Below are 288,358 nucleotides of genomic sequence, written 5' to 3' on the forward strand. Positions count from 1 at the left end.
GGGTGCCTCGAGATTGTACAGAATTTTAAAGGGTGCCTGGAGATTGTACAGATTTGTAAAGGGTGCCTGGAGATTGTACAGAATTGTAAAGGGAGCCTCGAGATTGTACAGAATTTTAAAGGGTGCCTGGAGATTGTACAGAATTGTAAAGGGTGCCTGGAGATTGTACAGAATTTTAAAGAGTGCCTCGAGATTGTACAGAATTGTAAAGGGTGCCTGGAAATTGTACAGAATTGTAAAGGGTGCCTGGAGATTGTACAGAATTGTAAAGGGTGCCTGGAGATTGTACAGAATTGTAAAGGGAGCCTCGAGATTGTACAGGATTTTAAAGGGTGCCTCGAGATTGTACAGGATTGTAAAGGGTGCCTCAAGGTTGTACAGAATTGTAAAGGGTGCCTCGAGATTGTACAGAATTTTAAAGGGTGCCTTGAGATTGTACAGAATTGTAAAGGGTGCCTCAAGATTGTACAGAATTTTAAGAGATTGAGATTGTATAGAATTTTTAAGGCTGCCTTAACTGAAAAAAGGTTAAGAGGCACTGAGCTAGATAATGCTGGGCATCCTCCATCCAGCAAATGAGGGGGCTCTATTTTACTTGCTATCGCTTCACAAACCTCACAGTGTGCGGTAAAACCAGAGTAACCAATTTCAGTCCAGGAGAGTCTGTACAACTGGGTAAGACTGAAGGAAAGGCTAAAGCTTGTCTTTAAGTTTTATGGTGATGTTGTTTGCAGTGTTTTCTGAAACTTTGCAGCTGTCATTGCCGCCCATATGTTGTTTTTTCAATAATTGTAGGTGCAATGCGCCCTCCTGGTATGTCAACAAGATGGAATGGTGAACCAAGGCTAAGACATCTGTCATCTGCCTGGTCTGTTATTAAAACAATCCAACTGAAAGGCAGATCAGGCAGATCAGGTTTATTGTGCTATGAGTCAGGTTCAAGGTAATGTAAGGCAGGGAACTCAGCCAAGTATTTCTGGATAGGCACATCCTGTAAATGTCAAGCCTGTGTCCTATGTATGGGAATGTTTTAATAATGATAATGACTCTGACACCTGTAATCATACCTATTAATTACACGACTATTACCTATATAAGCTTACCTATACACAGACTGCCTAGGAAATGTCACCTATCTTTTGCAGTATATAAAACAAACTGATTTTTTATAACCAGATTAAAAACTATGGGTACAGTTCACTAAGCGGTATCTTACCGCATCCAAGTATGTGGTAGGATACCGCAAAAAAACTAGTGTGAAAACAGACAGGAGACAATATTTGACAAGTCCTTTATTAAAAGAAGGAGAATAAAAGAATGTCCCCTAAAGTAGATCCAAGGTCAGTCACGATGCCCGCCATCGCTGCTACCAGAAAAAAGGAAAAAGAAAGCCTCCACTCTTGAGGCTGACTTCCGCCGTCTGACTGCTCTGCTGGCTTGACAGTTCTTAAATATGTAAGGGGCGGGGGCCACTAGGTGTCATAATGCATGTGACCCCGCCTCTTGTGACATCATCAACCGAGGCATGATGGATCAATGATGTCACAGGGTCACATACATGATGTTACTGGATGGCCCCTCCCCCTACATATTTAAGAACTGTCCAACCAGCGGAGCAGTCAGATGGCGGGAGCCAGTGTCGAAAGCAGAGCTTTTTTTTATTTCTTTTTTTTTGGGTAGTTCCGGCGGCGGGCATCATGATTGATGTTGGATCTATTCCAGGGGACATTCTTTTATTTTCCTTCTTTTAATAAAGGACTTGTCAAAGAATGTCTCCTGTCTTCCTGTCTTTTTTCAAACTACAGTTTTTGTTTTTTGTGAATGGGTAGTGGTACCATGTACCCCATACTCATTCATATTGGGGGGGGGCAGACCCCCAAAACCCTGGCCACGGTTGTGAGGAAGAGGCCCTTGTCCCAATGAACATGGGCCTGGTATGGTTCAGTAAGGGGGTCACTTGTTTGCCCCCCCCTTTCCTGGCCTGACGGGCTGCATGCTTAGATAAGGGTCTGGTATGGATTTGGGGGGGACACCACCCCTTTTTGTTTTTAATTTTGGCATGGGGGTTCCCCTTAGAACCCATACCAGACCCGAAGGGCTTGGTATGGATGGAGGGACCCCATGCCATTTTTTAATTATTTTTTAATTCCCGTCATTTTTTTTCTTTACATTCAGCTGTCAGTGGGGAACCCAGCTGACAACTGATCACTCAAAGGTTGTTAAGGACTCCGTGGCCACCCGTTCCTTAACAACCCATGACAGTACTGACAGATACCAGTACATACCGCATGCCTGGACCACTACTTAATTACCGTGTGCACGTCATAATTTATTTCCTTTTGTGAATTGACTTTAAGCTCTTTTTATGCGGTATTTAAAGAGTGTTTTTGCTATTTTCGGTAAATACCACATACTAGGGATAGTGAATTGACATTTTCAGTATCGCATGCAATATGTGGTCACGGGACTGACTTAACCAGGAGCAGGAGCAGGTTGCCGTTCATAAACAACACCCGCATTTTCAAGCTGTGCGCTCTCTCGGGGACACCAATTACTGTACGGAACCTCTGTGTGAGGTCCTGATCATGTGATCACTGATTGGCCAATCAGTGATCACATGAATACTAGTAAGCAATGTGTCACTTCTGACATCATTGCTTACTACTTGTGAAATCTGTGAATGATCACAGAGGTCACATGGTACAAGGCTATTCACAACAGTCTTGTACCATGTGACAAGCTGTGACCAATCACAGCTCTCAGTATTTCTCAATGGCTGCTAGAATGCAGCCAGAGAGAAGGAGAAATTATTGCTTTTACAGCCTTTATGGGTGTAACAGCAATCAGTGTAAAAAAAAAAGAAAATCTTCATCACCCCCCAGAAGTAGTACAGTGTCACTATGGTGACACTGTACTGCTAGGGTGACAGTATGTAAAAAAACCCCTCAAAACATAACTAATAATATAAAAAAAAGTAAAACAAATTTGGAAAAATTATAATTTTTGGTTATAAACCAATTTGGGCTATTTTGTTTTTACTAAAATGATAACCAAATAAATAATTTATGAAGAAAGATTATTTATTTGCAAAATGTTATCAGAAAAACACGTTTTTTCTACATTTTTGGACTTTTTCATTTATATAGCAAAAAAAAAAATAAAATCCCAGTGGTGAATAAATACCACCAAAATGAAGTTTTATCTGTCTCAAAAAAATGCTAAAAAATTCATATAGGTAGAGCGTTGCATGACCGTGCAATTGTCAAGGTGTGATAGCACTGAAAGCCGAAAATTGGCCTGGACAGGAAGGGGGTAAAAGTGTCCGGACTTGAAGTGGTTAACTTATGCGATAAGCTATAGTGAATTGTGCCCCATGTTTTTAAAAAACACAAACCTAGGACATCAGTATATAGTAATATATCGTGTATATATTAAATACTAATCACCAGCTTTTCAAAATAGATGTCATCAAAGTGAATGTTGCATCATACTCCTTTAATTAGAAGCAAGGGTGTAATCTTCTTTGTTATGCTAATGATAATGATACTGGAAAGTTATAGTGTTTACAAATGGTGGTATAGATACTGCAATTTTTTTTTTAATTTTTACTAGTAATGGTGGTGATCAGTGACTTATAGCGGGACTGCAGGACTGTGGCGGCATTCTGACTCTGAGAGGAACTGACTTGGTGTCACTGACATTCCCAGTGAGACCAATACAGCGATCAGTGCTAAAAAAAAAGCACTGACACTGTACTAATAACAGTGGGCAGGAAGGGGTCAACATGAGGGGCGATCAAAGGGTTAACTGTGTGCTGGGAGTGTTTTACTACATGGGCTGTGTCCCTGTGCTTCACTTTAAGCACTCTGCTTTGCATGGCTGTGCTGTGTGCAAAGCAGTGTGCAGGAGCTGACAGGGAGGAAAAGTGTTTTGTTTACAAACACAAGACCCGGTGATTGACAGCTGAGGCTGAGAATGACAGGGTGGCTAGGGCGTGATTTTGTGCACACGTGCCGCCCTGTATATAGCTATAGGGTGGTCAGGAAGTGGCTAATTTAGAAATGAAAGGCAAAACATTTGAGTATAGATATAAAAATCATGATCAATATAATTTGTTTTTCTTTTTTAAAAGTGGTCACATACCCTCTGTTCTCAGCTGCTGAGAGCTGGGAGAGGAGAAACAGCAGAACACTAGTCTTCCCAATGAATGGGGTGTGTGTGTGTGTAGGGGGGGGGGAGGGGCGTGTCAGGACAAGTCTGATCATTGGAGAAGAGCAAACTGAGTTCCCTGCACTGCTAAAACTGACCATGCTGTGCTGTTCTTCCTGGTGTAGTCAGTTTTTAATAGGAAAGCAGAGGGACTGGTAGGAGCACCAGGAATTTCACACAAAGCAAGCAATACAAAGCGAACAGGATACTTTTTCATACATGCGCATGGTACAGTAGGCACATATCAGGAATATGAAATGTTGGGTGTACATATTCTTTAAAACACGCCTTTCGTTTTGAATAAGCTGGCAAAGCACATGCATGGACAACAAAACAGACATGCAGCATTTTTTTCCTAAACAGAGCACCAGCATGCACTGCGGTGTGTTGCTATGCACAGCAGTTTGATGCAATGCATGTGCTTTGAAATGGTGTTGCCTTACTGGAGTGCCATTCAATATGGACATCACTTATTATTTATTTCAGGTACTTATATATTGCTGTCAATTTACACATCACTTTACATATATATTGTACATTCACATCAGTCCCTAACCCTCAAGGGGTGTCCAATCTAAGGTCCCTAACTTACATTCATACATACATACACTAGGGACAATTTAGACAGGAGCCAATTAACCTGCCAGCATGTCTTTGGAGTGTGGGAGGAAACCCACACAGGAACAGGGAGAACATGCAAACTCCAGGCAGGTGGTGCCATGGCTGGGATTTGAACCAACGACCCTAGTCCTGCCAGGCGGAAGTGCTACCCATTTAGCCACTGTGCTGCCCTTTTAACTGCTAACGCAGATAACATGCATTATTGCACCTCACTGCATCGCAAAAGTATGCTTCATCCCTCCAGGGTCTCTCCTATGGAATCCCTGTGTCCTTTTTTTTTGTTTCCATAGTTGGTCCTCTCATCCACCCACCTCAATTCTGACATTACAGCCGGACAGAGCTGTACTCATGCGGTGGCTGCAATGCTTTACAATTTTAACTTGTCCTTCCTAGTTTGATAGGTGCCACCGCCTGTCAAACCTGCCCAGTAAGGTCAATGAGAGCATGCCTCAACCACAAGACAAACACTTTTAATACAAAAATCCCTCTTGAAATTAAAACAAAATTAGGCAAACAATCAGAAGAATGGGAAATTCCCCTGAAAGACTTCCAGCCGCTACTACACTGCCCTCTGTTAAGCGATCCACTGCGGATCTCTTTTCAGAGGGCAGTAAGCATTGCCACCCATGTAAAAGATCCCTAAGTCAACTTTGAAGAAGAACTTCATTTAAATAGTTAGAAACTACTTATCATCTAGCGAGACAATAAATGTGTTGTTAAGGACTATGTAATGTTGCTACAGTTAGAATACTGTGGTCAGAAGTACTGTATGTAACATACAACATAGCGAGGCTGATTTAATCAAGGATTTGAGAATGTTTTATTATTTACATAACATCAACAATTTACATATATATTGTACATTCACATCAGTGCCCACCCTCAGGGAGCTTACAATCAAAGGTCTCTAACACATTCACACACATACTAGAACTAATTAACTAACTACCAGCGTTGGAGTGTGGGAGGAAACCCATGCAGGCACAGGGAGAACATGCAAACTCCAGGCAGGTAGTGCCATGTCAACCAGCGACCCTACTGCTGTTAGGTAGAAGTGCTAACCACTTATCTACTGTTCACACAATTAAAGGCGTGACGATTCACATCAATTATCTTATCATGTGCAGATGAAATAAGTCGTTTTCTTTTCACATGTCTGGATAATTGAAGTGAGTCTTTACACATTTTATTGTGTGAACTTTCTCAAATCTTTTAGTATATCAGCCTCAGTGTATAGAGTGCAGTGGTCAGGACTACATAAAGAACCACATATCTTTGTAGAGTGCAGGGGATTGGACTATGTGTGTGCAGGAGTGCGTATGGAGTGCAGGTAACAAAACAATGTAATGACAACATAGCATATAGGAAGAAGCAGTCAGGAGTATGTTTTATACATCGCAGCAGATGTTCTCATCTTCATAGCACCCTTTAAAACTATTCAAAATGTTGAGGCATCCCAGTCTAGATGTAAAAAATGTTAATGTTACTTATACACAGCTAAATACACAGATTAAGTACATGTATATGTGCTATTTTATCTTTCAAAAGATTTGAAATCTGTCCATCCAGTCCTGAGATTTACATAGCTCTGCCACACAGTGTATTGCAAGAGACCTAATTTTTGTCTGCTGCAGTTTCAGTTTTGCTTGCTGTACATCTCTTGTCTCTCCCTCATCCTGTGACTGAACAGTGAAAGGAGAAGCAGCACAGTGATTATCCCATCTTTCTATCATGCTGTTCTCTCCTCCTATCAGAATACTCCTTGTCAGAAAATGAACACTATAGTGCACCTGACTGGCTCTTTGTGCTTCTTGTCCCTGACCAGCCTGAGTTCTGTAGCTTCAAATTCTGATATGTACCTTGATTGCATTAAAACAAAAACTCATATAAAGTGTTACTAAACCCACAACAGTAAAATCAGTCTGTATATGCAGTAAAGCATGCTTGTTATACTCACTGTGGAACCTAAGGGGGTAGTCCTCTGTATTGTGTAAAAATGCTGTTTGATCCTGTCTTCTCTGCCCCTCCTCTTGTTCAAATGTCCACGTCTTATCTCCTGATAAGACAGACTGAACCCATAACCGCATGCACATGCTCAGTTTAGTATGTATTGCTAGAAAGGTGTTTTTTTTTTCTTGGGAGATTACATGTGATCAGCACAGAGCCAATCAGCACTATCCAGACAGAGGTCAAGGGTCCTGCATCCTCCTAGAGCAGAAAGAAAACTCCTTCTACAAGCTGTAACCAGTGCTCAGCTGGACACTGATAGAAGTCACTAGACTGCTCTAACTGCTGATGAGAAAAGGTATTTAGCAGTTTATGTTTACTAAAAAAATTGCACTTCCATGTTGTGTGTACTGTGGGAGACCAGATATAGTGAATGCGGAGTCCAGGGAGACTGGATATAGTGAATGCAGGGTCCTGGGAATAGTAACACTTAATGGGAAACCTGAATCTTAGGATCAAGTACACAACCTCCTTGATGAAATTAGGTCCATCAGAGGCCCCATCAGGTCTGAGGCCCCCCTACATGTGAAAGTCCTCCCATCACATCAAAGTTGCATCACATCAGAGGCTCCCCCACACCACAGGCTCTCCCCATCACAGAGTCAGAGGCTTTCCTATCACATCAGAATGCCTCCTATACATGAGAGAACCAAATCACATACCCATGATAGTGTCTCCCATTATATCAGAGTCTCCCCATCACATCAAAGCCCCTCCTATACATCAGAGGCCCCTCCATCACCACAATGTCCCCCCCATCACATTAATGTTCCCCCATCACAAAGTCAGAGGCCCCTCATTCACATTAAACTCCCCCCTATACATCAGAGGCCCCTCCATCACCACAAAGTCCCCCATCACATTAGAGTTCCCCCATCACAAAGTCAGAGGCCCCCTCATTCACATTAAACTCCCTCCTATACATCAGAGGTCCCATAGCAACACAGAGTCCCCTTCACAATTGAGGCCCTCCTATACATGAGAGTCCTCCCATCACATCAGAGTCCCCCATCACCACAGAGCCCCCTTGATCACAGGGTCCCCTTATCCATCCCTCAGTGAGGGCAAACTGGGTCTCCTGCTCGTGGCACCCTGGCGGAACCCATGTGGCACCTCTGGGTTCAGCAGCATGTTGGTTAAGAAACACTGGTATAAAGAGTGCAGTGGTCAGGAGTATGTAATGCATCATAAAGTATATGGATTTCAGGCGTCAGGAGTATGTAATGCATCATAAAGTATATGGATTACAGGGGTCAGCAGTATGTAATGCATCATGAAGTATATGGATTTCAGGGGTGAAGAGTATGTACTGCATTATAAAGTATATGGATTTCAGGGGTCAGGAGTATGTAATGCATCATAAAGTATATGGATTTCAGGCATCAGGAGTATGTAATGCATCATAAAGTATATGGATTTCAGGGGTGAAGAGTATGTAATGCATTATAAAGTATATGGATTTCAGGGGTCAGGAGTATGTAATGCATCATAAAGTATATGGATTTCAGGGGTCAGGAGTATGTAATGCATCATAAAGTATATGGATTTCAGGGGTCAAGAGTATGTAATGCATCATAAAGTATATGGATTTCAGGGGTCAGGAGTATGTAATGCCTCATAAAGTATATGGATTTCAGGGGTCAGGAGTATGTTATGCATCATAAAGTATATGGATTTCAGGGGTCAGGAGTATGTTATGCATCATAAAGTATATGGATTTCAGGGGTCAGGAGTATGTAATGCATCATAAAGTATATGGATTTCAGGGGTCAGGAGTATGTAATGCATCATAAAGTATATGGATTTCAGGGGTCAGGAGTATGTAATGCATCATAAAGTATATGGATTTCAGGGGTCAAGAGTATGTAATGCATCATAAAGTATATGGATTTCAAGGGTCAGGAGTATGTAATGCATCATAAAGTATATGGATTTCAGGGGTCAGGAGTATGTAATGCATCATAAAGTATATGGATTTCAGGGGTCAGGAATATGTAAGCATCATTAAGTATATGGATTTCAGGCATCAGGAGTATGTAATGCATCATAAAGTATATGGATTTCAGGGGTGAAGAGTATGTAATGCATCATAAAGTATATGGATTTCAGGGGTGAAGAGTATGTAATGCATTATAAAGTATATGGATTTCAGGGGTCAGGAGTATGTAATGCATCATAAAGTATATGGATTTCAGGGGTCAAGAGTATGTAATGCATCATAAAGTATATGGATTTCAGGGGTCAGGAGTATGTAATGCCTCATAAAGTATATGGATTTCAGGGGTCAGGAGTATGTTATGCATCATAAAGTATATGGATTTCAGGGGTCAGGAGTATGTTATGCATCATAAAGTATATGGATTTCAGGGGTCAGGAGTATGTAATGCATCATAAAGTATATGGATTTCAGGGGTCAGGAGTATGTAATGCATCATAAAGTATATGGATTTCAGGGGTCAGGAGTATGTAATGCATCATAAAGTATATGGATTTCAGGGGTCAAGAGTATGTAATGCATCATAAAGTATATGGATTTCAAGGGTCAGGAGTATGTAATGCATCATAAAGTATATGGATTTCAGGGGTCAGGAGTATGTAATGCATCATAAAGTATATGGATTTCAGGGGTCAGGAATATGTAAGCATCATTAAGTATATGGATTTCAGGGGTCAGGAGTATGTAATGCATCATAAAGTATATGGATTTCAGGGGTCAGGAGTATGTAATGCATCATAAAGTATATGGATTTCAGGGGTCAGGAGTATGTAATGCATCATAAAGTATATGGATTTCAGGGGTCAGGAGTATGTACTGCATCATTAAGTATATGGATTTCAGGGGTCAGGAGTATGTAATGCATCATAAAGTATATGGATTTCAGGGGTGAAGAGTATGTAATGCATTATAAAGTATATGGATTTCAGGGGTCAGGAGTATGTAATGCCTCATAAAGTATATGGATTTCAGGGGTCAGGAGTATGTTATGCATCATAAAGTATATGGATTTCAGGGGTCAGGAGTATGTAATGCATCATAAAGTATATGGATTTCAGGGGTCAGGAGTATGTAATGCATCATAAAGTATATGGATTACAGGGGTCAGGAGTATGTAATGCATCATAAAGTATATGGATTTCAGTGGTCAGGAGTATGTAATGCATCATAAAGTATATGGATTTCAGGGGTCAGGAGTATGTAATGCATCATAAAGTATATGGATTTCAAGGGTCAGGAGTATGTAATGCATCATAAAGTATATGGATTTCAGGGGTCAGGAGTATGTAATGCATCATAAAGTATATGGATTTCAGGCGTCAGGAGTATTTAATGCATCATAAAGTATATGGATTTCAGGGGTCAGGGGTATGTAATGCATCATAAAGTATATGGATTTCAGGGGTCAGGAGTATGTAATGCATCATAAAGTATATGGATTTCAGGGGTCAGGAGTATGTAACATAGTATACAGACTGCAAGAGAAAAGACTATATAATGCACAGCATAAAATATAACATGCAGGAGTCTGGAGTATGTGAGGCATGACATAGTATGCAGTGGTCAACATACCTGTCATTCCAGCACTGGGCTATAGCCTGAGCCCACAGGACCCTGGGTATTCTGTCCCAATTCCTGGACAACCCCAATCGAACCCCAGCGGAATCAAACCCAACTTGTGAAATAGAATTTAGTATACTTTCCTATTGCTAATTCACTAAGGTGGGTGTCACACTGCTTTGCTGCGGTTTGGCCGCAGTGTGGGTGTACCTGCAGTTTTCATGCGGCTAACCTGTGGTTTCCCATAGACTTTCTATTAGGTTGCACATTTTTGGCACGTTTTCTGAAAGCCCACCAAATATCTTTGATATCTTTTCAGAAAACACATGAAAACGTGCAACCTAATAGAAAGTCTATGGGAAACCACGAGTTAGCCGTACAAAACAAGCAGCGGGTACACTCGGGCTGCGGCCAAACCACAGACAGTTGTTGCTCAATGGGTGTCTAAGTCTGGGTTCACACTAATGCGGTGCAGGACACTGAATGTAATTCTCACAGGAATCCATGCGATTTCTGTGTGGTGAGGTTTGAGCCATACATTTTGTATGTCTCAAATCGCACCACATTGGCACCAAAAAGGTGCAGGACTCTTTTTTTTACCTGCACCTGAATCGCAAGAACATCCATGTGATTTCTGACAATTGCACTGCAGTTTGCGATCTGCTTCGGGGTATCATTTTTTAACATTGACACCCGCACCAGATTACATGAACGCCATACGACTGCAATGCGGTGCGGGAAACACACAGGATTCGCAGCATTTTCCACACCGCATCAGTGTGAATCAGGTCTAAAAGAGTTGTAAAGAAGAATTTTTATTGGCCACTGTGACTTGTTTCAGCTCCACCATGCAGAACAGAGATTAATAAATCTTTTTATTGTCAGACTGTTAACCACTTGCCTACCGGGCACTTATACCCCCTTATTTACCAGGCCAATTTTCAGCTTTCAGCGCTGCCGCACTTTGATTGACAATTGCGCGGTCATGCATCATTGTACCCATATGAAATTTTGATCATTTTTTTCTCACCAATAGAGCTTTCTTTTGGTGGTATTTAATCGCCACTGGGCGCTTTACTTTTTGCGCTATAAAAAAAAAAGTGCAAAAAATTTGAAAAAAAAAAAAGTTTCTTTGTTTCTATTATAAAATTTTTCAAACAGGTATTTTTTCTCCTTCACTGATGTACGTTGATGAGGCAGCACTGATGGGCACTGGTAGGTGGCACTGATGGGCACTGATAGGCAGCACTAAAGGGCACTGATAGGTAATACTAATGAGGTGTCACGGATAGGAAGCACTGATAGGTGACACTGATGATGGGTACTGATAGACGGCACTGACTGGCATCACTGCTGGGCACTGACTGGCGGCACTGACTGGCACAAACCCTGGGCACTGACTGGTGGCACTGGTGGGCAGTGCTGCTGGGCTGCACTGGTGGGTGGCACTGGTGGGCAGCACTGGTGGGTGGGCACAGGTGGGTGGGCACAGGTAGGTGGCACTTCTGGGCACAGATGTGTGACACTGCAGAGTGGCACAGGTGGGTGCACTGCTGGGCACAGGTGGGTGCACTGCTGGGCACAGGTGGGTGATCTGCTGGGCACAGGTGGGCGGAGCTAGTGGGCGCACTGCTGGGCACAGGTGGGCGGAACTTGCGGGTGGCACTGCTGGGCACCGATCATCAGGGCACTGATCATCAGTGCCCTGATGATCGGTGCCGATCCCCGCTCTGACAACTGCCGGTTCTCGGCAGTACTTTCCTTACGATCTGACAGCGTGAGGAAAGTGCAGCCGAGAACCGGCACTTGCATTTCCCTCTGATTAGCGTGTCATTGGACACCGCTGATCAAGTGGTAAAAGGCCGCTGTGATTGGCCTTTTACCACATCACGTGATCAGCTGTGTCCGTAGGACACATCGATCACGGAGATCGCCGGGTGCGCGCCCCCTGGGGCGCGCAGGAGAGCGCGTTCTGGGAGGCCGTCATATGACGTCCACTCAGAAATGGCCGGCCGCAGTGCAGCCGTCATTCGGCTATCTGCGGTCGGCAACTAGTTAAAAACTGTTTCAAAAAGGGATTATGTTTGTGGATCGAATCTATGCGTTTTTACTAGTTATAATACACTACTCAAAAAAATTAAAGGAACGCTTTATAATCAGAGTATGGGCTCTTTCACACGCACGTTCCGATCAGGGCTGCCTGCCCATTTCTCAGGTTGGACCCGATCGGAACCTCCATTCTCCTCTATGGAGCGGTGGGAGTAAACGGACATGTGTCCGTTTACACCTGCCAACATCTGATCCGATCCGCCAAAAAGGGACGGATGGGGATCCAATTCCCCTTCCATCAGTCGGATTGGGGTGGGTGAAAATGGACAGGCAGTCAGTGTTTGCTCTGTAGCAGGGGAGCAGACACAGAGCTGTCATCCACTTGCTCAGCGGGGATCAACGGAGAGATCCTCCAATGAGCAAGCGAATCCGCTAAACGGGTCTGTCCTGTGTGAAAGGACCCTATAGAATCAAGTCAATTAAACTTCTGGGATATTGATCTGCTCAGTTAAGCAGCAGAGGAGGTTGTTAATCAGTTTCAGCTGCTTTGCTGTTAGTGAATTTAACAACAGGTGCAATAGATGGGCAACAATGAGACAATCCCCAAAACAGGAATGGTTTTACAGGTGGAGGCCACTGACATTTTTTTCCCTACTCATCTTTTCTGACTGTTTTTCACTAGTTTTGCATTTGGCTAGTTTCAGTGTCCCTACTGGTAGCATGAGGCAATACCTGTACCCTACAGAGGTTGCACAGGCAGTCCAATTCCTCCTGGATGGCACATCAATATGTGCCATTGCCAGAAGGTTTGCTGTGTCTCCCAGCACAGTCTCAAGAGCATGGAGGAGATTCCAGGAGACAGGCAGTTACTCTAGGAGAGCAGGACAGGGCTGTAGAAGGTTCTTATCCCATCAGCAGGACCGGTATCTGCTCCTTTGTACAAGAAGGAAGGAGTTGATACCATTGAATGGCCCCCACGTACACCTGACCTAAATCCAATAGAACACCTCTGGGATATCATGTTTTGTTCCATCCAACGCCGCCAGGTTGCATCTCAGACTGTCCAGGAGCTCAGTGATGCCCTTGGTCCAGATCTGGGAGGAAATACCCCAGACACCATCTGTAGTCTCATTAAGAGCATGCCCCGATGTTGTCAGGCATGCATACAAGCACGTGGGGGCCATACAAACTACTGAGTATCATTTTGAGTTGCTGCAATGAAATTTCAGCAAAATGGACTAGCCTGCAGCATAATTTTTTCATTTTGATTTTCAGGGTGTTTTTGAATTCAGTCCTCTGTAGTTTGATGATTTTCATTTCCATCAAACGATGGGGCATCCTTACGTTCCTAACACATTACCCAGTCCATATCAGTATAGATATCCAGCAGGAGATTTTTCTCCATTGAGATCTGATGTGTTTTCAAAGTGTTCCTTTACGTGTTCCAGTGTATTAGTGAAGAAGAATCATGAATTTATCTAATTTTTACATGAGATACATTTTTGCTATATTTTTATTATTATTGGTTCACCTGCATATTTTTTCTGATTTATCAAATTTTGTCATAATTTTTATAGATTTACATATGTCAATATTTTATAAATGGTGTGTATGACGTTGTACTAATCAGTTAAGGTAACCCAGTAAGAATAAAAAATATTTATACAGTTACTTGTGAACCACTGGGGTAATTTACTAAAATGTTCGCAGGCACCTATTCGCATCCTCATAAGTATGTGTATGGATATATAAATTGGTAAGTGGTGCCGCGCCCTTAGAGGATATTTATATACTTATATGAATGTAATGACTAAAGTATATACTGAATAGTAATAATAATAATATTGAACCCTGCCTCAATAGGTCAGAGATAATACACATTTAAATTCAATAAAAATAATTTTCAATATGTGCATGAAAATAAATATTTTCTATATCATAATAAATTATGTGAAAAAACAATATAAGTGGGATAAAAATAAATAAATTATAATTTCAAAAATAAAAAACAAAAAGCAAAAAAGCAAAAAAATAAAAAATATTTTAAAAAATTAAATGCAAAAAAATGGGCAAACAATAAATGAAATAATATAATGTCCAAATTAGGTGAATAATAAAGTATGAAATGTGTGTCCAAAAATATCTGTGGTAAAATCCTTGCTTGGATGTTGTCACTTTTATGCGCTCACCTCCTTGTTAGCCTATTACTAGGCTAACACAGCTTTTGTATGATAAGAGTGAATGGGATTCCCTGGAACTTCCCTGGGTTTTTCTGGGTGGATTACTTCTAATAGGAGCTGATGATCTGTGCTTTCTTACGTTGCTGTATATGTAATAGCTATTACATTCCCCAGAGGAAGCCACGTGACCCTGTGGCGCAACGCGTTGGGGAGGGGCAGTGACATCACCATGGCAACCCAACTTCAGTTATGGAGAGTATAGACTGTGCATGCGGAAGCCTGTCACATCCTCATAGAGGGATTTTACATAGTACAAAGCGCTTTTTTACTTCACACATGTGAGTGCATTTAGAGAGCAATAAATCTACTTTTAATAAAACGATAAGGCACCATATCTTTCTTTTTTCTCCCACTATACTAACGAGGAAAATAGGGAGATGGAAGCATATACAGCAAGGTAAGGAAGCTTGGACATTTATTCATTTTATTGGCCAGAGTATTTTCCATTGACATTGATAAACGCCCAAGCGTTAACACGGCTAGCGTTTAGCCACGTTTACATGTGTTTTTGCAGCATTTAGTGTTTTTTGACCAAAACGTTCCTCTCCTGAACGTGATTATTCTGCGTTCAGAAGAGGAACCTAAACTCTGCTGCTCCTAAACTCTGGTAAAAGCCTATGTATGCATGGACACATAGACTTTTATTGAATTGAGTTCAGGGGCTTTGGCAAAAAAATGCCAATATCTCCTAAACTCACGTAAACAAAAAATAATAACTGCACTTTATTTTTTTACCTGCAAAAAAAATGCATTTATTATTTTTTGTTAAAAGGTGAGCTTATCCTTTAACCCCGTGACTTTGGACACATAAATGTTCCTGCACTACTTTGAGTCTACTTTGATGCTACTTGAGTGCCAAAGACTGTAAAGTTGCATCCAAGTTGCATCACATGAACATAACTGTCATACTTTCTTAATAGCCAAGAAAACCCCGTGACTTTGGACACATAAATGTTCCTGCACTACTTTGAGTCTACTTTGATGCTACCTGAGTGCCAGAGACTGTAAAGTCGCATCCAAGTCACATTACATGAACATAACTGTCATACTTTCTTATTAGCCAAAAAAAACCTGTGACTTTGGACACATAAATGTTCCTGCACTACTTTGAGTCTACTTTGATGCTACCTGAGTGCCAGAGACTGTAAAGTTGCATCACATGAACTGTCATACTTTCCTATTAGCCAAAAAAAAACACAAAATGCATCAAAAATGTAACACTTGCATTTTTGGTGCGGGTCCATTGAATATTACGCACAAAATACAATCTGCTGCGGGAAAAAAAAGTCCCTGACCCAACAAATGCAGCGGCTCAAAAAGCACAGATGTGAACCCGATCCATGTTAAATGGACTGTAGTGTGTTTCTGCAAAACGCATGAGTGTGAACCAAGGCCGTCCCTAACAGTGGAATAACCTAAGCCCAATTTCTGTACGTTCGATGCATTAATTTCTGCTTTATTTTCAAATCAATGAAATAAGTTGGAGGTGCAATGTTTGTTCCCTCTTTAAGTCTGAGTGTGTTTGGCTACTATGGCAACATAGATATTTTTTTTTCAGATACTTTTGCAAATGAAGCCCATTGTGTGCCGGATATCAGCTGGAATGTAGCACAGGATATGATGCATCAATGTCTTAGGAGCTGGGGACTTCAGTAGGAAATTCTGTGACCTGTCTCTGTTCTGTATGCGTATAAATGAACCCCTCCCAGGGGGATGAAAGATATCTATCTTTATGCCTCTCCTTCCTTCTCTCCATATGTCACAACCTGCTCTGCGGCTGATTATTTCTTATACAGGTGATTATGACCCTATTTGTTAGGCCAGGTGTCTCAGTGGGAGTGGAAGCTGCGTAGCAGGTTGAACAATGTAAGGTGTGTTGCAATGCATAAACTGTTCTAAAAGAATAGTAACACACTTCACGCATTTCCAGTTTACTGACTCGTTCTCCTCCCTTTACCGAGCTTTCTGCACTTCCTTCATAGACTGACAGCTGACAGTGACAGCAGTACCGGTTGTAGCTGCGTATGGTCTGGACTTCCTCCATTCACCTGAGAGCTGCAGGGATCACCCTACTTGTCACGGTAAGGGACTTCTTATCTTTACAGTATCCTCATAAAAAACCTCAATTTCCCTGTTTTCCAAACATTCTGAACACTGTTACGGTTTATTTTCTTATCTGTATAAAAGGCGTAAAGTCTGAATGGGTTCTTGGTCATGAATGAGTCGAATTTGTAAAAAGAGAAAAACAGCGCCTCTGAGTGTAGACCAGGGGCAGACTGACAACCCCCAGGCAAGAGGGGATCATGGGGCCCCTGTGTCCTTGCCCAAACTCAAAAAAGCCTATGAAAAAGGTACCAGGGGCATCTCATGGGGCCCCCTACTGACTCCGGGCCCTCGGGCAGTGCCCGAGTTTCCAAATGGTCAGTCCGCCCCTGGGACTGTTAAAAGTACTTAGTGGTGAACATGATTCAAACCACTCACATGTAGATGGTAAACATAAGGCTCATAAGGGGTTAACAAATGCATATGTGCGGGTGGTGCTGCTGCAGATCCGCGCAAAAATCCGTGCAGCCGCACCACCCGCACAGAGAAATGAGGACATGCGGGCGGGTGCCATTAGTTCTATTGGCACGCCGCCCGCACTGGAAAACGCAACCGTACTGAGAACTGAGATTCCCGTGCAGGCTGCGTTTTCCAAAGAAGTGCAGGGACTTCTTCCCTGCGTGTCACGGGCACGGGAGTGCATTCAAATGAATGGGCTCTCGTGCCCGCGCAAAACGCGGCCTGCACGGCCGCATATATGTGGTCCGGGGGTGAATCTACATGTGAATGGTTTTAATCATGTTCACCATTAAGTACGTTTAACACTCAGAGGCACTGTTTTTTCTCTTTCTACCTACTCCAGAGTCGCTTGCTTCACTCCGGGTGTCTCCAGACCGTTTGTTCCTTTGTCAGCTCCTCACCCCACACTCAACCTATAGACTATGTGGACTGCGTATTCCATGCGCCTGTTACTCAGACCAGGGGCGGACTGACAACTTATGGGGCCCCCGGGCAATAGGGGATCATGGGGCCCCTGTGTCCTTGCCCAAACTCAAAAAAGCCTATGAAAAAGGTACCAGGGGCATCTCATGGGGCCCCCTACTGACCCCGGGCCCTCGGGCAGTGCCCGAGTTTCCAAATGGTCAGTCCACCCCTGACTCAGACTTACCAGTGAGTTGAATTTGTACCTAGACATTATTTTATTAGTGAACATATTGAACTCCCTTTTGGTTTCTCATCACCACGTAGTAAAGTTTTATTGGCCTACAGACATTTATGGCTTTTTTTGTTGCAATCAACGGTGACCTTTGTTACTACCATCCCTTCCATTTTGTATTCAGCTTTTTAATATAATTTCTTTTCTGAAACTACAAATGAATGCCATATGTTTATTACACTCAAATCTGATATGTTGGTTGTAGGGAGGAGGCTTCTTATAGTTCCCCAAAAATCTAATAATGAGCTCTTCCCATGGAGCCAGTTCTGCAAATCTTGCTTGACCTAGTAATGATTTCCCTGCACAGTGGCTGCAGCAGGGGTGCTGAATTGAGAAATAGATGTGTGTTTCGTTTCGTTATGATTTGTTTTTCCGGACAAAAATTTAATTTTTCGAAGATTCAGACATATAGGAATCTCCAAATGGGCATAGTAACGAATGTAAACAAATTTGAAAAAAAAAGAAAAAACATTATAACAAAAATAAGGAATACAGTCACTTCTTTTAGATGGCATCACACGATGAATTAGTAATTCGGGTCCATGGGGAAATTGATTTAGTCCTCATGCACACGGGACGTGTTCATAACGCTGGTAACGTGTAAAGTCACATTAAAAACATGAGTTTTTCAGCTTTTTTTAGCGTTTTTGCATTGGTGTTTAGCTGCGTTTTGCTGCGTTTAGCGGAGTTTTCCCGCATTTGCATTTTCTAGCATTTTTTCCCCAAAGAAAAGTTTTTTTGGGTCAAAAAAAGTCCAAAAACACCGGCGTTTTACAGTGTTCAAGCATTTTTCCAGCTAAAAAAACTCCTCTAGAAACCCGCTAGTTCTGGGTTTTTTCCAGCCAAAAAATGTTGATTACAGTCTATGTGCATGGACACCTAGGATAACATGCTGGGGGGTTTACTGGCTGTAGATAAAAACCTCAAAAGCAAAAAACAACCGCTGTAAAAACGTCAAGTGTGCATGAGGACTTAAAGTGGAGTTCCAGCTGGAAAAAAAAAACTGTAGCTGCTGACTTTTAAAATACAAACACTTACCTGTCCCTAAATCCCGCTGAGTCCTCACCATGGGTGGTTTCACTGGCCATCTTCTCTTCCTGGCACCGGCATCTTCAGTGTGGGCAGCCGGCTGTGATAGCTTGCGGCTTCACAGCCGGGTACCCACTGCACATGCATGAGGAGAGCTGCGCTTTGTGAATGACCCCGTAGTCTTCTAGGACCTGTCACATGTCCAAGAAGACTACAGGGAGGAAAACTTCCGCTTCCGATCGCCTAGGTGATCGCAGCAGAAGTGGGAGCGGGTACCTGTCAAAATTCTAGTACCTGCTCCCCAAAGGTGCCAATCCTTAATTGGGAGCGAAGGGCAAAGCATTAAAGCGGAACTTCCCTTATTCGGTAGAGCTCCACTTTAATTTTCAAATTTGTTCAATAATTCGGATTCGGATAACGAATGGATCCAAATTTCATTCCATTCGTTAATTTGTATGCACATGATGCCAGTTGATATTGTCCAACCAGCTCATGCCATTTCTCTTGGTGGGTTGGAGTACCATCCGAAAATATCAAATCCTTCCGATTCAAATCTGTTCGATTTAATATTATATCGAATATAGAGCAATCTTCTGGAAAAACTGCAACATTTTTCAAATCCACTTGGATCAATGAATATACAAAATTAGTGCAGGAGATGCAAAACAAATTACGAATCTGCTCAACATAATGAAAATAACGCCACAAAATTCTTCCAAAATAAAACAAAAATATCTGGTGTGCACTTGACTACTGAGGACATTAAGTGTTCTTTTATATATATATAAAAAATGCAGAGCTATTTGTCCTTTGAAATGCACCCCAGGATAGACGCAGTGGCCCAATGGTTAGTACTTTCACCTGGCCGTCCTACATTCATTGGTTCACAATCCCAATGATGGCACCAGCTGCTTGGAGTTTGCATGTTCTCCCTGCACCTATGTGGATTTCCCACATTCCAAAGACATGCTGGTAGGTTAATTGGCTCCTGTCTAAATTGGCCCTAGTACTGTATATGAATGTAAGGCCCCTTTCACACGGACATTCCATTTTTTCATCAGTTCAGTCATGTTTTTTCCGAGCAAAAACAGATCAGTTTACATCAGCTTTTTCATCCATTTTTCATCTGTTTTACATCCATTTACATCCTTTTTTGTCCGTTTTCATCCTTTTAAATCTGTTTTTTGTCCGTTTAAATCTGTTTTTGTCAGTTTTCATCCGTTTACATCCATTTTTGTCCGTTTACATTTGTTTTTTGTCCGTTCCGGGTTTTTTTTTTCTGTTCAAAACAACAGATGTTAACGGATACGGACATTAACGGATGTAAGCAGATGATCATCCGTACACAGAAATACATACGTGTCCGTTTTTCATCCGTAAACAGATGCAAAACGGACATATGGAACGCCTGGGTGAAAGAGGCCTAAGTTAGGGACCTTAGATTGTACGCCCCTTGAGGGTTAGGGACTGATGTGAATGTGCAATATATATGTAAAGCACTGTGTAAATTGATGTCGCTATATAAGTACCTGAAATAAATAAATAATAATACATTTACTAAAACTGGAGCACTCAGAATCCGGTGCAGCTGTGTATGGTAGCCAATCAGCTTCTAACTTCAGCTTGTTCAATTAAGCTTTGACAATAAAACCTGGAAGCTGATTGGTTTCTATGCAGAGCTGCACCAGATTTTGCATTCTCCAGGTTTGGTAAATAACTCCCTCTATGTGAATGGGAGCAAAAATTAACATTATTAGATTATTTTCCCTCCAGGTTGAATGTTATTCTTCACACAGAAAAAGTTGAATCAGTTGAGTTGAATTTTTGTCCCAGTTCGTACTACTATGTACAAGCAGCTTCCCAGGACAAATAGCTATGCAATTGTTTTTATAAATTAATCTCTAAATGTATCTCTTTTAGATAACATAGGGAAGGGTTAGTTCCCCTGTATTGTTTTTATTGCTGTCTGTGTCCCCACTGGGATGAGTCACTCTCTCTGTTTGTCCTGGTAACCATTGTGGCCAGTGAAATAGAGGAAAACTTCCAAAGGGAACACTTGTTTGGTGACAACTGGCTGAAAGAATTTCTCTAACTTTGGAGAATATTCCCCTCCCCCCTTCCTATTGTTCCCATGGTACAGAAAGTGAAGAGAAATGTACCCAATGGGACATAGATTGCAAAAAATGACAGGTGTATTAACACTTTCCTACAATATAAAAAAATGGCTTTACCAAATACATTAAGTGCCCGGTGAAACCAGTGCGATTTAAGATGCGATTTGCGAATTGAAATCGCACCTGAAATTGCATCTACTGAATGTGAATGTCAGTGTCTTAACACGTGCGATTTGCTGCACCGCGATTTCTAAAGTAGTTCTTGCATTCTTTTTTCTGCAGTTTTGTTCCGACTTCACATACATCGAATATAATGTAAATTGCACTGCAAATTGCAAGAAATCTTTGAAAATCTTCACAAATAGCAATAAAGTCTTCAGAAATCGCACCTGAAATTGCAAACAAATAGCACAATTTTAAATCATAGTGGTGTGACCAGTGAATGAAGCTGAACGCCAGGCAAACAGCTAAATACACAGATTAAGTACATGTATATGTGCTATTTAACCTTTCAAAAGATTTGTATCTCTGTCCATCCAGTCCTGAGATTTACATAGCTCTGCCACACAGTGTATTGCAAGAGACCTAATTTTTGCCTGCTGCAGTTTCAGTTTTGCTTGCTGTACATCTCTTGTCTCTCCCTCATCCTGTGACTGAACAGTGAAAGGAGAAGCAGCACAGTGATTATCTCATCTTTCTATCATGCTGTTCTCTCCTCCTATCAGAATACTCCTTGTCAGAAAATGAACACTGTAGTGCACCTGACTGGCTCTTTGTGCTTCTTGTCCCTGACCAGCCTGAGTTCTGTAGCTTCAAATTCTGATATGTACATTGATTGCATTACAAAAAAACTCATATAAAGTGTTACCAAACCCACAACAGTAAAATCAGTCTGTATATGCAGTAAAGCATGCTTGTTATACTCACTGTGGAACCTAAGGGGTTAATCCTTTTCATTGTGTAAACTGGCTGTTTGATCCTGTCTTCTCTGCCGCTCCTCTTGTTGAAATGATCACCTGATACAGACTGAATCCGTAGTCACATGCTCAGTTTGGTGTGTATTGCTAGAGAGGTTTTTTTTTTGTCTTGAGAGTGCATGTGATCAGCACAGGGCCAATCAGCACTATCCAGACAGAGAGTAAGGGGTTTCACATCCTCCTAGAGCAGAAAGAAAACTCCTCCTACAAGCTTTAACCAGTGCTCTGCTGAAGTCACAAGACTGCTGTAACTGCTGATGAGAAAAGGTATTTAGCAGTTTATATTTACTAAAATAATTGCATTTCCATGTAGTGTGTACTGTGGGAGACCAGATATAGTGACTGCAGGGTCCGGGGTTTAGTAACACTTTAATTATGTGTTAATGATTACAGAGCTGTATTGATTTGCGTCTTTTAGTTCTGCCTGGAGTCCAGCTTTAAGCACAGAGATCTTGCAACCCATCTCCATGGAAGATATGACAAGACAGCAGTTAAATCAACTTGCCAGCAGCTATTCAAAAACCATATAATAAATATGGGTGGAGAACACAATGATAGGCATATTAAACACTATGACTGCTCACTAATTGGAGTTGGATTGTTCAAATCTCCCACATTGCTAGGATATGTGCAGCACAATAGTTCTCATACAGTCATCTTAAATGGAAATGTATTCAGATGAGATGGAAATTAGTTCATTAGGAAGAATGGATTTTATTACATTGTACCTGTGTGATTCTACATGTTTTTAGTGAGCATTAGAGAGCAAAACAACTTTGTCAGGCTTATTCAGCAGTAAAGGCTACTTTCACACTGATCTGTTGCAAAAACACAACAAAAATGCATAGGCGTTTTTACCGTGATTTTGCCACGCTTTCTGAGTGTTTTTTAAAGGACACGTGACTTAAAAACTGCACCAAAAGCGCTTCTCAGAAGCATTTTTGAGGCGCTTTTCAGTAGTTTTTTAGTGGAGTTTTAGCTGTTTTTCAGGCATACCCAGTGACACAGGGGCGGACTGACCATTTGGAAACTCGAGCACTGCCCGAGGGCCCGGGGTCAGTAGGGGGCCCCATGAGATGCCCCTGGTACCTTTTTCATAGGCTTTTTTGAGTTTGGGCAAGGACACAGGGGCCCCATGATCCCCTATTGCCCAGGGGCCCCATGAGTTCTCAGTCCGCTCCTGCAGTGACACCAATATGTTGATCAGTGCTACTAAAAAGCAGTGACACCAATACAGTGATCAGTGCTAATAAAAAGCACTGGCATTGTACTAATGACACTGGGCAGGAAGGGGTTAACATCCTGGGCCATCAAAGGGTTAACTGTGTGCTGTTTTAGTGCTTTTAACTGTAAGCACACTGCTTTGCATGGCTCTTCTATGCAGAGCCATACAAAGCAGTGTGCAGGAGCTGATAGGGGAGAGAACTGTATTGTTTACTTACAGTTCTCTCCCTCCATCGGTAATGCTCCACGATCACCGGGTGCCAGCGAGTAATCACCGATCGGGACCCGGTAATTGAGAGCCGACGCCATGTATAGCGCCACACAAGCTCCCTACCCGGAAATGCAATATCACATATATACATGATTTTGCGTACCCCTGTAGCAGTATATCTGCTGCAGGGCGGTAGGAAAGTGGTTAATATGTATGAAAAAATTTTCAGAATTGGCCTGGGTGGCAAGTGGTTAAAGAAAAAGGATTCCATATATGGTCATATGTGCGGTGTGCTCTTCAATGGGAATATATACACTACCCCTTACAAAATGTACTGATGCATCCTTGAAATTTCAATTATAACCAATCATCAAAAATAAAACACATAGCAACCCACCATCTACAACTCCAGTTCTAAAAAATGTTGTGACACTGTGTGAAAACTACATAAAAAAAGAATACAATGATTTGCAAATCTCATAAACCCATATTTTGTTCTCAATAGAAAACATATCAAATGTTTAAAATGAGAAAATGTATAATTTTAACAAGAAAAGAAGGTAATTTTGAAACTGATGGCAGCAACATGTCTCTAAAAAGTTGGGACAGGGCAACAAACAAGGGAGAGCTGGAAGAACATATTGCAACTAGTTTATTGGAAGCAGATCAGTAACATGACTGAGGATAAAAAGAGCATCTCAGAAGTAGAGTGTCTCAGAAGTAAAGATGGGCAGAGGTTTACTAATCTGCGAACAGCTGCGCCTAAAACAAATTTTCAAACAATTTCAGAATAATGACTTGCAAATGCAAATCATTATCTGCAGTACACCATGCCATCCAAAAACGCAAGGTAAGAGAAGTATGGGTTACATCTTTTTTTTTGCATAATCTGAATCCTGGTGAGCCTCTGCTATGAAAAATGATTTTCTGCCCTCTGAAATGTACACCCTTTCTTCTGAATTCTGAAAGAAAATACCTGTGGGAGGGGCTGAGGTCTCTCAGGCACCATCATCCCAACATTAAACTCGGTATCCACCCCCTGTTATGACTGACAGCGGCTCCTGACAGTCTGCACGCTCCCGAGACATCAGCAGAGCTTCAGCTCTTATCAAACTCCCCCCTCCTCACCCCTCCCATCCAGGCTGTTGAGTTTCTTCACTCACAGGCAGCTTCTCTCCCTCTACTCTCCCATCAAGGTTCTTCTAAGTCAGAGATTCGCTTACAGACATGCAGCTGCTTTCTCCCTCCTCCTCCTCCCTTCCCCCTCCTATCCAGGCTGAGCTCTCACTGCCAAACTTTATCAGTTCTCTCTCTGCAGAGTGAAGTAGAGAAGAAGCTGAAGAACATTTATTCATTCTTTTCATGTCCAGTAGTCTCCTGGAGTTGCAAATCCCTCAGCATACTGTTATGTGCCTCTGTTTCTTGCTGACAGTGTGAAATCATGGAAACAGAGGCACATGGCAGGCAGGCATGTTCCAGTTTATATTTATTTATTAATTACAGGTACTTATATAGCGCCATCAATTTACGCAGCACTTTACATACATACATATATTGTACATTCACATCAGACCCTAACTCTCAAGGGGTGTACAATCTAAGGTCCCTAACTCACATTCATACATACACATATTAGGGGCAATTTAGACAGGAGCCAATTAACCTACCAGTATGTCTTTAGAGTGTGGGAGGAAACTGGAGTACCCGGAGGAAACCTATGCAGGCACAGGTTGTGTCTCTATGAGGAAAGCCTGGTCACAGCTGAGAGGTGAAGGAGGAGGAGATGGGGGGGTGGGGGGGGCAGCTCACTCCAGTTGTGACCACCCACTTCAAACTTTCAAACCTGAAGAGGACCGTTACTCAGCCCTGACCAGGGCTTGGAATGGGAATACAGCAAAAATGGAGCAACATAGGAAAGAAAGAGCTGGTATACGTGGTGTGCTGGCGTCGCTCCAAGCTGGGGTCCAGAGAAATATAGGAAAGAAAGAAAAGCTGTTCTGTGGTAAGGGTAGTTAATGCTGTTTATTTATACTATCCCATACTTTTCTTTTAAAGCTTTATCATGCAAAGAAGAAGCCATTTCTGAACATGAGCCACAAATGCTGCCCTCTGCTCAGGGCCAAAGCTCATTTAAAAGGTTTTTCAACTTAATGCATTCTATGCATTAAGATGAAAAACCTTCTGTGCTCCAGGGCCCCCCCCCCCAATACTTACCTGAGCCTGATTTTATCCAGCGGTGTGCACGAGAGCAGCTTTTGTCAACACTGTTTCCCTCCTCCCTGGGCAGATTGACCCCTGGTCTGGAATGGCTGGTGTAGATGAACAATCAGAAATTCTCTGCACATATCCTTTTCCCCATAACAAGCAGTTCCAGTGGAGTCTTCATAATGACTCTGTGTTGCACTACATGAAATCTATTGCTATAGCAAACAAATTTGCACTTTTTTAATGGACAGAAACTTGCTTGCCCCTTGCTTCACAAAGTGGAAGCAACTGGGAACAACAGCAATTCAGCCACCAAGTGGTAGGCCACATAAAATGACAGAGCGGGGTCAGCGCATGCTGAAGTGCACAGAGCACAGAAGTCGCCAACTGTCTGCAGAGTCAATAGCTAAAGACCTCCAAACTTCATGTGGCCTTCATATTAACACAACAGTACGGAGAGATTCATGGAATGGGTTTCCATGGCTGAGCAGCTGCATCCAAGCTTTACGTCACCAAGTGCAATGCAAAGCGTCGGATGCAGTGGAGACGTGTTCTCTGGAGTGACCAATCTCGCTTCTCTGTCTGGCAATCCGATGGACGTGTCTGGGTTTGGAGGTTGCCAGGAGAACGGTACTTGCCTGACTGCATTGTGCCAAGTGTAAAGTTTGGTGAATGGTGGATTATGGTGTGGCCGCCTACCTAAACTGACAGGCCAGGCAAGGAGAACATTAATCAGAGAAGCAGCCAAGATGCCCATGGTAACTCCGGAGGAGCTGCAGAGATCCACAGCTCAGGTGTAAGAGTCTGTTCACAGGAGTTTGGGAGAATCCATGTGAGGGACTAAGCAAACATGTGGAAGAAGGTGCTTTGGTTAGAAGAGACCAAAATTGAACTTTTTGGCCGAAAAGCAAAACGCTATTTGTGGCGGAAAACACTACCACTGCACATCACCCTGAACATACCATCCTCACCATGAAACATGGTGGTAGCAGCATCATGTTGTGGGGATGCTTTTCTTCAGTAGAGACAGGGAAGCTGGTCAGAGTTGATGAGAAGTTGGATGGAGCCAAATACAGGGCAATCTTAGAAGAAAACCTGCTAGAGTATGCAAAACACTTGAGACCGGGGCGGAGGCTCACCTTCCAGCAGGACAATGACCCTAAACATACAGCCAGAGCTACAATGGAATGGTTTAGATCAAAGCATATTCATGTGTTAGAATGGCCCAGTCAAAGCTCAGACCTAAATCCAATTGATAGTCTGTAATAAGACTTGAAAATTGCTGTTTACAGAAGCTCTCCATCCAATCTGACAGAGCTCGAGCTACTTTACAAAGAAGAATGGGCAAAAATTTCACTCTAGATGTCCAAAGCTGGTAGAGACATCCCCAAAAAGACTTGCAGCTATAATTGCAGTGAAAGGTGGTTCTACAAAGTATTGACTCCAGGGGGCTGAATACAAATGCACGCAACACATTTTACATATTTATTTGTAAAAAATGTTGAAAACCATTTATCATTTTCCTTCCACTTCACAATTATGTGCCACTTTGTGTTGGTCTATCACATAAAATCCCAGTAAAATACATTTACATTTTTGGTTGTAACATGACACAATATGGAAAATCTCAAGGGGTATGAACACTTTTTCAAGGCACTGTATAGCTACAAAGGGCGGGCCAACTCAATATTGAATCCTACGGACTAAGACTGGGATGCCATTAAAGTTCATATGCGTGTAAAGGCAGGCCGACCAATACTTTTGACAATATAGTGTATGTTCATATACTGGAAAGTGCATATTTTCTGGAAACTAAGTTGCAATAGTCCAATAAGAATACGAATGTCTTCAGATGTTATTGATGCACAATAGCTGTATATCTGGCTCTGTTCACAGCATGGATATATTCAGCATAATGCATTATAGTCATCCAGCTAGATACCAGTGGCAGGGGCTCCAAGTCAGATGCATTGACACATTTTGCCTACATCATAGGCTTCATCGGGAAGTGTATGTCAGAACCTGTAGACAAAGGATTATTGGGTATTATCAGTTGAAGCTGTGTACCAATGGGAGATCGAAAACTATGCAGATACCTATAGGCCAACGGTAGTATTGGATGGATTTTCTCTGTATGTTATTATTTTAGGGCCTTTGTTGATGGGCTTGTGCCAATGACATCAGTTTGAAATTAGCTTGACGAGCTCTGAGATCATTCAGAATTCATTGACAGGTGCATTTGAATGGCAGTCATCCACATTCTGTCCTGCATTTGACCTGCTGCAAAAAGATTTTGCACTCTTCCGGACCTGAATGGCAATGCAAAACCTGCTTGGCAAAACAAAAACCCATTGACACAGGCCCTAACTCTGATGCCAGGTGTGGCTGCTTATGCAGCAGGTGAATGGCACTCTATATTTTGTAGTTGTTGTGTCCCCCAATAAACACATTATGATTACAAGGACCTCGACACAATCATTTTGCACTTTTAAATATAGAAGTCCTGCACCACAAAATTACTTCTATATTTTAGGTATAAAAGTCTCTTCTATGGCCACTCTAATTTAATTACACATACATGACATTAAAGTGGAAGTTCAGTTAAAAGTTAAGGCTAAACCTACTCCCACCCCCATTCTAAGTCTATCCTATCTAACTTTGTAAAGGAAAGATGTGAATACTTACCTATTCTCAAGCCGCTCTGGTCCGGTCCCATGATCAGCTGTCAGCGGCGGCTTCAGTGTAGAGGAGGGACAGCCGATAACAGATGCACCATAGTAAGCCTATGGGGGACTTCCTCTCCCAGGCATTTGCAGCTTTTGTCGGCGATCCATTGTCTACACGGAAGCCACCGCTGGAAAGATCATGGGACTGGACCAGATCGGCTTCAGAATAGCTAAGTATACAGATCTTTTCTTTGCAGGGTTAGATAGAACAGGCTTAGAAGGGGAATGGAGATAGGTTTAATCTTAGCTGTTGGAAAACTGAGGAAGGGTTGTAACAGCGCAAACACTGCAAAGTCCTGGGAAATGGTAGTATTAGTGGCTACTGTATGAAGAGCGTAGTTTTCCGTGTGGCACTGAGGGCAAGGCTTCCAAATAAGCTGTAGCAACTTCTGTAGATGAGAAAAAGGCGAGAAGCGCCCCTAAGTGCAATAAGTCTTTTTATTCAAGTCTAAATGTAGAAACACTCACATGTGTGAAGTAATCATAAGCTTAAAAACCGTGGTTAACAATAGTTAACGGTGGGGTGGTAACCCGGGTGATGAGCCGTCATCTTACTGCGATGTGGGGAGGTCAGCTCTCGGCTGGAACAGCGTGGTGGCTGGAGGGGAACAGCGGTGAGGCCGGCTGGCGTGCATGTCCTCCCTCAGAGCCGGATGGAACGCATGCTGGAACGTAGCGGCGGTGTGGCCGTGATGACGTCAGATCCCAGGGTGCACTGCGACGCGTTTCGGAACATGCACTGGCCGTGGAAGGTGGAAGTGCGCTCCTTTTTCAAGCAGGGGGAGGTAGATGAACAGGGGTGAATATATAGGGAACGTGAGTCTAATTGATCAATTAACCAGTGATTGACCATTGCTGTAAGGTGAATAGTGTAAAGTCATGGATGTTAAATGGGGGGGGGTAAAGGAAACCAAATGGAAAAAAGAGAGGATGTAATAAATAAGAAAACAGAAGACGAAAGAAAAATGATGAAATGAAAAAAATGATGAAAAAAAGAAATGTTTTCTTATTTATTACATCCTCTCTTTTTTCCATTTGGTTTCCTTTACCCCCCCCCATTTAACATCCATGACTTTACACTATTCACCTTACAGCAATGGTCAATCACTGGTTAATTGGTTAATTGATCAATTAGACTCACATTCCCTATATATTCACCCCTGGTCATCCACCTCCCCCTGCTTGAAAAAGGAGCGCACTTCCGCCTTCCACAGCCAGTGCATGCTCCGAAACGCGTCACAGTGCACCCTGGGATCTGACGTCATCACGGCCACGCCGCCGCTATGTTCCAGCGTGCGTTCCATCCGGCTCTGAGGGAGGACGTGCACGCCGGCCGGCCTCACCGCTGTTCCCCTCCAGCCACCACGCTGTTCCAGCCGAGAGCTGACCTCCCCACATCGCAGTAAGATGACGGCTCTTCACCCGGGTTACCACCCCACCATTAACTATTGTTAACCACGGTTTTTAAGCTCATGATTACTTCACACATGTGAGTGTTTCTACATTTAGACTTGAATTAAAAGACTTGCACTTAGAGGCGCTTCTCTCCTTTTTCTTAATCTTAGCTTTTGACTGAACATTCTCTTTAGTAAGACAAATCAACTACCATCCCGCAGTGCCACAAAAGTTGGAAAAAAAGATCGGTTTTGATTTACTAAAGGCAAACAGACTGCACTCATTTTCCTTAGTAATGTGGTAAAGCTTCACTTATTACAGAACACCCAATCAGGTGCAAGGAAAGCAAAAAAAAAAAAATTTTTGCTTGCACGTCATGATTGAACGATGGAAATCAGCAGAGCTTTACCACGTGTACTAAGCTCTGGGGGAAATGAGTACAGCTGTACATGCAGAGTTTAATTGCACCTGCAAAGTGCACAGTCTATTTGCCTATAGCGAATCCACCCCACAATTGCTTATATTGATTTTAAAATGTTTATACCCTAAACTAAAAATAACAATCAAATGGTAGCTTACCCCTCATCTCCTGCCAGTGTTCTCTTTTCTTAATAAACAAAAAGGACTGTTGTTCTGCATACCATTGGCCATGAGCAGCAAGGTTGTGCAACAGTACCTGTTTGATGTCAGCAAAACACAGCTACTTTGTAAGTGCAATATCTTTGTTTCATTGGTTTTTTTTGCTCCGTTTTTCTAAATGAAAGCTGCAAGGCGGGAACTATTTCAGCTTTCTTATGATATTTTATGTTAGTTACTTTCACGTCTTTGTGTCACAGCTGTGCTCAAAAGTTTGCATACCCTTGGAGAATTGGTAATATACAGTATGTACCATTTTTAAAGAAAACATCAGTGAGCAGGCAAAACAAATTATTTTTATTCCTCATGGGAATCATATTCATGGGATTCATAACAGAATGGCACATTCATAAAACAAAACATGGCAACAAGTGAACAAATTAAATGACCCTTGTTCAAAAGCATACCCTTAGTTCTTAACAATGTGTATTGCCCCATTTAGCATCAATGACAGTGTGCAGTCTTTTGTAATTGTTGTCTATGAGACCCCAAATTCTTACGGGTAGTATAGCCGCCCATTCGTCTTGGCAAAATGCCATATATGAGTGCTGCCTTCCAGTGCCCATCAGTGATGCTTGTCAATGCTGATCAGTGCCTCCTCATCAGTGCCACCTATCAGTGCCTATCAGTGCCTATCAGTGCAGCCCATCAGTGTCCATCACTGCAGCCTCATTAGCGCACATCGGTGAAGGAGAAAAATTACTTATTTACAAAATTTTATAACAGAAACTAAGAAAAAACTTTTTTTTCAAAATGTTCCGTCTTTTTAGTTTGTATAGCAAAAAATAAAAACCCCAGTGGTGATTAAATACTTCCAAAAGGAAGCTCTATCTGTCTCAAAAAAATAATAAACATTTTGTTTGGGAACAGTGTTGCATGACCGCGCAATTGTCATTCAAAATGTGACAGCACTGAAAGGTGAAAATTGGCCTGGGCAGGAAGGGAGCAAAAGTGCGCAGTAGTCAAGTGGTTAAACAAATCCTCCTACATAAGTTGTACTCGTTTATCTACAGCCTCTCATCTCTACAGCCCTCTAAACACATTTCAAAGGCTACTTCTCAGCTCCACCAGACAGGGGGCGGAGATCTTAGATCACTCACTGCACAGCGTACAGCAAAGAGCTGAGTGTAAACTGAGACTTGAGTGGAGGGAATGCACAGTCAAATAAGGAAGCATGCAGAGCTGTGTGCTGGAGGAGGGGAAAGGTCCTCTCACCAGATTCTGTGGTGTTGAGATCACCTATCAGAAGTGGCTAATGCAGATACCAGAGGGAGGAGAGAGGAGACCGAAATCACACTTAGTTCTTTGGATTTAGGCAAATGCATCCTATAGAAGGATATGCTCTGTTAATTTTTCATTTCAGCAGTTTACAATCACTTTAAACAAAATTCCCACATACTAATGAAAAATAGCTGGCCATTTTTATTATTAGTCACACACATAAACAACATAACCCAAACACCGGAGTCACTGACCCATTTGCGAGTATGCAAATCAAGAGACCCGATTCCCACCCCCGTCACCCCTCCAATTTGCTATTAGCCTCACAGTTCACTCCAACACACCTACCTCCCCCTGCAGTCTCAGGCTCATAGAATTCTAACAGTTCCCAGGTATGACTACTTCAGCCTGTAATATACATTGTGTACACATTTTCCATTATTTTTAGTAGAAATATGTCACAAAGCAACAAACTGAGTTAAAAATGAAAAATAAAATAATATGTTTTATGATGAAAAGCCTTTCAGGCCTCACTACAATAAACAAAGGGCCTTGCATATGAGACTAGCCGGTCTCATACTAATATATTGAATTCGGAAGCTGTTGCATTGTGATTTTCAGTGCTTACTACCGGTACTTTATAAATAAAAGAAGAATGGGTAGCAGGAACTCTTTGAAACTTGTTGATTTATTGAATGGTGTTGGATCAGCCTGAGCAGCTTTTGTGGGCTCGAAATGGCACAATTTGTTCTTGTCGCCGCTCAAGCTGAGCCAAGACTTTCAACTATAAATCAGTAGGTGCAGCTTTCAGGTGCTGGGCCCTGCTTTACCTATTCTAATTAAACCTAAATGAATAACTGCTATTAGTCACTATTGTTTTCATAATTTCAAAAGTTATGTGCTGTTTTTTGGCATATAAGGAAAGTGGAAATCGAGCAAGCCTTGGATTCTGAGAAATCTTCCCAGCTGCTATGGAACTAATGGCTGAATAAGGAAAACAGTTTAATTATTACCCTGCAGTCTGCTGCTGGCTCTTCAAATACTTCAAGTGAACCTATCAAGACTGGGTTTATGCGAATATCTGAATGCCCAGTCTTAAAATGTAAGTTCACCTTTTCAGAAAACAATAGTAGGTAAATTAAGACTCTGCACCCTCCTTGACCCCCCAGACATAGCTGTACTTACCCTAGGGTTGCCATCTCATCCCTTTAAAACTGAACACATATTAACTGTTCTGTGGTAGATTACGTTACATAGTTACATAGTTAGTCTGGCTGAAAAAAGACAAAAGTCCATCCAGTTCAACCATAGAAGAAAAAAAAAAGTTATAATCCTATACCCACAGTTGATCCAGAGGAAGGCAAAAAATCCCCAGCAAAGCATGATCCAATTTGTTCCTGCTGGGAAACAAATTACTTCCTGATCCCCCGAGAGGCAATCGGATATTCCCTGGATCAACTTTACCTATAAATGTTAGTATCCAGTTATATTCTGTGTAACTAAGAAACATTCAAGGCCTTTTTTGAAGCAATCCATTGAGATGGCCAGAACCAGCTTTTGAGGGAGTCTATTCCACATTTTCACAGCTCTGCGAAGAAACCTTTCCATGTATGGAGATTACATTTTTTTTCCTCCAGATGTAAAGAATGCTCCCTTGTCCTCTGTGATGACCTCAGGTGAATAGCTCTACACCGAGTTCACTATATGGACCACTGATGTATTTATACATGTTGATCATATCCCCCCTTAATCTCCTCTTCTCCAGAGAGAATACTTTCAGTTCCTCTAATCTTTCCTCATAGCTGATCTCCTCCATAGCTGATCTCCTCCATGCCTCTTATCAGTTTGGTTGCCCTTTTCTATACTTCTCAAGTTCCCCGATGTTCTTTTTGTGAATTGTTGCCCAAAACTGAAACACCCCTTGTCCCTCTAAGAAGTTGGACGCGGACCGCCGGGGGTCGCATAACTAGTTATCATGGAGGAGTCTCGTTCGATATCGGAATTAAGGTGTTAATTAAACTCACTTAGGTCCTTATCTGCATTAAATCAGCCTCAGAACCTGTATATTTAATATGTTTTCAGTTTTAAAGGGATGAGGTGACAACCCTAACTTATCCCCTTGGGCGGTAAGCTGTCAGTGCCCATGCAGCTGGTGTAATAGTCTAGGATTTTAAATCCTTGCTCTTCTCCTCCTTCTTACTGTAGTGCTTCTGGGGTGGATCAGAGCGATTCAAGTTGATCAAATAATGCAAGTGCTTTGACCAATTAAAACTGCTCTGATCTCTCCTGGAAGCCCTACAAAAAAAATGGCAAAAAGAGTGGTGATTTCAAATCCCTGGACCACTATCAGGGGCAGACTGACAACTCATGGGGCCCCCGGGCAAAAGGGGATGATGGGGCCCCTGTGTCCTTGCCCAAACTCAAAAAAGCCTATGAAAAAGGTACCAGGGGCATCTCATGGGGCCCCCTACTGACCCCCAGCCCTCGGGCAGTGCCCAAGTTTCCAAATGGTCAGTCCGCCCCTGACCACTATACTAGTTCCCTGGGCACTGACAGCTCCTAATCCAAGTAAGTACAGCAGGGACCTAAGTGGGGAGGGTGTAGGGTGTTAAAGCTTCAAGCTGGCCATAAATTCAACAATTTTCTAACTCAATTTCCTTTAGATTTACCTTACACTATGTAATACAAGGACCTGCCTGATTGCATACAAATGGAAGATGTTTAGGCTTGACCTCATTAATTTTGTTGTGGTTATAACCACCAATTATGTTCACATTCTAATAAGGCTATATTTAGGATCATTTGCACACCCACTCATTTCCCTGATGAAGTCACGTGAGCGTGATGTAATGCGTGGGAGGAGCTAGCTGATGCCACAGGAGAGCTGATTTGCGGCTGTACAGTGAGATTTTAAAGGCGTTTTTTACCATTTGATTATTGTAAATGCATTACTGTTAATAAATGCTTGAAATGAGGATTACTACAGTATGAGAGCCATTGTATGTTTTCTTGAGTGTAATGGCAGCAGAGAAAGCAGAGACTGATGGCCTCTTATAGGGACATCGACCAGGATTAATAACAGGAAAAGATCATCCATAAGGGTAACCAGGATGATAGAGGCTATTACACCTATACCCTCTGGAGGGTAAAATGTCCATCTAGACCTAACAACATATGTTCTTATTTCCACAACTAGAAGTGAACGCATAGGAGGAAAGGTTGTGGGATCCACTATGCATGCAGGTGTGGATCTTTGTTTATTGTGTACAGAGTAGAGGAAGATTGTCATGTTGGAGATAGAAAACATGTCCTTTGGACTGGGACTATATTGAGTATCATCACTAAGGAACTTTGTCTATGTATATTGATTTCTTTCGATATGTTAGTTTTCACTCATTCTCATGTGGTTCAAGTAACATGTCATGTGTAATAATTGATTAGATACTGTATGAGTCACACGAGTAGTCACATGTATAGCCATATACTGTATGAAGGGAGCGCCGCATGTAGCAGTGCGTGAAGGCATTTGATGTAAGCAGCACCCTGACACATACATTTACAATGTTATATATATATATACAGTATATATATATATATATATATATATATATATATATATTATATATACATACACTGCTCAAATAAATTAAAGGAACACTTTGAAAACACATCAGATCTCAATGGGGAAAAATATCATGCTGGACCTCTATACTGATATGGACTGGGTAATGTGTTAGGAACGTAAGGATGCCCCATCGTTTGATGGAAATGAAAATTATCAACCTACAGAGGACTGAATTTAAAGACACCCCAAAAATCAAAGTGAAAAAATGATGCAACAGGCTAGTCCATTTTGCTGAAATTTAACTGCAGCAATTTAATATGGTACTCAGTAGTTTGTATGGCCCCCATGTGTTTGTATGTATGCCTGACAACGTTGGGGCGTGCGCCTAATGAGACGACAGATGGTGTCCTGGGGTATTTCCTCCCAGATCTGGACCAAGGCATAACTGAGCTCCTGGAAAGTCTGAGGTGCAATCTGGTGGCTTCAGATGGACTGAAACATGATATCCCAAAGGTGTTCTATTGCATTTAGATCAGGCGATTGTGGGGGCCATTCAATAGTATCAATTCCTTCATCCTCCAGGAACTACCTGCATACTCTCGCCACATGAGGCCGGCATTGTCATGCACCAGGAGAAACCCAGGACCCACTGCACCAGCATAGGGTCTGACAATGGGTCCAAGGATTTCATCCTGATACCTAATGGCAGTCAGGGTTCCATTGTCTAGCCTGTAGAGATCTGTGCGTCCCTCCATGGATATGCCTTCCCAGACCATCACTTACCTACCACCAAAATGCTGAATGATGTGACAGGCAACACAGAAGTGAAAAACATTAAGCCTCTATAGATGTACATAAACTGATACCATGCGCTCTGTGCAGCTCACCATTCATATGTATCCAGCAATCCTGTATGTCTTGTAATGCTACATCCATATAAATACGTATGTACTTGGACAGATGGACAACAATATTAATATCAGTTATTTTATCAAAAACCACCTCCTAAACAAATGTGATTTAAAATAACCCACAACACAAACAACACCTTCCCCTGAAGGTGTAACAAATTTATATATGTGAAAGTGTTAAAAGCAAAAATTAAACTTTAAATAAAAACTGTGAAGTCCATCAATCAGTCCATCAAACAGTTGTTAACCCTCACTGTCCTATAACATCATAGTTCAAAATGTTCAGAAATTCTTCTAACGATCTCCCATGTGCATGTACCTCAAAAAAAGGAAAATAACATATAGTGCATTATCCTTTATATAACATAAACTTAATTCATCTCACACAATCCAGTGACTAATAGTGAAAGTGGTGAAAAAACCGTGAAAAATGGTGAGATAATCAGTGAAAACACTGTTTATGTGAATCACCCTTCAATCCCACAAAAAAATTGCAAGCTGGTGTGCACTTCTATTTATAGTAAGGGTACCCTTACCAACACTCCAGAAAACACATGCTTATATTAATCCAACAGCTTTCTCAGGATGAATGATCTCCACAATCCTCCCTGGATTCCTTAATCACACTGATCCCACTGTCTCCAGGCACTTTACTCCATCCAGGGACAAAACATGAGGAACACAATAGTGTAATACCGCCAATAATAAAATCAAATGACCTTTATTTGAACTGCTTACATCAAAACAAGCCTTTATGCACGTAATCAATCATAGTTTAAACCTCACAGCCTCACAGCCATCCAGGAAGAACGTCCAGGTGCTCCAGATCATTCGTTTCCCTTTTCCAAAATGGCCGCCGGTCAACTTCCGGTTCCTGTGTGCGTCTTGACGTCACATCCCTTGACGCGTTTCCGCGTTTAAGTTTATGATTAAGTCGATGATTTATTCCAACCTTTTTATTATTTATGAACAAGTTAAACAGAATTAGTACCTGGACAGAGCCCTGGGACACACCACTTACAACTCTAGATCATTCAGAAAATATGTCATTAATTACCTCCCTCTGTACACAGTCCTGCAATCAGTCTTCTATTCTGGTACATACCATATCAACAATGCCAAAGGACCTTAATTTGTAAATTACGTGTTTACAGGGTACAGTATCAAATGCTTTAGTGGAATCCAGTTACACTACGTCTACAGGCCTTCCTTTTTCCAAATTACAGGTTACTTCCTCATACAATGTAAAACGGTTAGACTGGCAAGGACGGTCTTTCATAAATCCATGTTGGTTACTACTCATGATACTATTTTCATCTGCAAAATTCTTGGATAAGTCCCCTTATCATTCCTTCAAATAGTTTACATACTATTGATGTCAGGCTGGCTGGTATGTACAGACTGGTACAGTATATCTGGGCCCTTTTTTTGAATATTGGTACTATGTTTATATTTTGCCAATCAGCTGGTACCATTCCAGTCAATAATTTTTCCTTAAAAATTAGAAATGATGGTCTGGCTATAACATGGCTCAGTTCTTTAGGGACTCTCAGGTGTAAGCCATCTGGTCCTGGTCATTTGTTCACATCAAGTTTTTCTAGTCTCTTTTGAACCCTGGTTTCTGCCAGCCATGGGGGTATATTCAATTTGTTATGAACATTACAGTCATGTATATTTGTCAGGGCAGGAGCTGAGGAACGGACAGGCAGGCCTAACAATGTAACGCACTGGCTGACGACAACCACCACCCACAGACCGAAGTCCCTCAGGGCGCGGAGTCTAAGTCCCAGGCTGCCCTTCACCAGGGCCCCTGATGGTGGGGATGGACTTGACGCAGCCAGGAACCAGGTCGCGGCCCCCGAGACACCTCAGCTGTGGTAATGGCCGCCGCCAATGGCGTGTAGCTGGTGGAAGAGACAAAAGAGTAGTCAGATAAGCCGGGGTCAACAACAACAGGACAAAACAGTACAGGACAGCAGACGAGAATCACAGGTCACGAGCCGGGTTAAGCAACAGAGGGTCAGATCAAAGGAGAATATGAAGAATAGTCAAGTCACAAGCCGAATCAGATACCAGGAGAGTCACGAGAGTCAGAACAGAGTAATAGCAACACAAAGACACAAGTGCAAACAGCATGTGCGGGCCACAGGCTTATATGTCATCAGCCACACCCCTCTGGGGGATGGACCACAGAAACCTGAAGGCATAAAAGGATTCCCATCATGCACAGCAGAATCCAAGGTGGACGCCAGCACATGGAGTAACATAACCTCAGGGAAAAGGTAGGACCTTGACAGTACCTCCTCCTCAAGGGCCCCTCCCCCTCCGCGGCTCAACAAAAGGTTTCTGAGGAAAGCGGGTATGAAAAGCGCGGAGGAGGGCAGGAGCATGGACATCCGCGGAAGGAACCCAGGAACGCTCCTCGGGACCATAACTGCGCCAATGAACCAGGAACTGTAATCGTCCGCGCACCAATCGAGAGTCCAGGATCCGGCTCACCTCATACTCCTCATGACCGTCAACCCGGACAGGACGGGGCCGAGGAAGAGAGGTAGTGAAGCGATTGAAGATCAGAGGTTTCAACAGGGAAACATGAAAGATATTGGAGATCCGCATCCCAGACGGAAGGGCAAGGGCATAGGCCACCGGATTCACTTTGCGGAGAATGCGGAAAGGACCGACAAAACGGGGAGCTAGTTTGGGTGTGGGCACCCGAAGATTGAGGTTGCGAGTAGACAACCACACCCGATCGCCGACCTGGTATGAAGGAGCGGGCAACCGTCTGCGATCAGCCTGGAACTTCTGGCGCTGAGCTGAGTCCCTCAAGGCCCTCTGGATCTGCCCCCATGAAGAACGCAGGGCAGCAATATGGTTCTCCACAGCCGGAATGTCCTGTGGTGAGAACCTCTCAGGTAATACCGCGGGTTGGAACCCATAGTTGGCCATGAAGGGAGACATCCCGGAGGAGGAGTTGACCGCCGAGTTCCTGGCAAACTCTGCCCACGGCAGGAGATCGGCCCAATCGTCCTGATGGTCTGAAATATAACACCGAAGGAATTGTTCTAAGGCCTGATTGGAACGCTCTGCAGCCCCATTGGACTGCGGGTGGTAGGCTGAAGAAAAGGAGAGACTAATACCCAACTGGGAGCAGAAGGCGCGCCAGAATCTGGACACGAACTGACTCCCGCGGTCTGAGACAATCACCTTAGGTAACCCATGCAGGCGAAAAATCTCCCTGGAAAAGACCGTGGCCAGTTCTTGCGCTGTGGGTAATTTCCTGAGTGGAATGCAATGGCACATCTTGGAAAACCGATCGACGATCATGAGGATGACCGTATGACCCCGAGACACCGGGAGGTCTACAATAAAGTCCATCCCTAGATGTGACCAGGGACGCTCCCCATTGGGAATGGGTTGCAGAAGACCCAAAGGGAGATGCCGTGGAGACTTATTCTGGGCACAGATCGAACATGCCGCTACATAAGAGGCAATGTCGGCACGGAGGGTTGGCCACCAGAATAAGCGAGAGACGACCCAACACAGCTGGTTCTTCCCCGGATGCCCGGCAGTTTTGGCGTTATGGTAGGTACGCAGCAGGCGGGTGCGCAATCCCTCGGGTACGAAACATCTACCCTCCGGCCTCCCGGGAGGAGCATCAGTTTGAGCCGCCAAAATCTGCTCCCCAAGGGGAGAGGTCAGACTGGTGCGAATGGCAGCCAGGATCTGATCTGGAGGTATAAGTGAGATTGGCTCAGAGTCCTCCCTGGACAACTCAGAGTATTGCCGTGATAATGCATCAGCCCTGACATTCTTGGAACCAGGCAAATATGAAACCACATAGTTGAAGCGTGACAAGAACAGAGCCCATCTGGCCTGGCGGGGTGTCAATCTCTTGGCCTCCGAAAGATAAGTCAGGTTCTTGTGATTGGTAAGAATGAGGACCGGAACCGCGGAACCCTCGAGCAGGTGCCTCCATTCCTTGAGAGCCAGAATGATGACCAACAACTCCCGATCTCCAATCTGGTAGTTGCACTCAGCCGAGGAAAGCTTCCTGGAGTAGAACCCGCAGGGAAGTAGGGGTCCATCGGGCGACCGACGCTGAGACAGGAGAGCCCCTACTCCCGTCTCGGAAGCATCAACTTCGAGGACGAAGGGCAACCCAGGATTGGGATGCGAAAAAATCGGAGCCGAAGCAAAGGCAGCTTTCAGAGCCTCGAAAGCTATGATGGCCTCGGATGGCCACTCGTGAGGGTTACTCCCCTTCTTGGTTAGGTCAGAGAGAGGCTTTGCCAATGTGGAGAAGTTCCTGATGAACTTCCGATAGTAGTTGGCAAAACCCAGAAAGCGCTGAATGGGCCGAAGACCATTGGGACGAGGCCACTGCAGAACCGCAGCAACCTTCTGAGGGTCCATGGAAAATCCCTCCGCGGAAATTATGTAGCCCAAAAAGGCAACCTGGAATCGATGGAACTCGCACTTCTCGAGTTTACAAAAGAGTCCATTCTCACGCAATTGTTGCAGCACCTGCTTGACATCCTGGACATGGGACTCCATGGAGGTAGAGTAAACCAAGATGTCATCCAGGTAAACCACTACGCACTGCTGCAACAAATCACGAAGGACATCGTTTATGAATTCCTGAAAAACCGCGGGCGCGTTACACAATCCGAAGGGCATCACCAGGTATTCGTAGTGCCCAGTTCTGGTGTTAAACGCGGTCTTCCACTCATCCCCCTGTCTGATCCGTACGAGGTTGTACGCCGCCCTAAGGTCGAGTTTGGTAAAGACTGTTGCTCCCTTAAGGCGGTCGAACAACTCAGAAATCAAAGGAATTGGATATGCATTTTTAATGGTAATCTGATTGAGACCCCTATAATCGATGCAGGGCCTCAATTCCCCACCTTTCTTCTTTACGAAAAAAAAACCCGCTCCTGCTGGGGAAGTAGACTTACGAATGTGCCCCCGGGAAAGCGCATCCACAACGTACTCCTCCATGGCCTTATTCTCCGCAACCGAGAGAGGGTACACCCTGCCACGTGGAGGAGTGGCCCCGGGTTGCAAGGATATGGCGCAGTCGTAAGGACGATGCGGTGGTAAGGTACCAGAGCGTACCTTATCAAACACGTCCCGGTACTCCCCATAGTCGGTGGGCAACGCAGAGTCCGAGGAGGCACACAATACCTTAACCGGCCCCCGGATGCACCCGGCCCCACACTGTGGAGACCATGAGAGAATCTCGGCTGTTTGCCAATTGAAGGTTGGATTGTGCCTCTGGAGCCAGGGATACCCCAAAACCACCGAATAGTGTGGGGAAGAAATCACCTGAAAACAGGCCAACTCCCTGTGAACAGCCCCAATGGCTACCTCTATTGGCAGAGTCTCGTGGGTAACCTGCGGCGGTTGCAGGGGCCTGCCATCTATTGCTTCGAGAACCAATGGGGCAGCACGAGCCTGCAGGGGAATGGAGTGCTGTGCAGCAAACGAGCTGTCCAAGAACAACCCACCGGCCCCAGAGTCTACCAACGCCTGGGCCGTCACCGAGCCCCCCGTCCAAGAAAGGACCACGGTAATCAGTGGCTTATCCTTGCGGAACGCCGGGGACGAGGAAACTCCACCCAAGATCTGTCCCCGACATGATCTCAGGTGCGAGCGTTTCCCGGACGGACCGGACAAGACTGTCGAAAGTGCCCACCGAGGCCACAGTACAGGCAGCGACCCTCCCGACGCCGAGCGGCCTGCTCCCCCTCGGAAAGGCGAGCAAATCCCAGCTGCATGGGTTCCCCACCAGACAAGCTATCCCCAGGAGGCGTGGGAGGAGAGGGAGGAACGGGTGGGACAGAAAACGCAGGTGCCAGTCGATTGGAAGGCCTCCGCAGGCGTTCCCTGAGTGAAGGCCTCTCCCTGAGCCTGGTGTCAATCAGGATCAGGAAAGAGATGAGCTCCTCCAACACCACAGGGAGTTCCTTAGCTGCAATCTCGTCCTTCAATGTGTCAGAAAGACCATGAGAAAACGCAGCCACCAGAGCCTCATTGTTCCAACCAACCTCTGCTGCCAGGGTACGAAACTCTATAGCGTACTCGGCCACGGTCCGTGAACCCTGATGCATGGTCATGAGCAGCTTGGCCGAAGAGGCGGAACGAGCCGGTACGTCGAATACCCTACGGAAGGCATCGACAAAACCGGAAAAATCTTGAATCACCGGGTCGTTCCTCTCCCATAAGGGATTTGCCCAGGCCAAGGCCTTGTCTGAGAGTAGTGAAATTAGGAACCCCACCTTTGACCTCTCAGACGGAAAGGCGCGGGGTATTAATTCAAAATAAATACCCACCTGGTTGAGGAACCCACGACACTGACTCGGCTCACCCCCAAAGCGCTGTGGAAGAGGGGCAGAACCAGTCATACCTCTGGGCGCCGCTGATGCAGCCGTCGAAGTGGTGGACGCAATAGGCGGAGAAGCAGCGGGAGAGACCACCGGAGCGACTACCGGCCTAATAGCACCAGGAGCAAGGTGTGCAGTGCGTGCAAGCAGAGTTTGCAACGCCTGAGCGAACTGATCCAACAGGTGATCCTGTTGATCGAGTCTGGCGACTAGCATTGGGAGCGAAGGCGTGCCTGCACCGTCAGGGTTCATGGCACTTGTGTAATGTCAGGGCAGGAGCTGAGGAACGGACAGGCAGGCCTAACAATGTAACGCACTGGCTGACGACAACCACCACCAACAGACCAAAGTCCCTCAGGGCGCGGAGTCTAAGTCCCAGGCTGCCCTTCACCAGGGCCCCTGATGGTGGGGATGGACTTGACGCAGCCAGGAACCAGGTCGCGGCCCCCGAGACACCTCAGCTGCGGTAATGGCCGCCGCCAATGGCGTGTAGCTGGTGGAAGAGACAAAAGAGTAGTCAGATAAGCCGGGGTCAACAACAACAGGACAAAACAGTACAGGACAGCAGACGAGAATCACAGGTCACGAGCCGGGTTCAGCAACAGAGGGTCAGATCAAAGGAGAATACGAAGAATAGTCAAGTCACAAGCCGAATCAGATACCAGGAGAGTCACGAGAGTCAGAACAGAGTAATAGCAACACAAAGACACAAGACACAAGTGCAAAGAGCATGTGCGGGCCACAGGCTTATATGTCATCAGCCACACCCCTCTGGGGGATGGACCACAGAAACCTGAAGGCATAAAAGGATTCCCATCATGCACAGCAGAATCCAAGATGGACGCCAGCACATGGAGTAACATAACCTCAGGGAAAAGGTAGGACCTTGACAATATTATATCCCTTCTTTTTCTTTGTAAAACGTGAAGAGAAGAATGTATATAATACAGTCACCTTCTTCCTGTCACTTGTGACCAACTTCCCCTAATCATCTTTTATATGCCAATATGTTCTGACCTACTATTAATATATTTTAATAACCTTTGGGCTTTTTTTTTACTCTCTTCAGCAATATGTTTCTCATAATTTTGTTTTAGCTGCCCTGACTGCATTTATGCATTTCTTAATGCGTTCTTTGTAGTTTTGGAATGCTGATAGTGACTCTTCGGCCTTGTATGTTTTAAAGCACAATTTTTCATTAATATGCCTTTTTACTTTATAATTTAGCCACCAAATTTTTACTTTTTCTGTTTCATACAGTATTTGTTGCCCATTGGATGGCACTGACAAATAGCATTGTTTAATATGTCCTTAAAGCACTCCCACTTCTTTTCAGTGCTCTTTGTTGCAGGAATTTTATCCCATTTAGTGTCATGTAGTATGCAGTGCAGGTTAGCAAAGCTGACTCCTTTGAAATTTTGTGTAATTATCCTTTCCCTAGGTCTCCCTTTCCTATATTTTTTATGGAAAACATAACTACTCCATGATCACTGTTTCCTAAATTATCCCTTAATTCCACCTAAAATCAGCCCTGTGTTGTTTGTAGTTCATAGGTTCAGCATAGCATTATTTCTAGTTGGGGCTTCCACCATTTGATACATGAATTTGTCTTGTAACACAGTCCAGAAACAATGAGCCTAAAGTGGGGTACACACTATCAGAAAATCATAAAAAAAAATATTCAACACGAGGAACTATCATTTGATTGTTGTATAGCTTTCGACATCCGATTCAGACTTTTCAAACAAAATTTTCTGAAGGGACAGACTCCCTGAACAGAACAATTTTCATGTATTTATACTGTTTTTTTTAATACAAATCGAATATGAAAGACTGCGCATGATCAGAAACAATAAACAACAATAACCTACGCTACAATGTTTCTACATCATACAAAAAATCCTTTGTCATTTGAGAATTTTCGTACAATTAGTACCATCCTCGGGTTTGACTTGCTATGAAACATCAAGGAAAACTGGACAATCGAGAGCCAATCATGATTCAGTTCATCCAATAAGTTCATTTGAAATTATCCAAAGGGAAAAGCAAGAAAATGTTTCTTATACGATACCAGATTGTACAATTTTCGATTAGTCAGTACAGTCTTTGTCCAAAAATACAATACAAATGCAACACAATACATCACATCACTTCTAAAATTCTATCGTATGAGAATTTTCATTAGTTGAGTAACCTCTTCGTTTTCGATATGGAGACTATAATGCAAAAAAAAACCCCAAAACGGACGATCATTCTTCCGATATTCTCATCGGGTGTCTCATCGAGGCTTAAGTCATCGTTCTATTTTTCTAATCCCTAATGAAAGGGGAGTGTTGATGACCCCAAAACACGTTGGTTGTTTTTATGTGATCAAATTATGAACAACTAAAAGCATCTTGGGCTCTTTCACCTTTTTGCTTGACGGAGGGGGTGATGGGCAAACATTGTAAAGAAATATGAAAAAAGGGGAAAGATAATCAAATTGAACCAAGAAAATCACGGATGCAGAGCAAATTTGTCAAAAGTAGGAAATGTAAGAAAAAAGTGAACTCCCCGAGATGACTGTGTTAATTAAAATTTTATTTAATTGGACTAACAGGGAAAAAGGTATTTGTGAAATGTGGTTAACTAATTTTTTTTTTTCACGCAGACAGGAAATTAAACCCCAAATATAATCAAATTTTTAAGAGGAGCCTGCTTTTCCTGCTTAATTATATTTCAGTTGTTGTCACCTTCATTAGCCTCGCTGAGGTGTGGCCTGTGAGACATTACTCAGGCACTTTAATTAATTCTGTAATTAGTGCTGGATTTAGAATGGGCTATCCACTCCTGATAGTGAAAGCTTTTAACTACTTAGCTGGTCATGTATGTATCGGGCTGATAGGCAATTATCTGTTCCGCTCTCTGATTGAAGAGATGTTACAGCTCTCTCTGCATAATGTCCCCTTATTTGTGAGTAAATGAGCAGAGCCCTCTGCCTCCCCTGGCTAATTTGCTGTAACTGTTTGGTGTCTTCCTTCCGACAAGCTGGAACCTTACAGATTAACCTGAATTAGAATGTCCTTTAGTGTTTACACATGTAACCTCTGCTCTGGTTGTTTGGAAAATTAAAGAACAACTCCGGGGCATTTGTTTCCAGCCTCTGGGTATTGGCTAGTGTTTTTTTTGTGTGTGTGTCAGTCTTAGCCCCAGATAATGGGTCAGGTCAGTTTTCAGCATCAATCATTTATACCATGCGTGTTATACAGTATGGGGGAGATTTACTAAAACTGGAGCACTCGGAATCTGGTGCAGCTGTGCATGGTAGCCAATCAGCTTCTTACTTCAGTTTGTTCATTTAAAGTGTTACTAAACCAACAACAGTAAAATCAGTCTGTAGATGCAGTAAAACATGCTTGTTATACTCACTGTGGAACGTAAGGGGTTAATCCTCCTCATTGTGTAAAAAGGATGTGTGATCTTGACTTTTCTGATCCCCCCCTTCTTCAATAGTCCCCAATCCACCTGCTGATAGAACAGTGACTTGGGGAAACTCTGAACATGCTCCGTTTGATGTGTATTGCTAGAGAGCCTTTTTCTTAGGAGGGTGCATGTAATCAGCACAGGGCCAATCAGCATTGTCCAGACAGAGGGTCAGGGGTCCTGCAGCCTCATAGGACCATCAGGGGAAAATTAAAACTCATCCTACAAGCTTTAACCAGTGCTCTGCTGGGCACTGATAAAAGTCACAAGACTGCTCAAACTGCAGATGAGAAAAGGTATTTAGCAGTTTATATTTACTAAAATAATTGCATTTCCATGTTGTGTGTACTGTGGGAGACCAGATAGAGTGAATGCAGGGTCCGGGGAGACCAGATAGAGTGAATGCAGGGTCTGGGGAGACCAGATAGAGTGAATGCAGGGTCTGGGGAGACCAGATAGAGTGAATGCAGGGTATGGGGAGACCAGATAGAGTGAATGCAGGGTCTGGGGAGACCAGATAGAGTGAATGCTGGGTCTGGGGAGACCAGATAGAGTGAATGCAGGGTATGGGGAGACCAGATAGAGTGAATGCAGGGTCTGAAGAGACCAGATAGAGTGAATGCAGGGTCCGGGGAGACCAGATAGAGTGAATGCAGGGTCTGGGGAGACCAGATATAGTGAATGCAGGGTCTGGGGAGACCAGATAGAGTGAATGCAGGGTCCGGGGAGACCAGATAGAGTGAATGCAGGGTCTGGGGAGACCAGATATAGTGAATACAGGGTCCTGGGTTTGGTAACACTTTAAGCTTTGACAATATAACCTGGAAGCTGACTGGTTTCTATACAGAGCTGCACTAGATTTTACACTCTCCAGGTTTAGTAAATAACCCCCTTTGTGTATCACACTTTAAAAAAGTATGATATTATTTTGACTGCCTCGAATACCTTGCCCTCTTCTGAGCTCTGTGGTTCTTCTCACGAGTCATTGGGGGAGAAATACTAAAGCTGGAGAGTGCAAAATCTGGTGCAGCTCTGCATAAAAACCAATCAGCTTCCAGGTTTTATTGTCAAAGCTTAAAGTGTTACTAAAACCACAACAGTACAATCAGTCTGTATATGCAGTAAAGCATGCTTGTTATACTCACTGTGGAACCTAAGGGGTTAATCCTCTGATTGTGTAAAAAGGCTGTTTGATCCTGACTCTTTTGCTCCTCCTCTTGTTCAAATGTCCACAGTCTTATCTCCTGATAAGACAGATTGAACCGTAGCCATTGTGCAATGTTCAGTTTAGTGTGCATTGCTAGAGAGGTTTTTTTTTCTTTGGAGAGTGCATGGGATCAGCACAGGGCCAATCAGCACTGTCCAGACAGTGGTCAGGGGTCCTGCATCCTCCTAGAACTGAAAGAAAACTCCTTCTACAAGCTTTAACCAGTGCTCTGCTGGACACTGATAGAACTCACTAGACTGCTATAACTGCTAATGAGAAAAGGTATTTAGCAGTTTATATTTACTAAAATAATTGCACTTCCATGTTGTGTGTACTGTGGGAGACCAAATATAGTGAATGAAGGGTCCTGGGAGACCAGATATAGTGAATGCAGGGTCCTGGGAGGCCAGATATAGTGAATGCAGGGTCCTGGGAGACCAGATATAGTGGATGCAGGGTCCTGGGAGGCCAGATATAGTGAATGCAGGGTCCTGGGAGACCAGATATAGTGGATGCAGGGTCCTGGGAGACCAGATATAGTGAATGCAGGGTCCTGGGAGACCAGATATAGTGGATGCAGGGTCCTGGGAGACCAGATATAGTGAATGCAGGGTCTTGGGAGACCAGATATAGTGAATGCAGGGTACTGGGAGACCAGATATAGTGGATGCAGGGTCTGGGGAGACCAGATACAGTGGATGCAGGGTCCTGGGAGACCAGATATAGTGAATGCAGGGTCCTGGGAGACCAGATACAGTGGATGCAGGGTCCTGGGAGACCAGATATAGTGGATGCAGGGTCTGGGGAGACCAGATACAGTGGATGCAGGGTCCTGGGAGACCAGATATAGTGGATGCAGGGTCTGGGGAGACCAGATATAGTGAATGCAGGGTCCTGGGAGACCAGATATAGTGAATGCAGGGTCCTGGGAGACCAGATATAGTGAATGCAGGGTCCTGGGAGACCAGATATAGTGAATGCAGGGTCCTGGGTTTAGTAACACTGTAACTGAATAAGCTGAAGTTAGAATCTGGTTGGCTACCATGCACAGCTGCACCAGATTTGCACTCTCCAGTTTTAGTAATTTAACCCCCTTGTGTCAGTATAGTGAACCAGTCAAAAGCTAGCTTTGAAGTAGATACAAATCCTAAGAGCCCATTCATATATTTACACTGTGCTGCTTGAGTGCAGCAAAATGCACCCTTTACCACTGGTTACCTGTTACACATAACAGTGGTGCGGTGCCATTCATTTTGGATGGCACCCCAGTGCACTTATAGGGCCCACTCACGTTTCTTGCAATGCAGTAACACATATTTTACTGCAACATGTGGTAACATGTCACATGTGCTGATGCAGTGTGGTGTCATTCATTGTGAATGCCTCAGCCAAGCACCTCTTGAACCCACTCACATGCCAGTGCAGCACAGCACAATCCATGGTGTCCTGGGCATTGCGCTGCAAATTAAATGCAGACAGTACTTGTGATATCCTCCTCCGAGGTGCTTTGCAGCCCATTAATTTTCATTAGGCTGCCTAATGCAGCATTCTGCAATACTGTATGTGTCAATGCACAAAATTGCATGCACTGGATTGTGAAGTAAATGGGCCCTTACAACAGTGGGCAAGGCACGTGCACTGCATTGTGAAGTAAATGGACCCTTACAGCAGTGGGCAAGGCACGTGCACTGGATTGTGAAGTAAATGGGCCCTTACAGCAGTGGGCAAGGCACGTGCACTGGATTGTGGTGTAAATGGACCCTTACAACAGTAGGCAAGGCACGTGCACTGGATTGTGGTGTAAATGGACCCTTACAGCAGTGGGCAAGGCACGTGCACTGGATTGTGGTGTAAATGGACCCTTACAGCAGTGGGCAAGGCACCTGCACTGGATTGTGAAGTAAATGGACCCTCACAGCAGTGGGCAAGGCACGTTCACTGGATTATGGTGTAAATGGGCCCTCACAACAGTGGGCAAGGCATGCGCACAGAATTGTGGTGTAAAAAGACCCTTACAGCAGTGGGCAAGGCATGCTCACTGGATTGTGAAGTAAATGGGCCCTTACAGCAGCTGGCAAGGCACGTGCACTGGATTGTGAAGTAAATGGACCCTTACAACAGTGGGCAAGGCATGTGCATCATAAAAAATTGTCTTATTTCTCATAAAATAGTTTTCCCATTTTTATGCATCTCAGTGCTGCTGATCTCCTCCAGCCCCTTTCAGGCACTTCCCGCCCCCATGAACTCACACCAGCACTGGCAGCACTTCATTACTTTGGGCCAGCTGCCTGAGAGTGACAATTGGGGGGAGGATGTCAACAAATGCAGAAGCCATCAGCACAAGGGACACTTTTGATTGATAGTAAGTAATGTCCCTTGTGCTGTTTTTTAATTTTATTTTTTTTTCTTCTACTAATATTAGATTTTAATACACTACACCAGGGAATATTGCAGAGGCTGACATTTCAGAAAGTCAAGCATACCATCAGCAAATGTGTGGTGTATGTGGATAGGAAATTATATAAAACTTTTGGATCAGCCTAATTCACAGTGGCAAAGTTTAGCAGGTTAATTGTGTACAATATGCAGCCTGATAAATCTGGAAAATCTCATCAAGCCTCATTATTTAACATAACAATACAATTTAGCAAAAATCAGCACATTTTTTTGAAATGCTTAATATGTTCGCAAATGTGCTTTATAACACCTGGGAATGGTTTGTTGGTTAAACAGCTGTCAATCTTGGGCAAATCTATGGTTTCATCCTTCATAAAAGAACGTCTTAAAAACAGGTAATCTAGGAGCACCCTTTACAAAAAATAAAGGCTAGATATCAGAGGAGTGGGCAGGACAACATCTTTCAAAAACACTGCGCAGACCTAACCTGAAAATCTAGTATATCAGGTCAGTGTCTTAAAAAAATAACATGGAAGGCGCGGTGGAAGGCACGGGGCGCTCTCTGTAAGTGTATATCTTATTTAATTTATTGCAGAATCATAACTTTTATTATACACTTCTATAGGGGTAGATTTACTAAAACTGGAGAGTGCAATATCTGATGTAGAAACTAATCAGCTTCCAGGTTTTATTGTCAAAGCTTAACCACTTGCCCTCCAGAGGATTTACCTCCCTTCCTGACCAGGACATTTTTTGCGATACGGCACTGTGTTACTTTAACTGACAATTGCGTGGTCATGCAACACTGCACCCAAATTAAATTTACATCCTTTTTTTCCCACAAATAGAGATTTATTTTGGTGGTATTTGATCACCTGTACGTTTCTTATTTTTTTGCACTATAAACAAAAAAAGACCAACAATTTTGAAAAAAAAATATTTTTGACTTTTTGCTATTAAACATGTCCAATAAAAAAAAATAAAATAAGATTGTGTCATAAATTTAGGCCAAAATGTATTCTGCTGCATGTCTTTGCTATAAAAAAATCCCAATACGTGTAAATTAATAGGTTTACGTGAAAGTTATAGCGTTTACAAATGCAGTATATATACGGGGTTTTTTTTAGTAGTAATGACGGCAATCAGCGACTTATAGTGGGACTTCAGTGGGCATTCTGACACTGGGGGGAACTGACTTGGTGTCATTGACATCCTCAGTGACACCAATATAGTAATCAGTGCTAATAAAAAGCACTGACACTGTACTAATGGCACTGGGCAGGAAGGGGTTAACATGAGGGGCGATTAAAGGGTTAACTGTGTGCCGTTTTACTACGTGGGCTGTCTGTGTTTCACTGTAAGCACACTGCTTTCTATGGCTGTGCTATACAGAGCCACACAAAGCAGTGCGCAGGAGCTGACAGGCGAGAGATCTGTATTGTTTACAGACAGGTCTCTCCCCCATCGGAAATCCTCAGAGATTGCTGCCGGGGAATCACTGTCCGGGACCCGGTGATTGACAGCTGAGGCCACAAATGGTGGCGCGGGTAGGGCACACATGCACCCCCTACCTGGAACTGCAAAATCACGTATATATAGATGTGATTTTGCGCACCCATGCCACCCTGTAGCAGTGTTTCTGCTATAGCGCTGTGCGAAAGCAATTAATTAACAAGCTGAAGTTAGAAGCTGATTAGTTTCTATGTAGAGCTGCACCAGATTTTGCACTCTCCAGTTTTAGTGAATAAACCTCAAAGTGTATTTACTGATATTTACATATAATTTTAATATTCCCTGTTGGTTGGTGGTAGGCACTATTAACCTCCTTGGTGGTATTCCCAAGTGTAGCTCGGGGTAAAGCTTCAGTACCACAAGCGGTAACCCCGAGCTACACTCAGGAATACCATGCGGCGCTGCTCCGGGATCTGTTCTTCTCTTACCTTGTCCTGCGCTCCAGCGATGTCCCTCCTGCAGTGTCCCCTGTAATGTCCTCCGGTGGATGCCGGCATCTGTCTTCTGGGTTCCGTTCCCTGTGACGTCAGGATGTACGGGGGAATTTTAAAAATGACAAACAGTGACATTCACTAAATTCACTAAAATCACATAGTAAAACATTACTGTATCAAACCATTTCACATACATTTTGTCCCGAGTGCTTTGTCCTGCGCCCTGCCTGCATTTTTACTGTTCTTTCTGCCTGGAAACTGAGAAACGTCCATGGCGTCCAAAAAGCGTCCCTTTAGGTCAAAAGCGGTTTTAGATCAGCTAGAGAACAGCGATAGTAAATCAGAACCACTTGCAGAATTGAGTGATAATGATTTGTGGGGGAAATTCGTCATCAGAAACTGAAAACGATTCTGAGACTTTGCTCAGTGATGTGCGAACTTGGCGCTATATTTCAAATTTCAGTGTTTTTGGTTTGATTATATTATTGAATTAAATTTATTATTATTATATTATTATTTTTTATGATTATTTATTAAATTATAATTTATGATTTTGTGTTTCAAATTTTATCATACCCGGGACTCTTGTTCGGACAGATTTTAGTGAGTTATTCCTAAAATTTACAGCCTACAATAAAAAAAATACATATTTCCATGCAAAAAAATGTACCGCTTTGAGCACAGAAATATGGACATATTCAGACCGCTAGGGAGGTTAACACAGAAATTGCTCATGAATTACCAGGCGTATAACAGCTTTGTCTAGTAAATGATCATTTTTTTCTAACATTACTTGTAAAAATAATACTTTTACACAAAGTATATGGCCTGGATCTGAGTGAAACTAGGAGGAGGGCCAACATGACTGGGGCGTGCAGGAGAGGTGGAGTATTAGTCGGGTGATTTTTGAATGATGTAGTGGGATTATCAGATTGGAAGGATTGAGGCATAGAGAGTGTCCTGTAGTGTGTAGAGAGAAGGGGCTCTTGTCGGAGCTCAGTCGGTGCTCGTGCCAACATCAAATAGATTTCTCCCGCCCTCCCTCCCTGGTCATTCATTTTTTTTTCAAGTTCTTGTAATTTTCTTGTCATGGCAGCTGGTGGCGGGTCTATTGGGTCTGGTTCAAAATTGTGGAGAATTATGGGTTGGGCCCATTTTAGGCATGGGTGTCCCTTCCTAATAATACATTGGTAACATCAGGGTTTAAGAAGGTTGTATCTGGCAGTAAGTAAGTGGTTAAATTGTCCCCAAGTCAGTGTAGCTGCGGCTGGGGGCCTTTTATCGGGTGGCAGATACAACCAGTTTGTTGAGATTATATCGACCTTCAAAGACCTTAGACCTGGCAGGATAAATTTGTGATTTGTTATGCATTGACTGTGTTCTATGCACTATGCTTGTTGTCTTTAATATTGTGTTTAATGTTTTGTAATAAAAGGCTGCTATGGCCATACGACTCCAAATAAAATGTTGTTGTCTGGTCATTTCTATGGGAATGGGGTCCAATTGTATATTGATTATAGATAACATGAGCCTTAGCACTCTGCAGGTCCCTCAGTCATGTTCTTATTGCCAAAAAGCCTGGCATTTCTTTGAAGTATAGTGCAGGTTTTACCTTTATTATATCAATAATTACAATATAACATTTCTCAGGAGAGAGCTGTTTTAAAACTGCGATATTTTAGGTTTCAGTGCCGGTTCACACTGGTGTGGTGCGCAATTGAACTCCCTTTGTGCGAACCGAATAGGTGTCTATGTTACGTTAACGACACCCCAAAAATGATTTGCAAATTGAAGTGCAGTAGGCTGAATTGGATCACATATGTAAACACCCATGTGATCCAATTCCAGTGTGGAAAAAAAAAGTTGACTGCGCCTTTCGTGCGGTGCTGTTTGCAGTTCAATTTAGGCCATCCAAATTTAAGGTCTCAAATCGCAATGTAAAGAATCACATGTGATTTGAACAGGAATGTGGTGCGATTCCTGTCCAAATCATATTTGGGTCTTGCACTGCAGTAGCGTGAACTGGCACTTAAACAGTCACACCAGCTAAAATAGATGTTCCAGCTGCTGCAGATTTTACTGCCTGATGATTTCTTATATTTCTTTGGGATTTATATTGGTGAGATATCTATGCTTGAGTTTCTGCATCTGCACAACTGTTGGAATTTTCTTTTAAATAATATGTAACCCAACATTTTATATTCCTGATATGTGCCTGCTGTACCATGTACTTGTATGTACATTGTATGTACTTGTACTTTTTCTCTTTGTATTGCTTCCTTTGTGTGAAATCCCTGGTGTTCCTGCCAGTCCCCCTGTGTTCGTATTAAAACTGACCACACTAGGCATGAGAGCACAGTGTGGTTAGTTCTCTAGCTGTGCTGGAACTCAGCCTGCTCTCCTCCAATGATCAGGTTTGTGCTAATACACACCCCTGCATTGCCATTCACTAGGAAGATCAGTGTGCAGCTCTTTCTCTTCCTTTACTTATTCAGCTGAGCACTGAAGGAATGTGATCACTTACATGAAAGGGGAAAAAAGGTATTCATAATGTTAAGGTGGAGGAGATTAGGGGTGGGGAGAACTGCTGTTTGAGCAGAAAATATGTGAGAAAACACTCATAAAACGCTCATGCAGTTTGTTTTCAAGTTTTTCAATTGAAGTCTATGGGGCCCAATCAGCCCCAGATCTGCCAAAAAGATCTCATGCATTTTTTTAGCAATAGGCATTTTGCTACAGGTGACACAGGTGAGTGAACAGGTGCCTTTGAAATGAATGAATTTTGCCTTGTTAAGATTCAGGCAAGAAATCGCTCAGGTGTGAATGGGGCCTTAGATCATGGAGAATGCACCAGGAAGGGCTGTGACACATAAAAGTGGGTGGGAACACCCAAAACTTTCAGGTGGGCAAGAAATCAGAACAGATGGCATCCCAATGAATAAAAAAGGCACTTTCTGAAATCGCTGGGCCCTCCAACAGATCGGACTACAATGACATAACTTGAATATCTTTGCAGGAATATGCACAGCATAGCAGGCCATATCTATTCTTTGTTATCCTTCTAAAAAAAAGCTTTTTATGGAAAAATGTAGTAGGCAGGTGCAGTCTACATTCTCTACAGGAAGTCAAGAGGAATTGGGTTTCTCTATGATTGCCTCGGTCTCCTGGAGCAGTGATCCGGTTGGCTATGCTGGATCCAGGTGACTCTGGAGGCCATCTTGGGTTATGCAGAGTCTTTTTAAGTCCCTGCCCCCTTATTTTGACACATTTTTTGCAACTGGATAATGCAGGGACAGGATACCTGTCTGTCAGGGATAGCATTAGTGGTAGGGAAAGGTACCGGAGGAGTAAGGAAAAGCACTGGGCCTATGTCTGCAACTTCAGATAACTCCCCTTTGAGTTGGACCGGCCAGGCCACACTCCGCTCTCCTTGACAGGAGCTGTCTTCAGCTCGGAAGAGAGAGAAGGAGGCGCCAGCTAAGTGCAGTAATAAGTTGAGGTATTTAATAATACAAAATAAAAACACTCACAAGATGTGTAGATAAAACAGGCTCATCACAGGGTAGGTTCTTTGCTCACTCCTGATCTGCACAGTCTGCCAAAAGGCTGGAGGGTGGAAGAGATGGGGCTGGGATGCCCTATGTACATCAGGAAGTGCACCGGAAACAGCGTGGAATGCGCGGGCAAAAATCACATCACCGGAAAGAGGAGAAGACTGGAACCAGAGAAAGGCTATGCGCTCGGAGCTTCTTGCACCTTCTACAAGCCTGTTGTAATATTTAAAAAAAACTGCATTTTTGTTTGCACGTGGTTGGAGGATGGAAGTCAACAGTGCTTTCCCTCATTTACTAAGCTCTGGAGCAAATGCCTTTGCAGAGTGCAACTGCACTTGCAAAGTGCACAATCTATTTGCCTTTAGTAAATCAACCCCACAATGTTGATTTTAGGTTCTGACTCCTGACCAAAAAATTCTAATAAGCAGTTGCTGTAATAACATGCAGTATGTCTGGCAGCAGAAATTCAATCTGTCCTGCCAGGGTGCCTCACCCTAACTATAATATAGACATGAAGACTGGCTCTCATCAAAAGAAGATCCTAGCAGAGTTTTGGTTAATTAAATGTGATCAATCATGTTGGTTGAACAACCTGTAGAACTGCAATCAGTGCCGGAGTGCAAATTCTGCAACTCTAATTGTAAATATAGCCAAATATATGTATTATGTACAAACATTCTCACCAAGAAATCAGTGCTGCATTGCAGAGTTGTGATATTTGGAATTTTTTTTTTAATTGCTTTCCTTCACTGACAGCAGAGGTGATAATGACAGCACTGCATAGCACCGCCTCATTGACCACGACGGAGAAATGGCCCAAAAAATCCTAAATAGTGATTGTCTGGTTAGCAGCAGATAATGGAGAGCTGTTATCATGCTGTCATCCAGAACTTAATGAACATCATAGCTGAAAATATCTGTCCTTGTTGCCTCTAGCCAACAATTGGCTTCTAACTATCACGTTTCATAATGTTGTCCGTATTATAAACTGAACCTGTAGTCTTTAAGCTCTAAGGCTCCCTGTACACGGGGCGTTTTAATAAAGCTGGTAGCGGTAGCTGTGTAAAGTCATGATAAAAAGATGAGTTTTTAAGCGTTTTTGTATTAGCATTTAGCCGCATTTTCATTTTTTAGCATTTTTTTTTTTACACACAAAAAGCATTTTGCTCAAAAAAAAGTACAAAAAACACTGGTTTTCCACGTTTTACCTAATTTTTACCGTGTTTTGTTGCATTTTTCAGCGTTAGAACATTTTTCCTGCCAAAAAACACCCCTGCTTAAAAACATTGATTACAGTCTATGTGTGCATGGACATCTAGGATAACATGCTGGGGAGTTTACTGGATATAGAAAAAAATGCCAAAAGCCAAAAATAGCAGGTGTAAAAACATCCAGTGTGCATGAGTACTTAGGCTTCATGTACATGAGCAGCTCCTAAACTTGAGTTTAGAAGATTTTTTTTTCCAAAGCTCCTAAACTCAACTCCATTAAAGCCGGTGTCCATGTACACATAAGCTTTTAGCAGAGTTTTAGGAGTTGCCGCATTTAGGTGAGGTTAAACTTCCCTCTCCTGAATGAGAAAGAATCGTGTTGAGGATAGGAACACTTTGACCGCCCACCATGGGAAAACGCAAAATGTGGCAAAACCACAGCAAAACGAGGCAACCGCGGTACTGCATTTTTGCCTCGATTTGCATTTTTCCACGGCCGGTGGTCAGGGTAGGCTTGTGTACATGAAGCTTTAACCAAGTCCTCATGGATCTATGTAGCTACAACCACTGTGGAGTAACATATCCTGAAAATTCATAGCAGATCTATTGAGCTCAGACCACCCTGCTCCCCCCTTCACCCAGTAGTGACTCCACAGTGCCTGTAGCTATAAAATTCACAATATATACAAATTTGGCACTGAAGAGGTATAATAAAGCTACATGAAAGTCCATATGGTCCATCAAAAAGTCCATCTGGGAGACCATTAGTGTTCACAATAACAATATATTTGCAAACGGCAGCATCAGTGGCAGTACCCTCAGAGCAAAGTTGAACTCTGTATATGGAAAGGAAGGAAGAGGGGCGCTGGGCTAAGTGCAGCATTAAATGTATAATTTATTAGTAAAAATTACAATTAGCAAGTCACAGGAAGTAAAAAAGAAATGAGCATGTCACCAAACGTAGTCCGGGCTCCCGGGAGGCAATGGAGGGCAAGTGGTATCCATGTGTCTGATTTTTGGCTGGAAGGGTATCCTGAAATGGCCGGCCGCCGCAGGGAACCAGCGTGGAATGCAAATGCCATCGGGGTGGACATGACGTCAGCGTAGAAGCATGAGGACGTGGGTGGGTGGTAACGTGCTTTGAAGTGGAGCTTCTTCCTCAGTGCCATTTGCGTTTCACGTCGCTACTGTCTATGGCCAGTGTAGGCTACTTTCACATTGATCCGCAGTAAAAACACATTTCTGCCATGTTTCTACCACTTTTACAGTACATTTTTTACAGGACGTTACTCAAAAAACCCACCAAAAACGCAATAGTGGTGTGTTTTTTATGCATTTTTTATGCTTTTTAGCGGCGTTTTCCATTATTTTCAATGGGGAAGTGCGCTTTTGGTGCATTTTTTTATTGCACCAAAAATGCAGCAGGATTTAAAGAAAACCTCACCGGACCCGCAATGGATCAGTGTGAGTCCCATAGGAATACATGGTCATGTTTTTCTTCCTCTTTTTTTAATGCAAAAGCATAAGAAAAAGGGATCAGTGTGAAAGCAGCCTTAAGATTCAGTGAACTGCAATATAATAAATGTTTGCTTTCGGGTTTAATGCCACCTTAAGCTCTCATTTCCTTGAGGCGTTTCCTGCAGAGCAAGATTTTAAAATGTTTTATTGTTTGGCCCATCAAAATATTGCAACTGCTATCTTCATTAACTGCTGAAATATTTATGCAGTGCCTATTACACCCTGTTCCAAATTATTATGCAAATTATATTTTTCTCATTTACCTAATTGATGTAAATAACAGTCAGCATAATTCTCATGTTATCAACTATTAAGAGTACAATTCAAATTTTATTGAACAAACCTCCTAATGATAACAGGATTTTTTTTAAACATAAAAAACTTACAATGCACTGTTCCAAATTATTACGCACAAACACTTTGTAGGTTGTAAAGAACTGAAAATTGTCATTTGTTGTGTTTGCAGCATATTTACTGAAATCAAAAGCTATTTCAATCAAACTTTTAACATTTTAACTTTTTAAATATTTTAACAGGTCACGTTACATTGTAACATAGGACCCCTTATTTTATAGCAGCTTCACAAGCCTTGCATCCATTGAACTTGTGAGTTTTTGGACAGTTTCTGCTTGAATTTGCTTGCACGATGTCAGAATAGCCTCCCAGGGCTGATGTTTGGATGTAAACTGCCTCCCACCCTCATAGATCTTTTGCTTGAGGATGCACCAAAGGTTCTCAATAGGATTGAGGTCAGGGGAGGATGGAGGCCACACCATGACTTTCTCTCCTTTTATCCCCATAGCAGCCATTGATGCAGAGGTATTCTTTGCAGCATGAGATGGTGCATTGTCATGCATGAAGATGATTATATTACGGAAAGCATAGTTCTTCCTTCTGTACCAGGGAAGAAAGTGGACAGTCATAAACTCCACATACTTTGCAGAGGTCATCTTTACACCTTCGGGGACCCTAAAGGGGCCGACCAGCTCTGTTCCCATGATTCCGGCCCAAAACATCACTCCACCACCACTGCCTTGCTGACGTCGCAGCCTGGTTGGAACAGGGTGGCCGTCCACCAACCATCCACTACTCCATCCATCTGGACCATCCAGAGTTGCACGGCACTCATCAGTGGACAGGACTGTTTGAAAATTAGTCTTCATGTATATTTCTGCCCAATGCAGCCGTTTCTGCTGTGAGCATTGGTTAGTGGTGGCCGAATAGAAGGTTTATGCACAGTTGCAAGACTCTGGAGGACTCTACACCTTGATGTCCGTGGGACTCCAGAGGCACCAGCAGCTTCAAATATCTGTTTGCTGCTATGTAATGGTATTTTAGCAGCTGCTCTCTTGATCCGAGGCATGGATCTGGCAGAAATCTTCCTCAATGTGCCTTTATCTGCACCAACCCGTCTGTGCTCTGAATCAGCCACAAATCTCTTAATAGTGCGATGATCACGCTTATGTTTTCGTGAAATATCTAATGTTTTCATACCTCGTCCAAGGCATTGAACTATTTCACTCTTTTCGGCAGCAGAGAGTTCCTTTTTCTTCCCCATATTGCTTCAAAATGGTGCTCTGCTTAATAATGTGGAACACCGTCCTCTAGTACTTTTTCCTTAAATTGGGTTCACCGGCCAATCTAATTATCAGAGGTATCCGAGATTGTTTTCAGTGATCAAAAGAGCCCTGACACACAATGCCATCCATGAGTTAAACTGAAAAACAAAATATTTAATCTTTGTGACACTTAAATAGAATTTGCATAATAATTTGGAACAGGGTGTAGACACCTGAATGGCTCTAATCCAATCTGTATTATCATATTTATTCACTATGTCACAACTCACATCTCAAAGTAAAGAGCAGTACAGTTCTTTTTTCTAAAGCGTCTCTACAGCATTCATTTAATCAGGTTTACTTTTCAAGTGTTAAGCTGGCCACATATTCATCAAAAAATGTAGCTGGTTTAGCAGGAACTGGCCAAATTTTGATCCATGTATAGCCATTCCTGTTCATGGAAAGTCAATCTATCAAATTACTTTTTAGAGCTTGTTGGAAAACTTTTGATCAGTCAGCGTATGTAGCAAATGGGATGCAGCGTTGATCAGTGTATTCTGACAGTAGAGGAGCTCTGCTGTCAGAATACAGAGACACAGCAGGGAGGAATTACCTATCCACCTTGAATTTGTAGATGGAGAAATCGTCTCAGGTATTTTCCTTCAGCCAAAAAAAAAAAAAATTGGGGCCATCTCTGGCCAGCTGCACTTGGTAAAATCCTTCGGAAGAGATGCAGTGTTCACATTTGTCACTGTGTTAGATTAATTATGCCCTTTGCCACAGGCAGTTTTAAGCTCCCAGGTCCACAGCTGTCCTATGTAGCCAACTACCCTCAAAGTGAAATAACACATCACACATTAGCACCTATTGCATGAGTGTTAAATGCATACTCAAAAATGAGCCAATTTAATTCAGAGTTTTGCAAACCAATGGAAAACAGCATTGCCCCACATTTTGTCGGAACAATCTCAAAGTTTTTCTAAAACCTAAGTCCTGACATTTTTTTTAAATTTTTGGATACAGTGAAGAAAAGTTACAATATTTTTCATGTTATTATTTCTGTCTGTAACCCCTATATTGAAGATTTCCCCTCACTTCCTGTCTCTGATACACACACAAATAACACTGGTCTGCCATATATTGAAGGTCTAAGATATAATACCTGATTTCAAGCCAGTTTTTTGTGCTGATTCCGAAAATCATGCTCATTTTACTCAATCAGATCAAGTTTTTTGAGATATAAGAACATACCAGATATTGCTATATTGCAATGTTTTTTGTTTATTCACAAAATATTTACAAAATGTTCTTAAAATATACCAAAAAGAGTAAAAACACAAAAAAACCTAATCATGGATGAAAGGTCTCTTCAGGGACTTCCTATTGTGCTGAGCAGATACCACATCCCTTTGCAGGCACCAGCAGTAGTTGGCCAGAAAGTTGACATCCCATAGGCGTTCCACCATCCCATGGAGATCTTTGTGAAAACACTCACCCTGTTCCTCACTGAATTCTCCACAATTCTCTGGAAAATAGTCAAGATGAGACCGAAGGAAATGCATTTTCACCGATGTGCGCACACCAAGTTGGCAGAAGTTCTCCATTAACTCATCAATGGCCGTCTCATTCTTATGACTTCTGTGGTTGCCAAGGAAGTTTGCAATGACTGACTTAAGGGACAGCCAGGCAGAGAGTTCAGCAGGATTCAATGCTTCATCAAAACTAGCGTCCTTGACGAGCTCCCTTATCTGAGGTCCATCAAATATACCTGACTTAAGTTTTTACATGCTAACCTGTGGAAACTTCTGATGGAGGAAAGAAAATCCTCCACCTTCCCTGTCCAGTGCCTTTACAAAGTTTTTCATAAGTCCAAGGTTGATGTGTAGAGAGGTGGAAGCAATATCTTGCTCAGTTCCACCAGAGGGTTGGACAGAACGTTGTGCGAGCCAGGTCTTAATTCCTGTCTGGATGGCCACTCTTGTCTGACATAGTGCTGGTCGTCAGCCCGGCTCTCCCACAAACAAAGAAAGCATGGATACTTTGTGTACCTATCTTGAAGTCCTAAAATGAGTCCAACAAATTTATTCTGGAAGTTGATTGGCTACCATGCACAGCTGCAACATATTTTGCACTCTCCACTTTTAGTAAATCAACCCCTATATGTTATGATAGAATGATTGTACAAAGATTTATTTGGCATGAAAGTGACACATCTGTGACCCATACAGCCATTCTGTTTCTATAGGGCGGAAACAATGTGGGAACTGAAGTGCTTGACAGGCAGGCAAGTGTTTTATCACCAGGATTACATCAGTCTGACAGCCAGACATAAAATACATATAGAGACCAGGGGCGGACTGACAACTCATGGGGCCCCCAAGCAATAGGGGATCATGGGGCCCCTGTGTCCTTGCCCAAACTCAAAAAAGCCTATGAAAAAGGTACCAGGGACATCTCATGGGGCCCCCTACTGACCCCGGGCCCTCGGGCAGTGCCCAAGTTTCCAAATGGTCAGTCCGCCCCTGATAGAGACTGTCATTGCTGACCTCCTACTAAAAATGCTTATTACTTTGTTGTAAAGCTGAAATGTAGGCTGCTTTACTTTCCGAGTCATCACTGAACCAGAACAAGTAGGCAGATCAGGAAAATCAAGATTGTAGTCAAAGAAGTGTAATTTTGTTATCTTCATACGTGTGCCAGATCAGTGACTCAGATTACTGGTGTAAAGCCTTGCACACACGATGAGAATATTTTATTTTTTTTGCATGCTAGTCTCATATCAAAAATGAATAGGTTACTAAAGTTATGAAAATTTTTGTATGAAGGAATACAACTTTGGAAGTGATGTAATGCATCGTATTGTATTGTAATGTATTCTTTAGTTTCTGAGCATGTGTGATCTTGGTCTTCCGTTTTTTTTCCGAGCACTACTATACTGATTAAAACGAAAATCGTTCATTCTGGTATTGTACGAGAAAAATGTTCATGTTTGTCCCTTCGGATATTGTCGCATGAACTGCGTTATCATCTCTCAAAAGTTGTGTACTAACGATCAGATTATCGGAAGATTGTTTCTTGGATGGAAATTTTTGTACAATTTTCTTATCGTGTGTACGGGCCTTAGGAGTTTTCTTCTGAAAGCCAGGCATTTCTATACTAAAAGGATTAATAATGGCAGCCTCTTGTGACATGTTATATTTAAAATAAAATGTAGCTTCTGAAGTTCTATAAGGTGAAGTAAAAAAATGCTGATTTTTAATTTTAAATCCTAAATCAATAGAAATAAAGGCTTTTAAAAAGTTAAAGCTAAATACATACAGTTATTAGAGCTTTTTACTTGTCCATAGGATTTGTGCGTGCTGAAATCTCACAGGATCACCCCAAAGGTAGTGCATGCACACACTGCAACCGGTACTGCAGTACCATGCGATCCAGTGCAGGCAAATGCATTTGCGATCTGTGTTTGGGGTGTTGAAACCTGCAACTCACAGTTTGTACACCCAGAGCATTTTGAACATGGCGTGGAAAGCGGTAAAAATGCATGGTTGAGCCATGTTTTAAATGCTACCCCCCCCCAGCTGCAAACAGTTAAGCTTCACACCCGCATCAAAAAAACACCCAACATGCCGTGATTGGCAGGTGGCAAGCCCACCAAACAGGGCCCATTTAGGCAAAACAGGGAAGTGCCTCAAAACCCTGCAATCATGTTCAATTCAAGTGGTTGCAGCATTTTTGATGCAAGGGTGTGAGAGGTGACCTCTGAAATGTGATCCGAAGGAAGATTGCTTTTTAGAGGAATGGTGGATTTATACGCACATCTAAATCCACCCTAGCAAATTATAAAAAGGATAAAAATGCACTTACAATAAAGTGATTGGTTGGGGGGCATATCGCAGATCATACAGAGCAATACCAGGTCACATCAACTGATGCTGTAACACTCTCACTAAATAGCTGACAGTAGGAGTGGATGCAAAAATAGGAGCCAAAATATTACTCTGGGGTGGACACTGGAAGAACCATAAGGAAGGGAGCTGCAAAGATGTCCCAAGCTGCTGCGCCGCCATAACATAACACTGAACATGTTTCTAGGCCATGCCCCTTCTTCAGAGTCAAAACTATGGATCCATGGAGTGTGCAGGTACTTTTGTTCCCTCCTGATAGTCACGGAAACGTACCAAAATTGCTTTCGACTTATAGAAGGATATATTGTGTGTATATAATGGCAAGTTGGGGGCTCACTGTTCCTTTCCCCAAGGGGGTACCTCAAGACCTCTGCCCAGTCGACATTGAGTGGTCAGGCAGCCATGGACCATACAATCCACAGGTCACTGTCGTTCCAGTTCCGAGATTTACATAGCTCTGCCACACAGCATAGCCTTGTCTGGCAGGACAGAAGACCTATTATTTTCTGCTGCAGCCTAGAAACACTTACAGGTCTTTCCCCTCCACAGCCTAGGACTGGGCAGTAAGGGAGAAGCAGAAGACTGATGAGCTCACCTCTCTGTCACGTCCTATCAGCATGCTTCTTGCTTTGTAGCACAACTGATTGGATTTTCCCTCCCCCAGAAGAGATTGAATTTAAAAAAATAAATTTAATGATGCATTAATGAATGCAGAATTGCATTAATCTGTACAAATGGCAACCACCCCAACCTATAACTGGCCTTGGAGCACATGGAAGGGCAACGCATGTCAAAAAACAACAAACTAAAATTCCCAGCTCACTTACCAGCCAGCCTGCAACAAACCAAATTATCCTGTCTAACAGTTCACGTTAAAGCCATGGGTTTAGATTGCACACATTTGCAAATACATGTGTAAGCTGCAGAGCCTCTCCATGCTACTCTACAGTACTGCAGTCCTAACTTTATACATTTTGACAGTCTTCAAAGTTGGGGTACTTATATAATAATGGATAAATTAAGGGCAGGTAAGCCTGGAGGGAGCCCACCCCTCCTTATAGGTATAGGGATGCACTGGAAACCCAGTATTAGCACATGGGCAGCGAAGGTATACAGTGCGCCCCTTCACCAACTAACCAACAATACAAACAAATGGCAACCACCCCAACCAATAACTGGCTTTTACAGCAAGGAGCACATGGAAGGGTGACGCATGTCAAAAATCAAAGAAAAATCTGCCTGAAATTAAACTTTACTATAGGTGAAAATCAGATAGTAGAAAATAAACATTCATAATAATGTGACCCTTTCAGCTAACCTCTTGTCATGTTATCTTTACAGAATAATCCTTAAAATACAGACTTCTGCATCACTGCTTTTGCAGACCTGCTGGAATACAATGAGGTGGATAGGTAAGATTTAATAAAAATAAAACAAATTGCGTATAATTGTACAACAAATGTTAGCAGGTGGACTATATGCAGAGGGAGCAATGGAAGAGATGCTAAAACTGAAATACGGGCAAACAGCTAAATATGCAGATGAAATAGATTTGGAAGATAGTTTTACCTCCAAAAGGATGTTTAATTCTGTTTACCCAATTTTGTGATTCGGGTACTCTTGCCAGACAGCACAGCCAGGTCCTCAACCTACACTGTAAGTAGAAGTATTGCCTAAGAACACAGGTCCGAACACACCTCTAAGATGGCTGATTGGACAGTGAAGAAGGAAAAGCATACTGTTGAGGTCATTCTTCTGCTAACTCCACAGTCTCTTTCTGTCAACATGTTCTCTGTCAGCACATCGGTATTGAAAAGGGGCCTGATATGCGTGCGGATATTTAGGGGGTGCTTCAGATTAGAAATTCAGATATTACATTAGTTGCATTATGTCTGTGTAGGTTTCAATTTATCCAGGTCATGGTATAGTTAGTAGAAGTTATATTCGACTGGACTTGTTCCCTATGGAATGAACTGTTAACCCCTTTCCCAGATTTCCATTCTGCTTGGATTATGCATTAAGAACAAGGTGTTTTCTCAAACTTCATACCTTGCATCATGTCCTTGGACAATCAACATCTGTCTTGGCACTTTCCATTGTTATTGGATTAAGGTGACTGAGGTACCTGTGTGGGTATCACTGCTACAGTATGTTCATACCACTTATTAGAACTAAAGAACCCGCTTGGATAAGCAGTAAAATGTCTTCAACATTACTGAACAAGTCCAGGTAACCAGGACAAAAAGGGGGGGGGGGGTATCTTCCCAGTTGGGCCACAGAAATAAAAAAAATGTCAGAGGGTCTAACCCTTCCTTACTCTCTCCAAAATAAAATAAAAAACATATGCCTATACATACATACATTATACACCAACAGTTTGTGTAGCACTTTACAAAATGAAAACAGACAGATACATTTACAAAATGATAAAATACAGAAGAAAATCAAAGGGCCCTGCTTGCTAGAGCTTACAATCTAAGAGGGGGGTCAAGTGATACAAAATGTAATAACTGTGGGGGATGAGCTGAAGCAAAAAAGACAGCTTATTAGTTAAAAGCAGGATGGCCTTCTTTAAAGAGGGGGGTTTTTATGGGATCACCTAAAGGTGGATAGAGTAGGAGATAGACAGATTGGAGTAGAGAGTTCCAGAGGATGGAAGAGACTCTGGAGAAGTCCTGTAGGCAAGCATGGGAGGAGGTGATGAGGGAGATAGAGAGCAGGGGGTTTTGTGAGGACCAGAGGTAACATCATGGATGATAATATGAGACCAGGTTAGTAATGTAGTTGTGGGCAGAGTTGTGGATTGCTTTGTGGGCTGTTGTTAGTACTTTTAATTTTATTCATTAGGTGAGTGGAAGCCAATAAGGGGATCAGCAGAGTGGGGTAGCAAACTTTAAATGGTTGGTGAGGTGGATGAGTGTGGAAGCAGCATTCATGATTGTCTAAAGGGGGGGATAGTCTATGTAAAGGTAATCCAATGAGGAGAGAGTTGCAGTAGTCAAGGCGAGAGATAACCAGGCAGTGAATTAGAAGCTTTATGGTGTCGTAGATTAAGAAGGGACGTATTTTGGAGATGTTAAGTAGGTTGAGGTAGCATGATTTGGACAGCAATTGGATGTGGGGCTGAAAGGAGAGTTCAGAGTCAAGGGTTGCAACTAGCACCTTGGTATGTCAAGATGGACTGATGCTTGTGCCATCAACCACAACAGGGAGGTCAGGGAAAGGGGTACGTGGAGGGGGGGGGGGTGTAAGATACTAGGAGCTCAGTTTTGGATAGAATGAGTTTGAGAAAGTGGTCTGACATCCATATTTATATGTCTGTTAGTAAATTAGTGATGCATGAGGAGACAGATAGGCTGAACGGAGGGGTAGAAAGGTAGATTTGGGTGTTGTCAGCATGGAAATGATATTTATATTGGTCAGCTGACCCAGGGAGGAGGTCTGGATTCAGAATAAGAGAGGTTTAAGGACATAAGTTTGGGGGAGCTTCTGTGTTTTATATCCCAAAAGTAGGGTAATCCAGTGGTTTACAGCATATGCTGCATGGTAATGCATACAAAAATGAACATTTGTGTTTCTCTATAGAACCTTTCAAATATTCTCACAGGTTGGGAGGAGGGGGCAGAAAGAGACAGAGTAAACACAAATAGTCCAGACAGAGCGGTCCTTCTGGAAGGTGCAGTAATAGCCAAACTGTCAGTCTAAGTCAGCTTCTCTGAACCAGGGTTCTGTGGAATCTTAGGCTTCCTTCAGAGGTTGCCAGGGTTTTATTGAGCAATGAGCAATGTCTGCTACTAAGATAAGTAACCACTGACCACAATGGTTTTTTAAGCTATATGCAAGGGGGCTTTTCTTCCCAATGACCAAAATAGTAAGGAGCATTCTTCTCAGTTACCATCAGGCGAATGTACCGTGAGCTCTAGATATGGTATTTGTCAGCAGGAGTTCCTGGTTCCCTACCACCAGTAAGTTAATTCAAGGGTTACTCCATGTTAAATTGGTTGAGAAAGGCTGGTCTAGTCCGAAGGCAGATATTGATGGGTGGAATCAAATACAGCCTTCCTTCTTTCATAAAAAGGAGAAGCTGGCTAACAGCTGTAGGCAACATAGGAGGGAAGGACTGGGCTTGGTGGTAGGGGGGCATTTGTTCCCTAGGCCAGTTCTAATAAGATGTGATGGTTTGGTGTCACTGCGTAGAGAATTTTGCCCATTTAGCTATCAGTTAGAGTGGGACCCGCAGTCATTAACACATATTGGGCATTATATAGCAATCTGATCCATGTTCAGACCTGTAATCACAGGGCCTGCTAGAAGGTTGTCTTCCAACACTAGCTTCCTTTGTGGTTCTTATTTGTTTTGTGACTGACAGTTAAATAATATTTATTTAATAGAAATCTATACATCAGACCAAAAAGAGGGACCACAGAAGTGGAAAGAGGGACAGGGGGATGGAGGCCAGTCCCTTCAAGTGAGTGAGCAATGCATGAAAGGATTAGTTCTGTTTGCCCCCAAGCTAAATGTTCCCAGTCCTCCTGTCATGGTCAGAGGTCATACTCAGAGACCAGTATCAATAGCAGTAGAGTGGCTCCCACTGACCAGCTAGATACAGTAAGTACACAAGCAGGTTACCCTGGAGGATGATGCTGGCTCACCCAAGATGCGAGGTCTAAGCACTAACCAGTATTCACCAGAGCTCCTGATGGTGGAGATGGGTTTTGCTGTGTTAGTACCAGATCACGGTCTTCAGGATCACACCACCAGGAAGTGAGCAAGCCGGGTCCAGCAGCCGTTGTAGCAGGTACGGATTAGGCAGAAGCATAACCAGTAAACAAGCCAAAGATCAGTAACAAGTGGTTGCAAGTTGCCATCAAACGGGAACGTAGTTGTAGAACAGCCAAAGGTTGGTAAGAAGTGGTAGTGGAGATGAGGACAGATGCAAGTACTTAAAGAAGCAAGATAACGGGTGGAGAGAGCACAATAAGTTGGCAAATAGGAAGTGTGGTTTAAATAGGAAGTTCTTTTGAGGAGCAAGCAGTTCAAGGTTCTCCAGAAACAATGTACAAGACAAGAATATCCATGGGTTCAAAAAGGATGCTGTCCAGCATCTCCGGTGGCTCAGCAAGGACATGGCAGAGGTCGTGGGTTCCAATCCTGGTTCTGACACCTCCTCTGCTACACAAAGTTCTTAATTCAGATACTTTTAGTCCTGAAGACCATTAAAGTGGAGTTCCACTCAAAAGCGGAAGCTCTGCTTATTTGCCTCATCCCCCCTCCACTGCCATATTTGGTACCTTTTGGGGGGGGGGGAGCGGATACCTGTTTTTGACAGGTACCCGCTCCCACTTCCGGCTCAGTTCGCTGCGGCAAAGTGGGCTGGAAGTTTGGCCCCCCTCCTCCCTCCCGCAGTCTCCTGGAAACTTTCACAGGTCCCATTAGACTGCTAGACCATTTAGGAGGCACAGCACGACTCGCTCATCCACAAGCTGTCACAGCCTGGTGACCACAGTTGACATGCCGGCACTAGGGGAGAAGAGGGAAAGAAGGGTGAGCACACCGCTGGATCCTGGGACAGGTAAATGCGTGTTTATTAAAAGTCAGCAGCTACAGTTTTTATAGCTGCTGACTTTTAATAATCACAAAAACTACTCGAACTCTGCTTTAAGCTTGTGGATTTGTGAAGGCCATAGTTGCATTAAAATCTAATTAATAATTTGATAATTTAATCTGAATATATAACCATATTAAAACATTTCTATAATTATGAATGGGTCAAACTAATGTTTAAGTGATATCAGCAATAATTGTGGCCATACACTGGAAGTGAGAGTCTCACAGTATAGCTGATTATGGCCATCATGTGACAACCTCCAGGATAAAATCCATGGACTGGAGAGGCCTTTGTGCATTATAAATTAATATAGTGCAACTCCCCATGTCCATTTACTGCCTATGGTCTCCCAACATGTACTGAGTGGCAGTTGTACAATGTACTCATCAATGTATTCATCAGTTATGATTTGCCTCATCACTCCCTCCACTGCGAGCTTGAGGCTGCCCTTAAATGTTCAGATCTCTGTTTCTTCCTGTAGCACTTCCTCCTTAGGAATCACTGAGTTTTGGGTCCCTTTATAGTCCTGCACAGCCAGGAAACATGCGTTTTCTTCAGGCCTTGCACACTGGTGACGGTAAACAGTCCTTGAGTTTGTTTTTGTTGGTTTTTATCAATGGGTATTGAACTTGGATAGGGTTGAGGGATGTATGGGATGCCGAAGGAAACTGCAACTTGAGGACAACTGCTTAGCAACTATGTACAAGTCTATAGACAATGATTCTCTTCTTGGAGAGCTCTCCAGCCCTCCTGATGTACCACCTCAGACCCCAGATGAAATCTCCTCTTCACCCAGCTGCCTGAGGGAATCCCTGGGCAAGGGGACCCAGAAACTGCCACTTTGGCAGAGCAGCTCCCGATGAGGAGCTAGTTGGGTTGCCCTCCCCCTTATCTGGCCCAGGGGATGTGGGCTTGCCCACTCAGTCCTCTCCTGCAAGCTTATAGGTTGGTTGCTTCCTCCAGGCCTTATGCTAGGCTGGCTCCTTCCCTGCTTCTCAGGCTGTCCTCTCACAGGGGACATTGAGGCTTACAGATTCTCCCTTCCAGCTCCTGCTTACAGGTAGGCCCCTCTCCTGGGCCCCCTCCCAGGCTCCACACTGCAGCCTTCACGCTATCGTCCACCCGATACTACTCCTGCTAATCAGGCTCTCTCATATTTAAGTGCTGTCCTGGCCCCATGCCAAGCCTCCTGGTTGGGGATTGGCAAAGATCCCCTAAGTATACAGATCAGCCCCTCTTCACACCCACACATTGCCTTCTAGAAACTTCTCAAGCTTGTAGAACAGGGGGAGGTATCAGGAAACTGGTCTGCAGAGCCTCAGCCCTGACCTAAAAATAAGTTGGCTGATTCACACCCAGACTGACTCATCCCAGGCTGCTATTCAACCTCTGCCTAAAAACCTGACTAGCTCCCCTAGCTAAACCTGACGAGTGCTTCATTCCTTTGCTGTACTACAAAACCTACCTCATCATGTTGACATGGCATTTTACAAGATATGAGTTTTGCTGTATGGTAGGCAAAAGAGTGATACCTTTGTGGTTAAAGTGAAACAATCTGAAATAGGTGGCTGAGATTTGTTTGACAAACGTCTTTGATGCAAAGCATTTGCATATACAGATGCTTTCTTATCTGCTACACTGTATGATGGCTGTCAGAGATGTGAACATTGGGCAGTCAAGAGTAGGAGATGTATTTATGAGTAATTCATGGTTATAGATAGTCTATCAGGTTCAGGAACAGCGCTGTAGCTTCGCTGAGGCTGCTCTCAACAAAAATAATGTGTCCCTTGTCTGGGGAACACAAAATTTAAGATCCACCTGTAAAAAGTCTAATGAGAACGCCAGGCCAAAGATCTGAGAGATCAAAATCTTTTAATATTGGTGTTTGCTCATGACAAGGGGCACCAATACTCCCACTTCATCAGGACTGCAGTAAAACAAGAATACAAAATGGAAATAGTTGGAACAATCATGAAACATCTCAGAATATATCATATAGTGCAAATGGAATTCATACAGCCAGAACCTGTGAAACCAGGTAATTAGGAACTAATGAGCAAAAATGATCTAGCAAAGATACAGTTCAACATCATCATTAAAAGTAGTTCATTTTACACACATATAAAAAAGTAATTTATGATTGTTAATGAAGAAACAGTAGATCATAATTAGTTAATGACAGGTGGTTATAAAAACAAAAACTCTGCTGACACAGTAACAAACGCTTAAAATCTTCTGTCATAATAACATGATGGAATTACTGGCTAGTCAAAACAAAGAGATGTATCTTAATAAAAAAAGGACCGTGTTCACTGATTAAACGTTAAAAACAATGATTTACAAAAAGTTGAGAGTGCAAAATCTGGTGCAGCTGTGCATGGAAGCCAATCAGCTTCTAACTTCAGCTTGTTCAATTAAGCTTTAACACCCCGGTCACATTGGGTGTGACTTGGCATGCGATTTGTAGCACCCTATTGTCTGTAATTAGAGCAGTCAAATCGGTGTGGTTCTGACTTGGTCGGAGCCACACCGATTTCTAAAGTAGTACATGCACTACTTTTGTTGCGATTTGCATAGACATCTGTGTCAGATGTCTTGCAAAACGCACCTGAACTCGGTATCTCACTTGACTTTGAAATCGTGCGACTTCACTGTAAGTCGCACGATTTCAATGTTGGGCTTGATGTGACCGGGGTGTAACAAAAGCTTGGAAGCGGATTGGTTTTTATACAGAGCTGCACCGGATTTTTCACTACAGTTTTAGTAAATCAATCTCACTGTATCAGAAACATCATATCTAGTGTGACGCATGATACCTTTTCTGTGCTAGCTGAGGACACTTGAGGATGCCCACCTGCAGGAGTTGAGTCCCCCTTCCATTGCTGTTGGACCTAGAGGGGTGGTGGAGGTGTCTGCTCAGCAGATAGGCAGTTTTATTATAGATATTGCACAGCACTACTACCACATTGCACCCACCCACTGACCATTTCATAACTCCCCATAAGGCTGACCAGTTCATGACTCCCCATAAGGCTGACCATTTCATGACTCCCCATAAGGCTGACCGGTTCATGACACCCATAAGGCTGACCGGTTCATGACTCCCCATAAGGCTGACCGTTTCATGACTCCCCATAAGGCTGACCATTTCATGACTCCCCATAAGGTTGACCAGTTCATGACTCCCCATAAGGCTGACCATTTCATGACTCCCCATAAGGCTGACCGTTTCATGACTCCCCATAAGGCTGACCGTTTCATGACTCCCCATAAGGTTGACCGTTTCATGACTCCCCATTATGCTGACCGTTTCATGACTCCCCATTATGCTGACCGTTTCATGACTCCCCATAAGGCTGACCATTTCATGACTCCCCATAAGGCTGACCGGTTCATGACTCCCCATAAGGCTGACCGGTTCATGACTCCCCATAAGGCTGACCATTTCATGACTCCCCATAAGGCTGACTGGTTCATGGCTCCCCATAAGGCTGACCGGTTCATGACTCCCCATAAGGCTGACCGGTTCATGACTCCCCATAAGGCTAGGTTCACACCTATGCAGGTTGCTTTTGAGCTGTTTCTGCATTTCGTTATGCGTTGCGTTTTTGCATCTGCTTTTTGTACATGTTTTGACGCATTTTTGATGCGTTTTGGATTTTTTTTTCCTTGTTGTTAGGCAGATTTATAATGCAAAGCCGCAATACATGCTTTTCTGCTGTGTTTCCATTGAAGACTATAGAACCAAAAACACAACTTTTTGTGTTCAAAAAAGTCCCTGACCCTTTCCAAAAAATACACCAGGTGAAAACACAAAATTTGAACATGTCCCATAGGAAATCATGTTAAATGGACTGCAAAATGCCAAACGGTGCAGAAAACGCTTAGGCGTGAACCTAGGGTAACACAAACACTGTATTAGTGTCACTGGGGATGTCAGTGGCAGTTAGTCAGTTCCCACCCAGTATCAGGCAGTCCCACAGTCCCGCTATAAGTCGTTGGTCGCTGCCAGTACTAGTATAAAATAAAATAAAAAATTCCAGTACATTTACTGCCATTTGTAGACACTATAACTTTCACGTAAACCAATTAATTTACACATATTGGGATTTTTTTTGTAGGAAAGACGTAGCAAAATACATTTTGGCCTAAAGTTATGACAAAATTAGATTTTTTTTAAAGTAAATTTTTATTGGATATGTTTTACAGCAAAAAGTCAAAAATATTGTTTTTTTTTTTCAAAATTGCTGGCCTTTTTTGTTTATAACGCAAAACATAAAAATACAGAGGTGATCGAAATACCACCGAAAGAAAGCTATATTTGTGGGAAAAAAGGACATAAATCTTATTTACGTACAGCGTTGCAAACCATGCAATTGTCAGTTAAAGAAGTGAAGCGCTGTATCATGAAAAAATGGCCTGGTCAGGTAGGGGCGTAAATCCTCTGGAGGGCAAGTGGTTAAATACCAAGGCTATCCAAGGGGCTACTAGGGGAAGTAATAAGAATTCCCATAATGGTCCTTTGTGCTGAGGTTTATTGTATCTGTAAGATTTTTATTAGTGCTGCTGTAATTAAGGAGCATTTGTGAGTATAAGGAATGTGACATACAAGTGTGTTATATACACTAGAAGGCTCAGAATCTAAAAAAGCCACCCCTAATATTAATTTAGCCACACCCACTTCCCCCCATGGCACGGACAGGTGCCACAAGTGGTCATTTCTATGCGGTGTCACTTCTTCTCAAGCTCTAAAGCTGGGTGGCATGTTGAGCGTCTGGATGATTGTGGAACTCTAGTCTGTACATATTTCGAATGATGACCCTATCTGGCACACTCAAATTCTTACAAACATTTTTCACTACACTAGGCTCAAAAGGTAGTCTATCCCTGATCTAAGTAATGCTTACTATATTGCACTTTGTCCTTGTATAAAAAAATAAGAATATAAAATGATATAGGGAAAATAACAAAGGATATATCAAATGGCAATTTAAATAAAAAAAAAAAACCATAAAGTGGTTGTAAACCTATTCATTAAATATGAACAAAGCATATCCCTCTGTAGTGTGTGCTTGTCTCAATCCAGAGCACCAAGTATCATTTCTGTCTGTGGCTTCGTTCCTCTGCTATCAGTATGAGTCACTTCTGACATGTTTTCCTGACACCAAGAGAAAAAAGGTGACAGGGAGGGAGCTCCAGTACACAGCCTGTGGTTGACAACCTAAGCTCTGTGCCTGTGTGCCCATCCAATCAGCTCTTACAAAGTTCTGCAGAGTGTAACTTCAGCTCCCTGCTTTCTTAAAGCTCTGACAAGCTGTATAAATTCTATACATTAAATTATTGTAGAGAAGAGAATACTGCAGATAAACAGGTACAACCTACGTAGAGGGATTTGTTTTTTCTCTGTGTATCAGCTGAAGCTGGTCACTTCACTGGGTATATGTAAGGGTTTACAACCACTCAAAAATATTTGGAGAGCTTAAGAACAGAAATCAGTTTGGGTTAATTAATTAAAAGAGAAGGATAGATTTCAAGCATAAAAACATTTATACTGGCATAGGTGGATGCAGCATCGATCCGATACTGCATCTGTCCCCTCTGGCTCTGCAGTGAGAACTGAATGATCAAACACTGCTGATCGTTCAGTTCTCCCCTCTGCTCTGAGCAGAGAGCCATGTCTGTCAGTCTGTGGCTCTCTGCTCTGCCCCTTTGTGGAGGGGCTGGCTCAGGCTCTCGGTGGATTGCTGAGAGGCTGAGCCAGGTGCCGGTCCAGGCTTCTGGATGGATCGTGACCATATGGTTGGGATCTTTTCAGAGCCTGGTCCGGCAGAGTGACGTCAGTTGACAGCAGACTTTAGCCCGCTGTCAGCTGAAAATGAGTCACAGGAGTGCAGAACAAATAGAACCTACAGGAGAAGTACAGTCAAAAATGACTTCTCCTTTATTAAGAGAAATCTAATATAGAACAATAACAGAAGGGCAGATAGTGAGGGCATACGTTTGCATAAAAGATTGCTTTTGGAGAAGAATAAATGGAAAAGGGACATGACTTAGGTTGAAAGGATGATGCTGTAGGTAGAATGTGGAAATGAAAGAAGCCTACGTGAAGCAAGCAATAGGGACCAATGTAATGTAAATACACTGGGTGAAAACATGCAAATGTGAACATGTCCCATAGGAAATCATGTTAAATGGACTATACTGCATTTCTGGAAAATGCCAAACGGTGCAGAAAACGCTTAGGTGTGAACCTATGGTAACACAAACACCCTTTCCCGTCACAGCTTCACTGCATATTTCTGCCAGCAGTACAACCCAGCCTGGTCCATACCCTTTCCTAGCTCCCCTGCACCCATCCACCTTCCTCTCCTCCCAGCTCCTGGGTATAGTGCTGCTGGCATTCCACACTCTATTCTACCCTCTCCCATCCATTTCCATAGTGCCACCTGTCCCTAGCTCTCAGAATTATCCAGGACATCCTTACTGCCCCTGTGTGAGGAGAACAGCCTGATGGAATCTACTGCAGGAGAGCCTAGGGACATAAATTTCACAGGGAATGTTGAACCCTTCAAACCCTGAATTCATGTCCCTCCACTCAGCAGCTGCCCTAACCTTGTCACAGAGGAGAGCACTGTTTTTTAGCAGACACAAAATAACCTTTCCAAAGTCTCCAAGACCAGAAAGAGTATGAATGGTAGGATGCTATGGAAATGCCATAATAAATGACTTTTCAATGAGTGTAGAAAAAAATGTGTGGAATAAAAATAATATGTAGGAGAACTGTAAAAAAAAACACTTTGATAGCCAGAGCAACCTAATTAATATGTAATAGCAAGGATCTTATTGATACATGTTGAGGATGTAAATGGAAATGAACTGAGACCATATAAACTCTATATATACACACACACACACACACACATATATATATATATATATATACACTATACATATAAGTTGTATATAATCAGATATACAGTATGTCAAACTTATCTGAAAATGTGGGCTGAACCAAAATGGCAACAGTGAACATGAAGGGGAAGTAAAATAACAGTCAATGTGTGGATTGGAAATAAAAAAGAAGTGGAGTGAATAGGTAAAAAACAGTTTCAGATAATGGGCAGATATGATTTAGAACAAACACTGAACTTTCCCTTCCGCTGACAGTTATTTCTGCTTCAGTCTACATTTTCAGATATATTTACAGCTCATATTATGGTCTTAGTTCATTTCAGCACTCGCTCCTATCACATTTGTTTTCTCGCAGAATAGGTGCAGGATCCCTCCCCCTTCTGAGTCACCCCTTATTTATGCACCCCCTTACCCACCTCCCAAGCACTGACCTTTGGTTCCACCTCCTTCCCAACTCCCAGCATTGCTCCATTTAGACAATACAGAGCCAAGTATAATTTTGTATTCTGTATGGACTTTGTTAATGATAACAAGAAAAGCAGTAAAATAGATCCCCTGCAGCAAACAAAAATAGATTTCTCCAGCAACAATGGACTCCAAGCAGCAACAACAGATCTCCTATCAGCAAGCAACAATAGATCCCTCCCTCAAAATTAGATTTCTTCCAGCAACAATTGACCTCCCAGCACCAATAGATCCCTCTCCAGCAACAACAGACCTCCCCAGCAACAATAGACCACCATGCAAAAATAGATTACCATTAGTGACAATAGATCCCCCAGCAGTCAGCATCAATAGACCCTCCAGCACACCCCAGCACCCCTTGCCATTACATATATTCAGTGTGTTCCCCCACGTTCCCACTGAAAAAAAAGCCCTGCTTCTACATGTTATATTTGTTCTACCAACACATTTTTTTCACACCCATAGAAAACAGTCATTATTAATATTTTTATTATTAGTCATACCAGTTTCTTCATGACTTATCAACATCACCCCTCTTATGTTTAGTCCTGCCCTTTGCTTTCATTCATACAGTCTTCTTTCCTTTTTGACGTTCCACCTGCAACTTCCTCCCTTCACCTTCCTCCTTTCAATTTAAAGCAGAACTCCAGCAATTATCTTTTTTTTTTTAAACTTCAGTCCAGCTTAGCTTGATGCAAGTATTCATACGTGATATCTAGGAACTCCTTGTAGAACTCCATGCTGCATACAGTGATAACAGTGATCTTCCAGGTGCTTCCCCTCTGCACACTGAACAAACAGGCTTGTTCACATTCATTCAGAGAACGCTTTTATTTTTTTTTAATCAAAGAACGCCTTGTACGCAGTGAATATATACAAGGCGTTCTCTGAATGGTGTCAGTGCTGAGTGAGTGACCCGAGGAGCCCTCCGAATATCAGATATGGATAATTACATCAAGCCAAGCTAGACCAATGTAAAAATTACAAAAAAGATAAATCCTAAATTGGTCGTGATGGAGAGGTTGGGGGGGGGGGGGGGGGGCACGGACTGGGGGGAAAACTAGGAACTCGGTTTTGGAAAGGTTTAATTTGAGGAAGTGGAGTGACATCCAGTCTGATATGTCGTTCAGTAGGCAGGTGATTCTGGCGTAGACTGAAGGGGTAAGGCGAGGGGGAGAGAGGTAGATTTGCGTGTCATCGGCGTAGAGGTAGTAGTTGAAGCTGTGGGAGTGTATCAGTTGGCCAAGGGAGGAGGTGTAGATGGAGAAGAGAAGGGGCCCGAAAACAGAGCCTTGGGGGACCCCAACAGAGAGAGGGAGAGAGGGGGAGGTGGCAGCGTTATAGGTAACGCTGAAGGAGCACTGGGATAGATAGGAGGAGAGCCAGGAGAGAGCAGAGACTCTGATGCCGAGGGAGTGTCATTTTTTAAGGAGGAGGGGGTGGTCAACTGTGTCGAAGGCCGCGGAGAGGTTGAGGAGTAGGAGGACTGAGTAGTGGCCATTATCTTTGGCGGTTAGCAGGTCGTTGGTGATTTTGAGTAAGGCGGTTTTGGTGGAGTGTAGGGGACAGAAGCCAGACTGTAGGGGATCAAGAAGGTTGTTATCGTTGAGGTGGGAGCTTAGGAGATTATAGCCTAAGCGCTCGAGGAGTTTGGATGTAAATGGCAGCAAGGAGATGGGTCTAAGGTTGTTCAGGTCGGTGGGGTCCAGGGAGGGTTTTTTGAGTATGGGGGTGATGTGTGCGTGCTTTAGAGGGGAGGGGAATGCGCCAGTAGAGAGGGAGAGATTGAAGATGTGGGTGAGGGAGCGTAGGATGGAGGAGGAGGGTGACCGTAGGAGTTGTGTGGGGACAGGGTCAAGGGGGCAGGCGGTGAGGCGGGCTTCGGAGCAGACCTTAGTGACCTCTTCAGTGGTAGCAAGGTCAAAGGAGTGGAGTGTTGGGGGGGCTGCTCCTAGAAGCTAAATAGTGTCCTCATATGTGTCCATTCACACTGCTGTAGGCTATTGGCATTTTCTGAGCTTCAGCGTCTAGAAGAAGAAAAAAAATTGTCTACCCTTAGCTTGGGGGGTCTCAGGTATGGGGTCTGACCTTTGAGAAGAGGGCTCATGCAGAGCTGCGGAGACTCCCACCCTGGGACATTCAGCGGAGGGCAGCGGGTACTCCCAGCCCTGGAGTATTGCAGAGGGCTACAGTCCTGACCTTTGGGGGTCTGCAGAGTGCACAGCGGGGATGGCTGTGGAAACTCCCACCCTGGGACATTCAGCGGAGGGCAGCGGGTACTCCCAACCCTGGAGTATTGCAGAGGGCTACAGTCCTGACCTTTGGGGGTCTGCAGAGTGCGCAGCGGGGTTGGCTGCAGAGGCTCAGTCCCCCCCACCTGAGCCTCCCAGCGGCTTTCAGGGAGATAGATGATTCCAGCAGCGTGCACAGGAACAAAGAGAGAGAGCTGCTTCCTGTGCCAGTCTTTTTAAAAGCCGTGCGGGACGCTGCCGAATTGCCTCGGCAACGGCCGGCCCAGCACCATTCATGGAAGCTACAAGGACAGAGGAATGTGCAAGGGGGGAGGGAGGGGTGGAGGGATATGGCCGAGGAACAGCAGGCAAAGGTGAGTGGGGAAGGCACGGGCACTCCGTGACAAAAGCTTTTTAGTTTTTTTATTCCTCTACATGTATTGTAAAAACGGTATTAAAACTCTAACACTCCTAAACACTTCTGAATGCTACTAAAACGCTACTAAAAATTACTATTACCAGTGTTTTTTATCCAGCATTTTTTTCAGTGTTTTTTTAGCTTAAAAAAAAAAACGCTACTGTGCATGGAGCCTAAACACACATTGATGTTTGACATACCCATTTTTTATTTTTATTATTATCTGTACCTTATTATTTCCTTGTGTTGAACAGCCAATCATATCTTTTTATTATGAAAGCAAGTTTTAGTGCCAGGAGATTTGCTGTTTTTCTAAGGGGACATTAGCAATATAAATTATAATATATCTTTTTTTAGAATCATGAATGACCTTTTCATATGAGTGTATGAACTACGTGCAACAAGGAATACTGAATTGTTTCTTTGTTTAATCATTCATGAATGATAATTTTGTATTTCCTCATGGTCTGACTCTGCTGGTTTTGGTTATGTGAAATACTTTTGCATTTTATCATATTACAAAATCTTTAGTGATTGTTCCAATTGTTGTCTTTTTTGGGGGGGTTGCTTCTACTGTAGGCCTGGTGAATGGGGAATGTTGGTGCCCTGAAATGTGTTGGCAGTTCTATCTTTGCTTGTTATGAGAAAACACTAACATCAAACAAATAAATCTTTGTTCTGGTGCTTTCATTTAACATTTTACCTTTTTATTCACAATGTAGGTATCTCAGCTGTGCAGCAGTGTTGACAACTCCCCACAGCAAAACATATGTGCTGCTTTAGGAGCTCATTACTCAGCCTACAGCAGAAAAACAGAGAATTCTGTTTGAAGTGAAATTGAAATTTTAAGCAGGCCATACATGGCATGGCAAATATCGATCCATGTATTAGCAGGCAGGCTATTTGAACACCAGTAAATCTATCATTGGTTCACAACCAGCCTGTCGGGTTTTTTCCTGAACCATCAGTGGTGCTATCTATAGCCAGCAGCACTGGTCATTGTACAATATTCCTTAAGCTCACTGTGTGAAGATAAAATAATTCTAAGTTATGAATATTTATGTTTCATTGGCTAACCACTATGAGGTTTATTGCCAGGAATGCATGGTGAAGAAGGATTTAAATATTTGAGGTGACCTTTTCAAAGCTCTCAAGCCTCCTGGACCCTTTCAGGAGAGGTGGCTGTGTGTTTGAGGCTTATTGCTTCCTGGTCTGCTACCTGGGAAGGCCTGTTGCAAGAAGAAAGGCTTAAATCTGGGACCTAGAATTGTCCTGGTGTCTTTTTGGAGGGTACTTCCAGGGAAGTAAAGTAGCAAGTCAGCAGTATGACTTGAAGCACCAGGTGTGAAGACTTTGATGATAAGGAACGTCAAAGAAAGCTGTATAGAAGCTACTGCTGGTGGACATTGCCAGAAGTTCTGGTGACCTATCCAAGGATTATGTGTGTTACCTTAAAGCTGCTATATAGTCTGAAGAGTGCAGAGTGTCAGCTCTGAATTAAAAGCCCTTTTTGTTGTATTGACTGTAAGTAGAGTCAGGAGTCTGCATATTTGCTAATTTTTTGGGTGACCTAACCCTTGTCTCCCTGAATTTATGGTCCTCCAAGAAACTCTGTTAATCTTTCTAAAGTGACTGGCACCCAATTTCTTCCGCCCTCTTAAAGGTCAAGGATGCCACATTGAGTTGAAGTGCTAACCCACCTAGTCACCTGGGGGTTCTTCACCACTGCCTTGGCGTAGGTGTTTCCTAAACTTTTTTTTAATACAGCTAGTGTAATAGTTGGATTTACCTTGGTATTTAAACCTTGAAAGATTTTATACAGCGGCATTCAAATTGGGAAAGAATGTGGGGAGCAGGACTAAGAGCCATTCAGGTGTGCAGCATGCAATGTATAAACAGGAACATGCTGATGGCAGGAAAGAGTGGATTGAGCAGAGACATGACCTCATCAGTCTGAAGCTGTTTCTTCACTGTCCAGTTGGATGCCTGGGGGTGGGGAGAAGGCATCACTGTATTCCTTAGTTGTAAGCAGTGTCATTCACCTGGCTGTGCTTCATTCTATCCAAAAATGTTTTGAATTAACATCAACATGTGCCTCAACACCATAGTAATTGGATTAAGGTGATTGTTCTTTCCTCGCTACACGATTCCCTGTGTGTAACTCGACATGTAGTTAAATCCTCCTATTCTGCAATAAGCCAGACTGAATGTAGCCTTGAAGCTTTATTAACAAAACAGGGTGGGTGAAACTATTAAAAAAACAGGTAAGAAACACATACAAATAATGTATGAACCATACAGAAAACACAATGAAATGATTAAGCTGTAGCTGGCAATACGTCCATGCTCACCAGTGATGCTGCCCATAGGGAATGTAGGTTTAGTGCACAACACATGCTTTAGAGATGATGGTGGTTTCCTCTCCCTCAGTTCTTAAAATTGAGTCTGAGCTCCCAAGATGCACCTGTTTCCTTTTCATAGAATGAAGGATGATGGGAGCTTTTATTAACTAAATAGATTCTAGTTTCTACAAAACAGTACATTTATTCTGGGCTCCAATCTAGTGGCCAAATTTAATATTGCAGGGAGGAATGACAAATTTCCCTTCTGGAGGCAGAACAATGATTGAGTTACCCATGTGGCTAAAGATGGTGGAGTATTATTATTATACAGGATTTATATAGCGCCAACAGTTTGCACAGCAGTTTACAATATAAGGGAGACAGTACAATTACAATACATTTCAGTACAGAAGGAATAGGAGGGCCCGGCTCGTAGAGCTTACAATCTAAAGGAAGGGGGAGGTGATACAAAAGGTGATAGCTGTGGGGGATGATCTGGCGGAGGTGATTCAAGGTGATTCAAGGTGGAGGTGGGGTAGGCTTCCCTGAAGAAGTGAGTTTTCAAAGATCCCTAAAGGCAGACAGGGTGGGGGCTGACCGGACATGCTGTGGTAGGGAGTTCCAGAGGATGGGAGAGGCTCTGGAGAAGTCCTGGAGGCGAGCGTGGGAGGAGGTGATGAGGGAGCTAGAAAGGAGGATATCATGGGAGGAGCGGATTGGGCGATTTGGGCGGTATCTGTGGATGAGATTGGTGATTTAGCTGGGGGCAGTGTTGTGGATGGCTTTGTAATATGTTCTTGACATATGTGATCAGAAATGAAAGAGAACAAGTCCAGTTGAATGTAACTATGACTAGTTGTACAAGGACCTGGACAAATGAGAACCTTCGCAGTAAATGAAAAGTCCCCCTTCTTCACTATGTCTTTGTGTTTGACAGCACCTCTCATGCAGGAAAAGAGCTCAGACAGAGATCTGGCTTTTTTCTATTCAGATCTACTAAACTACTGAAGAGGAATTGCTGTATTCAGGAAAAAAATATTCTTGTTGATTAATCTTTTACCTAGTAGAAATCTTTAAATCACATTGATGCTTTGGGATAGAATTCATCCAGAAAGATCAAACGTTAAACCAAATGTATTCTATTTCCAATTAGTATTAGACCATTAAGAGTGCTTAGGATCTGTTGCATTTCAAACGGAATTGAACTGAGTAATATTTAGAAATAGGTTTTGAACGTTCGATCGATTTCTTCTTATAATACTCTGGTAATGGTGCAAGAAAGCTTTTTATGAATGATTTAGCTGCAGGAAAGAAGTGTCTACACGATTATTGCAACAATTTGTTCTTTACTCAGGTTAAAGTCCCAAGGGACGCTTACAGCATGCAACCTCTATGCCAACAACCTACCTCCCTTCATCTCTAAAATATTAATTTAGATCTAACTGTGATGGATTCATAACCAAATTACTTGGCCAACTGTTATCGTGGTCAGATTTCAGAGGAAACATGACCAAATAATCGCCAGAGTGGACTCTATTATTATATTATTATTACGCATTCCTAAGCAAATATTCACTATTTATTGGTGGTAGTGAGTTGGTAAACTGGTCCAAAAGAGGGCCTACTTGTTCTCTAATACAAAACACCCCTGTGATGCCGTAAACTTACAAAAGGAGTACTAAACGTTCTTATTAGACCTGGGAGCTGTCATATGACCATGGGCAGTGATGTCACTGCCCTTCTGAGCTCTACCATCAACAGACAATGGGTATATTTGTGGCAGCTATGACAGAGGAAGGATTGGTGGGGGAAACAAAATCTGTGGGGGAAGCATAACCTGTTCCTGTCAGCCGTATCCTGGAGGAGCTGAGAAAAATAATGGAGCAAACTGATTGCCAATGAAGCAGACTGCCCCCTTCCAGTGAACCTACAATCAGGGCTAAATTCTCTACTAACCTGAGATGCTGCAAAGTAGTTTGCACCTCACTACTCCAGAACCCAATTAAGGCTTTTACTAAGAGTTAACCCAGGCAAAAATTTTCCCTTTCCGACACCTACATTTCCAGAAGGATTTCACATATACAGTAAAATCATCCTTCTGAATAACATTAAGATCATTCACCATAACTCTATGCCTACTCACCTAATATTGAGTTGGTCCCCCTTTTGCTGCCAAAGGGCATTCATCTCCAGGAGTTTTTCTTTTTCTGAATGTACAAAACATGGGGCCAGTCACTTTAGCTTGGGTTTTTGTGGTTTTATTTCACTAGTTTATGAAGAATAGGAAGGAGGGTGGAGGGAGCACAGGATACCTGAAGGTAGAAGAACACAGGCTCTGGTCTTCTGCAAACCTTTTTTAGACTTTCTGGGTCTAGGGGTTGTGCTGGCTTGTAACTTAAAGGATAAGTTCACCTTTTGTAATAAGTTACATGTTACACCCATATTATGAAAGGACTCGCCCCTGCTTCCCTCTGATCCCCCATTTTGACAGCTAGTGGGGGAACTTCTCCCCCCGCTAGCTGTCACAATTTATAAGAACGTGGGCTTGCGCCTGGTCACAGTTTTCTGTGAATGAGAGAACTACACGTTCAAACAACCTTTGCCGCTGTTGGCTTGTAGTTCTTAATAAACTACCATGGCACTGTGGAGTGCCATGGTAGTTCATTGAGTCTTCCTTTCAGAGTGTATCTGTTTCCCTGTACAAGGATACAGATACACTGACAGTTCTGCAGGAGCCCTGCATGGCACCAGCGATCTGCTGATTGATGGTGCAATCCCTTCCAGGCTCCCAAAACAAAAAATAGTAAATGCACTTTTTTTTACCTGCAGAAAAAAATTGCGGATTTATTATTTTTTGTTAAAAGGTGAATTTATCATTTAAAATCAAAATATGGCCAAACATAGCACAGACATAGCCTTTCCAAGGCAGCTGAAGACTTCCACTGTATGTTTACACCAGATCCAGAAAATTATAATGGCAATTGCTCTGATCTGTTTGAAACTAGCAAAAGTGGAAAAGGTGCACATGACCAGGACAATATAGAAAACATACTTTCATACTAGCCAGTAAGAAGCCACCCTGCTGCAACAAGGCACCTGTATCAAGTGTGGTCCCTAGCTACAAATGATCTGGGCTCCTGGCTATGGGACATATATAGCAATGCACACACAGAGAGCAGACTCACCTGAAGACAGCCCTTTACTCCTTAAAGGTACATATATATTTATAAGTATGAAACTCCAATTACAGCTTCTGAGTGCAAATGTGGTTCGCTGAACATGTAGCTTATGTCCTTATGATCTTCTTTTCAGATTTTCTCAGATGAACAAATTTGCCCTTTAAGATGTGTAAAATTTATATGCCGCCACAAGAAAGCGATATGATATTAGTATTCATACCATAAGTCATCACAGTGATAAAATAGTCAAAATTGTCATCTTGGCTTTTCCTGCTCTGTAGCAGCCGCATTATTTGTGTTAAATTAGCCATGCTGAGCAGACAGAAAAAGAATGATCGGAGATGGCATAAAACACAGTTCTCAGCTATGTAAAGTTCAGTCTGAACTGCTGTGTCCCTCCCAATCTATCTGCTGATGTTAAGTATCTTAACAAATGCACAGCCTGTATTTAATTGATTTGTTTCCCCTCATACACAGGTATTATACGGATCCTGGTGATTTTGTTCACGCTCCTAACAACGTGGTACTTTGCAGAAACAATTTTTGCCATAAAATGGGAAGGAAAGAGTCTACGGAGTATATTCGGTGAGCTGTAAATTTTAAAGAAATGTGTGAGAGCCTAATTATCAAAGTGCTACAAAGAAGGTCTTTAATTGTTGCATGTTTAAGAATCAGAATCTCCCAGTGGGGTATGGGAAAATAAAAGGAAAGTGATTGGTATCTTGGAACAAGACAAGTTGTTTCTTCAGACATAGTGCCATAGATCACAGCATACCTTTAGAAGGTATGCTGTGACAGATCAGGGCTGTTTTGGTGGCAAAATGGGGATCTATCCAATATTAGGTGGATGGTCATGAAACTTTGGCTGATTGGTGTATATATAAAAAGAATATTCATAAAAGTTTAAATGGAGTTGCCCCACCTTTCCTCCAATAGGGAGATAGCTTAGCCTTCATGGTCAGCTATAGATTATACAGTGAGGAACAGAAGTATTTGAACCCCCTGCGATTTTGCAAGTTCTCCCACTTAGAAATCATGGAGGGGTCTGAAATTCACATTGTAGGTGCATTCCCACTCCGAGAGACAGAATTAAAAAAAAAAATTCAGGAAATCAGATTGTATGATTTTTAAAGCATTTATTTGTCTTGCACTGCTGAACATAAGTATTTGAACACCTGAGAAAATCAGTGTTAATATTTGGTACAGAAGCCTTTGTTTGCAATTGTAGAGGTCAAACGTTTCCTGTAGTTCTTGACCAGGTTTGCACACACTGCAACAGGGATTTTGGCCCACTCCTCCACACAGATCTCCTCTAGATCTGTCAGGTTTCGGGGCTGTCACTGAGCAACACGGAGTTTCAGCTCCCTCCAAAGATCTTCTATTGGATTTAGGTCTGGAGACTGGCTAGGCCACTCCAGAACCTTGATATGCTTCTTACGGAGCCACTCCTTGGTTATCCTGGCTGTGTGCTTCAGGTTGTTGTCATGTTGGAAGACCCAGCCACAACCCATCTTCAATGCTCTGACTGAGGGAAGGAGTTTGTTGCTCAAAATCTCACAATAAATGGCCCCATTCATCCTCTCCTTAATACAGTGCAGTCATCCTGTCCCCTTCGCAGAAAAGCACCCCCAAAGCATGGTGTTACCACCCCCATGCTTCACAGTAGGGATGGTGTTCTTGGGATGCAACTCATCCTTCTTTTTCCTCCAAACACGACGAGTGAAGTTTAGACCAAAAAGTTCTACTTTGGTCTCATCTGACCACATGACTTTCTCCCATGCCTCCTCTGGATCATCCAGATGGTCATTGGCAAACTTCAAACGGGCCTGGACATGTGATGACTTGAGCAGGGGAACCTTCCGTGCAATGCATGATTTGAAACCATGACGGCGTAGTGTTCTACCGACAGTGACCTTTGAAACTGTGGTCCCAGCTGTCTTCATGTCATTGACCAGCTCCTCCCTTGTAGTTCTGGGCTGATTCCTCACCTTTCTTATCATCCGTGATACCCCACGAGGTGAGATCTTGCATGGAGCCTCAGTCCGAGGGAGACTGACAGTCGTCTTTAGCCTCTTCCATTTTCTAACAATTGCTCCAACAGTTGATCTATTTTCACCAAGCTGCTTGGCAATTGCCCCGTAGCCCTTTCCAGCCTTGTGGAGGTCCACAATTTTGTCTCTGGTGTCTTTTGACAGCTCTTTGGTCTTGCCCATGGTAGTAGTTGGCGTCTGACTGACTGTGGGGTGGACAGATGTCTTTAAAGAGCTCAGACAGGTGCTATTAAGTTAGATTAATGAGTGGAGTAGAGGTGGACTTTTTGAAGGCACAGTAACAGGTCTTTGAGAGCCAGAATTCTTGCTGTTTCTTAGGTGTTCAAATACTTATGTTCAGCAGTGCAAGACAAATAAATTCTTTAAAAATCATACAATGTGATTTCCTGAATTTTTTTTAAAATTCTGTCTCTCAGAGTGGGAATGCACCTACAATGTGAATTTCAGACCCCTCCATGATTTCTAAGTGGGAGATCGCAAAATCGCAGGGTGTTCAAATACTTCTGTTCCTCACTGTATAGTATTATTTTTACTTTTAACTGCATCTACCTGTGATATGTAGAATTCAAATAAAATCTATAATAAGCCTATAATAAAGGGGGAGAAGAGGGCCCTTGCACACAGTACTAATGTATGATTACTGGATCTTCCTGGCGGAACGTTTCTGTGGCAAATGCCAGTGTAGTTCGAATAAAATATGCATATACGCACTGCTCAAAAAAATTAAAGGAACACTTTGAAAACACATCAGATCTCAATGGGGAAAATATCATGCTGGATATCTATACTGATATGGACTGGGTAATGTGTTAGCAACGTAAGGATGCCCCATCGTTTGATGGAAATGAAAATTATCAACCTACAGAGGACTGAATTCAAAGACACCCCGAAAATCAAAGTGAAAAAATGATGCAGCAGGCTAGTCCATTTTACTGGAATTTCATTGCAGCATCTCAAAATGGTACTCAGTAGTTTGTATGGCCCCCACGTCCTTGCATGCATGCCTGACAACGTCGGGGCATGCTCCTAATGAGACAATGGATGATGTCCTGGGCTATTTCCTCCCAGATCTGGACCAGGGGCATCACTGAGCTCCTGGACCACCTGAGGTGCAACCTATTGGATTTAGGTCAGGCAAGCATGGGGCCATTTAATGGTATCAATTCATTCATCCTCCAGGAACTACCTGCATACTCTCGCCACATGAGACTGGGCATTGTCATGCACCAGGAGGCACCCAGGACCCACTGCACCAGTGTAGGGTCTGACAATGGGTCCAATGATTTAATTCCGATACCTAATGGCAGTCAGGGTGCCATTGTCTAGCCTGTAGAGGTCTGTGCATCCCTCCATGGATATGCCTCCCCAGAGCATCACTGACCCACCACCAAAACGTTTATGATGAATGATGTTACAGGCAGCATAACATTCTCCACAGCTTCTCCAGAACCTTTCATGTCTGTCACATGTGCTCAGGGTGAACCTGCTCTCATCTGTGAAAAGCACAGGGTGTCAACGATGGACCTGCCAATTCTGGTGTTCAATGGCAAATGACAATTGAGCTCTATGGTGCCGGGCAGTGAGCACGGGGCCCACTAGAGGACATTGGGCCCTCTGGCTATTCACATGAAGTCTGTTTCTGATTTTTTGATCAGAGACATTCACTCCAGTGGCCTGCTGGAGGTCATTTTGCAGGGCTCTGGCAGTGCTCCTCCTTGCACAAAGGCGCAGATACTGGTCCTGCTGATTGGTTAAGGACCTTCTACGGCCTTTTCCAGCTCTCCTAGAGCAACTGCCTGTCTCCTGGAATCTCCTCCATGCTCTTGGGACTGTTCTGGGAGACACAGCAAACCTTCTGTCAATGGCACGTATTGATGTGCCATCCTGGAGGAGTTGGACTGCCTATGCAACCTCTGTAAGGTCCGGGTATCGCCTCATGCTACAAGTAGTGACACTGCCCCTAGCAGAACTAGTGAAAAACAGTAAGAAAAGATGAGTAGGGAAAAAAATGTCAGTGGGCTCCACCTGTAAAACCATTCCTGTTTTGAGTACTTGTATGTACAGTTATTTGCATAAAATACTGACCAGCAATGCAGATTTTTGTATTTTTTTTTTACTGATCTAAACTATCTAGTTTAGTGCTAATTACATATCTGTGTGTACAGCCCCTTTGAAAGCAATGGATTGCTTTAGATCAGTAACAAGAACTTCTGAACACCTAAAAATGTGGCATTTTTGGTACTCAACTGCAAGAACCTTAAGTCACGTAACTGGACCCTCTTTTCTTAAGGGAAGGGACATGCACACTTCCTGTGTTCAGTAAGTTGGGAGCGGAATGGAGGAAAGCTAGGGCATATAAGGGACAGGTAGTCAGGATAAATGAAGGCACTGCTTTCCACTACTGATTCTCTGGGCCTGTTTGTAGAAGTATTGGACATTAGTAAGAATGTTCAAATTTTGTATTGATTTTAAGGTTGATTTGAGCCAGTTGATACAGATAGCCAGGGACATATTTCTCATATATTTAACTGTCACCCTACTCTGCTAAAGTCCTGTATGGACCCAGAATTGTAAATTGTAGCCACACAATTGCACCAACAACAATGCCCAAACTGGAGGGACAGCAACAAGGAAGACCAATCCACACTAGCAGCCAGATCTTTCTGGGTCTGAACCTTTCCATTATATATTGTAACCTTTTACTGATAGTCAGTGTCTGTACCTGCATACCAGCACTCTTAGGCCTGCTGCCTTTGGCCACAGAATATGTTGGCTCTACATAAGTCTGGCCTAGATGGTAAAAATTTAGGAAGTTATGTCATCGATCCTGCAGTGAGTAAAGTGATGATTGGTGAGGTGTGGCTGGAAACAAAGGTAGGATAATATTGGTGCCCTGAAAGTTGGAGTGAAAACCATGTAGCAATGCAATTAAAATGACTTTTCTTTCAATTTACACCATATGGCTAAATGTTTGTGGGCACCTGACCATCAGACCAACTATAAGGCCAAAAGTGTGAGGACACCCCTTTAAATTATTGAGTTCAGGTGTTTCCAGTGAAGGGTACTCTTAGTGCTACATCAAATAAATAGATATTTCAGACAATCATGCAACCCTGTGGCAACAGTTTGTAGAAGGCCCTTTTCTGGTTTAGCATGACTGTGTCCCTGTGCATGAAACCAACTCCATAATCATAGACATGGTTTTATGAGTTTGGTGTGAATAATCTTGACTGACATGTGCAGAACCCTGACCTTGACCCTAATAAACGCCTTAGGGATGAATTGGCACACTCATTGTCTGGCATCAAATTATGAAAAGGGACGAGCTCAGGCATGTTCGGGTCTTAGTTCGAACCTGCCTGAGCTATCCCACCATACAGCTGTCACTGCTCACCACCAATCATAAGTGACTGCGACATTCCCTCCCTGCAGCTGTATGTATACAAGGGGCTTGAATACTTACAGCTGTGGGAAGGCAAACGTCTTGGCTGCCTATGATTGGCGGTGAGCAGTGATATCTCAGGCAGGTTCGGACTAGGACCCAAACACGCCTGAGCTCATTCCCATTGCTCACCCCACAAATGCTCTTTTGGCTGAAAGGAAACGAATTCCCACAGACATACAAAATCTTGTGGAAATCCTTTTCACGATGAAGGCTGTTATGGCTGTAAAGTGGGAAGGGGGGTCCTTAATAATGCCCATGGTTCTGGAATAGGGTGTCTACAAATCTTGTATAAGTGTTACGGTCACGTTTGCCCATTTATTGCATTTATTTTCACCACATTTTGCTGTTGTTCAGCTTAGTACCTTACAAGTACTGTAGCTTTAAAAGAACTAGTAATAAATTACAAAGTCATACTGCAGCTAATTAGCACCTTTTTCTTTCTTTTTTATTGTAGATAAGCAGGCTAATACCCATAGTAAGTATACTTTTATTATACTTGGCAATCCTTATGGTGATTTAAATGTTTTTAAATGTTAAAAATTCTATCTCTCTGTACAGAAGTGACAATGCACATGAACTGGCATGTTCTAAGGTGCCCCTTTGCATTTTCTCTTGCTATTCAGCTGAACTGCAGCTACTAATCTCTGTTTTGAGACAGACATTAAGCAGTTGAAGATACCCAGAGACCTCAAATTACTTGTAGGTTAAAGTGAGCCCATCAACCATTTTTAAACTTTAAAAAGTCATGCATAAGAGCAAGAAATAAAGATAACAATTACTTTTATTAGCCAGTATACACTCCTTTGTGTGCTTCCTTGATTTAGTTTCACTTTGGGACATGACTTTCTTGATCTCTAGGGGAAACATCACGCACCTAGCTACTCCTCAATTATTTAAGATGGCCTATCAGGTCAGCACACCACATCCCTTTATTGATAAAGATTAGGGAAAATAGAAAATATGTTAGGACCAGGGGCGGACTGACCATTCGAGGGCCCGGGGTCAGTAGGGGGCCCCATGAAATGCCCCTGGTATCTTTTTTTATAGGCTTTTTTGAGTGTGGGCAAGGACACAGGGGCCCCATGATCCCCTATTGCCCAGGGGCCCCATGAGTTGTCAGCCCGCCCCTGGTTAGGACTTTCCAGGTGCTACATAGATATGTATATTACACATACACATTGGGGAAGGGGGGGGGGGCTTTTACTAAAACTGGGCCTTTTATTGTGTGGAGTGGTGCTGCGGCAGTAAACACTGCAGTTGCAGGGAACAAAACTTGTATTAAAGTTAAAGTTCACGCTTCACAACAAGCCCAGTGGGAAGGCACCCAACTAGGAACACTCATTTGATGTAACAGTGATGTGTAGCAGTGCAGGTCCTGGATGTGCCGACGGCATCTGTCTTGAGGGCGGAATGTGGCCTGCCTCGTCTGTACCCAAATGGGAGGCTTCCAGGAAGGATGGCGTGTAATTACATTTACCCTAGTCATCTGGAACCTACTGGTATTCACTGTCTCTAACAGATGGGTAACCTGTCCCTACCCTACCCACACGGAATGTGTGCCAAGCTCAGGAGCCAGGGTCTTAAATAGACTCTGCTTGACCCAAGATGGATGCCAGAGTCAATTGCGCGGCAGCATCCAACCGGATAGCTTTCCCAGTGACCTAGAAAATCATAGAGGAACCGTGTTCCTCTTGACTTCCTCCCTCTCTGCAATGCTGCTATGGCCGAACACCACCTGCAGTGGAGAAAGTAGGCTGCACCTGCCTACAAATGGATTTTCTGTGGGGCCTTGTTACACAAAGTTATGGCTCTGGATCCTATTTATTTATACTGTCAGCATTTCCCATAACCAAAAATATGGAAAGACATTAGAATGTCAATACAATACAAACCCATGATTTAGGGTTTGGGTAGATAGAATGTATATTTCAGCACTTATCAACAATGCCTAACACTTAAACACATGTACATGTAACACATGTAAAAAAGCAGAGGAGGGTGAGTTCGATCTTCTTTTACTATAACAGAAATGGTCTCAGGAAGACCTGTTGCATTCAAAGTAACTTAAAGAAGGCCAAATACAGCTGCGGAAGGCTATTTATACTTAATATACTATTACAAAAAATTGAAAAAGTGCATATACTTCCAGTAGTTCCATTGTTTTGTTGGTTCTATAACTGGATCTTGAAGGAAGTCCACAGTCTCTGAGCTTCTGTAGCATACCTGTAGTCTTTGACTATGTCCTGTTGCATGTCTGCAGCCTCGGACAGCTTTCTGTAGCATTACATTCACGGAATATTATGCGTGGCCCTTTGGGCCGCATTTAGGGCCATCTTTATCATAAAAATTGCATTTCATGTGCACAAGCTGTTTTCTAGTAAAATATAATGGATTTTACTTCTTTCTAGTTCAGAAAAAAACACACAGGAAATGTGGAAATGAGAAGGACTGTCCAGAAAATTACTTTGCCTTTAAAACCATAAGTGGAGCAGCCAATGTGGTCGGCCCTACAATCTGTTTTGAAGACAAAATGTAAGTGGAATTTAGCAGTTTTTATTTTGCGTCATTGGCATGGTCTCATCTCTGTGTACAGTACTGATTAAAGTTATTATTTCAGGTACTTATATAGCACTATCAATTTACACAGCGCTTTACATACATATTGTACATTCACATCAGTTCCTAACCCTCAAGGGGTGTACAATCTAAGGTCCCTAACTCACATCCATATACAAGGGCCACTTTAGACAGGATCCAATTAACCTACCAGCATGTCTTTGGAGTGTGGAAGGAAACCCACACAGGCACAGGGAGAACATGCAAACTCTAGGCAGGAGGTGCTGTGGTTGGGATTTGAACCAATGACCCTAATACTTCCAGGTGGAAGTGCTAACCATTTAGCCACTGTGCTATCATCAAGTAACATGCTTTTAATGTTCAAAGTGTGCCAGTCCCAAAGAAGATGAGTTTCTTTTTGCCAAATTAATGTGACCCTAAACTTTGGTTTAGAAAATAAAATATAAAAAGTGTCTTCTGTTGCTCTGAGTCTCCTCCAAATCCCCAAATTCCTTTGCTTTTGCTGCTGTGATCTGACTTGTTTCTACAGGGTGGCTATTTTCATCCCCCACAGTATGGAAGAACATAGCCACCCTTGTTTGCTTGCTCCAGAGATGGACTATGGAATATGCATTTTTGGATATGTACTGTTCATAGAGCAGAGCACATGATTGCAAACAACGTGCACTGCACATTCCAAAAAATGGATGTGAAAGGGAAAAGAAGAGGTTCAGAAGATCACGGAGGATTTTATAGGAAGGCAGAAAAACTCAGTGCATCCTCCACGGTATGGAAGAACATAGTCACCCTCTTTTGCTTGCTCCAGAGGTGGACTGTGTACTATGCATTTTGGGATATGTAGTGTTCATAGAGCAGAGCGCATGATCGCAAATGTGCACTGCACAGAAGTGATGGGGGAGGCACAAGAACACAGTAAGAAACAATTTCATGAAAAATAATTACAGGGCTATTAAAGTGGAACTAAAGTCATTGATTTAAGGGTTTCAAAAAGCAATTCAATTCCAGGGATGCTGGGATTGTTAACCGTCACGTCTGCTTGTACTTTCAACCAAACTGTCAAACCATTAAGTAGCTGGTATCACACCTGATCACCTGATGTGCAGCACCATGGCAGCTGCAGGACAAACAGAGATTAAGATGGCAATTTATTTGGCTGAAAAGGTTTAGTCCCACTTTAAGCCCTCATGCACATGGGACGTTTTTACAGCTACTGTTTTTGGCGTTTCACATTTTGCTCTACAGTCAATAAACTCCCCAGCATGTTATCCTATGTGTTTTTTGGCAAGAAAAAAACCCAAAACTAGTGGGTTTCTAGAGGAGTTTTTTAGCTGTAAAAATGCTCTAATGCTGAAAAACGGTGAAAAACGTGGAAAAACATGGTAAAGTGCCGCAAACTGACGTTTATGGACTTTTTTTACCAAAAAAAAATAATTATTTTTTTTTGCAAAAAAATGCAAACGCGAGAAAACGCCGCTAAACGCTAATGCGAAAATGGTAAAAAAAAGCTGAAAAACTCAAGTTTTTAATGTGACTTTACACAGCTAACGTTACCGGCGTTATCAAAACGTCCCGTGTGCATGAGAGCTAAGTAGTGGATGAATATAGATTGAATTTAGAAAATAATATTGTTTAGTCTCACCTTAGTTTTACTGTGGGAGCTTTAAGTGGCTGTCACATTGACCTCTTAATCTTTAATGAAGTGTTAGTGGCACAGTCAGGGGCGGACTGACAACTTATGGGGCCCCCCGGGCAATAGGGGATCATGGGGCCCCTGTGTCCTTGCCAAACTCAAAAAAGCCTATGAAAAAGGTACCATGGGCATCTCATGGGGCCCCCTACTGACCCTGGGCCCTCGGGCAGTGCCCGAGTTTCCAAATGGTCAGTCCGCTCCTGGGCACAGTTATCTAATGACTCCCTGATTACAAACATCAGATATTCAAGTACACATAAAAACAAAATTAAAAAGCCAAGTTATAAATTGGACTTTAAATATGCCATTGGGATTCCAGATGATCACAAAGTAGTTACATAAAACATATATGCTTTACTCCAAATCTTATAAAAAGTCAACAATTACTACAGATGTAAAAAAAATGCTGATCACATTAGTAATGATGAGTTCCAGCGTTGTGACATTATAGTGGTCAATATAACATAAGTCGGTCTACGCGTTTCGCTGGTCATCCCACTTCCTCAGGATCATATGTTATCACTCTTAGTAAAAGTATCCTGCTGTGGTCACGTTAATATATACACTCCGCTGTATGGGGGGTCGTCCCGTATAATCCAGAGGGTATATACATTACACGGCTACCAGTCCATGGGAGAACCCAAACCCAAAGCAAGACCTATAGTTGCATATACTAGGGGGAAACTGATGTAAATCTATTGTTTATATGTATGAAGATTGTCTTGTGATTATAAAGGAAATACAAAAAAATCTGTTTATGTAAACCACCCAATTGTCTATACAAGACAGAGGCAACTCTACAGCTAAATATGACACAAAAGGTGTGTTCTGTCTCTCTTCAACTTCGGGGGTACAAGTACACACATAAAAACCTTTAGCTTCTTCCCTGGATGTTCTGAAAGAGATATATCATGTTTGTTTTAGGCTCCATTCATACTCCTACGCCTCCAGCGACTTTGGAGTGCAACTTTGGTGTAAATTTGACGCGATTTTGGATGGGTGGGACTTGGATGTGACTTGTCCCTCTGCAAAGTCGCTCCCACAGTTTCATTACTGTTGCATGTAAAACATGCAGGTACAACAATCTTGCAACTTTTGAGGGTTAACATCAGGGGCGGACTCACAACTCATGGAGCCCCCGGGCAATAAGGGATCATGGGGCCCCTGTGTCCTTGCCCAAACTCAAAAAAGCCTATGAAAAAGGTACCAGGGGCATCTCATGGAGCCCCCTACTGACCCGGCCCGAGTTTCCAAATGGTCAGTCCGCCCCTGGTTAACATTGAAGTCTATGGCCCTCAAGTTGCATGAACGGTGGACCACAGTAATACATGAACTACTTTGAGTTGATACATGAATGGTTGTCATTGAAAAGCATGGGGTATGACTTGTCATGTAATTTTGATGTCCAAAATCGTATGACAAGTCGCCTAAGTGTGAATAGGGTGTTAATGTTATCATGTGACCAGCTCCCTACAGATGTTAGATGCACCAATGTGATGCATAGTATAGTATAACTTGATCTTGTCACTGCACTGACAAGTTGTGCATGTTTATCCAACACAGGGCTCAATGGTTTCAGTTTTTGCCTGAGGATTTTGTAGATACCTTTGGTGTCTGCGAATGAGTTTGAGTTAGAAGGAATTAAAGCAAGATTAAACTAAAAAATGTACAACCCACTGACAGGTAGGTTTTTTATGACAGAAGAGACCCTAGTGTTCTCTTCTGTCTTAAATGCTTCTCCTTGCCTATCAGCAGTAATGTACACTGAGCCATGCATGCGCAGCTCAAAGTATATTTACAGTGGCACTCTGTGCTATGGTGGAGTGACTCCAGTGCGCATGCGCAGGACTGATGTCATCACAGCCCAGCCATTCAAGCTGCCAAACAAAGCGGACCCAGAAGGTAGACCAGGAGAAGATGGAAATGCCCGGGACGAGCTGGAACACTGACAGCTCAGCACTGGAGGGCTTAGGTTGACAGGTAAGTCTGCCATAATGTGTTAATATGCAGTGCATACTAGTAGATTATGACCTAAACCTCCTGAGGACCCATTTAAAAAAATATATAGTGGAGTTTAATTCCACTTAGAACCCTAAGTGTGATTTATCTTTGCTGCCTCGTTTCTATGCTATCTGCATGAGTCACTTCTAACAGGTTTTCCTGACACCAAGGAATAAAAAGGTGACAGGAATGGGAGCTCCATCACACAGCCTGTGATTGACAGCCTCAGCTCTGTTCCTGTGTGAAGGGGGGTGTGTCCCTTCTCTCCAATCTGCTCTCAGAGCTCTCCTCACTGAGCTCTGCAGTGTGTAACTTCAGCTCTGCCCCCCTTTCTGAAATCTCAGACAAGCTGTATAAATTCTGCATTTGGCTGTAGAGAAAGGAGGGCTGCAGATAAACAGCTACAAATTATGTAGCAGCGTTTGTAGCAGCGTTTGTTTCCTCTTTGTGTATCACCTGGGGCCAGTCACTTCACTAGGTAAGGGTTAAGCATTCCCATTGATTTTACTAATTTTATGATACAAGCACATTCCACAATGTGGAATTGGTCTCTGAGGAAAAGGCTAGTCCTCGAAACGCGTCAGGTTTGGATGTCCAGAATTCTCATTACAGACAGATATGCAGTGCAAATTGGACAGAGCTGTTCCTTCATGATGTGCCTTTTATTTATTGACTATTTGTAAGTACAATACCTATATTTAACATTCAATAATGCACTAGGCCGGTGCGCCCTCTGTTTGTTTCTCTCTATGCAGTATATTTGGACTCCCCCGGTCCTTTATGGGCATCAAGGCGTGCATATCCCAAGAATTTCGTTATGTGGTCCTAATGATATTGAGTCCATCCCTAAGCACAGGAGTATCTCGGTTTTCCACTTCTACACTCCACAATGTGTTACAGAGAATACAACTTTTTAATTAGTAAATACTAGCCATTAGCAGTGGAGCACAACCATCGTGTAGCACTGCAAAAAAAAGTGAGCAGAGCTTGTACTGTGTACACAGTATACTGAGTATATATGGCCCCCGTGTACACGTGAGCAGAGCTTGTACTGTGTACACAGTATACTGAGTATATATGGCCCCCGTGTACACGTGAGCAGAGCTTGTGCTGTGTACACAGTATACTGAGTATATATGGCCCCCATGTACACGTGAGCAGAGCTTGTGCTGTGTATACAGTATATTGAGTATATATGGCCTCCATGTACATATATTGATTTCAAGATAGAAATACAAACAAGGTTTTAATACACTAACACTTATCAATAAGAATATTTGCACAAAGCCATGCATATGTTTAGCATGAAAACAAAGAAATGAAAAGACTACATTCGATTTAAGTGAGTTCTTATGTGTTCAGGTTTTAGAGGCTAGTGTGCTGTGTTTACAGAGATTAAACATTATCCCTGTATAGTGGAAATACCAGCAATGTGTAAATATACTTAATGCTTACAGCAGTAACTGGATACGTGTTCTCCGTCACATTCATACAGGAAGTGAAAATTCCAGCTACAACATATCACCTGTCCAATTGGGGTTTTGGAACCTGTCAGGTTTTGCGTTGCTCAGACTGTATTTGCATTTTTTGCGATGTGGCCGATAACAGGACATGCATGTTATAATAGGATCATTTTACATACCATCCATCAAGGCTCTGTATACAAAGAAATGTGCTTAACTGTCTATACACGCACCCAAAGAACCCCCAGAGGGGCTTTAATGCAGCAATAGGATCATACATATATTGAAAGAGACATTTGGGTAAAAAAGATTTTTAGCAACTTTGTTACATACACATTTCCATTGTAATATTAAATACATGATTTCTAAAAAGAATATTGCTCTGACAGTATTCTTACAAGAGAACTCTTAATACAAGAATATGAAACTACTCAGAAAAGAAAGAAAAAACTCCAGCGCGCTTTGATCATTCCACATTCTAGATGTGTGCTTAACTGTGAGCAGGCTAATGCACTGTAATGGGTGCTGAAGTGACCGTGAAGTACAGTGCTAACAAGAAATGGACAAATCCCCATTTCTATCAAGCAAACTGGCAAACTCACACACATTAAAGTGCTTCTAAAGCCTTAAGAATTTTCACCTTAAAGTGTTACTAAACCCACAACAGTAAAATCAGTCTGTATATGCAGGAAAGCATGCTTGTTATACTCACTGTGGAACCTAAGGGGTTAATCCTCTGCATTGTGTACAAAGGCTATTTGATCCTGTCTTCTCTGATGCTCCCACTCTTCCACAGTCCTCAATCCATCTGCTGATAGCACAGAACCTTGGGGTAAGGTGCACATGCTCAGTTTGGTGTGTACTGCTAGAGAGTTTTTTTATTTTTCTTGGAAGAATGCATGTAATCAGTACAGGACCAATCAGCGCTGTCCAGACAGAGAGCCAGGGGTCAAGCAGCCTCATAAGACAATTAGGGGAGAATGAAAACTCCTCTTACAAGATTTACAAGTGCTCTGCTGGACACTGATGGAAGTCACAAGACTGCTCTAACTGCTGAGTGGAAAAGGTATTACGCCGTTTATTACACAAAAAATGGCAACCGTCCCAACCTATAACCAGCCTTAGCAGTAAGGTGCACACTTACCAATACTTACCAGCCAGCCTGCAAAAGAACCTAATATTATATAAACAAGCAATATTTCTCAGTTTATATTTACTAAAATAATTGCATTTCCATGTTCTGTGTACTGTGGGAGCCCAGATATAGTGAATGCAGGGTCCGGGGAGACCAGATATAGTGAATGCAGGGTCCGGGGAGACCAGATATAGTGAATGCAGGGTCTGGGGAGACCGGATATAGTGAATGCAGGGTCCGGGGAGACCAGATATAGTGAATGCAGGGTCCGGGGAGACCGGATATAGTGAATGCAGGGTCTGGGGAGACCGGATATATTGAATGCAGGGTCCGGGGAGACCGGATATAGTGAATGCAGGGTCCGGGGAGACCGGATATAGTGAATGCGGGGTCCGGGGAGACCAGATATAGTGAATGCGGGGTCCTGGGAGACCAGATATAGTGAATGCAGGGTCCGGGGAGACCAGATATAGTGAATGCAGGGTCCTGAGTTTAGTAACACTTTAACGCATTCTAAGCATTAAAGTGGTTGAAAACCTCAGAAATTAACAAAGCATATCCCTCTATAGAGAAAAACCTCAGAACAAAGCAGATCACTCTATAGTGTGTACTTGTCTCAACCCAGAGCGCTAAGTGCCTCATTCCTCTGCTATCAGCATGAATCACTTCAGACAGATTTTCTTGACACTAACAGAAAAATGGTGACGAGGAGGACACAGCCTGTGATTGACAGGCTCAGCTCTGTTCTTGTGTGCTGTGTGCAGGGGTGTGTGTCCCTTCCCTCCAATCAGCTCTCAGCCCACTGTTATAATTTCAGCTTCCCACCCCCCTCCCCTTTTCAGAGGTGAGAGATCCTGTGTAAATTCTGCACTTTGAATGGATTTAGGGGAAAGACATCTGTAGATAAGAGGTACAATTTATATAGGAGGATTTGTTTAATCTCTGTATATCACCTGAGGCCAGTCACTTCACTAGGTATATTTAAGGGTTTACAACCACTTTAAAGTAACACCCCCACCCCCCTTATACTTACCTTATACTTACCTGAGCCCAATCTCAATCCAGCACTGTGCCCGAAAGAATCGTCTCCCTCCACTCTCCCCCTTTTCACTGGGCAGAGGTATTGGCTCCCATTTCTGTCAAACTAATTCTGTGGTGAGGGAGCAGGGGGCAGGGCCGATCCCTGCTACCTCTGTCAATAAACACAGACAGCAGGGCTGATCCCTGCTACCTCTGTCAATAGACACAGACAGCATGGCCGATCCCTGCTACCTCTGTCAATAGACACAGACAACAGGGCCGATCCCTGCTACCTCTGTCAATAGACACAGACAGCATGGCCGATCCCTGCTACCTCTGTCAATAGACACAGACAACAGGGCCGATTCTTGCTACCTCTGTCAATAGACACAGACAGCAGGGTCGATCCCTGCTACCTCTGTCAATAGACACAGACAGCAGGGTTCAGGAGCGAGCTCACATGTGTGCCACCATAGGAAGCGATTCCTAAGGAAGCACATAGAGAAGAGGAGGAACCGAGATTGCTGGAGGGGGATCCAAAAAGAGGAGGATCGGGGCTGCTCTGTGCTAAACCATTACACAGAGCAGGTAAGTATAACATGTTTGTTATTTTAATTAAAAAAAGGGAAGCTTTAATATCACTTTAAAGTGAAACTGCATGCAAACATTGGAACACACAGCAGAGTTCATTTTACTTGATAAAGGTTTTGTTATTCTTTACAGCTAGCCTTTGATTCACACAGCTCTGTCATAATGTATAGTCAGGCAGATGACTTGCTTTACTAAAGGTGAAGAGAGATGGGCTTGCTTTACTAAAGGTGAAGAGTAGGTCCACTTTGCAAAATGGATTTCCACCTAACCAAGTGAATGACTCGGTGAAGCTGCACTGGATGCAATCATCCAGTCATTTGCAAGCGAAAATTATTTTTTTTTTAAATTTCCCTTGCTTGCGAATGAGTATTCTTTGCAAACTTGCCACTTACAGCTGTAGGACCTTCCTGGCTGTGCTGGCAGAGGTATTTAGATGACAAAACTGGCTGAAGAGAAATACAAATTCAATGGCAGGTAAGTCTATTCACATATAAATAAATAAAAGGAATGCGCTAATTAAGTAAATAATACAAAGTGAATATAAGAAAAAAATAAAAAATATTGAATAAAAAATTATGCAAAAAAAGTGTCCATAAATAATGTCCAAAAAGATTTTTAATTAAAGTCCACACTGTATTAGAGTCACCACAAAAAAATGTTTTTAAATCACCCAACTAAGCTCAAAAATAAAAATAAAAATAAAACAAATATCTTTTTGCTCTAGGCAATATATAACAAATCAATTCTTGGATACAATACTGTGTAAATCAATGAACGAATTTTTCCTCCAATGAAAAATATTATTGTGTGAATCAACGAATGATTTTTCCTCAGATGAAAAACCACCATTCAAAGATATAACAAGGATATATCGCAATCCGATTCTTAGATGTGAGAAATGAACGAATTTTCAGATGAAACTCCACCATTCAAGGGTGTAGGTAATTTCCAGGAATATATCTCACGACTCTTTCCATACCATAGGGACCATGTTTAAAGGCAAGAAAATAAGAATCATGGTGCAGCAAGTTTTAAACATATAACGAACTTTTTAATGAACAAATAAAACTCACAAGTCAGGTGTCTCCACCGACACCAGTTTTACAAGCATGTGTTTTAGGCAATCGTGCACGAACGTATCTTCGTTTGCTCTGGATCTCCTCCTCTCAGCATCCAGCAGGCCACGCTTGTTGGCTTGGCTTGTTATATCTTTGAATGGTGGTTTTTGATCTGAGGAAAAATCGTTTGTTGATTCACACAATAATATTTTTCATTGGATGAAAATGTGTTCGTTGATTTACACAGTATTGTATCCAAGAATTGATTTGTTATATATTGCCTAGAGCAAAAAGGTATTTGTTTTATTTTTATTTTTGAGCTTAGTTGGATGATTTAAAAACATTTTTTTGTGGTGACTCTAATACAGTGTGGACTTTAATTAAAAATCTTTTTGGACATTATTTATGGACACTTTTTTTGCATAATTTTTTATACAATATTTTTTATTTTTTTCTTACATTCACTTTGTATTATTTACTTAATTAGCGCCTTCCTTTTATTTATTTATTTGTTTAAGCAAAAAATTTGTTGATTTTTTGAGTGGGGAATTTGCTGCTTTGGATTTAGAGGGTGTGGCGCTTTTTCTTAAAAAACATTTAAGTCTATTCACATATCTGTATTTGAGCTACAGTATGTAATAATTTGCTTGGATTTGCACTTAAAGGGAAAAACATTTTTCATAGATATCAATGTGTATGAGATCAGCTTGACTTAGACACTATTATCTTCATTGTACAATACAGGACACAGGAAGTGTAGTCGTAGACCATGGGTTATATGCCACTACCTTCAGAAGATTGGCAAACGCTTTGCTAGAATCTCCCTCCAGTGCACCCTCATATAACGCCACCTCCCCCTACAGGGGACTCCAGTTCTTTGTTGGTGTCCTTGGGTGATGGACCTCTTTTCTTGGGAAATTTCTAAGCTAATTCTTTTTATTTCCTTCACTATATTATGCAGTCTTCTATCCAACTGCAGCTTGTCTCAGGGCTCACTAGCCGTTTCCAAATTGATTGACCTCAATGTATATCTTGGGTATCATACCTGGACTGGGCTTCAACAGGGCAAGTCTATAATATGTATTAGCACATTATGTTGAAACATAGCAGTGTTTCGGGCTTCTATTAGCCCTTCCTCAGGCATTTGAAACACACCTAGTTACAATTTCAAGTGTTTCTAAAGTCTTAATTTTTTTGGACATTAATAATTGAGTACTGTCTGTGATACTTGTTTTATTTGCACTAACATTCAATTTTCAGGACAAGCTTTTGAGGTATGTCCCCTTCTTGTCCAAGCAGTACTAATACACAAATTTTTAGCAAAATGTTAGAAGAAACAATCTCTGAGGGGGAAAAAAAAACAGAAAAAGACACACACAAACAAATGTACAAAGTAATGGACATAAAACTAGGATTAGACTAGAGATAAGAGAAAAAGCAAAGATTGGGGGGAGGGGCTGGGACAAGAGTCACAGAGGGGGTCATAAAACTGTTGGATAATGAGTGAGGAATCCCATGTCCAAATTAAGGCCATTGTGTTGGAAAATAAACATATCTATACTTATCTGCTGTATGCAATGATTGTGCACAGAGCTGCCCCAATCCTCCTCTTCTTAGGTCCCCCCGCCGGCGCTCTGTGCTCCTCCCTCATGTCGGGTGCCCCCACAGCATGCTGCTTGCATTGAAGGCACCCGAGCATGTGCACTCCCCAGCCACTGCTCTATGTATCCTTTCACACATGGAACCCCAGCTCCGCCCCGCCGCCTGTCTTATCTCATTGGCTCACTGGTTGTGATTGACAGCAGCAGGAGCCAATGGCTCTTGTTGCAGTCTCAGCAGAGGAGCAGAGAGAATCTCTGGATAGCCGAGACTCCAGTGCACATGGCTGGATCAAGATGGGGCTTAGGTAAATATTAGAGAGGCTGGGGGGGGGGGGGGATGCTGCACAGAGAAGGTTTTTTTTACCTTCATGCATAGAATGCATGAAGGTAAAAAACCTTGAGACTTTACAACCATTTTAACAATGGAAGAACCTATACATACAAAAACTAGAAGTACTGCATGGCTATAGCAACAGAATAAACAAATACACATATATAGGGGCACAAATCCAAAAGGTAACTCTCAAAACTTTTCATGGACACAAACAAGAAAATTGGTATATTATTCCTTCACAGAGACCTAAAATAAAGATCAAAGAAAAAGATCACAATACAAAAATCACATGAAGTACAGAAATAAATGCATGTCCAGATCAAAGCTCAAAACCCGTGGGTGAAGATTGACAGGTAAAGAACTTTCTGTGTGGTTTTCCCTGTGTAATACATTCCAACTACATAAGTCCATGCAGACCTAATGACGTGGGGGAAACCGCATAGAAAGCTAAAGACTAGCTAGCCCAGCACAAATATTCCATAAGAGACAGACTCACAGGTCTTGCAGAGGAGGAAGATCAAAAACAGCAGTGTTTTTATTGTCAATGTCAGTCCATCTTTCTCAAGACGAAATGGACTGAACTTCATTGAAATGTTGACAAATAGAAAGCTGTTTTTGAACTTCCTCCTCTGCAAGACCCTCGAGTGCCTCTAAACCAGTGGTCACTAAATGTGGTACATGAGGAGTCGTTTTTCTTTATATTTGAGTATTTTTAGGGCTAACTTTTGAATTTGTGTCCTTGTACATACTATTTTCAAAAAATTCTGTTTCTTTGACTTAATGGGTTACATCTGGTTCCTGTATGTAGAAAGATTTCCTTTGTTAAACCGTAACCAGACAAGAAAGGCCTCACACTAATGACATCCTTCCTTAAGATCCGGGTTATTCAAGGTCTGTATTTCTGGCAGTCCCTCTAATGCATTTCACCCAGGTAAGGCGGAATCCCTGATGATTAAGCCCTACCTGTGAGAAACACAGGGGCTTGGCTTGGTGGGAATTCACAGTGATACAGACCTTGAATAAAGCAGATCTTAAGGAAGGATGTCATTCATTTGTGTCCTTTCTTGTCAACATTGTGTTCTGTACTAGAGTGAGGACATGCTCTCCTCCTCATTCACCTCAAGACGGAGGAGACAAGTGGAGTTTCACACAACAGATGCTGGTTTTCTTGCCTGAGGAAGGGCTGATGGAATCTCTAACCTGTTGCTGCTTCTACAAGTTTTAGTAAAATTAAAGTGCTGCAACGTTCTCTTTTCTTCTACATATTGGAGACTTTTTTGGGTCAGCCTTATGGTTGTGCTATAATGTTATTTCTTATAATGCAAATACATACAGGAATGCCCTCCCTAGGAGGTTGATGTCTATCTCAACAGTTGTTTTATTTTTGAGGAAGAAGCTCCATAGCTTCTTCCTCAAAAATCTCCTGGCTGATCTCTGTCTTTACAGTGGTTCTAAAGGCAAACATTTTCTTTTTTACATTAAAGTGATACTAAACCCAAGACCCTGCATTCACTATATCCAGTCTCACACAGTACACACAACATGGAAATGCAATTATTTTAGTAAATATATATATATATATATATATATATATACTGATAAATACCTTTTCTTATCAGCAGTTAGAGCAGTCTTGTGACTTCTATCAGTGTCCAGCAGAGCACTGGTTTAAGCTTGTAGGAGTTTTCTTTTTGCTCTAGGAGGATATGAAACCTCTGACCCTCTGTCTGGACAGCGCTGATTGGCCCTGTGTTGATCACATGCACTCTCCCAAGAAAAAAAAAAACACTCTAGCAATACACACCAAACTGAGCATGCGCATGTGACCACAGATTCAGTCTGTATCAGGTGGTCATTTCAACCAGAGGAGGGGCAGAGAAGAAAGGATTAAACAGCCTTTTTACACAATGTGGAGCATTAACCCCTTACGTTCCACAGTGAGTATAACAAGCATGCTTTACTGCATATACAGACTGATTTTACTGTTGTGGGTTTAGTAACATCAGTGTTTCTCAACCTTTGTTCAGTCAATGCACCCTTTAAAATTATGGACAGTCTTGAGGCACCTCATTATAAAATGTAAAAAACTATTCTAATAGTTTTATATAACGCAGCAACATCCACACATGTAGGACACCCAACATTGGAGATGATTTTGTTCTTCCAAAGAAAATACACTTTTGCACACTGGTACTGACTAGTATTCCAATGTTTCTCTTCTCCCTCAGTTTTTTTCCATCACTGAGCTAATGTGACCCCAGCACTGATGAAAAGGGGGCAGGGGAGGGTCAAACTAGGATGCTGTGCAGGCAACTGACATCCTCCTTATCAACTGCTGATTATATTGGTTGTCAGGCACCGGTGACTAGAAGGTCCTAATGGTGCACAATGAAAACCTGCGGCTTTGTGTAACTAAAACGCAGGCTTGTTCCACCCGCTGGCTTGTATACAAGTTTTGGGCAATTTTTAGACATTTTGCCAAGGCACCCCTGAAGAGATGTCAGGGCACCCCAGGGTGCCTCGGCACCCTAGTTGAGAGGCTGTTCTACATTAAGGTAAGAAACCTTCTGCAAGCAGCCATCCCAATCCCCCACCCCAGCTCCCTCTTATACTTACCTAAGTCCGATCTCAATCCAGCAATGTGCATGAGAGCAGAGGTTCTCAACGGGGGGGGGGGGGGGGAAGGCCTGGAGCACCGAGAAGAAGAGGATCAGGGCTGCTTAATGCAAAACCATTGCACCGCGCAGGTAATGAAAACCAATAGAACTTTACCTTTTACAAGCACTTGAACTTCCATGGACACCACAATCTTCATTCATCTCTACAGAATGGCCATCTGGCTTTTACTCTAGTAGCAGATAACCTTTTCCATGAAGTGTGCAGATGCAGAAGAAATTCTGACACTATCAGGATGAGTTGGCGCTTTACCTGATCACACAGACAGATTCTAGCAGTTATCATGATACGTCTCTGAAGCACAAGCAGAAAATCAAGAAATCAGAAAATCTGGTGGAAGTGAAAGGTTATTTTCATTGCTATTGAATAAAATATCAAAGCTTTTTTAGGTCAATAGTGCTTTCATCTTCAGGGCTACAGAGAGTGAGAAAATGGAAGGAAGATTTTATACGTAATGTAATATAATACCATTTCTCTTTTTAAGTCCGCAAACGTGCAAACTACAACGAAAAACCCGTAAGTGTTTCACAAAAAAGTGCAAGTGCAAAAACACCACACAAAAAGTGCACTTAGGGGTGTGCTTTGTCCTACCCCTGAAGGGGTTGGACCACTACCCTGATCCCCCGGGGCACGAAGCTCCAGACAGGGACAAGGTTCCCATTTGGTCCTCCTGGCCAAAAGGCCTGGTGGACCACCGTTCCTTATGCCCAGCCGAAGCCGGACATCCAGTACTTGGTCAGGGGCCTCTCCCAAAGAGAAAACCCCCTAGGGACAGGGGAGGAAGGAACCAAAAGGCCACACATCCTCCCCCTAGACTTCAGGGCAGGCCCGAGGACCCACACCCTCCATCCTGTGAGAAAAACACACACATAAGTAAAAAGTGACAAATGTGGGGTGAGAAAAAAATAAAAATAAATAATCTATAAAAATAATAAAAAAGTGGTCGTGCCCAAATTGTGCACTGACCAGGCCCTGAGGCCTGTAGCAAAAAAATTGCCCAGGACTTGGCCAAAAGGCCCAGTCCTAGAGGCGCAGTGCAAAAAGTGTTTTAAACGCGGTGACCATGTGCTCATTCACAACGTGGGGTCCCACACCCAAATGCTACTCAGAGCACCCCTGAGGCAACTACTCAGGGGGCACCGTGTTTGCAGACTTTCTGCCTCCTCAGCCCCTGGCCAGACCAAGGTAGATCCGTCCAAATCAGGAGGTACTGGGTCCTTCCAGCTTTCTCAGGGGAATTACTCCCAGGGCCCCAGCTTAACTCATGGTGCTCCCCAGTTTCTGTCCCCCCGATACTGGCCTTCCAGACCCCCATCATACCAGTGAGGGTACTATACAACAGCCATCCCCGCAAAGCTAGAATGGCCGGGAGCACTTCCACTGGACACTGATAAGAACAGATACTACACTTGATCTTAGCCAAAAGGCCGAGAAGCGAATTTAATACCATTTCTGGCAAAGTTGGACAACAAATCTTAGTGTAGGAATGTGCAGCCAACTCAAGGTGCCTGAGTTTCGTACCCCTTAGCAGCTTGTTTTTTTTTTTAAATCAGTGAGAGTATAGTATCTTCCTAAATTGTATGCAAAACCACTTTTTTTAGTTTAGTATGCACAGCATATTACACATTATGGCAGACTTATCTACCAAATGATCCCCTCCAGCACTGCAGTGTCAGCACCCCTCAACTGCAACAGACACTTCCATCTTCTCCCAGTCCTGCTTCTGGGTATGGATTCTTCAACCTTTTGATTGGCCGGGCCGCAATGACGTCACTTCCGCACATGCGCACAGGAGTCACATCATCATCATGGCACAAGGCAGTTTTGGATAGAATATAAAAGGGATTCGAATTTCCAAGTTTTAAAGAAGACCCCCCTCTACAAAACTGCCAATAACATGTAACATATGTGTACATACACAAGTAGACCTACCTATGTCCATGTGATTTTTTTTCTTCATTTTCACTGATTTTCTTCTGTGCTGCCTGGACTCTGCCATTTTCAACATTTACAACATGATTTTTCTACCAGTATTGTACTGCACATGCATTAGATGAAGTGCATGATGTTATGTGCCTCAACTTTTACATGCACTGCACAACAATACAATGTTCAAAATAAAAACCCTAATCCTTAAGCCTCGTCCACACGTTGAGAATATCACACGAATGATCGTCCCTTTTTTTTTTGCATGCTAGTCTCATGTCCAAAACGAATAGGTTAGTACAATTATGAAAATTCTCATAAGACAGATTGCAGCTCCCACGATGAAGTACAGTAATGTATTGTAATGTATTCTTTCATTTCTAAGCATGCGCAGTCATGGTTACTCAATTTTTTTTTACAGACGAACACTGTACTGATTTAGCGAAAATCATTTGTAATTGTATTATCCTTCGGATAATTTTGCATGAACTGTTGTGTTCGGCAACTCGAAAGCTGTTTACCAATAATCAGATTATTGAACGATTGCTCCGAAAGCAGTATTTTTCATCTGATTTTCTCATTGTGTGTACTAGGCTTTAGACCTTGCAATGGGTGTAATTTCATACGGCGCATGACATAATGTGCTTCATCTCGTATATACCGCAGTTTAGGTACACTGTAAAATCCAATTAGTAAACCTTACTTAATAAAAGCATGCAAACCGATTGCCTCAAAAAAACCAAGTAAACTAGAATAAGAATTGTATTTTCTTCTTACAAATGCTTATTGAGTGTGGTGAACTTACACTTTAGTATACACAACTAACAAAAAATAGTGAATAGTACTTGGAAATTTTACGTTAGGTGAACTCTTAAGTTAGTATGGAGTACTCAGATTTGCCATTTAAAATAACAAAATCATTTTAAGTTAAGTTTACTGTATAATGTATTCCAAATGACACATTTATTTAGGTTGGGCTAACTAATGTGATATTTTCTGCAACTCTGAATGTTGAGTTGTGGTTACTTGAACAGCAATCCGATTTACTTGTTAAAACCATGCAAACCGATTGCCTTAAAAAAACCAAGTAAGTGTTACTTGTTTTATTTTAGTTTTATCCAGACATCCATTTTACATTAACATCTCCCATCTGCCCAATACTGCAGACAAGCGGCGCAGGCAGGCCAGACTATCTAACTGTATGGCATGGGCCTGTTTCTGGGTTTGGCACCCCCTGCCTACCCATGCTGTGATTGGATGCAGTACACATCAATCAACAGGTTTCAGCCAATGATTGTGGCTGAAACCTGCTGACCGGCTCTTTCAAATCACGTTTACACAGACACAGCCAGATCACTGTGCTGTGAACAGAGGTTGTGTTTCTTCTCCCTGACAACTAAATCTGTTAACAACAGCACATAAGACGCACATGACACTTCACAGATAACCCCCCCCCCCCCGTCAGTGTCATTAATACAGTGTACATTATTATCTGATCACTGTATTAGTGTCACTGTTGATGTTAGTTGGTGTCCCTCCCAGCCAGTGTGTTAGCTCTAGATTGCCCACCACTCCATCACAGTTACACTATGTTGCTGTACCGTCATTACAGTATAGAATCTATAGCTGTGTAAATTCCATATGTGTAGACACAAACCAATTAATATACACTTATTTGGATTTTGTTTTAACCAGAATACAATCATTTTTTTCAGAATACCAATATTTTTTATTGGATGTTTTGTGACAAATCTATATCTATTAAAAACCCAGTGGAGATCAAATACCACCAAAATAAAGCTCTGAGTGAAAAAAAAAATTGTATATAAAATTTAATTTGGGTACAGCATTACATGGCTGCGCAATTGTCAGTTAAAGTAGCATGGTGCTGAATAGAAAAAAAAAACCTGGTCATGAAGGGGCAAAAGCTTCTGCGGGGCAAGTGGTTCCATTCTCACAGGTACATATAAATAAATGACTGTTCCAAAGTTCAAATACGATTTTTTTTATTTTTCTTACTGTTATAAGAAAAAACATTGTTCTTTAAAATTTTGTTACATAACAACTCGCTTTTGAAAACATTTAGGCCTCGTTCACACCATGAGGTTTTGTGCACCTTTTTCTGCAATAGAATGAAAACATCTTCTGCGCTATGTTCATACCACAAAACTAAATTAAAGTGGTTGTAAACCCTTCCATATATACCTAGTGAAGTGACTGGCCTTAGATGATACAGAGATGAAACATCCTCCTACACAAGTTATACCTGTTAATCTGCAGCCTTCACTACAGCCATTTAAAGTGCTGTATTTATAAAGCTTGTCCGAGAGTTCAGAAAACAGAGGGTGGAGAGCTGAAATGAAACTCTGCAGAAATTCAGTGAGGAGAGCTCTAAGAACTGTTTGGTGGGATGAGACACCGCCTTCACAGGAACAGAGCTGAGGCTGTTAATCTGCTAGAGGGCCCTCCAGTCACCTTTTTTCTCTTGGTGTCAGGAAAAAAAAAACTTGTCAGAAGTGATTCATGCCGATATGGAGAAATGAAGCAGCAGAAATGAAATTATACTCATTGCTTTTAATGGAGACAAGTACACACTGTAGAGGGATATACTTTGTTCATATTTCATGTCTGAAGTTTACAACCATTTTAATAGTAGTTTCCCTCCATGCCATTTTACACCTTACTCACAATAGGTCCGCTAAATTAACTCTGCCTGCAAGTAAAGGACCTTTTACAGGATGAGTAGGAACTAGTGAAAGAAGGATCACTTTGTATATATTATAGAGATGTACAAGCTGGCCAACTGCATCAAAATGATCTGTCTCTGGTCCTTGCATAACAAATCACCAAAATAGAAAATATAGGCATAGCTCATTGCATATATCACAATTGATGGAATAAACTCATTGCATATATTATAGAGATGTACAAACTAGACAACCGCATCAATGAGTTTATTCCACGCAAGTACAGATCACTTTGAGGCAGTTAGTCAGCTTTAATATCAATTATGATACCTGAAATGAGTTTAGCCCACATTGGTAATATACAACCACTCAGGTACTGTATGTTTGTTGTATGATCAGAGATAGATTACTTTGAGGCAGTTGAACATCAATTGCAATATATGAAATTCCTTTAGCCTGTATTGGTTCTGTACAACCACTGAGGTATGCCTATATTTTCTGTTTTGGTGATTTGGTATGCAAGGACCAGAGACAGATGATTTTGATGCAGTTGGCCAACTTGAACATCTATTACAATAAATTTTAAAACAGCACACTAAGGTTTCTGAGCTCTGTGACATCAGCTAACTTTAGTCTACTGAAAACAAGTCATAGGCAAGCAGAAAAACAAAACAAAACAAAAAACCCAAACATTCTAACTCAACAGGAGATTCTTAAGGCTTTGCAGTTTTGGTGGGAGTTTGTCCCCCCCAGGCCCAGCATCACTCTTTGAATGAAGTTAAAAGTGTTTTCCATGGCTTTAGGGTATTCCAGGTGTAAAGCATATAAAAGTCCAAAGAAGAGGCAAAGTGCTTGAGCTAGGTTCTGGAGATCCTCCATTACAATACCTCCCTTGGCTATGATGGCAATAGACACTGGGTCAAGGTGGAGATGATTTGGAGAAGCAGGCATACTTTCATCAATGACAGTCTTCAGTCCAACAGGTAAACGTGCCCAGACCTCATCGCTGTCAGAAGGCTATACAAAAACAAACATGATCATTTCTCACTGTGTTGTATATGGTTAGTTTTAGCTTCAAGGTAAGGGTCAAAGTCAATCTATTTTTGGAAGGTTTTCTTCCTTTAAAGCATTTATTTAAAGTGGTTCTAAAGGCAGGTTTTTCTTTTAATGCATTCTATGCATTAGGATAAAGCACCTTCTGTGTGCAGCAGGTCCTCATTAACTGAGACAGCAGCGAGGCATCATTACCTCCCACTGCATTCAAAGTCAGTGAGCCAATGAGGAGAGAGAGGAGGTGGGGCCAAACCGCAGCTCTGTGTCTAAATAGACACACACAGCCTTGGCACAATTGCCCCATACAGCTGCTTGCTGTAGGGGCACTCAGCAGGAGGGAGGGGCCAGGAGTGCTAGCAGGGGACCCGAGAATAGGAGGGTCTGGGCTGCTCTGTGCAAAACCAACTGAACAAAAGGTGGTAAGTATAACACATTTGTTATATTTAAACAGAAAAACACACAAGCATTTTAATATCACTTTCAATTAGATAGATATATACACACGCAAAAAAGGGTATAATCCATCTGGATACACAAAGTAGTTGTAATGATACAGTTCTACTAACATGTCTAAGTTGAAAAATTGTGTTCAAGCATTAACATTTGTTTTACCCTCCCTAACTAAGGGATTACATTTTATAAACTGCCATGCCCACCACTGTACTAGTGATATAATAAGTATTAATCTGTATTTCTAAGGAATATAAAGCGAATCCCCCCACAACTGCCAAGGTGCAACTATGATAACTTACCAAGCAGGTGATGTAGAATGTACTGGGGTCATCACCAAGTAGAACAGGGAGGCCTCGGAGCACAAGGGTGTGCATTGCTGTCACATCAGGTTTCTAGAAGTAAATTATCGAAAGTTCAGTTTAATATTGCATAAAATGCAAACCTACATGTTTATGAAACAAATATCATACTATTTGACAGTTCAGGAAAGTTACTGATTTAAGTTATTTAAGTTACACCCATAGCTTCGATGTTTTAACATCATTGGATCACAACGTCTCAAGACCACTTTAAAATATTGAAATCAATACATAGGCCAAAAGGGATTGTAGTAGAGGTTACAGGTTGTACATTTATGGTATCTTACATATTTCTGTATATGACAACAAAGTGAATCATGAGGTTTTGTAAGTTGAGAACAAACAAAAAGAGGGTTGCAGTAGACTCACCTCTGAATTAATTTGCTGCACAAACATGGACAATGTCTCTCCAACACTTCCTTTCTTGGAGTTGAAGATTGTGACAAAGCATGGTGCGTATCGATCCAGGGCATCAAAAAAGTTATTCTGCAGATTTGTGGTGGCTATTCTATTGAACTCTGAAAACACCTACAACACAAAAACAAAAAAAAAAAATCTCTTTTGCCCTAATATTTGAATAAGTCTCTCCCAAATTCTCCAGTACCCCAGCAGGCAGATCCTTGTCCTTCCTCTCTCTGTGGTTCCCCCAGCTCTTCCCTCACCTTTGCCTGTGAAGTTCAGTGGTTTGTAAGGTAGACTTTTCTGCCTTATCAACTGCTATCTCTGCATTCAGAGATCATTGGTTTGTAAGCCAACACAAAACTGCTTAACTCCTAAATTTACTTACCAACTACTGAACTCTGCCTTACAAACTACTGAATTCTGCATGTATAGTTCAGTAGTTTTGTGAACCATTGCTCAGACGTTTGAAAGGCAGAGTTCTAGTTAGACCTATTGCAGGAAAATCCATTAAAATATTACTAGCTATTGGCATCTTACCTCCAGTGTACTGAAGCCCACTTTGACAAAGAGTCTGTTCAAGGAAGAGATCTCAGGCAGTTGCTGTGAGCAATTCTTCTGAAAAGGACAAAATTCCTTACTTAAAAATAAGTTCCCCTTACAGCCTAGTGGTTAGTAGATTACAGACAGAGACAGTCTTTGATACCGTATGTGCATTATTTATAAGCATAGGAAACTACAGCAAACATTGAAAAAAAAAAATTACAATAAAATGTTAAATGAAATGTTCAATTTTAAGTTAAGTGGTTAGGATAAGTTTAATGGTTTAAGGCGGCATCCAGAGTTCAGTGGTTTGTAATGCAGAGTTTATATGTACCGCCTCCATCCTTAACACAGTCTTTTGTGCCCTGGGTAGTACCCCCCTTCTTGGTGGTCAGTATCTGCATCCACTCCCCCATGTGGTCAGTGTTTGTGTACCCCAGAAAATACTCACAATGGCAGAGACTGTCCAGTCGGTAATTATGGATCAAGGATTACCATCACGTAAGGTACAATCTTCCTCTGTGGAATTGATCGCTGTTGACTGAAAGAGTAGAGTACAGGAAAAATGGTCATAAATAACTGTAATAATAGCTGTGTCTGTGCCCCTTGTCCTTTGTGGTCAAGTGTCTTTTCATCGAGCGCTCCCCCCCACAATAGGTTTGAAGATTGCCACCATACAAGCATTCATTGAACAGAGTGATTGTGGAGAGACAGCGCAACGTGCTCCTGGTGGTCAGACGCCAAGCCCCCAGCCATCAGTGGCTGCTCCCCATTCAAACAGTGCTTGTTGGCTGTGTCCTTTTCCCAGCTTGCCAGTCCATGGCCGCATGCACCCCTCCCCTTGCTGGTTGGTGGCCACACCCCCATCCTCCTTGCTGGTAGTCAGTATCTGTGCCCCCCAGGTCCCAGATGATCAGTGTCCACCCTCCATCTACAGTGTTGCCAACCTACCAAAATAAATTTACTGATAAGACACCCACAATTTACTGACACAGCCAGGTTTTTACTGCCATTTTGACAATTACAGTTGTAAGTGCAAATTTCAGTATTTAAGTTACAATTAAGTACAATATATAATTAGCAATGTGAGTTAAAGAAAATCTGAAGGCAAAAAACATTTGATAAAGTAAGGGCAGTTATTATAACCCATTAGTTTTCTGTCATCCCTGTCCAACTCAAGAGATTTCCTATTAACCACTTTAGCCCCAGAAGGATTTTCCCCCTTCCTAACCAGGCCACTGCGTTACTTTAACTGACAATTGAACGGTTGTGCAACATGGTACCCAAACAGAATAGATATCCTTTTTTTCCCCACAAATAGAGCTTTCTCTTGGTGGTATTTGATCACCTGTGCGGATTTTACTTTTTGCGCTATAAACAAAAACAGAGCAACAATTTTGAAAAAAAAAATATATTTTTTACTTTCTGCTATAATACATAGCCAATAAAAAAAAATGTAAAAAAAGTCAATTTTCTTCATCAGTTTTGGCCGATATGTATTCTGCTACATTTTTAGTAAACAAAATTCCAATAGGCGTATATCGATCGGTTTGCACAAGCGTTATAGCGTCTACAGACTGTGTGAAAGATTTATGGTTTTTATTTTTATTTGATTTTTACTAGTAATGGTGGCGATCAGCAATTTTTAGCAGTACTGCGACATTGGGGTGGGCACATCGCACACTTGTGACATCATTTTGGGAACCAGTGACACCAATACAGAGATCAGTGCTATAAAAAAAGCACTTTTTCTGTATTGGTGTCACTGGGAGGGAAGGCGTTAACAATAATGAGCTAGGGAGGGGTTAAGTGTGTTCCCTGGGCGTGTTCCAACTGTGAGGGGAGCTGGGCTGTCCAATGGAGCAGAGTGATCTGTCTCCTGATAACAGGAAGCGGGGATCATTTTGCTCCTTACCGAGAGAATGGCAAGCTGCCTTGTTTACATAGGCACCTCGCTGTTCTCCACTCAGAGTGAAGATTGTTGGGTAGCTGGTGGCAATCGAGCCTGCTGGACACCTGCGCTGTCTCCTGCTGTGTGAGGAGACAGTGACAGCGGTGCTGGGGGAGTGCCCACTTGTGACCTTCACATACAGCTATGGGATTTAGCCTGCACGTGCCACCCTGTTGCTGTATATGTGCGTGGGGTGGTCCGAAACAGGTTAATTTCTGTTTCATAGCCAACACTGAAAGTGAAGGGAAATCCATGGTAGCCACCAGGATCACCAGAAATGATGTCTCCAGTTCTAACATTTTGCCTTTATTCCTGTTTTAGATTCTTTTGCTCTTGGTGATAGCAGTAAAAGGAGAGGAAAAAAATCTACCAAACTGGGGCATGAGAGAGGGAAAACACACACACACACATTGCCCCCCGCCCCAGACTGCAGAGGGACACAGATATGGAAACACACATTGAACAGAACTTAGCTTTTCCCATACACTTCCTCTCTCCAGCTGACAGTGCAACACACACTCACCTCCAGAGATGATACTAAATCCCAAGAGGGATGGCAGTCACAGAACTCAGCTTTTCCCCCACTCTTCCTCTCTCCAACTCACACAGCCCCCTCCTTCCTGATCACACACAGCCCTCAGCCCCCACCTTCCTGATCCCACACAGACCTCAGCCCCCACCTTCCTGATCCCACACAGACCTCAGCCCCCACCTTCCTGATCCCACACAGACCTCAGCCCCCACCTTCCTGATCCCACACAGACCTCAGCCCCCACCTTCCTGATCCCACACAGCCCTCAGCCCCCACCTTCCTGATCCCACACAGCCCTCAGCCCCCACCTTCCTGATCACACACAGCCCTCAGCCCCCACCTTCCTGATCACACACAGCCCTCAGCCCCCACCTTCCTGATCACACACAGACCTCAGCCCCCACCTTCCTGATCCAACACAGACCTCAGCCCCCACCTTCCTGATCACACACAGACCTCCAGGAAGCAGACACTGAACACCAAGGAGGAGTGGCATATTACAGCACATGGACTTTCCCCCACGCTTCCTCTCTGCAGCTCACACTGCTCAGGCACCTCATCTACACCTCAGATCTGTCCATCCTTCAAGTCCAATTCCCCATATTTCCCACTGTACTCACCCCGTGCCTCTCACACCCTCTTCAGCAGCTCTTCTTTCTCCTGGACGTCCTTCCAGTGTGATGTCCACGTGCCTTCTGCTTGCATACTATTGTAGCTTAGCTGGGACCTCTGCTTCTCATTGGTGCAGACAACTGTCTGTCACTAATAAGCCCATGTCCTATTGGAAGTAGGGAGGAGGAAATTGTAGGTGGCTGGAGATAGGACAAATAATGATTGAGGCACTGAGGCTGTGTATGGATATACACTTGTATTCCTGTGTGCATGTAAATGATTATGTACAGAGTATAGACAGAGACTAAGTGTACTTTGTATTTTTTTTCCTGCACACTTTACTCAGTGCTGCTTTATTAGTGTTTAGTCAGTAGTGTGCATTGTGTCATAGACATCAATACATCTGATTAGAGATCAGTATAACACAAGGTGTTTATCACTCCCATGTGCAAGAGGCCTAACCCTTTATCCTCCTTAAATGACCAAAAAGCAGCAGAAAGGCAGCACTGTGAAAAAAAAGAGCCAGCAGGAGAAAATGCACTGTAACTGGCTGCCTGTTAGGGCATTTTTAATACATTTGCAGCAGTACTGAAACACTGGACTAAAGTCATTGTAAACACAATTTAAAAAAATAACAAAGGTTTATACATTTCTGCTCTGTGCAATTCCCCCAGTTGTCCTTTTTTGGCGCTCATGGCTCCTCATGTTCTAAGTGTGCTTCCTATGGTGGTACACCTGCAGGCTCAATCCTGAGCCGCTGTCTATGTCAATTGACAGACTCTGGTTCCGCCTAATCCCTCAATCTCTCTTCACTGGCTTTGATTGATGACAGCAGGAGCAGCTGCCTCAGCAAAGCCTGTTAGACCTGGAAGTCAGAAGAGAAAGCCGCTATACAGACAGACATAGCGCTGGATCAAGTGTAATAAGGGGAGTGAGGGGGCAATAATATTACCTAAACATTTATCACCTTAATGCAGGAAAAATTGTTTAGACTTTAGAATCACTTAAATCCCAACTCCAGGAAAAAAAAAAAACCTTGCAGTGGGACTACAAGTGTTAATTATCCATTTTTGTCTAGTGGTGAGAGAAAGGAGATATACTTACCTGATCTTTCAATTCTCCCTGTACAAAACTGATCCCTGCAGCTCGTGCACCCCCACCCCCCATGATCTAGCGTTCTTGAGTAGTGAACTGGTCCTGATGTCATCAAGCCCATAGACCTGCAGGACATGAGGATGTCAGGAATAGTCCACTGTTGAATCGTGGGGGAGTGCCATTTGCAGTATCGGATGATCCACTGAGTTTAAGTTTTTCTCCCCTGCAAAAACAAGCAGTTAACCCTTTCAGTGCAAGCAAAGCTCCTCTGCATAGGAATTTATTTATTTTTGCCCAGAGTTGGGCTTTAAGGACAGTTAATGCATTGCTGCCTTGTACTGGTGTAGTATTGCCACTGCTTCCTTTGTTTCAACTTGATTATTTTAAGTTGGTTTCACTCCAAAAAATAAGTAAAATGGTTTCATTACCTTGCAATTAACTCTAACTTAATAAACACTAGTAAGAAGGCATATTTTTGATATATGAGTAAAATTAACAAATATATCTAAGTTGGGAAAGCTATTGGATTTTACAGTGTATGAGATCTTCCTGAAGGAAATGGTGATGTTGCCTTCCCAGGTGGCATCTGTGTGGTCAACTTTATGTCACCACTGCCTTCAGGGTAACAAGAAGTGGAAATTAAAAAAAAGGTAAGAAAAAGCAAAAAAAAAAAATGCTTTTAGAGTAACCAGTGTTAGACGATTTCACATCAGCTTGCAGAGATGCATGCTGATGTGAATTTTAGGGAAAAGGTCCACTTTAATTCTGTCCCTGGTGGGAAGATTGACCCTCCCTATTGGTCCTGATGACCATTGTCTCAAGTACAGTACGTTATGGGAGATCTAAAATTTGTGAGTTGTCACAGGGACAGGAGTTGAGGTGAAATGAGTAAATCTATTTTGGTGACAACTGTCTAGGACAGTGGTAGCGAACCTATGGCACACAGAGCCCTCTCTGTTGGCATGCGAGCCAACTCGCCCCAGCAGCTGAGCATTGGATAACAGCGCACATAGGGGCCATGCGCATGCTCGGAAAGGAGTAGCGACGCCAGGCAATGATGTTGCAAGCCACGACTCATTAGCCGTGACTCATCCGAGCTTTCGCATGGTCGGTCAGTGCACTGCCAAGGATATATATATATATATATATATTGGACCAGCTGTGAGTTTTAATACATTCTTTTTTTTTAACACAAGATTTTAGCTTGTGATGGTGGTCAGTGGAACTTTGCCCCCTTGTGATGGTGGTCAGTGGAACTTTGCCCCCCTTTTGCCGGTGGTCAGTGAAACTTTGCCGCGTAGTGCTGGTGGTCAGTAGAACTATGCCCCCTTGTGCTGGTGGTCAGCGGAACTTTGCCCTTCTTGTGCTGGTGGTCAGTGGAACTTTGCCCCCTTGTGCTGGTGATCAGGAGAACTTTGCCCCCTTGTGCTGGTGGTCAGCAGAACTTTGCCCTTCTTGTGCTGGTGGTCAGTGGAACTTTGCCCCCTTGTGCTGGTGGTCAGGAGAACTTTGCCCCTTTTTGCTGGTGGTCAGTGAAACTTTGCCTCCTTGTGCAGGTGGTCAGGAGAACTTTGCCCCCTTGTGCTGGTGGTCATTGGAACTTTGCCCCCTTGTGCTGGTGGTCAGTGGAACTTTGCTACTGATGCTGGTGGTCAGTGGAACTTTGCCCCCTTGTGCTGGTGATCAGTGGAATTTTGCCCCCTTGTGTTGGTGGTCAGTGGAACTTTGCTACTTATGCTGGTGGTCAGTGGAACTTTGCCCCCTTGTGTTGGTGGTCAGTGGAACTTTGCCCCCTTGTGCTGGTGGTCAGTGGAACTTTGCCCCCTTGTGCTGGTGGTCAGTGGAACTTTGCCCCCTTGTGCTGGTGTTCAATGGAACTTTGCCCCCTTGTGCTGGTGGTCAGTGGAAGCTCTGTTATTGTGTTTTTCTTTTAAGACAAAAGATGTTAATGTATGGGTTGTTTTTTCTAAACTAAAACCTCAGTATTCAGGTTTAATTGCAGTATTGGCATTTTGCGATAAATAAGTGGGTTTTGGGTTACAGTTTGGGTACTCGATCTCTAAAAGGTTCACCATCACTGGTCTAGGAGGATATTACTCATTTAAATCCTAGAAAGATACAAATATAGCAAGGAAAATTGGCATGGGTCCCAACCGTTTCCTACTATATCCAACACAAAAAAAAATCCCAGCTCTATGAGTAAACCCTCTTTCCTGTTTTGGATACACTATTGGGATGAGGTGCATTGATTCCTCCTTTGATCAGAATTCTAGTTATACTGTAACTTTACATTCACTCTAATCATTGTGATATTGTTGCTTGCCAATGATTATGACATGCCCTTGTGAAACAAAGGAAAACTGAAAACAATAGACTGAGGTCAGGGCGTATGGAGCAATGAAACACAAATTATAGTTCAAAGAGCATTTCAAGGCAACATAATAGGAACATGTGGTCCAATTTTCATTGACAAACGACTCTCCCAAGATTTATGATCTTTTTAGTTTTACTATGATGTCATTGAATGAAAATATATTTTCCTTGTAACTTAATCCAGTGTACAAAGTTATTACTTCATGATTGTTATGCTGTATTATGTTAGCAATACAGTATTTATTACAGATGTTCTTGAATAGGCTCATTGTTCGTTATCAAAGCAACTCCCGTCACTTTGTATTCATATATTTTTTAAAAATATATTTTTTAAAAATATATTCTTCAGATTTTTTTAACATATAAAAAAGTAATTTTAACATATATTTTTACATATATTTGTAAATGCATTCCAAACATGTAGATATGTATTTTTAAAGACATACAGTATATTTGAAATGTATTTTTAAAAATATTTGAATATATTTTGTAATAAAAACAGATTTCAACATGCCTTATTTATATATATATATATATATATATATATACATATATATATGTATATATATATATATATATATATATATATACATATATATATAGAGGTATATATATATTTATTGAAATATATTTTGAAATATATTGAATATGGCCACAATTGTAGTATTTCAAATATATGTCAATATATTTGGGAGGAATATTTTTAAAATATATTTCAACTACATTTTTCCATATGGGGAGGCACAGACATAATGGGACTTGTAGTACTTCAACAGCTGGAGGGCCATAGTTTGGAGACCCCTGCTATAGAGTGTCATTTTAGTGACAGGTCTGAGTCTGCTAGGGCTGCTGACATCATTGCCGCCATAGATACAGTGGAGTGGAGCAGGAAGGGTGTTACACAGGATCACCAGATGAAAATAATAAATAATATGAAAAAAAAAATAAAACAATGTGGCCACCATGTCTAAGGATTGGTACTAACGTGTAAAACATTTTTGTAATGTGGGTTTAGATATGCTTTAAATCCAGCACTTCAATTCTTAAATAGACCCAAATACCCTGGTAAAGGAATATCATTATCATAGGGGCTAAACACACCTTTAGAACAACATTATTAACCCACTGGGAAACCCTTTTTTCCCAAAAGCTCTCAGACCAATCTTGGCAGAAAGCCTTTACCATCACCTATAAAGCCTCCCGGTGTGCTACTCACTGAGAATCGTACATTAAGCTACACCACCAATGGTACCTAACCCCATTTAAATTATCCAAAATAAACCTGACAACCTCCTCACAATGCTGGAGACTATGCGGAGAAACAGGATCCCTATTCCACATCATATGGTCATGTAAATCTATAAGATCATTTTGCAGTAGTATATTCAATCTAATCTCAGAAATCTCAGGGTCTCTGATTCCCCCTAGCCCAGAACTAGCGATCTTCCATATAGGTATTGACAGATTCTCCCCAGAACTCCACAATATCGTAATACACCTCTTATACGCAGTCAAAAACAATATAACTAACTAGCCTATGGAAAACCACAGATTCCCCATCTCTAATGAGAGTGATCACCAATCTTAATTTACAGTGTGCCATGGAGAGATTTTCTGTCTCCCACCTATTATATCCCAAATTCTATCAATCCTGGAACCTATGGGCACTGCACCCAAAATGCACAGTTGAAGTTTGACGGCTCTTATCTTTTTGGAATGCACTATTAAATTTGGAAATTAAACTTTCTCATCTGACTGGTACTTTATAATGTTATGAATCTACAAGTTGTAATAGTTACCCCTCCCCCCTTTCCTCCCCCCCATTCCCTTCCCTCACCCCCCTCCCCGTCCTTATCCATTCCCCCCCACCCCCCTCCTCCCCCTCCTCACGATTTAGAAGCAAATATATATAGCTTGCTTCAACTTGAATACCTATGTACTACTGTGAACCTATGGATGTCCTGGTTCTTTTTTCTCTGTTTCCCCTGTTAATTCAAAAATTAATAAAGATGAGTTAAATAGTGATATGCTTTAAAGTGATTGTAAATACTAATTTTTATTTTTTTTTATTAAAATAATAAAATATCCTTCAGACCTGCTCTGTGCAATTGTTTTGCACAGAGCAGCCCCGACCCTCCTCTTCTCCGGTTTCAGGTTATCTGCTGGCACTTTCGGTGCCTCCCCCCCCCCCCATCCCCACTGGGTGCCCCTATAGCAAGCCCAATTCTATGTGTCAGTGGCTTACTACTCAGCAGAGGAGGTGGGGGATAGAGGCCCCAAAAGTGCTGGCAAGGAACCTGAAACCTGAGAAGAGGAGGATCAGGGCTGGTCTGTCCAAAACTATTGCACTGAACAGGTAAGTATGATATGTTTGTTATTTTAATTTAAAAAAAAAAAAAAAATTGCATTTGCAATCACTTTAAAGCATCTAAACCCACATTACAAAAATGTCATACATTCGCAGTACCTTCCCTTAGATGAAGGAAATAATAAACATGCCATACTTTCCTGCTCTGTGCAATGGTTTTGCACAGAACAGCCTCGATCCTCTTCTTCTCAGGTTTCCGGTGCCCACCCGGCACTTTTGGCACCCCCCGACGAGTGCCCCCATAGCAAGCCACTTATTATGGGGTCACTCGTGGGGGGCTCGTTATTGACAACAGTGGGGGCCGATGACTCCTATTGGTGTCTCTGGGCCAATGAGGAGAGAGCTGCTGGAGATCAGGCACAGGGGGCGGCAGCGAGGCAAAGAAAGCATTTGACTAGGGAGGCAATTTTTAGGGGGGGTGGCACCACCCCTGGAAGAAGGGACCTGGTGAGCAGGGGTGGACTGACCCATGAGAGGCTTTTGGCAGGATGTGGTAAGCGGGTCCATTCCTGAGAGGAGAGGGAGAGACTGGCAGAGACTGAGAGAGCCCAGGGAGGAGGACACTTCCAGAACCAGTGGAAGAACTAATGGCAAGGGTAGGCATAATTTCAACAGATGGAGCGTGCTGGCGGTGGGGCCCTGGGGGCTGTTTGGCAGAGTGTGGGAGAGTGGCAGTGGCGAGGCTCAAGGAGGGGGTGGGGGTTTAGGTGTCGGAGAGTGGCGGCAACAGGGACCCCGGGAGAGGAGGGGGCACACAATTTTAGCATTGCTTGGGGCAGCACATCAACTAAATACACCACCGGATGGTAGGGTTGCCACCTCATCCCTTTAAAACCGAACACATATTAATTACACAGGTTCTGTGGCTAGTTTAATGCAAATAAGGCACCAAGGGAGTTGAATCACCAAATTAATCAGCCACAGAACCTGTGGAATTAATATGTGTTCGGTTTTAAAGGGATGAGGTGGCAACCCTACTGGGTGGGGTGTTGGGGTTGGCAATAGAAAGTGTTTTATCTTAAGGAAAAAAAAAACATTTGCAATTTATTTACTTCAGGTACTTATATAGCACCAGCAGTTTACATATATATGGTATATTTTATACATTCATATCCGTCCCTGCCCTCAAGCAGCTTACAAATCCCTAACTCACATTCATACATACTGTATACTAGGGCCAATTTAAAAAGGATCTAATTAACCTACCGGCATATCTTTGGATTGTGGGAGAAAACTAGAGTACATTGGGGAAACCCACGTAGGCACAGGGAGAACATGCAAACTCCAGGCAGGTAGTGCAGTGGTTGGAATTTGAACAGATGCCCCTAGTGTTTCTAGGTGGAAGTGCTAACCACTTAGCCACCATGCTGCCTGTTAGAACCACTATAAGATTACATTATCACTGCAGGATTTTGTTTCATTTCCACAAGTCTAAGTGAAACTTCTCATGCAATGAAATAAGGGCTGCAAATATAAAGATTTATTAAAATGTTTGCTAGATAGAAGTGCACAACATGGAGCCCAACCAGTGACACTTATAACATATGCTTCACAACAATTCTTCCTTGTTCAGGCCCTTTCATTGCCACAATTCCTGCTGCTCTTTGTTAATGATTTGTAGATATAAAAACTTTTAACTGTTAGAGCACAACATATGGCAGTCTTCAGACTTGGTATTATGTTTACTAAGCATATTACGTGACGTGTCATTTACATCTCGAAAACTTTCTTAAACTCCCATCTGGCTGAACACACTGCAAACAACGTAAATGGAGGCAGGCAGATGGTCCTTTTTGGGTAATGACTAGGCTAAAATCAGACACCCATCTTGTAGGTTTTTGTCTTTGCTGGAGTGACACTTCATGTCTGTACAGTCCTGGTGCCATTTCTCAGCCCTGTTCAGCTACTATTAGAATTAAAGTGGTTGTAAACCTCAGATCTGAATTATGAGCAAAGCATATCCCTCTATAGTGATTACTTGTCTCAATTAAGAGGACTAAGGGGTTGATTTACTAAAGCTGGAGAGTGCAAAATCTGGTGCAGCATTGCATAGAAACCAATCAGCTTCCAGGTTTTATTGTCAAAGCTTAATTGAACAAGCTGAAGTTAGAAGCTGATTGGCTACCATGAACAGCTGCACCAGATTTTGCACTCTCCAGTTTTAGTAAATTTACCCCTATGTGTCATTTCTGTCTGCTGCTTCATTCCTCTGCTATTGGCATGAATCACTTATGACAAGTTTTCCTGACACCAAGAGAAAAATGGAGACAGGGGAGGGAGCTTGAGCAGATTGAAAGCCTCAGCTCTGTTCCTGTGAGCTGTGTGAAGAGGGCATGTCCTTTCCCTAAATAAATAGGCACAACTTATGTAGGAAGATTTGTTTAATCTCCGTGTAGCACCTGAGGCCAGTCACTTCGCTGGGTATATGTAAGGGTTTACAACCACTTTAAAGACTGTCTTTATCAGCTCTGTTCCTGTGAGCTGTGTGAAGGGGGGATGTCCCGTCCCTCCAATCAGCTCTCAGAATTCTCCTCACTGACTTCTGCAGAGTGTAAATTCAGCTCTTCACCCCCTTTTTTCTGAATGACCAGACAAGCTTTATACATTCTGGACTTTGAACGAATGTAGACAAGAGAAGACTGCAGATAAATAGGCACAACTTATCTAGGAAGATTTGATTCATCTCTGTGTATCACCTGAGGCCAGTCACTTCATGGGGTATATGTAAGCGTTTGCAGTCACTTTAAAGACTGTTTCCATCCACTTCCTTAGCTATTTGATCCTAGTTTTGGAGTATCAGCTCTGTTCCTGTGATCTGTGTGAAGAGGGCATGTCCCTTCCCTCCAATAAGCTCTCAGAATTCTCCTCACTGAGCTCTGCAGAGTGTGACTTCAGCTCTCCACCCCATTTTTTCTGAATGATCAGACAAGCTTTATAAATTCTGGACTTTGAACGTATGTAGAGAAGAGAGGACTGCATAGGTACAACTTATGTAGGAGGATTTGTTTCATCTCTGTGCATCACCTGAGGACAGTCACTTCTCTAGGTATATGTAAGGGTTTACAATCACTTTAAAGATTGTCTCCATTCACTTCCTTAGCTATTTGATCCTAGTCTTGGAGTATCACCTATGATGCTTCTTTTCTAGGAAATTTCAAATCTGCCATTATATTCCTTGTAAAAACTGCCAGAGGTACAAATGCTGAGAGACAGTTAGTTATGAATAAATGTTATGAATAAAATATGAACTACTAGTAAACATGTCTGAAATGATTTAGCATTGCTTCTTCCCTGCACTGCCTCAGTCGGCACCCTTCTTGATAAATCTGTCCTTTCGTAGGACATCAGCAGATGAGGGGTTATTGCTCTATATTGTATTATCCTGTTAGAAACATATGGCAAATGTGTTCCTGGAGACTCGTAGGGAATAATGTAAAGTGCCAGAAAATTAGCCAAAAAGATGATTAGCTGTAATGCTGCAGATTAATCAAACTGGATAGTTTTCATGCAGCATCCTAATGTGTACCACCCGGCTGCACAAATCAAGGCGCGTAGAAATTCCTACCCCATCTATACATTAACCACTTCCTGTCCAGACACTTTTACCCCCTTCCTGACCAGGGCAATTTTCAGCTTTCAGCTCTATCACACTTTGAATGACAATTGCGCGGTCATGCAATACTGTACCCATATGAATTTTTTAAGCATTTTTTTGAGACAGATAAAGCTTTATTTTAGTGGTATTTATTCACCGCTGGGATTTTTATTTTTTTTACTATGTAAATGAAAAGTCCAAAAATTTTGAAAAAAAGTGTTTTTTTAAATAAAATTTTGCAAATAAATAATATTTCATCATAAATCTTGGCCAAAATTTATTCCGTTATTTTTTTAGTAAAAAAAAAAAATCCAAATTAGGTTATAACCAAAAATTATAATTTTTAAACATTTTTTTTTACATTTTTATTTTTTATTTTTTATTTTTTTTTTTTTTACATACTGTCACCCTAGCAGTACAGTGTCACCATGGTGACACTGTACTACTTGTGGGGGGTGATGAAGATTTTTTTTTTTTTTTACACTGATTGCTTTTACACCCATATAGGGTGTAAAAGCAATCATTTCTCTTTCTCTCTGTCTGCATTCTTGCAGTCATTGAGAAGTACTGAGTGAGCTGTGATTGGTCACAGCTTGTCACATGGTACAAGGCTGTTGTGAATAGCCTTGTACCATGTGACCTCTGTGATCATTCACAGATTTCACACGTAGTAAGCAATGATGTCACAAGTGACATCTTGCTTACTACTTTGCATGTGATCACTGATTCGCCAATCAGTGATTACATGATCGGGACCTCGTACAGATCGGTGTTTCACTGTGTCCGGAGGACACAGCAGGCACCGGATCGCGGTACTGCACGCTCCCAGGGAGCGCACAGCTAGAAAAGGTGGGTGTCGTTTATGAACGGCAACCCGCCCCTGGACTGCCACCGCCCTGCCGTTTATCAACAGCAGGCGGACGGCAAGAGGTTAAAACTGAACTCTCTTAGTCTAGGACAGGGGGTCTCCAAACTTTCTAGACAAAGGGCCAGTTTACTGTCCTTCAGAATTTAGGAGGGGCAGACTGTGACCTTTGAGAGTAGAAAAGGTCTCGGTGTCAGTGGAGCAAAAACAATGCACCATCTTTGGTGTCAGTGGAAGGAATTGTGCCACATCATTGGTGTCAGTGAGAGGAATTGTGCCCCATCAGCGGTGTCATTGTGCCCCATTGTTGGTGTAATTGGAAGAAATTGTGACCCATCGTTGGCATCATTGGGAGGAATTGTGCCCCATAATTGGTGTTATATGGAGGAACAGCGTCCCATCATTTGTGTCAGTAGGGGGAATTATGCCCCATCATTGGTGTCAGTGGGCCCCATTGTTGGTGTAATTGGGAGAAATTGTGCCCCATCATTGGTGTCATTGGGAGGAATTGTGCCCCATCACTGGCATCAGTGGAGGGATTTATGCCAAATCGTTGGTATCAGAGGATGAAATAGTGCCGCAAGGGCCACGTAAAAGCAAATAAAGGACTTCATCTGGCCTTCGGGCCACAGTTTGGAGACCACTGGTCTAGGGGATAAGAAAAGCAATTATGCTTACCTGTTCCTCTACTCCCCCAGCCAGACAGAGTGTCCCATGCTGCGGAAATGGACTGTCCCTCGGCGTCCTCACATCCAATGCAGGACTATGGAAACTGCATTGGTCTTGATTATGTCAGAACCACCAGAGCACAGGGGAGAAGAAGTTGCTGGAACCAGTCTAGCTGCACAGAGGAGCCTGCAGATGCTGGTAATAGGGTATCAAAATATTCTCTTCATTGCTCCCTGAACCCATATGAGCAGTTAACCCTTGCAGTTTAGGGACAGCCATGCTGCAGGGGAGAATTTTAAAATTTCCTCGAGTTCAGCTTTAACCCTTTTACTGCCACCAGCGTAAGCCGGTGGCAGTGGGGGGGTTTTACTTGCACTTCTTGCAGCTGCAGCCACTAGGAGTGTGAGTAAATCTGGGAAGCCAACTCTCGGCTGTCAGATGGAAGAGGTCTGGAGGTTCTGCAGCTGCCAGATTGCATTCACATACCCTGGTAATGGCTGACCAACTCCCTCCACCCTGCATGCTCGCCATCGCCATGATTCCCAGGTCTCTGTGTGCCCATCGGCAGACCTTGAATCAGCACGGCAGGTGTCGCTGGGTAGAGACCAGTGAAAGCCCGTTTGCTGGCCTCCACTTCCTGTTACTGACCCAGAAGCTGGGGAAGAAACTAATGTAAAAAATTAAAATTCCACCCAAACACTTAAAATCTCTCCTCAAAAAATTTTGAGACCCCCACCCTTACATACATGCATGGACAACCATAAATGCATACACTGGGTGCACCTACGCATGAAAATTTAGATTGCGCTACTATGTTACAAATTGCACGCCAGAATGGGACCAATAATTCTCGGTCCATTATTTTCAGTTAAAGTAGTTCCAAAAACCCAAGCTTTTTTACCTTCATGCATGAAAGTAAAAAACATTCTGTGTGCAGCAGCCCCCCCAAATACTTACCTCAGCTTTATCTCAATCCAGCAATGTGCATGAGAACTTCATCTGTCCCGGGTTTCACCCTCCTCATTGGCTGAAACAGCTTGCGCTACTGTCAATCACAGCCTGTGAGCCAATGAGGAGAGAGCAGGGGGAAGAGCTGCACCGTGCTGAGCAGCGGCTCAGGATTGAGCCTGCTAGGATGCCCAATAGCAAGCTGCTTGCTGTGGGGGCACTTGGCAGGAGGGAGGGGCTAGGAGCGCTGGTAGTGGACCTGAAAAGAGAAGGATCCGGGCTGCCCTGTGCAAAACCATTGCACAGAGGAGGTAAGTATCCCATGTTTGTTATTCCAAAAAAAAAAATTGCCTTTAGTCACTTTAACTCTAATCTGATGACTTGTAGGGGCTCTTAGTGCGTAGCCTATGGAACTTATAGTGCACCAAAATCTGTCGTTTCACAGGCACAGGCAATTTTAAGACTTGACACTTGTGGAATCTCTTTACTCAGTGCAACTTCATCTTTTTTATTTCTACAAAGAATCGTGTCATATATTGTGTTTATACAGTGAAGAAAAAAATAAGTATTTGATCCCCTGCTGATTTTGAATGTTTGCCCACTCACAAAGAAATGATCAGTATAAAAATCGAATGTTCGGTGTATTGTAACACTGAGAGACAGAATAGCAACAAAAAATTCAAAAGAAATTCATGTCTAACAAATGATGCACTGATTTGCATGTTCATGAGGGAAATAAGTATTTGATCCCCTATCATTCAGCAGGATTTCTGGCTACCAGGTGTCTTTCATACAGGTAACAAGCTGAGATTAGAAGCAGTCTCTTAAAAGGAATGCTGCTAATCTCATTTTGTTTACCTGTATAAAAGACACCTGTCCACAGGAGCAATCAAACAATCATATTCCAAACTCTCCACCATGGCAAAGACCAAAGAGCTGTCCAGGGATGTCAGGGACAAGATTGTAGACCTACACAAGGCTTGATTGGGCTACCAAACTATCGCCGTGCAGCTTGGCAATCAGTTGGTGCAATAATTCGCAAATGGAAGAAACACAAAACAACTTTTAGTCTCCCTAGGTTTGGTGCACCATGCAAGATCTTGTGGAGTGTCAATGATCGTGAGGAATCATCCCAGAGCTACACATGAAGATCGTGTCAATGATCTCCAGGCAGCTGTGACTACAGTCGCCAAGAAAACAATTGGAACACCATCCCAACTGTCAAGCATGGTGGTGGAAACATGCTGTTTTGGGGTGTTTTTTTTCTACTTTTTTTGCTGCGGAGGTACGAAAAACATGCAAGTGCAAAACAAACACAAAAAAGTGCACTTAGGGCGCGAGGCTCCTGACAGGGACTGAGGTTTCCACATGGTCCACCGAGCCAAAAGGCCTGGTGAAATCCCTTTCCTTGTGGCTAGCCGAAGCCAACCACCAAGTACTAGGTCAGGGGGCTCTCCCAAAGAGACCCCCCCCCCCAGGAACAGGGGAGGAAGGAACCAAAAGTACCCACACCCTACCATCCGTGAGAAAAAAAAACACACAAGTGAAAGTGACACAAACGTGGGAGAAAATCAAAGTAAAAATAAAAAAGTGGCTGTGCAATTGTGCATTGGCTAGGCCTTGAGGCCTGCAGCATAAAAATAGCCCTGGACTTAGCCAAAAGGCCTAAAAGATGCAGTGCAGGAACAGTGACCATGTGCCTTTTCACACGTGGGATCCCACCCCCATGGGTTACTAAGAGCACCCCTGAGGCGACCACTCAGTGGGCACTGCTCTGTGGACTCTCTGCCTCTCCAGCTCCTGGCCAGACAAGGTAGATCCATTCAAATCAGGAGGAACCAGGCCCCTCCAGTTTTCCCAGGAGAATTTTTTATTTTTTTTTAACAAATGCCATACTCATTTTGTTGTTGTTGCACATTAGGGAGAGTATTCTGATGCAACAGACCATGGTCACCATAATTTGCATACTAAGGCCCAGTTTGTTTGATCCAATTCCAAAGGATCATGGTCACCCTAATTTGCATACTCCTTTCCTTGTTGTTGCACATTAGGGAGAGTGTCATGATTCAATTGCAAAGGATCACCCTAATTTGCATAATTCTTTCCTTGTTGTTTTCCATTAGGAAGAGTGTTCTGATCCAATTGCAAAGGACCATGGTTGACCTAATTTGCACAATCCTTTCCTTGACTCAGCCCTCAAGAAGTGTGGGATTATTCAAAAATATGCAAATTTGCATAATCCTTTCCTTGGGTCAAATTCCCACCCTAAAAACACCTACTTCTTCCCACATGCCCGCTCAGTTTTTTTGATTGAAAAATATACTTTATTACAGAAGTATAAAAAAACACGATAATCGTAATCGGGGTACATCTCACCCTATACTGCGACGCAGCGCACCACATTGCAATATAGTTCCAGGCATACGATAAATACATTCAATAAATACATTCACTCAGCGGTATGATGCCTGACGTGATGTGTGTGGCGAATGAATCCCCAGACCAACACGTCATGCATAATGCCGCTTACCCCGAGACCATAGCATGCTTAGAAAACATTTCCTACAATTACAAATCATGCAAGATACGGTTGGTAAGATTTACAATAAGCATCGGGTATGTGGGGGGGGGGAAAGGGGTCACAGGCCCGAAGCTTTATTGAAGGGACAAAGACACGCAAGGGGGAGTAGGGGGAAGGGGAGATCTTCAGACGTCCTCTTCCTCCTTAAAGTCCATCAAGGTATAGTCCCTAAGCAGACTGAGGATCAGTCTGCGGCAGTCCTCAATGGACATCCTCTTCCGCTGGTGGACGAGGCGCTTCCTAGCGCACCATAAAGCGTTTAAAACAACACAGCACCCGCCAGGCGCTGTCAATGTCCTCCAGAGTAAAAGTTCCACAGAAAAGTCCATTCAACACCCCAAAGTGTGTGATGGCTGTCTGTGGCACAAAGTCCTTGAGTTCAGGGTTCCAGGGCCCTCAACAGGTCCTGAGCAAAAGAGCACTCCCAGAAAACGTGATGAGCCGTTTCTTCGTGGATGATGCAGAAGGCACAGTGCCTGTATCTGCTCAGGTTCCTGGCATGCATAAATGTCCTGAGAGGCAACCCCCCTTGGATTGCCATCCATGCCAGGTCCTTGTGCCTGTTGGTGAGGATCTTTGAGGAAACATTCCTCCAGACCCACCTTGCAGGGGACAGGGCAACTGCACCACATCAAAGGGACGATGGACGGGGCAATATACCATCAAATCTTGGGTGAGAACTTTCTTCCCTCAGCCAGGGCATTGCAAATGGGTCGTGGATGGGTGTTCCAGCATGACAATGACCCAAAACACACGGCCAAGGCAACAAAGGAGTGGCTCAAGAAGAAGCACATTAAGGTCCTGGAGTGGCACAGGGGGAGAGACTCTGGATGTTCACAAGTAGCCGACCGGCATGTGTGAGTATCAGAAGATGGCATCCGGATTACACCCTGGAGCACTACGTCGGCATCAGCGTGATGACATGGGGAAGTCCAGCATGCAATGCGACGCGTTTCAGAGTATGCGCAAGGCCAGTAGAAGGCAGAAGCGCCCGCCCTTCTCAAGAATAAGCTGGAATGGAGGATGTAACTATATATATATATATATATATATATATAGAGGCAGTCACAGTTACGTCCCCCGTTCCAGCTTATGCTTGAGAAGAGAGCTTGCTTTTTCCGTCTATTGGTCTCGAAACGCGTTGCATTGCATGCTGGACTTCCCCATATCATCACACTGATGCCAACGCCACGCTCCATGGTGTACTCTGGACACCATCTTCCAATATTCACACATGCCGGCCGACTCCTTGTGAACATCCAGAGTCCCTCCCCCCACTCTGACTACAGCTATCACATCGAGTATGCAGTCATGTCCTCCATCTTTATAACATATGCCAAAGCCTTCCTTTTCTCCTCCATCAGGTGAGTGTTTCTTACTGTGTTCCTTAATAAATGTTCTACATACTGCACTTAAAGGCACTATATTTTTCTCTTTTTTTATCTCTTTACCAAGAGCCTGCTACAGCTACAAGAGCTTACTCTAGTGCTATATGGACTCATTCGTGTTTATTTTATATATAATTGGACCTTATTATGAGCATTGTTCAGTGTCCTCTGTCATTAGGAATCGGGGAATTTGTATGTGCTGATTACTTGTTTATTGATTGGCAAGTGCTGCCTTGGAGCGGTCGAAGCTTGACTATGTCCATTGTCTGTGTGGGGATTCGGGGAGAGTGGAGCAGAGGGCTGTGGATGGGAGAGGGGGGCACACCATCGATTTATTGCATTGCCTAGGGCAGCACAAAGCCTAAATACACCACTGCCTAGGGCGTCCACCTGGGGGAAGTGGTTAAAGATGGTCTTGTATTTTCTGTTTGTGCACATGTCTGTTCACACACAATGCGGCTCCTCCCGCTGCCATTAAATGCCGCTGCTCCCACTGTCATTGCCTGGATGTACAATTCTTTATAACATACTGTGAAATTCGTATTCATATCTATAGTTCAGAGTTCTGTGTTTATTATTCATGTTGAGATATACAGTACATACACTATAAATATATATCATTTACATGTTCTTGTGTTTTTCAGCCTAATGAGCAGTGTAAAAAACAACATTGGAAGAGGACTAAACATGGCACTTGTGAATGGTAAGAAAAATGAAAAATAAATCGCAGACTGACAATGTACATTATTTTCCATAATTGATGAGTTGAGTGATTTTGTTGAAATTGATTTCACAACAAATGCAACAAAAGTAGAAGCGCTCACAGTTTGCTGCTGCTTAGCAGAAGATTGCCTAGTGTCCAGCAATTCAGAAGTGTTTTTTTTTCTTGGAGAGAGGGGATTTAAAGCAGGTAGATTAATGTAATTTAGTATTCTTTATTTTTTGTGTATTTAAATGTGTTCATGTGTACTGTCAATTTAAATAAAGTTGAACATTGTTGGGCTCTGTACTTCTCTATGCAATATATAAAGATTGTGGCTAGTGGAAGATGTAAACAGGGTGCTGTACATTGCTCCCTGAATACAATCTCAGTACCATGCCTCAGTACTTCTCTCTCAGCCCCGATGCAAGCAGTAGGATGGTTTTTAGGGAAAGTTATGCAAATGCCAAGCTTCCAGAAGAAAGAACTTCCATTGAAAATACTGTAATACAATGAATGAAAGGGGCGGGCCAGGGCTAGTAAGGCTGAGGAGGAAAGCATTAGATGATGCAGGATGTCCTCTAGCCAGGAAATAAGCTGAGCTCTATATGACTTGCTGCATCTCTAATGCACCCCATGAAAAGCCCACAGTGTGCAGTGAAATCAGAGTAAGCAACCAGTACAGGAGAGGGGATATGGCTGGAGTTCAGCTTTAAATGTTTTATTTTCTTTGTAGCACGCCTCTCTAACCACCAGACCACGGCCTCTGCCCAGTTTTTCACATATGGTGGGAATGTCCGAAAATTCAAGCTTTTTGGAAGTCAATAGTTAAACTGATTGAGATAATAACTGGGATTGACATAGGGTTGGACCCAACGATCTGTCTCTTACATAATGTCGAGTTATCAGTAAATAAATATAAAGAATCAGGTTTATGGTACTATCTAAATGCTGCAAAAGGTTTGATACCCAAGTTTTGGCAGAAAACAGAGGTGCCGAAGGAGGAAGACTGGGTTAATAGAGTGAACCAGATTGGTAGGATGGAAAAACTTTACCATATGCAGGAAGACAAGATGGGGGTGTACTATACGATATGGGAAAAATGGGAAAAATCTGGTTTGAAAGAGAAACATAGGAAGGTATAATTTAGGACAATAGATAATGTCCTCTTGCTTTAATAGAAAAAAGTGGGTGAGAATGCAGATGGGAAGGAGGGGGGTGGGGTTAGGGAATTGGGGGGGAGGGTCGGGAGAGGAAATAGTTTTTAGAGGGGGAAATGTAGAAATGTCTTGGATATTTATGTGTGTTTTTTGATGGATATTTGTAATAATTTGAAAAATCAATAAATATTTAAATAAAAATAAATAAATAAATAAATGTTTTATTTTCAATGTATTTTTCAGCTGTCTGTTAGGTCTTAATGCAAGTTTCCAGCATTGAATGCACTGGGTGGGTAATGTGCTGAGGGTCTCAGTATAAACCTAATGACACCCCAAACACAGATCGCAAACAAAGTGCATTGGCCTGCACCAAATCGCATGGTACCACTCTACTATGTGATCCGGTGCAGTGTGTTTTTGAAAAGTAGTGCATGTACTACTTTTGGTGTGATTTCCAGTTGCACAGGAATTGCATAGGAACCTGAGTAATTAGGGTGTTTATGGCACAAGAACATGACCAAGATGAGTATATAGAGGAGAGGAGAAATCTTTCAGTGGTGACCTGGGGGTCCCTAAGAGATTTGTTGGAATTTCCACTTACCTGTTTTGGCTATGGGACGGTGGGTTTTGTATTTTTAATTGGTGGAAGAAGGGTATTTATATACACTATATTGCCAAAAGTATTGGTACACCCTTCCAAATCATTGGATTCCGGTGTTCCAATCACCTCCATGGCCACAGGTGTATAAAATCAAGCACCTAGGCGTGCAGACTGCTTCCACAAACATTTGTGAAAGAATGGGTCGCTGTCAGGAGCTCAGTGAATTCAAGAGTGGTACCGTGATAGGTTGCCACTTATGAAATAAGTTCACTTGGGACATTTCCTTGCTACTAAATATCCCACGGTCAGCTGTTAGGCTGGCCATACATTATACAATTTTCTTGTACAATATTCCTTTAGATTTACCAAAAAGCATATATTATGAGGTCAAACCTAAACAACACTTTCAGTTGTACCCAAGGGCGGACTGACCATTCGGGCACCAGGGCACTGCCCGAGGGCCCAGGGTCAGTTGGGGGCCCCGTGAGATGCCCCTGGAACCTTTCATAGGCTTTTTTGGGTGTGGTTTGAGTGTGGGCAAGAACACAGGGGCCCAAGATTTCCTATTGCCCGAGGGCCCCATGAGTTGTCAGTCCACCCCTGGTTGTACCCAATTAGGCAGGCCCTTGCACTACACTGTTGAAGGTAAATTTAAAGGAAATTGTACAGAAAATTATATAATGTATGGCCAGCCTTAATGGTATTATAGCAAAGTAGAAGCAGCTGGGAACAACAGCAACGCAGCCACAAAGTGGTAGGCCAGATGCATGCTACCCAACCCTTTGCAAGATTCTCAAAATCCGAATAAAATGTTTTTCCTTATTAAGTTGCTTTTTTTAATTTGTGTCATTTGGTTTTAGCCTCTACAGGTGAACTTAAACATACGGGCAATTATGACATGTACTCTGGAAGTAAGTCATTGTTTCTATTTTGCATGTATTATGTTAGGTGAAGGCTCTGCTTAATTTTGTACCTAAGTATATGTTTTGTCTTTTATTGTTTAGACAAAAATTTAGATCAAAAACCTATTGATCAATGAGGATGAGCAGTTGTAATGTGCCAATTGCTGTAACCTTTTCGTTATGACATTCTTTGTCATTTCTTTAAGATATCAAGGACGTTAAGACGTTCTTGGAGAAGATGCTAGATGGCACATTGATACTTTTGGCATCTTATGATGATCCGGCCACAAAGTAAGTAAACAGTACATTGCATTATATACATACCCCAGTCACATGGTTGTGCTGAATGCTAGAGTCAAGTCTCTTTTTTCCTAAAAAGGCTGATAACAGAAAACCAGGATTTGAACCCAATGACATAGCAAAACTCTATACAATGTTGAATTATTTGGAAATGTAGAAATTTCCACACTTATAATTATGAATCTACCTTGGCTCTCATTAGTTTGGAATGAACCAGTCAGGGCCTAAAAATCATATCAACTAAACATTCTGCTTGTCATGTCTGCAGGAAACTGTACTGCTCTTTAAATCAATTTCTGTGCCCCTGTGGAACCTCTAGATCAGGGATTTTCTATTAAAATTCACAGAGTTCTGATCAGTAATATTTTCTTCCAAAGGTCCAAATCACATTTTTGATGGTTGACTGAGATCTTTCACATCACAGCTCCCTCCTTCTGTATTACAGTCCTGTTCTTTCATCAGTGTTCTCAGTCCCCTCTGCATGTCACAATCCCCCCTTTACATCACAGTCCTCAGGCCTCCTTCACAGCCCCCCACACATCAATCCCTTCCACCTCAATTGTGAGATGGGGAAACAGCTTTCATTGTTTGAACACTGATTGAAGTAAATTAAAAACGTTATGACTGACATTCTGCAGTTTAGCCACAAGATGTCATTGTTTTTTCTAACATAGCCTCAGACTGCATAGAGATTTCTATATTCATGAAGGGGTGGGGTTTTACACTTGGAGAGTGAACAGGAAAAGGAGAGGAGAGCAGCCATGCTTGAGAGAGAGAAGGGGGGCTGTGTGATCTGAGAATCCAATGCGAGCCAGATGTGGGGACAGCCCTCCGTAATCAGAAATTCAGTTGAGTGAAGTTGATGGTGTTCAAGACGCTAACCCTGTTCAAAGAAAGGAAGATTGCTGCCAGGAAGCTGATGGGAAGCTGAGGAACTAAGCAATAAATATACTGTGACATCGCATGCTTAGTGGAGAGACATTTGTTCTGTTCAGAGTCACCAGCGGATGAAAAGCAGACCCGGGTTGGTAAGATCATGCACACACCTCATTTCAGTGTTGGCGCCTATAGAACTGAGACAGGCCTAAAGTTAGTTAGTTAGGGTCTCTGTTTGTGTCAGGCCACAAGTGCTCTTACTGATCGTTGTAAGGACTCCACAACTTAAAGTGACATTTCACATTGGAGAGCTGATAAAATCCTACAAACTCAAGCCAGACTGGCGTTTTGCTCAGAAGGAATACTCCGGCACGTGCTACAGGACCAGTTATGGGAGGGGGAATACTGTAGATTTGTGTAAGATTGCAAGCTGTTGTGCTGCACCGCAGGCTAGCCCATACCGTACACCCATACACTGATTCCTGCTCTTTTAGGGTAATAACAGTTAAGGTGTGGCAGCTTAGTTGTGCCCGCCAGTAGGTAAATTACTACACCTTCAACCTTCATCCATCAGGAGGCACCGCGCTGTGCAGCACAAGGATCTCAGCCTTTGGGCTGAGTGTATGTAAATTTATTGTATATTCCAGCATTTTTGGTTGTTTTTATTTGCCACATCTAAGTAAAATTATGTTGTGACAAAAGCTGGTGTTGGGGTTGCTTTCCTCGTTCGTGACTTCACTGTATCCTGGGGAGCCCACCCCGGTACACGGCTTACACAGTATCCTCTGCCCCCTTTTTCATATCACAGCAGTGTCCTCAACTCCGCTTTAAATCATCCCTCCACCCCTTTCACATTAGTGCTCTGAACCTCTGTTCACATGAAAACCACCCAACACCCCCATCCTTCAAAGTCAGCTCCTCTGCCCCCTTTCACCCTCTTACACAGGTACACAGAGTGGAGAGTGGGAGGCACGACAGCACTTGGATGGAGGGTGGGAGAAGGAGCTGTCCAAGTAAAATTTTCACATTAACAAGTTGGTGACTGGTTGCCAGGACTTCCCTGCGTACTAGCAACCAATCAGCTGCTGGTTAACTTTGAAAGTTAATTCAGGCAGCTCCCACTCCCGCCCTTCATCCAGTGCTGCTGTGCCTTCCAATCTCTGTCCAGAACTGTCCTGTCTCCCGCTCTCCACATTGCTATGAGAATGACAGCGGTGGAGGCTGGAGGAAAGAAACTGGCTCCTAAATGGTGTGACCATCGTGGTGTGGATGGGACAGCGACTGTCTGGGTCTGGACCAGGGGTGGACTGACAACTCATGGGGCCCCGGCCAATAGGGGATCATGGGGCCCCTGTGTCCTTGCCCAAACTCAAAAAAGCCTATGAAAAAGGTGCCAGGGGCATCTCATGGGGCCCCCACTGACCCCAGGCCCTCGGGCAGTGCCCCAGTTTCCAAATGGTCAGTCCGCCCCTGGTCTGGACCACGTTCTGCCATTTAGTGATGCCTACTCTAGATTCAACCCCAGACTGTACGCATGGCTTAGACTTTAACCAAACTGGCATAATGCCCTGCTCCCTTCCAACACCAAGCTCTGCCCCAGGAATTCAGATTTCAAATGTCACAGCATTTAGAAATGTATTTAGTTTCATGGGTAGGACAGGACAGATAACATTGAAACATTTTATGCATTTTTTAAATCTGGTCAAGGCAATTTCACGTCTAGCTTTTCAATGGAAGAGAGTCTATTTTATACAATATGTTCTGGGTTTTCTTAGAACACAATTGTCTTTAGATATGAGTGGCTACATAGTCATAGTATACGTGCTTCATTACTTTATTTGGTTGCCCCCTCTTCTACTTACAGTGGCAACAGATTAGCTCCAGGCAAACAGCTTCATATCCAGCTGAAATACATAAATGTGGTCTGTTTTACCTGGCAATGGATTTGAAATTCAGGCTATCCAATACTGAACTTTTCTAGACCTTCCAGACCACACAACCAAATCATTTTTTCTCCTGCAGTTTATCAATACACCTCCATGCCCCCAGTCTGTGATAGGACAGTGATGGAGCAGTAGAAGACTGATGAGCTCATCCCTCCGCTCACTTTACTCTATTGTTATGTCTGAATGTTCATTGTTAGCACTGAAACTTATGTGGCCTGCAACTTATCTGATTCTTTTTATGCTGCCAGTTCCTCTCCTAGCATGAGTGCTACCGTAAAGGGGATTACAAGAGGCTGATACCAAATTAAATTTAGATGCTTAAAGGATAAGTTCACCTTTGGAACATGTTACATGTTCTACTTGTTTTTAGGGTGGAATAAGTAACATGTCCCCATGGCTGCAGCCACACCCCCCACCCTCTGACAGTATGGGGAGAAGTTTCCCCGTACTATCTGTCAGATTTGAAAACAGCGCAGCCGTGCGGGGCCCGGACTTTGTGAATGAATGAACTGCAAGTCCCGACAGCCTTAGCGGCTGTTGGCTTGTAGTTTTCAATGAACTACCACGGCACTGTGGAGCGCCATAGTAGTTCATTGAAGCTTCCTGTCAAAATATCTATGTGGCCGTACATCCCGTACGGCAAGCAGATATTCTGGCAGGTCTGCAGGAGACCTGCATTGCATCATTGATCTACTGATTGCTGGTGCAATGCTTTCCAGGCTCCTTTGGACAAAAAAAATAACTGCACATTTTTTTACCTGCAGAAAAATGTGTATTTATTATTTTTGTCCAAAAGGTGAACTTATCCTTTAAAATAGTTGCAGAAGTCAATGTAGTGCAGTGAAAAAAGTAGTGCAGGGACTATATTTGAAATCATGCTATTTCAGAACGCACTGATTAAGACAGTGCCATGGAAATATATTGGATGCAACTTTGGGTGTGATTTGTAAATCGCATGTCGCACCTGAAGCCGCACCAGCGTGATCCAGGGCTTAGTGTCTCATACAAATGGTTGCTAATAGACAAAAGCTTGTCAATTACAACATAGCACCTGAGAATGTCTGCTGTCATAACCATCCACTAGGTGACGGTGCTGCTTTCACCTCTTTTTGTTTTTTAGTTTTGGATGGAATGTGGAAGGGTTGGGGCCTCAGTCACATTTGTATTGCATGATTGATTACTCAAGTCACTGCAGTTCTTGAATTTAATGTGGCAATCATTAGTAGAGCTATATGACTACTATAATCACTAGCAATTTATTGGTAAGAGTAGCAGTTTATAAATACATAAAACAAATGTCTCTCTATGGAATGGGGCACACACGTAGAATGTAGTAGTGATTAATTGTTACTGACTGCACAATGCTCCAAATATGTGCGATTATTCGATTCTATGTGTAGCGCTACTCCTGTAGGAGCAGCAGGAATACTGTCCAGGCCTCCCCCATAAGCTTTGCCTGCAATCAGGCCCATAGACTCATTCACACATTTCTCCAATAACCAGTCTATGGTGTTGTTTTTATTTTTGGAGAACTTGGATAGGGCTGAGCGAATTAGCTGGGATACTCTCAAATTAAGAACTATATAGAACTTGAGGACTTAGGTATTCTTCAGAGCAAGCTATATTAAAGTCTGTGCTTGTAGAAAACAGTAGACTTCAGCTTTAGGGTAGTTAGCTATAAATCTCTTTTTAGAGCCAGAAGAGCAGAGTCTCTTCAAGTAGAAGATTAGATGGACAAAGCTCATCAGGACACCAGCCGTTGTCTCCTTTAGTTAAACCCACAGCTGACTCTCTATCACCAGAGGGGTATTTACAGCACAAAGTCTCTAAGTTCCATCAGAAGTGTCTGTATTCACAAGACCCAAGGACAGCTGGCTGCCTTCTCCCGTGATACCAGACCAGATCTTCAGTAGACAGCCCCTCAGTCAGCTATTAGTAGTACCCAGGTCTCGGCATTCAGGCCCTCAGGTCACCCACTGTGCCTCACAACAGCAGACGTGTGGCAGCATTGATTGGAAGGACAGCATGCCCCCTCCAGCATGGACTAATCCTCTCCAGGAAAAGACCCAGAGCTCAGTGTGCTCACTGAGTACTATTATTATTATACAGGATTTATATTGCGCCAACAGTTTACGCAGTGCTTTAGAACATATATACAGTCTCCCAGAATGCAGTCAGAGTCTGCCTCTCTCTGGGATAGGCCAGGGCTATATTCATACTACCATCTGTACAGCTCCACACATATCATCCAGAAACTTCTCAAGCTTCTGGATGCAGAGGGAACTATCAGGCTGGCCGTAGCTGAACACACTGAGCAGACCTGACTAGCAGAATGCAGCTTCACTGAGTACAGTGTACGAACTATGTTTTTACCTAACAACAATCACAGCCACACTGATTACGATGTGGTAACTAAATCAAAACACATACTAAATCTATCTGTCTAAACCTAGCACCTATCTAGGAGGGTGCTACATATGAGATACTGCATAGTACTCAAAAGAGGGCCTATGTATGCCAATGTGTAGTGATTAATTGCTAGCAGTGTTAGTGGTGCAATCTCATTACTAAAGATGGCCATGCATTCCCAGCCTTAATGAGATCCTGTCACCAGACCATTCTCTTCAACAAAATGAATGTGCGTTTAATATATTTTATTAATGTCAAATGCCTGTAAAAGCTTCCCTTCTGTAGAAATCTTCAAACCCTAAAACTGCTGCTGCTGGGTGCCACCATCTTGCATGTGATGTCATCAGCCCCAGAAGACTCAGAGTTGGCACTCAAGTAACATTCTATATTATTCTTCTTCATTCTCCCCCAGCAGTGTCATTAGGACATATAGGGAGGTGAAGGGAGGGGCAGAGGAGCTGTGTCAGCACAGAGATTCAACAGACACTCCCAGAAGGGGAGAGGGCTACGACAAGAAAATCACCAAGTCAATTTTGCTCGCAAGTTCAAAAGCAAAGCTGAAAAAAAATAAATTAGAGGGCAGCACAGTGGCTAAGTGGTTAGCACTTCCAACTATCAGGACTAGGGTTGCCGGTTTAAATTTCATTAACAGTATTACCTGCCTGGAGTTTACATGTTCTCCCTGTGTATATGTGGGTTTCCTTCCACGCTCCAATGACATTTTGGCAGGTTAATTGGATCCTGCCTAAATTTGCCCTAATATGTGTATGTATGAATGTGAGCTAGAGACTTTAGATTGTAAGCTCCTTAAGGGCAGGGACTTATGTGAATGTACAATATATATAGGTGTAAATCGCTGTGTAAATTGACAACGCTATATAAACACCTAAAATGAATACAAAATAATACATTTGGAAAGGAAAAACACTGCAATTAAGCCAGTAAAGCAATTGTTTTTTTTCTGTGCTTTAACCTGAAGTTGGGATAGGGTTACTTTAAAGATGGAAGAGGTCACATGATCAGGCACTGCCAGCATTTTCTTTTTTTCTAGTATCATATTATCTTTGTTGTATCTGTATCCTGATAGATCTGCTGTAGCTCCAGTTCTATGGACTGAAGACTTTTAATTTATCTGCATATCTAGCTGCAAAAATTTCACAGCACAGAGCACATTGACCATTCGCATCAGTCCCGGCTAAAGGGTTCCTTAAAGTGTAATATGCCTACCATGGTCATACAAGAAATCACAACCTAGGATCAGTATAGTCAAAGGGTAATCAACCTAGCATGATGAACAGACCGGGAACATACAACCTCTGGGACATTGCATGGTTGTTCAATAGTCTGATTTTATAAATAAAACTTTTATTTAACGTACATTTTTTATTTAATTCAGGTGTTGCTAGTTAATGCTGCAGCATACAGTTTAGACAATTGTGCACTGCTAAACTTGGGCCAATAGTTTTGGGAAGACACTTTTTCTGTTCAGGCATGGCTGTGCCCCTGTGTACAAAGACTCCATAAAGACAAAGTTTGATTAATTTGATGTGGAAGAACTTAAGTGAACTATGCAAAGTCCAGATATCAGCTCAAACTCCATGATTTCTGAATGGGATATCCAAAAAGATCATATTGGTGTGATGGTCAGGTGTCCAAAAATGTCTGCCCATATAGTGTATGTAGCACTACCCCCTCAGTGGGTCGCGGAGTCAATTTTGGGTTCCCTGTCTTGCCTGACCCCACTCTGAAAGCCCAACCCATACTGACACCACCTTAAACCTCCAGTCAGAGGAACTCTCTGGCTGCAACTACAAATTAGACTCACAGACAGTTTAGAGCATGGGTGCTCAACCTGTAGTCCTCCAGGTGTTGTAGATCTATGAATCCCATGAGGCATTGCAAGGCTGAGAGTAACAAGAATGACTCCCAAAGGCGGAGGCATGATGGGACATGTAGTTTTTCAACAACTGGAGGGCCACAGGTTGAGCACCCATGGTTTAGAGTGAACTGATATCTTGGTTGTATTGAGATCAAATGTAATCACAGTAAAACAACAGAAATGTTTGCTCATGAAATAATAGGTTTCACTTGAAGTAATTTCAAGCAAATGTCAAACACAGCAAAATCTCAATCAGTCATGGATGTCCTACAATTCAGAATTTACCCAGTAACCCCAATCCTGAGATGTCTTTCCCCAGTAAGTAAGAAAAATCTACCAAGCAGAGTGGCTAGATCACTTTGGGCTCTCAGAAATAGATGACAGGGTTCAATTCTGGCTAAGACAAAAAAACCTCTTGAATTAAATAGGTCTCTGTCCCTTTAAACTACAATATAAGCTCTTCTACGCACTTGATGGGGCCAGAGTTGGTGCACTTTAGAAATTCAAATCCCTCTGGAATCAAAGGTAGATGTTCCTTAATAAGGTGTGAATACAAAGGAAAGAAGCTGCCCCTCTAAGTGGAAGGTAAACCGGATAGTACCCCTTTACCGCACACAGGGTGAAAATTTAAATTTATGCAGGGATTGAAGTATGAGCAGAAGCCCTTTCTGTAGAGATTAATTCCTGTTGCGACCCCAGTAGTGAACTGTATCAGTGCAGGAGCTTTTTGGTGAATGTGAGCTGACTGCATTGCAAGCAATGATGTGGTTTAACTTGCTGAGGGAAAGACACGGCAGTGGGCTCTTGTGATTGGATTATGCTGAAAGTATAGTAACCGGTAGACCGGGTGAACTAGGCCTTAACATGTGTAAGTTGTGAACAGCGTCAGTTAAACTAAGCAGAAAGCAGCACACTTGAATAATGTGATTGACAACTGGAACGACTTGAGAATGGAATTCTCTCACCCGGTCCGTGGCACCAGTCAGGTAGCTGATGGTCTCTCTGAAAATGAATGTTGCTGCGGTTCCTCCTTCAGAGATCCCTCTGGACAGCACCACTCTGGACCGCCAGCACGCGGGACAACTCACCAGACTCGCCAGCAGTGTCAGCGTTCAGCAGCTTCTCCTTCTCCCTTCTCTCTCTCTCACTCTCTCTGTGGCCTAGCCTGGCCCGGTCCTCTGGTGTCCATCTGTATTTATCTGCCTCTGCCCACACACCAGCTCTTCTGGGAAGTTTGTAGTTTGTTAGCTCGCTGTCAAACAGCAAAGTCCTGCAGTCAGCCTACAAATCCCACAAAGCTTTGCAGCAGGGTCTGCACAATTGGGCTGCAGGATGCTGCCATCTTGTGTCCATTTAACATCCTGCAATCAGTATCACAGCAGGGTGTTACATGTATATATTAGAATACCCAAACAATCATTAAAGTGTATGTACACCCCAACAATGAACTTATTGGCTCCCTTTTTATTATATTAAATATATGGTTGAAAGCATTTTATATATCTATATTATAGGTGCAAAAAATAAATGTTAATATTGTTAGAAATTCATAGCTGTCCAGTGCCTTATGCATACTCTATGTTTTCAATTAAGGAGAGTAATTAGCCCTCTTATCTTGGGCCTACAGATCAATCATCCTCTATATTGTAGAGATAAAATGAGTGAGAATGTTTGAGTAGTTTGGCAAAAGAAAACGAGGAATGGCTGACACCGCTCATTCCACAAAACCACTGTGTGTTGTCAGCCCAGAAAAAGCTGAATGCAGTTCTAACAGATGAAATGTGCATTTTTTGCAGACATGTTCTACATATTTGATTTTCAGTATGCCCTGATATACATTCTAACACTGAAAATCAATTGAATTTGTTTTCTGTTTTAGATTGGACGATGAAACCAGGAATTTGTTTTCCGGTTATGGCAGTAGTTATGCAAAGAAACTTGGTTTCCGAGACTCTTGGACATTTGTTGGAGGAAAAGCATTAAAGCATAAAAGTCCCTTTGAAATGGTAAATATGTTCTTGGATTAGACATAACATCAGCAAAGAAGTCTCCACAAGCACACCAGTACATTAATCTGAACTGAGGAAATTCTGACCTCTGTAGATAAAAATGTAGTAATAAGAGCACAAATTTTATTTCTTTCTGGACTGAACCTTTATTGCAATTCTTCAAAAGCGCGAACATCCCGAAAATCAAAGGTTACCAAACTGTTAGCTTTATTGGCTGCATCCAGGGGTGTATTTACCACAAGGCAAACAAGGCATTTGCCTAGGGCGGCATTTTTCAGGGGGGCAGCACCGGTCCCTAGAAGAAGGGACACTTGCGGTATGGGGACCATGTGGATACCGAGAGAGGCTGCGGGCTGCTTGATGGTGTATGCAGAGCCCAACTCTCGTTCCCAGGGATGTCCGAAGCTATGAAAATGAGCGGCTTTGTCTCTCTCGCCGGGGGGAGGGGAATGCATGTTAGTTAAAAGCTCTCTTGGGTGGGGGGGACAGGGATGGTGTTGGTCAATGTCAGGCTCTCTCCGCTGGGGGGGCATGTCCAATTTTTGTGTTGCCTAAATACACCACTGCCTGCATCTCCTGATCAACAGATGGGACTACATTTATAGTAGCTGCTCTTACAGGGCTGACCTTTGCTATGTGCAACCACATGGGTGTTGGAGATTTTTGTAACATGGGGGGGGGGGGGGGCAGAGCATACAGGAGAGAAAATAATGTACAGGACTGAACTGCTCACTGTGGCTGCCTGCAAAGTGCTGACAACTGTGTCCTGCTGCCTGACAGCTCCAACCAACAGCCCACTCACCAAGACTTGACAGTGAGTGACCACCAGTGAGGGATTCCTGCCACATTATGTGATGTGATGCTGTGCATCAACCCCTCCTCCCAGGCAAGTAAATCAGTGTGCTGCTCCACTGCTAAAAGGTATATGACTTATTTCAGTAAGGGTCATGAAGACAATCAAAAGAGGAACCAACACTTTTCAGGGGTTCAAACATACCCCCTTCATCAGGGCTTGAGACAGACAACAACATGGACCAGATATTAGCTGGACCTTTAATAGTATTTCTTTAAGTGTGACTATCTGCATGGATTTTGACAGCAGCTGATTTGGCAGCCATCTGCTTTTTGCAGCCACAAATGTTTCTTTTGTGCTCTGGTCTGACCCGAACTTCCCAAATGAACCTTGTTTGGAGGGGCTGCCCCTCTCTTTGCCCCTCTCTCTGTCCTTAGTTGTCTCTATTTGGTTTATCATGGAGACCTCTATAAAAACTGTATTGTCTAACAACGAGCCTAAAAGGTTCTAAAGTCTTAAGCTTATTTACTATAATCTATTATCCTGAGCCCCATCTTGATCCTGCAATGTGCATGAGAGCTGAGTCTCTCTTGGCTTTCTCTCTCTGGCTCAGACACAGCAGGGGGGAGGATGGGGGGCATTGGCTCGTACTGTTGCCAATTACAGCCAGTAGGAAGGGAGCGGGGGTCGAGCTGAGCTCTGGGGGAATTTATTTACTAAAGCTGTTTCACCAATCAGCTTCTAATTTCAGCTTGTTCAATTAAGCTTTAGCAACAAAACCTGGAAGTTGATTGGCTCCTAAGCAGAACTGCATGTGATTCTGAGTGAACCAGCTTTACTAAATAAACCCCTGTGTGTTTTATGGACACACAGAGTGGGGCTCAGGAGCAAGCACGCACGGGTGCCCCCATAGCAATTGGCTTTCTCTGGGGGCACTCAGTGAAGGGGAGGAGACATGAGATCAGGCAGAGAACCCGAAACTGTTCTGTAGTATCCAGGATGCTGAGCATTTTTTATTTAAATGCATACTCTTATAAAATAGTAACTTTTGTATCTAGCCAATGCATAAATAAACAGTTATGTTAACAAAAACTGTACAACTAATACATCTTCAAAACCTAGGGTCTAGAATATCCAAAACCTAGGGTTAGCCTTTGAATCGGGGACAGTGGCCAATTATGTGACAGTGCGATTGTTGTCCATAGCAATTACACTTTTCCATTCTATCAAGTGTGCTGGAAATACTATAGAAGTGATTTGGTTGATATACGTAACATTTTCTTTTGCTAGATGAGGACCCTGAGAAAGGATGAGCAAAATTGTTTCATATAATAACCAATTATGAAGCAGAAATAGTGGCATAAATAACCAGGATTCTACAGTACAACTTTTCATGATGACATTAATCAGTAATAAAACAGTAATATATTTATATAGGAGCCGTTAACAACAGCATTGATGTCTGTGCTTGTATGTTCCCACAAATATGTGAAGTAGTATGTCAGCTCCTACAATTGCCCTGTAATAATGATGTATAATGGACAAGAACTTTGTCGCCCTCTGCTGGTAGATTTAAAAAAATACAAACTAGCACAACAGTGATATTAAAGGGAATTTATAGTAGCTGTGTACACAAGTGTTTTTTTTTATAGGGTCAGTAAATATATTAAAAAGAAATATAAAAAATGACATATTCATATTTTAATTCACCTGAGCCAGCAGGTTGAGATTTAGGGTCAGTTCACACCACAAAAACGCACTATAGATGCGTTCTGGATCCGTTTTTGCTTACAGTTCACACCACGCTCTGTGCGTTTTTGATGTGTTTTGCTGGGTTCCAGTGCAGTTCTGTGCAGAAAAAATGCAGCATCTTCTACTTTTTTTTCTGCACCGGAAACTAACTGGAACGGATTGAACTGGTGTGAACTAGGGTCATTGGAATACATGGAAAACACTGTGCATGCATTTTTCATGCAGAAAAAAAAATGCACCAGAATGCATCTGGTGTGAACCAGCCCTTAGGGCCAGTTCACACTACATGCATTTCAGTAGTGTTTTTTCTGCATACAAAACGCACAGAAAGTAGGTTATATGGTTGTCAATGTCATAGTTCACATCAGTGTTTGCAGTTCCAGTGTGTTCCAGATGCAGAAAAAAAAGTCGAACAGGCTGCATTTTCCCTGATTAGAACTGTACTGGAACATGGTAAAATGCATAACAAATGCACTGGAATGCACCAAAATGCAGTGGAACGCATGTGTCCCTATTTAAATTTAAGAAAACGAGAGGGGAAAAATGAACTGTAATGTATAAATACTGCACTGGAACACATCAAAAACGCATTAAAATGCACCAGAACATGTCAAAAACGTGGATGCATAAACGCATCCAGAACGCATCTGGACTGAGTTTTTATAGTGTGAACCGACTCTTAGGGCTAGTTCACACCACACAAATGAACTCCGGATGTATTCCAGACACGTTTTTACAGTTCACACCACACTCTGTTCTAGTGCAGTTTTGATGCAGTTTGCTATGTTCCAGTACAATTCAGTGCAGGAAAAATGCAGCCTGTTTTTCTGCAACCGGAACGCACTGGAACTGATGTGAACTATGACATTGACAACCATATAACCTACTTTCTGTGCGTTTTGGATGCAGAAAAACAGCAACTGAAGTGCATGTAGTATGAACTGGCCCTTAAGGCCAGTTCACACTATAGAAATGCAGTCCAGATGCGTTTTTTATGCATTCCAGTTCACTTTCCCCCTCTCTTTTTCTTTTATTTAAATAGGGACATGTGCGTTCCAGTGCATTTTCGATGCCTTTACCACGTTCTAGTACAGTTTGATGCAAAAAAAATGCAGCCTGTTCTATTTTTTTTTCGGGAACTGGAACGCACTGGAACGGCAAGCTCTGATGTGAACTATGACATTGACAATCATAAAACCTACTTTCTGTGCGTTTTGGATGCAGAAAAAAAGCAACTGAAATGCATGTAGTGTGAACTGGCCCTTAAAGATGAAGCTTAATTTGCCTATTTTTTGCCTTTCCTGGGTCCTCCCTTTCCCTTCATCAACATGCTAATAAAATTGTAAAATAAAAACATTCAGTTTCTTTCTATTACATATCGTATTTAGACCAAGTGGTGTCATCACTAGGTCTCTATGTTTCTCTACGCAATGCAGGCAGATCATGGCTGTTGGAAGGAGCCAGCAAGGTGCTGTACATAGCTTCCTCAAAACATCACAGCACCTTGCCTCAGTACTCCTCTCAACAGCCCTGATGAAGAGTTATCCAAACATCAAAATCCCTTGATGGGAGATTAGTCTGGAGGAGCGAGTGTTCCTAGCCAGGCTGCATTGCATGCGGACCCCCCTAGATAACACCCAAATGTGATGTTGAGCCTCTATGAAACCAATGAATGAAATGGGGACAGTCAGGCCAGGCAGGGGAGGGCATGTGGTCTGGGCATCCAGGCATCAAGGGTGTGCTGTCTCTCCAATCTAGGCATTGAAAGTGTGATCTCTGTAACTTACAGTTGTGATGAGATAGCGATAACTCCAATCTTAGTTGAATATCACAGGCAATGACTCAATTCAGTAGACATCTTGTAGATCTTGTGAAGTTTATTCCATAAATTGAGAGAATCTTACAACAATGAACATCGGATAGGTGAAAAGATCATAAAGTGATCTGCTCCATGACATGAGGCTAGAAGCTGCAATGCATTTCTGGGAAAAAGGGTGGGTTATCTATACAGCATTAACTAAACCAGAGGAAAGGGAGGAGCAGAGACAAAATACAGAGAACACTTAAAGGCATATGACAGTCATGTGAAACATGACAAAGGGCCTCTGGTCGTGAAAGGGTTAAGTACAGTGTTAGCTATTTCATATTTTCTCCTTTTCTTGGCAGCACATCAAGAACGATAAGGAGACAAACAAATATGACGGCTGGCCGGAGGTCCTGGAGATGGAAGGCTGTATTCCCCGCAAAATGGACTAACAGTGTCATCTGGGTATTGTTCAGTCCATCCCACAACGCACTCCCAGGGCTCTTCTGTACAAATGAGTTATTAGCAGAGAAAAGTGAGAAGACCTCTATAGGATTGTTTGATAAGTTTTATATTTTAATGTATATATTATTTTATTTAATAAAGACAAGATCTGATGATGGGAATGCTGGCCAGTGATACATTCTTTAAAATGTGATTCCATAGTAAATGACATTAAAGTGGACCCAGCATCAAATATATGTTCATGTTACAGCTCTATCTTTCTTCAGGCATTGTCCAAGGTCAGCGACTGAGATACCGGCTCAGAGAAGAGGCAATCTTTGTAAATCCTGTGCACTTCTTGACTGTGTTCACAATCAGACCCTGCTGCAGTGGTGCTCTACAAAGTTACAATATACAGTCTGATCACTGGGGAAGGAAAGATGGGGTGGTTGGGGGAGAGGGCTAGGAAAATGCATTCTCCATCCTGCAGCAGACTAATGACATTATCTCAGTCTAGGAAAAGTCACTGGACTGGAGCTCAAGAATGGCTTTTAAATCGTTCAGCAAAATTATTGAAAAATCATACAGTTTCTGTATATTGTGACATGACAGGAATGTATTCATGCAGACTTGTAAAGTTCTTGAAAGGTCCACTCCAACTACTCGATTACTTGTAATACTTCTTCATTATCAGGCCATTTTTCAGTTTTCATTGCTGTCATAGTTTGACTGACATTTGTGCAACATTGTGTGCCCAAATGCATTTTATATCATTTTTGTTTTTTACTATATAAGAAAACAAAAATTGGGATTGCTTAAATCTCTCTTTCATCTCTATACTTAAAAAGAAAACAATCCAACGATCACCTGTCAAAACCAGGTACCTGCTCCCCCCTGCCACCCAAAAGGTGCAAAATGTGGCAGCAGGGGAGGATTCAGAAAAGCAGAGTTTCCACTTTTGGAGCTTTAAGACAGTATACCAATATGTGGGGTGTCATTGTGCAAAGAGCTGAGAACCCATGGGTGAGAACTTGTTTTGCTTGAACTCTTGGAGGATACTGTGGATGAGAGGTAGATCCTAGATGGTGTCTTCATCCCTGAGGACCATGGTATGTGTTGGGAATCTAGGTGATAAAAGAGAATATCTGGACTTGTGTATGGAGTGAGGGGTCTACACAGGCTATACATTACTCTTACATTACATTACCTGAGAGTTGAACAAAAAAAAGAAGCAGAGTCAATTCCCCCATCCACATGTTTGATGTGGATGTGGGAATCACTCCCACTGTGAGCCTTTCCTGCCATCAGAATACAATGATCAGTGCTGCAAGCTATAGTCGGTGACACTGATCGCTTTTGAGAAAAACATACTGACTGGTTGTGCACAAATCGATTGATTGGTGTACAACCTGCTATCCCATACATGGATCGAAATTCAGCCGGTCCCTGCTAAACTGGTTGAATTTTGATCCATGAATGGCCAGTTTAAGACAGAAAGTGCACCGATTGATGGCACAGACTTAGAGGTATGTTCGGCATTCTGCCACCAGTTTAACAAGATACAACACCTATTTCATAAAGAAGGGACCTTCCAATTTGTACTTTTTAGAAATCCAGTTGTGTTGACTCCTATATCTCCAGTCACACCATGAGCCAAAATGACACCAGCATGGTGGTGCAGACACCTGCAGACAAGGGAAATGACAAAGGCCAAGGAGAATTTGTGGAGCTCAGGGGTCAGCAGAGGCAAGCCGAAACAGCAGAGTAGGAACCCAAAGGGCAATCCAAGGTGTCCACCAGAAAAATAAGAGGAGAGGCGGGAGAGCACTTATAGTGTACAATAATCACCCCCTCGAAAATAATCACATTTTGTTGCTTTGCAGCCTGAAATAAAGACAGACACAGTTTTTGTTTTTACTCAGTGTAACTACTTATAACATCCAAGTGAAAGATATAACACCAACACTTCAAAAAAATACAAAATTAAAACCAGAATCACTGAGCTGGAAAAAGGATCACCCCCTTGTGTCAGTATTTGGTGAACCACCTTTTGCTTTAATTCCAGCCTTTAGTCTCTTGGGATATGTCTCTATTACCTTTGCACCTCTAGACTCTGCAATATTTGCCCGCTCTTCTTTGCAGAACTGCTCAAGTTCAGTTAGTTTTGATGGTGAACATTTGTGGACTGCAGTCTTTCAGTCCTTCCACAGATTTTCAATGGGCTTAAGTCTGGGCTCTGACTAGGCCATCCAAGGACATTCTCCTTTTTCGCCTTTAATCTCTGTGTGCTCATTTTTGCTGCATGCTTTGGGTCATTGTCATGTTGGAAGTTAAACCTTCTTCCCTTTGACAACTTTCTGGCAGAAGGCAGCAGATTTTCCTCAAGAATTTGATGGTATTTTGCCCCATCTATTTTTCCTTTTATCCTGACAATTGCTCCAGTCCCTGCTGCAGAGAAACACCCCCATAACAGAATATTACCCCCTCCGTGCTTTACTATAGTAATGGTGGTATTTGGATGGTGAGCTGGATTGAATTTCCGACAGACATTTTGTTAGTGTTGAGGCCAAATAATTAAGTTTTAGTCTCTTCCCTATATAAGACCCTTCCATATAAGTCGCATTTGTGGAGAATTTGTGATATTGGTGTCACATGCACACCATGACCACTCTCTGTCACCAATTCCTGCAACTGCTTCAGAGTTGCTGTGGGCCTCTTTGGCAGGCTCTCTGACCAGTTTCCTCCTGGTTCTTTTATCCAGTTTGGAGTGACGTCCCGATCCAGGGAGGGTCTGGGCTGTACCAAATACCTTCAATTTCCTAATATTAGATTTCACAGTACTTTTGGCATTGAAAAAGCCTTTGATATTTTTGTATCCATTTCCTGACTTGTGTCTGTCCGCAACTTTATCCCAGAGATCTTTTAACATTGCCTTGCCACCAGGGGCGGACTGACAACTCATGGGGCCCCCGGGCAAAATGGGATCATGGGGCCCCTGTGTCCTTGCCCAAACTCAAAAAAGCCTATGAAAAAGGTACCAGGGGCATCTCATGGGGCCCCCTACTGACCCCTGGCCCTCGGGCAGTGCCCGAGTTTCCAAATGGTCAGTCCGCCCCTGCTTGCCACTCAGAGTTGATTATCTGCTTCATTTGCACTACCACAGACTGAAATGCTCCAGTAAAGCTCTTTTAATGCTGAGCTAATCAAAATAACCACAGCTGGTCACAGTTGAATTTCACATGGAAAAGCAACAAAATGTGATTATTTTAAAGGGGGTGATTCTTTTCTGTACCCACTGTAATTATTAACTCCAAAAAATATTGGTTTAGGTAGAATTAGTGATTATAGTAACTTACATTTGGTGAGATTGCAGTAACCCTGCTGGGAAAAACACCACCCTTCTGCAGGACCAAGTGTAGAATACCCCTATCTCCATACAGGATAGAGTTGGTTGCTCTCAAAGTCTCAGGTGTGAAATTACAGTAAATGTGATCTGGGGAGAAAAGTGTAAACCTTTAAGTTAACCCCTTGGGTGGTGAAGTGAGGAGTGATAGGAAGGAGGAGCAGCCAGTTCGGGAGTGGGAGTTGGGGAGGGCGGGTGATGGATGTCCCATAGGTATGATGATACAGGTAGGTATAATGGATTGTGATGCACCCTGCCAAGCAGTTGGGTCCTTATCTTATGGCCCTCTGTGGATCAAAACCAGACCTAGGGACCTGGTCTATAACCACAGTGTCCAAAGCCCCATGAAGCATGTGCGGTGGTTCCCCTGATTATCTACAGACTGAAATTGAAAAAATGTTGTGTGGTGAAGAGCTGGTGGAGGGAACCAGTGCTCAACCCTGTTCCTTCAAATTGACTCAGCAGCCAGTGCAAGGACAGATGTCACTGGCAATTGTGAGGACATTATCCTTCTGTATGTGGGTCCTGTGAAGTAAGTTGACCTCCGGTCATGAGGAATGCTGAAGCCAAATGAGAGACAATTCTATCAGCATGCTCTGGATTTTTTTGGAAGGATCAACAGAGTGATGAGGGCTTGGGGTAATAATTGACCAGATCTGGAAACTTTTCCAAAGATAACCATTGTTTCCACCCCATGAAGCCCCTCCAAGAGGAAATAGGTAAGACATTGAAATCTGCCACTGGAGAGGCAGAAAGTCAAAGTATCAGCAACACATCTGAGTGCTTGTTCATATGGACAGCTGGGGCACAGTAAAAGCTGGAGGTTAAGCACTGCAGTGGTTTTACCATCCTCTATCTGCCCACCTAAACGAGGGTATGCCGCCACTCAGGTCTGTACACATGTCACAGCTGCTATGCTTTTATTGGCAAAAATTAAATGGGTGGTACCCCTGCTGAATGCGACTCATTCACACAAATGGATCAGCAGTGCTTCCGCATTGCAACCACCTGCCTGTCAAATGCCTCTAAAAAGCGATCCATCGCAATGGCTGCCACACATATGAGCAAGCCCTCAGCCCTGGTTCACATATATGCAGCCGTTCTTACTGCGTTTTGCGTGGGCACAAGAGCCCATTCATTTGAATGAACTCCCATACCCCGTGACACGCAGAGAAGAAGTTCCTGCACTTCTTCTGTCAGGGATCCGGGTATGACCAGAAATGTGTGTATTGACACAGGGAAGTAGCAGGCTTCAGGAACACAGGCGTAGTCAGGCGTAAGGTACTGTCAGGTGACGCCTGGCAGTGTCTCTAGCAGCCCACAGCACGGATTTCCTCAGGGCGCGGGGTCTAAGTCCCAGCCTGCTATTCACCAGGGCCCCTGATGGTGGGGATGGACTTGGTGCAGACTGGAACCAGGTCACAACCCCTGAGTGCGTCCGGCTGTGGTAGAGAGTACTGGCAGGGGAGTGCAGAAACGGAGTCTGATGGGAAGAGGCAGGCAGACTTCCTAAAGGTGATCCGTGCGGGATGGATCGTCGGGTGAAGTAAGCGTAGTCAGACAGGCTGGGTCGGTATCGTGCAGGCAGCGTGATACAGGAGGAGCAAGCAGAGAATGGTCGGGGTCACAAGCCAGGTTCAGCAGGTAGCGGGCAGCGCGGTACCAAGGATCAGGCAGAAGGATGGTCAGGCAAGCCAGGGGTTCAACAGGAGTCGGTCAGCAGAGGTCAGGATCAAAGCAGGGTCAGCAACGAGGCAGGAATACAGGATACCAGGTATAGGGGCTCATGGGAAACATACACCAAGGCCCTGATCACAGGCCTGGTCATTCCTTAAATACACCTCCTGCAATCAGCCCCAGGTGTTGGCTGACTACAGGAGTGAGCTTCTGGCTGCTGAGAGCACCCGCTGGTCAGCCCTGGTACTGCAGCCCACACGGCAGGTGAGTCCCACCACCAGTGCTGAGTCCATTCCTGACATCTTCTGAAAACGCAGCCCACACGGGAACCTTGGTTCCTAGTACAGTTGCATTTTCCAGCGTGGAAAGAAGTAATAGCACCCGCCCATGGGTCCGCATTACTCTGTGCGGGTGGTGTGGCAGCACAGATTTTTGTGCAGATCCGCAGCGGCACCACCCACACAGATGTGAACCTAGTGTAAGTCCTGGTAAGGTCCAGTCCAGGATTGGTTCAAGCGCACTGCTAATGTTGTGGCCCTGGGATGTTTGGCAACCATCTCTGGTTAGGGGCAAAAGATGGGCTTCTGGGTCACTGACAAAAAACAAATCTTGCTACACCTGATAGGGAGGAGGAAAAAAATCTCTCTTTCATCCAGTATGGACCCCACTACACTGCTGAACCTAAATATGTACACATAAGCAAGCCAACAATGGGAAACCTCTGTTGCAGTTGCATTAAGTGAAAATAAGTTTATTACCAGAGACCTCTCTCACTTTAAATACTGCTCATGCACAGGTCAGATACAAATTAGTTCTTTATAGGAACTTTGAGACTAAGAAACTGTTTTGGGAATTTTAAATGAATTGTACATTTTCTGGTTTCCTATATTTTCATTCCATTAAAATCCATGAAAATTCTTAAACTGCATTCTTATATTTCACCACATGAGGTCACTGTTACATCAGTAAAGAGCATGTCAAGCCAAAACCTTTTATTCTAGTTTCGGATGAAGTGTGGAAGGATCAGAATACTTGTCAGCTTTACAATGCTATCTGGAGCTCAGGGTTTGTGTACACGAGTGGCGCGCTGTAATTAACCCTGTTTTTCAGAGAGCAGTAGAGCAGCATCTGCCAAACATTCAGAGGGTGACACTGCCACCTTTTTTTTGTTGTTTTAACCAAAGTGGGGTTTTCTATTAAACAAGAGCAGATTGCAACCGAAAGCCAAGTGTTTGGATTCCACTTGTGGCAATATCGCATTCACTTGAATGGCTTTGTGGTGCTACTACTTTACAAATGCAACATGCTTTATAATTTTTGTTGTGCTGCAAAGCACCGTGTGCGCCGTAAAGTATGCTACCGGCTTCAGATTGTGGGCGGGGTCTACTGTGCCAGTGCATGTCGGGTAGCACTCTCGCAGAGCTCACTCACCAATGTCTGGGAACAGACGGAGACTGTGGTCATGTGAAGAGTCAAACATTAAAGTGGTTGTAAAGGCTCAAGGTTTTTTACCATCATGCATTCCATGAATGAAGGTAAAAAAACATCTGTGCAGATCCCCCCCAGCCCCCCTAATACTCACCTAAGCCCCCTCTCGATCCAGCGTTTTGAACAGGAGTCTCAGCTATCCCGGGACTCCCTCTAATCATTGGCTGAGACAGAAGCAGGAGCCATTGGCTCCCATTGCTGTCAACCACAGCCAGTGAGCCAATGAGAAAAGAGATGGGGTGGAGCTTAGACGCTGCTCCGTGTGTGAATGGAGACATGGAGCAGCGAGTGCCCCTATAGCAAGCTGCTTGCTTTGGGGGCATCCGACAAGAGGGATGGGCCAGGAGCACCGGTGGGGGACCTGAGAAGAGGAGGATCTGGGCTGCTCTGTGCAAAACCATTACACACAGCCAGTAGTGTATTTAGGTTTTGTGCTGCTCTAGGCAACACAAAAATCGTCTGCCCCAACGGACACCAACCAACACCACCTTCCCTTCCTTCTCCTGCGTAGAGCCTGATATTGACCAACTACACCCTGCCCCCCACTCAGGAGAGCCTTCCACACTCATCTTCAAAGCTCCGGACATCCCTGGGAACGAGAGTCAGGCTCTACATACACCATCAAGCAGTCTGCTGCCTCTCTTCGATCCCACCTGGTTCCCATGGCACGCATGTCCCTTCTTTCATCCCTTCTTCTGAGGGATGATGCTGCCCCCCTGAAAAGTGTCACCCTAGGCAAGTGCCTTGTTTGCCTTGTGGTAAATATGCCCCTGCACAAAGCAGGTAAGTATAGACATGATTGTTATTTTTTCTTTAAAAAAATAAGCCTTTAGAATCACTTTAAGGCAATTTAAGTCACTTGGAGATGAGCCTTCACTGTGTGCAGTAATAAAATACAGAGCTTCCCTGAAAAGCAACTTGTTCCATGTCACCACACACTGTGCTTGTATGTTGGTTGCATTAATACATAAAACAAGCGAGCGCTTTATATAGTCAAGCAGCTAGCATAAGGATAAACCCCTTGATCCTTTAAACCGAAAACACCACGGAAGTCACGAGCACCTTATTCCATGCATTATTTGTGAGGATGACTCCTATCCCAAGACACCGGAATATTGATATACTATTTTGATATTCGCTTTAGCACAATTGTTCTTTGGACTTGCATTTACGTTTATGTTATACGTTTATGTCACTTTATTCGTCATAATTTTGACGATACACTATTGTCACTTTATAGCGCTCAAAATTGGCGCTTGATTATATCACTAATCACTTGTATTTATGACTTAATACTGTAGCGCTGCATTTTTTATATTATGGTTGCATTAGCAAGAACGTTCTGAGCCTTTTCCCGCTCCACCAGTCCAGAGTATCTGTGTTTCCTCCCAGTAAGAGAAAGACAGTAAAGCCCCTTTCTCACTAGTGGTCTGATCAGGACCGCCTGTCAGTTAGTCAGACAGGCCTAACTGAACCCTCAATTCTCCTCCATGTGTCTGTGTACACCCGCCTACATCCATTCCAATCCACTACAAACAGACAGTCCATCCAGCAAATCAGACAGAAGTCAGATATAAACGGACAGGCGGTCAGTTTACACCCGACCACCCATAGAGGAGAGCGGGCTGTGTCTATGTCTGCTCTGCATAAGCGGAGTGGATATGAACCTATCATCCACCTGCTGATTGGGGATCAGTGGACAGATTCTCCTGGAGAAGCCCACTCCATGAGAAAGGGGCCAAAAGAGTGGAGTTTACATAGGCTGTTACAGTGATCATGTGATCGGGAGCTGATATACTTATATATACTGTACCAATCCAATAATCCACCAAAAGTCTTCCAAAAGTTCCTTACATCTTCTGGCATGCACAACTGTTTCATGAATAAAATGGTTTTAGGTGTTCTTCACCTTCTGTCCATATGATGAAAATATCATCAATATAGCGATAGTATCTGTATGTTTTTTGTTCCATGCTGTTCAAGAATTTTTCCTTCAGGTCAGCCATAAATAAATTGGCATATTGGGGTGCCATTTTACTTCCCATCGCAGTACCCATGCATTGAAGATAGATGTCTTTATGGAAGGCAAAGTAGTTGTGTGTAAGTATGAATTCAATGAGCTGTGTAACATCCTCAGCAGTGTATTTGTGGTTTGGTGAGGATGATAAGGATCTGCGACATGCAGCTAATCCATCCTTGTGAGGGATATTACTATACAGGGATACTACATCCATAGTCACTAGAAGTGTATTGGATGGTAATTGCTGTATGTTGTTGATCTTGTTCAGAAAGTCAGTTGTGTCTTGCAGGAAACTAGCAGTATTCTTGACTAACAGTTTTAAAAATTTTTCTACAAAGCCTGAGATTTGTTCGGTGAGTGTATTCATACCTGTTATGATGGGTCTGCCTGGGTTTCCTGGCTTGTGGATTTTGGGCAGCATGTAGAAGTCCCCGATTTCTGGATGATCGCATTTATAAGTTCTGAATGTAGGTGGGCTGGAAGTGTTTTAATGAGACCTTTTAATTGTTTTGTACAGTCCTGGGTCGGATCATAATCCAGTTTTTTATAGTAGATGGCATTTTCCAGCTGCCTCTGGCCTTCTTGTATGTATTTGTTTGTATCCATCACAACAACTGCTCCCCCTTTATCCGCTGGTTTGATGGCGATGGCCTGATTATTGCGCAAATCGTGTATTGCCCTTCGCTCTAGTGGTGAAAGATTGTACAGAATTTTCTTTTCCAAGAAAGAATAACTTTTGAACTAAGAATGATAATTCTATTTGACACAAGAGATAACGGCCTTAATTTGGACATGGGATTTCTCAGTCATTATCCAAGATATTCATTACTCCCTCTGTGAGTGCTGTTCCCCCCCAGTCTTTGCTCTTTGCTTTGCTGTTTTTATCTCTAGGCTAACCTTAGGCTTGTGTTTCATTCTGATTTTTTTTATCTCAATCCCCACATATCTTCTAACATTCTGCTAAAACTTTTTAACAGTACTGCTTGGACTTTGAAGAAGGGGACACTCCCCGAAAGCTTGTCCTCAAAATTGTATGTTAGTGCAAATAAAAAAAGTATCACGGACAGTACTGAATTGTTTTTGTATATTTTAAGAAACTGAAAGGAAACATTGTATCTTTCAAGAAAATGAAAGGAAACATTGTATCTTTTAAGAAACTGAAAGGAAACATTGTATCTTTTAGCTTGGGAAAATAAACTTAAAGAAACGTTCTCTCTTTTAGCTGGAGGAAAAAAAAATGGTAATTACATTTAAAAACTGGCACCTGACAGCTGAGTTAATTGCCTGCAATTAAATTTTTTTTTTTTATAGAATATTTATTGGGTTTTGACAGAGTTAAACAAATCATAATGGTGAGACAATTAAGATACAATTGCCATGTCAAGTCTAGTCAGAGAGGTAGAGGTGCAGCAAAAAGAGAAGAAATACACTCAGCATATTGAAAGCAGTTGTTAGAAGGCATTCATATGACATCGAATTATAAAGTTGGCATGAGTAAGTAATGAAGAGAGTGGTACATGTGAGTGATGGGTAGATAGATTATGCATAGGTGAAGGGATAATAGAAGCCAATAGAAAGTGTGTGTAAGTGAGTAAGTGAAGATGAGGTTTGCCAGTAAATGCTGGTAGATGATTAGATGTCAGAGATGGCATTTGCTATCCACCAACAACCTACCAGAAAACAGTAATAAAAGAAGAAGTGTCTGTGGACTTGGGATCTGGGATTAGATAAAAAGGTAAGAGAAAGGGAAATCAAAAGGCCCGAAGGACAAGAATTGTAAGGGGTGAGAATTAGTAACAGATAGAGTAGTCAGAGTGGTTAAGTTTGTTAAGATTATTGAACATTAATAGCGAGGATGATATGAAAGATGAAGAAAAGGAAAACGGAGGAGAAAGGAGGTATTACCCGGGGACCTAGTTAGGTTAGATTAGAGAGAGAGAGATGAGAAGGAAGATAAAGGAGAGAGGGGAGGAGAGGGGAACCAGTGTTTACGTGTTCCACCGTAGGGAATGTAGTGGAGATGGCATGTTGCAGTTGTTTAAAGTAGATCTATGTTGTAAGTATGATGTCAAGTGGGTATATGATCCTTAGTTAAAGGGTTAGGCATAAGGTCATGGTATTGATGAAGAAGGAGGTCGAGAGGAGATGCATGGAAGAAAAGGGTGAGGTCATAGGAGAAACAACAGTGCATTATAACTAGAGATGAGCGAATCGAACCAGGCGAACCGGAATTCGATACGAATTTCAGGAAAAATCCGAATATTTGCCTGATCGGGATTTTTCCCGATCAGCCGGCAAAAGTGTCCCTGCAGAGAGCTCCGCTATTTCTGACATTTCTCTGACAGTTCCTTCACATGTACAGCGGTTGAAACATTGTATCTATTAGTTTCCATTTAGGATACAGATGTTTCAACCGCTGTACATGTGAAGGAGCTGTCAGAGAACTGTCAGAAATAGAGGAACTCTGCAGATACACTTTTTGCCGGTTTGGAATTCTTATTTTCATCCTACTTCATCTTCTTCTTCTTCTTCTTCATCCTCATCCTCAGAAGAAGAAGAAGAGGATGAGGATGAGGATGAAGAAGAAGAAGAAGAAGAAGAAGAAGAAGTAGGATGAAAATAAGAATAATTCCAAGCCGGCAAAAAGTGTATCTGCAGAGCTCCTCTAAGTGTATCTGCAGAATAGAGGAGCTCTGCAGATACACTTTTTGCCGGCTTGGAATTAATCTTATTTTCATCCTACTTCTTCTTCTTCTTCTTCTTCCTCTTCATCCTCATCCTCATCCTCTTCTTCTTCTTCTGAGGATAAGGATGAAGAAGAAGAAGTAGGATGAAAATAAGAATAATTCCAAGCCGGCAAAAAGTGTATCTGCAGAGCTCCTCTATTCTGCAGATACACTTAGAGTAGCTCTGCAGATACACTTTTTGCCGGCTTGGAATTATTCTTATTTTCATCCTACTTCTTCTTCTTCTTCTTCTTCATCCTCATCCTCATCCTCAGAAGAAGAAGAAGAGGATGAGGATGAGGATGAAGAAGAAGAAGAAGTAGGATGAAAATAGGAAGAATTCCAAGCCGGCAAAAAGTGTATCTGCAGAGCTCCTCTAAGTGTATCTGCAGAATGTCATTTATGGAAACAAATAGATACAATGTTTCAACCGCTGTATGGAGTGAGTGTCCCAGAACTGTCAGAAATAGCCTATTTCTGACAGTTCTGTGACATTCACTCCATACAGCGGTTGAAACATTGTATCTATTTGTTTCCATAAATGACATTCTGCAGATACACTTAGAGGAGCTCTGCAGATACACTTTTTGCCGGCTTGGAATTATTCTTATTTTCATCCTACTTCTTCTTCTTCTTCTTCTTCATCCTCAACCTCTTCTTCTTCTTCTGAGGATGAGGATGAGGATGAAGAAGAAGAAGAAGAAGAAGTGGGATGAAAATAAGATTAATTCCAAGCCGGCAAAAAGTGTATCTGCAGAGCTCCTCTAAGTGTATCTGCAGAATAGAGGAGCTCTGCAGATACACTTTTTGCCGGCTTGGAATTATTCTTATTTTCATCCTACTTCTTCTTCTTCTTCTTCTTCTTCATCCTCATCCTCATCCTCAGAAGAAGAAGAAGAGGATGAGGATGAAGAAGAAGAAGAAGAAGTAGGATGAAAATAAGAATAATTCCAAGCCGGCAAAAAGTGTATCTGCAGAGCTCCTCTAAGTGTATCTGCAGAATGTCATTTATGGAAACAAATAGATACAATGTTTCAACCGCTGTATGGAGTGAATGTCCCAGAACTGTCAGAAATAGGCTATTTCTGACAGTTCTGGGACATTCACTCCATACAGCGGTTGAAACATTGTATCTATTTGTTTCCATAAATGGATCCATTTATGGAAACAAATAGATACAATGTTTCAACCGCTGTATGGAGTGAATGTCCCAGAACTGTCAGAAATAGGCTATTTCTGACAGTTCTGTGACATTCCCTCCATACAGCGGTTGAAACCGCTGTATGGAGTGAATGTCACAGAACTGTCAGAAATAGACAGAAACTGTCACAGAACTGTCCTTCTTCTCATCCTTCTCCTTCTTCTCATCCTTCTTCTCATCCTTCTCCTTTTTCTCATCCTTCTCCTTCTTCTCATCCTTCTCCTTCTCCTTCTTCTCATCCTTCTCCTTCTTCTCATCCTTCTTCTCATCCTTCTCCTTCTTCTCATCCTTCTCCTTCTTCTCATCCTTCTCCTTCTCCTTCTTCTCATCCTTCTCCTTCTTCTCATCCTTCTCCTTCTCCTTCTTCTCATCCTTCTCCTTCTTCTCATCCTTCTCCTTCTTCTCATCCTTCTCCTTCTCCATCTTCTCATCCTTCTCCTTCTTCTCATCCTTCTCCTTCTCCTTCTTCTCATCCTTCTCCTTCTTCTCATCCTTCTCCTTCTTCTCATCCTTCTTCTCATCCTTCTCCTTCTTCTCATCCTTCTTCTCATCCTTCTCCTTCTTCTCATCCTTCTCCTTCTTCTCATCCTTATTCTCATCCTTCTCCTTCTTCTCATCCTTCTTCTCATCCTTCTCCTTCTTCTCATCCTTCTTCTCATCCTTCTCCTTCTTCTCATCCTTCTCCTTCTTCTCATCCTTCTCCTTCTCCTTCTTCTCATCCTTCTCCTTCTTCTCATCCTTCTTCTCATCCTTCTCCTTCTTCTCATCCTTCTTCTCATCCTTCTCCTTCTCCTTCTCCTTCTTCTCATCCTTCTCCTTCTTCTCATCCTTCTTCTCATCCTTCTCCTTCTCCTTCTTCTCATCCTTCTCCTTCTTCTCATCCTTCTCCTTCTCCTTCTTCTCATCCTTCTCCTTCTCCTTCTTCTCATCCTTCTCCTTCTTCTCATCCTTCTCCTTCTTCTCATCCTTCTTCTCATCCTTCTCCTTCTTCTCATCCTTCTTCTCATCCTTCTCCTTCTTCTCATCCTTCTCCTTCTTCTCATCCTTCTTCTCATCCTTCTCCTTCTTCTCATCCTTCTTCTCATCCTTCTCCTTCTTCTCATCCTTCTTCTCATCCTTCTTCTCATCCTTCTCCTTCTTCTCATCCTTCTTCTCATCCTTCTTCTCATCCTTCTTCTCATCCTTCTTCTCATCCTTCTCCTTCTCCTTCTTCTCATCCTTCTCCTTCTTCTCATCCTTCTCCTTCTCCTTCTTCTCATCCTTCTCCTTCTCCTTCTTCTCATCCTTCTCCTTCTCCATCTTCTCATCCTTCTCCTTCTCCATCTTCTCATCCTTCTCCTTCTTCTCATCCTTCTCCTTCTTCTCATCCTTCTCCTTCTCCTTCTTCTCATCCTTCTCCTTCTCCTTCTTCTCATCCTTCTCCTTCTCCTTCTTCTCATCCTTCTCCTTCTCCTTCTCCTTCCTCATCTCCAAGGGCATTTAAATTAAAGGTACAGTGTTCTGCACTAATTTAAAGGCTCTCTGAAGCCTAGAAACCCTTTTTATAAGTTAATTTCATAACGAATAAATTCGCATCGAATCGAATTTCTTCCTGAAATTTGCCGAATCAGCCGAATCGAATTTTTGAATACTTCGCTCATCTCTAATTATAACAGCTCATTAATCAATATCAATATCAATTAAATTAGTAGAAAATGACTCCAATATTGCCGGGATCGATAGAGATTTTGAATTGTGAATATAGCGAGCGCTCAAAAAAACCAGCCACTGGAACACTTCAAGGGATCACTAGACCTCATAACAGAGACATTATACATATACAGTGGGGATCGAAAGTTTGGGCACCCCAGCTAAAAATTTGTATTAATGTGCATAAAGAAGCCAAGGAAAGATGGAAAAAATCTCCAAAAGGCATCAAATTACAGATTAGACATTCTTATAATATGTCAACAAAAGTTAGATTTTATTTCCATCATTTACACTTTCAAAATAACAGAAAACAAAAAAATGGCGTCTGCAAAAGTTTGGGCACCCTGCAGAATTTATAGCATGCACTGCCCCCTTTGCCAAGCTGAGACCTGCCAGTGTCATGGATTGTTCTCAATCATCGTCTGGGAAGACCAGGTGATGTCAATCTCAAAGGTTTTAAATGCCCAGACTCATCTGACCTTGCCCCAACAATCAGCACCATGGGTTCTTCTAAGCAGTTGTCTAGAAAACTGAAACTGAAAATAGTTGACGCTCACAAAGCTGGAGAAGGCTATAAGAAGATAGCAAAGCATTTTCAGATGTCAATATCCTCTGTTCGGAATGTAATTAAGAAATGGCAGTCATCAGGAACAGTGGAAGTTAAAGCAAGATCTGGAAGACCAAGAAAAATATCAGACAGAACAGCTCGCAGGATTGTGAGAAAAACAATTCAAAACCCACGTTTGACTGCACGATCCCTCCAGAAAGATCTGGCAGACACTGGAGTTGTGGTACACTATTCCACTATAAAGAGATACTTGTACAAATATGGTCTTCATGGAAGAGTCATCAGAAAAAAACCTCTTCTACGTCCTCACCACAAAAATCATCGTTTGAACTTTGCAAATGAACATATAGACAAGCCTGATGCATTTTGGAAACAAGTTCTGTGGACCGATGAGGTTAAAATTGAACTTTTTGGCCGGAATGAGCAAAGGTACGTTTGGAGAAGAAGGGGCACAGAATTTAATGAAAAGAACCTCTGTCCAACTGTTAAGCATGGGGTTGGATCAATCATGCTTTGGGGTTGTGTTGCAGCCAGTGGCACAGGGAACATCTCACGAGTAGAAGGAAAAATGGATTCAATAAACTTTCAGCAAATTTTGAATGGTAACTTGATGCCATCTGTGAAAAAGCTGAAGTTAAAGAGAGGGTGGCTTCTACAAATGGATAATGATCCTAAACACACTTCGAAATCCACGGGGGATTACATCAAGAGGCATAAACTGAAGGTTTTGCCATGGCCTTCACAATCTCCTGACCTCAACATAATTGAAAATCTATGGATAGACCTTAAAAGAGCAGTGCGTGACAGACAGCCCATAAATCTCAAAGAACTGGAAGACTTTTGTAAGGAAGAATGGGCAAAGATACCTCAAACAAGAATTGAAAGACTCTTGGCTGGCTACAAAAAGCATTTCCAAGCTGTGATACTTGCCAAAGGGGGCAGTACAAGATATTAACTCTGCAGGGTGCCCAAACTTTTGCAGACGCCATTTTTTTGTTTTCTGTTATTTTGAAAGTGTAAATGATGGAAATAAAATCTAACTTTTGTTGACATATTATAAGAATGTCTAATCTGTAATTTGATGCCTTTTGGAGATTTTTTCCATCTTTCCTTGGCTTCTTTATGCACATTAATACAAATTTTTAGCTGGGGTGCCCAAACTTTCGATCCCCACTGTATATAGTGCAGCGCTGAAATATGATAAAATTAATATATATTCATAGAGTCTTTCTTGTGACAATAAAACCAAATATGTGCAGGTCTTCTCCTCATTAGGTGACTGGAAAATAGCAAAATTGCGCACTCACCGACTGCACATTTTAAATGCGCCTGTGTATGATATAATCCAAAAGACCAGCCAGGTATGCAGCTCCAGAAACCACACGGATCCTCCCTCTCCAACACTGACATCCGCCTTGGGTGTAGCAATATCTCCAGATCCAGAGGCCCTCTCGCCTCAGATAGATAGACAGGGATCCCCCTTCTGGTTCCAGACACCCCAAGAATGGAAGATGTATATCTGCACCCTCCAACAGGAGAGTCAAGAAAAAAGGGGGGAACGCCAATAGTGTGGTAGTTTCAAAACTTTATTGGAGCAATAATGCCTGGGTCATATGCACATACACATCCATACACCATTAGCCAATAACGGACAGGTAGGTATGAAAAAGAAATTGTACTAACCCGGCAATGGTATAAAACAAAGACCACTGGACCTCCTCGTGGTCTCAGTGGTCAGGAAGTCACACTTGCTACTTGGCTCCTCCTGAGGCCTTTCGTGCAAAAAGCACTTCTTCAGAGGATGGACGCCACTAGCAGTGTGACAGCCAGACTTCCATTTAAACGCGGTTCGCGCATGCACGAAAATCCCGCTCTATCGATCAAAAGCGGAACTGCGCATGCGCGAATAGCCACCATTTTGCCGTGGATCGCGGCTGTGCAGTATCAAATTGCGCATGCGCCGCCCGATCGCCGCCATATTGCCATGGATCATAAGCAGCAGGAAATAAACAGCTGCTGCTGAGGATCTACAAAATAGAGAAAGGAATAAGAAAGCAGGTACACACTTAGGTGCTGGTTCCTCATATATAGATGGGTACAAATACCTTCCCACCCCAAAAGGGAAAAAGAAGAAAGGCCCGACCTAGAGCCATTTATCAAAGTAGGATATATATAGGGGAGTGCACAAATAGGTGCCGCAAAAGCCCTCTTAATAATTACTATCTCCATGGCATAGGGGCCATATTTCATCATTCATAAATGGAATAATAAAACTATTTCACAATAATATACACACAATACCGTATACATATAAAAACTTCTAAACGCCCCAAAATTAAATATAGGCATCGTATAATGATGCAACCATATTCAATAGGGGCATAGTTTATTATAATTATCAAATTCTGGGTCATAATGTCCTGGTACCTTGTGGTTATATACTAGGGACTAGTGTGAAAAAGGTGAAAACGGTGTCAATAACACAGGCTGTCTGGAACCAGAAGGGGGATCCCTGTCTATCTACCTGAGGCGAGAGGGCCTCTGGATCTGGAGATATTGCTACACCCAAGGCGGATGTCAGTGTTGGAGAGGGAGGTTTCTGGAGCTGCATACCTGGCTGGTCTTTTGGATTATATCATACACAGGCGCATTTAAAATGTGCAGTCGGTGAGTGCGCAATTTTGCTATTTTCCAGTCACCTAATGAGGAGAAGACCTGCACATATTTGGTTTTATTGTCACAAGAAAGACTCTATGAATATATATTAATTTTATCATATTTCAGCGCTGCACTATATATATGTATAATGTCGATAGAGATTTTGTTTGACGGTTTAATAAATGAGGATTCTGAAGGTAAAAATGCCTGTTTCTGTGCAGACAGGGATCCCGTGATGTAGGATTCCCATTTAAGGAAGTAAGATAACTCCTTTGAGGAGGTCGGGGAGGTGGTTAGGTTGTGTCTGTCAAGGTGTAGGAGAGAGTAAAGCTCCTGTTTGACGTCCGTTAAGGTTGGAGGACAGTTGGAGACCCATTTCCGAAGAATGGCCCGTCTTGCTATTAGAAGTGTTGAGGATATCCATGGCTTGTTGTTTCTGAAAGAAGACATTTGAGAAAAGAAGAGGCCAATGGCTGGCTGTTCCAAATGGCCGAAGATGAGCGGTAGTGGGTTCATGGGTAGTTGGATGGTAGTGATTATGGTTATGGTTATGAAGTTGACCACTTGTTTCCAGAATGAGGAAATAGCCGAGCATAGCCAGAATCTGTGTTGCAATGATGGTTTTTGACATCCACAGAGAGGGCAAGTAGATAGAGCCGGATCAGTGTTTGAGTAGAGGCAGGGCATATAGGCACGGTGGAGAATCTTGAGTTGTTGTTCCCGCCAGAATTCATTGTGGTTGAAGGCACATGTGGAGTTGTAACCTGATAGTAGATGGTCAGCTGTAAATGCATTTTGGAAATCTTTGACCCAGGATTTCACAGCGTTGAATGTCTCAAAAGGTTTGGCATACAGTAGATTCAGAGGTCTGTATATGTTTGATATTTTATATTTTTGAGAGTTCGCCAAGGCCTCAATAAATGTAGATTGAAATCTTGTAGACCTAGTAGGCGCCCCAGAGTTGACAAAGTTTCTTACTTGAAGCATGTAGAAAAAGTGGTGTGTTGGTAGACCGTAGGTGTGTAGGACAGTATTAAGAGGTTTTGGGGATTCCGTAGAGGTGTCATATAAGTGCTGTACCAAAGTTAAGTCTTGAATCTTCCAAGTATCATAAGCTTCATATATTTGAGGGGGAGTAAAGGAAGGGTTATGATGAATAGGAAGGAAACGAGAAAGCCACAGAGATACCCCCAGTTTACGCCTGACTTCCCTCCATGTGATAAGGGTGTCGCAAATGAGTAGATTATGTTTTAGATAGGGTGGAAGAGAATTAACATTGGAATGTAGTAAGGCCGATAGATCATAGGGATGCGCTAGTGCAGATTCAATGTGGTGGTTGGAATAATTGGAAGAATGGGTGAGCCAGTCCAGGCATATAGACATGAGAGATTATAGGCTCGTACGTTTGAGAGACCGGATCCTCCCTCACTTCACGGCAAAAATAATTTGGCGAGTGCTATACGGGGCCGTTTACCTTGCCATAAAAAATTTGTGATTGCTTGATTTAGCCTCGTTATGTCACTATGTCTAAGTAGGAGAGGTATGGTTTGGAGTGGGTAGAGACGTTTCGGGAAACTCACCATCTTAAAGAGGCGTGATCTGCCCAGGAGTGAGAGTGGTAGATCTTTCCACATTTCCAGCTCCCCAATGATTTTAGTGATCGTGGGCGCATAATTTAGCTCATAAAGAGATGAAGCTAGTTTCCTATCTTTATGCCTAGATAAGTGATATACTGTCAATTTTAAAGCTCGAATTCTGCGTCCACACCGGGAGGCGAGAGTGAAATAATGGAAGCACTTCACTTTTAGAGAAGTTTATACGAAGCCCTGAACAAAGGCGAAAGGATGAAAAAATCTGTTGAATGTATGGGAGATCAAGAGATGGGTGCGAGGTAAAGATTAGTATGTCGTCTGCAAACAAGGCAAGCCTCAACTCCCGTTGTCCTGAAGATGAAGATCCATGTAGATCAGAGTGAAATAAGGGGAAGCGTGCTAGTGGTTCAAAGTCCAAGTTGAAAAGTAGAGGGGATAGAGGACAACCCTGTCTGGTGCCCTTATGGAGTTTGATGGGGTTAGATATGTGGCCTGCTGCTATGACCTGGGCTCTAGGGGATGAATACATGGCTTGGATCAGATGTAGAAAAGAGCCCTCGAATCCAAACTTCTGTAGTACTAGGAAGAGCCATTCAAAGTTGACGTTGTCAAATGCCTTTTCGGCATCTAGTGAGATGATTGCTGCGTCTAGATTTGTGTCATTAGAAGCTTGACTCAGGGCAGATATCATCTTGCGAATATTTGAAGCCGCCGAACGGCCCTGTATAAACCCTGCTTGTGATGGATGGATAAGAGTAGGTAGGAAAATTGCTAGGCGAGAGGCGATCATTTTTGACAGGAGTTTTGCGTCGAGATTCAGAAGGGATATTGGCCGATATGATCCAGGTTCTGTCGCGTCTTTGTCTTTTTTGGCAATCAATTTAATGTGGGCTTGAAAACCTGAGGGAAGGTAATCCCCTCCCTCCTGAATGGCTTGGAATACCAATTGTAGGGTAGGAGAAAGGGTTTTGGCCATGAGCTTGTAGAATTTGGCTGTATAGCCATCTGGCCCGGGGCTTTACAATCGTAAGTGATTTAATGGCTAGAGATATATCCACCTGAGTGATAGGAGCATTCAAGGCTTGTAGTGCAGTTGGGTCTAACTGTGGCAGAGGAATAAGATCAAGGAAGGAAGTGGCCTTAGCCGTATCTATAGGGTCCAAGCCATATAGAGTTTGGTAGTAATTTTCTAAGATGGAGATAATGTCTGTAGGGTCGCTTTTTAGTGTTTCCTGCGTATCCCTCAAAGATGCAAAGAGGGTAGGTGTAAATAGTTTTCTGCATAATTGTGCTAGCAGCTTGCCCGGCTTGTTGCCGAATTTATGAAATAGTGGGTCACTGTGGGATTGGTGAGTGGCTTCTTGAGCTGCTGCCCATGTGTCGAAGTATTTTTTGGCCTTTTACCATGCTTTCCTATTTTCATGTGAGTTGAGACTTGCCAAGTCTTTTTGTGCCCGTCTTAGGCAGAGGCTTGCTTCTTTGAAATTTCGGAGGAGATTTTTCTTGTAAGTGGAAGTAAACGCAATGATTCTACCTCGTAGTACCGCTTTCCCTGTCTCCCAAAAAAGATTATGGTTAGTTTGGTGCTCTAATTTCTGCTACAGAACTTACTCCAGGTAGTATTTAGTACTTGTAGTAGATCCTGATTTTTTGCCAGGAAAGAAGGGAAACGCCATGACGCGAGTGTTGGTTGTTCTGTGGGTGTTGTATAAATATGGAGATCGGGGAATTGTCGGATATCGCTACGTCATGTATTTCAGAGTCTTTGATGTTTTGTAATAGGATGTTGTTAACAAAGAAGTAATCTATCCTGGACAGAGTATGGTGAACGGGGGAAAAGAAGGTAAATTCTCTTCCTTCTGGATGAGTTAGATGCCATACGTCCGTAAGTTGCAGTGCTTCTGTGAAGTTGCTCAGTAGTGTGTGTGTTGGTGAGGGGGGGGGGAAGGAATGGGCAATTTGGGTTAGAAGGTTTTGATTTATCCTCTTGCGCATTCATGAATTGGTTGAAATCCCCTCCCAACACCAATGGTAGATGTTAAAAGCTGATAAACTCGAGGACAGATTTTGGAAGAAAGGCTTAGGTGAGGAGTTTGGGGCATATATGTTAACCAATACCAGTGGGGAAGAGTCTATTTTGATGTGTGCAGCGACGTAACGTCCCTCCTCATCTGTAGCTATGTTAATAATGTCAGGGGTAAGGCGTGTATGTATGAGGATGATTACTCCTGCTTTGCCACTGGGTGAGGGCGATCCTAGCACCTGTCCCACCCACAATTTTTTCATGCGCGTGAAATCGGTTTGTTTTAAGTGACTTTCTTGAAGAAATGCGATATCTGTTTTCATACGTTTAAGATGATGAAGGATGGCCATGCGCTTATGGGATGATCTCAATCCCCTAACGTTCCATGATACTACTCGAGTCATGGGTGTGCGATTATGAAGGTGCTCAGACAAGAATTAGAATCTCCCCTATGGGGCAGCGGTTCTGCAGCCTCATCCCTATGGTTCCTATTTTCTCATTGCTTTATAAGAGAGTAGGGCGTAGTAGGGTCTCCGGGTAAATGTGAAATAAAGAGAAGGAAAGAAGGAGAGGAGGGGGGAGGAAAAACAAATAACAGGGGGGCCCAACAGGGGTCTATTGTAAAGGTAAAAGTAACAATAAACTGCATAAGCATCATGAACTTCACCTTTTTCCGCATGTTGTCTCCTATCTTTGGCCTGCGTTACCGGAAATGATAGGGTGTAAATCCTGCACCATGGGGTTGCGTAGTTTGGTACGGACAGAGGAGAGAGGAGGGCCCCCGTTAGTGGCGCCGTTCATCATTACTAGATGGGTCAGCTCACCCTATTATTAACAGCAGCGCAGCAGCCAAGGATCATATTAAGGCATTACACAGTCATCATTTTAAAGAAAGGTAAGAAGTAGAACCTGAGAACATGAGAATCAACAGAACATCTCAGCAGATTAAGTACAATATGCAACATAGAAATACTTTAATATAAGTAATTAATCGCAAAAGGTAGTTGAATGAGGTGGGTATCGACCATCAGGATGGTTTTTGCTTTGCCAAGGTATAATTGACGCGTTGGCACTTTGGCGGTTCTTTTCGTGGGCTGCGCTGGTCTCGCAGGCTGGGCTCTCGGGAATGCTGTGGCTGCAGAGTGCCCAAGATGTCGGATAAATTGTTTTGAAAGTACTGTAGGGCCTCCTCTGGGTGCGTGAATGATTTGGGTTCCCCTGCAGGCGTAGTGAAGTGGAGTGTGGCAGGGTATGCTAGAGTGAATTTGACCCCTTTTTGAAATAGTGTGGCACAGACTTGTTGGAATGCTTTTCCTTTGCGGGATACTTCTTGCGAGTAGTCAGCAAATAGTAGTAACTTATGCCCATCTAACTGTAGGGACCAAGAATTGCGGAACGAATTGAGTATAGCTACCCGGTCCGCGTAGTTGAGATATTTGACGATTATTGAGCTCGGCGTGCGTCTATAATTTGAGGGTGCGCCTAAGCGGTGTGCCCTTTCGACCTGGCAGGGTGCTGTGATGCCTAATGCCGCAGGAATGCGTTTAGAGCAGATATTGGATAAGAGACCCAAGTTGTAGAATTCTGGGAGGCCTACGACGCGCAAATTGTTCCTGCGGGAGCGGTTTTCTAGGTCATCTAGATCCATGATGGATCAGGTAGGGTGTATTGCAGGGGCACTCCCGTGCCGTTTATCGCTGTCCTCCGGTGCAAGAGGCAGTATTTTTATGCTTGTAGGTCCGGAGCCGCAGGAATCCGTCCCTACCTCATGCGGCGCCGGAACCGGAAGTTCATTTTTTTTTAATTACCAGCAATTCTTTTACATTCATCTGTCAGTGGGCAACCCCACTGACAGCTGACACATTAACACATGGTTGTCACTACTAAAATACAGCATCAGTTAATAAAATAACTCATCCAGTATTTTAGTAGCATTTACTGTTTTTCTGACCTTTGGAATGGATTAATTGGTTTTCAGTGCATTCCTATGGAAAGCAGTGTTTCGGTTTACGAATTTTTCGCTATATGAAATGTCCTGCAGAACGAATCAAATTCGTAAACTGAGGTACTGGTACATCACTGGACTTTGAATGGTTATACCAGGATGATCCCTACAGTTGCAGGCATCATCCTGGTATCGTTTTTTTTCAGCCTGCGATCAGATTTCATGTAAAAGCAATCCTAGTGGCTAATTAGCTGCAGGATTGCTTTTACAAGCAGCAGGAGATGATGCCCCCTCCCCCACTGCCTTCCACGGCCTTCTCGTGCAGTCCCGTGCCATCGGGGCAACCTGAGAATGCAGCCAGTGTTTCTGCTAGCTGACCATAGAGCTGATTGGAGACCAGAATTGTGCCAATCATCTCTATAGCCTAAGACTTCGGAAGCTACAAGCATTTCATCACTTCAGTTTCACAGGATATAAACAGCGCCATTTGTAATTTGGGAAAGCATCTGACCACACCAATCTTGGTTTGATTAGATAATGTAAGGGCAGAGGAGATATCTAGAGTCTGATAGAACCCAGATTTCTCAAAAAAGAATATATGACAATGTTTATTGAAGTTATAGGGGATATTTGCATTCCCTGTGATAGCATTAAAAGTGATAGAAAAAAATGAAGGGGACAGTGTAAAAATAATAAAAACAATCAAAATAACTTAAAAAAAAGTACCCTCACCACCCTGCGCACGCGCGCATCTGCGTTCATGAGCATTGACCCTGTGCCAGTATGGAAACAGCGGTTGCACCATGCGTGTGAGGTATCTCCACGAACGTCAGATCAAGGGCAATAATTCAAACACTAGACCTCCTCTGTAAATTTAAAATGATAGCTTGTAAAGGCTTTTAAAATGTTGCCTATGGATATTAAAAGCGTATGCAGTTTGTCGCCATTGCACGGGGCATGCGCAGTTTTAAAGCATGTCATGTTTGGTATCTATTTACTTGGTATACCATCATCTTTTATATTTTACCAAATAATTGGCCAATATTTGGTGTTTTTGTGCATTAAAAGTAAAAAAAGTGTGGTGGTAATTGGATTTCAGGCTCCTGTAGGTGGCTAGGCTCCCAAAATGTCTCACACATGTGGTATCCCCATACTCGGTAGAAATAGCAGAATGTATTTTGGGGTGTAATTCCACATATACCCATCGCTTGTGTGAGAAATATATAATTTAAATGACAACTTTGTGTAAAAAAAAAAAAAGTTTTTGTCATTTTCCAGAAACTTGAGGAAAAAAATAAATATTCCATGGACTCAATATGCCTCTCAGCAGATAGCTTAGGGTGTCTACTTTCCTAAAAGGGGTCATTTGGGGGTGTTTGTACTATCCTGGTATTTTAGCACCTCAAGAAATGTGATGAGCAGTCAGAAAGTAAAAGCTGCGTAAATTCCATTATCTATACCATAGTTTGTAGACACTATAACTTTCACACAAAGCAATCGATACACACTTATTGGGATTTTTTTAACCAAAAACGTAGCAGAATATATTTTGGCCTAAATTTATGATGAAATTTTAGTTTTTTGGATATTTTTTATGACAGAAAATATAATTTTTTTCAAAACATTTTCTTTCTCAAAATTTCTTTGTTTATAGCGCCAAAAATAAAAAGCGCACAGGTGATAAAATACCACCAAAATAAAGCTCTATTTGTGTGAAAAAGGACATAAATTTCATTTATGTACCGTATTTCATGACCGCGCAATTGTCAATTAAACTAGTGCAGCGCTGTATAGCAAAAAAATGGCGTAAATTGCAGTATCTATACCATAGTTTGTAGATGCTATAACGTTCACACAAGGCAATTAATATACACTTCTTAACCAAAAACATGGAGCAGAATACATTTTGGCCTAAATTTATAACTAACTTTGAGTTTACTATATATTTTTTATAGCCAAAAGTAAAAAATATTGTTTTTCTTCAAAATTTTCGGTCTTTTTTGTTCATAGCACAAAAAATAAAAAGCACACAGGTGATCAAACACCACCAAAATAAAGCTCTGTTTGTGTGAAAAAAGGACATAAATTTTGTTTGGGTGCAGCATTGCATGACCGCGCACTTATCAGTTGAATTAGTGCAGCACTGAGTAGCAAAAAGAGGCCTGGTCATTAAGGGGGGGTAAATCCTCTAGAGGGCAAGTGGTTAACAAATTTCTTGAGGATGTTGACAATTGACTGGTTATAGCACTGTACTGCTCCGCTAGATGCTGGACGATAGGCAAATATGTAATTTCTCTTTGGTGCCCCAAATTTTCCACATCTTAGACATTACCTCACTAAAATAGCTGCCTTGATTTAAATTGATCATTCGAGACAGACCAAGTGGCACATGTTTCAGCGGTATCAGTGGGAGTCGGTAAACATTCTATCCGCTTGGTAAATAAACAAGTGACTGCCAACATGTATTTGTTTCCTCTAGATTTTGCAACAGGACCAATAAAATCAAACATCAAATCCGACCATGATAAAGCGTTTTTCTGAAGTAGGGCACGATGTGTAAGACCTTGAAGCTGAAACTAAGCACAAACTGGACAACCCTGACAGTATATTTAAACATCTTTTAACATATGAGGCCAATAAGCATAATCACGTAGTAATTCGTAGGTAACCTCAGTGGCCTGCTGTAGTTGCATTATGAGCTTGTTGCAACATGAGTTCTCTAAATATAGTAGGTACTACCCACTGTTGGATACCATTTTTGGATGTTCGTATTAGTAATCCATCTCTAATACTGAACTGAGATTTGAATTTCACTAATATAATATCCGATATAAGGTTAACATTGTTTTTGATGTGTTTATAGAAAATACCAAGTATAGGATCTTCCTTTTAGCTCTTAATTAGATCCTCATTTGGACATTCTTGACTCCATTGTGCTACATTTTTTTCATACTGAAACTTAGCTTTGTGTCTTGTGATAGTTTCAGTGTATACCATTCCCAGAAGATGATCTATGCTTAGATTTTCTCCATTTATGGCACCTTGTTTGGCAAGTTCATCAGGTAGGCGATTACTTTCCTTGTCCAGATTTGGGGTTTTAGAATGGCCTTTGGCTTTCTTCCAATAACTGGGTAAACCATTCGTTGTTGCCAACTCATCTATTGTAAAAAATATTTTAGCATGTTTAACAGGCTTGTTATTAGATCTTAACAAGTTGTTTCTTTTCCAAGCAGGCAGATATTCAACAAAACTGTTACGTACATAGATGGAATCCGTGACAATAACAAACTCCTTAAAGCGAAGTTCCACCCAAAAGGGGAAGTTCCGCTTTAAAGACTGGTCCCCTGCTCTCCATTAAGGATTGGCACCTTTGGGGAACAGGGGGAGTGGGTACCTGAAATTTGCAGTTACTCCCTCCCACTTCCACAGCGATCGCCTAGGCGATCAGAAGCGGAAGTTGTCCTCCCACCCTCCCTCCCCGTAGTCTTTTGGGACACGTGACAGGTCCCAGAAGACTACGGTGGCTACTCACGCATGCGCAGTGGGAACCCAGCTGTGAAGCCGCAAGCTGCCACAGCCGGGTGCACACACTCAACATATCAGTGCCTGGAACACAGGACGACCGGTGAAACACCGTGGGATCGTGGGACAGGTAAGTGGCTGTTTTTCAAACATCAGCAGCTACAGTTTTGTAGCTGATGACTTTTATTTTTTTACAGTGTGAGTGGAACTTTGCTTTATTATTGTGCACTATAGCAATTTGAACAGTTTTGTATACAGCTGTTAATTCCACCACTTGGCTGCTCTTGGCACCAATACTGTATCTTACTGATACATTTGGGAATTCACCTGTCCAGAGGATTCCAATACCTTTCCTTGCCTATGGTAGTGTGATAGGCACAACCATCAATATATACACATGGGAGTAATGGGCAGTAATCCTCGTCATATGCCTTGTAAAGGGAAGATAATTGTTCTTCTCAGTGTTGGATTTTAGACACATATAATACTTCTTTTATTGTCTTGAGGCGATTATGAATGAAAGAGCCGTTGAAATAAAAAAATGAAGTGTGATTTTATTCTATCACACAATGGCTTAAAATAACAATGTAAAGTGAAGGGAAGGGAGGGGACGACACTCACATAATGTTTTTGATGGACAGGTACATATGCTGATGTATGTAATACTGTAAGCTGATGATGTAACCTCAGCTATTCATATTTAAATGATAATATAACTTAAGAACGTATCTTTACAACATATCAATGTATAATCACTAATCTATATATGTATCAATATTATAAATTATACTAAATACACAAAGATACTATTAAAATACATTAAGCAATAGTAAGTCTATAATGAATCACTTCTAATACCCTTGACATTTACTAGAGACTTCTAACTAGCTATGCCTTAATATAGCCTTCAGCTGGTTTAGCTGGTCTCAGCTTAACTACCTCATATCTTTAGGTCTGAGCTATAACGTATATCTCAGTTTATTTTACTGAAGAATTAAATAATATCATTGGCTTAAGGCGTCCATTCAAACATATTAATATTAATTATGATTAATCATAAAAACCAAATATTTTGCAAGCTTTCCATCAATATAAGTGCCGAATCATGAATTTGATTAATTAATTTCCTTCACTCAGAAATCATCTAATAGCTCTTTATGAAAAAGAGCTGAACAATCATGTAGTTTGGCCAGACCTTGGGCAACAGGACTCTTTATATTGTTTTATTGGAGTTCTAATGACTATCCTTGTAAGGATGATGTCTAGGCACTTATTCTGCTGTTTGATAAATTACCATCTCTGATTCTGGCTAATAATGCTTTCTCACAGTCATTAAACTTGATTGCTACAGGTGACAAGGGTATACTGGCATATGCAATGATTTTGTTCAGATTGTCTTGTTTTTGTTATAGTACAGCACTAATACGGAAGCTTGTAAAACCAGTTTCCAGATAGAAGGATTTACCCCCCTCTGGATTTGCTAGGCATGGGGCTTTGGTGAGTTTCCTTTTAAGCTCATTCATGGCTAGTTCCTGAGCCTTCCCCCATGTCCATGGAACATTCTTCTTTAGCAATGTCAATAGAGGTTTACTGATTTCTGCATAGTTATCAATAAACTTACGTGAATAATTCATCATACCCAGAAATTATCTCAGTTCACTGATGTTGGTAGGTGTTTTACACTTAATCACAGCCTCCACGTTCTTCTTTTCAGACATAACCTCGTGTCCCAACTAGTTGACTTTGGTCTGGCACCGTTGTGCTTTCTGTAATGAGATTTTAACACCTGCCTCTCTCAACTGATTAGGTACATATCTAATTTCTTGATCATGCTTTTCAAAAGAAGTACTTTTCAATAAAATATCATCCACATATGTTAAATTTCCTCTCTCTGAGGCACCAGACATAGCCTTATGTAAAAACACAGCAAATTCATGGCCATAATTTATGTAACTGAAAGGCATTCTTGTCCAGCTATATTGCTCTTTACTCAAGGTAAAGGCCAATTTGCATTGGTCTTGAGGACTTGTCTTGACTGTCCAATAACCTTGGGCACAATATAGCATAGTAAAGATCTTGGCTCCCTACACCTGTACCAAGCATTGGTATGGCATGGGCCAGCTGGACATATATACACATTTATAGACATAAAGGGTAGCGCTTAATAAAGTGACAAATAATTAGTGAGAAAAACTGTGAAAAATGTGTCATAAAAAACAGTGCATCCGAAAATAAAGAAAAAGTCCCCAAAGGCTGTGATGAAACAAAGAAAATCCAAGGACAGTTGTTGTGTCACCAACCACTCATACGAAAGGCTTACCAGAAGGCATGAACCCCTGTTAAGAGTGGTCAATCATGCTTTGTTATAAACAAGCCAGAAAGCCGGACAATCAGATCCTCCTCCAGATCACCAAGAGAGCAAACATGAAAGCAAACATCATTAGGCATTGATAGGCAAAGTTTTCCAAATTTTCCAGTTTCCAAATATGACATAGGATATGCAATTGAAAACTTGCTCTCTCTACAATCAGATATTCAAAACTTATACTGCGCATGAACTAATTTAGAATACCATACACAGAACTTTCCAATAGGCTTACAATCTATCGGAGGTCAAGAACCCATTTTCCACTAAGTTGTCTATTTTGTAATATATAATTATTATATATATATAAACATTGACTAGAAGCTGAAATCAGCTTCGGGGATATTCCAAAGAGATTCCTCCCTCCGAGAATTGAAATGAAGATAATTTAAACTTCAGTTAAAATTTTTCAAATCAACTACAGTGGTAACCATAACCAATATCAGACTAAATGATTTAGCCAGAGATATAAGGCGGGCACAAATTGCCTGCAGAAAAATTAAAGTTATATGTTGCCAATATCGATTCTACGGTATAGTGATGTCAGCTTTAGGTCAGCTCATTTCTGTGTGTGTGTGTAGTGTCTGTCTGTTGTCCCCTATCTTTGTTTCTCTTTGTTCGTCTCTTAACTTTTATCACCCAAAAAAACCTAGGCAGGCAAAGCTTATCTCGCCTAATTATGTTGTCACTCTTGGTGTCATTTTCTTTGCTAACTGATCCCAATTACCTGAAGGGGACAGTATAGGATTATGAATAATTTTGGATTTTTCCTACAAACTCCTGTGTCATGTCAAGAGTTGTCCTCTAACATCCAGCTTATTAGAAAGCTATCAACTTAAGAGACAGTCGTTCTTTTGACAGAACTGGTTAGACAAACTGGGACCAGTGTCACCTAAAATAATGTATTACCTAAGTGATTATGCAAAAAGTTTTCCTTTTATACATCTTACAGACATTTGCTGAGGTCATTTGTACTGAGATTTCTTAATTATCTAAATTCTTTCGTTGCATACAGACATTGTAATATAATAAACTCAAAATACTTATTTGTAATGTTGAAAATATAATATCCAAAATACAGTATATACCAATATGTATCCATGATGTATGCCAATATGTATTAACTGCTAAAACCAAATAATATAGTTAAAGAATATATACAGTGCCTTGAAAAAGTATTCATAACCCTTGAAATTTTCCACATTTTGTCGTGTTACAACCAAAACCGTAAATGTATTCCATTATTTTATGTGATAGACCAAAACAAAGTGGCGATAGACCAAAACAAATAAATATCTGAAAAGTGTGGCGTCCATTTGTGCTCAGCCCCCTTTACTTGGATACCCCTAACTAAAATCTAGTTAAACCAATTGCCTTCAGAAGTCACCTACTTAGTAAATAGAGTCCTCCTGTGTGTAATAATTTAATCTCAGTATAAATACAGCTGTTCTGTGAAGCCCTTAGAGGTTTGTTAGAGAACATTAGTGAACAAACAGCATCATGAAGGCCAAGGAACACACCAGACAGGTCAGGGATAAATTTGTGGAGAAGTTTGAAGCAGGGTTAGGTTATAAATGGAGTCATTAGAACTCCAATAAACAAAATCCCAAGCTGTGAAAATCTTACAGAGCACTGTTCAATCCATCTTCTGAAAATGGAGAGACTATGGCACAACTGCAAACCTACCAAGACATGCCCGTCCACCTAAACTGACAGGCCGGGAAAGGAGAGCATTAATCAGAGAGGCAGCCAAGAGGCCCATGGTAACTCTGGAGGAGCTGCAGAGATCCACAGCTCAGGTGGGAGAAACTGTCCACAGGACAACGATTAGTCATGCACTCTGCAAATCTGGCCTTTATGGAAGAGAGGCAAGAAGAAAGCCATTGTTGAAAGAAAGCCATAAAAACCCCTGTTTGCAGTTTGCGAGAAGCCATGTTGAAGAAGGTGCTCTGATCAGATGAAACCAAAACTGAACTTTTTGGTCTAAAAGCAAAATGCTATGTGTGGCGGAAAACTAACAAAACACATTACCCTGAACACACCATCCCCACTATAAAACATGGTGGTGGCAGTATCATGTTGTGGGGAGGCTTTTCTTCAGCAGGGACAGGGAAGCTAGTCAGAGTTGATGGGAAGATGGATAGAGCCAAATACAGGGCAATCTTCGAAGAAAACCTGCTAGAGTCTGCAAAAGATTTGAGACTGTTGTAGAGGTTCACCTTCCAGCAGGACAACAACCCTAAACATCCAGCTAGAGCTACAATGGAATGGTCAAGATCAAAGCACATTCATGTGTTAGAATGGCCCAGTCAGACTCTAAAGCCCAGACCTAAATCTGATTGAGAATCTGTGGCAAGACTTGCTAAGAAGAATAGGCAAACATTTCACTCTCTACATGTTCACAGCTGGTAGAGACATCCCCAAAAAGACTTGCAGCTGTAATTGCAGCGAAAGGTGGTACTACAAAGTATTGACTCCGGGGGCTGAACACAAATGCATGCCACACTTTTCATAGATTTATTTGTAAAAAATGTTGAAAATAATTTATCATTTTTCTTCCACTTCACAACTATGTGCCACTTTGTGTTGGTCTATCACATAAAATCCCAATAAAATATATTTATGTTTTTGGTTTTAACTAGAGATGAGCGAATTTTTCAAAAATTCGATTCGCCTGATTTGCCGAATTTTCCGAAAAAATTCGATTCGATTCGAATTTATTTGCCGCGAATTTTACTTATAAAAAGGGTTTCTAGGCTTCAGAGAGCCTTTATATTAGTGCAGAACACTGTACCTTTAATTTAAATGTCCTTGGAGTCTTCTGGGGAAGAGAAATAATACTGTCAGTCAGTATGACATGCAGATGAGTGCGGTCGATCTTAGAATCACCTCACACTTCACTCATTTGGGCAGTCACGGGGCCAAAGAAGGAGAAGAAGAAGAAGAAGAAGAATGAAAAGAATGAAAAGAAGAAGAAGAATGAAAAGAATGAAAAGAAGAAGAAGAAGAAGAAGAATGAAAAGAATGAGAAGAAGAAGAATGAAAAGAATGAAAAGAAGAAGAAGAATGAAAAGAATGAAAAGAAGAATGAAAAGAATGAAAAGAAGAATGAAAATAAGAAGAAGAATGAAAAGAAGAATGAAAAGAGTGAAAAGAAGAATGAAAATAAGAAGAAGAATGAAAAGAAGAATGAAAAGAATGAAAAGAAGAATGAAAAGAATGAAAAGAAGAATGAAAATAAGAAGAAGAATGAAAAGAAGAATGAAAAGAATGAAAAGAATGAAAATAAGAAGAAGAATGAAAAGAAGAATGAAAAGAATGAAAAGAAGAATGAAAATAAGAAGAATGAAAAGAATGAAAAGAAGAATGAAAAGAATGAAAAGAAGAATGAAAATAAGAAGAATGAAAAGAAGAATGAAAAGAATGAAAAGAAGAATGAAAATAAGAAGAAGAATGAAAAGAAGAATGAAAAGAATGAAAAGAAGAATGAAAAGAATGACAAGAAGAATGAAAAGAAGAATGAAAATAAGAAGAAGAATGAAAAGAAGAATGAAAAGAATGAAAAGAAGAATGAAAATAAGAAGAAGAATGAAAAGAAGAATGAAAAGAATGAAAAGAAGAATGAAAAGAATGAAAAGAAGAATGAAAATAATAATAAGAAGAATGAAAATAAGAATAATTCCAGTAAAGCAAAAAGTGTATGTGCAGAGTTCCTCTATTTCTGACAGTTCTCTGACAGTTCTTTCACATTTACAGCGATTGAAACATTGTATCTATTTGTTTCCTAATAAAAACATCTGTATCCTAAATGGAAACAAATACATACAATGTTTCAACCGCTGGAAATGTGAAAGAACTGTCAGACAGCTGTCAGAAATAGCGGAGCTCTCTGCAGGGACATTTTTGCCGGCTTTTGAAGGGATGAAAACGGCCGATCAGGAAAAATTCGATTCGACCATCCGAAGTCGGCAAAAATTCGGATTCGCCGCGAATCGAATTTTTCCTGAAATTCGAAACGAATTCCACTTCGCCTGATTCGATTCGCTCATCTCTAGTTTTAACATGACAAAATGTGGAAAATTTCAAGTGGTATGAATACTTTTTCAAGGCACTGTAAATATGGAGATTGAATAAATTAATATAAAATCCACATTTATTAACTAGGTAAGTACTAATTTCATGCAATCATAATACCATTTATAAGGTAAATTTTAATATGAACTCTTTTCCAGTTGTTGATGGGAAAAAATCATCCTGAACAGTTTATTGACCTTTGTTATATCTGAAACATGGACTCTTCAATTATTCTTGCAAATTGGTACCATGGTCAGTCCTTATCTGATGGCTATCTGGTACAACCATTCCCCCCAAATTTACAACCTGGGAAAGTATGCTGTAAGAAACTGAGAACGTCTGATGTTAAAATCTTTATTCAGAAAACATTAAAATAGAATGTAAAGAATAAATTGGCTTCCAGTATGCCCATGTTACATTTTGTAGAGATGACAAGTTCAGGCCTTCTAGTTTAATTTTGTGAGCACAGAATAGTTCTGACAATATTCATTACCTACAGAACCTGTTCCAATTTGCTGAGTGGAAGTACCCCTAGATAGTGAGACAGGGGTCGCAAGGGCGATAGAAGGGAACAAGTGCCAAGGTATAGGCACTGTAGATAGGAACTTGAGAGCGTTGGAATCTTGTCAGCACAGGTACAGCTGGTGATTCTCTGTAGATGCATCAAGCTGAATTGATGGTGGAGTCAGGTTCCACATTTGGTTGAGCAACAACCGAATGAACAAACATCAGGGCATAATCACATTTAGAGTCAGGAACCGGCAGAGGTTGCAAACCATCAGACAGTGAGGTACAAAGTAGCGGAGGCAGACCGCAGACATAAGCTGGTGAAGGTAATCTAAGAGCAAGGTCAGGGCAGAAGCCGGGTCGGTAACAGGATCACGGATGTCCATCAAGACTTGATTACAAGGACAAGGTTGATTCCCATACAGCAAAGAACCAGTGCAAGATTCTGGAAATAATAGGTCACTTGTCAGTAGTGGACCTGCGTGTGTGCATGCGCGCATGCTCACATGTGTACTCAAATGTGCAGTCTGTCTTCTCTGCTCATAAGAATGTGCACACTTATGCATCTGTGCACGCACATTAGCCAAACATTGTGTCTTAGCCTGATGGTTGGCACCACGTTCCTGACATTAGCACAACTTATTCATTACGGTCGGGTGGGCTTTGGTAGTGGAAGAGAATCAAAGGACAACACCATAAAAACTATCTTTCAGTTGTGTGAATTCTAAATTCCTAGAACTCTCCTTTGCTCAGGTTGGCCTTGGTCCCAGAATGATCACCTGAATCATGTCTCTGTATTCCTCACCTTCTGCCAGAGTGACGGTCAAAGGAACTCTTTCTCCCGCTTTTCATATCAAAAATAGTGCCTATCAAGACTGCCCACTGTCTCCTCTACTGTTTGTTCTCAAGATGGAACATTTAACAGTGGCTTTGAATCAAAACCACAACATTTATGATATCCCCTTCGTCACTCGAAATTGTCATTATTTGCAGAAGACTTGCTTTTGTATAGGACGCGCCCACACATCTCCATGCCATGTATTATGCAAGAGTTCCAAAGATTCAGCCAGTAAAGTAATTTCAAAGTTCATTTCACTAAGTCAGATACCTTAGGTGTTTTCCTCTAATCCTCTCAATTACTGCAGTTGGAAGATCATTTTCTATTTAAGATTTGTCCTTCTCCTTACACTAACCCTTCGAATCGCTCACAGCTTCAGAGTGGATTTATTTACCACTTCTGCACAAAACCCAAGAGGACCTCATTTCTAAACCTATTTCATGGCTAGGTTGCATAAATGTCCTCAAAGTGTATATTATCCCACAATTTTTATATTTATTTCAAGCTATTCCCTTAAAAGTGCCACATGTACTATTTAAAGAAGCTCCAACGGTTGTTCTCCTCATATACCTGGCGGTCCAAACACCCCAGACTCTGGAACAAAATGCTTCCCAAGATGCAGGGTGGGGATGGCACTCCCAACCTGTCTTATATCAGAAAGCTACTGTCCTTATCAGTCTACTAGAACCCATGAAATATGGGTCCAATTAGAGAGTTTTATGACACCCATGGACCTCATGGCCCTACCCTGGAGGAGAGTTCATAGTGCGCATCTGTCATGGAGAAAATCAATAGGGAGATGACAGCTGGTTTGTGTAATGAGTGGAGACATGCACTGCGCAGCACTTTTAAGAGTATGAAGCAGACTCCAAGTGAAGAGAGAAGAAACAAGAAGGCGCTTCTAAGTCCAGTAAGTCCAGTAAGTCCAAAAAGTTTTAATAAGAATGGTTAAAAACACTTACAAGAGTGATACATTAACAGGCTCATCAGTAGTACGTCTTATGCGGGGCTCTTCTCATTGTGTGTCAGCCCGCTGTGCCAGCCAGCAGCTGCAGGGGGAGCTCAGGATGTGATGCCAAGATGGCCACGGCGTTTTCGGGAATGCTGGAATGTACGCTGGAATGCACACTGTCTGCGTGGAGTGCAAACAGGAAGTGACATGAACATAGGGTGGTGACGAGTTTCGGACCATGCTTGGAACGCTCCTTCTTCATGACCGAGCCCAAGGAGGAATCAAGCCACATAAATAGTAGGAAGGGGTGGGAATGGGGTGGTACTGTAAGTGTATATGTGTACACCCCTTATGAAGCCAAGGAATAATAATGCAATGTGGACGAGCAGTGTAAAAATTATATATAAAAAACAGGGAAAGGAATAAAAGGAAGGGTGCTAAAAACAGGGGTGTCACGGTGTGCCTGCAGAGCTTCCCCCCAACCCCCCTCCTAGTGCCTGTGTCCTGTGGCACACATTCCTCCCCCCTTCTCATCCTGTCACGGCCCTTTGAAGCAGGGCCACACAGGATGAGAAGTGTTACTTCTCTCACCCTGCCGCGGTCATCTTCCTCCCACCCGGCGCAGCTGGCGGGCGGAAGATTTCCCCCTGCGGCGAGATTCACACCTCCCACTGGGAGGTTCCGGGACAGGGCCACTGGCTTGACGCCATGGGCTCCCCTCCCCAGCGGGTGCAGCGCGGGCATGAGGTTTCCCGCGCCTGCACCCGCTGGAGACAAAGGTCGTGCTCTTGAGAGCGCGGCCCGTGTCAAGTTGGCATGCCTCGTTGCCCGGGCAATGAGGCACGCTGCCCAATATTGCCAGGACAACCAGGAGCATCCTGCAAAGCCTTAAGAAGGCTAATGCAGGGCTCTCCTGGTTGTTCTGTCCGCTGCCAGCTGCTGGGAGGTCTACGCTGTGGTGAGACCCCCGCAGCCACTCTGCAATACACCAGGGAGATTGGGGACTATCACCCGCTGAACACTCTGCTAATACTCAGGGCTCAGGAGGAGTACCTGCTGCTATACTGCCTAATACTGCAGGGCCAGGATTGCTTGTGTTGCTGTGTGCTGGAGTATCAGGACTAGTGCCTGCTGTGTTGAGCCTCTGCTATTTGCTGAGAAGGGTCGCCCCCCCAGCTGTCATCCGCTGTGAGCCAGGACATCCCTGCCAGAATCGTGAGTATCTGCACCCCTGTTTTTATCCCTCAATGGACTGTCCATGAACTCTCCCCCCTTCCTCTTCCCTGTCTGGATTACAATCTACCAGAGACTCTAACTTTGCCCCCCTGGGGACGGATTACAATTGTTTTGGGCCCCCATCCCTGCTCTTCCCCTGCACTGGGTACTGGGACACTACCTTCAGACTCCAATTGAGTGACTGTCATTTTTCAATAAAGCTTTGTGTGTTTATCATCTGCTCTGTGTGTTCTGTCCCTGCCTACGCTACATCACATACTGGTTGGCAGCGGTGGGATCAGAACACTAAGGGAGATGATAGACAGCGAAAGTCAGCCGACGCTGGAGCAGGCTCGGCCCAGCGAGTACAGAAACTGGAGCAGACGCCATGGTAGATGACAAGAGGGAGGCTATCCAGAGGGCCCATGAGAGAGAGAGAGCCAAGAGAGCCACCGAGAACTGAGTTTCCCTCCCAGCCCCAGAACCGTGGGGTCTCCCCCTCCCCGGGTCACTTGCAAAGATTTCAAGCCCTTTAAAGAAGCCACTGGGGATGTGGAGGGGTTCTTCCAAAACTTTGAACATTTGTGTGAACTCATGGAGGTGCCGCAAACAGATTGGCTACGGCACCTCGTGGGCCTGCTAGAAGGGAGTGCATCCGCTGCCTACCATACGTTGGATTCCCAAGAGAACAGAGATTATGCGAGGCTCAAACAGACCATGCTGGAGCACTACGCGGTGACCCCAGAGACCAACCGAACCCATTTCTGGGACCTCCCCTGCCACGCTGAGCCATCCTATGCTCATAAAATGTCGCAGTTCTGCTCGTGGTGGCTGGAGAGGGAACAGGCCCGTACCGCAGAGGAAATTATCCAGGCCTTCCTGAAAGAACAATTCTATGCCCAGTGTCCTGCGGAGGTGTGCAGATGGGTGAGAGAAAGAGCCCCTGCCACTCTCGTGAAGGCCACTGCCCTGGCCAACGAGGTCCTCGCCATCAAACCCCATTGGAAGAAACGAGCCTCACCGCCTGTCCGGCCACCCCTCAATCTTGCCACCCCACATGCCAGGGCGGCCCCCCTGCCTGCTGCAGCAAACCCTGCGGGGCCTCCCTATTGGCCCCGACTCACGGGACCGCCCCTGGATCGTCAATGCTATGGATGCAACCAACTGGGGAAGGGAGGAGGGGGCCTGTTTGTGGATTCCTTCAGCAGGGGGCCAGACTGCAAGCAAAGGGGGGTGAGGGGCTGCTGATGGCTGCCTGTGTCAGGGACACGGAGAACTAGAAGTCCCAGCATGGACGGGACAGAAGATTGAGGGGCTGCTGAGGGGTGGGGGGGTGGCAGGCAGCAAGCCTAGATGATGGGGGAGAAGGGCCAACTCCGTGACACCATCTTTTATGAGGTGATCCTTCTCACTTGTCTCTAGGCCGAGACGTATGCTGTCATATGGTCCATGGTTACATAGACAACAATTACACTTGTTCCCGAGTTCTGTCCCACACATCTCAGAGCTTCATTCTCCCCCAACAGCGATCTTTTGCTCAACACTGATCCTCACACGCTGTTTTCCAAATTTATTCTGTTCTCTCTACCATAGCTCACTCCGGCCTCCCCTTGTATACATCTACATGGGGAATTGGACTTCAAACCACCATCTAAATGGATTTTTCCTCTATTTTCTATATTTCCAGGCCCCATCAAGTCCATCAAAAAATATTCTTCATTACCGTATATACTCGAGTATAAGCCGAGTTTTTCAGCACATTTTTTGTGCTGAAAAACGGCCCACTCGGCTTATACTCGAGTCAACGTCTGCAGGGGGCTGCTGTCTCTTACCTGGCTCCGGTCCCACGATGATCTGGTCCAGGAAGCACGGCTGCTCCTTCATTCGGTTCGTCCACTGGATGTTCGTGCGGCTGCTCGGCTCCGCCTTCTCACTGGTGATTGGCCGCCAGAACTGTAGCTCAGGAAAGGCACACAGGCGGCCAATCACTGGCGAGGAGGAGGAGCTGAGCGGCCCCGCGAAAATCGAGTGAAGGAGATGCAGGTAAGTGTGCCGTGCTTAGGTGCTGCTGCAACCACATATGCTGGCTGCAGCAGCACCATACTGGAACAGGGGTCAGCAAGTGTCAGTGGGAGGAATAGTGCCCCATCATTGGTGTCACTGATACCAATGATGGGGCATTATTCCTCCCACTGACACCAACGATGGGGCACTTTTCCTCCCCCCCACTGACACCAACGATTGGGCACTATTCCTCCCCCCCCCCACTGACACCAATGATGGGGCACTATTCCACCCCCCACTGACACCAATCATGGAGCACTATTCCACCCCCCACTGACACCAATCATGGGATACTATTCCTCCCCCCCACTGACACCAACAATGGGGCACTTTTCCTCCCCCCCACTGACACCAACGATGGGGCACTATTCCTCCACCCCCCCACTGACACCAATGATGGGATACTATTCCTCCCACTGACACCAATGTTGGGACACTATTCCTCCCACTGACACCAATGATGGGACACTATTCCTCCCACTGACACCAAAGATGGGGCACTATTCCACTGACACCAATAATGGGGTGCTATTCCCCCACTGATACTAATGATGGGGCACTATTCCTGCCACTGATACCAATGATGGGGCACTATTCCTCCCACTGACACCAATGATGGGGCGCTATTCCTCCCACTGACTCCAATGATGGGGCACTATTCCTCCCACTGATACCAATGATGGGGCACTATTCCTCCCACTGACACCAATGATGGGGCACTATTCCTCCCGCTGATACCAATGATGGGGCACTATTCCTCCTACTGACACCAACAATGGGGCACTTTTCCTCCCCCCCACTGACACCAATGATGGGGCACTATTCCTCCACCCCCCCACTGACACCAATGATGGGATACTATTCCTCCCACTGACACCAATGTTGGGACACTATTCCTCCCACTGACACCAATGATGGGACACTATTCCTCCCACTGACACCAAAGATGGGGCACTATTCCACTGACACCAATAATGGGGTGCTATTCCCCCCACTGATACTAATGATGGGGCACTATTCCTGCCACTGATACCAATGATGGGGTACTATTCCTCCCACTGACAACAATGATGGGGCACTATTCCTCCCACTGACACCAATGATGAGGCATGATTCTTCCCACTGGTGTTCCCACCCTCGGCTTATACTCGAGTCAATAGTTTTTCCCAGTTTTTTGTGGTAAAATTAGGTACCTCGGCTTATATTCGGGTCGGCTTATACTCGAGTATATACGGTAGTTCATATCACAGCCAAAACAGTGATCCCCCAGTACTGGAAATTTGGCATCTGCTCCTTCATACTAGAATGGGCAACATAACTAGATTCTATTGGGGATCTGGAGCTTCTTTTTGCCAAGGAAAATGACAAACTGGAACAATATAAAAAAAACCTGGGCTATGTTCTATGTCTATGTTCTTATTTTCCTCTACGTCCAATGACTGGGTTACAAGTTGATCTACCTTTCCATCTCCAGAGCCGTGGTGGATCCATTTTCCTACCCTTCACCCCCTCTTTTCCCTCTCTCTACTCAACTTTTTGTTATAGAACCCCACACCACCAAACCTAGGAGGGGTTTCATCATGCTAAATTGTCCCAATGGATTTTTGCATATATTTATGTACAATCTCTCTATTTGTCCGTGCTTTGTAATGTAACAGACCAGATGATGATATTATCTTTCATTTCAAGCATTGATACCATTTTATCTTGTTATTTGATGCTGTTTGATACTGTAGAAGCTATTATTAGCATTACTTTTTTTCTGCTCCTAGAAGTTAAATAGTGTTATTTAGATGTCCATGCACACCACTTTAGGCTATTACCATTTTTTGAGCTTCAGTGTCTAAAAACACTGTAGGGTTTTTTTGTAGCATTTTGACAGGAGAAAAAAAGCCAAATGCTCCTAAACAGTGCTAAACACTACTAAAATGATCCTAGCTTATTTTTTTTCTCTACATGTACTACAAAAACACTAATAAAACACTACAGCTCCTAAACGCTTATGAACACTACTAAAAAATGCTATTATCAGCATTTTTTTATCCAGCCTTTTCTCTGGCATATTTTGAGGTTAAAAAAATGCTAGTGAGCATGGAGCTTACTTTTTTTTTTTAATTACCTTACCATGAAGTTCAATAAAATAAGGTTTCAAAAAATAGCACCCATTTGCAGATGTATCCTACAGCAACCAATCAGATTCTTGTTTATTGTTTCTCAAGGATAAACAGTGAAATATGATTGGTTCTGATTTGTTAGAACTTCAGTTCTCTGCGTATTTTAAGTCCTGATTTTTAATGTATTGTTGATGGGGAACTAAACTCACTCCACTTTTCCACTTCTTGGTTTACTGCCTAGGCCAGGCTATGACTGCTATGACGTAGCTATCACAGGAGGAAAGTTTTCATGATGATGGCAGTGTGCAGTACCAGCAATAGTTAATAGCCAAGCAGCAGAAAGTGAAAGTGCATACTCCAAGCTGGCCTCCCCAGAGCCAGAGACAAACATAACATCCCAGAAGTAGACTGCACGCTTCCCTGCAAGCCTACTGTGTGTGCTTCAGTTCAGCTGAACCTTGTGGCCACAGAAGGCTTCTGCGTATTTTCAGTGTGGCTCTCTGGTGATCAATAAGCTACTTTCCCCTCTTCATCTTCAGACTGGACTCCTGCTTGCAAATGGTGTTCCACTGCAGTGTCACAGGCTTGTGCATGAACAGACTGGAATTAGCAGCATATGTGCCAAAATTAGAAATCATATTCAAATCCATGCTGGAAAGGTTCTCTCCAGACAGCTCTGGCTGCTGCTCTGTGTTAGTAAGGAAGCTGGAATCTGATTTGCACCACTTTGTTGGGACTGTCAGGTATCCAGAGCTGGCCAGAAGGACCCTCACATTTCCATTCCCACTCCAGGAGCTGACAGAAGTGGAAAACAGAGTACTCCTGCTGTGCTGTGGCCCCTATTTGTCAGAAGGGACAAGAAACCAGGTCCAGGCAGGAGAAAGGCTGTGACCCAGTACTGGGCCATGGTCTGATGGTTGACAACCACTGGTTTAGTATACGTGCCACACCTGTAGACCATTTCCCCTCCCCCAGATGCCTAGCTGAAAAACTCCCATACTGTGTCTGCTATATTGCCAGGACAGGCCAGCTGGTCATTTGCCCCTGGCATCACAGGATCTGCAGCCTTTCTCAACCTGTGTGGCCCAGTGTAACCCATAAAACAACATCAGAAGTCAATGGCCCCTTACATTGGTGGTCAGTAGCAATAGTGCAACCCTTACAAACAGCTAAAAAATATAATTGTTGTCATGCAGCTGACTTTGCCAAGTATTGATGGTACTGGAACTATGCAGGTGCCATCAAATGGAAGGGCAACACATGCCACAGCTCAAGGAACCCCGGTTGAGAATGGCTGATCTAGAGGCTCAAACTAATTTTCTCTTAACAGTATTTACCACTTCACAGCACTTCAACTGATAAAGTTCATTTGTGATTTTCCAGTTAGCTGGTATGTGGCTTCCTTTGGTGCTAAAACAACCATTCCCCCTGAATGTCACTAAATTTTGTTGCTTGGTGAGCTCTTTTTTTCTGACAGGAGGCTGTAGGCAGGTGCAACTTGTCCACCATCCAGCAGGTGTATTCAGATTATGTTATGTGATGTTTCATTGTTCACATGGTATATTGTGATTTATTAAATGTGGCTTTTCTTCTGATGTATGCTGAGAACTGCATCTGTTAAGAAGGATGGGGGTGTGCAACTTGTCCTCCATCTAGTGGGAGGCGCTGTGTCACTGTACTGATAAAAGGAAACTGTTCCTTGATAGACTCCTTAGCTGTCACAGAGGTTGCAGCTGTCTGAATGGATGCTGCAACTTCTGATGACCTCTGCAAGTCATCTTGGTGTGGGACCCTACATAGTAGAGTGTCCACGCCATTTGGCAGCACCTGGAGCAGGTGGATAGGTGAGGGACAGAGACTTAATTTGCCGGGCCGTGTTATTAGCTTAGGAAGAGTTTCCTGATCAAGCAGAGTCAGTGCAGGGACACCTCCTGTTCATAGTTAGTCTGGAAGAAAAGATAAAAGTCCATTAAGTTTAACCAAAAAAAAAGTTATAATCCTATACTCACAATTGATCCAGAGGAAGGCAAAAAAAAACAGCAAAGCATGATCCAATTTACTTCTGCAGGGGAAAAAATGTCCTTCTTGATCCCCCGAGAGGCAATCAGATATTCCCTGGATCAATTTTACCTATAAATGTTAGTATCCAGTTATATTGTGTGTATCTAGGAAAGAATCCAAGACTTTTTTTACAGCAATCCACTGAGCTGGCCAGAACCAACTCTTGAGGGAGTCTATTCCACATTTTCACAACTCTCACTGTGAAGAAACCTTTCTGTGTTTGGAGATAAAATCTTCTTTCCTCCAGTCGTAAAGAGTGCCCCTTTGTCCTCTGTGATGACCTCAGGGTGAATAACTCTACACCGAGTTCACTATATGAAGCACTGATGTATTTATACATGGTGATTATATCCCCCCTTAATCTCTTCTTCTCAAGAGAGAATAAATTCAGTTCCTCTAATCTTTCCTCATAGCTGAGCTCCTCCAAGCCTCTTATCAGTTTGGTTGCCCTTCTCTGTACTTTCTCCAGTTCCCCAAAGTTCTTTTTGTGAATTGGTGCCCAAAACTGAACTGCATATTCCAGATGAGGTATTACTAATGATTTGTACAGGGGAAAATGATATATCTCTCTCTGGAGTCTATACCTCTTTTAATACAAGAGAGGATTTTGTTCGCTTTAGAAACTGCAGCTTGGCATTGCATGCCATTATTAAGCTTATGCTGTACCAGAACTCCCAGAGTTCTGTTCTCAACAGGCATTCCAGTATCCAGGCCAGCACTTTGTGATCTCTTTAGAAGCCAACCCTCCAGCAGAAGTCATCTACCTGTAAACAGGTTAAGCCTGGGATTTTGTCATCCTGGAATACTATGTTATTGCCAAGCAATATACTGCTGCAATACTGAGTAAATACTCAGCATTGGCAATGTGTATTTTGCAAGTGTATGAACATTCTACAGCAGGGGTAGGTAACCTTAAAGAGGTAGAGGTCTACCTGAACAACATGGGAGAAGTCAAAGATCACAGAGGCACAATATTGCCTCCTCACACCTGATTTAGACCTCTACCATGTTGCATCCACGTGCATTGCACAGCAATCGTGGGTTTAAATCAGGTGATGAGGAGGCAACATATCGCTTCCTCACCACTTTGTGAATAAGCTTTTAGTTGCATTCGACAGCGGCACTCTTTGGGCTCATTCACATGTAAAGTTGAGGGGTGGTAAAATTCTGCAGTTGAGTCATTGTTTTACCACCCCCAATCCCTACCCCCTTTAGCTGCTGAAGCATCAGCCAAAGGTGTACACATGTTGCAGCAGAAATGAACCCCCCTGTTGCTTTTGGTGAGTGCTACCGCCTGCCAATCATGACTTTTGAGGCCATTTTGGGAGTTTTAGTGCGCTTTCAGAAAGTATACCAAACAAGATATATTAAAAGTCTGAACTAAAAACTGTACCTGCGGTGTGGGTAAACCGTGTGAAAACAGCCTTATGCTATTATGCCCACTGTATTGCTTCACACTTGAAGATCTCTTCTTTCCTGCTGCTGGCACAACTCTGGACACCACTACCGGCTTAAGAGGTGGAGTACAGTTGGTAGCACTCCGCATGAGACTGGAGCCAGCACTACAGAGGAGGCAGCACTACAGAGGAGACTCTTGCTCTCTACTACAGCTCAAACTTTAAAAGTAGTCCCTCTGTATTTCACTCTGTTAGATGCTCTGGGATGACAGGTCAGCAAGCCCAGACCGTGATCTACCAGTCACCTGGCCACAATCTACAGGTTGCTGATCCCCGTTCTACACTTTGTTACTTGAATCAGTGTGCCTATAGCTACTATTTGCAAATACCTCTGTTAACCTTATTACAATATACAAGATATTATACAACATTCTGGACTATGTGGGATCTCTCCCAGGTTGTGTACCTCAACCCCTGGCCTCTCCCACAAGGTTACTTTCAAACGCCCAAACACACAGGACATCTTTAATAGGTATCTTTCTGGCATTGTAGATAACATTATGCCTTCTGAGACCATATACTGTCCATTAACTGTTGTAATTATCTCTGTCTTGCTTTGACCAGGTTGAGCAAAGACAATTTTATCATTGGCCATATGACATCAGTCAGAGTCAGAGAGAGTACCTAGTAACAGTGCTGCTATGTGCATGCATTTAATTTATTGACTTTAGTTTGTAGGCATGCCACCATTTCTAGAGTGCATCTTATATAGGCCTGCATGTGCTCACCTTACATCAGCTTAGTCTGGTGTAGCACCCTCCTAGTTTAGAATAAGCTGCTAGGCAAATTTAGTTTGGTGGCTCTGTGATCAGAGGTACAGGAGTTCATTAAACGGCACTGCTCAGAGTTACACAGGTTGCTGTTCTGCTACCTCCCCCTTTCTTCCAGAGTGTTCTGGAGGGAGGGCAGAGTCTGCAGCCTGAATATTTATGGGACTTCACCCAATCTCTGGCGAGGTGTGCCTAGAAGGTGGAGGAGAGCCATAAATAGTCTGAGGACTGAGCCCCCAGGGTAGCGTGTGTGTGGTGTGTGGTGTGTGTGTGTGTATGTGTGTAGTGCAGTACAGTACTCCTGAGTCCAGCCTACAGGAGGAGACCTGTGGTGAGGAGCCTTGCCCTCCTGGGCAGAAGACTGGGGAGGAAGCCAGCCTGAAGACACTATGGTCCCTCCTATGCTTAGCTGGAGGGCCTATTCGCAAAGCCAGCCAAAAAAGGAGACAGCTCATGGGATAGAGCTGGAAGGAAACTGTGGGAGAGAGCCTAGAGTTAGTGTGAGTTTACATCTCCATCACTAGGAAGAGCCTCAAGGGATATCGGCAGGAGGAAACTGATGATCCTGTGAGTACAAGACCCCAGTCTGAAACCGGTCTATGTTTACAAACCGACAAATGTTAATTGACCACCTGAATGAAGAAAGACTTCTTATATAGGGAAAATTCTATGCATTGTATCACTTGTGGACAAAAAAATTAACAAGACCAGAAGATAAACAAAATTCAACTAACAAAAGGAAATGCCTAAAGTCTTGTATAAAATTACACCTTGTTGTAGCTAAGATTTCACTAAGATGTGGTAACGGAAAATTTTAGAAATTAATGGTGAGCAAATTTATTGTGTTTTTCACATCCCAATTTTACCAATGTTATTTATGGCGTTGTAAAGTGACTTCTGTAAAATAAATGTTGTCTTTTATAGTTTTGCAATCTATTCTGTCACTCAATTTAATTGTGTTTCAAAGAATAGCTGCTTAGGGCAAAGAATCCCTGGACTACTTGAACAATTGATATAGCTGACTCAATTAATCACTCAAACATCCCCGACAGATTCATCTCAGTGAACAGCCACAGCAGGAAGGAACTACGGATAATCCGGCTACTACTGTTTGCCCTGTTACCCCCACCAAAGAAAATCCTCTTCCTAGCCATCCTAGTGTAACTCCGTTTTAATATGTTATAAAAACGTAAAAGTAATTGCGCTCACATGATGCAAAGATTCATAGGCATGTAAATCTGTGATCTCCTTGGCTCTCCTTCAGGGTGCAGAAGTAGGGCAGAGGGAGAGACAGGGTGCTGACAGATCTCCCCGGGATGACAGCTCACAGTTCATGGCGTGCAGCTACTACTTTGCATGTGCCAGGGCCAGCAAGTGCGCGTGCACTCTGTTTGCTGCTACCGATACTCAGGAGAGGGGAAGGAGCACATCAGTAGTGTAGTTGCTATGATGATTAATTTGGGGGGCGTGTTCTCCTTTGTCAAGGCACGCCCCCCTCCCAGATTGGATTTTGCAAAAGCGTTTGACACAGTTCCCCACACACAGCTAATTTGTAAGGTAAAGTCTACAGGCTTGGAAAAATCCATATGTAAATGGATAGAAAACTGGCTAAAAGATCGTATTCAAAGAGTAGTGATTATATATTTATAAATGATATAGGGTCTGGAATTAAAAATCCCATTTCAGTCTTTGCAGATGACACCAAACTGTGTAGTGGAATAACGTCCTTACAGGATGTCTTCAACTTACAAGCCGACCTCAATGCTCTATTTAATTGGGCAACTATGTGGCAAATGAGATTTAATGTTAATAAATGAAAGGTTATGCACTTGGGGGTTAAGAATATGCAAGCATCATACATACTAGGGGGGGTACAACTGGGGGAATCAATGGTGGAGAAGGATTTGGGAGTTCTGGTAGATCACAAGCTTAATAATGTCATGCAATGCCAAGCTGCATTTTTTAAAGCGAGCAAAATCCTCTCGTATTAAAAGAGGTACAGACTCCAGAGAGAGAGATATCATGTTATCCTGGTACAAATCATTAGTAAGACCTCACCTGGAATATGCAGTTCAGTTTTGGGCACCAATTCACAAAAAGAACATTGGGGAACTGGAGAAAGTACAGAGAAGGCCAACTAAATTGATACGAGGCATGGAGGAGCTCAGCTATGAGGAAAGATTAGAGGAACTGAATGTATTCTCTCTTGAGAAGAGGAGATTAAGGGGGGATATGATCAACATGTATAATACATCAGTGGTCCATATAGTGAACTCGGTGTGGAGTTATTCACCCTGAGGTCATCACAGAGGACAAGGGGGCACTCTTTAAGTCTGAAGGAAAAGAAATTTAATCTCCAAACACAGAAAGCAGTGAGAGCTGTGAAAATATGGAATAGACTCCCTCAAGAGTTGGTTCTGGCAAGCTCAGTGGATTGCTTCAAAAAAGGCCTGGATTCTTTCTTAGATGCACAGAATATAACTGGATACTAACATTTATAGGTAAAGTTGATCCAGGGAATATCCGATTGCCTCTCGAGGGATCAGGAAGGAATTTTTTTCCCAGCAGGTACAAATTGGATCATGCTTTGCTGAGTTTTTTTTTGCCTTTCTCTGGATCAACTGGATATAGGATTATAACTTTTTTCTATGGTTGAACTGGATGGACTTTTGTCTTTTTTCTGCCAGACTAACTATGTAACTATGTAAACCACTCCCAGTGCAATTCTTAAAAGGGCAACTCATAGGATGCTAAAAACGGAGTCTGCAATGTATTACCAGCTCCCCAAATTGACCTTAAAGAAGATGACTCTAGGAGCAACCGGGGGGGGAATCTTCTGTAGCAACGATTATTCGAATCACACAAAAATCAGTATTAGTGGACACAAACATAACATAACTTACAAAATTTCTGCAAAATCTAAAAGATAAACTGTTTTGAGGTAATAAATAAAGTCCTACATGTAAATTAAGTGTTGGGGCTCATTCACATAGGTGCTGTGGTCTGTACAGTGTGAATCAGTGTTTTGTTTTTTTAATGTGACTATTGCTGTGTGTGGCAGCCTATGTTAAACTGTGTCCAATTCAGAAAAAGAATGAGCCAGCAAATGTCAATCTCCCCCCAATCTTCATTCCTGTGTGTACCTGCAGCAGCCAACGGGAGAGGGAAATCGGCACTACTACTGCGGGGGGGTTGGGTTCAGCCACTCAGGGGGGGAATCAGATGTGAGCAGCACACAGAGGGGGATTGGTGTTGTGGGATGGCAGGACAGTTACAGAATGATGCACTGTGTCTGTGTCTCTCCCTTGCTGGCAGGCATTCGGGAGACGATTATAATCACTTATAACCCAGGTTGGGATACTACTAGTAGATAACAACTGACCTTTAGGTTAAATGTTAAAGCAATTAAACGTGCAAATACCTCACAATATACAAATTAGTAAATTCATGCAATGGGCTTTCTCTCAAAATATATCAACATAGTTACGTGAACAAATAATTCATAGATTTAAATTAATATAGTCTCTTGATGTACAAACATGCAATGATTCTTCAAGGTGCAAATGTGCAGTGATTCTTCATAAAGTGCAAGGAATCCTTAGTGCTCCCCTCCGGTGGTCCCACTTTCTCACCAGCTCCCGTGGACTCTTATGAGAGCAAGAGCCTATTGTGCTTGTGTGTTATATAGGCTGATCTGGAAATTGTAGTCCTCCTGCGGGTCCAATCCTTATTCTAATCCTCAGTTTTCAGCTTCCCATTCATAACTATGAACTCCTCATAATAATATATATATAGAGAAAAAGGGGCCCATATAGTGAAATACCATTTATTAAAATTAATATCGTGTTCCACTCACATAGCAAAGCATACAGAAGCTAGGCCGGAAGTAGCACACCGGCGTGCGTTCCACCGGCCGGAAGTGATGTCACCAGCAGCTCCCAACTGACGCGTTTCACCCCTCCCACTGGTCATTCTCAAAACTTTTTTTCTACATCTACTAATTCTTGCTGTGTCAAAATGTAGTAGCAATTTCCACAAAACCAAATAAAACTCCAGACTCGGACTTCTGAAGGAAGAAACTAATTTATTAAAAACAGCGCTGTACTGACCCAGCAGACGGCAAGCCGCTCTCATCTGCTAAGTGATTTGTAGGAAACCTCTTACCAGAGTATATACCAATGATTACGTCACAAGGCATACATTCCTTTCCTGCTTTCTATACACTCAAAAGGCTTCCTAAACTCTACAGAATAACCTTGACCAGCAAGTAGAGATAAGAAAATACCAGCTGCAGACCCATACACAGGAAATAAGGGAGGGGGGAAGATGAGCCAAAAACCTTGCTTCTACAAATACAGGCTGCTAGAAGTGTTAGAATTTAAAGGGGAACAACATCTGGGTCCTACCATATTCCCCCCTTTAATGCTATCATAGCAAAAGTGTGAGTGAGATAAAGCATCACCAATTAACCACTAACCACCCAAATCATAAGGGACTAAGGGCAGTATAGCTGATCTTGGACAACTAGGGGTTGATATTTCCACATGGCTATTGTCACGTACCTGATGGGAGACTGAAATTACGAGGTTGGCCTCACTTGTGTCACTAGCCCTGACCCCACTGGAGTTGGAACAGAGGGAGTCTAGGACCCAGGGGAACAAGAGAGCCAGTAGTTGTTGTTTGCAGCTCTTGTAGATGATGACCTTGGGAGACTGATGATCCTCTGATTCAGGCACAGTGGTAACATGCAAAGCTGGTTTTGTAGATTGCCAGGTGTGCACCAGAGCAAGGCAGGAAGCGAGAGGAAGAGGCAGGAGCAGTGTCATAGGAATAGCCAGGGCCATCAACAGGCGGACAGCAAGGTACGGAATCAGAAGCAAAGCTGAAGTCAGGAGCAGAGCCAAAGTCAGGAACCAGTGTCGATCAGGAGAGCAATCAGAGTCAGGTGAGGAACAAGCCAGGTCAGCAACAAGGAAATCATACAGGAACAAGCAGGACACGGGGGAGCTGAAGACCAGTCAGCACTCAGCACATGCAGAGGCACTTCTTAAATAGTCCGTCTGGCGCCAATCTTCACAGTGCGTGTACGTGATCGTGCATTTCTATGCACATGCGCACGTCTATTCACAATTCGTTTCACCGGAAATCCCTTACAGCTATTACATGTGTTGCAGACTCACTAGTTTCCCTGAGCAAATATACTTATCATTTGCCAGGTACTCCCTTTCCCATTCTAACCCCCCCCCCCCACAACCTTTCCTGGGGAATAGTTTAGGTTAATAGCAGAGCATACAGAAAAAATCAGGTGCACTGCAGCATTGGGATTAACTATTAGGGTACGGTTTATCAGCTTGCCTGTGGAGCCGTAGCTCCATATGGTCAACCAGGTTTTAATGGGTCCATAGGTGGGGTCATAACAAGTTACCTGGTTCCCTACAGTGCACATTGAATAAATTGTTTTATTATGTACACATGTATCAGTGACTGTGCCTTCACATTGATAATGAGAATGCCATAGTAACATTCTAGAGATTATAGATCCTACTCTAATAATCTCGATACATGGGTCACATGATCTGCCCTCCCCCCTTATTGTTCTAGGCAGGGTTACTATTATGGCTACCAGCAATTTTCTTAAAACATTTTTATCAGGCATCATATCTGTGTATATTCCCATCTTCCACTGTGCGTTGATCAGTCAGCTTCAAGGTGTGACTGGAGAAGAGCTGGAGTTCTTCCTTCTGGTCAGATGTATCCCTTTCTTCTACTGTATGTAGACTCAAGAGTTTCCAGGTATGTGCTGAGAGCAGGGCTGGAGTCCTTCCTTCTGATCTCTCTGGTCAGCTTTAGCTTTAAGGGGTCTTGAGGGTCTGCTTTACTCAGCCTAGAACCTGTGGGCTTAGCAGCTCGCTTTGCCCTGGAGTGGTGTATCCAGGGGGTCACCTCGGCCACTTTAATGGCTTTGGGAGTAGATAGCAGAACAGTGTAAGGACCTTTCCATCTGGGCCCTAAAGGGGTTACGCTCCACTCCTTTACCTACACTGTATCTCCCGATACAAAGGGATGGACAGGGTTGGGCAGGTTTATGGTGAGTTTCTCTTGAACCCACTTCCCTATATCCTACATATTCTCCCCCAATTTCTGTAAATTCATGGTTCACCACCCTTCCTATCTGGTGTAAATCTCCCTTGATACCTCTAATGATGGGTGGGGGCCTACCATATACTACTTCAAAAAAGGACAGATTTGTCCTCTTTGTTAGAGTACTCCAGATTATCAGCAAGACAATGGGCAGTATCAAAGTCCACTTCATTTGGGTTTCCTAACAGAGTTTTGCCAGCTGTAACTTCAGGGTGCAGTTCATTCACTCCACTTTTCCAGAACTTTGAGGCCTGTATGCGGTGTGTAGTTTCCAAGTGATCTTGAGTGTAGTTGATAATTTCTAAAGGCACTTGTGAACAAAGGCAGGACCATTGTCTGAGCCTATGGAGGAGGAAATTCTATATCTGGGGATACTTTCTTCCACCCAGCCCAAATAGGTGTAGACAGCCACCAGAAAATATTTATATCCTCCTGAAGGGGGTATAACAGTGAAATCGACCATTAATTCTTCCATTGCTGAGGCCTCTACTGCATCCAAAAGTTCTAGTATTTCTATCCCATACTTGATGCTCTTCCCCCGGGATGTGATAAGTCCTCTTTCCTTATACAGGACTCCATGACTACATGAGCATGAAGAGTCAGGAAAGCATACTTCCACATTCAGTCTCAGACTTGCAGCTGGTTGTAATGCTCGGGTCAGGGCAATTAGTTCCACTGTGCAGAGGTCCCCTATGGTAGGGCTGTTGCCTCAATCACCGTTTCCTGTGTGACCACTGAATAACCGGCATAGCGGATTCTATCCTTTATGAAACTACTTCCATCAGTGTGATATTCAACATCTGGCTTTCCCAAGGGACTGTCTCTCAAGTCTGGCCAACTTGCATAGACTTCATCCATTACCTGGAGGCAGTCATGTATTAGGGGTTCTTTTGAGGTGGGTAGCAGGGTGGCGGTGTTCAGAGTGTTAACAGTCTCTAAATGGATTTGAGGATTTTCACACAGCATGGCCTGGTATTTGACCATCCGGCTGTTAGTAAAAAAAGTGATTTCCCTTATAATCCATCAATGTCTGAATGTGGTGTGGAACTCTGACATAGATCTCTTGACCCAGTGACAACTTGTTAGCTTCGGCCACCAAGAGGGCTGTTACTGCGATAGCCCGCAGGCAAGGTGGCCAACCTTGAGCTACAGTGTCCAGTTGTTTGGAAAGGTACATCACCTGGCGTTAAAGAGAGTCAGTAAAAATTGCTGGCAGTCAGACCAGGTGGGGTTATGCGTCTGGATTATCACACGGAGAAAGTCTGTCACAGCCTGTGGTTTCTCACTATACAAAAGGGTTATAGGTCTTCCAGTTAAGTCAATCAGTTGTGGTGAAGGGAGTGTAGACTAGAGTCCGGTGTCCTATCAATTGCTCCCTTAGGGGCTTTTGCATGGGTAAATTGAAGGATAGGACAAGAGTCTGATTTCTGGCACTGGAGTCCTTCGGGGAGGAAGTGGACACCTGATCTATGCTCCCATTAGTTGTTGCTGTGCCCCCAATTCCCATCCTACTGCTATTACTAAAAGTGTCACAACTAGGGCTATTAGAATCTGTCCCTCCTTCACCCATGGTATGTCCCTGTACATATGTGTTATATGGATAATATAATTTATTGTGAGTTACACCAGTATACAAGACACACAGTGCAGTTGTTCTGTCCCCTTAACAGAAAAACACCCCCAAAGCAGAATGTTTTCACCAAAATGTTTGACAGTTGGGATGGTGTTCTTGGGGTCATAGGCAGCATTCCTCCTCCTCCAAACACGGCGAGTTGAGTTGATGCCAAAGAGCTCGATTTTCATCTCATCTGACCACAACACTTTCAACCAGTCCTCCTCTGCATCATTCAGATGTTCAGTGACAAACTTCAGACGGGTCTGGACATGTGCTTTCTTGAGCAGAGGGACCTTGTGGGCACTTCAGGATTTCAATCCTTGTCGCTGTCGTGTGTTAACAATTGTTTTCTTGGTGACTATGGTCCCAGCTGCCTGGAGATCATTGACAAGATCCTCACGTCTAGTTCTGGGATGATTCCTCACTGTTCTCATGATTACTGACACTCCACGAGGTGAGATCTTGCATGGTGCACCAGACCTAGGGAGACTGACAGTTGTTTTGTGTTTCATCCATTTGTGAATGATTGCACCAACTGTTGTCACCTTCTCATCAAGCTGCTTGGCGATAGTTTTGTAGCCCAGTCCAGCCTTGTTTAGGTCTACAATATTGTATCTGACATCCTTGGACAGCTTTTTGGTCTTTGCAATGGTGGAGAGTTTGGAATCTGATTGTTTGCGCCTGTGGACAGGTGTCTTTTATACAGGTAACAAAATGAGATTAGCAGCACTCCCTTTAAGAGACTGCTTCTCATCTCAGCTTGTTACCTGTATGAAAGACACCTGGTAGCCAGAAATCCTGCTGAATGATAGGGCATCAAATACTTATTTCCCTCATGAACATGCAAATCAGTGCATAATTTGTTAGACATGAATTTCTTTTGAATTTTGTGTTGCTATTCTGTCTCTCAGTGTTACAATACACCCACCATTCGATTTTTCGACTGACCTCCCTTTTAACATCAGGAACCAACTTTGGGAGAAAAGGCAACCCTTTTGTTCAGGACACTTGAACTCTGCTTAAACCAAGGACTTCTGCAGGTATCATACCTTCTGAAACTTCTTTCTTTATCTCTCTGTTGTGTTATTGCTCTCTCTATTTATATATATATATATATTGGCTACATCTTTTCTGTAAATATTTTTATTGCACCATTTTGACCTTTTTAGTAATAAATCCTATTTTCTGAAAAGTGTTGAACTGTTTCTAAAGCTCTTTAATGCAAACTAAGAATCCCTGTCTCGGAAGAGTGCTACTGTGTGTTTTAAAACCTCTGGATACATCTGTCTGCGGTGACAGTGTGTATACAGATGCTTATTCAAACATCATAGTGTTACTGCTAAGATTTGTGAGTTTCCTCCTTCTCTGTAAAAAGGTGGTGGTGGCAGTGTGAAGGATTAATTGCGTAATTAACCTGACCCAGTAACAATCACTGTCAGGCTGCTGGCACATAGATTGTGGTCCAGTGAGCTGGAAAATCTTTGTGCAGGGTGCTGCTGAGAGTGGCATTGTTATGCAAGTGGCAGCGCAGTTTTAGATTGGCTGGTCCTTCGGTCACAAGTTGGTGAGAAGGGCTGGGGTCTGACGCCGCGCCTGTCACAAGGTGTGCTTACTGAAGTACTCTGAAATACAAGGGAATGAAAATGACAGGAAGAAATAGCTGGGGAGACTCAGTAGGATTCCAGGAGAAAATGAGAATTAGAGTCACGGGCAGGAATATGGCACAGCAAGGGCACAGGGTTGAAGCACGACACATCAAAGAAATGTCCAGGGTTGCGGCCTCAGGTCCCCCATACACTCATGGATCCTCAGCAGGAGCACACACAGGAAGAGGGCACCCTCTCTGGCCCCTTGCTTTGGCATATATATCAAGTCAAGACACTACCCTGTGGCCAAGGCAACCCTATGCTTGACATTCACTTGCCCTGGCAACAGGGACCCACACCTCTGCAGCAAAGCCACATCAGGAGCGTGGCGGGGATGAGCTCTTTGTCTTTGGCAGGCAGTGTCAAAGAGAGGGAAAGGTACTGTGCCCGCTGGATCTCTGGTGTCGGTAAGAAGGAAGTGTGCAACTCCAATGTTTGTCTGTCTAGATGTCAGACTTAGTACCTATGAGGGAGGGGAGGGACAGCACACCGAGCCAGACAGTTTGTGATAAATTGCATAGCCCTTCAGTATTCCTTTTAGGACCTGCTTACAGGACAAGAGAAAAGAGGGATGACATCATCAGTATGCTGCCTGTCATCGCTGTCCAATAATCAGGCTAGGGGTGGGCTGGTACTGTGTAAATATAGATTACAAAAAAGAGAAGTTACCGACCTAGCTCTGTTGCCTGGCAGGAGTGCCTGGATCACAAACCTAGCTGCGCAGAATCAGAAATATGATGTTTAAGTTTGTTCACACACGTGGAACTTATTGGTAATCATACTGTATAAGGAAATGATCAGTTGCAGCATAGACACTGCTGCCCTTTAAGCGGGTACCTTCAAGTTTAAAGTATAAGTAAACCCTCACCTTGTAAAGCAACCCATTCAGTTTAAAATAGAAATGAAAGGCGAAAGATTTGTATATAGATATAAAAAAAAAATCATATATACTTTTTTTCCCCGTTTTATATGTGATCACATTCCCTCTAAGCTCTTTATGCAGCTGAGAACAGAGAGGTGGGGCAGGGGAAACAGCAGGACACTGAACTTCCCAGTGAATGGCAATGCAGGGGAAGTCACGTTCTCAACACAGCTAGAGAGCTGACCATGCTGTGCTCTCATACCAAGTGTAGTCACTTTTTAATAGTAAAGCAGAGGGACTGGCAGGATCACCAGGGGTTTCACACAAAGGAAGCAATACCAAGAGAACAAGATACTTTTATCTACAAGTACATGGTACAGCAGGCACATATCAGGATTATGAAATGTTGGGTGTGCATATCATATAACTAAAGTCAAAACATTTTTTTTTGGACAGAGTGGAGATGGATTAGAACCCCCGTCAGGTTTTATTACTTTCTGTGCCCCATTAAGGAGACTCACCCTCTTTATTTGTCCTGTTACCATTATCATGAAAGCAAAAGGAAAATCACAAATTTTGGGTTGTCCCCAGAACAGTATTAGAAGGGGAGTTTTCAACTGGGGATACTAGTTGTGATGGTCTTTGGGCCCCAAGGGATTCCCTTAATTTGCAGGGCTTTCCTCTTACTTCCTGTTTTTTGCTATGAGACAGGAAGTTAAGGTAAATCCCCCAATAGGATACACATGGTAAAAACTGACAGGGACTATAACCCTCCCTTACACTATCCAAAATGAAAAAAAATTTTTTGCCTATAGTTCTGTTTGAACACGGACACAAGTGGCTTCTACTTGGATAGTATAGTAAATGAAATTACCTTTATTTATTGTCAAAGCTACAAACATCTAAATGAAAAAGTAGCAGATTTTACCCTTCAACTTACACCTATATTTTAAACTATCTCTACTACCTCACATACCAGACTAATATCTGGATGTCAAACTAGCCACATTAATAAACATGATAATGGCTGCTAGCCAGCCAATCTAAAATGCATCTGTAGCCGGATGCTATGCTGGCTGACTGCAGCTCTCTTACTTTTCCAGCCATTGTTGTGAAAAGTAACAGAGCTGGGACTTCTGTGTGTTATTCAGCAGCTGGCTTTTACCCCTTGCTACCCTGCTGTGTGAGTAGAGCAGACTGTGTTCCTCTCACTCCTCACTTCCCTACTGTGTGGGCAGTGAGCAGTGCGGGCTCTATGTGAAAGTTTCTGCTCACTGTTGCTCCCCTGGCAGCAGAGAATGTGAGTATGCAGACCTGTTGCTGGTGTTGGAGCGTAGCACCAGTGAGACTGAGCCACTGAGACATCGCTTGCTGAGCTGGGACTACAGCTGGAATTGCCATGAGTGTTTACAGCAAGTGAGACCTATGGAGGACCAGAGCTGAGAGACTGAGCCTTGTGAGGACTTGTTCGGGAGACCTACGCCATCAGGTCTCGGGTACCAGAGGACAGAACATTTTGAAAAAGACGATAATTTCTCATTTCAAATATCCAATAAACTCAAAAGTCTTTATAAATTTCGGCCAACATGTATTTTACTATATGTCTTTGGTATAAAAAAATCCCAATAAGTGTATATTAATTGGTTTGTGTGAAAGTTATAGTGTCTACAAACTATGGTATATATCGGTGGTTCTCAACCTTCCTAATGCTGCGACCCTTTAATATGGTTCCTCATGTTGTGGTGACCCCCAACCATAAAATTATTTTTGTTTCTACTTCATATCTGTAATTTTGCAATAGGAGGAGTAGTGCCACATCATTGGTGTCAGTGGGAGGAGTAGTGCCACATCACTGATGTCAGTGGGAGGAATAGTGACCCACCATAGGTATCAGTGGGAGGAATAGTGCCACATCGTTGGTGTCATTGGGAGGAATAGTGCCACATCGTTGGTGTCATTGGGAGGAATAGTGCCGCATCATTGGTATCAGTGGGAAGAATAGTTCCCCATCATTGATGTCAGTGTGGGGGGGAGGGGAAAAGTGCCCCATCATTGGTGTCAGTGGGGGGGGAAATAGTGTCCCATCATTGGTGTCAGTGGGAGGAGTAGTGCCACATCACTGATGTCAGTGGGAGGAATAGTGACCCATCATAGGTATCAGTGGGAGGAATAGTGCCACATCGTTGGTGTCAGTGTGGGGGGGAATAGTGTCCCATCGTTGGTGTCAGTGGAAGGAGGAATAGTGCCCCATTGTTGGTGTCAGTGGGGGAAGGAATAGTGTCCCATCGTTGGTGTCAGTGGAGGAAGGAATAGTGCCCCATCGTTGGTGTCAGTGGGGGAAGGAATAGTGCCCCATCGTTGGTGTCAGTGGGGGAAGGAATAGTGCCCCATCGTTGGTGTCAGTGGGGGGAGAAATAGTGTCCCATCTGTGGTGTCTCTGAGGGGGAGGAATAGTGCCCCATCATTGGTATTAGTGACACCAATGATGGGGCACTATTCTTCCCACTGACACCAATGATACTTACCTTATATATGCAAAAGAGTAGTGCAGCGCTTAGTCGCACAATCACATGAAATCCCAAAATGACAGATGAATAATATTATTAATACCGTATTTGCTCTTAAATATATTAGAGGGACTTGTAGTACCACAAATAACAATAAATGTGACCCCACTCTATATCGTGACAAGTGGATATAAGTAATCAAGGTGGGTAAACGCAGTTCATAAGATGGTAAGTAATGGTGCTCAATACAGTAAAAGTTCATGCATTGTGCGTGATCACACAAAACTTCCAGTGCTGGTGAACGACTCTCCTCCTATGGCTGAATTGCCCCCTCACCTCCACTCTGCGGCCCACTGGGCTTATGCCCCTTCAAGATCACTAAAGGATCTTTCCTCCAATGCTGTCAGGTAGCCTCCTGCAGACCTCTCATCAAATGGGGATGATATTCTGTGTGCACTGGCTCCTGGTCTCAGCTGGGTCTCACACTCATCCAGGTAATGCAAATATAAGGAGATACTCTGATAGTGTAGTATGCCAAAGCAAAGTGCTTTATTTGTAAGGTCAAAAAATGTCACTTACATCAAGGTGTCACAATTCACTGCTCTCCCCCATATGCATGGGTGTACTGCATGGGTATTTACTGCCTGTTCCTGGGTGAGCTAAGATGGCGGCCGTATCTACACCGTACACGTGACTTCGTATGGATATCCTGACGAAGTCATGTGTACAGTGACGCAATGCGTAGATACGCGTTGACGCAGCATCCGGACCGCGGTGACGTGGATTGTGACACCTTGATGAAAGTGCCATTTTTTGACCTTACAAATAAAGCAGCTTGACAAGAGGAACAAGAGGAATACAACATTTGAAGCCCATGTCCAGGATCCATCTGTGTGTGGTGGCTCTTGATGCACTGACTCCAGCCTCAGTCCACTCCTTGTGAAAGTCCCCAACACTTTTGAATGGCCTTTTCCTGACAATGCTCTCCAAGCTGAGGTCATCCCTGCTGCTTGTGCACCTTTTTCTTCCACACTTTTCCCTTCCACATAACTTTCTATTAATGTGCTTTGATACAGCACTTTGGGAACATCCAACTTCTTTTGCAATTACCTTTTGAGGCTTTCCCTCCTTATGGAGGGTGTCAATGATGGTTTTCTGCACAACTGTCAGGTCAGTCAGTCTTTCCCATGATTGTGATTCCTACTGAACCAGAATGAGAGACCATTTAAAGGATCAGGAACCCTTTGCAGGTGTTATGGCTTAATTAGCTGATTAGAGTGGGACACTTTGAGCCGAGAATATTGCTCCTTTTCAGAATATTCTAATTTTCTGAGATTGTGGATTTGGGGTTTTCATGAGCTGTAAGCCATAATCATCACAATTATGACAAATCACGGCTTGAACTATCTTGCTTTGCATGTAATGAGTCTATCTCATATATTAGTTTCACCTTTTAAGTTGCATTACTGAAATAAATGAACTTTTGCACGATATTCTAATTTTATGAATTTCACCTGTAGAGTGGGACTGAGGGGGGGCACATTTATTGTTATTTGTGGTACTACAAAACACTCTAATATATTTAAGAGCATATACGGTATTAATAATATTATTCATCTGTCATTTTGGGATTTCATGTGATTGTGCGACTAAGCGCTGCACTACTCTTTTGCATATATTTAGTATCTGCTGTATGGTATCAGTCTGAGTGCCAGCTGCTTGTGATTATAGGTACTCCATTGAGCGCAGGAGGATTATACAATAAACTAGAAAAGCTACAATTTCTGGGGAAATTGTGTGAAGTGTTCTTGCCTCCACTCTGCTGCCTGCTCACGCACCTGGGTTCCTATGGCAACTCACTCTACAGCAAGGGCAGAGAAAAGCGGTTAAAAACAAACTGCTCCAACTTGCTCACTTCACTGGTGGTTGCCATCTTCAACGGTTGTAATTTAAAAATGATAAATCCTACACTGAAGAGCTTATATTGTGAGAATCACAAGACCCAGACCTACATTTTGATGCATACTATGTCTCTGAAATATTAAAAATGAAGGCACAGTCGCAGTTTAGAAATTGCCCTTCAAATTTGAGGTGGCTAGAGTGGAGTTTCAATGAATGTCAATGGGCGGCGTCAGTTGCAAACAAATGGTAATATTGTGAAAACTATCAGGACTATGGCTTAGCCGTGGACATTTTTAGTGGCAGCAGGGATAGCTGAACGTTTTGATATAAGATTTGTGTAGGTGGGTTTGAAAATGAGGGAGTGATGGCAGTTTAGAAATCATGTCCTGATTTTTCAGCTCACACTCTAGCTTTTGTCAGCTCCCACTCTAGTTTTGAACATTCCACCATTCATTCCTATGGGACCAATTTCACCACAAAAACGCCAATATTTCGTGAACCATTCGGTGAAACGCTCCACAAAGTAATAGCACACCAATCGGGAACAATCCGCACATTTATAGACAGTATATTACTGTATATGTAGTGTAAAAACTGTGGGAGGAGTTAGGGTGGTAAATTTGGCTATAATAATAAGAATATATATGTGAGATAACAGTAAATGGTCTTGCCATGCAAGAACACTTAATGATATTTACCTTGCTGACCCCTGCTCCAGCCTCGGCTTGTTCCCTCCCTCTCTCATCTACAGTCAGCATACCTAGCTGCAGCAGCATCATCTGCATGGTACAGACACTTACCGGTCTGCTGTCTTCCTTCTCCGGCCGCTCTCTTCTTCACTCGCTCCAGCAGCTCCCTCATTCGATCTTCTTTGATCTTCGTGCTGCCATTCGGCTCCTCCTCTCCAAGCTCCACCTCCTCGCCGGTGATTGGCCGCCTGTGTGCCTCTCCTGAGCTACAGTTCTGGCAGCCAATCACTGGTGAGGAGGCGGAGCTGTTGAGTGATCCCAGGGGTGTGGCCAGATGACAGGGGCGGCATGTCATTCAGCCCACACATCGCCTGGAGACGGATAGAGGAGTGGTGTCTCCGTTCCTAAGACCATCGGAAATGTGTTTTCCGATGGTCTTAGGCGACCCCTGTGAAATGGTTGTTTGACCCCCACAGGGGTCGCGACCCACAGGTTGAGAACCGCTGGTATAGATACTGGAGTTTTTGCCACATTTTGGTATATGACAATTGCACTATAAACAAGAAAAGACAGAAAATTTTGATTTGGAAGAAACAATACTTTCTCATTTCTGTCAGACAAATGTTTCAATAAATTCAAATTTCATCATAAATTTAGGTCAAAATGTATTTTTCTACATGTCTTTGGTAAAAAATCTCAATAACTGCATATTAACTGGTTTGTGTGAAAAGTTATAGAGTCTACAAACTATGGTATAGATAATGGAATTTACACAGCATTTACTTTCTGACTGCCCATCACATTTCTTGAGGTGCTAAAATGCCAGGGCAGTACAAAACCCCAAAATGACCCCTTTTTGGAAAGTAGACATCCTAAGCTATCTGCTAAGAGGCATGTTGAGTCCATGAAAGATTTATCTTTTTTCCACAAGTTTTTGGAAAATTACAAATTTTTTATTTTTTACACAACATTGTCATTTCAATGGTATATTGCTCACACATGCCATGGGTATATTTGGAATTACCCAAAATATATTATGCTACTTCTCCTGAGCATGGGTATACCACATGTGTGAGACTTTTTGGGAGCCTAGCCACATACAGGAGCCCAAAATCCAATGACCACTTTAAAAGCCTGAAGGTGTGTAACGTCCTTATTTCACTTCCTCACTACCTATCACCGTTTCAGAGGCCCTGAAATGCCAGGATAGCATTAAACACCCCCTCCCCCTCAAATGACCCTTTTTTTGGAAAGTAAACACCCCAGAGAATTTAATAAGAGGCATGATGAGTATTTTGCAGATCTAATTTTTTCTCACAAGTTTTGAAAAATAAAAAAAGAAAAGAAAAAATGTTTTCATTTTCTTTCTTCATTTTCCAAAAACGTCTGTCAACAAACAAGATCTGCTAAATACTCACCATGCTTCTTATCAAATTTCTTGGGGTGTCTACTTTCCATAAAGAGGTCATTTGGGGGGGGGGGGGGTTTGTACTATTCCGGCATTTCAGGGCCTCCGAAACTGTGATAGGTTGTCAGGAAGTGTAATGAGGAAGTAAAGTCCTTTAAATGTCTGACGTTGCTCATTGGATTTTGGGGTCCTGTCCTGCGAAAAAGTCTCTCACATGTGGTATCATCATACTCGGGAGAAGTAGCAGAATGTATTTTTGGGAGTAATTCCACATATACCCATGGCATGTGTGAACAATATATAATTTAATTGGCAACTTTGTGTAAAAAAAATATTTTTTTAGTCATTTTCCAAAAACTTGTGGTAAAAAAATTAATTCTTCTATTGACTCGACATGCCTCTCAGCAAATAGTTTGGGGTATTTACTTTCAAAAAAGGAGTCATATTTTTTGGGGGGGCGTTTTATGCCTTGCATTAGACGTTTTTGCCACGCATCATTCACTCTTCTAACCACCTGAAGACCAAGCCTTTTCTGACACTTTGTTCACATGAAATAAAATCAGAATTATTTTCTAGGAAATTATTTTTAACCCCAAAAATAATATATTATTTTAAATCAGACACCCTAGGGAATAAAATGGTGGGGGCTGCAATTTTTTCTGTCACATGGTACTTAATCAGCAATTTTTTAAACACAAATTTTTTTTTTACTTTTAATGCAAAAAAACAGAATATACTGAATATACTTAATATCCATAGGCGGCGCTTTAAAAGCCTTTACAGGGTACCATTTTAGATTTACACAGCAGGTCTAGTGCTAGAATTACTACCCTCGATCTGACGTTCATGGTGATACCTCACATGCATGATGCGACCACTGTTTACCGCAGTTGCGTGCATGTAGGGGGGTGAGGGTGCTTTTAATTTTAATTCTTTTTAATTATTATTAAATTTTTTTTTATTTTTTTAAATTATTTTTATACTGTCCATTTAATTTTTTTAATCACTTTTATTGTTATCACAGGAAATGTAAATATCCCCTGTGACAGCAATAGGCAGTGACAGGTATTCTGTTAAGGGAAATTTGGGGTCTATTAGACTCTAGATATCTCCTCTGCCCTTACATCATCTGATCTCACCAAGATCAGTGTGATCAGATGCTTTCCAAATTTACAAATGGCGCTGTTTCTATCCTGCAAAACTGAAGTGATGAAATGCTCGTAGCTTCCAGTTTCTTATAGAGATGGTTAGCGCCATTCTGATCTCCATTCAGCTCTATGATCAGCTGCAGGTATGTCCTGACCCCGCCCACTGACCCATTGGTAGAGGGGAGGGATGTTGGTGACTCTTGGCCATTTAAGGGCAGGCAGGACATTTGGTTGGTTCAACTCTAAGGAAGGGGGCACGACTGCAGGAACGCGTTAGTTTCCGACCAGATGGTTCCAGGAGCACTGATTTTTATAAAATGAATAGAGACTATTGATGTATTATTTGTGTTTATTTAGGATTGTTACATTGTATTTTATCACAGTGACACAATGTATGGGTTATGTAGTGTTATCATACATGATTTTTCTTATTACACGTATTTGGTAGCAAAGATTTTCTACATTTTCCCTTTTAAGTATATCCAGTATACACACTGTGATAGCCTTCCGGATTTAATTTACTTTATTTTTAATCTTGCTTTTTTAGGATTTTAGGATTTTGAATTTCTAATCTGGCCTTCCTGTTTTTGAGGCTCACCAATGGTTTACATCTTGTGGTGAACCCTCTGTATTCACTCTGGTGAAGTCTTCTCTTGATTGTTGACTTTGACACACATACACCTACCTCCTGGAGAGTGTTCTTGATCTGGCCAACTGTTGTGAAGGGTGTTTTCTTTACCAGGGAAAAAATTCTTCGGTCATCCACCACAGTTGTTTTCCGTGGTCTTACAGGTCTTTTGGTGTTGCTGGCTCACCGGTGCATTCCTTCTTTTTAAGAATGTTTCAAACAGTTGTTTTGGCCACGCCTAATGTTTTTGCTATCTTTTGCTAGTGTTTTTTCAGCCTGATGATGGCTCTTTGGATTTCATCTTGAGAGTTGACAGCAACAGATTCCAAATGCAAATAGCACACTTGAAAGGAACTCTGGACCTTTTATCTGCTCATTGTAATTGGGATAATGAGGGAATAACACACACCTGACCATGGAACAGCTGAGAAGCCGATTGTCCCATTACTTTTGGTCCCTTAACAAGTGGGAGGCACATATGCAAACTGTTGTAATTCCTCCACCGTTCACCTGATTTGGATGTAAATACCCTCAAATTAAAGCTGACAGTCTGCAGTTAAAGCACATCTTGTTCGTTTCATTTCAAATCCATTGTGGTGGTGTATAGAGCCAAAAATGTTAGAATTGTGTAGATGTCCCAATATTTATGGACCTGACTGTATATACTACTCTATTACAGAGCTGCTTAACAGTAGTTTCCACAAAGGCTGGTAGGTGGCAGCACAACACATAATAACAGTGTCCAAGAGAACAGAGTATAAGAAGAATAGTGCAAACACCAGGAGACTGTAGCTGGTAGCCCAGAAAATCGCCCACAGGGTTCTCTGAACAGATTTCACAGAGGGAAGGCAGAAGAAGGTTGCAGTCTGGATGTCCAGGTAGCAGCAGGAGTCCCAGTGATGGCTGTACAAAGAGGAGACTGAGGCTCCATGTACACTGCAGCTGATAAACTCACATTTCGGAGTTGTTCAGTGTTTTTTTTCAGCAGCCCCTGACCTCTCCCTCATGGTTTCCTATGTGTCCATGTACACTATGTCATTTACAGGCAGTTGAGTTTACAGTCGTTTTTTGGAACGCACCAAACTTGCATTCAGTAGTAGATTTTATCAGCGTTTCAAACACCAAACGCGTGTAAACGTGGCTAACCGCGTTTACAAGCATTTACACTTGGAAATGCTTTGGAAATTTTTTTAACTCTTCCATTTCCAGATGTTGTCTAGAGCCTTTTTTTCATCATGAAAAATGCATGCAAAGCATTTTCCCGGTACTCAAAAGGACCCGATACACCATTCTTTGAGGTTTCTCATGAAATAAAATATGTTAGACACTGCTGCAATAATTTCTGCATAGAAATGAGCTGGAACACATCCAAACACCACAAAAAAAAAGAAAGACAGCTAATCTCAACACATACTGCTCTCTCTGCTTCTATTCTCTTTATTTCTCTCAAAATGACTGAAATAGTTAGTTTTTTTACTGTTTTTCACTACATTCTGGGCATTTTGGAAGGTCTCCTGAGGTTATGTTTAAAAAATTCTTCTAAACACAAACGCACATAAATGCGGTATGCAAAAGCTGCTAAACAGACGTTTTCTAACCTACCTTTTCCAGCAGTCAGTTTCCATCGTTCAGAAGTGTGTTCCAAAAGTCCTGTGTACATGGAGCCTGAAAAGCAGAAATATGGGGCCAACTAGCACAGTAGCCACCGCAGTGACTGGGACATAAAGGATAAGTTCACCTTGGGGAGCATGTTACATGTTACACTCATTTTTTAGGGTGGAACATGTAACATGATCCTATAGGTGCCTGCTGCCCCCCCAATGAAGCTCAATTCACATGCCATTTATGTGCCCATACACTGTGCAATCACATCTTCGTCACAATTTTGCTTTCTGCTCCTTAGTGTTCCGGTGAGTGAATTTGTGCAGAGTGGATGGGAGCGCAGGGCTCACGGCCATATGTATGACAGATTGGATGCCTTTCATGCATCCAATCTGTCATGCATATTGCCATGAATCCTGATTTTTATAAAATGAATAGAGACTATTGATTTACTTTTTGTGTTTATTTAGGATTGTTACATTGTACATTGTATTTATTCACAGTGACACAATGTATGGGTTATGTAGTGTTATCACTAGAGATGAGCGAATCGAAGTAGGCGAAGTGGAATTCAAGTCGAATATTGGAAAAATTTCGATTTGCGCCGAATCCGAAAAATAGCCTACTTCAGACGCGCGAATCGAAATTTTTCCTAAAATGGCGGCGGACATGTGCGGCGACGGAGCGGGGATGTCTGGGAAGGCGCGCAGACAAGGCGCACTGACCCATAATGCATTCCTTAATGACATGTGATCGCATCAGCCAATCAGCAGCCAGCCAGCCAGCACTGTGTAATGGTCGAGCTATAAATAGCGGCCATTTTGGAATTCTTCATTTGCCTCCAGTCATTCAAGAGAGGCAGACCGCTCTGTATTAGGGACAGAGTTAGGGCCACAGAAACGTTACTTGGGGACAGAGAAACTTTACTTAGGGACAGAGAAGCATTACTCAGGGACACAGAATTGTTAATGAGGGCCACAGAATCGTTACTTAGGGACAAAGAAACGCTAGTTAGGGCCACAGAATTGTTACTCAGGGACAGACAGAATTGTTACTGAGTGCCAGAGAATTGTTACTTAGGGCCACAGAAACATTAGTTAGGGCCACAGAATTGTTACTCAGGGACAGACACAGAATTGTTACTGAGGGCCACAGAACTGTTACTTAGGGCCACAGAAACGTTATTAGGGCCACAGAATTGTTACTCAGGGACAGACAGAATTGTTACTGAGTGCCAGAGAATTGTTACTTAGGGCCACAGAATTGTTACTCAGGGACAGACACAGAATTGTTACTGAGGGCCACAGAACTGTTACTTAGGGCCACAGAAACGTTATTAGGGCCACAGAATTGTTACTCAGGGACAGACAGAATTGTTACTGAGTGCCAGAGAATTGTTACTTAGGGCCACAGAAACGTTACTCAAAGACAGACACAGAATTGTTACTGAGGGCCACAGAACTGTTACTTAGGGCCACAGAAACGTTATTAGGGCCACAGAATTGTTACTCAGGGACAGACAGAATTGTTACTGAGTGCCAGAGAATTGTTACTTAGGGCCACAGAAACGTTACTCAGGGACAGACACAGAATTGTTACTGAGGGCCACAGAACTGTTACTTAGGGCCACAGAAACGTTATTAGGGCCACAGAATTGTTACTCAGGGACAGACAGAATTGTTACTGAGTGCCAGAGAATTGTTACTTAGGGCCACAGAATTGTTACTCAGGGACAGACACAGAATTGTTACTGAGGGCCACAGAACTGTTACTTAGGGCCACAGAAACGTTATTAGGGCCACAGAATTGTTACTCAGGGACAGACAGAATTGTTACTGAGTGCCAGAGAATTGTTACTTAGGGCCACAGAATTGTTACTCAGGGACAGACACAGAATTGTTACTGAGGGCCACAGAACTGTTACTTAGGGCCACAGAAACGTTATTAGGGCCACAGAATTGTTACTCAGGGACAGACAGAATTGTTACTGAGTGCCAGAGAATTGTTACTTAGGGCCACAGAAACGTTACTCAGGGACAGACACAGAATTGTTACTGAGGGCCACAGAACTGTTACTTAGGGCCACAGAAACGTTATTAGGGCCACAGAATTGTTACTCAAGGACAGACAGAATTGTTACTGAGTGCCAGAGAATTGTTACTTAGGGCCACAGAATTGTTACTCAGGGACAGACAAAGAATTGTTACTGAGGGCCACAGAACTGTTACTTAGGGCCACAGAAACGTTATTAGGGCCACAGAATTGTTACTCAGGGACAGACAGAATTGTTACTGAGTGCCAGAGAATTGTTACTTAGGGCCACAGAAACGTTACTCAGGGCCACAGAATTGTTACTCAGGGACAGACACAGAATTGTTACTGAGGGCCACAGAACTGTTACTTAGGGCCACAGAATTGTTACTCGGACAGACACAGAATTGTTACTCAGGGACACAGAATTGTTACTGAGGGCCACAGAACCATTACTTAGGGCCACATAAACGTTAATCAGGGACACAGAATTGTTACTGAGGGCCATAGAACCGTTACTTAGGGCCAGAGAATTGTTACTCAGGGACAGACACAGAATTGTTACTGAGGGACACAGAATTCTTACTGAGAGCCACAGAACCGTTACTTAGGGCCACATAAACGTTAATCAGGGACACAGAATTGTTACTGAGGGCCACAGAACCGTTACTTAGGGCCACAGAAACGTTAATCAGGGACACAGAATTATTACTGAGGGCCACAGAACCGTTACTTAGGGACACAGAATTGTTACTCATTGACACAGAATTGTTACTGAGGGCCACAGAACTGTTACTTAGGGCCACAGAATTGTTACTCGGACAGACACAGAATTGTTACTCAGGGACACAGAATTGTTACTGAGGGCCACAGAACCGTTACTTAGGGCCACAGAATTGTTACTCAGGGACACAGAATTGTTACTGAGGGCCACAGAACTGTTACTTAAGGCCACAGAATTGTTACTCGGACAGACACAGAATTGTTACTCAGGGACACAGAATTGTTACTGAGGGCCACAGAACCGTTACTTAGGGCCACAGAATTGTTACTCAGGGACAGACACAGAATTGTTACTCAGGGACACAGAATTGTTACTCAGGGACACAGAATCGTTGAATTAAAGAGTATGTCAGACAACACGCAGAGGAGTGGCAGAGGAGGCAATGTTTTAGGAGCGAGCAGACGTGGCAGCAGAGGAAGGGGTCGAGGCAGCACTATTCGCAGCCAGAGGCCAGTGCTCCCGGTGTCATCCAGTGGTCGTGTCTCCACCGACAACCCTGCCGTCATCGATTGGTTGGCTCGGTCGTCTTCCTCTTCCCAGGTCACCTCTGACACCTACAGCCAACGGTCGGTGGGTACGTCAGACACAACCGTTAGTTGGCATGGCCCGGGAGCAAGCCCACTGAAATCACGTGTCCTCTACCTGCCCCTGTCCTTTGGTGTTCCCTCACCAAGCGAAGTATCGCATGCTGTGGGCTCAGCCCCACTGTACAGTGAGGAAGAGCTAACGGAGGGCGGTCAGGAACTGGGGGAGACATCCGCCTTTTCAGCAGCCAGGCGAAGAAGTACTGGCGAGGAGAGTGGCTCGGTAGCCGGTCTAGAGACAGGTCTGTCTCCTGACCCAGACGCAGCCGAGGGGGCTAGTAGTGAGGCGGAGACCCTACTTGATGATGAAGAGGTTGATCGCACTTGGCTGCCTCGTCGTCATCAGGCAATTTCTTCCGCATCATCAGGAGAAGAGGGTGCCAGCTTGGCAGCGAGCGAAACAGTCGGTGGGTTGCCCAGGAGGCAGCAGGGTCGCATCAGTGTCAGTGGAGCCAAACGGCCACGGAGTAGAGCACCAGCTCCACTGCAGCCTACCACCACGGCCAGTAGTGGTGCCGGTGCGCACGGAGGAAGTAGCAGTCAGCCAGTGAGGAGTAGCGGGGGCAAAGTTTCCTACTCGGTGGTGTGGCAATTTTTCATCAAGCCGCCCGAGGAAGTAAACGTAGCCGTATGTCGACTATGTGGCCAGAAATGCAAGCGAGGTCAGGGGGCCCATGTTGGGACTACAGCGTTGCGTCAGCATATGCAGCGTCACCATTCGGTGGCCTGGGAAAACCGTGATAAAGATACGGCGGTTCTGCCTGCCCCAGCCCCCGCTCCATCACCCGCTCCGTTACTTGCTCCGTCACCCGACGTCGTCAATCGCCCTCTATCAGCCAGTCAAGGCTCCAACACCTCTGCTGAGGGGAGTTGTCGCTCGTTGTCATCTTCCGCTCGTTCAGATGCTCCTTCTCCTGCTACTCCTCTTCTCGGATTCCGTCAACAGTCTTTCTTGGAATCCGTTTCCAAGAGACAACAGTTTGCGAGCACGCACCCGACGGTGCAAAAGCTGAACGTCCTCCTGTCCAAGTTGCTGGTGCTGCAGTCCCTCCCTTTCCAACTGGTGGACTCAGCACCTTTCCGAGAAATGATGGCTTGTGCCACGCCGCGGTGGAGAGTGCCAAGCCGTCATTTCTTCGCCCAAAAGGCAGTGCTAGCCCTGCATTCACATGTAGAAGAGATGGTGGGCCAGTCTTTGAGCATGTCGGTCTCTGCCAAAGTGCACGGCAGCGCCGACGTGTGGAGCTGTAACTACGGTCAGGGACAGTACATGTCATTTACGGCCCACTGGGTGAACGTGGTGCCGGCACAGCCGCACCAGCAACTTGGACAGGTCACGACGCTTTTGCCTCCACGTTTGCACGTCCTTGGTCCAGCAAACATGTCCGCCTCTACCACCTCTTTTTCCGCCGTGTCCTCAGCCGCCACCCCCGTGCCAAGTCCCATTACCCGACCGGCATATCACATGTGCAGGGCGCAACGGTGTCACGCTGTGCTGCACCTGGTATGCCTTGGCGAACGTAGTCACACAGGGGAGGAACTTCTGAGTGTAATGAACAGAGAAATCGACAGATGGCTGTCTCCGCGCAAACTGAAAATCGGAACCATGTTGACCGACAACGGAAAGAACATGGTGTCTGCTCTGCGTCAAGGAAGGTTGTGCCATGCGCCATGCATGGCTCACGTGTTCAATCTGGTTGTCAAGCGGTTCCTAAAATCCACCATCCCACTGCAAGACATCCTTAAAATGTCACGTAAACTGTGCATGCATTTCAGCCATTCCTACACCGCAAAGAACACCCTCATTGAGCTGCAGCGGCAGAACGGAATTCCACAGCATCGCCTGATCTGCGACGTTGCAACAAGGTGGAATTCAACCCTACACATGTTAGACCGCCTTTACGAGCAGCGAAAGGCCATCACCGATTTCCTGATGTTACAAGCGGATAAAGGTACTCCCCTGTGTAACTTCGATGTCAGCCATTGGCAGCTCATGCGTGACACCTGCCGCTTGCTCAGGCCCTTTGAGGAGGCCACGCTATTCGTGAGTCGGCAGGACTATGGGATGAACGACGTCATTCCTCTGTTGCACGTCCTGGAACAAATGCTGTTAACAATGGCTGGTCAGGGTGTGGTAGACGTGGCGCACAGATCTCAACGCCACATGACCCCTGTGGGGGCAGGACAGGAAGAAGAGGAGGAGGTAGAGGAGGACATTTGTGCTCAGGAATTATTGAGTGAAATGGGTGGTTTTTCCACTCAGCGGACAGGAGTGGAGGAGCAGGAGCATCTGGGAGAGGAGGAGGAGACAGAGGACCCAGACGCACCGTGGCAGTATGCTGTGGAGATGGAGGCAGGGAGTCCCTCGCATTCCTTGGCGCAAATGGCCCATAGCATGCTCGGTTGCTTGCGTAGCGACAGCCGAATAATAACCATCAGACAGAGGGATGACTTTTGGCTGTCCACCTTGTTGGACCCTCGCTATCGTTCCAAAATGGTGGCCTTTTTCACACCTGCTGAGAGGGAGGCCAAAATTACGTACTATAAAAACCACCTATGTAGTCAGTTGGTCTCTGCCTTTGTGCGCCAACGTCCATCCTCAGACACTGTGGGCCCTGTGCGTTCGCGTTCCGCTGCCATGGTAGCAGGGGAGGGGTGGGGTGGTAGGAGCAGTGGCAGCTCCACCAGCAGCGGCTGCCTCAGTCTGCAGTCGATGATGAGTAGCTTTCTTCACCAGCGCAGTGAGGAAACTACTAACCAGCCGCAGCAGCAGCAGCATCAGGTGGACCTGGAGCAGGAGCTCAAACAACAGGCTTGGGCCTACTTGGACAGCACCCTGCCAACCGAGGTAGACAATCCCCTTGACTACTGGGCAACGAAACTTGACCTTTGACCCCAACTAGCTGAATTTGCCCTTGAAAGGCTGTCATGCCCGGCCAGTAGCGTGGCATCGGAGCGCGTGTTTAGTGCGGCAGGAGGTATTGTAACTCCGCGGAGGACACGACTGTCCACCCAAAGTGTGGAGAGACTCACGTTTGTGAAAATGAATCAGGCGTGGATTAGTCTGGATTTCAAACCACCAGTTCCTGACACAACTGACTAAATCCGCCATGAATCATGCCACAAACATGTGCCACTTTCAGGTCTCCTCACACACTGCTGGTGTGTTCCATTTTTTGTCATAGGGTGCTGGCAGATTACGGGCCTCCCATTGCTGCTGTCTCCATCGCCACACTCTGCCATGTGCCACATTCAGGTCTCTTCACACTGCTGGTGTGTTGAATTTTTTGACATAGGGTGCTGGCAGATTACGGGCCTCCCATAGCTGCTGCCAGGCCCCTAATCTGCCATGGGCCCCTATACCGCCTCCTCATGCTGCTGCCAAGTCCAGAGTCTCTCATGGGTCCCTGTACGGCCTCCCATTGCTGCTCTCTCCATCGCCACACTCTGCCATGTGCCACTTTCAGGTCTCCTCACACACTGCTGTTGTGTTCAATTTTTTGACATAGGGTGCTGGCAGATTACGGGCCTCCCATAGCTGCTGCCAGGCCCCTAATCTGCCATGGGCCCCTATACCGCCTCCTCATGCTGCTGCCAAGTCCAGAGTCTCTCATGGGTCCCTGTACGGCCTCCCATTGCTGCTGTCTCCATCGCCACACTCTGCCATGTGCCACTTTCAGGTCTCCTCACACACTGCTGTTGTGTTCAATTTTTTGACATAGGGTGCTGGCAGATTACGGGCCTCCCATAGCTGCTGCCAGGCCCCTAATCTGCCATGGGCCCCTATACCGCCTCCTCATGCTGCTGCCAAGTCCAGAGTCTCTCATGGGTCCCTGTACGGCCTCCCATTGCTGGTGTCTCCATCGCCACACTCTGCCATGTGCCACATTCAGGTCTCTTCACACTGCTGGTGTGTTGAATTTTTTGACATAGGGTGCTGGCAGATTACGGGCCTCCCATAGCTGCTGCCAGGCCCCTAATCTGCCATGGGCCACTATATACCGCCTCCTCATGCTGCTGCCAAGTCCAGAGTCTCTCATGGGTTCCTGTACGGCCTCCCATTGCTGCTGTCTCCATCGCCACACTCTGCCATGTGCCACTTTCAGGTCTCCTCACACACTGCTGTTGTGTTCAATTTTTTGACATAGGGTGCTGGCAGATTACGGGCCTCCCATAGCTGCTGCCAGGCCCCTAATCTGCCATGGGCCCCTATATACCGCCTCCTCATGCTGCTGCCAAGTCCAGAGTCTCTCATGGGTCCCTGTACGGCCTCCCATTGCTGCTCTCTCCATCGCCACACTCTGCCATGTGCCACTTTCAGGTCTCCTCACACACTGCTGTTGTGTTCAATTTTTTGACATAGGGTGCTGGCAGATTACGGGCCTCCCATAGCTGCTGCCAGGCCCCTAATCTGCCATGGGCCCCTATACCGCCTCCTCATGCTGCTGCCAAGACCAGAGTCTCTCATGGGTCCCTGTACGGCCTCCCATTGCTGGTGTCTCCATCGCCACACTCTGCCATGTGCCACTTTCAGGTCTCCTCACACACTGCTGTTGTGTTCAATTTTTTGACATAGGGTGCTGGCAGATTACGGGCCTCCCATAGCTGTTGCCAGGCCCCTAATCTGCCATGGGCCTTTATACCGCCTCTTCATGCTGCTGCCAAGTCCAGAGTCTCTCATGGGTCCCTGTACGGCCTCCCATTGCTGGTGTCTCCATCGCCACACTCTGCCATGTGCCACTTTCAGGTCTCCTCACACACTGCTGTTGTGTTCAATTTTTTGACATAGGGTGCTGGCAGATTACGGGCCTCCCATAGCTGCTGCCAGGCCCCTTATCTGCCATGCGCCCCTATACCGCCTCCTCATGCTGCTGCCAAGTCCAGAGTCTCTCATGGGTCCCTGTACGGCCTCCCATTGCTGCTGTCTCCATCGCCACACTCTGCCATGTGCCACTTTCAGGTCTCCTCACACACTGCTGTTGTGTTCAATTTTTTGACATAGGGTGCTGGCAGATTACGGGCCTCCCATAGCTGCTGCCAGGCCCCTAATCTGCCATGGGCCACTATATACCGCCTCCTCATGCTGCTGCCAAGTCCAGAGTCTCTCATGGGTCCCTGTACGGCCTCCCATTGCTGCTGTCTCCATCGCCACACTCTGCCATGTGCCACTTTCAGGTCTCCTCACACACTGCTGTTGTGTTCAATTTTTTGACATAGGGTGCTGGCAGATTACGGGCCTCCCATAGCTGCTGCCAGGCCCCTAATCTGCCATGGGCCACTATATACCGCCTCCTCATGCTGCTGCCAAGTCCAGAGTCTCTCATGGGTCCCTGTACGGCCTCCCATTGCTGGTGTCTCCATCGCCACACTCTGCCATGTGCCACATTCAGTTCTCTTCACACTGCTGGTGTGTTGAATTTTTTGACATAGGGTGCTGGCAGATTACGGGCCTCCCATAGCTGCTGCCAGGCCCCTAATCTGCCATGGGCCCCTATACCGCCTCCTCATGCTGCTGCCAAGTCCAGAGTCTCTCATGGGTCCCTGTACGGCCTCCCATTGCTGGTGTCTCCATCGCCACACTCTGCCATGTGCCACATTCAGGTCTCTTCACACTGCTGGTGTGTTGAATTTTTTGACATAGGGTGCTGGCAGATTACGGGCCTCCCATTGCTGCTGCCAGGCCCGTAATCTGCCATGGGCCCCTGTACCGCCTCTTCATGCTGCTGCCAGGTCCAGAGTGTCTCATGGGTCCCTGTACGGCCTCACATTGCTGCTGCCAGGAGGCAGCAGGGTCGCAGCAGTGTCAGTGGAGGCAAACGGCCACGGAGTAGAGCACCAGCTCCACTGCAGCCTACCACCACGGCCAGTAAAGGGGACCGGTGTGCACGGAGGAAGTAGCAGTCAGCCAGTGAGGAGTAGCGGGTGCAAAGTTTCCTACTCGGCGGTGTGGCAAGTTTTCGTCAAGCCGCCCGAGGAAGTAAACGTAGCCGTATGTCGACTATGTGGCCAGAAAGTCAAGCGTGGCCAGGGGGCCCATGTTGGGACTACAGCGTTGCGTCAGCATATGCAGCGTCGCCATTCGGTGACCTGGGAAAACCGTGATAAAGATACGGCGGTTCTGCCTGCCCCAGCCCAGGGTTCCATTTTGTCATAGGGTGCTGGCAGATTACGGGCCTCCCATAGGTGCCGCCAGGCCCCAAATCGGCCATGGGCCCCCGTACCGCCTGGTCACGCTGCTGCTGGGCCCACAGTGTGACCTGGGTCCCTGTACCGCCTCCCATTGCTCCCACTCTGCCATGTGCCACTTTGAGGTCTCCTCACACTCCTGCGGTTTTCCATTTTGTCATAGGTTGCTGGCAAATTACAGGCCTCCCATAGGTGCCGCCAGGCCCCAAATCGGCCATGGGCCCCCGTACCACCTGGTCACGCTGCTGCTGGTCCCACAGTGTGACCTGGGTCCCTGTACAGCCTCCCATTGCTCCCACTCTACCATGTGCCACTTTGAGGTCTCCTCACACTCCTGCGGTTTTCCATTTTGTCATAGGTTGCTGGCAGATTACAGGCCTCCCATAGGTGCCGCCAGGCCCCAAATCGGCCATGGGCCCCCGTACCGCCTGGTCACGCTGCTGCTGAGCCCACAGTGTGACCTGGGTCCCTGTACCGCCTCCCATTGCTCCCACTCTGCCATGTGCCACTTTGAGGTCTCCTCACACTGCTGGTGTGTTCAATTTTTTGACATAGGGTGCTGGCAGATTACGGGCCTCCCATTGCTGCTGCCAGGCACGTAATCTGCCATGGGCCCTCGTACCGACTCCTCATGCTGTTATGTTGCAACAAGGTGGAATTCAACACTACATATGTTAGACCGCCTTTACGAACAGCGAAAGGCCATCACAGATTTCCTGATGTTAAAAGCGGATAAAGGTACTCCCTGTGTAACTTCGATGTCAGCCATTGGCAGCTCATGCGTGACACCTGCGCTTGCTCAGGCCCTTTAAGGAGGCCACGCTATTCGTGAGTCGGCAGGACTATGGGATGAACGAGGTCAAATCAGCCATGGGCCCCCGTACCGCCTGGTCACGCTGATGCTGGTCCCACAGTGTGACCTGGGTCCCTGTACCGCCTCCCATTGCTCCCACTCTGCCATGTGCCACTTTGAGGTCTCCTCACACTCCTGCGGTTTTCCATTTTGTCATAGGTTGCTGGCAGGTTACAGGCCTCCCATAGGTGCTGCCAGGCCCCAAATCTGCCATGGGCCCCCGTACCGCCTGGTCACGCTGCTGCTGGGCCCACAGTGTGACCTGGGTCCCTGTACCGCCTCCCATTGCTCCCACTCTGCCATGTGCCACTTTCAAGTCTCCTCACACTCCTGCGGTTTTCCATTTTGTCATAGGTTGCTGGCAGATTACAGGCCTCCCATAGGTGCCGCCAGGCCCCAAATCGGCCATGGGCCCCCGTACCGCCTGGTCACGCTGCTGCTGGTCCCACAGTGTGACCTGGGTCCCTGTACGGCCTCCCATTGCTCCCACTCTGCCATGTGCCACTTTGAGGTCTCCTCACACTCCTGCGGTTTTCCATTTTGTCATAGGTTGCTGGCAGATTACAGGCCTCCCATAGGTGCCGCCAGGCCCCAAATCGGCCATGGGCCCCCGTACCGCCTGGTCACGCTGCTGCTGGTCCCACAGTGTGACCTGGGTCCCTGTACGGCATCCCATTGCTCCCACTCTGCCATGTGCCACTTTGAGGTCTCCTCACACTCCTGCGGTTTTCCATTTTGTCATAGGTTGCTGGCAGATTACAGGCCTCCCATAGGTGCCGCCAGGCCCCAAATCGGCAATGGGCCCCCGTACCGCCTGGTCACGCTGCTGCTGGTCCCACAGTGTGACCTGGGTCCCTGTACGGCCTCCCATTGCTCCCACTCTGCCATGTGCCACTTTGAGGTCTCCTCACACTCCTGCGGTTTTCCATTTTGTCATAGGTTGCTGGCAGATTACAGGCCTCCTATAGGTGCCGCCAGGCCCCAAATCGGCCATGGGCCCCCGTACCGCCTGGTCACGCTGCTGCTGGTCCCACAGTGTGACCTGGGTCCCTGTACGGCTTCCCATTGCTCCCACTCTGCCATGTGCCACTTTGAGGTCTCCTCACACTCCTGCGGTTTTCCATTTTGTCATAGGTTGCTGGCAGATTACAGGCCTCCCATAGGTGCCGCCAGGCCCCAAATCGGCCATGGGCCCCCATACCGCCACGTCACGCTGCTGCTGAGCCCACAGTGTGACCTGGGTCCCTGTACCGCCTCCCATTGCTGCTGCCAGGAGGCAGCAGGGTCGCAGCAGTGTCAGTGGAGGCAAACGGCCACGGAGTAGAGCACCAGCTCCACTGCAGCCTACCACCACGGCCAGTAGTGGTGCCGGTGTGCACGGAGGAAGTAGCAGTCAGCCAGTGAGGAGTAGCGGGTGCAAAGTTTCCTACTCGGCGGTGTGGCAAGTTTTCGTCAAGCCGCCCGAGGAAGTAAACGTAGCCGTATGTCGACTATGTGGCCAGAAAGTCAAGCGTGGCCAGGGGGCCCATGTTGGGACTACAGCGTTGCGTCAGCATATGCAGCGTCGCCATTCGGTGGCCTGGGAAAAACGTGATAAATATACGGCGGTTCTGCCTGCCCCAGCCCAGGGTTCCATTTTGTCATAGGGTGCTGGCAGATTACGGGCCTCCCATAGGTGCCGCCAGGCCCCAAATCAGCCATGGGCCCCCGTACCGCCTGGTCACGCTGATGCTGGTCCCACAGTGTGACCTGGGTCCCTGTACCGCCTCCCATTGCTCCCACTCTGCCATGTGCCACTTTGAGGTCTCCTCACACTCCTGCGGTTTTCCATTTTGTCATAGGTTGCTGGCAGGTTACAGGCCTCCCATAGGTGCTGCCAGGCCCCAAATCTGCCATGGGCCCCCGTACCGCCTGGTCACGCTGCTGCTGGGCCCACAGTGTGACCTGGGTCCCTGTACCGCCTCCCATTGCTCCCACTCTGCCATGTGCCACTTTCAGGTCTCCTCACACTCCTGCTGGTTTCCATTTTGTCATAGGTTGCTGTATGGCCTCCCATTGCTGCTGCCTCCACCGCCACACTGTGGCTCCAAACACTGGTTTTGGCCCCGTGACTGGCAAAATGAGTGAAATGTGCGGTGATTCTAAGATCGACGGCACTCATCTGCATGTCATACTGACTGACAGTATTATTTCTCTTCCCCAGCAGACTCCAAGGGCATTTAAATTAAAGGTACAGTGTTCTGCACTAATATTAAGTCTCTCTGAAGCCTAGAAACACCCTTTTTTAAGTTAAATTCACAGCAAATATATTCGACTCGAATCGAATATTGTCCACGAATTCGCCGAATCAGTCGAATCGAATTTTTGAATACTTCGCTCATCTCTAGTTATCACACATGATTTTTCTTATTACACGTATTTGGTAACAAAGATGTTCTACACTTTCCCTTTTAAGTATATCCAGCATACACACTGTGATAGCCTTCCGGATTTAATTAAACTTTATTTTTAATCCTGCTTTTTTTAATTCATCCCCCCCCCCCTTAGGATTTTGAATCCTTGTGCTTTACGGGAAAAGGCCTGACTTCATATACATTTACAAGTAATTAAACTGAAACCAAAGCCTCTGAATATACAGTATAAAAAGGGCTTGTTTTGTCACAGCCCAGTAAAGTATTAAGAACAAAGAGATAACAATATTCATGTCACTGTTTTTATCTTCTCCATAAAATAGCTTATCTATGGAATTTGAATAGTGCCATATTATTTAACTACCTGCCTACAGGAACAACGCAAACAACATAATACTCAATTTTTCGTTAAAATATAAAAGACAGGGTTGTGTTGATTAGTAACCTATTCTAGGAGGGTGCTTCATTTAATAGCCTTTACAGGTTATCATTTTACAGTTACCTGTGAATTATGGACCCAGAATTATTGTTCTTACTTTGATATTAGCAATGATATGTCACATGAGTGGTGTAATCAGTGTTTACATACAGTGAAGGAAATAAGTATTTGAGTCCCTGCTGATTTTGAATGTTTGCCCACTCGCAAAGAAATGATCAGTCTAAAAATCGAACGGTAGGTGTATTGTAACACTGAGAGACAGAATAGCAACAAAAAATTCAAAAGAAATGCATGTCTAACAAATTATGCACTGATTTGCATGTTCATGAGGGAAATAAGTATTTGATCCCCTATCATTCAGCAGGATTTCTGGCTACCAGGTGTCTTTCATACAGGTAACAAGCTGAGATTAGAAGCAGTCTCTTAAAGGGAGTGCTGCTAATCTCATTTTGTTACCTGTATAAAAGACACCTGTTCACAGGAGCAATTAAACAATCAGATTCCAAACTCTCCACCATGGTAAAGACCAAAGAGCTGTCCAAGGTTGTCAGGGACAGGATTGTAGACCTAAACAAGGCTGGACTGGGCTACCAAACTATTGCCAAGCAGCTTGGAGAGAAGGTGCAATTATTCGCAAATGGAAGAAATACAAAACAACTGTCAGCATCCCTAGGTCTGGTGCATCATGCAAGATCTCACCTCGCGCAGTGTCAATGATCATGAGAACAGTGAGGAATCATCCCATAACTACACGTGAGGACCTTGTCAAAGATCTCCAGGCAGCTGGGACCACAGTCACCAAGAAAACAATTGGTAACACACTACGCTGACAAGGATTGAAATCCTGCAGTGCCCGCAAGGTCCGTCTTCTCAAGAAAGCACATGTCCAGGCCTGTCTGAAGTTTTCCACTGAACATCTGAATGATGCAGAGGAGGACTGGTTGAAAGTGTTGTGGTCAGATGAGATGAAAATCGAGCTCTTTGGCATCAACTCAACTCGCCATGTTTGGAGGAGGAGGAATGCTGCCTATGACCCCAAGAACACCATTCCAATTGTCAAACATGGTGGTGGAAACATTCTGCTTTGGGGGTGTTTTTCTGCTAAGGGGACAGGGCAACTGCACCTCATCAAAGGGATGATGGATGGGGCAATGTACCGTCAAATCTTGGGTGAGAACCTTCTTTCTTCAGCCAGGGTATTAAAAATGGGTCGTGGATGGGTGTTCCAGCATAACAGTGACCCAAAACACACAGCCAAGGTAACAAAGGAGTGGCTCAAGAAGAAGCACATTGAGGTCCTGGAGTGGCCTAGCCAGTCTCCAGACCTTAATCTGATTTTAAAATCTGTGGAGGGAGCTGAAAGTTCGAGTTGCCAAACGTCAGCCACCAAACCTTAATGACTTGAGAGGCTCTGCCAAGAGGAGTGGGTCAAAATCCCTCCTGAGATGTGTGCAAGCCTGGTGGCCAACTACAGAAAACGTCTGAGCTCTGTGATTGCCAACAAGGGATTTGCCACCAAGTACTAAGTCATGTTTTGTGAAGGGGATCAAATACTTATTTCCTTCATGAACATGCAAAGCAGTGGATAATTTGTTAGACATGCATTTCTTTTGAATTTTTTGTTGCTATTCTGTCTCTGTGTTACAATACACCTACCGTTCAATTTTTAGACTGATCATTTCTTTGTGAGTGGGCAAACATTCAAAATCAGCAGGGGATCAAATACTTATTTCCTTCACTGTACATGTGCAGGACCTCTGCTCACATGTCCATTTTGTGAGTATATGCGAGAGGGACTGGAGTGATTTTATATTTTTTATTATTTTAATTTATTTTATTACATTTTTTTTTTACACGTTTTAATTATTTTTTTTCATTTATCTTTATTGCTATTTATTAGATCCCTGAAGTATCTCCTATAACACATTACATCCTAGAAGTGTAACTGGACCTGTTTTCACTGCTGGAGCCATTGTTTCATTTTGCACACATGTATTAAAAATGCACACACACTTTCTAAACCCCAAAATGTACAGTCAGGTCCATAAATATTGGGACATCGACACAATTTTAACATTGTTGGCTCTATACACCACCACAATGGATTTGAAATGAAACAAACATGATGTGCTTTAACTGCAGACTGTCAGCTTTAATTTGAGGGTATTTACATCCAAATCAGGTGAACGGTGGAGGAATTACAACAGTTTGCATATGTGCCTCCCACTTGTTAAGGGACCAAAAGTAATGGGACAATTGGCTTCTCAGCTGTTCCATGGCCAGGTGTGTGTTATTCCCTCATTATCCCAATTACAATGAGCAGATAAAAGGTTCAGAGTTAATTTCAAGTGTGCTATTTGCATTTGGAATCTGTTGCTGTCAACTCTCAAGATGAGATCCAAAGAGCTGTCACAATTAGTGAAGCAAGCCATCATTAGGCTGAAAAAACACTAGCAAAAGATAGCAAAAATATTAGGCGTGGCCAAAACAACTGTTTGGAACATTCTTAAAAAGAAGGAATGCACCGGTGAGCCAGCAACACATGATACATGATACAAATATTCATAGACATGTAAATCTGTGTTCGGTTCTCCTTGATTTTTCTTCATGGTGCAAAAGGGAGAGACAGGGTGCTGACAGATCTCCCCAGGATGACAGCTCACAGTTCACGGCATGCAACCGCTACTGCGGATGCGCCCGGGCCAGCAGATGCACTTGCACTCTGTTTGCTGCTACCAATATTTAGGAGAGGGGAAGGAGCACATCAGTAGCATGGTTGCAATGATGATGGTATTTTGTGGGTCACGTCACTCCCCCCTTCTGCGTCCAGAGTCTTATATACGATGTAAACCACTCTCAATACAATTCTTAAAAGGGCGACTCGGGATGCTAAAAACGGAGTCTGCAATGTATTAACAGCTCCCACAATAAATCTTAAAGAAGACGACTCTAGGGACAGCCCTGGGGGGGGGGGGGGAGCTTCCGTAGCAACCATTATTCGAATCACACAAAAATGAGTATTAGTGGACACAAACAACATAACTTACAAAATTTGTGCTAAATCTAAAAGATAAAACTGTATTGAGGTAATAAATAAAGTTCTACGTGTAAATTAAGTGTTGGGGCTCATTCACATAGGTGCTGTGGCCTGTGAATCAGTGTTTTGTTTTTTGTAATGTGACTATTGCTGTGTGTGGCAGCCTATGTTAAACTGTGTCCAATTCAAAAAAAGAATGAGCCAGTAAATGGCAATCTCCCCCAATCTTCATTCCTGTGTGTACCTGCCGCAGCCAGCGGGAGAGGGAAACTGGCAGCACTGCGGGGGGGGGGTTGGTTCAGCCACTCGGGGGGGAATCAGATGTGGGCAGCACACAGAGGGGGATTGGTGTTGTGGGATGGGAGGACAATTACAGAACGATGCACTGTGTCTGTGTCTCTCCCTTCAACAGCTGAAAGCCAGCAGGAGGGAGTGCAGGAGAAAAAGGATTTCAGAAGATCAGAGTGGATCGGTTTTCAGAAAAAGGTGCAGGCATGGCTGGCATTCGGGAGATGATTGTAATAATTTATAACCCACGTTCGTATACTACTAGTAGAGAACAACAAAATGTGCTAAAAAATACTAAATAGAGTTGCTGCTTCTATAAAGGTACTGACCTTTAGGTTAAATGTTAAAGCAATGAAGTGCTACCCATTAAACGTGCAAATACCTCACAATACACAAATTAACAAATTCATGCAATGGGCTTTCTCTAAAAATATATCAACATAGGTATGTGAACAAATAATTCATAGATTTATTTATTTCAGGTACTTATATAGTGCCATCAATTTACGCAGCGCTTTACATATATATTGTACATTCACATCAGTCCCTAACCCTCAAGCGGTGTACAATCTAAAGTCCTTAATTCACATTCATACATACACATATTAGGGCCAATTTAGACAGGAGCCAATTATCCTACCAGCATGTCTTTGGAGTGCGGTAGGAAACCCATGCAAGCACAGGAAGAACATGCAAACTCCATGCAGGAGGCACCATGGTTGGGAATTGAACCCAAGACCCATTTACTGCAAGGCAGACGTGCTAACCACTAAGCCACTGTGCCACCCATTTAAATTGTTAGATTTAAATTAATATAGTCTCTTAATGTGCAACCATGCAATGATTCTTCAAGGTGCAAATGTGCAATGATTCTTCAAGGTGCAAACGTGCAGTGATTCTTCAGAAGGTGCAACAAATCCTTAGTGCTCCCCTCCGTTGGTCCCACTTTCTCACCAGCTCCCGTGGACTCTTTTGAGAACAAGAGTCTATCACGCTTGTGTGTTATATAGGCTGATCTGGAAATTGTAGTCCTCCTGCGGGTCTGTTGGAATATAAGAGTTTTGAAAAAACTCTATTAGTATTCCTGTATTTGTAGGTGGTTGTGGGAAGAAATCCTTTTTGAAGCCAGTTAGGAAAAAGCAGCGTGACTTTATTTAATCACACACTAAAAAGATACAAAGTCAATATAAATGTAGCAAATTCAAATACAAAAAGATATGTAGCTTAAAATAAAATAAAAATAAAGAATATAAGTTGTTTTTTCCTTGAATATAAGGAGAAAAATGTAGTTTCCTTGTTCAAGCTTAGCATGCCATGTGCTCGTCCTTTGTTCTCTTAGCAAGCCTTGGCCTAAACCATGTGCTTCTTCTTTGTGTAAGAGTGTGTGAGAATGTGTCTGTGTGTGTGAGTCTCATTTGTAAGAAGTGACTCCTTTTCTAAGCCAACATGTGCTTAAACTGCTAAAGTAAACCAAGCCCTCCCACAATTCTTTGTTTCAAATTTGCGGGCTCATTAACCACTCCCCTAGTCACCTCCCAGTGTATCCAGTTAATAACATGTGTTTCTTGTTCAGTCACAGCTAGGCTAATTAACATGACTGACATGAACACTCTAGAAGGGAACTCTGAAATTCTTATGTTACATATACAACTGTCTGAATACATGATTTATGAATACAATTTAAACTCTCAGACTCATTATATGAAATCAAAACAAGATATACTCTTAAGAAAACATAAACCTAGGCTTTTCGTAATTATCCAACCCAGACACAAATAAATCACATCTGTTACTACTCAATTTCAAAACCTCGCATTCACATCCAATTAAGAGGGTATATATCCTGCCAGGCATATATCAGAACTTACTAGAGACCGAATTAAAATTTAGATATTAAAAATTAATATTACATTCCTCTCAGAAATATGAAAATTCATATTTTCATTTATCATACACACTCCATTTATATCTCATTCAGACAGGTTTTGATTTAGTAATTTTTAAATGTATCATTATTTGTAACTGAGTCAGCAAAACCAGAAAGTATTTTTCTCTTAAGTATATTTTGTAATAAATCATCTCCTTTCCTAATTTCACTTCTAATTCGCTTATAGAAACTTCTCATTTTACACATCAAATATAATACATAATATGATAATAATAAAAATAATTATTATAGTATGTAATAAAATATTTCCTGCTGCAGATGCAACTGAAGTTTTTCCCTACATTGATACAGTACGTTTAAATTTTGACTACCAAGAGTGACCTGAAAATTCAGACCATTCATGTTCTATTTCTTGCAAATTCCCTTGTTCATGTTTAAATAATATTTCTGCCTTTTGGAGTTTATCTGATAAAGCTATCAGTAAACCTTTATCTTTTTGAATAACATTTGCCCAATCTCTCCAATGGAATTCATCCACCTGAGATATATTGTACTGTAAGGGAAGAGCACTTACATTTTTCATAAGCATGTTTGTCAAATTAATTCTCATCCCATTAACACTTATTGCTAAAATATCTCCTTCTATACAGAACAAACCTCGACTTAAGTTTTCTGTATGTGTACAAGAAGAGAAGAAAGATTTAACCCTTTCTGAATTAGACATAACTTGAAAACAAACTTTCTTTTTATCTACAATTGAAATTAACTCAGAAGTGGTTTTAATCTTTTCTATCCTTGCTGAACATAAAGTATGGTTATGGTAACAAGAATGAAATATACCTTTGTCTTGATTAGGTAGACAAATAACTTTAGACTGAAATTGTAAACATAAAGACAGATCTAATTGTTCTAACTCAAAATTATTATCATTAAATGCAAAATCTGTATATTGCAGTTGATAATATAGTAACTGTTTGTTGCTAACAGGTAATCCCAAGACAGTGATTGGAACCAATATTTGTTCTTTTCCTGCTACAAGAATCATTGAAAAACTATAACATATGTTTTGATAACATCCAATCCATTTATTTACCCACAGATCTGTATGATTTATGGCATATACAGTACATACTCTATGGGTAAATTTTGTACAATACCTAGAGGAGTTATTCCACTTTGAAAGGCTTGAGCTATTATTTTAAAATTTGTGGAATATTCCATCTGGATTTGTAAACATGCTCTGGCTATATGGGAATGCTGTTCACTTGTCATTAAATTAAGAGTAATATTCTGTAAATGTAATATAGATGGACCCATATTATTGGCTGTTTTAATCACCATATTTTCCAATATCTGATTTAAGTTTCTTGAACTTTAATGCTATTGCTTCCCACTAAACCAGCTGTCTCGAGATCAGACTTTAATGTACTAATGTCCATACTATTTGTAATACTTCCAATAGTACCAACTCCTCCTAAAATACCTTCAACTATACCACGCTTATTCCTGTGAGGATTCTTAATATTAGTTCCAGACCATCTTTCAATACCTAATTCCATATTAACCAGATGTTCTTGACATTGTGGAAACCTTGTTGAGATTTTCCATTCTGAAATGTTGAAGTTCCACAATATATTAACAAACTTTCCTTCTCTCAAAAGGAGTCTGGTTTGGAAATGGTTAATTTGGAAAGGACTAGCTGGAATAAATTTCTTATCCATGCACTGTGTTCTTTTAGGGGATATTACAATTACACTTGTATTCACACATTTCATTGCATAATTTTCTATTGATATGCAGCATTCATATATACCTGTGTCATTAATAGATATAGTGTTTTGATGATACACAAATTTATCATTATCCCAGTTTAAATTACCAAAAATACTTTTATGGATAATATTAGTTTTATAGTGATGAATTTTGAGGTAGGTGTATTTGTGTACTACATATCAAATTCAGATTATCCTTTCCTTCTACAGTCAGGTCCATAAATATTGGGACATCGACACAATTCTAACATTTTTGGCTCTATGCACCACCACAATGGATTTAAAATGAAACAAAAAAGATGTGCTTTAACTGCAGACTGTCAGCTTTAATTTGAGGGTATTTACATCCAAATCAGGTGAACGGTGTAGGAATTACAACAGTTTGCATATGTGCCTCCCACTTGTTAGGGGACCAAATGTAATGGGACAGAATAATAATCATAAATAAAACTTTCACTTTTTAATACTTGGTTGCAAATCCTTTGCAGTCAATTACAGCCTGAAGTCTGGAATGCATAGACATCACCAGACGCTGGGTTTCATCCCTGGTGATGCTCTGCCAGGCCTCTACTGCAACTGTCTTCAGTTCCTGCTTGTTCTTGGGGCATTTTCCCTTCAGTTTTGTCTTCAGCAAGTGAAATGCATGCTCAATCGGATTCAGGTCAGGTGATTGACTTGGCCATTGCATAATATTCCACTTCTTTCCCTTAAAAAACTCTTTGGTTGCATTTGCAGTATGCTTTGGGTCATTGTCCATCTGCACTGTGAAGCGGCGTCCAATGAGTTCTGAAGCATTTGGCTGAATATGAGCAGATAATATTGCCCGAAACACTTCAGAATTCATCCTGCTGCTTTTGTCAGCAGTCACATCATCAATAAATACAAGAGAACCAGTTCCATTGGCAGCCATACATGCCCACGCCATGACACTACCACCACCATGCTTCACTGATGAGGTGGTATGCTTAGGATCATGAGCAGTTCCTTTCCTTCTCCATACTCTCCTCTTTCCATCACTCTGGTACAAGTTGATCTCGGTCTCATCTGTCCATAGGATGTTGTTCCAGAACTGTGAAGGCTTTTTTAGATGTCGTTTGGCAAACTCTAATCTGGCTTTCCTATTTTTGAGGCTCACCAATGGTTTACATCTTGTGGTGAACCCTCTGTATTCACTCTGGTGAAGTCTTCTCTTGATTGTTGACTTTGACACACATACACCTACCTCCTGGAGAGTGTTCTTGATCTGACCAACTGTTGTGAAGGGTGTTTTCTTCACCAGGGAAAGAATTCTTCGGTCATCCACCACAGTTGTTTTTCGTGGTCTTCCGGGTCTTTTGGTGTTGCTGAGCTCACCAGTGCGTTCCTTCTTTTTAAGAATGTTCCAAACAGTCGTTTTGGCCACGCCTAATGTTTTTGCTATCTCTCTGATGGGTTTGTTTTGTTTTTTCAGCCTAATGATGGCTTGCTTCACTGATACTGACAGCTCTTTGGATCTCATCTTGAGAGTTGACAGCAACAGATTCCAAATGCAAATAGCACACTTGAAATGAACTCTGGACCTTTTATCTGCTCATTGTAATTGGGATAATGAGGGAAGAACACACCCCTGGCCATGGAACAGCTGAGAAGCCAATTGTCCCATTACTTTTGGTCCCTTAACAAGTGGGAGGCACATATGCAAACTGCTGTAATTCCTACACCGTTCACCTGATTTGGATGTAAATACCCTCAAATTAAAGCTGACAGTCTGCAGTTAAAGCACATCTTGTTTGTTTTATTTCAAATCCATTGTGGTGGTCTATAGAGCCAAAAATGTGAGAATTGTGTCGATGTCCCAATATTTATGGACCTGACTGTATGAGTCTTAAAGCTTGAGGAGATATTTTTATCTCTGGGACAATCAAATCTACCACAGTAACAATTTTTTGTTTGAACCAAAGCTCTTGCTACTTGGAAATCCCATATTTTAACTATGTCCTCTTTTTCATTCCCATTTATATTCAGATGTTCGGGATCAAGAAAGTGTGAATAACTTTGTAATTGATAGCAAATATCTGTTTTAGAACTTCCTATTTTCCCAGTATTTAACATGTCTATTGTAATATCTCCTGATTAAATAGTAGGCTCATTTCCCTTTAAAACTATTACCAGTATCTCATATCTGATAAATTACATTCAAAGTTACTAGTTTTGTTATTGATAATATAAGATCCTTGCATTTTAACAAATTCTGATTTATTTTATTTTAGCACTTACTTCAATATCATTACTATGAACAAAATACAATTCCATACAACAAGTTCTTCCATAGCCTATGCACACATATCCTAACAAGTCTTTAGCTGTATTAATGTCACTGTCCTTTGGAAAAAAATATTTTGTTCCTAATAAGTGCAATGTCTTTCTTATGTAGGGCTTCAATCTTGTTAACTTCTGCATTGCTGGAAAAGTTTATGATGTAGATTACGAATGATGTAATTGTCACTAGAAAAAAGATCAATCCTGTGATAATAATTCTTTCCTTTTTACTGCTTTGATTTTCCTTATGTTCTTTTGTTGTAATTTTTACTTCTTTCTGGAAACTGTGATTCTTTTTCTTTTCCAGATTTTTTAAATCCATTCCTGTAAAAGAAATGCAGTATCATTATCTCAGTATAAACAATTTACATTGGTCAGTGTGTACCTACATTTTTTGTTGTCTACAAGCATTTTTCACTGAATTTAGAGGTCTTTGAACTTGTACCATTACTCCTTGAACATCCAAAATATCAAATGGACCTTCCCAATTGCTTTGCCATGGTCCAGTTTTTCTGAAAGTTTTTATCATTACTTGTCCTCCTTTTTCAAACTTTGAAGAATGTGGAGGAACCATTTTTTGCATGTGAGTAGCTGCATGTGGTACAATAGTGTTCAGATTGTCTTGCAACATCTGTAACCACTTTGTTTTTTCTATTGCCTCTCTTTGCAGTGTAGACAAAAAAGGTTCCTGGGGAAACACAAGCGGCATTTTCCTTCCTGTCATTAACTCAAAAGGAGAATACTGTGTTGCAGAAGATGTTGTACTTCTGACACTCATCAGAACCAATGGTACAACATCGACCCAAGTATTTCCTCTGTCCAAACACATTTTTTGCAATTCTTGATTTGGCAGTCCTGTTCATTCTTTCCACAATACCTGCAGATTGTGGATGATATGGCACATGAAATCTCTGTTTTATACCTACGATTTTACACATTGCCTGCATGATTTTACCTGTGAAATGGGTTCCTCTGTCACTACTGAGGTTTGTTGGTATACCCCAGACTGGAAAAACATGATTAATTAGCATTTTACCAGTTGTTAATGCATCATCTTTGCGAACAGGCAAAATTTCAATCTATTTTGAGAAAACATCAACTACAACTAAAGCGTATCTGTACCCATTTGTACCTGTAGGTAACGGTCCTATATAATCTAGTTGTAATGTGGATGTAGAATAATTAATTCAGCATAAAACAGGTCTGTATTCTTTCATATCTCTGTCTCCCCTATATGACAAGGAAAGTCACTGAGCTAGTGTAATTTTAACTTTGTGTGTGTGAAAGGCTTTGAAAAACAGGTGTTCAAGATGAACCATGGTATATTCATGTCTAAGAGGTCAGCAGGTCATAAGCTTCTTTTAAGAATAGCTACCGGAATGCAATAAGATATTGGTATGCAGCAGAGCAAAGAAAGAATATGTTTTTTATAAAGAAAATCATGTCTAATCCATAATATAGTTAGATAATTACTTCATATAGTTAATTAATCAGTTAACAATAGTGTGTGATAAGTATAGTTGGTGATTATTGTCTTTATGTTGAAAGTTGTAAAAGAGTAAGTTATGTGTAGCTCACATAACCGTCCATTGTAACAGTATCATGTATTTCTGTCGACTAAGAGGTTTGAAGATAACGTCACACTAAGTGTTACAAGTATAGAAGATTTACAAAAAAGGCTTTTACTTACTTAGTTCACACTGAATTAGGAAATAACTGTTTTGTGGGTTGGCTATTTTAAAACATATATAAGAAGTGCCTTGGACATAGAGAGAGACACATACATCTATACATTCTACAGCTGACACACACTGACATTTTCATTTTCTTAAGGCCTACAAAGCCTTGATACACCTGTTGTCTTCCCTGCCAAGACTGAAACACTTTTCATAGAACAGGCAAGAGATTAGACATTTCTCCAAAGCTTATTTCTTTTTCCATAATCTACAACTTTTGTTATATTTTACTCTGTATTTTATTTTATCTTTTGTATTCATTTCATGTTGTCTCCAAGTGTGAATTAAATAAAAGTCACAGTTTTAAATCAGCCTGGCACTAGAACACTTTACCTCAAACGCCTAAGAAAGACACTTAAATAATATAAGTGTCACGATATTTAACAGTGGACCATGGTCCATCTGCTGAAGGAGTTCTTTGTAATGGAGGTTTTTGACCCTTTGGCTGAGGATTCACTTGAGCACAAATTAGATAAGATTGAACTACACTGTCTACTGTTTCTTCCATTTTGTCCCAGTAAAATTTTTCCTTGAGAATTTCAAGCAATCTTTGTTTACCTATGTGACCTAGGCTTTCATGATTGTATTTTGTAAATTCTACCTGTAGATGCTGTGGTATAACAGGACGCAGAAACCCATTTAAGTCATGAAACAAAATCCCGTATTCACATACAAAAGGGAGATTCTGGATCAACCTGAGAAGCAGAAAGAGATGGATCCTTTTTCTGTTCTTCTGCAAAGGAGGGAATCTGTGTGTCTGTCTTCCTAACAACATTAACCGAGACTGGTTCAGACTGAATCACTGGTTCTCCGTGTAAAGCTGCTTCTTTTGCTAAGAGATCAGCTGTTCTATTGCCTACACTCATCTCATCATTGTCCTTCCTATGAGATGGAATTTTAACAATTGCATAGGCAAAAGGATTTTCCTCTGCTAGCTTAAAATTTGATTCAAGTGTCTCTTTGTGCACATTGGTAGATAATCAGTTAGGGAACGTACAACATATAAACGGTCACTGTAGATCACTAATGGACTTCTGTTCTCTTCCTTGTCTTATGTCATCACAGCTTTTACTGCTTCAAGTTCTGCCCTTTGAGCTGAAAAATGTCCTGGCAATTTGTGCTGCATGGAATAATTACGCTCTGGATACCAAATTGAATATCCACTGTAATAATTACCAGACATACAGTATCTCAAACCATCAACAAATACAGGTTCATCAATTTTCTCTACCTCTCTATGAAAAAGAGGAGAGAAAGTCTCTTGGACTTCACATAAAAACATTCATGTTGTAACCCATTGTATTCTATCAACTGAGGTAGGACATACTTGGCATTATGTTCAACCTGTATTTGCTTAGGTGATAGAGCTAACAACCATTGAGAAAATCTTTGGTTGGAAACTCCAGGGCCCATCGTCTGCTGAAGTTTGCTATCCGCACCTGAATTCTGTAACAACTTTTTTCAACACGATGGCTCTGTTGTACGATGACCCGCAGCGGGCTACTTCCACTGAGGCAGCTTTACACCCAGGCCAATAAGACATTACAGGAGGGATATACACACCTGGAAGAACGTATCCAGACCCAAGCTTCACCAGCTCCCACATCTTCGGATCCGGCTGCTCCCTCCCTGGCCATGGATTCCACTGAACCTCGCACTGGTATGGTGGTCACACTACCGCCACCTGAACCCCGTATGCCTACGCCAGAGCGTTTCAATGGGGATCGAAGTAGATACAGGGCTTTTCAAAACGCATGTCAGCTATACTTCAATCTACAGCCACGAACATTCTCCTCAGAATCCGTGAAGGTGGGGTTCACATATCCTTACTGCAAGGTGAACCCCAGGGTTGGGCCCATCGTCTGCTTGAAGTTCGCCATCTGCACCTAAATTATGTAACAACTTTTTTCAACGCGATGGGTCAGTTGTACGATGACCCGCAGCAGGCTACTTCCACTGAGGCAGCTTTACACGCACTCCGACAAGGTCGCCGGGCAGCAGAGGATTACGCTTCTGATTTCAGACGCTGGAGTGGTGATACTAGATGGAATGATGCAGCCCTACGTCATCAGTTTCGCTTGGGCCTATCTGAACCCCTCAAGGATGAGCTAACTAGAGTGGGCATACCTGACTCCTTGGAGGACCTAATAGCATTGGCCATTCAGATTGACCGTAGGCTGCGTGAACGTAGGCTAGAGAGGTCCAGTCAAGTCCAGAGGCCTACATGGGTGCTACCTCGGTTCCCACTCCAGCCCAATCCTCCTGTCAGGAACCAGGATTCTGAGGCTACTGATATACCTGAGCCAATGCAACTTGGATTGATACAACCATCATTAACGTCAGAAGAATGCCAAAGACGTCGGTTGAATAACCTCTGTCTTTATTGTGGAGAAGCAGGCCATTATGTGCCCTCTTGTCCAGTAAAGTCGAGTAAGTGTCTCTCCGTCTCTTCTGCTGTGTCCCCAGCTTGTCTCGATAGCTCAACTCATCTAGCCGTGCCAATTTCATTCCAGCTTCCCGGAAGAACTGTGTCGGTGACGGCGATTATTGATTCAGGGGCCTGCAGCTGTTTCATAGACCTAAATTTTGCAGCCCATCAGCGTATCCCTTTACAGACTAAGGAACACGGTTTGAACATCTTCCTGGCCGATGGATCCCATAATAAATCCGGACTGGTAGAAAGAGAGACCCTACCAATCCGCACTACGGTTGCCAGCTACCATCAGGAATTCTTACGTCTGGACGCCATCACGTCCCCGTTATTTCCAGTCATTTTGGGACTTCCTTGGCTACGAGCGCATGACCAGCAAATCAACTGGAAGATGGGGTCAATGCAATTCCTTTCATCTTACTGTCGGGAACATTGTTTACCCAAGACACCCTTGGTTACACAGACCCCACTATGCATGGACTCTGACGCAGAACTGTCTCCAGTAATCCCCCCGGTTTACCATGGCTACCTTGACGTGTTCAGTAAATGGGGAGCAGACATTCTCTCTCCTCATCGAGCCTATGATTGCCCGATTGACCTACTCCCCGGGTCTGAGATCTCATTCGGGCGAATCTTCCCTTTGTTGGAGCCAGAGTTGGGAGTGTTTAAAGATTACATTGATGAGAACCTCCAAAAGGGATTCATCCGTCCCCCACTTCACCAGCTGGAGCCGGAATTTTTTTGTGGAGAAGAAGGATAAGTCCCTGAGGCCTTGCGTGGACTATCGGGAGCTGAATAAAATCACCGTAAAAAAACGTTATCCATTTCCTTTGGTTCCTGAACTGTTTCAAAGACTGAAAACTGCTACTATCTTTACTAAATGGGATCTGAGAGGAGCCTATAACCCCTGAGGAGCAGGTTGCTTGTGAGACCCTGAAAGATTTGTTCACAGCAGCACCCATCTTAAGCCATTCAGACTCTTCTCTTCCTTACATTCTGGAGGTGGATGCATCTGAAAACGCAGTGGGGGCAGTCCTTTCACAAAGGAAAGACCTCAAGGAGCTTATGCACCCAGTAGTCTTCTTTTCCAGAAAACTTACTCCGGCAGAAAGGAACTATGACGTTGGAGACCGAGAACTTTTGGCAATAAAGACGGCATTGGAAGAATGGAGGTACTTGCTGGAGGGGGCCATGCATCCGATCTTGATATATACAGACCATAAGAACCTTGAATATTTAAGAACGGCTCAGCGCCTTAAACCACGCCAGGCCAGATGGGCACTGTTTTTCTCAAGGTTCATTTTCCACATAGCTTACAGGCCGGAGTCTAAAAACACGAAACCAGATGCGCTCTCGTGTATGTTTGAGGACCCAAAAGAATATCCAAAGCCAGACACCATCCTGCCAGCAGGGAATTTCTTGTTGTTACAATCAGAACTCTTGTCTAAAGTACAAACGGCGTCCGTAGGAATACCCAGTCCACCCGGAGTCTCGGTACAGAGAAGAGAAAGGCTCTTATGGAAAGGGGAGCAAATCCTGGTTCCTGAGGAAGCACGAACTCTGGTCCTGGGTTACTGCCATGATCACTCGTTGGCAGGTCACTTCGGGCTGTTCAAGACTTTTGAGCTGGCACAGCGCATGTTCTGGTGGCCGAGTATGGCTAAGGACTGCAAGGCATACGTGAGAACTTGCACCATCTGCAATAGAAATAAGTCCACCAGAAACAAGGCTTGGGGCTTACTACGACCCTTGCCAGTACCTGATAGACCATGGATAATGATATCAATAGATTTCATGGTAGAACTTCCACCTTCCCAAGATCATACTGCTATTTTCGTGGTGGTGGATCGCCTATCAAAGATGACCCAATTTCTACCATTAAGGAATACACCTTCTGCTCCTGAGACTGCGCAGATCTTTATTAAGGAAATTGTAAGGCTCCATGGAGTTCCTAAAGATATTGTTTCTGACCGAGGGGTACAATTCACCTCGAGGTTCTGGAAGGCATTATGCGAAACATTGCAAATCAAGTTGTCCTTTTCTTCTGCATACCATCCGCAAACAAATGGGCAGACCGAACGGACCAACCAAACCTTAGAACAATACCTCAGATGTTACATATCTTTTCTCCAGGATGACTGGGTGGCACTCTTGCCCTTAGCGGAGTTTGCCTACAACAATGCGAGACATAAGCAATCTCCGTTCTTTGCAAACTACGGGTTCCATCCTACCTTCCTACCTGACCTGATCCCAGGGATCTCGGTTCCTGCTGCTCAGGATACACTGAATTTTTTTGCATCTAATAACAAAGTGTTACAGGAGGCATTTGCGAAGGCCCAGGAAGACAACAAAAGGGTCTTTGATAGAAGAAGAAGGGGGGAATTGATCCTGCACCCAGGAGACCAAGTCTGGTTGGCTACAACCAGCCTGAAGATGGCGAGTCTGTCAAGGAAATTGGCACCCAAGTTTGTGGGCCCATTCCGGGTAAAACGCAAAATTAAGGATGTTGCCTACGAGTTAGCGCTCCCAGAATCCTTCAAAATACACCCAGTTTTCACGTGTCTTTACTGAAGCCTGCAGCACCAGATCCCTTTCCTGATCGTAGGTCAAGACCCCCGGAGGCCATAGACATTGATGGGGAAGAGGAATTTGAGGTCGAGGCAATCATAGACTGCAGGAAAAGGAGGGGTCAGATGCAGTACCTCATTAAGTGGAAGGGTTATGGCCCAGAGGAAAATTCTTGGGAACCAGCTCAGAATGTCCATGCTACGAGACTAATTCAGGAATTTTTTCATAACCATCCACAAAAGAGGAGTCAGTTGGGCATCCGGAGGCTGCCCATAAGGGGGGACAATGTCAGGGAACGAGAAGATCACCACGGCGCATGAATCTGCACATGCGTAGGATCCCGACAAGACATACAGGCAGGCGGGCACTAGGACCCAGGCCCGTCCGTCACCAATGACAGTGCCGGGCAGGCACTAGGACCCAGGTGCGCCTGTTGGTGCCAGGCGGGCTATTTAAACTGGCCATTGCAATGTCCAGGTTGCCGTATGGTCTTGATCCTCTGCTTGTGTTTTTTTTTTTTTTTTTTTTTTTAATTTTAATATTTATTGATTTTCAAAATATTAGTAAATGTAAAATCTACAATATAAATTCTTTACATTCATATAACAACAATATCTAACTTGTACGTTCATTTCCCATATTTTCCTTATTTCTCCCAGCCCCCCCATTAGTAAAATCCAAAGTCACCCCCCTCCCTACCCTCCCACCCCACCCTACAACTACCGCTCTTTGGCAAGAGAAAAAGAGGCTCTAAATCGTGCTCTCACCACAAGGGGGCAGGAAAAAGAGAGGCCTTATTCTCATCCACTCACCCTTGATCTAAACTCTTCCCATTTTTTCCATTTCGCCTGGTATATCCCCATACCATCTTCCTGGGTATAAAACAGTTTCTCTAATCTTACAATATAGTCCATTCTATCTATCCCTTGTTTTTTTGGGGCTTCTACTTGATGCCAAAACTTTGGAATCAATCCCTTGGCTGCATTTAAAAAGTACCATGCTCCTGATTCTTTATATTTATTTACTGTTATTTCTGTATTATGTAAAAGGCAGGTTTCAGGGTCCAGACTAATATCAATTTCCGTAATCTTTCTAATTTGGTGTACCACTTCTCTCCAGAGTACTTGTATCTTTGGACATTCCCACCATATGTGATAAAATGTGCCTATCTCTCCACACCCCCGCCAACAAAAAGGTGATTTCTCCCCACTTATCTCATGTTCTATACTCGGTGTGATATATCCTCTTGTCAAACATTTAAAATTCATTTCCACCTCCCGTGAATTTATATTCTCGTGAACCAATCTAAATATTTTTTTATGTTTAACCTCATCTATCTCCACACCCAAATCTCTTTCCCATTTTTCTATATACATTAATTTTTTTCCACCTATATCTAATTCAGTGAGAATTTTATATATTTTTGCTGTACCGTGTTTCCCATCACCTCGTGATCCCAACAACTTCTCAAACAAATTCCAATCTATACTCGCTCTCAAAGGCTTAGACAATTTCCCCACAAAACATTTTAATTGATTATAGCTCCAACTATCTATCCTAGTGAAAATCTTTCCCTCTTCCTTTTTCAAATCTTTAAGTGTTCTCAGTTCTACCCCTTTCATTATATCTCTCAACTGGGCACCCTCATTCATGATCCATTTTCCCGAAACCTCCTCCCTACCTGGCGGGAAGAACCCTGAATTTCTCAATGGCATCAGTAATGAGTTAAATTCATTAACACATTTAAAGTATACACACTTGTGCTTTCTTTTAATGCTCTATACTCTGTAGGCACCCATATACTCCTACTTAAATCATTACCACTAAGTGAATTTTCCACTGTGTCCCAACTTTTCCCTTTTACGTTATATGTCCAGTCAAATATTCTAGCCAAAATAACTGCATTATAATATCTCTTAAAGTCAGGGATTCCCAATCCACCATTCTCTTTATTTCTAGTTATCACTTCATAGGATACTCTAGGTTTTTTATTTCTCTAAATGAATCTTATCATCATCTTTTTCATTATCTTAAAATATACCTCTGGAAGCTTAATAGGGACCATTTGGAATTTATATAGAATTTTGGGAACTACAACCATTTTTATCAAATTAATACATCCCAACCAGGACCGATTTCCTCCCCCTAATCTCTTTAATTCCATTTATACAAGTTTTTATAGGCCGAAGTGAGTTTTACCCCTAAATACTTTAATTCTCTCTCTCTCCACACAAAGGGAAACTCCCCTTGTATCCCCCTTTTTTCTTTATTTGGAAGGTTTATATTTAATATCTCTGTTTTAGATGGGTTAATTTTGACATCTCTCAATATTCCTTCAAAGCCCTCATTAGGTTAGGGAGCGTTATCCTAGAATTTCCTACATAGAACAATAAATCATCTGCAAATGCGGCAACCTTATGCTCTATATTTCCCACCCATATTCCTTTTATGTCTACGTTTTTCCTTATTGTTGCTAATAGTGATTCCAAGGACAGAACATACAACAATGGGGACAGTGGGCAGCTCTGTCTTGTTCTGTTTGTCATCTCAAATGACTCCGACAGCTCCCCATTTACCATTACCACTGTATCTAGAGATGAGCGAATCGAAGTAGCCGAAGTGGAATTCGAGTCGAATATCGGAAAAATTTCGATTCGCGCCAAATCCGAAAAATAGCCTAATTCGGACGCGCGAATCGAAATTTTTCCGAAAATGGCGGCTGACATGTGCGGCGACGGAGCGGGGATGTCTGGGAAGACGCGCAGACAAGGCGCGCTGACCCATAATGCATTCCTCAACGACATGTGATCGCATCAGCCAATCAGCAGCCAGCCAGCTAGCACTGTGTAATGGTCGAGCTATAAATAGCGGCCATTTTGGAATTCTTCATTTGCCTGCAGTCATTGAACAGAGGCAGACCGCTCTGTATTAGGGACAGGGACAGAGTTAGGGCCACAGAAACGATACTTGGGGACAGAGAAACGTTACTTAGGGACAGAGAACCATTACTCAGGGACACAGAATTGTTAATTAGGGCCACAGAATCGTTACTTAGGGACAAAGAAACGCTAGTTAGGGCCACAGAATTCATACTCAGGGACAGACAGAATTGTTACTGAGTGCCAGAGAATTGTTACTTAGGGCCACAGAAACGTTATTAGGGCCACAGAATTGTTACTCAGGGACAGACAGAATTGTTACTGAGTGCCAGAGAATTGTTACTTAGGGCCACAGAAACGTTATTAGGGCCACAGAATTGTTACTCAGGGACAGACAGAATTGTTACTGAGTGCCAGAGAATTGTTACTTAGGGCCACAGAACTGTTACTTAGGGCCACAGAATTGTTACTCGCACAGACACAGAATTGTTACTCAGGGACACAGAATTGTTACTGAGGGCCACAGAACTGTTACTTAGGGCCACAGAATTGTTACTCGCACAGACACAGAATTGTTACTCGCACAGACACAGAATTGTTACTGAGGGCCACCGAACTGTTACTTAGGGCCACAGAATTGTTACTCGCACAGACACAGAATTGTTACTCGCACAGACACAGAATTGTTACTGAGGGCCACAGAACTGTTACTTAGGGCCACAGAATTGTTACTCGCACAGACACAGAATTGTTACTCGCACAGACACAGAATTGTTACTGAGGGCCACAGAACTGTTACTTAGGGCCACAGAATTGTTACTCGCACAGACACAGAATTGTTACTCAGGGACACAGAATTGTTACTGAGGGCCACAGAACTGTTACTTAGGGCCACAGAATTGTTACTCGCACAGACACAGAATTGTTACTCGCACAGACACAGAATTGTTACTGAGGGCCACAGAACTGTTACTTAGGGCCACAGAATTGTTACTCGCACAGACACAGAATTGTTACTGAGGGCCACAGAACTGTTACTTAGGGCCACAGAATTGTTACTTGCACAGACACAGAATTGTTACTGAGGGACACAGAATTGTTACTGAGGGCCACAGAACTGTTACTTAGGGCCACAGAATTGTTACTCGCACAGACACAGAATTGTTACTCGCACAGACACAGAATTGTTACTGAGGGCCACAGAACTGTTACTTAGGGCCACAGAATTGTTACTCGCACAGACACAGAATTGTTACACAGGGACACAGAATTGTTACTGAGGGCCACAGAACTGTTACTTAGGGCCACAGAATTGTTACTCGCACAGACACAGAATTGTTACTGAGGGCCACAGAACTGTTACTTAGGGCCACAGAATTGTTACTCGCACAGACACAGAATTGTTACTTAGGGCCACAGAATTGTTACTGAGGGCCACAGAACTGTTACTTAGGGCCACAGAATTGTTACTCGCACAGACACAGAATTGTTACTCGCACAGACACAGATTTGTTACTCAGGGACACAGAATTGTTACTGAGGGCCACAGAACCGTTACTTAGGGCCACAGAATTGTTACTCGCACAGACACAGAATTGTTACTCGCACAGACACAGAATTGTTACTGAGGGCCACAGAACTGTTACTTAGGGCCACAGAATTGTTACTCGCACAGACACAGAATTGTTACACAGGGACAGAGAATTGTTACTGAGGGCCACAGAACCGTTACTTAGGGCCACAGAATTGTTACTGAGGGCCACAGAACTGTTACTTAGGGCCACAGAATTGTTACTCGCACAGACACAGAATTGTTACTCGCACAGACACAGATTTGTTACTCAGGGACACAGAATTGTTACTGAGGGCCACAGAACCGTTACTTAGGGCCACATAAACGTTAATCAGGGACACAGAATTGTTACTGAGGGCCACAGAACCGTTACTTGGGGCCACAGAAACGTTAATCAGGGACACAGAATTGTTACTGAGGGCCACAGAACCGTTACTTGGGGCCACAGAAACGTTAATCAGGGACACAGAATTGTTACTGAGGGCCACAGAACTGTTACTTAGGGCCACAGAATTGTTACTCGCACAGACACAGAATTGTTACTCAGGGACACAGAACTGTTACTGAGGGCCACAGAACTGTTACTTAGGGCCACATAAACGTTAATCAGGGACACAGAATTGTTACTGAGGGCCACAGAACCGTTACTTGGGGCCACAGAAACGTTAATCAGGGACACAGAATTGTTACTGAGGGCCACAGAACCGTTACTTGGGGCCACAGAAACGTTAATCAGGGACACAGAATTGTTACTGAGGGCCACAGAACTGTTACTTAGGGCCACAGAATTGTTACTCGCACAGACACAGAATTGTTACTCAGGGACACAGAACTGTTACTGAGGGCCACAGAACTGTTACTTAGGGCCACAGAATTGTTACTCGCACAGACACAGAATTGTTACTCGCACAGACACAGATTTGTTACTCAGGGACACAGAATTGTTACTGAGGGCCACAGAACCGTTACTTAGGGCCACATAAACGTTAATCAGGGACACAGAATTGTTACTGAGGGCCACAGAACTGTTACTTAGGGCCACAGAATTGTTACTCGCACAGACACAGAATTGTTACTCAGGGACACAGAACTGTTACTGAGGGCCACAGAACCGTTACTTAGGGCCACATAAACGTTAATCAGGGACACAGAATTGTTACTGAGGGCCACAGAACCGTTACTTGGGGCCACAGAAACGTTAATCAGGGACACAGAATTGTTACTGAGGGCCACAGAACCGTTACTTGGGGCCACAGAAACGTTAATCAGGGACACAGAATTGTTACTGAGGGCCACAGAACTGTTACTTAGGGCCACAGAATTGTTACTCGCACAGACACAGAATTATTACTCAGGGACACAGAACTGTTACTGAGGGCCACAGAAATGTTACTTAGGGCCACAGAATTGTTACTCGCACAGACACAGAATTGTTACTCGCACAGACACAGATTTGTTACTCAGGGACACAGAATTGTTACTGAGGGCCACAGAACCGTTACTTAGGGCCACATAAACGTTAATCAGGGACACAGAATTGTTACTGAGGGCCACAGAACCGTTACTTGGGGCCACAGAAACGTTAATCAGGGACACAGAATTGTTACTGAGGGCCACAGAACCGTTACTTGGGGCCACAGAAACGTTAATCAGGGACACAGAATTGTTACTGAGGGCCACAGAACTGTTACTTAGGGCCACAGAATTGTTACTTGCACAGACACAGAATTGTTACTCGCACAGACACAGAATTGTTACTGAGGGCCACAGAACTGTTACTTAGGGCCACAGAATTGTTACTCGGACAGACACAGAATTGTTACTCAGGGACACATAATTGTTACTCAGGGACACATAATCGTTTAATTAAAGAGTATGTCAGACAACATGCAGAGGAGTGGCAGAGGAGGCAATGTTTTAGGAGCGAGCAGACGTGGCAGCAGAGGAAGGGGTCGAGGCAGCAGTATTCGCAGCCAGAGGCCAGTGCTCCCGGTGTCATCCAGCGGTCGTGTCTCCACCGACAACCCTGCCGTCATTGATTGGTTGGCTCGGTCGTCTTCCTCTTCCCAGGTCACCTCTGACACCTACAGCCAACGGTCGGTGGGTACGTCAGACACAACCGTTAGTTGGCATGGCCCGGGAGCAAGCCCACTGAAATCACGTGTCCTCTACCTGCCCCTGTCCTTTGCTGTTCCCTCACCAAGCGAAGTATCGCATGCTGTGGGCTCAGCCCCACTGTACAGTGAGGAAGAGCTAACAGAGGGCGGTCAGGAACGGGGGGAGACATCGGCCTTTTCAGCAGCCAGGCGAAGAAGTACTGGCGAGGAGAGTGGCTCTGTAGCCGGTCTAGAGACAGGTCTGTCTCCTGACCCAGACGCAGCCGAGGGGGCTAGTAGTGAGGCGGAGACCCTACTTGATGATGAGGAGGTTGATCGCACTTGGCTGCCTCGTCGTCATCAGGCAATTTCTTCCGCATCATCAGGAGAAGAGGGTGCCAGCTTGGCAGCGAGCGAAACAGTCGGTGGGTTGCCCAGGAGGCAGCAGGGTCGCATCAGTGTCAGTGGAGCCAAACGTCCACGGAGTAGAGCACCAGCTCCACTGCAGCCTACCACCACGGCCAGTAGTGGTGCCGGTGCGCACGGAGGAAGTAGCAGTCAGCCAGTGAGGAGTAGCGGGGGCAAAGTTTCCTACACGGCGGTGTGGCAATTTTTCGTCAAGCCGCCCGAGGAAGTAAACGTAGCCATATGTCGACTATGTGGCCAGAAATGCAAGCGTGGCCAGGGGGCCCATGTTGGGACTACAGCGTTGCGTCAGCATATGCAGCGTCACCATTCGGTGGCCTGGGAAAACCGTGATAAAGATACGGCGGTTCTGCCTGCCCCAGCCCCCGCTCCATCACCCGCTCCGTTACTTGCTCCGTCACCCGACGTCGTCAATCACCCTCTATCAGCCAGTCAAGGCTCCAACACCTCTGCTGAGGGGAGTTGTCGCTCGTTGGCATCTTCCGCTCGTTCAGATGCTCCTTCTCCTGCTACTCCTCTTCTCGGATTCCGTCAACAGTCTTTCTTGGAATCCGTTTCCAAGAGACAACAGTTTGCGAGCACGCACCCGACGGTGCAAAAGCTGAACGTCCTCCTGTCCAAGTTGCTGGTGCTGCAGTCCCTCCCTTTCCAACTGGTGGACTCAGCACCTTTCCGAGAAATGATGGCTTGTGCCGCGCTGCAGTGGAGAGTGCCAAGCCGTCATTTCTTCGCCATAAAGGCAGTGCCAGCCCTGCATTCACATGTAGAAGGGATGGTGGGCCAGTCTTTGAGCATGTCGGTCTCTGCCAAAGTGCACGGCAGCGCCGACGTGTGGAGCTGTAACTACGGTCAGGGACAGTATATGTCATTTACGGCCCACTGGGTGAACGTGGTGCCGGCACAGCCGCACCAGCAACTTGGACAGGTCACGACGCTTTTGCCTCCACGTTTGCAGGTCCTTGGTCCAGCAAACATGTCCGCCTCTACCACCTCTTTTTCCGCCGTGTCCTCAGCCGCCACCCCCGTGCCAAGTCCCATTACCCGACCGGCATATCACATGTGCAGGGCGCAACGGTGTCACGCTGTGCTGCACCTGGTATGCCTTGGCGAACGTAGTCACACAGGGGAGGAACTTCTAAGTGTAATGAACAGAGAAATCGACAGATGGCTGTCTCCGCGCAAACTGAAAATCGGAACCATGTTGACCGACAACGGAAAGAACATGGTGTCTGCTCTGCGTCAAGGAAGGTTGTGCCATGCGCCATGCATGGCTCACGTGTTCAATCTGGTTGTCAAGCGGTTCCTAAAATCCACCATCCCACTGCAAGACATCCTTAAAATGTCACGTAAACTGTGCATGCATTTCAGCCATTCCTACACCGCAAAGAACACCCTCATTGAGCTGCAGCGGCAGAACGGAATTCCACAGCATCGCCTGATCTGCGACGTTGCAACAAGGTGGAATTCAACCCTACACATGTTAGACCGCCTTTACGAGCAGCGAAAGGCCATCACCGATTTCCTGATGTTACAAGCGGATAAAGGTACTCCCTGTGTAACTTAGATGTCAGCCATTGGCAGCTCATGCGTGACACCTGCCGCTTGCTCAGGCCCTTTGAGGAGGCCACGCTATTCGTGAGTCGGCAGGACTATGGGATGAACGACGTCATTCCTCTGTTGCACGTCCTGGAACAAATGCTGTTAACAATGGCTAGTCAGGGTGCGGTAGATGTGGCGCACAGATCTCAACGCCACATGACCCCTGTGGGGGCAGGACAGGAAGAAGAGGAGGAGGTAGAGGAGGACATTGGTGCTCAGGAATTATTGAGTGAAATGGGTTGTTTTTCCACTCAGCGGACAGGAGTGGAGGAGCAGGAGCATCTGGTAGAGGAGGAGGAGGAGGAGACAGAGGACCCAGACGCACCGTGGCAGTATGCTGTGGAGATGGAGGCAGGGAGTCCCTCGCATTCCTTGGCACAAATGGCCCATAGCATGCTCGGTTGCTTGCGTAGCGACAGCCGAATAATAACCATCAGACAGAGGGATGACTTTTGGCTGTCCACCTTGTTGGACCCTCGCTACCGGTCCAAAATGGTGGCCTTTTTCACACCTGCTGAGAGGGAGGCCAAAATTACGTACTATAAAAACCACCTATGTAGTCAGTTGGTCTCTGCCTTTGTGCGCCAACGTCCATCCTCAGACACTGTGGGCCCTGTGCGCTCGCGTTCCGCTGGCATGGCAGCAGGGGAGGGGTGGGGTGGTAGGAGCAGTGGCAGCTCCACCAGCAGCGGCTGCCTCAGTCTGCAGTCAATGATGAGTAGCTTTCTTCACCAGCGCAGTGAGGAAACTACTAACCAGCCTCAGCAGCAGCAGCAGCATCAGGTGGACCTGGAGCAGGAGCTCAAACAACAGGCATGGGCCTACTTGGACAGCACCCTGCCAACCGAGGTAGACAATCCCCTTGACTACTGGGCAACGAAACTTGACCTTTGGCCCCAACTAGCTGAATTTGCCCCTGAAAGGCTGTCATGCCCGGCCAGTAGCGTGGCATCGGAGCGCGTGTTTAGTGCGGCAGGAGGTATTGTAACTCCGCGGAGGACACGACTGTCCACCCAAAGTGTGGAGAGACTCACGTTTGTGAAAATGAATCAGGCGTGGATTAGTCTGGATTTCAAACCACCAGTTCCTGACACAACTGACTAAATCCGCCATGAATCATGCCTCACACATGTGCCACTTTCAGGTCTCCTCACAATGCTGGTGTGTTGAATTTTTTGACATAGGGTGCTGGCAGATAACGGGCCTCCTATAGCTGCTGCCAGGCCCCTAATCTGCCATAGGCCCCTATATACCGCCTCCTCATGCTGCTGCTAGGTCCAGAGTCTCTCATGGGTCCCTGTACGGCCTCCCATTGCTGCTGTCTCCATCGCCACACTCTGCCATGTGCCACATTCAGGTCTCTTCACACTGCTGGTGTGTTGAATTTTTTGACATAGGGTGCTGGCAGATTACGGGCCTCCTATAGCTGCTGCCAGGCCCCTAATCTGCCATAGGCCCCTATATACCGCCTCCTCATGCTGCTGCCAGGTCCAGAGTCTCTCATGGGTCCCTGTACGGCCTCCCATTGCTGCTGTCTCCATCGCCACACTCTGCCATGTGCCACTTTCAGGTCTCTTCACACTGCTGGTGTGTTGAATTTTTTGACATAGGGTGCTGGCAGATTACGGGCCTCCTATAGCTGCTGCCAGGCCCCTAATCTGCCATAGGCCCCTATATACCGCCTCCTCATGCTGCTGCCAGGTCCAGAGTCTCTCATGGGTCCCTGTACGGCCTCCCATTGCTGCTGTCTCCATCGCCACACTCTGCCATGTGCCACTTTCAGGTCTCCTCACACACTGCTGGTGTGTTGAATTTTTTGACATAGGGTGCTGGCAGATTACGGGCCTCCTATAGCTGCTGCCAGGCCCCTAATCTGCCATAGGCCCCTATATACCGCCTCCTCATGCTGCTGCCAGGTCCAGAGTCTCTCATGGGTCCCTGTACGGCCTCCCATTGCTGCTGTCTCCATCGCCACACTCTGCCATGTGCCACTTTCAGGTCTCCTCACACACTGCTGGTGTTTAGAATTTTTTGACATAGGGTGCTGGCAGATTACGGGCCTCCTATAGCTGCTGCCAGGCCCCTAATCTGCCATAGGCCCCTATATACCGCCTCCTCATGCTGCTGCCAGGTCCAGAGTCTCTCATGGGTCCCTGTACGGCCTCCCATTGCTGCTCTCTCCATCGCCACACTCTGCCATGTGCCACTTTCAGGTCTCCTCACACACTGCTGGTGTGTTCAATTTTTTGACATAGGGTGCTGGCAGATTACGGGCCTCCTATAGCTGCTGCCAGGCCCCTAATCTGCCATAGGCCCCTATATACCGCCTCCTCATGCTGCTGCCAGGTCCAGAGTCTCTCATGGGTCCCTGTACGGCCTCCCATTGCTGCTGTCTCCATCGCCACACTCTGCCATGTGCCACTTTCAGGTCTCTTCACACTGCTGGTGTGTTGAATTTTTTGACATAGGGTGCTGGCAGATTACGGGCCTCCTATAGCTGCTGCCAGGCCCCTAATCTGCCATAGGCCCCTATATACCGCCTCCTCATGCTGCTGCCAGGTCCAGAGTCTCTCATGGGTCCCTGTACGGCCTCCCATTGCTGCTGTCTCCATCGCCACACTCTGCCATGTGCCACTTTCAGGTCTCCTCACACACTGCTGGTGTGTTGAATTTTTTGACATAGGGTGCTGGCAGATTACGGGCCTCCTATAGCTGCTGCCAGGCCCCTAATCTGCCATAGGCCCCTATATACCGCCTCCTCATGCTGCTGCCAGGTCCAGAGTCTCTCATGGGTCCCTGTACGGCCTCCCATTGCTGCTGTCTCCATCGCCACACTCTGCCATGTGCCACTTTCAGGTCTCCTCACACACTGCTGGTGTGTTGAATTTTTTGACATAGGGTGCTGGCAGATTACGGGCCTCCTATAGCTGCTGCCAGGCCCCTAATCTGCCATAGGCCCCTATATACCGCCTCCTCATGCTGCTGCCAGGTCCAGAGTCTCTCATGGGTCCCTGTACGGCCTCCCATTGCTGCTGTCTCCATCGCCACACTCTGCCATGTGCCACTTTCAGGTCTCCTCACACACTGCTGGTGTGTTGAATTTTTTGACATAGGGTGCTGGCAGATTACGGGCCTCCTATAGCTGCTGCCAGGCCCCTAATCTGCCATAGGCCCCTATATACCGCCTCCTCATGCTGCTGCCAGGTCCAGAGTCTCTCATGGGTCCCTGTACGGCCTCCCATTGCTGCTGTCTCCATCGCTACACTCTGCCTTGTGCCACTTTCAGGTCTCCTCACACACTGCTGGTGTGTTGAATTTTTTGACATAGGGTGCTGGCAGATTACGGGCCTCCCATAGCTGCTGCCAGGCCCCTAATCTGCCATAGGCCCCTATATACCGCCTCCTCATGCTGCTGCTAGGTCCAGAGTCTCTCATGGGTCCCTGTACGGCCTCCCATTGCTGCTGTCTCCATCTCCACACTCTGCCATGTGCCACTTTCAGGTCTCCTCACACACTGCTGTTGTGTTGAATTTTTTGACATAGGGTGCTGGCAGATTACGGGCCTCCCATAGCTGCTGCCAGGCCCCTAATCTGCCATGGGCCCCTATATACCGCCTCCTCATGCTGCTGCCAAGTCCAGAGTCTCTCATGGGTCCCTGTACGGCCTCCCATTGCTGCTGTCTCCATCGCCACACTCTGCCATGTGCCACATTCAGGTCTCTTCACACTGCTGGTGTGTTGAATTTTTTGACATAGGGTGCTGGCAGATTACGGGCCTCCTATAGCTGCTGCCAGGCCCCTAATCTGCCATAGGCCCCTATATACCGCCTCCTCATGCTGCTGCCAGGTCCAGAGTCTCTCATGGGTCCCTGTACGGCCTCCCATTGCTGCTGTCTCCATCGCCACACTCTGCCATGTGCCACTTTCAGGTCTCTTCACACTGCTGGTGTGTTGAATTTTTTGACATAGGGTGCTGGCAGATTACGGGCCTCCTATAGCTGCTGCCAGGCCCCTAATCTGCCATAGGCCCCTATATACCGACTCCTCATGCTGCTGCCAGGTCCAGAGTCTCTCATGGGTCCCTGTACGGCCTCCCATTGCTGCTGTCTCCATCGCCACACTCTGCCATGTGCCACTTTCAGGTCTCTTCACACTGCTGGTGTGTTGAATTTTTTGACATAGGGTGCTGGCAGATTACGGGCCTCCCATAGCTGCTGCCAGGCCCCTAATCTGCCATAGGCCCCTATATACCGCCTCCTCATGCTGCTGCTAGGTCCAGAGTCTCTCATGGGTCCCTGTACGGCCTCCCATTGCTGCTGTCTCCATCTCCACACTCTGCCATGTGCCACTTTCAGGTCTCCTCACACACTTTTGTTGTGTTGAATTTTTTGACATAGGGTGCTGGCAGATAACGGGCCTCCTATAGCTGCTGCCAGGCCCCTAATCTGCCATAGGCCCCTATATACCGCCTCCTCATGCTGCTGCCAGGTCCAGAGTCTCTCATGGGTCCCTGTACGGCCTCCCATTGCTGCTGTCTCCATCGCCACACTCTGCCATGTGCCACATTCAGGTCTCTTCACACTGCTGGTGTGTTGAATTTTTTGACATAGGGTGCTGGCAGATTACGGGCCTCCTATAGCTGCTGCCAGGCCCCTAATCTGCCATAGGCCCCTATATACCGCCTCCTCATGCTGCTGCTAGGTCCAGAGTCTCTCATGGGTCCCTGTACGGCCTCCCATTGCTGCTGTCTCCATCGCCACACTCTGCCATGTGCCACATTCAGGTCTCTTCACACTGCTGGTGTGTTGAATTTTTTGACATAGGGTGCTGGCAGATTACGGGCCTCCTATAGCTGCTGACAGGCCCCTAATCTGCCATAGGCCCCTATATACCGCCTCCTCATGCCGCTGCCAGGTCCAGAGTCTCTCATGGGTCCCTGTATGGCCTCCCATTGCTGCTGTCTCCATCGCCACACTCTGCCATGTGCCACTTTCAGGTCTCTTCACACTGCTGGTGTGTTGAATTTTTTGACATAGGGTGCTGGCAGATTACGGGCCTCCCATAGCTGCTGCCAGGCCCCTAATCTGCCATAGGCCCCTATATACCGCCTCCTCATGCTGCTGCTAGGTCCAGAGTCTCTCATGGGTCCCTGTACGGCCTCCCATTGCTGCTGTCTCCATCTCCACACTCTGCCATGTGCCACATTCAGGTCTCTTCACACTGCTGGTGTGTTGAATTTTTTGACATAGGGTGCTGGCAGATTACGGGCCTCCCATAGCTGCTGCCAGGCCCCTAATCTGCCATGGGCCCCTATATACCGCCTCCTCATGCTGCTGCCAGGTCCAGAGTCTCTCATGGGTCCCTGTATGGCCTCCCATTGCTGCTGTCTCCATCGCCACACTCTGCCATGTGCCACTTTCAGGTCTCTTCACACTGCTGGTGTGTTGAATTTTTTGACATAGGGTGCTGGCAGATTACGGGCCTCCTATAGCTGCTGCCAGGCCCCTAATCTGCCATAGGCCCCTATATACCGCCTCCTCATGCTGCTGCCAGGTCCAGAGTCTCTCATGGGTCCCTGTACGGCCTCCCATTGCTGCTGTCTCCATCGCCACACTCTGCCATGTGCCACTTTCAGGTCTCTTCACACTGCTGGTGTGTTGAATTTTTTGACATAGGGTGCTGGCAGATTACGGGCCTCCTATAGCTGCTGCCAGGCCCCTAATCTGCCATAGGCCCCTATATACTGCCTCCTCATGCTGCTGCCAGGTCCAGAGTCTCTCATGGGTCCCTGTACGGCCTCCCATTGCTGCTGTCTCCATCGCCACACTCTGCCATGTGCCACTTTCAGGTCTCTTCACACTGCTGGTGTGTTGAATTTTTTGACATAGGGTGCTGGCAGATTACGGGCCTCCTATAGCTGCTGCCAGGCCCCTAATCTGCCATAGGCCTCTATATACCGCCTCCTCATGCTGCTGCCAGGTCCAGAGTCTCTCATGGGTCCCTGTACGGCCTCCCATTGCTGCTGTCTCCATCGCCACACTCTGCCATGTGCCACTTTCAGGTCTCCTCACACACTGCTGGTGTGTTGAATTTTTTGACATAGGGTGCTGGCAGATTACGGGCCTCCTATAGCTGCTGCCAGGCCCCTAATCTGCCATAGGCCCCTATATACCGCCTCCTCATGCTGCTGCCAGGTCCAGAGTCTCTCATGGGTCCCTGTACGGCCTCCCATTGCTGCTGTCTCCATCGCCACACTCTGCCATGTGCCACTTTCAGGTCTCCTCACACACTGCTGGTGTGTTGAATTTTTTGACATAGGGTGCTGGCAGATTACGGGCCTCCCATAGCTGCTGCCAGGCCCCTAATCTGCCATAGGCCCCTATATACCGCCTCCTCATGCTGCTGCTAGGTCCAGAGTCTCTCATGGGTCCCTGTACGGCCTCCCATTGCTGCTGTCTCCATCTCCACACTCTGCCATGTGCCACTTTCAGGTCTCCTCACACACTGCTGTTGTGTTGAATTTTTTGACATAGGGTGCTGGCAGATTACGGGCCTCCCATAGCTGCTGCCAGGCCCCTAATCTGCCATGGGCCCCTATATACCGCCTCCTCATGCTGCTGCCAAGTCCAGAGTCTCTCATGGGTCCCTGTACGGCCTCCCATTGCTGCTGTCTCCATCGCCACACTCTGCCATGTGCCACATTCAGGTCTCTTCACACTGCTGGTGTGTTGAATGTTTTGACATAGGGTGCTGGCAGATTACGGGCCTCCTATAGCTGCTGCCAGGCCCCTAATCTGCCATAGGCCCCTATATACCGCCTCCTCATGCTGCTGCCAGGTCCAGAGTCTCTCATGGGTCCCTGTACGGCCTCCCATTGCTGCTGTCTCCATCGCCACACTCTGCCATGTGCCACTTTCAGGTCTCCTCACACACTGCTGGTGTGTTGAATTTTTTGACATAGCGTGCTGGCAGATTACGGGCCTCCTATAGCTGCTGCCAGGCCCCTAATCTGCCATAGGCCCCTATATACCGCCTCCTCATGCTGCTGCCAGGTCCAGAGTCTCTCATGGGTCCCTGTACGGCCTCCCATTGCTGCTGTCTCCATCGCCACACTCTGCCATGTGCCACTTTCAGGTCTCTTCACACTGCTGGTGTTTTGAATTTTTTGACATAGGGTGCTGGCAGATTACGGGCCTCCCATTGCTGCTGCCAGGCCCGTAATCTGCCATGGGCCCCTGTATCGCCTCTTCATGCTGCTGCCAGGTCCAGAGTGTCTCATGGGTCCCTGTACGGCCTCCCATTGCTGCTGCCAGGAGGCAGCAGGGTCGCAGCAGTGTCAGTGGAGGCAAACGGCCACGGAGTAGAGCACCAGCTCCACTGCAGCCTACCACCACGGCCAGTAGTGGTGCCGGTGTGCACGGAGGAAGTAGCAGTCAGCCAGTGAGGAGTAGCGGAGGCAAAGTTTCCTACTCTGCGGTGTGGCAATTTTTCGTCAAGCCGCCCGAGGAAGTAAACGTAGCCGTATGTCGACTATGTGGCCAGAAAGTCAAGCGTGGCCAGGGGGCCCATGCTGGGACTACAGCGTTGCGTCAGCATATGCAGCATCGCCATTCGGTGGCCTGGGAAAAACGTGATAAAGATACGGCGGTTCTGCCTGCCCCAGCCCAGGGTTCCATTTTGTCATAGGGTGCTGGCAGATTAGCGGCCTTCCATTGGTGCCGCCAGGCCCCATATCGGCCATGGGCCCCCGTACCGCCTGGTCACGCTGCTGCTGAGCCCACAGTGTGACCTGGGTCCCTGTACGGCCTCCCATTGCTTCCACTCTGCCATGTGCCACTTTGAAATCTCCTCACACTCCTGCGGTTGTCCATTTTGTCATAGGTTGCTGGCAGATTACAGGCCTTCCATTGGTGCCGCCAGGCCCCATATCGGCCATGGGCCCCCGTACCGCCTGGTCACGCTGCTGCTGGTCCCACAGTGTGACCTGGGTCCCTGTACGGCCTCCCATTGCTTCCACTCTGCCATGTGCCACTTTGAGGTCTCCTCACACTCCTGCGGTTGTCCATTTTGTCATAGGTTGCTGGCAGATTAGCGGCCTTCCATAGGTGCCGCCAGGCCCCATATCGGCCATGGGCCCCCGTACCGCCTGGTCACGCTGCTGCTGAGCCCACAGTGTGACCTGGGTCCCTGTACGGCCTCCCATTGCTCCCACTCTGCCATGTGCCACTTTGAGGTCTCCTCACACTCCTGCGGTTTTCCATTTTGTCATAGGTTGCTGGCAGATTAGCGGCCTTCCATAGGTGCCGCCAGGCCCCATATCGGCCATGGGCCCCCGTACCGCCTGGTCACGCTGCTGCTGAGCCCACAGTGTGACCTGGGTCCCTGTACGGCCTCCCATTGCTCCCACTCTGCCATGTGCCACATTGAAATCTCCTCACACTCCTGCGGTTGTCCATTTTGTCATAGGTTGTTGGCAGATTACAGGCCTTCCATAGGTGCCGCCAGGCCCCAAATCGGCCATGGGCCCCCGTACCGCCTGGTCACGCTGCTGCTGGGCCCACAGTGTGACCTGGGTCCCTGTACGGCCTCCCATTGCTGCTGCCAGGAGGCAGCAGGGTCGCAGCAGTGTCAGTGGAGGCAAACGGCCACGGAGTAGAGCACCAGCTCCACTGCAGCCTACCACCACAGCCAGTAGTGGTGCCGGTGTGCACGGAGGAAGTAGCAGTCAGCCAGTGAGGAGTAGCGGGTGCAAAGTTTCCTACTCGGCGGTGTGGCAAGTTTTCGTCAAGCCGCCCGAGGAAGTAAACGTAGCCTAATGTCGACTATGTGGCCAGAAAGTCAAGCGTGGCCAGGGGGCCCATGTTGGGACTACAGCGTTGCGTCAGCATATGCAGCGTCGCCATTCGGTGGCCTGGGAAAAACGTGATAAAGATACGGCGGTTCTGCCTGCCCCAGCCCAGGGTTCCATTTTGTCATAGGTTGCTGGCAGATTACAGGCCTTCCATAGGTTCCGCCAGGCCCCATATCGGCCATGGGCCCCCGTACCTCCTGGTCACGCTGCTGCTGGGCCCACAGTGTGACCTGGGTCCCTGTACGGCCTCCCATTGCTTCCACTCTGCCATGTGCCACTTTGAGGTCTCCTCACACTGCTGGTGTGTTCAATTTTTTGACATAGGGTGCTGGCAGATTACGGGCCTCCCATTGCTGCTGCCAGGCACGTAATCTGCCATGGGCCCCCGTTCCGACTCCTCATGCTGTGACGTTGCAACAAGGTGTAATTCAACCCTACATATGTTAGACCGCCTTTACGAACAGCTAAAGGCCATCACAGATTTCCTGATGTTAAAAGCGGATAAAGGTACTCCCTGTGTAACTTAGATGTCAGCCATTGTCAGCTCATGCGTGACACCTGCGCTTGCTCAGGCCCTTTGAGGAGGCCACGCTATTCGTGAGACGGCAGGACTATGGGATGAACGAGGTCAAATCGGCCATGGGCCCCCGTACCGCCTGTTCACGCTGATGCTGGTCCCACAGTGTGACCTGGGTCCCTGTACCGCCTCCCATTGCTCCCACTCTGCCATGTGCCACTTTGAGGTCTCCTCACACTCCTGCGGTTGTCCATTTATGTCATAGGTTGCTGGCAGATTAGCGGCCTTCCATAGGTGCCGCCAGGCCCCATATCGGCCATGGGCCCCCGTACCGCCTGGTCACGCTGCTACTGGTCCCACAGTGTGACCTGGGTCCCTGTACGGCCTCCCATTGCTTCCACTCTGCCATGTGCCACTTTGAGGTCTCCTCACACTCCTGCGGTTTTCCATTTTGTCATAGGTTGCTGGCAGATTAGCGGCCTTCCATAGGTGCCGCCAGGCCCCATATCGGCCATGGGCCCCCGTACCGCCTGGTCACGCTGCTGCTGGTCCCACAGTGTGACCTGGGTCCCTGTACGGCCTCCCATTGCTTCCACTCTGCCATGTGCCACTTTGAGGTCTCCTCACACTCCTGCGGTTTTCCATTTTGTCATAGGTTGCTGGCAGATTAGCGGCCTTCCATAGGTGCCGCCAGGCCCCATATCGGCCATGGGCCCCCGTACCGCCTGGTCACGCTGCTGCTGGTCCCACAGTGTGACCTGGGTCCCTGTACGGCCTCCCATTGCTTCCACTCTGCCATGTGTCACTTTGAGGTCTCCTCACACTCCTGCGGTTTTCCATTTTGTCATAGGTTGCTGGCAGATTAGCGGCCTTCCATAGGTGCCGCCAGGCCCCATATCGGCCATGGGCCCCCGTACCGCCTGGTCACGCTGCTGCTGGTCCCACAGTGTGACCTGGGTCCCTGTACGGCCTCCCATTGCTTCCACTCTGCCATGTGCCACTTTGAGGTCTCCTCACACTCCTGCGGTTTTCCATTTTGTCATAGGTTGCTGGCAGATTACAGGCCTTCCATAGGTTCCGCCAGGCCCCATATCGGCCATGGGCCCCCGTACCTCCTGGTCACGCTGCTGCTGGGCCCACAGTGTGACCTGGGTCCCTGTACGGCCTCCCATTGCTTCCACTCTGCCATGTGCCACTTTGAGGTCTCCTCACACTGCTGGTGTGTTCAATTTTTTGACATAGGGTGCTGGCAGATTACGGGCCTCCCATTGCTGCTGCCAGGCACGTAATCTGCCATGGGCCCCCGTACCGACTCCTCATGCTGTGACGTTGCAACAAGGTGTAATTCAACCCTACATATGTTAGACCGCCTTTACGAACAGCTAAAGGCCATCACAGATTTCCTGATGTTAAAAGCGGATAAAGGTACTCCCTGTGTAACTTAGATGTCAGCCATTGTCAGCTCATGCGTGACACCTGCGCTTGCTCAGGCCCTTTGAGGAGGCCACGCTATTCTTGAGTCGGCAGGACTATGGGATGAACGAGGTCAAATCGGCCATGGGCCCCCGTACCGCCTGTTCACGCTGATGCTGGTCCCACAGTGTGACCTGGGTCCCTGTACCGCCTCCCATTGCTCCCACTCTGCCATGTGCCACTTTGAGGTCTCCTCACACTCCTGCGGCTGTCCATTTATGTCATAGGTTGCTGGCAGATTAGCGGCCTTCCATAGGTGCCGCCAGGCCCCATATCGGCCATGGGCCCCCGTACCGCCTGGTCACGCTGCTGCTGGTCCCTCAGTGTGACCTGGGTCCCTGTACGGCCTCCCATTGCTTCCACTCTGCCATGTGCCACTTTGAGGTCTCCTCACACTCCTGCGGTTTTCCATTTTGTCATAGGTTGCTGGCAGATTAGCGGCCTTCCATAGGTGCCGCCAGGCCCCATATCGGCCATGGGCCCCCGTACCGCCTGGTCACGCTGCTGCTGGTCCCACAGTGTGACCTGGGTCCCTGTACCGCCTCCCATTGCTTCCACTCTGCCATGTGCCACTTTGAGGTCTCCTCACACTCCTGCGGTTTTCCATTTTGTCATAGGTTGCTGGCAGATTAGCGGCCTTCCATAGGTGCCGCCAGGCCCCATATCGGCCATGGGCCCCCGTACCGCCTGGTCACGCTGCTGCTGGTCCCACAGTGTGACCTGGGTCCCTGTACGGCCTCCCATTGCTTCCACTCTGCCATGTGCCACTTTGAGGTCTCCTCACACTCCTGCGGTTTTCCATTTTGTCATAGGTTGCTGGCAGATTAGCGGCCTTCCATAGGTGCCGCCAGGCCCCATATCGGCCATGGGCCCCCGTACCGCCTGGTCACGCTGATGCTGGTCCCACAGTGTGACCTGGGTCCCTGTACCGCCTCCCATTGCTCCCACTCTGCCATGTGCCACTTTGAGGTCTCCTCACACTCCTGCGGTTTTCCATTTTGTCATAGGTTGCTGGCAGACTACGGGCCTTCCATAGGCGCCACCAGGCCCCAAATCGGCCATGGGCCCCCGTACTGCCTGGTCACGCTGCTGCTGGGCCCACAGTGTGACCTGGGTCCCTGTACCGCCTCCCATTGCTCCCACTCTGCCATGTGCCACTTTCAGGTCTCCTCACACTCCTGCTGGTTTCCATTTTGTCATAGGTTGCTGTATGGCCTCCCATTGCTGCTGGCTCCACCGCCACACTGTGGCTCCAAACACTGGTTTTGGCCCCGTGACTGCCCAAATGAGTGAAGTGTGCGGTGATTCTAAGATCGACGGCACTCATCTGCATGTCATACTGACTGACAGTATTATTTCTCTTCCCCAGCAGACTCCAAGGGCATTTAAATTAAAGGTACAGTGTTCTGCACTAATATTAAGTCTCTCTGAAGCCTAGAAACACCCTTTTTTAAGTTAAATTCACAGCGAATTTATTCGACTCGAATCGAATATTGTCCACGAATTCGCCGAATCAGTCGAATCGAATTTTTCATTTCTTCGCTCATCTCTAACTGTATCCATCATATATCCCCAATTAACTCTACTTTTCTGAATAAGCAACAATGATCTCAACCCATTATCTCTACCCTCTCGCCCCTGGACAAAACCCACCTGATCTTCATGTATCCATTCGGGCATTAAATCTTTCAATCTATTTGCTAAGATATTTGCATAAATCTTCGTATCTATATTTAATAAAGATATTGGTCTATAGCTTGAACATTGGGTGGGATATTTTCCTTCCTTGTATATGAGGACTGCCTGAGCCTGCAGTGATTCTCGTCTCATATCCATCTCTTCCCCCAAGGCGTTGAAATAGGACTTCAATTTAGGTATTAACAATTCACTATATTTTTTATAATATCTAACAGTATATCCATCTGGCCCTGGGCTTTTGCCTGTCAAAGATTTTTTTAATGCTATCTTTATTTCTTCATAAGTAATTTCAGATTCTAAATAATTCAAAAGATCTTCATTTAATTTTGGTAGTCCTGCATTTTTTAAATATATTCTTCTTTTTTCTACGTTTGTTATTCCATCCTTACATATTGAATCTTGAGGGGCTATATTATAAAGTTTGCTATAATAATCCCTAAACACCTTCGCAATATCTTTAGTTGAGTGCACCAGTTCTCCCTTGGGGTTCTTTATTTTCTCTATATAATTCCTATTTTTCTTTTTCCTCAAAGCTCTCATCAAAAACTTTCCTGTTTTATCCCCCCATCTATATCTTTTGCATAATACTTTGTTAAAGATTCTCTTCTTCTCTTCCTCCATCATAATCTCTAATTCCTCTTTCTTTTCCTTTACCTTCTGCATTATCTCTTTCGTTATATTCTTTTTATGCAATTGTTCAACATCCGCCAGTTCTTTTAGGAGCCTACTGATCTTCTCTCTCCTTTTCCTTTTCTTTCTAGCCCCAATTGCAATAAGGACTCCACTTAAGTATACCTTATGGGCCTCCCACACTGTAGCCTCCGATATCTCTCCCGTTTCATTTTCCTCAAAATATCTCTTAATTTCCTCTCCAATCATTCACTCAGTCTCTGGATCCATTAGGAGAGCCTCATTCAACCGCCACGTCGAACCACCTGGAGGCCTTCTTCCCCATTCTATTTTCATTACAACCGGGGCATGGTCTGAGAGTGACATTACCTCTATTGTCACTCTAACCAAAGACTCTATTAATCGGTGATCTATCAGTATGTAGTCCAATCTAGAATACATCTCATGGGCCCTTGAGAAGAAGGAATAGTCTCTATCGTTCATGTGCATAATTCTCCAACCGTCCACCAGCTGATACTCCCTCATCTCTTTCTTCAGTACTCTTAGGGACTTACTACCCTCTCTTTGTATAGATGAAGTAGTATCCATTTGTGGGTCCATACATAAATTAAAGTCCCCAGCTACTATCAAATACCCCTTTCTAAAATCCATCAATCTTTTTAAAATTCTTTTCAGGAATATCTCTGGCTTCTTAATAGGGCAATAAATATTAGCAACTGTACATTCAATATCTTGTATTTTACCTCTCAGAAATAAAAACCTCCCCTCTGTCTCTCTTTCTTCCAACTCAAACCTTATATTTTTTGCAAATCCTATAGCTACCCCCTTTGCTCTCTTAACCGGGGAATCTGCATAGTACCATAACGGATAATATCTAGAATTCAACTTTACATTTGACTTCAATTAAAAATGCGTTTCCTGTAGGAAAGCCACTGATGCTGCTCTATGTTGTAGTTCCTTATATAATTTAAATCTTTTCCCTGGACAATACAACCCATTTACATTATAGGTTATAAATCTTAGATCTTCCATTTCCTTTATATCTTTTCCCTTCTCTCTATCTTATCCTCTCTCTCTCTCTCTCTCTCTCTCTGCCCCTATTACTCTTCTCTTCCTCCAAACTATCCAACCTCTTATCCTCCCTCCATCCCTCCCTCATCCCTCCACCCCCCTGTCCACCCCTCCCCTCCCTCCCACCCTTTAGGCTTACGTTTTGCCTGTATATCTTTTGAGGGACCAAACTCACCATAGATTACCTCCTTGGGGTTGAACTCCAACCATGGACAGATCCCCACACCTCCCACCCCCTCAGATACCCCAAAACTATCTCTATCCTCAATTCGATATGTTCAACCTTTCTTAAGGTCCCAAAAAAGGAAAAGAGAGAGAGAGGGGTGGTGTCAAGCGGGATGGAAAAAAAAAGAATTTTTTTGCCCACCCAGCGCCCTCTGTTGATTCTCTATCTCCCCCTTCTAACATACTGCCACTCCTCTCTCTCTCCACCTCCCAAGCCACCTTCTTCCACCTCCCAACCAGAGACCTCCATCATTTGTAACTCAAGTCTATCACAGAAGTCTCTTAAGTCCTCAGGAAATCTCAACTGAGCTGTAACTCCATTCTTCCATCCAATTAGGCACTCCGGTATACCCCATCTGTAGTGCACCTTTTGCTTTATCATCTGCTCTAACAGGGGTTTTAGTGATCTTCTCCTCCATAGTGTCTCTGCTGTTAAATCTGCAAAAATCTGTATATTCATTTCTCCATATTTAATACTTGATCTTCCCGTAATCTTTCTCCATACTTCTTCTTTATCTGCCCATTTCTGCAATTGGACTATTATATCTCTTGGTTTCTCTTTTCCACTTCCTTGTTGATTTTTTCCTATCCTGAAAACACCTTCCAGGTTAATCTTTTCTGTTTCTAATCTGTCCACAATGGAGTTTAATATTTTACAGATAAGGCCTCGTGTTTCTTCTCCCTTTACCAATTCCGGAACTCCTCTCACCCTAATGTTGTTTCTCCTTTCCCTGTTTTCTTGTACTTCCATTCTGTATAACAACTTTTTTTGATCTTTCCTAATTTCCATTGTCCTTTTCTCCAAATCAAAAATATATTGAGCATGGCTTTTAACTCTTTCCTCCGTCTCCTCCACCCTCGATAGCATCTGGCCCAAACCCTTTTGTATACTTGTCATTTCATTCTTTAATGTTTTTTCTAGATTCTTGAACATATCTGCCATCTCTTTCTTGTTTGGAATTTGTAATTCACTTTCGGTGTCTCTCATCTCCAACTTTTCTGTAGCATGCTGACTGTTATATTTTTTTCCCAGGTAGAGTCTAGGGTTACCTTCTATACTCATTTCCAGTTCACTTTTTTCACCAACGCTTTGAGACCTATCTGGAGTCACATTTCCTTGAGATGTATATTTTTTTATCGTGCCAGTTTGAGACCCCTTTGGGCCACTATTTTTAACATTTTTATTTTTCATCTCTTCTATGGGTTTTTATTTTCTTCAATGGGGGAAACACAAAAATTGCTAAAAATATATACCAGGGACCCCGATTTGTTTTTATCTAGTTCTCCACTTAGTGCTCCTTCCAGGCTGCTTTAACTTCCTCTTTTCTCTCATTCAGACCCCCCAGGGAAGCCCCCTTTCACAACTCCTCTTTTCCCCTTTAGACAGCAAAAACAGTCATTTATGCATCACAATAGTCCATCCAGGCTGCTCACTCTCACCCTCCACAGCTGCAGCCCCAGCAGACTCCTCAGATTGTCACAGTCCATAGCTCTCTTCAGGGGGGGGGGTTTCCTCTGGGTCTCTTCATTTTCACTCCCCTGTGAAAAAGTCTCCTCCATTCGGGGGGGGCATCTTGCTGCACGATTATCCCATATGGGTGTCTCATGTACTGGGAGGGGAGCGAACCGGCGTCTTCCTCTCTCCTCTCATCTCTAAATGCCGGCCGGCTTTTCCCCTACCCAGTGCTTCTCTGCGGCTGACACGTGGTCAACACAGTTCACCTCCTCCTCACAGCGCCCGGAGCACTATCTTCAATCTGGGACCCACCATACTCTGGTAGGTCCCCCCGGTCCTTGCTCTCCAGTGTCTGTATCCGAGGCGGTGGGGAAGCACAGAGAGCGCCCACACCACGCTCTCCTACACCGCCATAGTTAGGCTCCTCCCCATGCCGGGAGTACGCTCTGCTTGTGTTCTGATCCTGTGAGTGTACCTTGTTGCCGAACCCAGCCTGATCCTGATTACTGCTGACCTTCTCCTGCCCTGATCCCTGGCTTGCCTTTGACCACTCTTCTGCCTGCTCCTGATCGTCTGACCTCCTGTTGCTGAACTTGGCCTGTAACCCGACTATCCTCTGCCTGCTGCTCTGTTCCGTTCTGCCTCCACAGTTACCGACCCGTACTGTCTGACTCCGCTACTTGCTTCACGGTGTGTCCGCATCCATCCATCCTGCACGGATCCATCTGTTTACCGCTCAGGTCTGCCCTGACTCTTCACATCAGGCTCTTATCCAGCTACATCCCGCTGGCGGTCCTCTCTACTAAAGTTGGGTGTACCCGGGTGCCGCGGCCTGGTCTCAGCCTGCTCCAAGTCCATGCCCACCATCAGGGGCTCTGGTGAACAAGCAGACTGGGACTTAGACTTCGTGCCCTGGGGAATCTCGGACTGTGGATCTATAGAGCTACCGTTAGCGAGTTCGTGACAGACACAATTGACTCAATTCATTCTTGTAAAGGCTGTCTCTTTCCTGGACCAATCAGAACTTCAAGAAATGTTACTTCATTTTTCATGAGCTGAACTTTGTGTGTATTCAACTTGAGACCTTCGTCTTGCAGAAGTGTAAAAAATTCTGCCAAGAGGGTCATGTGTTCAATCTCAGTATTCGTCATAAGCAAGATATCATCTACATATTGGATTAAACAATCTGGTCTCAAGAATTTAGACAAAACATCTGCTAATGCCTGATGAAATATAGATGGAGAAGAATGAAATCCTTGAGGAAGACGTGTGAAACAATATTTCACATTTCTGTAGACAAAAGAAAATTTGTATTGGCAGCTCTCAGCCAATTTAATACTAAAAAATCCATTTGCAATGTCAAGTACAGAGAACACTTTCGCATTGGCATTTATTTGTGACATGATGTCTGGAGTTTCCGCCACAATGGGTGTACAACTTGGAGTGTATTTGTTTAACATTCTTAGATCTATCAATAATCTGTATGCACTAGGATCATCACGCTTTGCCACTACCCACAAGGGATTATTTGTAACTGAATTAGCTTTCTGATGATACCCTGTTCCAAAAGTTCTTTTATGATTACTGATACAGGTTCATCGGATTCTGGCGGCAACTTGTATTGTTTTAATGGGGGATGGTCTTTGCCTTGTATATTCACTTTAACATCTTTAAACAGTCCTGCTTCATTTTTACCTTGACTCCAAAGTTTTTTGTGTAATTGTACTAACTGTTTCAATTCCAAATTATCTCCTGTATCTGGCCATTTATAGTCAGCATCAATTGCTTCTGTCAAACAGATCCTGCCGACTTCACAATAATCTGCTGGGTCAATTACCATAGGCTTACGATTAACAGGGCCTTGCCAAACAATGCCATTGGCTAAATCAAGTATCCACCCTCTTTAAGACAAAACATCTGTACCAATAATGTTCTCTGCTCCTTGACAAAACCAAAAGTCAAAATCTGTTTGCAAACATCCTGGAATTTCAAAAGACACATTTTTAAATTTTTTAGCTTGAACATCACCTTTCCCATTGAACCCTACAACTGTACAAACTGCTGCATTTGATGGAATAGGTAATTTCAAACTGTGACACTAATTTCAACTCCTGTGTCTAAAAGACATTTCAATTTTTGGACGTTAATTCTGGCTTTTACATAGGGATTCCCACACTTGTCTAAGAAAATTGGAGCTACATAATCCAGACAGTGAGGCTCAAACTTCTTTTCAATCACCAGTCATGGTGAAGGTAATAGTGGCTGTCTTAAAGTATTGGATGAATGTGAGTTGTTCACATTTTCTCTATTACCAATTGACATTTCACTGAGCTCTTTTATCAGAGGAGCATAGGGTGAAGATGACTTAACTTCCTGTGAACGAGGTGGAGCAGACAGTTCAAGAGAAATAAGTCCATTTTCTTTTCCCAAATTTCTCATCTGAATGTCTTTCAAAAATTTCCTGCACTGCCACTTGACCTTGCTGTGAACAATAGTAGCAATTAAGTGGTCTTTGAGTCCCTTGCTTACTCTGTCATTCCTGCGGGGGGGGGGGGGGGGGGGGGTTTCAGCGTTTCCTGTCTTGCATTTATCCTGATTTTCATTCCTAGGATAACTATTCTGGATTATGGCAATTTTTGGTCTCACATTACTTTGCTTTAATTGCCTTCTTACTTTGTCTATAACATAAGCTGCATCATCCAAATTATCCTTTCCATTAGCAATCAACAAAGATGCTGGATCAAGATACTTAAATTTTTGACCATAGCAGGGGTCTCTTCCTGTAAATTAAATATCATCCTGTATTTGCATATAACATGTAAACATTCACAGTGCAGGGAGGAAAAAGTATGTGAACCTTTAGACTTAATAACTGGTTGACCTTCCTTTGGCAGCAATAACCTCAACCAAACGTTTCCTGTAGTTGCAGATCAGACCTGCACAACGATCTGGAGTAATTTTGGACCACTTCTCTTCACAAAACTGTTTCAGTGTAGCAATATTCTTGGGATGTCTGGTGTGAATCGCTCTCTTAAGGTCATGCCACAGCATTTCAATCGGGTTGAGGTCAGGACTCTAACTAGGCCACTCCAGAAGGAGTATTCTGTGCTGTTGTAGCCATTGTTTTGTTGAATTACTTGTATGCTGTGGGTCATTTTCCTGTTGCATCACCCATCCTCTGAGGAGCTTCAGTTGGCGGACAGATGGTCGTACGTTTTCCTGCAAAATGTCTTGATAAACTCTGGAATTAATTTTCCCATCAATGACGACAATCCATCCAGGCTCTGATGCAGCAAAGCAGCCCCAAACCATGATGCTCCCTCCGCCATATTTTACAGTGGGGATGAGGTTTTGATGTTGGTATGCTGTGCCTTTTTTTCTCTACACATAGTGTTGTGTATTCTTCCCAAATAACTCAATCTTGGTTTCATTTGTCCACAGTATATTTTGCCAGTAGTGCTGTGGAACATCAAGGTGCTCTTTTGCAAACTTCAAACATGCTGCAATATTCTTTTTGGATAGCAATGGTTTCCTCCGTGGTGTCCTCCCATGTACTCTATTCTTGTCTAATGTTTTCCTTATTGTAGATGTGTCAACAAAAATGTTAGCATGTGCCAGAGATTTCTGTAGGTCTTTAGCTGACACTCTGGGATTCTTCTTTACCTCATGCAGCATTCTGCGCTGTGCTCTTGCAGTCATTTTTACAGGACGATCACACCTAGGGAGAGTAGCAACAGTGCTAAACTTTCTCCATTTGTAGACAGTCTGTCTTACTGTGGACACATGAACATCAAGACTTTTGGAGATACTTTTGTAACCCTTTCCAGCTTCATGCAAGTCAACAATTCTTGATCGTAGGTCTTCTGAGAGCTCTTTTCTGCGAGGCATGGTTCACATCAGACAGTGCTTCTTGAAACCAGTAAACCCAAAACAGGTGTGTGTTTTTTAAGGGCAGGACAGCTGTCAACAACACCTCCAATATCACACCGATTGGAGTCAAGGTTGGCTCACTCCTGGCTCCAATTAGCTCTGGGAGAAGTCATTAAGCTAGGGCCTCACATACTTTTTCCTCCCTGCACTGTGAATGTTTACATGTTATGTGCAATTAAACCATGTCAACATCTAATGTTTGTGGCGGAGCCTGACCATGGCGGCGGCGGAGAGCTCGTGGTAGGAGCTCCCGCACGAGGCTCCTCCAACCTACCCCCCCTTGAACTTTAAAAATTCCCCCCACGGAGATGGAGCCTTAGAAGCCAGAGACCTACATTGACCGGGGGGTTTGCTGGCTTCGGTTTGCTGGCTTCTGTTGCTGGGCGGCTGCCTGCGGTGGGAGAGGAGGGGACTCTGAGCCTTGACGCCGAGCGGGGTTGCCGGGAAACAGGGAGGCGCGGCCGGGACATGTGACAGGCCGCGGTGCATCCCTGGGAGGCAGGGAAGCCGGCCGCCCGGCCGGAGGCTGACAGAGAGCAGGAGAGATCCCCGTTCTTTCGGACGACCTGCTATCTCTAGAGCCCTGGCAGGGGATCGATGGTGGGCCTCCCCAACCAACAAACCAACAAGGCAGAAGAGCATGGAGGAAGTCCTGGAGGGTCCCCCTGAGAGGGAGAGAGCTAACCTATCGAGGAAGCTGGAGAGTGGAGCCTGGAGCTGTCTCACAAGAAGCGCAGGATGGGGGAGTGAGACTGGCGGAGGCCCCAATTATAAAAATAAAAAAAACAAACAAACCGTATAGAGCTGGGAGAGAGAGAAAAGGGGGGGACCCCCAGAGAATAACAATAAAAATAAGGAGAAGAGCGCAAGGTGCAGCCAAAGGCGCATAGAAAGGTAGGAAGATAGAGCTGGGAATTCTACCTCTACACCTTATTAATTCGCTTGTTTTGTAAAGTATAAGTCTATGAGAAGAAAATGAAAGTTACAGAAGAAATGAAAAATAAAAGTACAAAAGGAACCGGGCCTAAAGGGACCCAAACGGGGACAATTAAAAAGTATACATCCCAGGGAAATGTGACCCCAGAAAGGCCCCAGAGCAGAAACGATAGAGAATCTGATCTAAGTATGCAAAGCAGTCCTAAACAATCACTAGAATTGGACACCAGCAACCAACAAATATCAGAGATAGAAAAAGATCTACAAATTCCAAATAAAAAAGAGATGACAGAAATGTTTAAAGATCTGGAGAGAACAATAAAGCAAGAAATGGTAAATATTCGGAATGACCTGGGGCAGTTGTTGTTAAGAGTGGAAGAAACGGAGCAGATAGTTAAAAATCAGACCCAGATTATTTCCGAATTAGAGAAGAAGATAATTAACATGGAAAAAGTTCAGGAAAAATTGCAGTATAAGGCGGAAATTCAAGAGAATAGAGAAAGAAGGAGAAACATAAGGATACGAGGGGTACCGGAAAGTTTAAAGGGAGAAATACTGGAAGAGATGGTCTGCAAACTACTGAACTATATAATGGAAAACTCTGAAATGGAAAGGACTAATATAGAAAGAATCTCTAGAAATGGGAAACTCCAGGGGAATTATGAGAAGGACAGGCCGAGAGACATACTTGTAAAATTTTATGATCTTCAGCAAAGGGATAGACTCTGGAGGAAAACTAAGGGAAAATCAGTTATAAAGTATGGAGAAATGGATATTCAGATATATGTGGACTTGTCACTAGAGACTCTCCAGAGGAGGAGAACTCTGAGGCCTTTGCTGGAGCAGATGAAAAAACAGAAGGTGCAATATAGATGGGGAGTTCCGGAGACTTTAATAGGATGGAAAAATGGAATAACAGCCCATTTGAGGTTCCCAGAGGACTTGAGAAATGTTTGTGATAGACTTGAAATGCAGAAAATTGAAATAAATGGTTGGGAAGAAGAATCTGGGGGAAATAGATCAAGGAGGGGGGAGGGGTGGAGGAGGGTGGGGGAGGGGAGGAGGGGCGGGGAGGGTGAGTGAAGAGGAGAGAATTGTGGTTTTTTTTTTTTTTTTTCCCTCTCTCTTTCCTTGCTCCCATTCCATCGTTTCTTTTTCTCCATAGTTCCTCCAGCCTGACCCCCTTTTTTATTTTTCTTCTTTAGAAAGTACAGGTAGAGAGGAGTTCAAGGGGGGGATCCGGAAGGAGGGGAGGCTGTCCACTGGAGGAGTGAAGCCCTAAGGATTAAGTCAAAGGTGGACGCTATCTCCACAAATGACGGTTAGGCAAAGGGAAGGCCTAAAAAGAGGGGGGGGAGGGGGGGGGAGGTGGGGAGGGAGGAGGAGAGAGGGAAGGGAGAGGAAAGGGATTGAGGGGTGTATTGAGAGAGGGGGGGAGGGAAAGGGGAGGGGTGTATGGAGGGAGGGGGGGAGGGATAGGGGGAGGGAAAAGGGTAGTAGGATAAAAACGCTCTATAGGAACAAGAAAGAGGAAGGGAAGGAGGAAGAGAGAGAAGGTAGGAAAAGAGTAAGATGGAAGAAATCCAATATATAACCTACAATGTAAAAGGGTTAAGCTGTCCAGGAAAGAGATTCAGGTTATTTAAAGAACTTCAACATAGAAAATCCTCAGTGGTATTCTTGCAGGAAACACACTTAGAGATAGAGTCGAAGGTTAGACTGAGGACTAGATATTTTCCAACATGGTTCTATGCGGATTCACCAACTAAAAGAGTAAAAGGAGTTGCTATAGGCTTCGCAAAGAATATAAGGTTTGAGGTGGAGGAGAGATTGACGGATCTGGAGGGAAGGTATCTATTTTTGAGAGGAAAATTACTGGGAATTGAGTGTACAATAGCAAAGATATACAGTCCAAATAAGAGGCCGGAGAGGTTTATGAGAGAAGTGTTGAAGAGATTGATGGATTTCAAAAGTGGGTATATGATAGTAGCGGGAGACTTTAACATCTGTATGGATCCGCGGATAGACACCACTTCCTCTGTGAGGAGGGAGGAAAGCAAATCCTGTAGAATGTTAAAGAAATTAATGCATGAATGTCAGTTGGTGGACATCTGGAGAATTAGGAATATGAAGGAGAGAGATTATACTTTCTTTTCGCACGTCCATGAGACTTATTCTAGACTAGATTATATATTAGTAGAACATCGAATGATAGAGTTGGTGGTAGAAGTAAAAATTGAAGGAAGTACCCTGTCGGATCATGCCCCAGTTGCAATGAAGTTAAGATGGGGTAGGGAAGGGAAAGAAGGTTATGTATGGCGGTTGAATGAGGCACTTCTCATGGAGGAAGAGATTGGTCAAAGAATTGAGAAGGAAATCGAATGGTTTTTTGAAGAGAATGAAACAGAGGATGTGTCGGTTGCAACGGTGTGGGAAGCACATAAAGTTTACATCAGAGGTCTACTTATCGCAATGGGGGCAAAAAGAAAAAAAGAAAGGAGAGAAAAGATAAATAGATTACTAAATGAAATATATGATCTTGAACAGGTGCATAAAAGGGAAAGATCTAAGGAGATAATGCAGATGTTAATAAAGAAGAAAGAAGAATTAGAGAATGTAATGGAGGAGGAAAAAAGAAGAGTCTTTAATAAAATAACAAGTGAAAGGTACAGATGGGGAGATAGGCCGGGAAAGTATTTAATGAGAACTTTAAGAAAGAAGAAAAATAGAAATTATATCGAGAAAATAAGAAATCCCAAGGGGGAATTTGTACACTCAACCAAGGATATTGCTAGAATATTTAAAGAGTATTATAATGAGCTTTATAATATCATACCTCAGGATACGCTTAGGAAAACGGAAACAGTAAATAGAGGGAAAAGAAAGACATACCTAGAGGAGGCAGGCCTACCGAAATTAAGAGAAATACAACGGAACTCTCTAGAGGCAGAAATAACCTTAGAGGAAATAAAAATAGCATTAGAAAGTATGGCGGGAGGGAAAAGCCCGGGTCCGGATGGATATACGGCCAAATACTATAAAAAATATAAAGAGCTTTTAATCCCCAAAATGAAGATTTATATGAACGCCTTGGGGAACGGGATGGAGATAAGGGGAGAGTCTTTACAGGCGAATATAGTATTGATACAGAAGGAAGATAAAGATCCCTCACAATGTGCGAGTTATCGTTCAATAGCGCTGCTGAATGTAGACACTAAAATATATGCAAAGGTTCTGGCAAATAGACTGAAAGAGCTGATGCCGGAGTGGATACATGGAGATCAGGTGGGGTTTGTCTCAGGAAGAGAGGGTAGAGATAATGCTTTGAGATCATTGTTGCTTATACAGGAGGGCAAAAAAGGGAAAAACCCAATGATACTGATGTCGATAGACGCTGAGAAGGCATTCGACAGAGTGAGTTGCGGTTTTATGATGGATACTCTGGAAGCATTAGGAATGGGAGATAGAATGAGAGGGTGGATTAGTGAGTTGTACAGAGGGCCTACCGCTACCATAATGGTAAATGGAGGAAGATCAGAGTACTTTAAGATGTCAAATGGTACAAGACAGGGATGCCTATTGTCTCCATTGCTATATGTGTTATCACTGGAGCCCTTACTGTCCATGATTAGGAGGAATATAGACATAAAAGGAATAAAGATAGGTGATAGAGAACACAAGGTAGTGGCTTATGCGGATGACCTGATGTTTTATGTAGGAAACCCTAGAACATCACTTCCAAATCTAATGAAAGCATTGAGGGAGTACGGAGATCTGTCAAACCTAAAAATTAACCCGACAAAGACCGAAATCTTAAACATAAATCTCAAAAATAGTGAAAAAGAAAAATTACAAGAGGAATTCCCTTTCCTTTGGAGAGATAAAGAATTAAAATATCTAGGAATAAAACTATCAGCCTCAAATAAGAACCTTTATAAAGCCAATTATATAACGCTATTAAATCAAATCAAGGAGGAGTTGAGAAGAGTGGGAAATGGAAATCCATCGTGGATAGGTCGCATAAACTTGATAAAGATGGTAATAGTCCCCAAAGTATTATATAAATTTCAAATGATCCCAATCAAACTCCCAGAGGCATATTTTAAAGAACTGAGGAAAATGATAATAAAATGCATATGGAGGAATAAAAAGCCTAGAATAGGTTATGAAACGCTGACCAGAAGTAAAGAAAGAGGAGGATTGGGGGTACCAGATTTTAGGAGATATTACAAAACGGGAATTATTGCAAGAATCTTCGACTGGATTCATAATCCGGAAAAAACTTGGGTTAAAATTGAGAAAGCACTGAGTGGAAAAAGTTTGAGTAATAGTATCTGGGTCCCTGCACAATATAGAGAATTAGAGGAGAGCACAAGCACGTACACTCTTAATGTTCTAAAAGAATGGGATTTATTACACAGACAAAAGGGGTGGGTTTTTAATTCACAACTAATGACACTTAGGAACACAAAATATTTCATCCCGGGAAAAGATAGTATAGCAGGGAAATGGATAATAAAACAGGAGGCGCAATTGAAAGATATAATGGTAGGAGAGGAAATGGGGTCATATAAGGATATGGAGGAAAGAAAGGGTGAAGTCTTTAATAAGATGGATAGACTAAGATATTACCAACTGAAGAATTTCTTTGAAAGCCTTCCAAAACCAATAAGAACTAGAAAAGACTGGAATCCATTTGAGAGAATCTTTGAGTCACGGGGAAATGGTAGACACGGTATGGCAAAAATACACAAGATATTAATGGAACTTGATATAGACACAAAATTAATGCACATAGAGAAATGGGAAAGAGATATGGGAAGAAAAATAGAGGAGGAGGAGAAGAAGATGTTCACATTAATTCACAAAAATATTAGTATGAGAGAAGTGGAAATAAACTATAAGTGTTTGAATAGATGGCACATTACCCCCTACCTGGAGCACAAGATGAATACGGAAATCTCACAGATGTGTTGGAGAGGTTGTGGAGAGGTGGGCACGTGGTATCATGTGTGGTGGGAGTTTTCAGAAATACAGGTGTTTGGGCGGAGGATAGTTTATTTGATAGGGAAAATCACAAAAATCAATATAGGATTAGATCCAGAAGTATGTCTCCTCCATATCTCAGAACTCTCGGTGAAAACATATAAGAGTTCTGGGATATGGCATTACTTGACCGCAGCAAAGAGTCTGATACCCAGGTTCTGGAAGAAAAGAGAGGTGCCAACTGAGGAGGATTGGATGGCTAGAGTAAAAAAGATCTCTGGGACAGAAAGATTGTATTACACGCACGAGGACAAGCTGGAGTTATATAATAAAAAATGGAAAGGCTGGGAAGAATACAGAGAAAAGGTGAAATATATGAAGAGATAATATTCCTGGAAGCTGGCTTAGAACTGAGATTTAGAAACAACAGAATAATATGGAGTTAACGAGAGTAAAGAGAATGTTGAGCGTGGGAGGGGTTGGAGGAGATGGGGGGTGGAGGGGGGGGCAAGAAAAGAAAGTCATATACAGGGATAATTTATGTAAGAAGAGAAAACATTTGGGATAATTATTTTAATAGAAATGTTGAAATGTTTTGTATATGAATTGGAAAAATTTAATAAATATTTATAAAAAAAAAAACATCTAATGTTTGTGTAGTATTATGTTCAGCAGACTGTGTTCTTCTATTGTTGTGACTTAGCTGACGTTCAGAGCACATTTTATGCCCAATTCATGCAAAACTCCACGTAATCCCAAGGGGTTCACATACTTTTTCTTGCAACTGTATCCTTCAATATTTTCATTAACTGATCCTGAATCTGTAATTTCAGCTTGGATGCCCTGGCAAGTATCTTTTGCCTTTGTACATTAACCTCACTGCTCTCCTCATGTGTCCCACTGGGTGAATCTGGAATATATGAGGCTTGTGCATTATCGGATTACTTTTTTTTAGACACAACAGCTATTTGCGTGTTTCTTGATATTGCAACATTTTGAGATTCAATTACTTGCTCAAGATGTTCAATATAGTTACAAAAAGTTTCACAGTTTGTACAATTGGATTCAATAGTATCATGCATGTCTGTACTCTGTAAGACAGGCTCGCTTATTACCTTATTTACAACACAAACCACATTTTTCTCAGGCACGTCAAACACCATAGAATTGAAAACTCTAACTAGCTTCATAATGTTACGCAATTTTCTTTTCATCTTATTAAACAAAAATCTAGATCTATCAATATCAACATTAGCCTGCATACAATGCTCATACATAGATTTTCACAAACCAGTATCAGAAGCATGGCTAGCTAAACCTTGAAATTCCAACTTGCTTTCATTAGCTAATGAATCAATAAATTCCATTTTTGCTACTCACCGAATTTAGCAAGTTTTCTCTTTTGTCCTGGCTTAGGGACTTGTCTCGTCTCCACTTAGACCCTCAGCTCTCCACAACCAACCTTTTCTGTTCTAGGTTCTGCAATTTTTCCAAAGCTTAATCAATCAATATATAGTTCATCTTAATCCCCTCTGAATAAGTGAGGAAAAAGGCAAAAAACTTGGAAAAAATTGAAAATGGCTGGCTCTCGCAAATAATGTTGGAATATAGGAGTTTTGAAAAAGCTCTATTAGTATTCCTGTATTTGTAGGTGGTTGTGGGAAGAAATCCTTTTCAAAGCCAGTTAGGAAAAAGCAGTGTGACTTTTTTTAATCACACACTAAAAAGATACAAAGTCAATATAAATGTAGCAAATTCAAATACAAAAAGATATGTAGCTTAAAATAAAATAAAAATAAAGAATATAAGTTGTTTTTCCTTGAATATAAGAAGAAAAATGTAGTTCCTTTGCTCAAGCTTACCATGCCATGTGCTCGTCCTTTGTTCTCTTAGCAAGCCTTGGCCTAAACCATGTGCTTCTTCTTTGTGTAAGAGTGTGTGAGAATGTGTCTGTGTGTGTGAGTCTCATTTGTAAGAAGTGACTCCTTTTCTAAGCCAACATGTGCTTAAACTGCTAAAGTAAACCAAGCCCTCCCACAATTCTTTGTTTCAAATTTGCGGGCTCATTAACCACTCCCCTAGTCACCTACCCAGTGTATTAAGTTAATAACATGTGTTTCTTGTTCAGTCACAGCTAGACTAATTAACATGACTGACATGAACACTCTAGAAGGGAACTCTGAAGTTCTTATGTTACATATACAACTGTCTGAATACATGATTTATGAATACAATTTAAACTCTCAGACTCATTATATGAAATCAAAACAAGATATACTTTACATAGGCAATTCTAAAGAAAACATAAACCTAGGCTTTTTGTAATTATCCAAACCAGACACAAATAATTCACATCTGTTTCTACTCAATTTCAAAACATCGCATTCACATCCAATTAAGAGGGTATATATCCTGCCAGGCATATATCAGAGCTTACTAGAGACCGAATAAAAATTTAGATATTAAAAATTAATATTACAGGGTCCATTCCTTATTCTAATCCTCAGTTGTCAGCTTCCCATTCATGAGTATGAACCCCTTATAAGAATACAGTATATAGAGAGAGAAAATAGTGAAATAACATTTAATAAAATTAACATCGTGTTCCACTCACATAGCAAAGCACACAGAAGCTGGAGCGGAGGTAGTTCACCGGCGTGCGTTCCACCAGCCGAAAGTGATGTCACCAGTGGCTCCCACTGACGCGTTTCGCCCCTCCCACTGGTCATTCTCAAAACTTTTTTCTACAACTGAATGGGGTTTTGAATGGGAATACCTGCTGCCACTGCGAGCCTAGAGTTCCTATTTCTTTAAATGGGTCATGTTCAGCAATGGTACTGCCCACCAAATGTGTCAGGGGGATCATTTCTGCTGCATCATAAAGCATCATAGTCGCAGCATGTGCACAACCCTGCTTGGCTGCCGATATATAGAAAGAAAGGGAGAGAGCAAATAAATGTATATACAGTAGATGTTCATCTAAACTCTGATAGCCTTCTGGAATATAATTAAACTTTACCATAGCTCCCAACCATCCCTCATTGGGAGACACTGTCCCTCTTTTGACGCCAAATCTCTCTGTCCCTCACAAAGGGGTCATAGCAGGGACATGTCCTTAGCCTACATACTGTGCGCTAAAGGCTGTCCCTCTTAATCATTTCAGAAATGTCCCTCTTAAGTCTCCACCCTGTGTTTTTCAGTAAATGGCCTGACTTTCAGGTAGATAAACCGAAACCAAAGGCTTCTAAAGGCAAATATGCTGTGCACTCCAAGTACACTGAAGGTGCAGTTGCTCTAGATCTGAAGGAAACATGCAAGGAAAATAAAAAAACAGCATTTTTGATTGCACATGATTGGATGAAAGAAATCAGTACAGCTTCCCCTCATTTCAGAGCTTCCACTTGGATTTAAAGCAACTCCACATGCAGTGCATTGTTTATTTACCTTTAGTAAATCAGCCCCTCTGTATGTATAAAAGAACCACCTTTGTACATCATAACAGTAATCTGCACTAAGTCTAGCTTCACACTTATGCAGGTTGCAGTTTCTGCATTGTTTTTATGCACTTGCATTTTTGACGCGTTTTGTTTTTTTTCTTTTTCTTGTTGCTAGGCAGATTTAACAATTAGCCGCCCGGCCTATGGCCGAATGGCGGCCTGAAAAATCCCTCTGCATTCCCTCTGCATGCCATATGGCGTCCTCCTGGACATGAGCAGTTTGCGCGCCTGCAGAGCCGCGCAGCGGCGCGATCTGTCATCAGCCGTGTACCTCAGACACGGCCAATGACAGATCTGAGTACCGGCCCCATTGCCGATACCATGTGACCTGCTGTGACCAATCACAGTAGGTCACATGAGAGTTGTATACAATGGAAGGTTTCATTCATGCCATCCATTGTATACTAGTGTGTGTAGCTGTGATTGGTCACAGAGATCACATGCAAAAGCTGGGCTAATCACAGCCCAGCTGTGTCATGTGATTAGCTGTGGCCAAATCACAGCTAAGCACAAAAAAACCCCCCAAAAAAACCCCTAAATGAATCGATGTCATTCAGGTAAATGCTAGCTTATAGCAAAGTAATTCTTTGCTATAAGCAAATTGTGTAAAAAAAATACTGATCACTTCCCCAAAGTAGTACAATGTTACTATGGTAACATTGTACTACTTTGGTCATAGTGAAATATGAAAAAAAATAAATCGGAAAAAATTTTAAAAAAATTAATAAAAAATTAAAAATAATTTTAAAAAAATGATATATATTTTTTTCATACTATCACCAGTCAGTGTTCCTGTACACCGACACGCCAGTTATATGATGACGCTGTACTGCACTGGTGACAGTATTTTAAAAAAAAATAGTGAAAATAATTGTTTTAATTATTTCATTTTCCGAAAAATTATGACCAAAAAAATGCAACTTCAAAAAACTCGCCATGTCTCTTATGAAGTATGTCGGACTGTCTAATTTGAAAAAAGGGGTCATTTGGGGGATATCTGTACTATTCTGACATTCTTGGACCTCAAGAAATTAGATTGGCTGTCAGTACTTCAAGAGTGATCAATATTCCGATCTATACCATAGTTTGTGAACTCTATAACTTTCCTACAAACTAAATACATCCTAATTTGGGTTATTTTCACCAAAGACATGTAGCAGAATACATTTTGACCTAAATTTATGAAGAACAATTATTTATTTGCAAACGTTTATAACAGAAACATAGAAAAACGTATTTTTTAAAACATTTTTGGCCTTTTTTTGTTAATTTTGCAAAAAATAAAAACCCCAGTGGTGATTAAATAACACCAAAAGAAAGCTCTAGTTGTGTGAAGAAAATAATAAAATTTTAGTTTGGGTACAATGTTGTATGACCGCGCAATTGTTGTTCAAAGTGTGAGAGCGCTGAAACCTGAAAAATGGCCTGGGCAGGAAGGTGTAAAAGTGCCCGGTATGGAAACGGTTAAAATTCAAAACGCATCAAACACACGGCAAAAACGCTTCAAAAACACAATGCATGCTTTTCTGCAGCATTTCCATTGTAGTCTATAGAACCAAAAAACTTTTTGCATTCAAAAAAGTCCCTGACCGTTTCCAAAAAACGCACCGGTTGAAAAAGCGCAGATGTGAACATGTCCCAGAGGAAATCATGTTAAATGGACTGTACTGCATTTCTGCAAAACGTTTCAAAAAACGCTTAGGTGTGAACCTAAGGTACATGTCCATATGTATGGGAGCAAGGTAAGAAATCTTACAGCTTTTTCATATCCACTGGCTGAACCCATTATCATAACTGCAGCCACATTTCCCCCAGCCAGGTGCAGCATACAGCCTGTCATTGGCACTGCTGTACCCATGTGAAAGGTGCTGCTATTGTAAATAAGAGTACAGTATACAAACCATTGCAAAAAATAGAATGTTTACAATGGTAACGACCTGCGTGCAAGAGCCTTTATGAAGACATGCAAAAGTTTGATTTATCTTTTAAACACTACACCGTTTGACAAAAAATAATAAATTCACAATAAAAAATGCATTTTTTTATCAAGTAAAAAAATATGCATTTATAATTTTTTGCTTCAAGAGCCTGTAAAGCATTGCACCAGCGATTAGCAGATCACTGATGCCATACAGGTCTCCTGCAGACCTGTCAGTGTATCTGTGTGCCTGTAAATCCCATACAGGGTGAGGACATACAGTATCTGTCCCTTATGTCTTGAAACTTAAGAAACAAAGAATATATATATATATATTATATATATATATATAATGCATAACTATACCAAAAATAGAACAACTCATCTAGTTTGCAAAAGTATAATGCTGTGCCCTGACAAAAAATGGAAGACCATCAAAATCAGTACTAACCACCAAAAATATTGATCACCACAAAGAATGTCCACACTTCAAAGTACTTGTTCACCATATAGCAAGTTACACATATAAAACACGGTTGGAATATAAAATCTATTCCTATAATGGAAAACAATATAAATCAATATTGATATTCAATCCTGATGGTGTGAGGGTATCTAGTATATAAATCCATTTTGTCTCGCTTTGGGATATTTTTTTCTTCTTATCCTGACCTCTCCAATTTTCCTGGATCAATCAATACCATAAAATGCTAGTTTCCTGACATCTTTAATATGACATTCTTTAAATTGCCTAGACACACTGGGGTTGGTTAAGTAAAACTGGAAAGTGCAAAATCTGGTGTAGCTCTTCATAGAAACTAATCAGCTTCCACGTTTTTGTCAAAGCTTAATTGAACAAGCTGCAGTTAGAATCTGATTGGCTACCATGCACATCTACACCAGATTTTTCACTCTCCAGTTTTAGTAAATCAACCCCACTATGTTCATCGTATCCATTATTAATATTGTTCATACTGCATGTTCACGAATTTGTTTATCTAAATGTCTAGTAGTTTTTACCTACATACTGGAAGCCACGTTCCAGGAAGAACATTCCAGTACATAGGTTACATCTGGGCTTTTGCACATAATAAATGATTTTATCTCATATTCGTTCTTGGGTGTGTTTGAGTGGAAATGTGTTATTTTTTTTCCTTTTTGTGAACTTGTTTTACAGGCAATACGAGAATATATCTTACACTTGTAGAAACCCTTTGGGGTTTATTTACTAAAGCTGGAGAGTCCAAAATCAGACTCCCTTCTGCATAGAAACCAATCAGCTTCTAACCTCAGCTTGTTCAATGAAGCTTTGGCAATGAAACCTGGAAGCTGATTCTATGCAGAAGTGAGTCTGATTTTGCACTCTCCAGCTTTAGTAAATAAACCCCTTTGTGTCCAAAAAAGTACCCTTTTTAGTGGGGGATCTATCACATTTTTAACTATCATATGTCTTCATCATTTTGCCCTTCTATAAATGCATTTTTTTTTTGGATAATGTCCTACCAAATGTTTTATCTTTGAGGAGGATCGGCAAATACTTTTTGACAACTTTTTCTACTACCTTATAATCTCTACTATAATCTGTCACAAATGCAAACTCCATATTTTTATTATTATTTTGTTTCTTGTTTTTGTTATCACCTGTCATGTACCTGACTGTGGAGCCAGAGGTGACAAGGGTGGCCTTGCAATTGCCATCCAAGCACCCCTGGTAAAGGAGACAGGGACTGCTAGGGCAGTGGAAACGCACAGGTGTCAGGAAGCGTTTGTAGTGAGCTGAAGCTTGGAAACACAGGAGTCCTTCCGGTGGTATTATGGAGTCTGGTCATAAGCCTTGTTCAGCTTGTTCAGCAGTAGCCAGGCAGACAGGTGCAGGGTCAAGATCAAGTTCAAGATCAGGAAAAAGCAGAAGTTGGTAACATACTGGTAAAGAGGTACCAAATCAGGAGGCGGAGACGTAGTCAGAAATCCAAGCCGACGTCGGTAACACAAATGAGTAACAGACATAACAGGCAGATCTAAGAGAGGTGTCAGACGTAGCTGGGTCAGGAACAAAGTTCGCATATTTTTAAGAACCAGGTGCACAGGAACCAGAGCTGAAGACATCCCAACACTAAGGCCAAGGGGACTCTTAGTTTAACTAGTTGCCGACCACTCTATAGCAATGATGATTACAGCTTGGTCGCCCAGTTCTGAGAGGATGTCTATTGACATCCTCCCATGATCGCACATCCTGTGCATTCCCAGGAATGTGCATTGGGAGAGATCTGTGATCGATGTGTGCCTTGGACATAGTGCATCACAATGAGAGGTAAAGAGCCAAATCACAGAGGTTCTTTACTATGAGATTGCTGTGTCCAATGACATACGATCCCAATGTAAAGAAAGCGGGGTCATGACAGTTGAGAACTCCACTTCCCTCACACTGATACCGAGTGCGAGGGAAGGAGAGCATTGTATTCTTGCACAGTGAGTTGCTAAATAACTAAAGTTCCTTACAGTGCCCATCAGTGCTGCCTCATCACTGCAGCCTATCAATGCTTATCAGCAGCTTATCAGTGCTGCTTATCTGTGCCCACCCATCAGTGGATCCTCATCAGTGCCCATGAGTGCCGCCTCATCAGTGCCCATGAGTGCCGCTTCATGAGTGCACATCAGTCTTTTAGTGCTGCCTCATCAGTGCTGCCTCATTGGTGCAGCTTATCAGTGCCCATCAGTGCAGTCTCATCAGTGCAGTGCATTAGTGCACATCAGTGCCACCTCATTGGTGCACATCAGTGCAACCTCATCAATGCACATCAGTGCCCATCATTTCAGCCTGATCAGCGCACGTAACAGCAGCCTAACCAGCACCCATCAAAGCAGCGTGACCAGCACCCATCAGAGCAGTCTGACCAGCACCCATCAGTGCAGCCTCATCAGCACCCAGCAGTGCAGCCTCAATAGAGCAGACTCATCAGCACTCATCAGTGCAGCCTCATCTATGCCAATCAGTGCAGCCACATCTGTCCCAGTGTCCCTATCCCAACAGTGTGTCACCACAAATTTCTTTACCAGTGAAGAGGCCTACCAAATCCAACGTATGACCTATGAGAGCAGTGGGGAGCTCTCTGTGTCTGATTCTGAGTACCAACCCTTAGTTAGGTAGCGGGACTGTAACAGAATCAGAGGAGGAGGAAAGTGTGGCCTCTGCATGAAAGTCCAGGTACAAGTGGGATGTCAGGTCAGCCCCAAAGGGTTAGGGTCCATGCCAGTCTACCCTCTATGGCAGAAGCAGCTAATATCCCCCCTTTTACTGCACAGCCTGGTGTTAAGGCCAACATGGAAAATGTTGCACCCATTTACCTTTTAATTTAGTTTTCATGGATGACTTCCTAAGTTCAGTTGTAGACAAGTGCAACCTATATGCCCTACAAGTTATAGCCAACAACCCAACTTCAAATTATGCCCATCCCTATCAATGGAAACTGTTAACAGTGGAGGAATTTAAAATCTTTTTGGGCCTCACATTTGATATGGGACGCACAAGAAAAAATTAAATATATAAAATAAAGAATTGCATTCTTACTGGTCCACCCACTGCATCCATCACTTGCCCATTTATTCATCCATTATGCCAAGAACAAGATATTTAATGATCATGTGGTTTCTCCATTTTAATGATAACACACAGTGCTCTCCCTAAAATGACCCTACATATGATAAACTTTTTAAAATTTGGCCACTTTTTACTTTTTATGGGGTGAAACTGTACAAGTTATGTGACAGAACCATTGGGTACACGTATGCCTTCCATGTGTACGAAGGAAAGGACACCCAGCTGCATCTCCCTGACTGCATAGACTATATTGGAACTAGTGGAAAAGCCATTTGGGACCTTGTATTCCCACTCTTTTAAAAAGGTTATCATCTCTATGTTGAGAATTATTATACCAGCTTGCCGCTTTTCCACAATTTTTACCATAAGAAAACACTAGCATGTGACACAGTAAGAGCTAACAGGAAGGGCGTCCTGCAAAGGCTAGTGACAAGACTACATGAATACAAGGGAGTTGGTGAGTTTGTGGAAAGAAGAAGGATTGGCTATGAACAAGGAAGTACAAATGAAACATTTATATGTTTTCTTCAATGCACATGAAATCTACATGTAA

At 43.6% G+C, this 288,358-nt stretch overlaps 2 protein-coding genes and 1 pseudogene across 8 annotated transcripts; 1 reads left to right on the top strand and 2 right to left on the bottom strand.

The window, feature by feature from the left end:
- Positions 1 to 16,460: 16,460 nt before the first annotated feature.
- Positions 16,461 to 150,245, top strand: FAM3D (FAM3 metabolism regulating signaling molecule D). 4 transcript variants are annotated; one of them, XM_089682041.1, is made up of 11 exons: positions 16,461 to 16,478; positions 16,665 to 16,763; positions 64,636 to 64,706; positions 84,927 to 85,034; positions 90,400 to 90,420; positions 92,354 to 92,477; positions 133,133 to 133,191; positions 135,810 to 135,860; positions 136,058 to 136,142; positions 145,141 to 145,267; positions 149,982 to 150,245. In XM_089682041.1, the coding sequence occupies exons 3-11, from the start codon at positions 64,694 to 64,696 to the stop codon at positions 150,069 to 150,071; spliced, it is 678 nt and encodes a 225-aa protein (XP_089538167.1). In that variant the 5' UTR covers positions 16,461 to 16,478; positions 16,665 to 16,763; positions 64,636 to 64,693; the 3' UTR covers positions 150,072 to 150,245. The 4 variants fall into 4 exon arrangements, with proteins under 4 accessions (XP_089538167.1, XP_089538166.1, XP_089538165.1 ...); XM_089682040.1 differs by lacking the exon at positions 16,461 to 16,478 and adding an exon at positions 16,519 to 16,553; XM_089682039.1 differs by lacking the exon at positions 16,461 to 16,478 and having other exon boundaries at positions 16,590 to 16,763.
- Positions 107,415 to 107,530, bottom strand: LOC149458564 (U2 spliceosomal RNA; annotated as a pseudogene).
- LOC149458565 (uncharacterized) lies at positions 110,007 to 116,720 on the bottom strand. Of its 4 annotated transcripts, none has more exons than XM_089682046.1 (6): positions 116,615 to 116,720; positions 113,963 to 114,052; positions 113,509 to 113,583; positions 112,939 to 113,097; positions 112,510 to 112,602; positions 110,007 to 111,721 (listed from the first exon to the last, which is right to left on the bottom strand). In XM_089682046.1, exons 4-6 carry the CDS (start codon positions 112,963 to 112,965, stop codon positions 111,404 to 111,406), a joined length of 438 nt encoding a protein of 145 aa, XP_089538172.1. In that variant the 5' UTR covers positions 112,966 to 113,097; positions 113,509 to 113,583; positions 113,963 to 114,052; positions 116,615 to 116,720; the 3' UTR covers positions 110,007 to 111,403. The 4 variants fall into 4 exon arrangements, with proteins under 4 accessions (XP_089538172.1, XP_089538170.1, XP_089538171.1 ...); XM_089682044.1 differs by having other exon boundaries at positions 113,509 to 113,586; positions 116,615 to 116,717; XM_089682045.1 differs by lacking the exon at positions 116,615 to 116,720 and adding an exon at positions 115,986 to 116,104.
- Positions 150,246 to 288,358: the final 138,113 nt, after the last annotated feature.

The sequence above is a fragment of the Staurois parvus genome, unplaced genomic scaffold (assembly GCF_062004578.1).
Source record: "Staurois parvus isolate SC_StPar_1 unplaced genomic scaffold, SC_StPar_1.0 ptg000283l, whole genome shotgun sequence".
Classification (NCBI taxonomy): Eukaryota; Metazoa; Chordata; class Amphibia; order Anura; family Ranidae; genus Staurois; species Staurois parvus.

What these genes read in the sequence shown, in the direction of transcription:
- FAM3D (XM_089682038.1), top strand. Translation starts at nt 50,131, where the DNA reads ATGGAAGGCGCGGTGGAAGGCACGGGGCGCTCTCT. An exon ending in GAAGGCACGGGGCGCTCTCT is followed by an intron (nt 50,166 to 64,635) that starts GTAAGTGTATAT and finishes TTATCTTTACAG; the next exon opens with AATAATCCTTAAAATACAGA. An exon ending in AAACATGGCACTTGTGAATG is followed by an intron (nt 133,192 to 135,809) that starts GTAAGAAAAATG and finishes ATTTGGTTTTAG; the next exon opens with CCTCTACAGGTGAACTTAAA.
- LOC149458565 (XM_089682046.1), bottom strand. Translation starts at nt 112,965, where the DNA reads ATGTTTGTGCAGCAAATTAATTCAGAG. An exon ending in TGCAGCAAATTAATTCAGAG is followed by an intron (nt 112,603 to 112,938) that starts GTGAGTCTACTG and finishes ATTTACTTCTAG; the next exon opens with AAACCTGATGTGACAGCAAT. An exon ending in CATTCTACATCACCTGCTTG is followed by an intron (nt 111,722 to 112,509) that starts GTAAGTTATCAT and finishes GTTTTTGTATAG; the next exon opens with CCTTCTGACAGCGATGAGGT.